The sequence below is a fragment of the Rhineura floridana genome, chromosome 7, assembly GCF_030035675.1.
Source record: "Rhineura floridana isolate rRhiFlo1 chromosome 7, rRhiFlo1.hap2, whole genome shotgun sequence".
Lineage (NCBI taxonomy): Eukaryota > Metazoa > Chordata > Lepidosauria > Squamata > Rhineuridae > Rhineura > Rhineura floridana.
In genome coordinates, this window is record NC_084486.1 from 85,128,866 (window position 1) to 85,404,653 (window position 275,788).

Consider the following 275,788-nt stretch of genomic DNA (forward strand, 5'->3'; position numbering starts at 1 on the left):
ACAGAACTGGTCAGGGCTGTAAGGCTATTGTCAGTCTCAGTGTTAAAGTATTTTGTCTGATCACATGACATCCCTCCTGAAATCCCTACACTGGCTTCTTGTCTGCTCCTGGATCCAGTACAAGCTCCTTGTCCTTACCTTCAGAGCTTTCCATTGCCTTGCCCCCTTTTATCTTTCCAAACTTATATCCTGATACATCCTCATCTATCACCTTCACTCTCCCAGCTCCTGATCATCTGAAGGTAGGGGTGTAGTCATTCAGGGTCCCAGGAGGTCTTAGACCCCTTACTTTTTTGGGAGCAGGGTCCCAGCAGGATCCCTATGTCTTCAGCATTGTTTCCTGCTGATAGGCAGAGCTTGGAAAAGTTACTTTTTTGAACTACAGCTCCCATCAGCCCAATCCAGTGGCCATGCTGGCTGGGGCTGATGGGAGTTGTAGTTCAAAAAAGTAACTTTTCCAAGCTCTGCTAGGGGAGGGGATAGAGGGGAGGGGAGAACTTGGGCTGAACCTCTCTCTCTCTCTTTCTCTCTCTCCTTCATGGCCATCAGTTTGTTTGTTTATCTTATTCTCAACCCAGGAGCAAAAAAACGGGGAGGGGGAAGATGTGTTTTTGTTTCAGCCCAAAGCCAGATAGGAAGAGGGAAAGTGAGAAAAAATATGTTCAGAGGGTGGGGAGAGAAAGTGTGTGTGTGATTTCAGCTTTTAATGATATTCTATATATGTGCGTTGTGCATGGTAAGGTGAAATGAAAATGAGTATGCCTGTGTGTGTGTGTGTTGCAACCAACACTAGACGTTAAGATCAGGAATTTCCATGCTTAAGTTTCCTCCTAAAACTCATAAACTGCCCAAATGCACTTACTCTGAGTCTTAGTATGACAGCTAAGAAAGGCAACTCAGCAACGGAAATTCCTTACCTTACAGCATCTTATTACATTTGCCTACATATGTGCACAGAAAACAGGAGATCTAGCTTAAAGGTACCACATGGAAATCTACATTGATTGTTGCAATGCATCACTAAGGGAAAGAACTCCAAACAAAGTAAGAGACTAAAAGCTAATTTTATTGTATAATCTTAGAAGGGGATGTGGTTGTGTAGGGGCATGGCTGTGAGGGGGTGTGGCATGGCTATCATGAAGGGACCCTGCACTTCTGAATTTTCCACTACTGTCTGAAGGTCTCCTCTGGCAAAAGACTCTTGGAGCTGGACATCTCTGTTCAAATATCTCCTCAAAGCCCACCTTTATGCAACCCTCTAGTTCCCATGCTTTACTGTGGCTGTGTACATACCATACTTTTAAAGTACATTTAAAGCATATTACATTCTCCAAAGAATCCTGGGAACTGTAGGTTGTTAAGGGTGCTGGGATTCTTTAGGTGAAGCCATATGCTTTAAATGTGTGGTGTGTGCACAGCCTGTAACTCCATCTGTAAGCCTAAGCACATGCAACAGAAACAACTACATATTGCTTTATCATTTATCTCTGCCTCTCCCCTTCCTCTGTTTTGAATTTTAATTGGGAAGCTCCAGGGGGCAAAGCACCATGGCTGCTGACAGTGTTATATAAATAAATAGTATTAAGGTTTTGATTCAGAAATTGACTTTTGAATGATGGGGCAAACAAATTGATACAGGAGTTGGCTTTTCTTTACCTCCAACGAGATTGGTTGATATCTTTACTTTGGCAAAGGAGGGATCCTTTTAACTGCTCCATGCCTCTTCCTGAGAAAACTCTGCAGCAAGGCTTAGAGAGGGGAAACGAAGACACTGGGGGAAATCGGCAGCTGCATCTTGGCCCAGTTGTCCAAGCCACAGACGTGAGGACCTTTCTCACAGAAAACTGGCAGCTGAGTTCGAAGCAGTTCATCTCCAGGCAGGCGGAAGAAGAGGGTGGGAGAGAGGCTCAGGAACAGAATCATATTCCCAGCAGCTGGGCCTGGCTCTCTCCTTGCCACCTCACCCTTCTCATCCCTAATTACCACACCACAACCATCCTTCTCTGCCCCTTCCCTTACTTTAATCACTGATTGAAAGGTTTAACAGGGAGGAATTGATTTAAAGGAGATCACCCCTGCCCTCCCTTTCCTTGAGACCAGCCATAGACCTGCCTGTCCTGCCAAATCCATGTAGAAAGTGTGTGTGTGTGTGTGTGTGTGTGTGTGTGTAGGAGCCGGGAGAAGAGTGCTAAGCAATTGAGGAAGGCACTCTGTGAATGGGTGGTGTAGACAACTAGAAAGAGAGGCTATTCACTGTCCTAGGCAAGAAACTATGCCAGCAAAGTCAAATTGCCAAGTGTGAAAAAGGCCAGTGACAAAGAGTCAGCTGATACATCGGTTTCCCCCCTGCTCTCCCAGCACATCAAGCCAGTTGTGTAAATTACCATCCAGACCTATCATACCTAGTGGAACCTGTTCAGTTTAGAACAGTTCTACCACCAAGTTTCAATCACATTTGTATTTGCATGCTATCCTGCTTTCCACCTGCGCCTGGCCTTTGGAGAAAGCAAGAGGTTGCATTACAACCTAACATCTGAAATAATGAAAGCAGAAAGCATTGATCAGGTTACTTGGCCCAGGCATTACATAGCTGAGCCCATGGATAGGCACTGGATTCTGGTCATGTAGTGGACAGACCTGTCAGCTCTACTATATTGGATGTTCCCCTTTGCTTCCTCTTATGCATCCCTGAATACCTACATCAGGGATGGATGGAACAGCTCCTGCCATACATATACCAAACCAACCAGTTGGGTAGTGCCAGCTTAAACCCTTCCCTGGCATCTGTCATTATCATTCTTTTCCTTCCTTTACAGGCACCCATAAAGGTGGATCCCTAAGGGGCAGAGGCAAGGGGAACCAGGTCTGGCTCAAGACGTTTTGCTGCCTGAGCAAAGCAGCAAAGTGTGACCCCACAAGTCAAGATGGAGGGCTACAGGTTCCTCATTCTGCACTAAAAATAACAAAACATCAGATGACACTGCAATAACAACCCAGTCCATGTGAAAGTTCTCAGCAGACAGAATCAATACCATTGTTTATTTATTTAAATAATTGTCAGTTGAATGTCCAGGTAGAATTTTTTAAAAGTCTAAAATGGCATCTAAAATGTAACAAAGAAGGTGTCAGGTGGACCTCTTTGGAGAGGGTATTCTGAAAGTGGTTTGCCACCATGAAAAATGCCCATTACCCTTTTTGACTGCAATACCCTCTCTTTGGTCAGTGTATTTGTTTCAGAATAAATGGAATACAGTAGGGCCCCGCTTATACGGCAGTTCCATACCGGACCGCCGCTGTAAAGCGACATCCGCTGCAAAGCGGAATGCATTGACTAACATTGTCTAAAATGGCGCCCAATGCCCGAAGAACGCCGTAAAAGTGGAACAAGTGCCGTAGGAACGGGACCTTTCTGCAATTGACAACTGCTGTATCGGTGGAACGCTGCCCTATTCAGCTCAATTTCCATTCATCTCAAAATGAGTGGTGGGGGGTAGGGCAAATGAGAACAACTGGGAGTCCCATTCATGTCCATTTGTGTGTGAGAAGGGCTTACTTTCTCCAGTGGCAATGGTGGCCAAGGTGGTCCATGGCTTATTTTTAAATACTGTTTTATTGCTATATGTAGGTGGAGGAGGTGGCTCCTACTAGCCACTTGAGAGTCTGCCTTATATACTTCTGTGTTCTGCAGAAGGTTTCTCTTTAAAGTTCCTAAAATATCAGAAGCCCTCTCCACAGCAACTCAGAGCAAGGCTTTCAGTGTGAAACAACACTTTCCAGAAACAATTGAAGCCATTTTTGTTTCGACAAGCTTTTCCAGCTGGATTAAAAGGTCTTTGTCTTAGGTGTTTGTGATGTTTTGTTATTAAAACAATTTTCAATTGTTTTTTGTACTGTTTCAGCTTTTTATATGATCATAAATCACCTTGACACATATATGTAAAAAGCAATAAATTAATTAATCAATGAATAATAGTTTATTTTCCCCACAATGCTGCAGAAGAAGGGAATATGGGAAAGACAAAATGGCAACCACCAGGAGAAACCAGAAAAGTCAGTTTCTGCTGCTGCTGCTGCTGCAAGCTAAACATAGTGAAAGAAATAAAATTATGTATTTATTATATTTATATCCCACCCCTCATCATGTGTGCTCTCAGGACAGGTCACAACAAACAATATAAGTGAATTTTAAGAATACTGTTTAAAATCAGAAGCAATCCAGTCCTTGAATGTGAGCATACTGCTTTCCAAAGATCTGCTGAAAAAGAAAGGCCTTTATAGTTGCTCTCAAAAAACATACACAGTAGGGACCAACCAAAGTTCAGAGGAAGATTAATGAGTGCAAAAATGACGTGTGCTGAAATGAATGAGATTTTGCTGAATAAAACATGAGCTGGATGAGGCTTTCAGAAATGAAAATAAATAGTATCCCAAAATAAACTTTTTTTTCTGGCCTCGAACATCTCTACTTATCACATAATGGGCAGTTTTCCTGAAGGGTTGTAAATGTGTTTCTCACTTGAGATTTGTGTGCCTGCTGAAATATCACATGTGTAATGTAGTGGTTAGACTGTTGGTTGGACTAAGGATGGGGACACCAAAGTTCAAATATCCCCATTCACTCATGAAAGTCATTAAGTTGCCTTTGGCCCATCATTATTTCTCAGGTTAACCTATCTCATGGGGCTATTGTGAAGATTAAAGTGGGGAAAGAGATATGATGCTGATGTTGGCTACTAGTTCCCGATTCCCTCAGCATCAAGAAGGTTGTCCTCTGTGTTGAGCACCTTGGAGAAAATAAAGGATGAACATATATTAAATGTCAGCTTTAGCATGTGATAAATTCTGCAAAGATCTGCCCAATCCACATTCTCAACATACCAGTTTGGTAGGGTTAATTCAGCCTCACTGTTATGGTTTGGAATTTGGGGTCATATTTAGAATATGCAAACACTCACAAGCCTGAGTGACTTGTCCTGTTGTGTCTCAAAATAGAAACATGATGTATATGAACCAAAATAATTTTTCTGAAAGAGTTAAGCAGAGCTGGAAACGCAGCAAAAAGGATGCTAAATGGTCCACAATAAAAGAAGTGAGAGTCTTTGAAAACTCTGAATCCCGTAAATTTAGGAGTTAAGTGTAATTTACTCTCTTGAGCTGGGTATAGACTAGATATTCTAATTCATTGCCATAATTAACTACAATCATATCTCCTTATTATACTAAATTATTAATATTTTGGAACAACTAATTATAACTTTAGCTTTTCTCCCAGTTATATATTTCAAGTTCTAATGAAAATCATCACATCACTGATCTCTTGTATAAAAACCCAACATCATTGATCAAGGGACAAAATAGACCTAGGTGGTCTTTGCCAGAATATTGTAGCTGAGGTGGGCAGGTCTATTCCTTTCCCCCCACACATAGAACAGGTTGATGTAAATATGAATTCCAAATCAGTTACAGATACTACTGAATTTCTTAAGTATTCTGACATTTATGCTTAATTATAATATTTAAGAAATTCCAGGCATTGATTTTCCCCCCATCCTCTTCTATGGAATATTGCACACTTTAGATTGATGAGAGAAGGGCTATGGTTCAGAGGCATGCAAAAGGTTCCGTGTTCCGTCCTTGGTATCTCCAGGTAGGGTAAACATTCATGCCTGAAACCTTGGAGAGCTGTTGCCAGTCAGAGCAGATAATACTAAGCAAGACTATTGATTATAATATAAGGCAGCTTCCTATGATCCTGTGAAGGAGCTAGTTTTTGCTGTTACCCTGCGTCAAGATTGTGGGTGTAAATCAATCAATCAATGAATGAAAAAGAATACCTTTGATAAAATAAGAGGTTTTATCATACAGCTGGCTCAGCTGCTTTCAGTTTTCAAATAAGGGTTCATCCTGTTTACCAATGTGCAATTTGTGGCCCTCTAGATGTTGCTGAATTACAACTCCCATCATCCCTGACCATTGGTCATGCTGTTTGGGGCTGATGGGAGCTCGAGTCCTATAACATCTGAAGAGGCAACAGGTTCTCAGTTCTGCTGTAAATCCTATTTTATTAGCCTAAAGCTCCATAAGGGTGGCTCCCTAATTACCACATCTTAAACCATATAATGTGACTCTTCCATAGCTATTGTTCCATGAATTTTTAACTGAATAAATGAACATGTAATTGCCCTGCATAATGGCAGTTTCTTGTTGTTCTTGCTCCACCTCTCATCAAAAAGTCCTTGCTGCTAGAAAGCCCTTCACTACAAATGTCACATGACATTTCGGGAACTTCAATTTCTTCTGAGACGTATTTTCTGATTTTATTATCAATTTTAACTTTTTTTTTGCTTGTATCCCTCTTGTAGACTGCTTAGAGAACCAACCATGTAAAGCGGTATATATATTAGCATAAACAAATAATTTGAAAATGTGCTCAAACACCTTTTACATCTCAGCACGATTGTGGTTGCTTCAATTAAAAGAAAACATTTTAAACAACATGAAATCCACTTTAGTAGCCATGGGCCAGGCACTATCACTCACTTTAGCTTTCTTCTCAGGATGTTTGTGAGCATAAAATGAAATAATCTCAAGTATGCCATCCTGAGCTTCTAAGAAGAAGAGCAAGATGTAAAGGTGATAAAAATAAAACAGGAGGCTAGCCACCTGAAAACTGAATGTACATTTTAGTCATTACATGTTTATGTACATGCCAGAAGGCAAGGAGGGATGGAAAAAAGGAGTTTTAGTGAGGTATGTGAAAAAATCCTCCGTAGACTGTCGTCTCCTCTAGACTAGGCCTTTTGAGTCTTAGGCCTAACTTCCTTCTTTTTTTTATTGATTCTTTTTATGATTGATCAGGTCCTGCATAAATGGAGTGTTGTGTTTTGGATTCATGGAGGGAGATGACAAAGGCCTTGGAAGCAGCCCAACGACATTTCCCTCTCTCCTCTGGTGCTGCCTCAGCATTCTCAAAACAGCAGTACTCTGTTTAAATATTCACCATCTTGACTGAAATATTTAACATTCTGACTCTTCTTCCACAGGCTGGACAAAATGGAAGTGGAGACAGGGCACTGGGCCAGGTGTCTTTTTGATGGAACTGTCTGGCTCTACTCAAACTTAAGTACACCAGGGCTCAGCCCCCCATATAGATGGCTGAGTGAGGGGAACGAAAACAGTTTTCAAGTACTTGGAGGAAGGTTAAGAGTTTTTAACTATAAGTTCTCATATATTGTTTTGAAGAGCAAGAACTGTTTATCAGTCAAGAAGCAGAAGGGTTGTGCACATTTGCACAACCAACAGTCCAAGTGATCCCTTGGGAGGGTTTTTGGGAGGGAGTGGGAAAATGTGCAGCCCTAGTGGCACATTCTACCATCCTCTGTGAGACAGCAAAAGATCCAGGGATATATTCTCTGATTTTACAATGCAACACTGAAAGGAAAGGGCAATGTCTTAGGTTTGACCATGAGATGGAGGAGTTAATTTTTTTTTTTTAAGTGAGATGCCTGACTCAGATGATGGTAAATTCCACATGTTTGGAGACTTGTTGTGGTTAATACTAGGATGTGGGGAGAAACAAAGTACAGTACACGCTCTTCGTTGCTCCAAAACAGGTTTTTCCCCATGGCTGCTAGCCATGATTTGCCTCCATGATCAGAGGTAGTATGTTTCCGAATACTGGTTGCTAGAAACTGTGGGAGGAGAGAGTGTTCTTGTGTGGAGGTCCTGCTTGCAGGCTTCCCAAAGGCAACTGGTTGGCCACTATGAAAACAGGATGCTGGACTAGATGGGTCATTGGCCTGATCCAGCAGGCTGTTTATGTCATTTTTATAAAGATTTTGCATAGTCAAGGATCTATGATCAACTAATACTTTTATTAAATTTATATCCCACCCTTCCTCCCAAACTGAGCTCAGGGCAGCAAACAACAAAATAATAATAAAAATCTCAAAAACAAAACATCTTAAAACACATTTTAAAAGAAAAACATCTTAAAAACAATTCCAGTATAGATGCAGACTGGGATAAAGGTGTCTACTGAAAAGGCTTGTTGAGAGTAAGGTCAGTAGGTGACAAAAAGACAATGCTTGTCTCATATTTAAGGGGAGTGAGTTCCAAAGGGTATGCACCACAACACTAAAGGTCTAATTCCTGTGTTGTACGGAACATACTGTTAAGGTAAGAATTGGAGTCTCAGGCCCAAGTTCGGTTCATCAGATGACTTTTATTGCTAGCAGAGACACAGGGGAATTTGTCCTCCAAACTGTGTCTCCTGACAGTTGAGGCACAGCTCTTTTATTGGGTTACAGACAACAGAAAAGGTACATTGGCGAGTGTGTTGCACAAAACATAACTGTATAGCTGGTAATTTTCCATTCCTAGAACAATCCTCTGCGCTTGCGCCTCCTTCTGGTCTACGTGCTGAATCCTTCTTTGCTAATGGCGTCCATTAACCCTTACAATCCCCCCTTTGATACTTCACTGACCTCGCTAAGAGGTTTGGGGAGTATCATTCTTACAGGTAGGTATGGACCTATATTCATACAACGCCATTAGCTGCACTGCTGTTCTCCTGTCCGCTATGCTCTCCATCATGTTCCTTAACCCTCGCATTATCAGAGGTAGAATACAGGGTAACAAGACACACATCAGAATTCCTACAATTAATGTTCCAATAATACCTCGTATCCCTCCTATCCATTGGAACCACAGACCCAGCCCTTCTGCCCACTCAAATCCTTTCCATGTTTGTACCGGCACATGTGCAAGCTTAATTATTTTATCTGTTATATCTTCTATTACTTTTCCATTGTCATCAATATGTAAGCAACAATTAGTCAAATTGAACTTCCCACAAACCCCTCCTTCCGTTGCCAACAGGTAGTCAAGGGCGAGTCTATTTTGGTACACAGCATTTCTAAGTTGGGTTTGTGTTTTAGACAGAGCAGTCAAAGCCCTCGCAGTTTCATTTGTTATAAGTTCAAGCACTGCCTGTAACCGAATTATTCTATTTAACATGTAGATTGGGGTTCTATATCCATATAACCCATCCTGGGCCCAGGTTGCAGGTCCATAGTACTGAACTATCCTTTCAGGGGGCCACTCATCATCCTTCCAGTTACCAATCTTAACTGTCATCCTCTTTTTCCTACCATACAAAGGATGTCCTAACCGAATTCCTGCACTGAGGGGAATGAGAAAGAAGGATGGTCTGACCTCTCCTAGAGTACAAGTTCCCTCCCAGGGTTCGGGTAATTCTGAATAAGCATATTTCCCACAAACCCAGTAAAACCCTGGTAACGCTTTCCAAGACTTATTATTAATAACTGACAAATTTAACCTTAACTTTAACTCTGCTGTCCACAACAGATTAACCGGAATCACAGAGGCATTGGGCCAATAACTAATTGCAGACTGATTCAAAATGGTCATGGTTTCACAAGGCATCTGACCTATCTGTGGGGCACCGGGGGAGATCCTTTGTACACACCAACGACCAACAAGAGTAGCTTTCAACATCCATTGACTATGGGGGTTTGTGATATTGGTGGTATTATAAAGCTGACTAACATTCAATTCGGCAGCTTCCCAGGGCCAGTGATCTCCGATCTGAGTCCCCCCACAAACATAACAATTACTGACGTTTAAAGCGGTGGCCACAGTTTCTGCAAAAGTAATAAACAAATTTCTGGCCACTTCAGGTACCTGGAAAGAAGTATTCATCTCCTCCCAGAAATCAGAGAAGAAGGTTTGCTGCAAGGTATGGCCTGTCTCTGTTAGTTGAACAAGTTTCAGATAGAACAATCCTAACGGATCTCTGCCTGTTCCATGAATGCGTAACCCAAAGTGTTGCCCAAATTTACTCAAAAAGGCCTGTGGATTATTAATAGTAAAATTTACGTAATTACATTTCCGGGGCCCGCAGTCACTTTGTACTGTGACTTTGGAAAGGTGAGCACTTATCCCAGTAGTTTGCCAAGTGGCCCAGCCTACGCAGTTCCAATAAGGACATTGATTTGTACATTCAGTACTGATACCCTTTTCAGGACAAATGTATTTATCATCCCACGTATAAGACTTTTCCCAATCATGATTCCCACGTTGGTCAGGCCATTTTGAAATCTCACAAGGTTCGATTTTAACCCATGCTGTAGTATTAGGGGTTGCTAATCTGGTCTGGAACAGTACTCGTCCACTCTGCGTGCCTTCCCTCACCTGAAGCCACCATTGGTCAGGACTTTCTTTGGGGTCATAACAAGTTGTCTGGTTTCCCTGAATACAGGCTGAGTAACTAACATTACGAAACTGGCATGTGACAGCTGTCCCTTTACAACTGAATTTACTCTGATAAACTAGAGTGTCCGGGATATTGTTATGGTTCCTAACAGTCTTAATACAAATCCTGCAGGATGGAAGGGTAGCCGTTACACAGTGGGGAGGAAACAACAGCAGCATTAGAATAACCCCAAACCGGAACAGAATAATCAAATAAGATAATTTACAACAGGGCATTCTAGTTGAAGTTGGGCAAATCTGAATCTTTGGGCGGTGTCCCACTACTCTATCCAGGATGGTAGGGGATGCAGCGCCCTCAGCTATTTCGCTCTCTCGGTTGCCGGTCCCAAGGAGGCTTCTCCTGTCGCGTCCCGTGTGGTGGCATCCCTTCTCAGGGTCATCTTTAGGCCTCTCTGGTTGGCAATCGTCCATCCTTCCGGAGAGGCTATTTTAGCACGACTCCAGTGGATCCAGGTAGGGTTCCATTCAACCTTTAAGGCAGTAGGGGTAGTTAATAAGACAATAAAAGGCCCTTCCCAAACTTTTCCCAATGCATCTTCCTTGTAACTTTTGACCCATACTGTATCTCCAGGACGGAATCCGTGGACAGGGGTGGTGAGTCCCAAGGGTCTCTGTTCTGTGTATTGACCTATCTCTAGAACGGTTCGGTTTAACTCTCTTAAAATGCGCTTCAGGTTTATTTCCCCCTTTAGTGCCAGGGTATCCACTGCCACAGGCAAAGGTGGTGGCCTCCCGTAAACCAATTCATATGGGGTGAGACCAGTAGCTCCAGGTGTACATCTCATGTGTAACAAAGCCACCGGCAGCATCTGAATCCATTTAGTCTTTGTTTCAGTGCACATTTTCCTGAGGTGCAATTTAAGGGTCTGGGGTGTCATGACAGATCCAGCAAAGCTTCTTCTTAAGCTCTGTTACCTTACAGGGATAACTGACAAAAGCGAGGTGATTTCACTGTGATGAAGGACTTATTCATTCGTACAAGATCTGTCCCAAAACAGAGAATGCGTGAAATTGGGGGGGCTCCTAATTACAGTAACAAAGACGATAATGTCCAGAAAGAATTTTCATTGGGGAAGTAAAATGCTTTACTACCATCCACAATTTATAAATTAATTTAGAGAAACCAGAGGAGCATCTCTGATTGACTGTGATGCTGTTTATACACTAGTTCAACTGGGGGATTGAAGAATTCGTCCTCCCGCCCCTATGACAGGTATGTAGGTTTTCTTTTTAATGGACAACTCAGCAGGCAGCACGTTGAGGACCGAACGCTGAGCTCCGGAGTCCAAAAGGCCCTTGATTTTCCTGCCTCCCACAGTGATTTCCAGTACGGGGTCGGGAGGCAGAATGCCCCGTAGGCATCCTCAGTCTTCTGTATAATAGTCCTCTGCAGTCATGGTCCGAGCAGGCTGCTGCGTCTGGGAAGACGATAATGCCTGATGGTTGAGCCCTCCTCGTCCCCTTTCCTGACCTCGGCCCCTGCTGGGTCTAATGCCTCGGCCATAACTTCTCCACTGTTCCCGGGGTCTTTCTGAACATTCGTTTTTCCAATGGCCTTCTTTTTTACAATATGCACATTGATTACGTCCTAAAGATGGACGAGGGTGTGGGAATTGTTCCCGTGACTCCTGGGGCCTCAGGACAGCGGCAAGGAGATTAGCTTTTTCCTTCATCCGTTTCGCTTGTTCCCGTTTCTCTTCCACATCTCGATTGAGAAATACTTTATCTGCTAGAACCTTCAACTGGCTGAGGAGCATTCCTTCGAAGCCCTCGGGGATCATAGCTGGGACCGTACGAACAGGTAGGATTCTAGAGCTTTCGGAATTTCTTTCATGAATACTCTCGGGATTGGGTTTCCCTAGTTCCTTTTCTATTAGCCGAACGGACCTTCGGAGATTCTCAATGCCCTCCTCTAAGGGGCTTCCTTGGCTTTCTTCTCTGGGTAAGGGCTGGTACAAGGATTTTTCTGGCGTCTCAGTTATAAGGGGTAACGGAGTTAACGGTGCCGAAGGTGGGCAAGGACACACATATGGTGGGGGTGATTCTTCAGGTTGATTTTCTAGAACAGGTTTTTCTGGTTTCTCGGCCTGGCCTTCTGAGGCAGCCTTCTGTTTCCAGGTGACAGTATAATCAAGATCAGGCTGCATCTTGGCCTTCTGGCTTATTTCGCGGCCTGTCTTAGAAGTCTTCTTGACCTGAGTTAACATAATCGTGGCGGCGTTCTCCACCCACTTCTTTGCCCAAGGTGGCGGATTACTTGCCACTTTCCTCCATCCTTTCACATAAGGAATATCTTCAGGGCATCCGGGATTGCCTTCTACTGTAACTACATTCCAAAGGCGGGAAATGATGGGGCCATAGAAAGTGCCCTCTGCTGGCCAGTCTACTAAGGGCCCAAGTCTAGGCCAGTCCCAGGAACATTTAGTCTTCATGGTCTGCACATTGCAGATACTGGTATCAAAGACTTCAGGAAAGTGTTTGACCATGAGAGCCAAAGGGGTTGAAGAGCCTCCCCCCATCCTGACCTAACTCTTTCCTAACCTAATCAATTCAGGATAGTGTATAACACACAGAGAAGGGAGGGGGCACAGGACACAAGTCGCCTATAGGAATTGGGGGAAGCGACTTGCTGAGGTAAAGGTTACAGGCACGCTCCGCTGCCCACGTCCCCCGGACTTTCAAGACACCCAAAGGCGTCCCAGGACTAGTACGTCCAACGGCCAGACGTGGAAATCGAGCGGTCAGTCACACACTCACCAAGCACACGACAAGAAACCCCCCTTCCCAAACCTCCCGACAGAGAAACAGAAATGGAGGTTGATCAGACCCCCCTTCGATCCACTGGGATCGGCTGGCAGGCAGAAACAGGACAGAACAGAAAGGGATCCCTTAATACTCGCCTGACGGTGAACACCTCCGGTACTGGTTTAAAGCGATCTGGACCGAACTTCTGAAAGGCCTCCATTGGTTCCGCGTCGTTCCCCAGCCTTCTCCCTAGCCCAGCCGGGCATCAGCAACTGCTGAAGGCGCGCTCCCTGCAGAGTAGTGAAGCGATCCGGGGAACCACACGGCCCAAGGAAGGTGCAGGGGAAATATCCCTGACCGAGAACTCCGCTGTAGGACAAGGGGGAATACCCTTGACCTTATGTTCCTGTTCGGGCGCCAAATGTTAAGGTAAGAATTGGAGTCTCAGGCCCAAGTTCGGTTCATCAGATGACTTTTATTGCTAGCAGAGACACAGGAGAATTTGTCCTCCAAACTGTGTCTCCTGACAGTTGAGGCACAGCTCTTTTATTGGGTTACAGACAACAGAAAAGATACATTGGTGAGTGTGTTGCACAAAACATAACTGTATAGCTGGTAATTTTCCATTCCTAGAACAATCTTCTGCGCTTGCGCCTCCTTCTGGTCTATGTGCTGAATCCCTCTTTGCTAATGGCGTCCATTAACCCTTACAATACCTCCTGATGAGATGGTATCTGCAGGAGCCCCTCATCTGCGGATCACAGTGATGCAAATAAGGGGTGACATGATCTTTCAGGTATTCTGGTCCCAAGCTGTATAGGGCTTTATACACTAAATGTGTTCTGTGTGAGAATGGATTTTCAACCAAAGCAAGACAAGGAGAGTTTATGCACAGTAATAAACTCAGCAGACTTGAAAAAATAGCCTGCTGCAGAGAAGCCTACTTGTTCCCCCAGAAGAGGGACCGAATGTTTGGAACTGCCAATTTCAGATGTTAAAAAATTATTCCCACATATATTATAAAATGTAGTTTAGTGTTGATATCTTCTTTACATATATAAACTTAGATCCTTATGAGTCTTGTGGTTTTGCCTTCATACTTTTATTCTCTCTTTTCAGGATTTTCCACACAGCTATAATGGGGAAACATCTTTACAAGAAAAGGTGGTCATAATTTAATAACCTGAAGCTTGAAGGTATTGCTTGAATTATTCTAATCTGGCACTGCTTAGATGATAGAATAGGTCGGCCTAATTTGTGGTTTGTTGATGAGCCAGTGTGCCTAGATTTCCACCTTTGTAGAACTGCCAAATTCCAGGTCATTATAGTCTGCCTTCTTACCTTGTCTGGCTGATTTTTCTGGATGCTTTTGTCCATATCCTACAGTCATTATGACATAGTCATTGCATGTTCTAGTGAGAGACCAGCAAGCAACACATTCTACTCCAAAGGTGACACATTTTCTCTTTGTATAAATTTGTAATTACATGTGAGTTAATTTATTGTCTTGCTGATAAGGCTGTTATTTTACATTAAGAGGTAGCGCAGTAGATGAGTGGATAGCACACTTGCCAACATTTGGAAATGCTAAAGAGATAATATTTAGATTTGTTTCTCCTGATGCTGAAGGTTTGTTACATTTGTCACCCAACCTTTCTCCAGGCAGCTCAGGACAGTATGCATGGGTTTATCCCAGTTTCACACAACAACCCTGTAAAGTAGGTTAAGAGAGATAAGTGACTTGACACCTGGTGACCTTTGGATTAGTTGGAATTTGAACCCTGGTCTTTACTTCACTTTACCCCTGCACTATCACCCATGCTTGTGGCCCAGAGCTCAGTTAAAAAGCCACTAATGTCTATTGTTCAGCTCTTTTTTGTAATCTTAACTGACTTGTAATTGACCTTGTGCAAAACACAGCTTGTTTAACTAGCCAGCTTATTCCATTACCAAACTCTTCTTACAAAAGGAAAAACTACATCAGTATAAGGACTGTTCAGCACTGGCACAAATTGCCTAGGGAGACTGCGGTATCTTGTTCTTTGGAAGTTTTCAAGAAAAAGGATCTACATATACTTGCCAGAGTAGAAGTGCTTTAGCTGTAGGAATTTCTGCCTGAGGGTGGGGCATTCAATTACATGATATTTCTTCCCAGTGTATTTTTTTCTTGTGATTTATGTAGCTGTTATGTTACTTTACAGAGTTGTTGTTATTTGCCTTCAAGTTGATTACAACTTATGGCAACCCTATGAAGCAGTGACCTCCAATAGTATCTATTTGACAGAGTAACATAAGCAAAAAAACCCACCAAAAACCAAAGAAACCCACCCACACAAACAGGTCTCTGTCCTGAGGAGCTTAGAATCTAAATTTCAACAGCAGGGAAAACAATAGAGGGAAGGGGGGGGAGTTGCAGAAGATAGCAAGGGAAGAAAATGTGCAGATGCAGTTACAGGCACTTAGATCATACCCACACTATACATTTAAAGCACTATACCATTAAACAGTCTTGGCTCCCCTTCCCCCCAGATCTTGGGAACTGTAGTTTGTCAAGGGTGCAGAGAGTATTAGGAGACCCCTGTTCCCCCCACAGGGCTGCAATTCTCAGAATTCCCTGAGAAGAGGGATTGATTGTTAAACCACTGAGAAGTGTAACTTTGTGAGGGGAACAGGGGTCTCCTAACAACTCTCAGTACCCAGAATTCTTTGGGAGAAGCCATGACTGTTAAAAGTGGTATAATAGTGCTTTAAATGTATGGTGTGGACGTGGCCTAAGGCTTAGTTTTCAGCAGAGGGTGAGACTAAAGGCCGAACTAAGCATGGGGCACTACGAAATCCATTAATATAACCTTCTGCTATTCAGTTTGGGACCATGACACTGAAGAGGGGTGGCTTAACCTTTTCTCAATTAAAATCACACACATGAACACACTCTGAAGCTATGATTTGCCACTGAGGGCAAAATTTACAGTACACCTGTGTACAGAGCACCTTTATGTTTTGTCCTGTGGCACAAACAGGAGCCTTGGGGAAGGACAGAAAAAGTGATTTTAAATCAGTGGCACAAATAGCAGCCTTGGGAGAGCACAGAAAAAGTGATTTTAAATCGGGAAAATGGCTCAGATGTAACTAGAGGTTATACTTTGCTTACAAAGGAATGGAGCTCTTTGCCAAGAGCTTTGGTTTCTGCTGTCAGGTCAGTTCTTGCAAAGCTTATTGTGTGTAGATTAACTAATTTTGCACAAGAGGAGCTAAGCACAAGTTAAGGTCTCTAGTTCTCAATTAAGAAATTAAGATTTTCAGATGGAATAAAATTAAAATAGGCCTGGTGGCTGTTGTAAATGCATTTAACTACAGATAATGCTTAAATTGTATAGTAAACTCCCCCAATCCCAAACAATAGTCATACAGCTGTCTTGCCTCCCTCCCCTCCTGTGTTACCTTTAACAAAAACTTAAATATGTTTTTCCCTTTTGGCAACCAAAGCTAGCAGTACACTAACCATTTCAATATAACTATTAAGCTGCCAATCTTAATGTGTTCCACAGCAGCAGGAAGATCTTCCACAACTTTAAGTCTGTTGATTTTGGAAGCCATTTTGGCTACCATTTGTGTTCCTGTAATACCGAAACTTTTTATATTCTCAAACTTAATTTTTAAAATATGTATAAAAGCCTTTCCTTATACCTCTTTCTTTATTACATTATGAGTTGTTTCACACTTAAAGTAAACTTACTTCAGTATCCCTAGAGACACCCTGAAATTTCACAATATGTACATATGTTTCAATATAATTGATCAATTGCCAAACTGCTAAAAGCCAAACTAATGAAAGATTAACACATCTTTAATTGAATTGTAATGCTCAAGATTCTACAACAAAGGCTCTTACCATATATGGAGCGAGAAGTGCCAGATGTCCAAGCTGGATTTAGAAAGGGAAGAGGCACCACAGATCATATTGCAAACATACGGTGGATAACGGAATGGACCAAGGAATTTCAGAAGGAAATCACCCTGTGCTTTACAGATTACAGCAAAGCCTTTGTTTGTGTAGATCATTAAAAACTATGGCATACTTTAAAAGAAATGGGGGTGCCACAGCATCTGATTTCCTGATGCGCAACCTATACTCTGGACAAGAGGCTACTGTAAGGACAGAATATGGAGAAACCGACTGGTTCCCCATCAGAAAGGGTGTGAGACAGGGGTGTATTTTATCACCCTATTTGTTTAACCAATATGAAGGAGGTGTGAAAATTGGAGAGAGAAATATAAATAATTTAAGATATGCAGACATACCATACTACTAGCAGAAACCAGTAATGATTCGAAACAAATGCTGATGAAAGTTAAAGAGGAAAATGCAAAAGCAGGACTACAGCTGAATGTCAAAAAGACTAAAGTAATGACAACAGAAGATTTATGTAACTTTAAAGATGGAAATGATGACATTGAACTTGTCAGGGAGTATCACTACCTTGGCACAGTCATTAACCAAAAGGGAGACAATAGTCAAGAAATCAGAAGAAGGCTAGGACTGGGGAGGGCAGCTATGAGATAACTAGAAAAGGTCCTCAAATGCAAAGATGTATCACTGAACACTAAAGTCAGGATCATTCAGACCCTGGTATTCCTGATCTCTATGTATGGATGTGAAAGTTGGACAGTGAAAAAAGCAGGTAAGAGAAAAATCAACTCATTTGAAATGTGGTGTTGGAGGAGAGCTTTGCACATACCATGGACTGTAAAAAAGACCAATAATTGGGTGTTAGAACAAATTAAACCAGAACTGTCACTAGAAGCTAAAATGATGAAACTGAGATGATCATACTTTGGACACATCATGAGAAGACATGATTCACTAGAAAAGACGATGCTGGGAAAAACAGGAGAAGAAAAAGAGGAAGGCCAAACAAGAGATGGATTGATTCCATAAAGAAACCTGCAGACCTGAACTTACAAGATCTGAACAGGGTGGTTCATGACAGATGTTATTGGAGGTCACTGGTTCATAGGGTTGCCATAAGTCGTAATCGACTTGAAGCCACATAACAATAACAATAATCAAAAGCCACTAGGTTCAATTGGACTTAATCAAGGAAGTGTAAAGGGTTGAAACCTCATTTTTGTTGGCATTAAAGGAACAGCGCTTATCCACTGGATGAACTGCTTTCCAGACAAACATTGCTGTGCAGTAAATAGGCAGTTGTTAGTTACTAATTTGTTGTGGGATATCCAGACATCTTTTCCCCTCAAGGTAGCAGTTTTGTTGATTGAAAACTGAGTTTCTCCTAGTATTTAAACTGTAATGCTTTGCAATTTCTGCCCCCCAGTAGCTTCTCCCTTGCTGTTGTGCATGGCACGTAGTAAATTGTTAGGCAAGCATATAATTATGAGAGTAACCACTTGGATACTGCCTGTAGCATCATTAGGGGTGAGTGAGATGACTTCGCCTCCACCAGCTATGATTTTGTTTTCGTTTTATTTGTCAGTGATGTAGAGATAAATTCTGAAATGCAGGCACTCATCATGGCATAATGACAACTGCACAGCTACACCCTATAGCTATGCCTCCTTCAAAGAGTATACAATAACAATTAATTGTTGACCAACAAAGACAAAGCTTCAGTATCATGCCATTCTTTCTCTCCCCCCTCCCTCACACTTTGGTTAACATCCAGCCTGATGGAGAGTTGTGGTGGACTCAAAAGCTTATTAACTGTTTTGTGACATTTTGGTTGGTCATAAGTGACTTTGGAATTTTCAGAATAAAAGCGGCAGCTGAACCCTTAGCCACGCATATGAATGCAACCTACTTCTTCCTCTGCTTAGCTTACATGGTTGGTTCCTCTCTGAGAAAAAATTATTCAGTTGTGCCTGTCCTATTAGAGCAAATGGGGCACTGCCACACCAACCTCAGTCTGCCATCAGCCAGCTCCCATCTACCTGCCTTCTTACTTGCAACTGGTCCAGCGGGTGGCACTGACCCACAGCTTCCTCCTCCTCAGTCTTGGCATTGTTGCCCTTGTAGAACTTAACAGGGAGGACTATAAGGGCAAAACTAGAATTAGCAAGTTGAGTCTTGTCTGTCAGTGGCAGGAGCTCTACCTACTCTTGGTCTCCCTGCCTTCTGTCCCACCAATCCCAATGGGGATTCACTGAGTTTATTTATTCAGCCTGCAGAGGATTAGCAAATAGTACCCCAGGAGATGGGTAATTGAGGCTCCAGACTGTTTACTTTAAAAAACCCCTCCTCTGTGTGATTCCCAATTATACCGTTGGTAATGCAGGGCATGTAACATTAACCCTCAATTTCCATGGTTCTCTCCCCCACAGGCTGGTGCCAAAGACTGTGCTGCCATCATCTTACCACAATGTGAATTTGTTTCTATTGCTTGGAAGTCACATGCTTCCTCACCCATTTCCCCCATTCGGGGCTCATAAGATTATCTCAATATTTTATTCAAATGTGTGCTTGGATATCCCATCCCAAACTGTCCAAGCATTATTTAGATATGCTTCTGTGATTTTGTCTTTTTTGGTGTCAGTCTATGTTCAAACTCTGAGCCATACCCAGACTAATTAAGCATTTATTTCTGAATATTATGCTATAGAGTATATGCAGGAGATATTTCCACATGTCTCCTGAGAGAGAGAGAGAGAGAGAGAGAGCACAACCGCAAGAATATCCTCCAGCCAAAGGAAACAACAGACTTTTTCTGCTTTATTACAGTGGTGAGGTCCGGACAGGATAATGTGCAATTGTAGGACATTTCCACTGGGACTCCAGAGTGCACTATGCTTAGGCAGGAGTGGGGAACCAAAGGTCTTTCATATGTTGTTTGACTCCATCTCCCAACCAGCCCCAGTCAGCATGGCCAGTCAGGGATGATGGGAGCTGTAGGCCAACAACATCTGGAGGGCCACAGGTTTCCCACCTGGAGAATACATTTAGTGATTATGCAGAGAAGACCTGCATCTCTGTACTAGCTAGCTGCAAACAGGTGTGGCCATGATCAAAGTAGAGTTAAAACACCGCAAGAGTCTATCATCATTACAATTAACTTCTCTTATTTGATCACAGTTAATACTGGAAGTATGATGAAAGTATGGTATGCCACTAATGATAACTACAATCAGACATGCCCAAGTAACACCAGTGTATTCAGTTACATCAGTGTTATTTGGTCGTATATACAGACCCTTGGAGAGCTGCCAATTAAAAGTACAATTTTCATGCTGGAGATTATGCTCATTGTGTGATAATTAAAACCACATAGATTTGTAACTGGAGAACATACAGCAAATGTTATCTGCTGAAAGAACATGTGGATAAAAGATATATTCCAAAATTCACCAACAAGTTATATCAGAGCTATATGCAGAAAGTATTTAAATTTTAAATAAAATACTCTTTACATTTTTTTCTCAGAGCAATCTTATGTCACTGCAAAAATTTAACTGACTTCTTAAAATGTTTCAGAATTCTTTTTTATTATTGTTACTACCAAGAGTTTAAATCCCTCAAATCATAAAGAAATAGATGCTTGACTTATTTAGAGGATTTGAACATTTTTTCATGTGATTTGGGAAAAAAGCTGCTTTTGTTTTGCAGAAATGAAAACATGCATAATGCTGTTTGGGGAAGTTCCCCCAGGAAAGAAAATAGAAGACGGTTTGCTATGGTCAATCTGTTTTGGTTCATTATGATTTAAGAAGAAAGGAGTACAATAAAAGCAAGCAAATAAAATAGCTCTCAAATATATCAGATCCAGGCCTACAGAATTGCAGAGAGCAAAAAAGATCCACAGGCAACCATTTTCCATTATTCGCTACCTTTTAGACACAGGTTTCGGACTTAGGAACTGATGCTACAACAGTAGCCTCCTCCCAGGAGTCCGGACAGAATGCACAATTGAGACAGTGGTCAAGTGAAGTCAAATATAATCAGTAAGAAACAATCAGAGACACCAGGAAAACATTTGGTCCAGCTCCAAAGCTGATCATGTTGAAAATCTGCCATAAGCCTGTCAGCTAGTTCAGCAACCAAAACAAACACTCCATGTGTGAATCAGCAAGTTTCCTCTTTGAGGTTTTTGTTCTGGGAGCATTTAAGGTTACAAAAAGTGCTTTGTGTGACTTATATAAAATCAAATATATACATGAAACATGAATAAAAAGAGACAGAAAAACTCTTATTTGATGTTACAAAATGGCCCAGAGAAGTGTGGCAATTAGCCAGGGGAACTCAAAGGCATAGGATGCAGATAAGGCAAAGATATTAGCATGATTTTAACCAAGAGTGTTTCATTAATCTGATGGTTTAGGATTTGGCACCACATAGCTGCTTAAAAGATATTGGTCATAAAGTTGTGGGGCCACAGGTCAGAATAAGCAGAAATTTTTGGTTTGTTTATAGTCCACTATGAAAAAGTGGTTAAATATAATGCCCATGATACATACATAGCATAATCACTTTCAGCATAGCACCTGCAAGAGAAATGGATGCATCAGATGCAGAAAAATTGCTTGTCCCCCGTAATTGTGGCTGCTAGGATAATGTCACATGCCACAACATTATGTTGAGGTGGATTACACATCCCTATTGCACCAATTGTAATTGCCCCTCACCCCCATCTCTGCATAAGCATTACAAACACACACAGTTTGGGAGAAGGGGCTGTAGCTCAATGGTAAAGCACATGTCATACACACAGAATGCCTAAGGTTCAGTTGCTGGCATCTTTCGTGAAAGGACTGGAGATCCAAGGGCTAAAAAGACATGTGCCTGACACACTGGAGAACTACTGCCATAATCCTGTTCCACCTCCCCCCCCTGTCACTGCACACTGTTTTGCTTAATGCAAAAAGGGCTGCAAAGTATTGGTCTGTCTAGCAATATGCTGGACGGACCAATACTTTGCAGCCCTTTTCGCATGATGCAAAGTAGTGCACAGTGAACCGGGGGAGGGGGAGGGGGAGAGGGGAACAGGATCATGCCTGCTATTCTCACTCCCAAACTCCATGCATTCACTGGCTCTGTATGTAAACTCAAGTTGCAGGAACACAGCCTACATGCATACAAGTCTGTACACAAAACTTGGATCTCTGAAAAAAGCAGGGACCCTAATCTTGCATAACATTCAGAGCAGATGAAGATGGGCAGGGAAAGTGTGTGTGATCTTCCTTCCTTGCTGCATGCTCCTTGTATATAGTTTCAGAACAGATGAAAAGGGGTAGTATTAGCTCCATATGTTTGTATGTGAAATGTGTAGTCCAGGCCTAATGTTCACCGACTTTCTGAAGAAAAATGTTGGTGCAGTCAACAGCAGTCAACTGTGTGTTTGTATGCTTGCATAATATAAGAGCCTGATCCTAAAACATATTGTACTAGCAAATAATTGCAAAATGCTACATCATGCAAAACACACACACACACATGTCATTGGAAGCCTTGCCACAGCAGGAGTGTTATCCCAGGGACTCAAGGTTGTTATGCAAATTTTGGAGTACCAGTTAATGGAAAACCCATATTGCTAACGTGACAACTTGATATTTACTTTTTTCTTTAATGTTTCACAAGCTATTAAAGTTTTTTTTCTTTTATGTTTCATACACAATCAAAGGGCCCCCCAAATGCTATGTAATTTATGTACTAATGAAACATGGCAAGTGCCAAGTTGACACTCGATACTGGGTTGACTAATGATCTGCGCTAAAAATTATCTGAGGAAAAAAAAAGATTGATAACATGGTTAGGGAAAAGACTGTGAAAACATTTGACTTATTTGGGTGGATAAATTTCTTTGAGCGAGTGGATACATGATTGGTGTAAATAATAATAGTGTTAGTAAGTTGCAGCTTGATGCTAAAAAAAAACCCCACAACACACCCCAAACAAAGCACTCAGTCTGCATCAGCAAAGCAGGAAGAGGGTGAGCCATGTGCTGTACAAAGCACCTCTCCCCATTACTGTAGGATCCTCTGCTACGTGTGTTTGTTGCACAAACATACTGAGGCACTTCACAGTTCTCAGCTCCTCCACTGGAATATTCCGGCACTAGGAACGAAGGAGGACTTCCCCATCTTGATGTAGAAATTGATGGCCTTTGTGTCTCACCCAACTCTATAATTCTGTGATTCTGTAGTTTTGCCATAGTGTCTGTACTCTTATTTTTAAAAGGGGCTATATTTATCTTCTGCAAAAGGTGAAAAAATGCATTATTCAACAGAGATATATGGAGGTTAACAGGAATGTAATGGAGTGGGAAAACAGGCTTCTGCTCCCTGCCCTTAAAAGCACAGGAAGTTAACCCCTGTCTTGCAGGAACATAGGAAAAGTCACTTGCCTTGAGATGCCTGTATAGCTAATGTCAAATAATGCATGCTCTCTGACAGCCCCTACATGATCATTCAATTGGAAATTATGGTTAATTAATTACACATAGTCTTTTCATGCCAGCATGTCAAGGGGCTTAATTTAGTTCATCCTCTCTCATGTGTCTCTCCTGTTTTGTAGAATTTTGTTTATTTCCTTGTTCCAGCAAACACATCTCCAGATGAGGATGTTACAGCACCATGGAATTTAATGAGTGTCCTTTTTTTCAGGATGTAGCAGTTTAGTAGAACTCTGAAGAACACCAGAGCCCATAGCTCTGCAGTTTCTCTTATTTTCCTCCCCCTTCAAGTATTGATTTGATTTATATATTTACTTATTGCATTTCTGCACTGTCCAATAACAAATTCTCTGGGCAATTTACAATGACATTTATTAAAAACATATGGGTTGCATCCTATGCTAGCCCTGCTCAGAGGAGACCCATTGAAATTAGCTGACCTAAATTTGTCACGTTCATTAATTTCTGTGGGTCTACTCTGACTAGGACATGCACAACTCAACATATATACACATGAAATTTAAAACAGAGTAAATAGAGCACAGGACAAAACTAGGATAAAGGACAGCGAAAACTGCAGTACATGAGATATTTTTTAAAGCCTTAAACACTTTTTCTTAAAAGCTTGGGAGAATAAAGAGGTTTTAACCCTGGGACACACTGCAGAACTGCTTCCATAGTTTGTACTTTGGAGACATTTGGTACTATTCACTTAATGCTATCAAAGGAAGTGCAATCTCTGCACTTCCAAAGCAAAGTGACCAACACAAAAATGTTAGCAGGGGTGCTTTATGCTTGAAACTCCTTGAAACTTCTCCATTCCTTATTTTGTTAGTACATAACACCCACCCCAGAACTGAACAAAAGAAGGGGAGAGGGAGAGAATATAAACTGTTGGAGCCCCAACATCCACAATTTGTAAGGGCCTTAACATGGAGTGCAGGTGTTAGGCAGATTAGACAAGACTTTGCTAGTTGCATGACAGATTTCAGGTTGTACTTTGAGAGTTGGTGTGACCCCCGCCCAATAATGATTGATTCCCCCCTCCATTAAATCCCCTCTTCTCAAGTAGGGACCAGTTACTGTATTACTGTTTTCACGTCTCAACAACCCTTGCTGCACCCTGAAATCTGTTTTGCACCTAACAGAGTCTAATCTAATTAAGTCTGCCTAATACCTCCTGCGCTCCATTTTACTGTTAAAATTGCAGACTTTTGGGCTTCAGCAAGATGCCTAGGGTTCTCCCCCTCCGCAACCCCCCTCCCTTCTGAAGAAGAGTCCTGGAGACCTTACAACCTTGCTTACTACTTTGTGATATTTTAGTTGGTCCAAAAATAACGATATTACTGACTGCACAAGAGTAAGGCGCTCGTTTTTTTATATATATATATGTCGCTAAAGACAGATCTAACAGTTTGTTTTTTATTGGTGTGAACTGATGTGAACACAACACAGGAATTTATACAGCCACGAGAGTGGCTGTATGGGGGGCATGTCACAGGAAAGTAGCACAGAAAACAACACAACGCCCGACCCCTCCCCTTGGAGATGGTTATTACGATGTTAATTACCAAACGTTGGGGACACATGATCAGGAAAGTGCTCTAGGTATCATCTTGATGTTAAAAGTTGGTGAAAGGAAGGGGAAGAGGTACAGCTCTGTCCAAGGCAGAGTGACATCGCTCACTGTTTTCCTTAAAGACCCACAATTTTAGGGGTGTGAGGAATCTTTGAAGTGCGTGGCTCCCGACCCTAACGACGCCCTTCCTTACCTCTCCCGCGATTAGGACTACACTCTGTCCGATTGTCGGGACTCCCCCTAACGTGGCCCCTTCCCGCGGTCCGTTCGCTCCACTGGCCGGCTGTCTGGGGGTGCTCTAGGGGGGTGGCGACCGGGCGGGGCCTGACGCTGGGGCCAGGCATGGACTGCTTGGGGCTACAATCGAGTGGGCTGGGCGATGGGAGCCGGCGGCTGGGGCAGGCTATCCTAGTGCTCGTGTCGGCGAGGGTGAGTGGAGAGCTGGCTGGTTATGTACATCCGATGGGATATATGGGGGTCAATGGAGGAAAAAGCTTTGAAGCTGAGGGGATGAGTTAAACAAGGGGTTGTGGGGCAAATATGAGGATAGGTAAGAGGTACGCGGGGAGCTTCAAACAAACCTCCGAGGAGGGCCATAGGTTCCAAACATGTTTTATGCATAGTTTTAAATTAAGCTAAAACAAGTATGCTGCTAAATTGGGGCTTGTGTTAATGAGATATATGTGTTGGACAAAAGAGCTGATGAGTGCCATACTGTATATTTAGGGGTCTGGGAATCTGTGTAAGGGCTGGGATATGTATAGGGAAAAGGTTGTACTGGGTGATTCGGGTGATTCTGTGGGATATATAGATATAGACATAGCTAGCTGTGCATTGGGGGACTGTGGGCAATGAGTTGTTGGAGGTTGGGGGGGAGACGGATGGGCTCAGTGGAGCAATGGACTGGAAGATCAGAGGATATTGAGATGTTGGGGAAAGTCAAAGTGTGGTGCTGAAAAGGGAGAGTGACTGTTAAGGGACTGAAGGGAAAGGGCAACCTGTGGCCCACCAGATGTTGTTGGACAGGGCTCCAGTGTTCATCGGCCCTAGACAGCATGGTCAGTAGGGATGAAGAGGATCATAGTCCAACAACATTGGGGTGGTGGTTGTGGACTGCCTTCAAGTCGATCCCGACTTATGGTGACCCTATGAATAGGGTTTTCATGGTAAGCGGTATTCAGAGGGGGTTTACCATTGCGTTCCTCTGAGGCTGAGAGGCAGTGACTGGCCCAAGGTCACACAGTGAGCTTCATGGTTGTGTGGAGATTTGAATCCTGGTCTCCCAGGTTGCAGTCCAACACTCTAACCCAGCCTTTCCCAACCTTTGGGTCCCCAGATGTTGCTGGACTACAACTTCCATCAGCCCCATCCAGCATGGCCAATGGTCAGGAATGATGGGAACTGTAGTCCAGCAACATCTGGGGACCCAAAGGTTGGGAAAAGCTGCTCTAACCACTACACCACACTGACTCTCCAACAACATCTGGAGGGTCACAGATTCCCCACTCTTGGGCCAGGAGGAGATTGACATCTGCCAAAGGGGGATTTTGTTGCTGGGAGGGGGGAGGTTTTATTTTATTTTATTTTAAAAGCTTATATCCTGCCATTTCCCTAATAATGGATCCAAGGTGACTAAAGGGATTGAAGGTAGAGCCTGACACTGATTTTATGCTTTCTGCATTAATTTTTACCTTTGTAGTCCCTTTAGTATATATGTGTGTGTGTGTATATATATATATATATATTGTATTTTATGTATTTTAATTGTATTTTATGTATTTTAAATGTATTTTAATGTTTTTGTGATTTTACTGTTTACAATTTTATTATGTACATGTTTGATGTTATTTTTGTAAGCCGCCCTGAGTGCCCTATTATAGGGTAGAAGGGCGGGATAGAAATATTTTAAATAATAAATAAATAAATAAAGATTCTGGGGTTCAAGCGTATGGGTTTGACTTAGATGGGCTCTGGCTCTGAGATGATGGCCATCAGTGGGATTCATTGAAAGGCGCATCTGGCATGTTGAGGGACTGTTGAATAGTGTATGTTCCTAGCCTGGAAGTTGGCAGGAACTGCAGAAGTTCGGATGGCTTTCATTCCCTGCCTCACCTCCATATAAACTTTTGCTGAAGCGTCTTTCCTGAACATGCAGTGCCCAGCTTGCCCTGGCAGCTTTCCTTTTCCCCTTCAGAATAGACTGTTTCCATTTCACAGCCACATGGGAAAAGCTGGCTCCATTGCAATCAGATATACTGAAAACTTTGGCTAGAAGTATTCACAGACCTTCCCTTCCTCCTCCCATCCCTGATCACATCTACCTTTGCCATTCCAGCTTATTTGGACAGGAAAAGAGACTTTGGTACCTGGAGTGACAATTGCTGAAACATGTTAGCCCATCCCTCTTTCATTAGTATTAGCTTTCAGCCCAGGATGCAAAGCCCTTAAGCCGACAGGTTTACTGCAGATAATTTCAGCCAAAGTACTCCTGCCTAACTGGTTTGGAGAGTGCAGCATTTATGGTGTGGATGGTTTATTCTGGGTTCTGCCACAAGCTGTGTCTCTTGTGCATTTCCCAGGTGATGGGTGAATTTGGTTGAACTGCATCACCTTATGTACTCTACAAAGCCTGCTGTAGCAGCCCTGCATTTAACAACTCGCCTGGTAGCAAGAATTACATACAGGCAAATGAGTCAGCTGGTGGATGAAGAATGGATCTCTTCATCTTTCCTCCAGCAGTCCACTTGGGTTCCATGCTAGCCACAGAGGAAGGAAAGCCCCTTCCTCCCTGACCAGCATGGAAACCAAGCAGGCTGGTGGAGGAGAGACGAATATGGAAAAATGTATCCTTCCTCTGCCAGTCCACTGGACTACCTGTTAAGAGACCAGTAGCCTGTATTTGCATGCTTTCAGTGGCCGGTAACTTTTGTGGCCTTATTTATAAGGCTGTGCTACATCTTTGAACCTCGGCTTTCCCTTCTGTCAAATGGAACTAGAATTTATCTTCCTAAATTCATTATCATTTCTACACTCTTAACAGCCTATTGCTATGTATGCTTACTCAACTCAGCAATAAGTCTCACTGAGTTTGGTGGGTCCAAGGTAAGCATGCATAGGATTGCAGCCTTAGAGTAGAGAGCTGGGGGAGATGAGAGGTGGAGTCCAACAACATCTGGAGGGCCGTAATTTCCCCACGCCTTTCCTTACCCCTCAGTATCCATGCCTTCCAATCCCTTAGAGTCACTTTGCCTTGTCAGCCACTGCCCCACACTTTGACCTCACCCCATAAGAGTTACATCCACCTTATCTTACAGCCCCTTGCTCCACTGAGCCCATCTGTCTCCTCAAAGAACTTCCAACAACCCATTGCCCATAGATCCCTTATGCACAGCTAGCTGTATTTATTAATGGAACCCGCAGATCTCCAGTACAACATTTCCCCTATATATCATATCCCATATTTCCTATGCAGATTCCCACCACCTAAATATATGGCACACCCCAGCTTTTTTGCCCCACATATATCACCCGTTAACACAAACCCCAACATAGGGAATCTTAAGGGAACAAACTCTTACGCAAGATCCTCATGGGGAGAAAATGCATTTAGTTTTGTTCTTACTGTTGTTTTGGAAGAGCCTTACTATTCCAATATAGAACTTATGGCAATATTTTTTAAAAAGTAACTTTCTTTTCTTTGTCTTTCTTTTTTTGGTGGCATTTAACATCATCATCATCATCATCATCATTTTGCCTACAATGTTTTCTGGAATTGGGTGTAGTAGTGGGATAAATGTGTCCCTCTTCTCTCTTCTGAACTTGGTCTTGTCTGCTCCTTGTGAGAAAGAGACTGTTAAGATGGCACTTTTTAATTTTGCCACATTTGTTGACAAACATATGCAAGGCTTTTGATGGTCATAACAACACAATTCTTCAGAGCTTGTCCTTTGGACTATGTAGCAGCAGACCGACAGCAGCTGCTCAATGAGCAGTTCATTGAGCACTGTGTAATGATTCAGTGTCTGCTTTGTGTTTGGAGCATGAAAGGGTCTGTAACATGATGCTTGGACTTCTAAGGCTGGAGAATGAGGTAGGAGAAAGAGAGAGAGAGAATATTGGGGGCTTGTAAGCTGTGTGTGATTTGCTCATTGTGCCAGCTGGAAAAAGAAGAATCTCCCTGGCCTTCCTCTGGCACAAGTTCAGGAGTTCTTGCACTCTCCTGTGCCAGGCACAGGAAAGAAGCAAGGCTATACAAATTGCTACTTTCTAGCCCTGATCCTAAGTTTGGTAGCTCATGGGCATTGGGTATAATATAAGTTGCTCTTGAAGCTGGTAAAGACTACAATAAATGAATTGCATGAAAGCAGGGGAACGTGATATGCGCTGCACATGTGGGAACATGCACACACGAACCTAGTTGTTAGCATGAAAGAAATGTGAAACGACAGACGTCCCTCCCCTCCTGTTCTCTGATTAGCTGGTGAGAATGTTTGGCTGTGACGTTGGCCAGACTTTTTTTGGGAAGTTGGAATGATAGTGAGAAGGGCAGGCAGCAGGAATCAACTTGAAACCACTAGTGGTTTTACTCTTGCAGGATGTGTGAGCTAGCCTCATCTGCCATTTTCCTACATGGACAAGCTTCTCCGGTGGTTTATCCTCTGGTTTGGAAGTCTAGTTGTTGTTGACTGGGTTGTATTTGTTCGGTACATCTCTCTGCCTGTGAAGGATACGGTATGGAATACGGAGCAGGGGTGGTGGTGCTGTGTAGATCACTTTTCTCTGGCACAGTTTGAAACATCACGTTGCCTAGAGGGAAGAGTGTCCCTGCCCTGATCTTTGTTTTCTCTCCCAAAATTTATCATACTAACTCCATTCAGCTGCTGTTAAAATTAATTGATTGCGTTTGTAACTTGGACGCCAAAGCTGGCTGTTTGGGTGGGGAACTCCGCTGTGGAGCAGGAATTTATAGCACAAATCACTGTAAAGTGGGAGTCCCCAAGCAATGAATTGCTGAATAGAAAAGTAGAGAAGCAAGAACTGGGTTTTTTTGGCTCTTGAGTTGTACATGTGGAGGGGGAAGCTTAAGAGTCTTGGCTGATTTTAGCAAAGGGCTATCTGTATTTTGCTCCTACACAATCTTCAGTGTATGTATCCTGCTATGTTCCTTAGTCTTCATTTTGCATCTGTACAAGGAATTTAGAGCAACATGGAGTGCAGGGACTAATACATTTCTGAGAACTTGTCCTGTGGCCCAGTTGTTGTGACCGAGACTCATCATGTGACACACTTGCCAGAAACTCTACTGATTTTTTTCACTTTATCTTCTAGCCTCACAATTTTCCTGCTGTTTCAGGAGGAAGTTGATGACAGGAGAGCAGAACTCATCTTTAAGACCTGAGGCAGGTAAGATACATCCCCTCAGATATCTGAGCAAAGTTTCCAAAGCCGCTATCATTTGGCTTCTGTACGCAAGGTATGTTGTTGAACTGACGGTGCTGCTGTTTATTTGACTCACTTCTGAGAATGCTCTGTTTTCACATAACGCAAGCAAGCTTAACGTGCAAGTCTTTTGGCTGATTCGGAACATAAGGAACACTTTATGATTAGATCAAGACACAGCAGATTTAATTGGCAGTTGAGCATGATGGCCGAGGAATCACTTTTTGGACAGATAGCCTCCTTTTCCCTCTTTTTTCTTTCTCCTTGATCTTCTCTTTTTCTCTTCTTTGGACTCCTTGTGTTTGTATTCATTGAGGGATTAACAATTGGTATGGGGGATGGTTTGTGTTTATGATAATTTTGGATGACATTGCAAAACAAAACACACCAATAACCTACATATTAAAACAACAACAACCCAGGACGTGGCTCACCAATACTCTACTTGGGAAACTGGCCCTATGGGATTGGTAACCTGAACCTTACTTCTGCTCAGTCCTGCATATAGTATGAAAAGATTTACAAGCCTGCTAAATAAAAGTGGGTAGTCCTTGTTTTTTGTATGCTGCCATGTGGCACACAACATGCCCCATTCTTGCCACTGATCCATATCTTCAGCACCTCCTTGCTATTCCTAACACAATCCTCAGGCCTTTTCCTGTACTTTCTGTCCTCCTCTGGCTGCCAGAGTGGATGTTTAGTCTGCCTACTTAACTTGCCAAAACTTGTGTGACGCTGGTTGTCCTTGTGGCAAGGAAGAGAAAAGAATTGGAACAGCTGCTTTGACTTTCCAGAGGGGGAGTTAATTATGTAGCAAATTATAAAAGGGACTTCCCCCCCCTTTTCCTTTTTTGTGGGGAGGCCACTGAGAGGCTGAGACAAAAGCACCCATCAAACTTGCTGACCTTCCAATCATGAGTTTGCTGTTCCTGTTGAGTTGGCAGTTCAGAACAGTTATGATAAATGCTGAGAAATGAACATTAATCTATATTCAGAGTGTTTATAGGTACTGACAGCCTTGGGGCTGTCTTTGCAGCTTGTTACTGCCCTGAGTAGTAATAGTATTATAATTTATCTCTGTGTGTGAGGCTTGTGCAGAGTTCCTATCACATGCCTCCAGCTCAACAAGGGCAGGTCAGATGCGAGGCTGACAAAAAGAGGTTCCAATGTCTTGGGAAGTGCCCATGTTTACAGTTGCAGATTTGTTGGTTCTTCACATCCGTCAGATAACAATCAGACCCAGTCCCCTTTTAAACACTCATATAGCCACATGGAAACTGATGTGTTGTCCCCTAAGACTATGTTGCATGTGAAACCACATGGGCAGGGCCAATCCTAATATCTTTCCAGACTGATTGTCATCCTCCCTCCCGCTGGGATGATCATCCCTCCCAATCATCAAATGTCTGAGAAACTGTTATTGGTTGATGCACGCTGCGTTTGCTCTTTTGCTCTTAGAACTCTGTGTTTAATTTTTAAAATTAAAAGTGCCAGGACTTAGACATGCTTGAAACGTCATATCCTTTGCCCTGGAGGTCCTTTCCATGGATCCAGAGCTGGTGGCAATTTCTCCATCTGAAGGGAAAAGTGCTTGGAACATGCTCAGAGGCACTCCCTTTATAAGCACTTCCTACTTCACATATTTGAGAACTAACCTCTGCTTTTCAAACAAGTTCTGGAGCATCCCTTTGGCTGAGATAACCCTCAGGGTGTGTAAAGTTCTTCCCTCACTGTGTTTCATCTTGATGTTTTGAAATGCAAAATTAACACTTGCAGCTTAGTGAGACCTCACCCCCTCCTCACCAGACTGCAGCTGTCCTCTAATTCTGAACGAAGCCTGTAAAGCAGGGATGGGGAACCTGTGGCCCTCCAATATGTTGTTGAACTTCAGTTCCCACCAGTGGCCATATTGGGTGCAGCTAATAGGAACTGGAGTCTAGCAACAGCTGGAGGACCACATGTTCCCCATGCTGATATAAAGCTTCTGGGTTTCATCCTGCAAACATATTTTTCAGGAGGACTGGTTGCCTTTCCAGGGCTTGAAAATGACTGCAGACTAAATGGAATATGCAGGTGATAATGTACCAGGGTAGAAAGTGTGAGCCAGCCCTGAAACCTTATTTTGGCTGGAGTAGGAATTCTTTTCTGTGTTCAGTCCATATTTACATGGAATTAAGTCTCACTGATCTCAGGAGGATTCACTTGTAAGTGTGAAGAGGTTTAAAGTCCTGTTAAATACAGTGGGGTTTACTTTTGAGTAACCATGCATGAGTTTAGAGTGTTAGGATGCACCCAAGCAAGTGCTTTATGGCATTTCATTTAAGGTACAATTCTGGGTCTGTGTACCAAAAAGCAAGTCTCACTGAGCTCACTGAGTCTCACTCCCTAATAAGATTGCTTAGGATTGCAATCTTCATTTCAATTTTGTCTGTTCTCTGAATTTCATACATGCTTCCAGGTTTCATACATTACTCCTCCACCTGGAACTGAAAACTTAGATTGCAAACTTTGTTTTCTTAATAAACATTGACTTTGTACAGTTGCACCCATTTATGTACCCTTGTAAATCTGATGCAATGTGCTAGAAAAACAGAAACAAAAACAGGTGTGGAGAGATGTTGAGATGGGGCTGTGAATAAACTGGACTCTGGCATTATGAAGTAGCCAGATTTAGCTTCTGCTTACTAGATAAAATGTATATAATATCTAGACTAACGAGTATACAACTGCAATGGCAATAGTGGGAAGGTTTGTACCTTGTTAGTGATACATTTGCTCACAAAATGACTCTGAAACTGAGTGCTAAAGACTGCCCAGTCATAAAATTTGGTGTGGAATGTAATAGCTTCTTGCACAGTTTTCAGCAGTGGATCATGCAAATAAGTTTGGTCTGGATACACTTTTAGAGAGGAAGTGAATGATGGACCAAGGTCAGCAGTAGAAAGCACATGCTTTGCATTCAAAAAGTTCCAGGGGTTCAGTCCATGATGTCAGTGCAGGCAGTACTGAGCTAGATGGACTAATGGTCTGATTCAGTGTAAAGCAGCGTTCTCTATTCCTTTGTTTAATGTAAGGCAGGAATTCTAGCTCCAGTTTACCACCAGACCGAGCATTCATCAGTATTGCATCTGAAACAGCCCTTGGTGCAAATCAGGGGTGGGGAACCTTTTTTAGTCCAAGGGCTACATTCCCTTCTAAGCAACTTTCCAGGGGCTGCATGCCAATGGTAGGCAGCGCCAGAAGCAAAAGTGGACAGAGCAACAAATGTTAGTCTTACTTTTGTACAGTAGGCTTGTTTCTACACACTCTCACATATCCCTCTCTATCCTTTGTCCAGGCAAGCAAGAAGTTCAGTGACATTCTAGCCTTGCAAAAACTCTGGTCTGAGGTTCTCTATCCCTGGTGTAAATAGATGTGAATGAAAATCATTCCAGTTTCATTTGCTTTATGATTAAATGATCCCTGCTATATAAAAACCTTTCTGGCTTCCTTGGACACAGAGGCCTTGAATAAAGGAAGACTTGATTATGGTAGTAAAACATACTTATATGGGAGTCCAGTAAGACTTATTTCAAAGGACACAAGCAGAGCAACATTGGGCAATTTGACTCAGAGGGAATGCTTCCTAATGTAGTGGGACTGTACTTACATAAGATGCTGTGCAATAGATATGTGGTGCCCTGGAAGATTATTTATAGTTTGGTGTTAGTTGTTTAGGATATCAGTTTGTCACCCTGTTTTGAATGCATCTCTGTGGAGATCTAGCACTGTTAATGATTTCATGGGTTTGCTGGAGGTACTTTATAACTTGCTCTCTTGATGCCAGCAGTCTTCATGTGGGTGGGCCTTGCATGTCAAGAGAGTCTTTACAAACAGAATAACGAGTGTATCAGGTTAATTGTAGTTTCCTCCTAAATTTAAATTGATTGCAATCAGTTGTGGCCACACCCCTTGATGGGAGACAGGCTGCGCAGATGGCTCACTACAAAGATAACAGACCAAACGATAGGATTTGATTGTAGGGGAGAAATTAACAGAAGATTGAGGACTACTCCATGAAATGGCACAGTGGAAAAATCAGTTGCCTCAGGATGTATCCTGTGTGGTGTGGCCCCTACTTACCTGTTGAGAGCTGCAACGTGGCTAATCTACAAATAAAAGAGCAGAACTATCTGTAAGGCAGAACTTATTTTTCTGGCCGTGAGGACAACCCCTGCTCTGCTACTTGTTAAATGGATCCAAGTTAATCAGTTTCTGTTGTTTCTTACAGAATACCTTTGCATTAAGCAGTTTGATTGTTAGTCACTATGTTCTGCCACGCTCAGCAATGTATCAGCTGTGTCACTGGAGCCTGCCTCTTGAGTTACTGGGTCTGGGGAAAACTGACTGCTGGAACTAATTATTCCCTTATGTGTGGGAAAGGGATGTGGGGGCCCAGTAGGTGAGGGCCTCTTCCCTTTGAATTCTAAATCTTGCTCAATGTGACATGAGCAACACAAATTTGCTGGCTCTTATTTATGGTGCTCTGGGGCATTTCACATGTTCTCTTTGTTGTTATTCTACTCCAGGGGATTCTGGGAGTTATGGACAGCTGTGCTCATGAGAAGTCCCATTCCCCCCTACTGCCTGGTCTACTAGCATGCTTGACATCACTCACTTTGTTGGTTTTTTTGGGAGGGGGTCTTGGCTAGGAAAGGAGGAATTTTGAGTTGGCGCCTAAACTTTGCAGTTTGGTCAGTCCCCATGACCTTGGAGCAGAGGACAGTCTCCCACACTTGAGATTAGCAATTTTCTCTGCTACATTTGAAAACTGCATGGGTTGGAAGCCACAGCCAGGCTTTGCACTTCCTCACCCTAAATGCCACTGATGCTACGCTGTTCTTAACTGTTGAGTTTGGCTGACAAACAAAGACAGGGAGGATCTCAGGATCTCATCTGGACACACAGGAGGGCTCAGCTGGGTGCAGATCAGCCTTCGGTCTCTCCTATCTTCAACAAGGGCATTCATTGTCCTGGGCAATGAGCATAGGGGGCAGACTGGCACTGGGTCAGTGAGTTCAAGCATGTGATCTCTCTCTGATGGATGGCAGAGATAAGGAGCAGAAGGGCCAGCAGGCATAGGAACTGTAGCAAATAAAAACTGATTGCTGAAGTGTCCGCTGCAAAGGCAAAGTTGTAAAGGATCCTTTGCCAAAATGAGAAGAAAATTCATTGTCTGGGCATGAAAGAATGGAGGTGGGGATGGTTTGATGAGCTTGTTGAAAGCAGTGGGACTTTGGTGGGCGAATATCTAGATTGCATCCATAAGCGCTTGGTCTGCAGGACCTGGTCTTGTAAGGCAGGTTCACTTTGGCCACAGCTCTATCTCTGGCATGGCCAAGATGGTGCCCTCCAGATGTTGTTGGACTCCAACTCCCTTCAGCCCAGCCAGCATGGTCAATGGTCAGGAATGATGGGAATTGTAGTCCAGCAACATCTGGAGGGCACCACATTGACTATCCTTGCCCTATCCTGTTGCCCACATGGCAAAGAATGCTGACCGTTAAAATGTTATTTTGAAATCCATAGATCAGCTACTTGTCCTGTCCTGAAATATCATTGTAATTTTTCAGAATTGTTCCCTGACAGCTGAGTTATACAGGGGCTCTATTTCTAGATGGTGTCAGCCTAGCTTTGTCCACTCAGAACACTTCATAATACAATAAAACCTAGGAGTCCCATCTGATATCTTGGCCCTGTAGCAATGATACTACACAAATCTATGCATCTAGACATAACATGCATACACATATTGAAGATCTGTCTAGTGTGAATAATTTATTTCAACTGCAGAATTTGTGTTTTGTGGCCACAAAATCTGAAAATTGTCATTGTAGAATTTTAAACACACATATAAGACCCTGGCCTTGGGAGGCAGTTCTTTGTTCTGACAGATGTTTGGGTGATAACCAGTACGTTCATTTGTTTCTCAGGATGTTGACCTTCATCTGCAGAGGGAGGATGGTGACGTATCCTTTCCTCCTAAGAGCAAACAGAGAATATGCAGAAATAGTGTAGCAATGGGGGTGGGGGGGCACTTATAAATACTTCATTTTAGGTGATTAATAGGAACAAAACCCAGAACATTTGGGTTCCCACCCAGCATCTTCTCAGCTTATTCAGGCAACCATAACCAAATTAATTTCTACAATATATTAGCATCTGACTACTCTATACTTGCTTGGCTTCATGCTTCGTGTGCAATCCCACGACCACTATGCTTACTTGGAGGGCTGGGTTTCAGGCATCTGGGGGAGAGCATCTTATGAAATAAACTGGTCAGATGTGAAATGAAACAATAACAATAAGTAAGATGCAAGACAGTAGCTGTTTGTGCTGCTGTGTTCCTTTTGTGAAGGGAGGGCTTATTATCTCCTCCTTCCTCAGCTTCCATTTGGTTTTTTTATTGCCTTACATCTTGCCAGAAATAGCATGCCCCCCAGGTTATCTGCTTGGTGTCCTGTGGGGTCTATTAACCAAAAGAAGCTCTGTGATGTACATCTTACACCCTTCATTCGTTTGTGCAACTCTGTGGAAAATTCTGCTACTTTCCCCTTTAAGTGAAGTTTGTTTTCCTCCAAGTCTGGCAGCTATTTTAATGCAAGCCCAAATGTTCACGTGGTCTGTGCAAAACTCCAGATGGAGCCAGACATGGCCGCGCTCCCGTGTCTCCTGGGCAGGAACAGGCTCAACTGCTTTCCTGCTCTCTAATCAGCTAAGGGTTTCTCAGTGATGCTGGCTTCTTAATCTGTGGCCTGCTTCCTTTAAGCTTTCTTTTTGGGATGTGGGGTGAGGAAGGATAAAAAGAGTCTGCCTGAGTAGGGAGAACTGGATCTTTTGAAAGCTGAGAAGCTCCTTTGCTTAAGGAGAGGCTAGACTTGGCAGGATGTGTTTCCATAGCGTGTTTCCTTGATCACCAGGGGGAATCTCGCGGCCGGCACCACCCTCCTGGGTGGTGCTGACAAAAACACACATTTTTATTTTTATTTTTATTTTTTTGCTCCTTCTTCCTGTGTGAGTACTCATGGTAGACTTGCTGTGGTTGGATGGTTGGTTGCACAAAAATTTGGAGTGAGATCTAGCCTTGTGCAGTTTTTGCTGGAGCTGATGAGGATTTACTCTTTTGACAACGAGTGGTATGCTAGCCTCACCAGCATGCTGTCCTTTGTGATGCCAGTAGGCAAATCCTCCTGAGCTATTTATTGTTCCTCCAATACCAGTTCAGGCATGACAGGTCCTGCTCCTCTTGAAGAAGTCTGGGTTAGTGAAAGGAAGCAAGAGGGGCAGCCCCCTCTTACATTTCTAGTCTCCCAGTCACAGGTGCTTCTGCAAAATAAAGGCATTTGCCACTGAAGTTGCCTATACTTTTGTATCAAGTGGTTGTTCTGTAGCAAAGTGTGCTATTTTTAAAGTTTGTGCTAGGCTTGATAGGAATACATGGTCATTCAAATTTAAAAGATAGATGCAGTTCAATGCAAACAGGGAAATGTCACGGATGGTTTACTTCCCCAACTATAACTGTGCTAGGGCTGGTGCCAAACATTGTCTAGCTTAGGTGAGAGTTTTCCACTTAACCTGAGTTTCAGTCTTGCATTGTTCTAGTAGCGGGGTGTCAAGTTGCAGGGAAGAGAAAAAGCCGCAAATCTGAACCTTTGTAACAATAAAATGGCTGGACCCAGAGCTGATGTGCAAAACTGTTGGCGTTTCCCAAAAGTCCACAGCATTTGCAGTCAGGTGAGATGTGTGTTTTGGACTTTATGTTGTGTTAGTGTGAATTTCTGAGTATGAATAGGGTCTATGTGCTGCACAAAGAACAAACCTGCTTTTGATGTTTTTTTAAAATCCTGGAAACATAATGCAGGAAGTTGCACTTCTCCATCCTACTGGCAGGTTAATGGTTAGCATAGCAGACAGGGAGCTAGGATCTCCCTCCCCCAGCAGTTTTTGATTGGTCTTTTCTTCAGTGACTTTTTCTAGCTTAGTTTTTCCCATGATCCGCAGAATATTCCTCTCCCTTAGCGAGTCTCAGTATATGTTGAAGAAATCTCACAGTTATTTGTGTACCAAATGTAAATTGACATTTTACTGTGCACCTGCCAGAAGCTTCCTTTTCACAACCACTGTTTTGTGCATCCCTCAGACCCAGGTTTCAGGCAGTTTCTGGGTCCTGTGGATTGGCTGGCTGTTTTAATGTTGGATCCAGCTTGATAGGTTATACATCACAGCCTTGCCCAGTTGTGGGTTGGAGCTACTGTTTATGTCTGGTTATTTTGTTCTTGTTCTTTCCACTTGATCTTGAGCCAACCGGGAAGGTAGACAAGCACTTTTGAACATACCTTGGGATGAACTCTCAGTTCCTTGTCCTATCAGTTCCCTCCCATGCTTGCTCTCTCCAAAGCAATCAAATCCCTTCGTATATTGTATAATCCATGGTGAAATAAACAGCTTCCATTTGGCTGCCAGAATGCTTTGACTTTTCTCAAGGCAGGGGGTCTTGGGCCTAGTCCTCACTGAGATGATCGACCTGTGTTTGGGCTGTTCAACTTAGAGCTGGCTGGGAAGGGGGTATTCACACTGATTTCTTTTGTTTGCTTGTTAAATTTGTATCCTGCCTTTCCACCAAACTGTGCTCAAGGAACCCAGGGACCATAATACAAGTAAAACATAATAAAATACAACAAAACTGCAATAATATACAAATAAGGTTCTCTCTCATGTTCCCAGGGCCTCTTCCAAAGGTCTTAAAACCTGGGTAGGCGTGTTTGTGAACTTGAATGGTCCTCCATACAAAAAAAGAACAAAAATCCCTTCACATAAATACTGCAATGTCAGGAGAAACCTAGCTTAGAGCCTTTTCTGTGTCATCTAGTTTTCTAGCTAAAAGTTTTTTTGTCTCTGTGTGTAGATGAAACATTCAAGCATGTCCCCCCTCATCTACAGTCTATAGTGGTACAGTCACACAGAGGTTCATCACTGAAATGAGAACTAGATCTAGATCATGTCCCCTAGAGCAGTGGTTCCCAAACTGTTTTCTTCCACGGACCACTTAAAAATTGCTGATGGTCTTGGGAAAACACTTCATGATTTTTTGGTTTGTTCTAGTAATTGCAATGCACTGTGCTAGGTGCTGTGTAATTTTAATTGCATTTTAGCTTGCATCTTTTATTTCTTACCTTATGTTTTACTGTATTATAGTTTGCATTCCATAGAATTCAGATTGTAAATACAGTAAAACACAATATAAGAAATAAAAGAAGCAATAAAATACAGTTAAAAATCTATATGAATATTTGGGCATATGGGCATGCCGTGGACCACCTTAATGAAGCTCATGGACCACTGGTAGTTCACAGACCACAGTTTGGGCATCTGTCTCCCAGAAGCAGGGCTGGCATCAGGCATGACTAAGTCCTTGGGCACCAGCCTGCTCTGGGCCCGCAGAGCTTGCCCGCATGCCCCACCGACCTTTCCTTTTGTCTTGAATGATGTGCTTGCTGTGTATGCATGGCTGCCATCGACCAAGATAGTGGCGGGGGCTTCCCTAAGGGGTTGATGCCCCCTCCACTATCTTGGTTGATGGCACGCATGTGAGCTATGCAACATGCACACATGCCTGCCATCAACCAAGATGGTGGCCAGGGGCATCAGTTCCTTAGGGAAGCCTCCACTGCCATCTTGGTTGATGGTAGGTACATGTGCGCAGTGCGCACAACATTCAAGACAACAAGAAAGGTAGGTGTGGTGGTGAGTGCAGCGGGCCTGCAGTCTGAATGGGGGGACCCCCTGGAAGCTCCCTCTCTTCGATCTGCGGCAGGGTTGGGAATCAGTGCTGCTGTGGGTAGCGGAATGGGAGTGCTACCCTTCTACCTTACGGAGGGACCCTTCAGGGGCCTCTGTGGGCTGCAGAGCCCCTTGGCCAGGGCCCAACCTCGCTACCCTCTGGCGCCAGCTTTGCCTAGAAGCATTCCTTTCTCCCTACTGAAAAAAATGAAATGGACGGCTTTCAAGTCGATCCCTGCTTATCCTACTGTGACCCTATGAATAGGGTTTTCATGGTAAGCAGTATTCAGAGGGGGTTTACCATTGCCTTCCTCTGAGACTGAGAGGCAGTGACTGCTTCATGGCTGTGGGGGGATTTGAACCCTGGTCTCCCAGGTCATAGTCCAACACCTTAACCACTACATGAAAATCATGGCACTGATTTCTTTGATCTCTAGATTATACTGCAGACCAATGGCTTTTCAGGAGGTGAATTTGCTATTCATGGTACCCCCAGGTGTGTTTGTGAGGCATGAATTTCTGTAGCAAATAAATAAATAATGCAACCCCCTATACCTGCATATATTGAAAGTATCAAAGATGGAGGAATGAATGATAATTTAAAAGATGCTATAGACAGTTTAGAATACTGTGTTCAGTCTGGGTCATATTACACATGCGATGTAGATTCACTAATAGGCAAAAAACCTTGCGGTTTAAGAACATACCTATAGCCCACAGATATTTCTATCAAACTTTAAAAAGCAGGGAAATTGGGTAGCTATAGTGAATGCACCAGGGGAGCAGGAGACCTGACCTCCTCTCTGAGATATTGTACTTCCCTACCAATTTGTCACAATGCAAACACAATTTGGGTTGGTCTTTCACAGTCCAATCCACTTCCTGTGTAGCTTGGAAGAATATGATAACATGTGCCTCTGAGCATGCTTATTGAGTTCAATGGGATTTACTTCCCTGCAATCATGCTTAGGATAGGTGAAACTGACCAAAGGGGATGAGGAGGGGAGGAGAAGGAAGCGCAGGGGTAGCGGAGGAGTAGGGAAGGGAGGAAGGGGGAGGGGAGGGGGAGGGCAGCTCTGATCATTTGCACGCTTATTGAGTTCAATGGGATTTACCCCCGTGCAATCATGGTTAGGATTGGTAAAACTGACCAATGGGGGGGAAGGACGGGAAAGGAAGAAGTGAGGGGAAATGAGGGGATTGGAAGGGGAGGGGGGAGGGGTGAAGGAAGGGGGAGGAAAGGGGCAAAAGGGAGGTGATGGGAGGGGGAGGAGGGGAGGGCAAGTTTGATCATTTCCATGCTTTTTGAGTTCAGTGGGATTTAGTCATGTGCAATCATGCTTAGGATAGGTGAAACTGACCTGGGAGAGGGGCAGGGAGGGGGGAAGAGGAGGGCAGAAAGGGAAGGAAAGGGGATTGTTTGGGTGAGCACTGGGCAGAGGGGAAGCCCCCTTCCTTTCCAAAAGGAAAACATTATGAATAGTATCATAATATCAGTATTTCACCCACCTTTTTATTCTAAAGCAGGCACATGTAGTCTCCCACCCAAATTTAAACCAAAGCTGTCCCTGCCCATATCCACACCAGACCTTTATTTAGACAGTCATGGCTTCACCTAAAGAATCCTGGGAAGTGTAGTTAGTGAAGGGTGCTGAGAATTGCTAGGAGACACCCTGTTCCTCTCACAGAGTTTCAATCAGAGCAGCTGATTGTTAAACCACTCTGGCCACTGGAGCTCTGTCAGGGGAACAGAAGTCTCCCCTCAGCACCATTCACAGACTATACTTCCCATGATTCCTTGGGGGAAGCCACAACTGTCTAAAGTGAAATAAAGATCTTGTGTGGGTGTGGCTCCCTGATTAGCCAAGCCAAGCAGCTGTGAGTCTGGCTTTTAGAACACTGACAGTTGGTTCTTCCTGAGCATGCCCGACCTTATCATTGAGTTCAGTGCTAAATTTCTTAAATTAATTAAAAATCAGCTGGGCATTTTTTAAACTTTTAAACTGCAGAAGATGAAGGTCAGAGTATGGGGCAAGGTCAGTGATAGGATTACAGGTACTCTGTGAACATGGCTGATTTTTAATTAATTTCAACAAATTATGAGAATTCTGACAGAAAAAAGTCCAAAAGGGGTCTGTTTTCTCTCTCTTTTTACATTTTGAACTCTTTATTCTCTCTGTTTTGTGTATTGCCATAAAAAATTAGAGGGTTGTTAAGCAAGCGTTTCTGAGTTCAGGAGTATCAGTTTTGTAAGGTTTTGTTCTGAAATGAGCTTATGGGAAGCATCAGAATGGCATGGGGGATATTTTCAATTTAACATTGCGAAATGCAAAAAATCTATGCTGACTATAGTATACAGCCACTCGTGGCTGTATAATGAACTGGTGAGAATTCACAGGAAGCTAGCAAAGATGAATAAAAGCCTAGAAAATATGCCAAAATTGTAAGGAAACTGAGTATATGGCGCTCAACCTCCTAGTTCTCAGGTTTTGCTGTCATAGATATTGATGAAAAATATGGGTTTATAGGAGGAGACATTTGTGACACTTCTGCCACTGAGCCTTAAACCAACCCTAAGGAGAAATCACCTATAACCCCCTTGCTTACTCCTGCCTCTATGTTTGTCCATCTCTTCTGTAAGTGCTTCCCTCTTGTCAAATTTTAGATTGTAAACTCCTTGGGGCTGTGGCCTGTACACTGCCAAGTGCTATGCACTTTGCTGATGCTATATAAAATTGATTAATTCATTAAACAAATATATAAAGTACAACAGTAGAAAAGGGCCAAGCTAGAAAGAGCTGCATGGGGAGCTCCACATACATGCTGGGGTTTCTGAGGAGTTTCTGGGGTTTCTTAAGGAGCAATTTTCAGTGCAGTATAAGGAGCTACTGTGTAGGAAAGAAAAACAGTGTGCATGCAGGAGTGTAAAAGGCTCTTTGAATCCTGGCTAAGATGAAACAGGGTGTAGAGTAGGGATGGAGGTGACATTTGTTCAGTATGCATTTTAAAATGGGACAAAACAGACCAGTGCACGCAAAACTGACATGGAACAGAATAGATCTGCCCAATCAGTGCTAGTGCAGCATGGGAATTTTGGAATAAGGAGGCAGCATGAAGTATTTCTTCGGTCTTTTGGCTGTAGGCACAAGAAGCAATGGGTTCAAATTGCAAAACTTTGTTTTTGTAACATCCAACCTGAACCTTTCTGACCTCAGGAATGGTTGGTTGGCAAGGCTCACCGGCACTCAGCCCAAGAAAGTGAGTGCCAGGACTCAGCCTGGGAAGATGTGAAGTTATAATTAAGCCAGTGCCTCTGAAGATGTGGAAAGTGAATTTTTCTCACTGTTGAGTTGCCGTAACTCGCCACCACATGTGTGGGATTATGGTGCAGGTTTGCAAGAGGATGTGGCTTCAGTGGGCCTGAGGCCTAGCAGCTCTCTGTTTTGAAATGACCATCAGTAGTTGGTCAGTTGAGCTGACTGCAGTTGCTTATAAGCAGAGCAGATAATCATGTGGCGGATGTGGTCTATCATTAGCGAATCCCATGCCAATCTAGAGGATTTGATTAGCAACTGTAAGATTCTTACCAACTGTCTATGACCATAAGATTCTTGACTATTACTGCAAAGGCAGGAACTTACCACTTCCCCTCTATGGGACACTTATCACGAAACACTGCACACATAGTAGTAAGTCCCACGGTTTTCAGTAGGGCTCACTCCAAGAAAAATGTGCATAAGATTGCAGCTACAGTGTTCTCTTATTCTGGGCTACATTTCTTCATTTTGTTTTGCACTGTAATTGACACCACTTTGTGCACTCTAGCCTTGTCCAGCCATGGGGAACACATATCCCTCTGCATGTTAATGGTCTCCAACTCCCATCAGCCCCAGCCAGCATGGCTAATGACCAGAGATGATGGGGGTTGTAGGGCAACAATATCTGAAGGGCAACAGGTTTCCCACCCCTCCTCTAGTCCATATTTTGGGTTGCATTCTTAAGATCTGTCAAGCAAGATTACTTATCTGTTAATGCTTTTAACCACACTTTAACTCCCCCAGTAAAGTTGATGCATGTTCTGTATGCAGTACAAAAACTTCATTTGCATGGTGTTTTTGTATTTCTGATTAATTAACCACAAATGTTTCCTTTGTTACTGATGTGGATTGGCATCTCGTCTCCATGCTTTAAATGCTCTCAGACTGGGGGAGGTTGTGTCACTGTTGTGTTACTCCAGTTATTTGGAGGAGCATTTTCAACAGCCCTTGGTTGGGAGCCACAAACCTTGGACACTTTGTTGCCCAGAGGATTGTTGTGACTGGTGAGAGGAGTCACAACAATGCCTAGTGAGGGAATAAGGAACCCATGCTGAAAACTTGTACAGGGATAGCTATGTTAGTTTGCTGTGGCAAAAAACAGAGTCCTGCAATGCCTTAAAGACTAACAAATTTATTATGAGCTTTTGTTGACAAGAGAACACTTTATCAGATGCATGAAGTGCTATCATCCTCAGTTAATATATACTGTACATGAGATGTAGAGGAGAAAATGGAAATAAACAGTGGGGTCAAATGTCATTAAATGCAAAAGTTGGTGAAACTGAGCTCAGCATCAGAGCCAGGCAATGTCTGGGCCCTAGGTATGGCTAGAATTTCTTGGAGCTTAGGAGGACAAAGGAAGTATCTGTACAATGCCTGCAGTGCTATGCACTACAACAGCATTGTCGGCTACAGTCTTAAGGCTGCAACACTATGTACACTTAATTAGGAAGCAAATATCATTAAATTCATTGAGACTTTCCTCTAAGTAAGGATGCATAGGATCAGACTGCATATAGGGACAAATGTGGCAATAGGAATAATTCCATCTTAACGTAACAGGGTTTGGATATTACCGAAGAGAAGTTGGTAATGCTGAAGTAATTTTAGGAGATATATATCATGCAAATATGAAAGTATGAATAGTTAATAGTAATGGGATGTGTTACTCTGTCCTACCAAGGGAAAAGTTGACAGTTCCTAACAGAGGTTATGTTTTAAAGCTGGTTGGGAAAGGTTGTCATGAAGTTTCTGGCCCATAGAAGCAGACTTTTAGAATCTTGGATTGCTGGATTGCTGTTGCTTTGGGGTTAGTACTGCCTAAGTGCTTGCCTGCTTTCCATCTGCTCAACCTGTATATTTCTTCCTATATTCTTCCTATATATTTTCTTATGTATATTCTTCCTATATATTTTTGTAAGCCTCTAACCATCACATTTACATCACTATAGACAGATAGCGCTGCAAACTGTAGTGAGACCAAGCTGCTCTGGGCGAATGGCCATGTGGTGGGGGGAAGGTAGGCGGGCGGGCAGCCAGAGAAGACCGAGAGTGGCAGAGCAAGCGGGTGGCGGGAGTGGGCAGCAGCCTGGGTAACCTGTGGAGCTGCTTAATGGGAGACCTCAGCATCACTGCCACAAGTCCTGGTGACTGGAGGAAGGGAAGGGGGGAGGTTCCCTGGCATTTGGGGGAAGGGGAGGGGGGAAGTGCCCTGGTAACCTGGGGAAAGGGGATGTGGGAGGTGCCTTGGCTACCTGAGGGAAGGGTTGGTGCACAAAGTGCACAGGGACAGAGCCCCTAGTCTAAATATATTAGCAGAAGTACCACAAATCTCCAGAACCTTACTCTCACAAGGAAATCACTTTGTAGAGCTGCCCTGAGATTTGTAACTTCTCAGCAAAGTGGTGAATGCAAAATAATGAAATAAGAGATAGATAGTGCAGGTTAAGTAATCTTGTCTAGGATTGCTTTCCCTTTTTTCAGCGCAAGACAGAGACTTGCCAATGGCTCTATAGGAAGTCTGTGACAGAGTTTTGGACAGTGCCTGCATTACCTGCACCTCAGGCTAGTTTCAGTGCTGTAACTTTATTTTGCTGGGATTGTGATGGGATAGAGTAAAGTGACTTACCTTTCTGGGGACTTTCTCCTTTGAGAGAAATGGAAGACTTATACTGGATGTCAGTGGGCCTAAGGAGCAGCCCTTGGTGTCAGTTGTTTAGGGCTTGCTAGTTGAAGGATGTTGTGGTCTAAAGACTCTAAACCTTTCTGGCTGGCAGGCTAAAGTTGTAACAATTTGGATGGGGACTTGTGCAAAAAATGTTCCACCTCCTCCACCCCATCTGGCAGCGTGATGCCTGCCAAGTGGGCTCTTTTCTGTGTCTCTGTTTTCTTTAAGAAAATCCCAGGCTGACAACGTGAAGCAAAGGAATGTGCCTTCCTGGAGGCAGCAAGTCTTATAGAGACCCATTTTCTGCTCCAGACCTGCCTCAGGCGGCCTTGGTGTTATTCTCTGGTGGTGTCACAAAGGGCGCCCTCATCATTCAGCACCAAGGTGACCTTACCAGTTAGCCTTGGTGGTTTCTAGACTGATGAAGCAGAGGGATGGGCATGTTTATCTTACAGACTGAGTTCTCCTCAGAACAGGCCCTACTGGTGCACGTGAGGGAGGATCATTCTGTTCTGTTGGCACTCAGGGTGCTTTCCACATAGTTTTCCTTGCAGCTGGTGTCTGGGCCCAAGAAAGCCCAGCGGTGGTGGGGACTCAGGTATTATGGAGGACGTGCTGATTTTGAAGCATGTGATGCAGTAGGCTGGTAGCATTCTGTGCACCAGAGGTGGGCTGAAGGTAGGTTGGGATCTATTGGCAGATTGATATCTGATTTGCAGTAGATTGGCAAGGGTTTCTGACTCTGAATACCTACAGGGGAAGAGCTGTAGCTCAGTAGTGGAGAACATGCTTTGCATGCAGGAGGTCCCAGATTCAATACCCAGCATCTCCAGTCTGGGCTGAGAAAGACTCTTCTCTGAATTGCTGCCAGCTAATGTAGATAATACTGAGCTTGATGGTCCAAGGATCTGACTCAGTATAAGGCAGTTATATCTTGCCTTTTTTCTAAGGAGCACAAGGTGGCTTGCCTGGTTCTCCCCTTCCTCATTTTATCTTCACAACAGTCGTGTTGGGTAGGCTAGGCGGGAGACTGTAACTGGTTCAAAATCATCTAATGAGCTTCATGGATGAGTGGGGATTTGAACCTGGTCCCCCAGGCCCTAATCCAACACTCCAACAACTATACCACACTGTCCCACAGGGCTTACTCACCCTGTACTGGTATATTTCCTTCCCCTCTGGAAAATGCAACTTGAGTCCTACCTATGGCATACAGCAGTTTCCCTGTGAAATATTGTAGGGTGTGTCTTCAATTGAAGTGGGGTGCTGCTGCTGCGCTGCCCTTCCGGCTGTGGTGGCAGTGCCACTCGCCGGGAGCTGGATGGGACAGGGCAGGACGGTGGTGAGGGCAGGGGAAGCACTGAGTTGGCAGCGGCAGCACTCCCGCCACCACCAACAAGGTGCCCCCCCCTACTGCCACCTTGCCTCACTCCATCCTGGTCCCCGTGAGCAGTAGCTGCCACAGCCAGGAGATCAGTGCAGCAGTGCCGCCCCATGTCACACACACGGCACAATTGTATGTCTTTGCACAGATAGCTGCATCTATACCTTCTGCCTCCTATTCGCAGATGTCAGCTTGAAGGGCTGTCACACAGCCCTCTTTCTTTTCTTGTCTTTCTCTGTATTGTGGAGTGCAAGGAAGGGAGAAGAACAGCCTTGGGAAAGGCTGCCTGGCCTCCATGGAAAAGCAGGCCTGGAAATCCACCCTGCTGTGTTGTGAATTCTTGGCCTGAAACCCCACTCTACCCTCCCATGGGCTCAGAGCATGTCTCTGCAGAGGCTCTGTGCCTTAATTCGAAACCTCCCCCGTATTTTTGAACTGTGAAAACAGCCTTAGCTTTGTTCCGTCTGCTTTGCCTGGATTTGTTTAATGGGCTGTAACTTCAGCTCCAAAGTTTGCAGAGCCTCTCTTAACAAACGATGTCATCTTCTAAGGCCCGAGTTATATGTAGCACCCTCCTGCCACATCCCTTTGCAACTCCTTGGGAGCTGCAGCTGCTTGCATGGTTGCTGCAATTTTGACCATGTTATCGCAAATCCTCTTTCTAAAGAGATTGCAATAATGTAGGTCACAGCAACTTTGTGTGGATCATAGCAGCTTTGTGGGGAACCACTTCACACCAATGGCTTCACCATGTGGAACTACACCCGTGCTTTTCCAATTCATGGGTGGCTGCATGTTTGAGTTGGGCCTTAGTCTATGTGCAGCCTCTTATACAGCCACAAGAGTGGCTGTATACTACAGCCAGCATGGATTTTTTGCATTCTGCAATGTTAAATTGAAAATACCCCCATGCCATTCTGATGCTTCCCATAAACTCATTTCAAAACAAAACCTTAAAAACATATACTCCTGAACTCAGAGATGCTTGCTTAACAACTCTGTAAATTTTTATGGCGATACACAAAACAGCCAGAGAGAATACAGAGTTCAAAGTGTAAAAAGAGAGGGGGGAAAGCAGACCCCTCTTGGGCTTTTTTCTGTCAGTGTTCTCATAATTTCTTGAAATTAATTAAAAATCAGCCATGTTCACAGAGTACCTGTAATCTTATCACTGACCTTGCCCCATACTTCATCTTCTGCAGTTTAAGAAATTTAGCATTGAACTCAATGATAAGGTCAGGCATGCTCACTAGGAACCAACTGTCAGTGTTCTAAAAGCCAGACTCACAGCTGCTTGGCTTGGCTAATCAGGGAGCCACACCCACACAAGATATTTATTTCACTTTAGACAGTCATGGCTTCCCCCAAGGAATAATGGGTAGTGTAGTTTGTGAAGGGTGCTGAGAGGAGACTCCTGTTCCCCTGACAGAGCTCCAGGGGCCGGAGTGGTTTAACAGTCAGCTGTTCAGATTGAAACTCTGTGAGAGGAACAGGGTATCTCCTAGCAACTGTCAGCACCCTTCACTAACTACACTTCCCAGGATTCTTCGGGAGAAGCTATGACTGTCTAAAGTGAAATAAAGGTCTGGTGTGGATGTGGGCAGGGACAGCTTTGGTTTAAATTTGGGTGGGAGACTACATGTACCTGCTTTAGAATAAAAAGGTGGGTGAAATACTGAAAAGCAATGATACTATTCACAATATTTTCCTTTTGGAAAGGAAGGGGGCTTTCCCTTTGCCCAGTGCGCACCCACATGATCCCCTTTCCTTCCCTTTCTGCCCTCCTCTTCCCCTCCCTCCCTCTTCCCCCTTCCCTGCCCTCTCCCAGGTCAGTTTCACCTATCCTAAGCATGATTGCACACGACTAAATCCCATTGAACTTAAAAAACATGCAAATGATCAAACCTGCCCTCCCCTCCTCCTCCCTCCCATCACCTCCCTTTTGCCCTTTCTTCCCCCTTCCTTTGCCCCTCCCCCTCCCCTTCCAATCCCCTCCTTTTCCCTCCCTTCCTCCTTCCCTGTCCTCCCCCCCTCCCCCCATTGGTCAGTTTTACCTATCCTAACCATGATTGCACAGGAGTAAATTCCATTGAACTCAATAAGCATGCAAATGATCAGACCTGCCCTCCCCCTTCCTTCCCCCTTCCTCCCTTCCCTACTCCTCCTCTACCCCTGTGCTTTCTTATCCTTCCCTCCTCATCTCCTGTGGTCAGTTTCACCTATCCTAAGCATGATTGCAGGGAAGTAAATCCCATTGAACTCAATAAGCATGCAAATGATCAATCCATTCGCAGCAGTCTTGCACAGGATCCCATGTGTTACCTCCCGGATTAAAAAGCAGATAAATTCACTAACAGGCAAAAAACCTTGCGGTTTAAGAATGTACCTATAGCCAACAGATATTTCTATCAAACTTTAAAAAGCAGGGAAATTGGGCAGCTATAGTGAATGCACCAGGGGAGCAGGAGACCTGACCTCCTCTCTGAGATATTGGACTGCCCTACCAATTTGTCACAATGCAAACACAAATTGGGTTGGTCTTTCACAGTCCAATCCACTTCCTTTTTTTTTTTTTTTCAATAATTTTTATTCAGATTTTCATAAAACATACAAGACGAAATCATAAAACATTCAAAGACAAAAAACAAAATCAAAAATAGTTAAACAAAAAGAAAAAAAGAAAAGAAAAAAGTAGACTTCCGGGAAGGGTGACTTAGCCTGTGCCTGCTTTTGAGACGGGCTCCTGCCTCAAAAGAAGCTTATTCAGATATATCAGTCAGTTTTTTTTTTTTTTTTGACTGATTAAACTTCTCCCGGGTAGGGAGAAACGAAGAGATTAACCTCAAAGCCTATTTTTGTTGGGACGACCAGATCTCATTAATTTATGGGACGAGGTCCAGCCGACGAAGGTGGGACGGATTTTCAACAACAAGCTCTATCTGTTAAAGCGAACGTTCATCTTATCTTCTAAGAGAGAACGCACTAACAGGCAAGCACCCTTCTTTCTATATTTTTCTTTTACTTGACTTAAATTGTTGCTGTTTAAAAGAGATTTGCCAGATTGATCGGTTTTTGACATCTCACTGGGGAGCCATAACTTCTCTCTGCTACTCACTAATTAATAGCTTATCTCTGTTTTTGTTGCAAAAAGCTGTCCTGGATTTGCATTCTAAAGATATACACAGAAGAGGGATTTCTATTCCAGATTTTTATTTTGAAGAATATTATATTGTCTGAGACTACTCTCTTTTTGGTCTATTTTATTTTGACGAATCTGTTTCCTGACGACCGCCATTAATTGTTTCGATCCTGGGAACTGCATTTTGTTTACTTAAGCATGGAGAGATAAGGCTGTCTGCTCTGTTTATACTGTGATGTCACCAAGTTTGGAGTATTAACCCAATTGTTGCTGAAATAAGAAGTGGTTTTCCTATATTTTTCTTTTAAAATGGCAATTAAGAAAGTGGCTGAGAATCTGGAAATAACTATGTTTCAGAAAATAATGGATGAGATTGAGATAACGAAACAAAACCTGCGACAGGGTTGTAAGGAGCTGAAAATTGAATTGAGTAAAATGAAGCAGGAGATTAAAGATATAGGGGTCCCTGTGAGAGAGGTGACCCTGGAAGGGGTCCCTGTGAGAGAGGAGACCCCGGAGATTGGAACAAACGTGGAACAGGAAAAAGATTTGGAGTCTATGGACTTTAGAAACAAAATCTATTGTTTGGAGACACAGGAGATTAAAGGGGTCCCTGTGAGAGAGGAGACCCTGGAGACTGGAACAGGGGTCCCTGTGAGAGAGGAGATCCCGGAGATTGGAACAAACGTGGAACAGGAACAAGATTTGGAGTCTATGGACTTTAGAAATAAAATCAATTGTTTGGAACTCAATGTTATCTCTGAAGAAATTAATGAAGATTCTAGAGATAAAGTTATCAATGGCATGGATAATCTTCTGGACTGGAATGATGTGATGGAGCCCAATATAGAGAAAATCTATGGAATTAACTGCAGCCATGTGACAATGGAAAAATTTTCAAGAGATGACCCAGTGTATTTTGAAAAAAAGAACAGAGATATGATTTTACAGCAGTATTTCAGCAACCTATTCAGAATGGATGGCAAGAAAATATTTGGGATAGAGGTAATTCCCATCAGACTCTTACTATATGACTATGGCTTTGACAGCAAGATTATTATGGAATACTGATAATGGAAGATTGGATACTGAAATTACTGGACTTAACAAGACTACTGAAGATGGAAGATGGAAAATGGAACTAATAGGGATAATAGAACAATGGCTACTGAAATTACTGAACCTAACAGATTCTGATGTGATGGATTAATTGAAATGTTTATTTTGACTATGGTTATGACAATAAGATTATCATAATTAGTAATGAGATGGATTAATCGATATGCTTATCTGGAAAAAAAAATTGATAGATATATTTCTTAAAGAATTGAAACCTCTCTTTGACTTTTTGTGGAAAGAATAAAGTAATGTTTATGAGATTTGATGATTAAGTAAGATAACTACTGGAGGAAAGTGATTTTATAATATGACTTAAGAGACAGGATTGTTATATATTATAGACTTATAACTGATTTGATCTTTGACAAATGGGAAGTCAATATTTTAGTCCAATCCACTTCCTGTGTAGCTTGGAAGAATTTGGTAACATGTGCCTTTGAGCATATGGTGAGTCATGGCACCACCTGCAATCAATCCAAATAACAGAAACAAGACATATGCTGTGCTGATCTTATTTTAGCAGGGAGGAAGCAACAATATTAAGAAAGTTGATATAGTTCAGATAGTCACTTTAAATATGTTTGATTTACTTTGCAATTTTAATTACTTTCCTATGATAACTCATTTTCTTTTTGCTTCTGTTTCTGTTAATATGTGAAGTACAGCAACAATTTGCAACATTGAAAAACTCCAAAAACAATTGTGGAATAATGGCACTGGCTGTTCTGCATGAGGAGTGTCTCAGTTTGCACATGATAAATCAATGGGAGGTGAAATTTATTCTAGCAAAATTCTAAGTGTGCTCTATGTTTTTAATTGACCATGCCTACCTTTCCTTAAGTGGAGTGGTTTAAGCATAGGAGGCTGAAAACATGCATCGTGAGCAGGCCAGGTCTTTTTGTTCCCAACAGCTAGATTTATTCCTTGAGTAGCAAAATATTGTAATCAGTCTAATTTTACATCAAACTGCAGTTTCAGATTCAACTGTTAATGTGCCCAAAATAGAAATAGAGAATAACCTCCAGTTTGAAACACAAAAGGCTGTCTTCACCATCATACGTCATTGACCAATAAAAAGGCTTTGAATTAATAAAAATAAATTTGACACAGATTTCTAGGATGAATAATGAGAGAAATAATTTTTTTAGGTTAGATTCTCTGTAGAAACAGTAGTAACACAGAAAAGAAGCAAAATAAGAAGTACACCAACAAACATACAAAAATGTAATTCTCCATCTTTGGAGATGGCAGGTGTTGCCACCACTCCCCATATGCTTAGAGGCACATGTTACCAAATTCTTCCAAGCTACACAGGAAGTGGATTGGACTGTGAAACACCATCCGAAATTGTGTTTGCATTTTGACAAATTGGTAGGGCAGTACAATATCTCGGAGAGGAGGTCAAGTCTCCTGCTCCCCTGGTGCATTCACTGTAGCTGCTCAATTTCCCTGCTTCTTAAATGTTGATAGAAATATATGTTGGCTATAGGTATGTTCTTAAATAATAAGGTTTTTTGCCTATTAGTGATAGTCTTTCATTTTTCATGACCAAATACCAATGTCACCCATTATGTTAAAACATTCTGTACAGAGTACAGTACACACTAGCAAAGTCATGCAGTGCAAGGATGATCAAGTGTGACAACACCATTAATATTAGACAGGTGCTAGCACTGTGTTGTTTTCAGCCCCTGCTAAAAGCATTTTTGTTAGGCAAGCTTACCCAGAAATGTAAATTTGACATGTATTTTAATATGTTATGTTGTAATGTATATATTTTTTAAAAACCTGCTGATTTTATTTTTAGCTATATTTAAACATCAGATTTTATATATATTATATATTACAATTAATATATACCCATTTAGAGGTTTTGATAGTAAGTGTATAAATCCTATGAAATAAATAAATAGAAAAATTTGGTTCAGAAAGAAAAAACAAAGATCAAAATCCTATTTTTTTCAAGAAACAGGTTGTACACTACAGTGTCGCTCAGCTCATGATAAAGGGTTCTGCCAGCAGGACAAGGAGGCAAGCAATTTTCAGTGACTCCCTTGCAGACCGCAGCCCACCCATGCCCTTCCCCAGTCTGCTCTGGCGGTCCCTTCAACCCTTTGGAACAGATTGGGGATTGGGGGGGTGTCAGGGGGAAATCACAGAAAACTTTTCCCCTCCTGCTGAAGGAAGCTGAGTAACACTGTTGGATTCAACCCAAAGATTTTACAGTTCTGTAAAATGGGGCAAATTACACTAGTATTAAGCATAAACGTGTACGCATTTCCCTCCCAGGCCTTGATTTTAATGTAATTTAAATATATCATGTAGTGAATAAAACACACATAGAACTTAGACAGATGGTACAGCATGACATACTTTCATTATATACCATGTATTATATATTATATAATTTCCAATTAAGCAGGGATGGGGAACCTGTGGCCCTCCAGATATTGTTGGACTACAACTCCCATCATCCCTGACCATTGACCATGGTGGCTGGGGCTGATGGGAGCTGGAGTCCAACAATATCTGGAGGGCCACAGGTTCCTGTCTCTGCAATAAAATATAGAGGTGGATATCATCCTGCATCTTAGCTTTCAGTGCATCAAGTACAGAACTTATACAAAATAAATTTGTCTGGGCACAGCATGACACACCATTGTTATATGCCATGTATTAGATATTATATAAATCTCAATAAAGCAGGGATGGGAAACATTTAGCTCTCCAGATGTTGCTAGACGACAACTCTGACCAACCCTGACTGTTGGCCATGCTGCTTGGGGCTGATGGGAGCTAAAATCCAACATCTGGAAGTCACAGGCTCTCCATCCCTGCCATACATTATAAATATAGTGCACTTTTAAATAAATCTATTATAAAATTACCAGCCTTCTCTTGATAACGTTTGCAAGTTGAATCATATCCCAGACTGGCGGGTTTATTTCCTCTAAGTCATAACTAATGGCAAAAATGTATGAAATTCGAAAGCTAGTCCTAAAACTGGCTGTGTTGAGTCGTGTTACAGTCTTCGCCCAATGTGATTGCTTTTACATTTTCTTGTGACGCTATTTTGTTTTGATGGCACAGTGGAAACATTTGAGCGGTATGTTGTTCCTCTTGTTTCCCCTTTGATTCTGCCCCTGGTGAGCTGTCAAAGTTGGCCAGTGTTGTACCAGCCAAACCTGCACAGCTGGATGGGTTGCCTATAGCAGATTTTGAAGGGTTAAACATTTACTAGGCTTTCATGTGGTCTGTAACCACATGACTTGGTGGTGGCACATGATGGATTCCATCCGGTCATGTGAGGCTTTGGGTTGGAGAGTGTGATGTGTTGTATGGGTGGAGTATTCTTCCATCTGGTGTTTGCTCAGCCTGTTGAATTTTCTCTTAGGGTGAAGGAGAATGCTGAGTAAGAGAAGGGCCAAAGCTGCCTGCCTAAACAAGGCCAAGGGGGGAGGGGAGGGAGGGAGGGAGGGAGGACATTCTGGAGTATATGACAAGAACTTGCGAATATCCAGGGGTACACATAGCAAAGAGAAGTGCCAATAAGTGGGAAGAAGAATAATTGGCTAGTTACCAAGGGGAAGTCAGATCTACCTCCCTCATTACTTTTAGAAGACATGGCGTCTTTTAGGATGCATAAAAGCAGGAGGGGGAGAAAACTAATATAGACCAGATCTCTGAAAGCAGGACCAGATATTGTACATTTATCAGAAACAAGCAGAAATGTGTTATGAGCTTGCAGTAGCTTAAAGTAGTGCCCTCTAGTGGCAGATCAAGCGTGATGTATTGCTCATTGCAGCTCCAGCATTCTTTTCCATGAGTTGTGTAACTCTCATGGCTAGGAAACAAATCACAGTGAGCAGAGCTAAACCCCCTTCTTATGAGTAACAAGGTACCCATTTGGGTTTGGTTACATCTAAAAGTGCTTTTATTTGAGAGTCCTTTACTCCAGACCAGCATCAGGGAGGCTTTAAATTCCAGTAAATGTCCTGTAAATGTCATGGGAGTGCCTGAAGTATTTCAGAGGGGCAACATTAGAAAACCAACCATATCTCTGAACAGGGCCCGTGCCTTGGGCATCAGCCTGCCACAGGCCCAGGCACACGTACGCACATTCCACCTACCTACCTTTTCCCTTGGTGAATGCTGCCCGCGCTGTGCACACATGCCTGCCATCAACCAAGATGGCGTCTGAGGTTTCCCTAAGAGGCTGATGCCTCCACCGCATCTTGGTTGATGGCACGCATGTGTGCTATGTGCTCGTATCCCTGCCATCAACCAAGGCGGCAGCAGGGGCATCAGCTTCTTAGGGAAACCTCGGCCACCATCTTGGTTGATGGCAGGCTTGCACCCACAGTGCGGCCAGCATTTACGTCAAGGGAGAGGTAGGTGGGGCATGCAGGTGGGCGTTGCGGGCCTGCACGGCAGTAGGGGGGCTGCCTGGGAGCTCCCTCCCGTGATCCGTGGCAGGGTCGGGAGCCGACACTGCTGCGAATCGCAGAAGGGAGTGCTACCCACGCACCCTAAGGGGCCCCTTGGGATCCAGGGGCCCTCGGGCAGGGCTCGACCTTGCCACCGTCTGGTGCCGGCCATGTCTCTGAATGCACTAGGGCCATATCTTAATGCCATAATGCCCTGTAGGCAAATAAGAAACTGCCTGTGGGGTAGGGTGCCCTAAGGTTGTTGTTTTGTGGCCTATTGTAGAAAAGGCTCCTTTAAACTTGATATAGTTTGATAGCTATTGGAGTCTAGATGTTGATAGTACTTGCTAAAAAACAGAGTCCTACCCTGCAGAGCTGTTATAAGGATTACTGAGATAATGTATGTGAAACATTTCCTGTAATATGCCAGTAAATGTAAAGGTGTCCCCGCACTTATAGTGCGAGTCGTTTCCGACTCTTAGGGTGACGTTTTGCGATGTTTACAAGGCCGACCGTATATATAGGGTGGGATTGCCAGTAGATGAGACTTAATTTAATTCTGTCTAATTTAGGGTGGTTCACTAGGCCAGTATTTGAAAAGCTGATTTAAAGAGTTCTAACAATCTGCTGTTAACAATATGCAATTCCATGTATGGGACCCTTTTCAGTACACAAAGTTCTTCACAATTATTTGAGGCTCAAAATAGGCCTGTGAAGTGGATTATCCTGAGACCTACCCCTGGTCATCCCGTGAGTTCTGTGGGCAAGTAGGGATTTGAATCTGACCATGTCCAAAAACACAACACTCCACCAAATCACACTTCTCCATTGTTTGTGCCATGGCCCTTTAAGAGTAACTCCTCCCTTGTCTCTCTCCACCATCACCCATCCACCCTGTAGCTGCAAGATCCTCCAGTAAATTTTCAGGAACAGCTGCTGGGCGAATCATATGGCTGCCACAGTCACAGCAGGGGTTTGGGGATGTACTTCTGTTTAAAGAAGCAAAAATCCAAAGATCAAATAAACTCCAGCCTCATGACAAGGAGGGGTGGGCAGGCCTGTCTTCTCAGATTGGCAAGCAGAACACAGAGATGTCTACTTTGCAAGCCAGTCTTGAAGCTGCCTTACATTCTTGAACAGATAAGGGGGTGGCAACATCAGGGCTCACTGCAAAGGCCCTAATGGTGCCAGAGTGTTGCTGGCAGTGAGTGTAGGTGTTCAGAATCAACAAAGCCCAAAGGGCTCTTGGTCTTCCAGTGACCTTCAGTCTTACTCATAGCCCTGGTGATTCCAAACTGGAGCCCCCACAAAATCAGAGTTCTTTCCTACTCTGAGAAAGGACTGTAGTTCAGTGGTAGAGCATGCAAAAAAGTTCCAAATTCATTCCATGCATCTGCAGATAGGACTAGAAACTCCACCCCCCATCAGAGACTCTTGGGAGCTCCTGCCAGTTAGTGTAAACAGTACTAAGCTAGATGAACTAACAATCTGACTCAGTAAAAGGCAGTTTCCTGTGGTCCTTCTGTGCTATGCTACTGTACTTATGTACCTCTGCCTTTGCTTGCACACTCTGTGATACCAGGATTACTTTCTCCTACCCCTTTATCTGCCATTTCCTCCACTGCTGTTAATTCAGCATCTAGGACAGAGTGGCTAACCTGTCGTTCTCCAGATGTTGCTGAATGACAACTCCCATAATTCCTCACCAGTGGCCATGCTGGCTGAGGCTGATAGAATTTGCATTTCAACAAAATCTGGAGGGCCACAGGTTCACCATCCCCCTGATCTGGGATCAGTCTGGCTTGCCCTTATGATACTCCTAGGATTCCAAATAGTTGTGTGGATGCATATTTCTTGATAGATCTGCGAGCTGTTTGTGCATATGGTCTACTGTCTCAAACAGTCACCATGGATCAGTGCTCTTAAGGAGTGAGAGATTTTATCTGCAGTTTGTCAGGAGAAAACTGAGGTACAATTGATCCTTGGGTAGGTATATTCCTGATGGGGCTTAACTTGAGAGTGAAATCCTGAATTCAGTCTGGGTCGACAAGACTAGGCTTGAAGGCTGGGTCACAGTCTGATAGCCTTGGGGCCAAAACAGCCCTAAGCACCTGCCTCCTCCTTTCATTTTAAATCAGGGCAGAATTGTCTGGGTGGTAGGCCACTACAGAATGAAAGAGTGCATTAGGAACCTCTCCCAGTAAAGTCCTAACCAGGTTTGATCATGATGCTGATACTGAGCCCAGGCAGGCTCACATTTTAAGGGTTGTGGTAGCTCCGGTGAGGGAAGACCCCATCCCTTCTTATGGTTTTTTAATCATTAAATTGGATTTTAAGGAGACAGCCCTTGAAATACAGGACTGTCCTCTGTAAAGGACTGATGTGGCAAACCTGTGTCTGGACTGTACCACTTTAGATTGCAGATGGGAGCTGACATCCTTACAAAAAAATAAAATAAATTTCTTGCACATAAAAAAATAAATGTCGCAGAGGAGGGTATTATTATTATTATTACTATTATTATTATTAACCACCCTAAAGTGCTACAGTCAGGACACAAGTTTACCCAGCAGCAGTGTGTGAGGGGAGGGGAATGGCAGCAGTGACCTGGTTGTGGTGGTGGTGCTGCTGCTCACCTGGACAGGAATGGGGTAGGGCGAGATCAGGGGAGCTCCATGTTTGTAGTATCAGTGCTACCTCTTCTCATCCTTGTCCTGGAAAGCAGCATTGCCACCACCACTGGGAGGGCACCACTGCCAGTCTGTCCCCCTCATGCACCACTGCTGGGTTTACCACCTCAGTCAGAACTAGATTTTATAGACATGTGGAAAATCTCCCCTCAAACATTGCGCTGTTGTGCAGACTCCTGAGAGCTGATTACTCCCCTACAGCTTCAGAAAGTCATAGTGCTGTTTAGCCTTATAGCACAACTTGTGTAAACTTGGTCCTATCCAATCTTTTCCACTTGTTTAAAAAATTCTAACCTTTTGTAGTATGCAAATTCCAACCTTTTATTTTACACATCAGAGGAGGGTGGATTGTTCAGACTTGCCTGGAGCAGATGAGTAGGAGGTACCCTAATCAGTAGAGATTTTTGTTCTTGTTCGCTCAGAAAGGGATTAGAGCAGTTTCTTTGTATGATGCCACTGTGTGTGTGTGTGTGTGTGTGTGTGTGTGTGTGTATGTGAGTGAGTGAGTGAGTGAGTGAGAGTGAGTGAGAGGGAGAGAGAGAGAGAGAGAGAGGTAGATGCTCAGTTCCAGAGTACTTTGAGAAAAGACAAATGTAGGAAGAGGTGGGGTGGGAATATGTTCAGTTTCTCTCAGTTTCTCATTTTCCCAATCTTAAGTTGAGTTCTCCATACCTCCACATGTGTGTATGTGTGTGTGTGTACGCGCACGCTCATGTGTGTTTAAAAAAAGGCCTCATGTTTGTGCAAATTTCTCTTAATATACACATTTTCTATGCATTTTTGCACACCAGTTTCCCCTAATATAATGCATGCTTGCATGTTATTTTCACTAATGTATGCATCTTTATGCACACTACCTTAGTATATGCATTTTTGTAAACATTACTTGGCTGGAGAACTGCATTGTAAAATTCGGAGAAGTGTACATTTTGAAGTTTACCTGTGTTTTGGTTCGCTTACTGTTTTGAAAAGTGCGAATTAGGTAGGTTCACCTTTAAATGCTAACTGAATTGAATTTCTTCCCTATCCCTAGGTAGAGGCAACATTTCTGTTTATCTGAAGGCCTGTCTGTAGAGAAACATCTTCTGCTTCTGACTGAATGCACTAGCACTATCCTAGAAGAAAGGGATGTTCTCCCCAAAACAAAGGGTCGAGGTGGGCCCCTATAATACTTTTGGCCACAAGGACCCAATGTAACTTCATAACGAGCCAAACTAATTAATGGCATGAATGTAATTAATGTACATGAACAGTGTCAGGATTGCAGGGGATGAGGAGGGAGAGTTTAACCTTTTCCCTTTCTGTAGTCTGGATGAAAATTCCTCCCCTCAAAGCTTCTTTTGCATTAGGAAGGATCCATTGCTGCCAATGGAGGCTTTCTTCCTGATACAGATAGCAGGTTTTTTTGTGTGTGTAATCTGTGTGTGAGTGAGTGAGTGAGTGAGTGAGTGAGTGAGAGAGAGAGAGAGAGAGAGAGAGAGAGAGAGAGAGAGATTTCTCAGGAACACCACTGGGGAAAGAGTTAAATTCTCCCACCCCCTGTGGTCCCTATCCAAATGTTGCATGTGGGGCAACCCATGGCTGCTATCTACATTTTTTTTTAAAGTCCACATTAATTGCAGAAAAATCAGAGTAAAGCTAAAGAAGAACAACAAAGCAATCATAATGCCAAAATACAATTTAAATAACATCCCAGAAGAATATAAAGATCAAATAAGGAACAGATTTGAGGCTTTAAACTTAGTTGATAGAGAACCAGAAGAACTATGAAGTGAAGTCAGAGACGTTATCAGGGAAGAATGCAAAAAGACAATACCTCTAGTTAAAAAGAGAGAAAGACCTCAATGGATGACTGAAGAAACTCTTTAAATGGTTAAAGAGAGAAGGAAAGCAAAAACAAAAGGCAAAAGAAACACAGTCAGGACCCTAAATGCAACAATACAGCGACTAGTTCATAGGCACAAAGAGAACTATTACAATAGTTATTGTATAGAAATAGAAGAGGACAACAAAAAGGGAAGAACAAGAGCCCTATTCCAAAAGATTAGAGAAATTAAAGGGAAATTTAAACCAAGAAAAGGGATGTTGAATAATCAACAGGGGAACACACTGACTGACAGAGATGAAAGAAAAGGAAGATGGAAGCAATACACTGAAGAACTCTATAAAAGAGATGCAAGTATGACAGATTCATTCGTGGAAGAACCATATGATGAAGAACCAGAAATTTTAGAATGTGAGGTGAAAGCTGCTCTTAAAATACTTGGAAGAAACAAATCACCAGGAACAGATGGCATACCAATAGAGTTGCTACAAGCTACTGAGACTGAATCTGTCCAGATTTTGACAAAAAATTGTCAAGAAATATGGACAACTAAACAATGGCCCATAGACTGGAAGCGTTCAATATACATCCCAATTCCAAAGAAAGGAGATCCCAGAGAATGCAGTAATTATAGATATGTTGCTTTAATATCCCATGCAAGTAAAGTAAAGCTCAAGATTCTACAATAAAGGCTCTTACCATATATAGAGTGAGAAATGCCAGACATCCAAGCTGGATTTAGAAAGGGAAGAGGCACCAGAGATCATATCGCAAACATACGTTGGATAATGGAATGGACCAAGGAATTTCAGAAGAAAATCACCCTGTGCTTTATAGATTACAGCAAAGCCTTTGACAGTGTAGATCATGAAAAACTATGGGATGCTTTAAAAGAAATGGGGGTGCCACAGCATCTGATTGTCCTGATGCACAACCTATACTCTGGACAAGAGGCTACTGTAAAGATAGAACATGGAGAAACTGATTGGTTCCCAATAGAAAAGGGTGTGAGACGGGTGTATTTTATCACCCTATTTGTTTAATCTATATGCGGGATTGACCAAGATGAAGGAGGTGTGAAAATTGGAGTGAGAAACATCAATAATTTAAGATATGCAGACGATACCATATTACTAGCAGAAACTAGTAATGATTTGAAACGAATGCTGATGAAAGTTAAAGAGGAAAGCACAAAAGCAGGACTACAGCTGAACGTCAAAAAGACTAAAGTAATGATAACAGAAGATTTATGTAACTTTACAGTTGACAATGAGGACACTGAACTTGTCAAGGATTATCAATACCTCGGCACAGTCATTAACCAAAATGGAGACAATAGTCAAGAAATCAGAAGAAGGCTAGGTCTGGGGAGGGCAGCTATGAGAGAACTAGAAAAGGTCCTCAAATGCAAAGATGTATCACTGAACACTAAAGTCAGGATCATTCAGACCATGGTATTCCCGATCTCTATGTATGGATGTGAAAGTTGGACAGTGAAAAAAGCGGATAAGAGAAAAATCAACTCATTTGAAATGTGGTGTTGGCGGAGAGCTTTGCGCATACCATGGACTGCGAAAAAGACAAATAATTGGGTGTCAGAACAAATCAAACCAGAACTGTCACTAGAAGCTAAAATGATGAAACTGAGGCTATCATTCTTTGGACACATAATGAGAAGACATGATTCACTAGAAAAGACCATAATGCTGGGAAAAACAGAAGGGAGTAGAAAAAGAGGCCAAACAAGAGATGGATTGATTCCATAAAGGAAGCCACAGACCTAAACTTACAAGATCTGAACAGGGTGGTTCATGACAGATGCTCTTGGAGGTCACTGATTCATAGGGTCGCCATAAGTCGTAATCAACTTGAAGGCACATAACAAGAAACAAACATTAACTGCATCCATAAAATTAATTTCCTGTTTAGTTTGGCCCTTTGTCTGTATCCAACAATGGACCACTCAGGCCTCAGCTCAGGGTACATGAGATGTGCAAACATCATGCAAACATGCCCTTAAAAGTTTCACTCCCCTCTAGCTGCTAAAGAAAGATTGTGAAAAACTGGAAAGGGTTTAGAAATGAGTTTCAAGAATTATAAAAGAAAATAAATCATGTGAAGGACGCTGGAATGAACTGGGTATGTTGAGGCCAAGTGAAAGGAAGGGAAGTGTTGACGGTCTTCAAATATTTCAACCACCTTTTCCCAATCTGGCACCCACCAGAATGCGTGACTAGAACTCCCATCAGACCCAGCCAATACAGCCCATTTACCGATTGGCTTAAACAGTATGACAGCAGATTTAAATTACACTTTAGGAAGAACTTCCTAATGAATGGAGTTTGTTCCACATTGAAATCTTCCACCTGCAGAATAACTTTCCTTGGGCAAGTTCAGAACAGGGTAAATAACCATATAGTATTGGTTTTATAAACTGATTTAAACCCGAGTTGATTTAAAGAACTTTGCACATACATCCATATGCTTAATGCATGGGGACAACTGAAACATTTAAAATGAGCATTAGAAGACCTGTCACCATCATGGCCTGAGGCTAGACAGGCAAAAATGTCTGAGGGCAGTGGGAGGTGATTTGGGCTTCCAGGGGTGCCATTTGTTGTAACTTAGAGTGGTAAGCGTCGGTAACGCAGTCGAAACTCTGCTTACGGCTGGAGTTCGATTCCAACGGAAGGAGGAAATCGAATCTCCGGTAAAAGGGGTCGAGGTTCACTCAGCCTTCCATCCATCCGTGGTCAGTAAAATGAGTACCCGGCATATGCTGGGGGCAAAGAAAAGGCCGGGGAAGGAACTGGCAATCCCACCCCATATATATGGTCTGCCTAGTAATTGTCGCAAGACGTCACCCTAAGAGTCGGAAACGAGTCGCACTACAAGTGCGGGGACACCTTTACCTTTACAAAATATTAGTGGGGCGGGGGGAACTACTCAAGTGAATAGTACTTTAAAATGCTAAAGTTTAAGGCAAGTTAAAAATCCAGCATGAACACACTCCTACTTTTTTGGGGGGGGAGGAGGGAGTAGAGATAGTGAGCAATTGGGGACAGAATATTCTTGTGAGATTATGTAAATTAATGGTGCCCTCTAGTGTCTGAAGGAGGAAGCAATTTCTGGGAATCGCAGGTTCTTTATCTTGGTTTAAGTAGTGGGAGAATATGTGTTTTCAGAAGGATTCATGAGGGCTTGAGGATGAGGACAGTAATTGGGGGTAGGGGAGTATCACCAGCTGGAGAGAGGCCAGTCTGCACCGTACTCTGCACACCTTTGCTTAGGCACAGATTTGGAGAGCAGAACTAAACGACAGGATAGAGACATAGCACATCCATGGGAAGGGAAGGGAGCTTAGGGCTGGATAAAAGAAGGTGTAGATGAGATGACTTGAACTTTGTCAAGCTGTTTTATACAGTCAGACCACTGGTCCATCTGGCTCAGTGCTGCTTACACTGACTATTAGCAGCTCTCTAGGGTTTCAGATGGGGAACATTCCCAGCCCTACCTGGAGATTGAATCTGGGACATTCTTCATGCAAGGCAGATGTTCAAACACTGAGCTATGGCCCTTCCTGGGAGAGATGCTTTTACACCTTTTGAAACTTTCACGTTTTATCACTCATCATTACTATTTAATAATGATGATGATGATGGACTGCCTTCAAGTCGATTCCGACTTATGGCGACCCTATGAATAGGGTTTCATGGTAAGAGGGGGTTTACCATTGCCTTCCTCTGAGGCAGAGAGGCAGTGACTGGCCCAAGGTCACCCAGTGAGCTTCATGGCTGTGTGGGGATTCGAACCCTGGTCTCCCAGGTCGTAGTCCAACACCTTAATCACTACACCACAGTGGCTCTATTTAATAATAAATTATTTTAATAAGCTTGTCTAGGAATCCTTTATGGTCATGAATTTAGTTACAAATCCTGCATTATGCTAAGCAACAAAACATTCTGAAAATCTTCACTTCTGTTTTTTGAAAAGCAAATTTCTGAAACATGAGCAGTTTTTCCAAAAGATCTAAGTCTCTAAGAAGGGAGCTCTGGGCCTTCCTGTAGAGAGGAGGTGGGATTTCTTTATTGTTGTTTAAAAATGTGTTTTTAAATTTGTATATTTGTTTTTAAAGTTTTTAATTGTTGTGAACCGCCCAGAGAACTTCAGCTATGGGGCAGTATACAAATGTAAATAATAATGATAATAACAACAACAACAATAATTCCTGCCCCACCCCTAGTCATGTTCCAAGGCCCTCCTTCTTATTCCAGTTCCTGATATAAAATTTCAGACTGTGCACAACCTTCTCCCCACCTCAATTATTTAACTAGAATAAAACATGCAAATAAAATGTCCTTAATTTTTTTATTACTGCTGATTTATCTGGCAGTTTTCATATCTAGAGTGCTTTATAACTTACCCATTCTTATCGCCATCCTATAAAGCACGCAGATATTCCCATTTTATATATAGAGAACTGAGGCTCCAAATGAGATCACTGAGTGAATCCTTCTCTGAACTGGGATTGAACCCATGTCCAGTGCTCTGTTCACTCACTCACGCTAGCTCCACTTTATTCCAATAGCAGAATTTAAATTATTTCTCTCTTCTTCTTTTCCCTCTGATTTTGCATTGAGACCACATGCACACCATACATTTAAAGCACTTTATATCTCTTTAACAGTCTTTAACAATCAGCCCCTCTTCCCAGGGAACTCTGGGAATTGTAGCTCTGTGGGGGGAAAAGAGGCCTTCTGACAACCCTCAGCACCCTTAACAAACGACAGTTCCCAAGATTATTTGGGAGAAGCCCTGACCGTTAAATGGTATAATAGTGCTTTAAATATATAGTGTGGATGTGGCCTGAGTTTATTGCATGGAAAGATGGCTGCTGCCTCTGGCAAAGGCTGTTTTCAGTGGCTCCATCCATGTATGTCTTGCCTGTGCAGGAGTCCCCATTCATTTCCATGGAAAATGCTATCAGAACCCCTTCCTAAGCACTGCACACACAGACTGGCTCACTCCATTGAAATTAATGGGGATGCTGTTCCAGGGGATCATATTGGAGCTCCCACACCTAGAACAGATCACTTAAGTGTAAGGAGGGAAGCCATTACCAAGGGATGCTTTCTCAACTTTTTGAGAATGACCAGCTGCAAAGGAGATCAAGCATCTTACACTTTTAATATCAGAGGAAATTTTGGCATGCACATGCACTTTTCTCACCTCTGCATGACAAACTGCAGGCATCAAAATCTTCTAATTTACACAATTATGAAACATGCAGGAGGCTTGTTCTTTGCAGCTGGTCCTTTTTTTCTTTTTTAAATAAAGAAAAAGTGAAAGGTGGGGAAGGTGGTTATGATACTGATGTGGCCTACCTTAGGTTGGGATGGAACAGGTCTGTGCATCCACTGAAGACCTCCAAGGGAGGCTTGGAGGGTGGTGACGAGAGAAGGCCTTTTCAGTTGTGGCCCCCCTTGTGTGGAATGTGCTCCCCAGTGAGGTCTGCCTGATGCCTTCATTGACATCTGTGCCAGGTAAAGACTTCTCTCCCCCCCCCCGGTTTTTATAGACTTTTTATATACTATACGTTTTGTTATTAGAGTGCTGCCAAAGCTTTCTTTGGCTGTATGCAGGTGGTTGTTATTGCTGTTTTATTATTATCATTTATTTTGTTTTTTTATGGAATTATTGTTCTGATAATCATGGGGAACTGGAATGCAAAAGTAGGGAACAGACAAGAACTAGGAATTGTGGGGAAATGGGGCTTAGGAGACAGAAATGAAGCAGGAGAAAGACTTACCGAATTCTGTGAAGCCAATAATTTGTTTCTTGCGAACACATTTTTTGAGCAACCGAAAAGACAACTGTACACGTGGACATCACTGAATGGTCAATATAGGAATCAAATTGATTATATAATTGGTAGCAGAAGATGGAGAAGTTCCATACTTTTTGCAAAAACAAGACCAGGAGCAGACAGCGGTACAGATCATGAACTGGTCATATCGAAAATCAGAGTAAAGCTAAAGAAGACCAACAAAGCAATCATAATGCCAAAATACAATTTAAATAACATCCCAGAAGAATATAAAGATTAAATAAAGAACATATTTGAGGCTTTAAACTTAGTTAGACAGAGAACCAGAAGAACTATGGAGTGAAGTCAGAGACATTATCAGGGAAGAATGCAAAAAGACAATACCTCTAGTTAAAAAGAGAGAAAGACCTCAATGGATGACTGAAGAAACTCTTCAAATGGTTAAAGAGAGAAGGAAAACAAAAACAAAAGGCAAAAGAAACACAGTCAGGACCCTAAATGCAACAATACAGCGACTAGTTCATAGGTACAAAGAGAACTATTACAATAGTTATTGTATAGAAATAGAAGAGGACAACAAGAAGGGAAGAACAAGAGCCCTATTCCAAAAGATTAGGGAAACGAAAGGGAAATTTAAACCAAGAGTAGGGATGTTGTATAATCACAGGAGAACACACTGACTGACTGAGATGAAATAAAAGGAAGATGGAAGCAATACACTGAAGAACTCTATAAAAGAGATGCAAGGATGACAGATTCATTCATGGAAGAACCATATGATGAAGAACTAGAAATTTTAGAATGTGAGGTGAAAGCTGCTCTTAAAATACTTGGAAGAAACAAATCACCAGGAACAGATGGCATACCAATAGAGTTGCTACAAGCTACTGAGACTGAATCTGTCCAGATTTTGACAAAAATTTGTCAAACAATGGCCCATAGACTGGAAGCGTTCAATATATATCCCAATTCCAAAGAAAGGAGATCCCAGAGAATGCAGTAATTATTGAACTCTTGCCTTAATATCCCATGCAAGTAAAGTAATGCTCAAGATTCTACAAATTAAACCAGAGATATCACTAGAAGCTAGAATGATGAAACTGAGGTTATCATACTTTGGATACATAATGAGAAGACATGATTCACTAGAAAAGACCATAATGCTGGGAAAAACAGAAGGGAGTAGAAAAAGAGGAAGGCCAAACAAGAGATGGATTGATTCCATAAAGGAAGCCACAGACAGAATTTACAAGATCTGAACAGGGTGTTTCATGACAGATGCTGTTGGAGGCTGCTGATTCATAGGGTCGCCATAAGTCTTACTCGACTTGAAGGCACATTGGAGACCTTCTTGTAGCAAGTGACTGACAAATCTAATAAATAATAATAATAGCACACTTTTGGGGAAAGGTGTGGAACCAGAGCGAGCCTCATGGTGGAGACTGGGGCGCGTGTGCCCTGATCGAATGCAGTGTGTATGTGTGTGTGTTTGTGTATGAAGGGGGTGGCTCTGAAGATGCAGAAAGACGGATGAGGGAGGTGTCTGATGGAGCGTGTATGGCTTCGGAGAGGGGCCTTCTCCTGTACAGCCTAAAGCACATTAGTAGCAGCTAAAGTAGCAGTTATTGTGTGTGTTTGTGTTGGTTGTGTTTCACGATGTGTGGGTACAAAAAGTCAGGTGCATGGTGTATTATTACCAGGCGACCCTGAGATGCGTCCACGGGTGGCGATGCGAGGATAAGCTCGGAGCGCGCCTGTGGACTGGAGTCTAATCCTTGGAGTTGGGGCATCCAGTCTGGGTGTGTGTGTGTGTGTCCAGGCCGAGGTGGGGAAAGGGGGACTAGGCGGAGGAGAAGGGGGAGGCGGATCCAAGACACCAGTCCCGGGCAGCCGAGGGGAGGAGCCTGTTCAAACTTGTCGAGACGCGGCGGCGCTGTGAGCCAGCCGGGGAACTGTGCCCCTGAGCGGCCGAGCTGTGGACCGGCACCATGGAGGCGGCCAGGCCAGGTACGGGGCAAGAGGGTAGCGGGAGGTCGCGATCCGCTTTCCGGTGGCGGGCAGGCGGGAATGCGCTTTAGGCCCAGTAAGAGCCGAAAGGGAGAGCTCACCCCCGCCGGTTGAGTTCACCCCCCTTAAAAAAATGCCCAGCCGATTTGTGTGCCGAGAGTTTTGGGCTGCCTTTCCCCAGCTCCGAGTCACTTTGCGTCCTCCCTCCATCTCCCCTTTTCTGGGGAGCTGAGTTGGCTGCGTTGTCCCGCCGCGGCGATCCTTGCTTTGCACGAAATCGAAAGGAGCCAATCTGGAGGCCAGCGAGGTTTCTGGCGTGCCACCCCCCTTCTCTGCCCCGTTTGAACACTGCCCAGAGCCGAATCTGCCTTCGCCATCATCAGCCCGAACCGTCCGGCTGCTTCCTCGACTCGTCCCTGCGGCGGGTCGGTCTGGAAGCGCTTCGCTTGTGGCTTCGTCTTACTTTCTCCCTGAAAGGGGAGGGGGCAGAGGAGGCTGCCCTGTCGGGCTTGTGGCGCTCCTTACTGTGCCTCTTCTTTCTGCTCCTCATGGGGCAGCCGCTTGCCAGCCAGTGAGCTGCTCAGTCTGGACTATTGGGCTTCCCCCGCTCTCTCCTCGCATTCATGAAGAAAGTTTGGCCCTGGCCTCCTCCGCATCTCTGAACGTGTGCCAGGAGCATGGGCTGATAAACGCCAGGCTATGTGCCAGAGCCCTCCCCTGCCTGGCATTAGGCTGCTGAATCCCCTGCCCTGTGGAGCAGTGCTGGTGTGAACTGGGATGGGATTTACACCTATTGAGAGTCAATCACAGGTGCTTCAGAGGAGGAGCATTTCGGCTTGTCCTACTGCCTCTGAGGAGAGGGTTGTGGATGCCAAGGTGCTTCTCCAGTGTGGCACCAACAGCCCTAGTGAACCAGCAGCCAGGATAGCCTAGGCTGGGCCCGTGATAATGTGTAGAGCAGGGGTGGTGAACCTGTAGCTCTCCAGTTGGACCACAACTCCCATCATTCCTCGTTGTGGGCCATGCTGGCTGGGGCTGATGGGAGTTGGAGTCCAACATCTGGAAGGCCTAGTGCGGAGTCTTAGTCTCTCTGCTTTGAGAGACTTGGGGAGGGGTGTGCATGATGTGTGCAAATTGGAGGGTGAATTAGGATTAGATACCATGTTTGGCTGGGGAGAAAATGAGCAGGTGTGAGGAGGCCTGTGAGAAAGTTGTGTAACATGGCTATTGGGACAGGCTCCCCAAGTGGAAGGACTCACTAAACTGGGAGACCTTCAGAAGCATCCTGTGGAGCATGTGATAGAGGCGGTGGCTATAAAGGCTCATTTCATGTGTTGCATATTATCTTGGGACATGTGTGTTGCATTGGGTTGAACAAACTTTGCGTGCATACCTTTCTTGGTTTCTGGCTTTCCCTGTTGTGAGTATGCTCTGCCAGACCCTCTTTCTGCATTTAGACACTGGAGTTTTTGTTTGACTGTTGAATAACAGTAGGTGCTATCGTCTTATTTATTTATTTATCATTACATTTATATCAGTTTCCAGAAGCATTAGCTATAAATGCTCCTCTGTAAGGCAAGAATGTAAAATAAAGTGCATTTATATCCTTTCCTCCAAGCAACTCAGGATGGCACATATGCCCTCTATAATTTTATCCTCACAGCAATCCTGTGAGGTAGGCTAGATTAGGCTAAGAGATAGGGACTGGTCCAGGGTCACCCTGTACATTTAAAGTACATTATTTCCTCCAAAGAATCCCAGGAATTGTCATTGGCTGGGAATTGTAGTTCATTGAGGGGGCAAACTGCGGTTCCCAGAATTCTTTGGAAGAAATAATAGGCTTAAAATGTATGGTGTGTGTACAGTCCAAGTCAAGCATTCTTAAGCTTTGTTCCTTACAGTTCTATGAATGCTTCTCATATTCTGTTCCCTCTTTTTCTCCTGAGAGCAGTTGTGAGTGCTGCTGGGAGCTAGGGAGTTACAAGAGGTAATTCTGTATGCTGATAATTTGGACTCTTGCCTCTATTGGTGCTCTTTGTGGTCCAGCTTGAGCCTGTTTGGCAGAGGGTGTACTGCAATGGGAAACTAGCTACCCTTTGGAAGTTTGTGAATCACCGTTCTATGTAAAGAAGAAGCTGCAGCCCCTGAAAGTTCTGACACTGCAGTTTGGTCCTGCAGGGATTGAAGGAGACTGGGGAAAGCAGTGCCATTTTAACTTTCCAGTCCCAGGCCATATGCTGAGGACGGATAGGGGCGAAAAGTACTAAAGAACTCTTCAGTGCTCAAACTACCAGGGCTGGGTTTTAGGGAATCATTGGTAACACTCTGCCTGCAAAGTTGAGAGGAGGAGAGGGATTGTGGAAGGGTAAGGGTCTGCTTGCTCTGATCATGTTCTTTGTTCCCCAGCTTTAGGGTGGAAGGGCTTGATGGCTTCAGCAGATGCCTCCCCCCACTTTTGTGCATTGAAATGAAATAGATGGGGGAAGGGAAGGTATAGCCCTGGCCGCCCTCTCCTCCTCCCCTTTCCTGCAGTGTCTTGTTCACCCGGTAGCGTTGTTGTACAGGCAGGCACAGAGATTAAGATTTATGCTAAGAAGTGAAGGCAGGCTTTTTTTCTGATGGCTTTGCTAGACCTTCAGATGCAATGTACAAATGGCATGTGTGATTACAAAGCATTGCGTCAGGAGTGGGGAACCTCTGGCCCTCTGGATGCTGTTGGGCTACATCTCCCATCATCCCTTACTGTTGACCTTGTTGGGTGAGGCTGATGGGGGTTGGAAATCCAACAACATCTGGAGGGCCACAGGTCCCTCCTCCCTGCATTATGGGAAAATGAGCTTCTGGGTGCTGAGAGTGATATGGAGAAATGGCTGTATGTTGGGGGATGTGGTGAAAGCACCTTGAGTCTGTGTTTTGCTCTTGGGAGTGTGTGTGGTCCCAATGTTGCAGCAAGGGGTGACTCTGGTGGTAGAGGGCTTCTTTGCTTTGGTCTCCCAGTGGAGAGCAAGTATGGATTTCTAACATGGAAAGCTATTAATGGTCCCCCATGGTCCAGAAGCATGACTTATGTCAGCAAAGAGTTGTGCCTTCAATATAATGGGCCCAAATTTCTACTCCCTCCCAGTAAAAACCAGGCAGGCACTGTTTCTGCAAAGTTTCAGATGCCAGGTCAAAACAGTTTTTATTTCAGGAGGTCTTTGTGCCATGAATGTTATTCTAATGTTCTTATTTTCTGATGTTTTAATCTATGTTTAAAATTTTGTACATTGTATATTTTATTTTTTCTTTGTAAGCTGCTTTAAGAAACGTGTGAAAAGGGGATATAAATTATTTAAATAAATAAATAAATAAACAGTTACAGTCACTGACTCTCAGATCCATCTAGGGTATGGACAGATGGTCCTAGCACATTGTATGCACCTCTGCTGCTTTCTGTCATGGATAACCAAGGCCAGTGACAAGGCCTTTGAATCTCTAGATATGGCCCTTGTGGTAAATTAATTGCTAACTGTAGCCAGTTAGTTTGCTGACATGTGGACATCCACATTTTACAGGGTATGAGTGTCCAAGGCTTGTCCAAGGATGCGCAGTGGCAGCCTTGTTTTTAGAAACTTATTTATTAATTTTATTATGTGATTTATATTCTGCCCCTCCTCCCAGCAGGAGCCCAGGGTGGCCACAGGCAACCAGGAGATTGATGTGGTGGAGGCTGACCCTTCTCCAACAGCCCAGCCTACAGTAGGGCCCCACTCATATGACTGGTTATGTTCCGGACCCCCGCTGTAAAGCGAAAACTGCTGTAAAGCGGAACTCATTGAATAGAATGGTGTGTGATACCCGAAAACCGCCGTAAAAGCGGAACAAGCACCGTATGAGTGGGGCTTTAGTCTAATTGCATCTAATTGAGATCGCCTTATTAGCAAAGCGCCGTAAAGCAGGGCCCTACAGTACTTGGTTTCTGTGCTAGATGGTGAGGGAGGAAAGCCCCTTTCTCTGCAATCAGCATGGAAATGGATCCCTCCATTTTGCCTCTGTCAGTCTACTTGGTGGAAGGCTGGTATGTGTGTGTGTGTGCTTATGTTTTGCTAGCTTGCCAGGAGGCTAGAAACCTGCATTTCCATGTGTGGGGTTGGAGGATGGCACTTCTACCCTGATGGCAATACAGGGTAGTCTTTTTTTTAAAAAAAAAACACCCAACTTTTGTTGGCTTATTTACAAGGCTGGTATAATGAAGCATCTAAGGGACCGAGCTGTGAACCAGGAGGTCTTCAGTTCAAATGTTTCCTTTGCCACAAACTCACTCCGAGGTCTTAGAAAGCCAGTGGTCTCTTAGCCTCAGTCCCTCATCTGCAGTGTGGGTACAATAAAACTGACCTTACTTTGTGCGGCGTTATTACTGAAATAATATATGCAGCACATTTTAAAACATTCTAAAATGCTATATAAATGCTAAACATTTTGGTTAACATGTTGCAGCTAGTTGAGATTAATGCTCTCTGCAGCTCACCCTCTGTTTAGATTGTTTATCTGTCAGTTTATCTTTTGACTTCCTGCTGTTTATTACTGTTACAATGGTGGGCAATGTTTGCCTAGGGTTTTGCTATCATAAGCAAATTAAAATTCCCTCCCTCCAAAAATCTTACCATATGCTGAGCAGTACAATACTACCACATGCAGTGACCAAGAGTTGATCAGAATACTATTTTCTTAATTTTAATGTTCCCTAGACAACTACATTATATGTTCCAAATATCAGATTGTGCCCCCTGAAATACTGAAAGTCTTGCCTAGCCCATGAGTTGCTGAGCTGGCTTTGTGTGCTGCCTCCAAAAAGTGCCAACATTTGCTCTGTCTCCCAAGTATTTACATAAACTGAGGCAGATGCCCCTGGAATTATGGCACCCCATGCCACTCTGATTGGGCTGGCCCAGGTGGTGAGACCTTGGCCTTAGCAGTAGAGGTGTGTGGCCAGATGCTAGCCTTCTGGATCTGATGTGAACATGCTGGAATTTCAGAGGACGGGGGGGGGTGTCGGATGGGGGGTTGGGATTCTTGCTGGCGTGTGTGTGTGTGCACGTGTGCCTAAGGGCCTGCATATGTTGCACAGTTGTGATGTGGCAGGCACTGTAGTGGGGATGTAGCAAAGTACTTCCTTTATTATAGCCAAGAAAGCCACATTTCTTGTTGATAGCTGTTTGTTCCCCCTTATCATCTTTTCTGATGGGGTCTCTGTGGTAGGATTAATTGCACAGCTTTCCAGGAAAAACCTGGGGCTGAGTCATTACTCAGCAGCTGTTGGTCCTCCAGTGTAAGCAGAAGATCACCATGGGGATTAAGACCTTACTCGCAAGACTCAGTGAGATGGTGAGGATGGTTGCTCTCCATGGCTTTATCCGGAATGTGTGGGGAAGAACGCTGCAAGTTTGACCCAGCCTTGCCCCTTTTGAACACTGCCCCTGATTGGCATGCCTGTCACTCCATATCCATCCAGCACTCCAGGGCTCACCATGATTGTAACTCATTAGCTTGCCAAGTGTGCAGCTATCACATGGTCTACCTTGATACTGGGGAGAGTGGATCTGCTCTTAAACGGGTGGGATTCAGTCATATTAATGGTAGGTTCTTCGTGGCATTTTCTGACCCCCAGCGTGCTGTTCCCTGTGCAGCATCTGCCTTGTTCTTCATACAGCATCCCATACAGCATTGTGACTGTGGGCTAATGATACTGTACTGCCAATATATTGTATAGGAGAAGGGTCTTGGCTCAGTGGTTGAAGAAGACATGCTTTGCATGCAGACAGTCACAGGTTCAGTCCCTGGATCTTCATACAGGGCTGGGAAAGACTCCCTCACTGAAACACTGGAGAGCTGCTGCCAAGCAGTGTAGACAATACTGAGCCCGATGGACCAATGGTTTGACGCAGTATTAGGCAGCCTCCTATATTCCTATTGGGCTATTTCTTTAAAGCTTCCTTGGGACTGAGGAAATCAAAGCACAATAAAATGCTAAAGAGAGCAGATAATCAAATCAGCCAGTGCTCAACAGGAGACAGCAGTAAATTATCAGGGACCCTATAAGTTTGATGGAGCAGGGAGGATCTCCTCCCAGACCTGAAGACTGCAGCTGATTAGACACTGAGCATAAACAAAATCTATCTTCCCAAATCTTCCGAAGAGATATGTAATTGTGATGCGGTCATGCCCACAAATTCTAGACATCCGGCGTGTATTGTGGAGACCCCTGAGGTCCAGAGCAAAGGAAGTGATGGTGGTTTTGTGTTGGAGGCACCATCTGACCTCACTGGACCATGTAAATAGACTGTAAAAGGACTTCAGCTGATTGTGCCATCTAAGTCCACAAATCTGAGGATGAGGAACTCACAAAACATATCATTGCATAAGGTGGTATATACATTCAGTAAGTAAATAAATACAAACAATTAACAGTCCTAGACTAGTGACTTCCAGTGCAACGCTAATTTTGGCATCATAGCCTGTAGAATAGCCTTCCCCAAACTGGTGCCCTCCAGATGTCTTGGATTACAACTCCCATCAGCCCCAGCCAGCATAGCTGTGGAAGGCTGCTGTGAAAAGTTCTAGGTTCTAGTTTTGGTGTATAAAGCCCTATACAACTTGGGACCAGGATACCTAAAAGACCGTCTTATCCCTTATATAGCTAGTCAATCACTGCGCTCTGCAGGTGAGGGCCTCCTGCAAATACCATCTTATCAGGAAGTCCATTCCGCACAACATAGGAAATGGACCTTTAGTGTAGTGGCACTTACCCTTTGGAATTCCCTCTCCTTAAATATTAGACAGGCACCATCTGTTATCTTTGCGGTCCCTACTGGAGACCTTCCTCTTTCAACAAGTCTTTTAAGTAGAGACTTTATCCCAGTCTGCATCTGTGTTGGAATTGCTTTATAATATATTTTTAAACCTTTTTTAAAAATGTTTTTAAAGCTTTTTGAAAATGTTTTTAAAGATGTTTTGTTTTAATATGTTTATAATGGTTGTTGTGTTTTAATATATTTTGAAGTCTGTTTTTATAATGTTTTAAAGTGTTTTTAGAGCTTTTGATTGCCGCCCTGGGCTCCTACTAGGCGAAAGGGCAGGTTACAAATCAAATAAATAAATAAATAACGTACTGTTCCTGGGTTTCTCAGATGTACACTTAATAGGCATTGTGACTTAACCTTTTCAAAACCAGATTAGGGACACATTCATACCATATATTTATTCCATTATTCTTCCACTTTAAACAGTCATGGCTTCCCCCAAAGCATTTTGGGAACTATAGTTTGTAATGGGTGCTGAGAGTTGTTAGGAGACCTCCATTCCCCTCACAGCCCAGAATACCTTTGGAAGAGGGATTGATTGTGAAATTGTAGCTCTTAGAGGACAATAAGGGTCTAACAACTCTGAGCAGCCTTCATAAACTACACTTCCCAGGATTCTTTAGGGGAACCATGACTGTTTACAGTGGAATAATGTGGAATAAATGTATGGTGTGAATGTGGCCGAGAAGTAGAAGTCACCTTGAATAACAATGCATAGTACTTTTCATTAGGAAAATGTGATATGCTTTCCTGTAATTACTTTAAATTTTGAAATGGAAATTGAAGTGAAGAGATAACTTAAGGATATCTAGCAACATTACTGTTCCAGGATTTGAACAACTATTCACTGGACTACACTATGTACTATCCACACCACTTACTCTATAGCTGTTACAAACTCTTACATGTGCAGGTAGAAAAAGCTGCATTGCATCTGTAGGCAACCAGGAAATAGGGATTTCCCTAAATTCCAATTGTTTGAATTTTGATCTAAGAGGCTCTGGGTAGCTAATATTAAAGAAATAAAAATATAAAAACAATCAGTTTAAAATAAAACCTCTATTTGATTGATCCTAGTGATGAGGTGTGACAGATATTAAAAACTGCCAGGTGTTAGGATCAAACTGTTAGGAAGCAATATCAGATTTTAAAGCATTGGGATGACAAGACTCTTGGGATTTTTTCAGCCTTTCTTAAGGCAGATTTGTTTTGTATTGCTCTTCTAAATATAGAGGGAATAGTAGTAAAATGCAATTTTCTTAGGAGGAGCTTTTATAGTATAAAGTCACTTAACTCCTGGACTTAAGACATGCTATTAAGCCATTGACTTTAATAATTAAAGAATGTTTCTAACCCTCATGATGGAATACAATTTAGGTCACCCAGCCTGCATTCACGCTGTATATTTATTTCACTATTATTCCATTTGAAACACTCATGGTTTCTCTCAAAGAATTCTGGGAAGTGTAGTTTGTGAAGGGTGCTAAGAGTTGTTAGGAGACCGTTATTCCCCTCATAGAGCTCCAATTCCCAGACTTCTGTGGGAAGAGGACTAACTGTTAAACCACTCTGGCTATTGGAGGTCTCCTAACAACCCTCAGCACCCTTCACAAACTACACTTCCCAAGATTCTCTGGGGGAAGCCATGGCTGTTTCAAGTGAAATAAAAGTGGAATAAATGTATGGTGTGAATGTGGCCTAAACTCAGTATTTGCAAAGCTAGAAACATACCTGTTCTGTTTTCTCAACTTTAGGATTTTAAATCCCATGTTGTGATATTTTGTTAATTAAAAGCATATTTGTGACACACCACTCATCCTGCAAAATGAAAAAAATAACAAAAGGCCACCAAAAAACTACCTCCCTTGAACTGATCTCCTTACTGTGCTCTCCTGTCTTGGATAATGGGTTTTCCAGGTTCTAGGCCTGAGTGGCACAATCTGCAACTTTCCTAGGCTATTGTCTCTGAGAGTGTCCTAGCTGTGAGGTCAAATTCGGGACCTCCCTGGAGTTCCAGGCTCACTGATTCAGTTTGCATGAGAACGAGGGCTTTTGTCTCCCACTTCAGCTTCTGCTGCAGTTACTGCTGGTGGATTATTTCTCCCATAATCCCTTAGCCTGGCGGTTGCTGGGAGATGTTGATTATGCTACGAACAAGGGGATCCTGACATCAAACAGGGCCTGAAGCAGCAGGAGCCTGCTTGGAAACAAAGATCCGGTTTCTAGGCAGATGCCTATCCTGGATGAAGAGGAGCAGCAATTGGGGGGAGGGAGGGTGAGAGGGCACGGTTATCTAGATGCATAGACATTGCAAAACATGCTCCCCTTCTCAGAATATCTCTGAAATTTAGCTATAAAACCTTCTTGAACTCATTGCAGTTTCCTGTGCAAGATGTACAGCTGATTCCTGAGTGTGTTTCTGTGTCATGTTGACAAGCCTTGGGCTGCTCAGAGAACTTCTTGTCATAGAAGTTCTATAAATAATGTAAATAAATAAGCTGAGAAGGAGATAGTGTCTCTGCGATGATTTTAGGCTATTTTCATACTTTGCAGTTAGAGTGAACATACCCTTGTGGTAATGAAACCTAGACTTGGGCATTTGACTGGTCAAACAAGATCTAGTCAAATAATAGTCAAAAAATTGTCATATTTTTAAGGCAGTAATGCTGTGAAAACCAGGAAGAAAATAAATAATCAACAGATTGTTGTTTGCTCTTGCATTTGAAAACCAATAGCACTGGCTTTGTTCCTTCCTTGGCAGGAGTGGGATGAACAATCGAGGAAACCTTGGCTTATTATTATGTCTGAACCTGGGATCAAGGTTTGTCGCTTCTTAACAACCCATGATCACTAGCCAACCTTAAGATGTGATTAACCTTGCTGGGAAACAGTAAGCCAGCGGTCTGGATGTAATGGGGACCCAAGTCTTCCTCGTTTGTTTGTTCCACTTGCACCAGGAGAGGAGCAAAGCAGGAACAATTGGGCAATGTGCGCTAACACGCTACTTGCTCACAATGGACTTGGATGGTGGATCACACCAACTTGGATGGTTTGAAAAGATTAAACAAATGCATGGTGGATAAGGCTATCAGTAGCTGCTAGCCATGATGGCTGTGCTCTGCCAACGTAGTCAGAAGCAGTATGCTTCTGAAAATGAGCTGCTGGTAGCTACAGGAGGGAAGAGTGCTCTTGCACTCAAGTCCTGCTTGTGGGCTTCCCCTGGGCATCAGGTTGGCCACTGTGAGAACAGGATGCTGAGCTAGATGGGCCACTGATCCGATCCAGCAAGCTCTTCTTATGTTCCTAAACTACAGTAAACCAAAAGGTTTGGTTTATTACATGTGAACACTGCCACTTCAACAGGTTATGTAAGAATCTGGTTACTGTGTTCCTTTTTGTTTTCTTTCCAGACTGGGTTCATTTCAGTACGCTACTTCACACATGCCTCCTCCAGTGCTTGAAAGGGTGGAGAGGGATGATGCAGCAACAGACAGGAATATGTGATAGGTAACCATAGTTGGGATCCATGCTACTGATCCCTCTGGCCTGATGTCTTGCGCTATTAGGGGCTACAACGGTAATCTTCAAAAGGAAGAAGCAAACTCTGGAGCAGAGCAGCATGTTTCTATGAGAAGTGTGCTGTATTCTCTAGTTCAGAAGTCAAGGTGCCCTCTGGGCATTGTTGGACTCCTGTTCTCAGTCACAACCAGGACTGGCAATGGTCAAGGATGATGGGAGTTGGAGGCTAACAACATCTGCAGGGCAGCACATTGGCTACCTCTGCTCTGGTTCTTGTTTGAGCAGCAGGACAGGACACGTTTTGGAATGTGTCCTGAATCAGAGGGCTGAATGTGCTGAGAACGGCACAGTTGAGAGGATACAAAGCCAGTGCAGGAGTGAACATTAGGAAACACCATTCTTAGAATGCTTTGCAGGCAACCAGCGAGTCGAAGTTCTCAGTTTACATTTTATCAAGGTCCAAACATAGAAGCGTGTGCTCATAAAAAGATGCCCAAAGAGTGAAGCTGTGTGGCACGTTGTGCTAAGTCTATAAGATGCCCCTGTTAAAGTTTGTGGAAGCAGCAAGTTCAGCATCCTTGAGTGATGCTGAAAGGGATCAACAAAGGGCAGATTGTTGCCTGCTTTCTGTAAATGGAGGGAACCTTTTTTCCCACGCTAACTGCAGTTTCTCAGCATACATCACACTTCTCTGATTCTGTGGGCCAAACTACATTTTTTTTTTTGTGAAACATGTTAGCTTATTTGCTTGTAATGTGGTGGAGACGGTGTGTGTATTGGGGGATATCTCCTTCTTTCTTATATCAGTGGGGGAGGGGAACAAAGTGGCTGGTTTCCCCCACAGCCTGACTGATACTAGAAGTGAGCCAGGCAATGGAGGGAAACGGCTTTAAGCAGTTAAATATGGTGAGGTGAGGCCAGGTCAGGGGCAGTTTTTACCTACTTTAGCCCTGTGTTGTGTTTTTCACTTAAATGAAGGAAACAATTCATTTTTCTTTTTTCAAAAAATCCCTTGTTGCCAGCAGTATATGGACATAAATTCTGCCTTCCTGTCAGGCTGTTGGTCTTTTTAGTTCAGTATTGGAGGGTGGGGAACTGTTTCCAGACCGAGGGCCGCATCCCCTTCTGGGAAGGCTTTGGCCGGGGAAGTGGTGGGCGGGCCCAGAAGCAAAAGCGGGGTAGAGAAATTAATGTAAATGTTACCCTTATGCAGTAACTTAGTTTCTACACTCACATACTCCTCTCTGTCCTCTATCCAGGCAAGCATGAGGCATTATTAGAATTCACATTCTGACCAGGTAAAAAGACTCCTGGAGAGGGTAGAGCTAGTGAGGGCTGTGACATGGGAGAAGGGGTGTGGCTGGAAAGAGGATGTGGCATGGGGACAGTCCCAAGGACCAGACAGAGAGGCTTGGAGGGCTGCATTTAATCTACTCTGTGTAGCAGTCGCAGTCTAGCAGATGTCTGGCTACCTGAGATCTTGTCGCTGGAGGGTTATATATGGGCTCTTCTGCATGCAAGTCATACCCTTTGTCTCTGAGCTGTGTGGCATTTTCTAGCTATTTGGGATGGTTGAGAAACTTGTTATTTCCGATCCTGTGAGGAGATGAAAAATCATCATGTTAGGTGGGTTCTTTTATTCTGCTTTTGTGAGCTATTAAGGAAACACTTTTGTGATATCTATCTTCTCTCAGCTGTAAAGGCTAAACTTTCGGAAACAGGAAAGCTTACATCCTCAAAATTGGGTCTAGTGGTTGCAGGTGGCACAAGAATGGCTCAGCTCCCACTGTTGGGAAGCTGGATTTAGGTGTCAAGCAGAAGACTTTGGTTATCAGATCTTGATGAGTTTGGTTATCTGAGCCAATCTACATTCCCTTGTAGAATTTTGTTATGCCCTACTTCATTATTTTGTTTTTATGTTGTTTTGATTTAATGTATTTTAAGGCCTGTTTTTATGATGTTTTAAAGTGTTTTTAGTGCTTCTGTTTGCTGCCCTGGGCTTCTGCTGGAAGGAAGGGCAGGATATAAATAAATAAATAAATAAATACTTTGATGGGGAGATCAACAGGTCCCTTTTGGACAGTGATGACTTGGCCACTGCACTCTATGCATTGGTAACTTCCAGACTGGATTATTGCAACATACTGTACAGTATGTGGGACTGCCCTTGAAGATGTCTTGGAAACTTCAACAGGTACAAAATGCAGTAGCCAGATTAATGGCTGGGGTTCTGTTTAGAACTCACATAAGTCTATGCTGGTTGCCAGTTCATTTTTGGGCCCCATTCAAGGTTCTCACTTTAAAGCCAGAGTGGGGAACCTTTTTTCAGCCCAAGGGCCACATTCTCTCATAAGGAACCACCTAGGAGCCGTATATCTATGATGGGAATATCCAGAAGCAACAGATGTGACTTTTTATTTGTTACATTCAAGACAAGCACAATTCAGGGATTTCTACACACACGTTTCTCTGCCCAGGCAAGTAAGAGATATGATCACAGTTCAAGGACACATTCTAAAGCACTCAAGGATGGTGTCACGAGCCCTGCGGTTCCAGCAGGGTTTGGACTGGAGTGACAGTGTTTGATAGACAAGGAGGGGGAGGACAAGGAGGCACACGGGACAAGTGAGCTGGAGCCAACCAGGAGGGAGGAGAAAGACCCAGATCTCTTAGGGATGGGGTGAGGGAGTCCCCGGCTTTCACCCCTGCCTAGCCCCCAGAGCAGGACATGACACTGGATACTGGGGAGGCTGTGGATTTGACGGGAGAGGTGGCCAAGCTGGAGGAGGCAGAGGAGTCTGGAGGAGCAGGTCACTATCCTTTTGTCAAGGGCTTAGTGCTGCCTCCACCAGCGCGAACAGTTACAGCCTTCTCACAGAAGTGCCCACCTCCAAGCTCAGTCTTCCCATGTGGGGTGAGAGTCCCACAAGTGAGCTTGCCATGCCTAGTTCTTTTAAAGTTAGGCAGGGAAGGGCATGGAGAGTTGTGGGGACATCTGCATTGCTACCATCCAGTCTTGAACTCCATATTGTGCTTTTAGAGTCTTGATTTGCGACCTCAGTAATCTGAACCCTCCCCCAAACCTGTATTGAGTTTTCCTTAATAAATCTCCCTTTGTTACATGACAGAGAAGCCTTGTCATGGTGTTTTGGGATGGAAGCCAGGACGGAGGGGTGGAGCCATTGAGGTATGTGGCCTGGGGAGAGTCCCGAAGGTGAGATGGAGAGGACAGGAGGGCCTTATTTGGCCCCCGGTCCTGATGTTCCCCATCCCAGGTTAAAGCCCTAAATGACTTAGGCCCTAAATATCTGAAAGACTGCCCTCCTTCCCTACAGACTCTCTTGGGTGTTAAGGTCAACAGAGGGACCTCTCTTGGTAGATCCGCCACCCTCAGAGGTTAAGGAGGCAGTCTGGAAGAAGGCATTCTCTGTGGCAGCCCCTAAGCTGTAGAATTTTCTCCCCACAGAGGTGTGTCTGGCACCTCCATTGGATAACTTTTGCCATATGCTGAATTTGCTTTTGACACCTGAGATATATGTTGTGAGAACCTAGGCTATTATTTTGATTGTAAATTGTTTTAACTGTTTTTAATGCTGTATTTTTACATTGTTATAACCTGGCACTTTGAGGTGAAGGGTGGGTAAGAAATATTTAATAATAATAATAATAATAATAATAATAATATAACCTGTAGAGTGGAATTGGTACTGTTTGACCAATATTATTGCCATTTACATTTGTGGAACATTCTTACATTTTTTTTGTCTGTGCCGCAGAAGACAGCAGATGAATTTTAAATCATATCTGATCCTGCCCTTATGTCCAGCTCATTGTCTGCACTGTTACAGGCTCTGTGGGTTATTTTCCTCCAGAATGGTTTCCTCTTTTGAATAGCTTCCAACTGCAAATTATAGCTAACGTTGAATAGAGCTAGTCCTGCCATGCAGCTACCTTTGAGTTAAAATCTGGCAGCTTTTAAAAATAGTCTGTGCCAGCTTGGAGTAGGAACTGAATAATCCCTTGTCTGTGAATAGGAAGCCTAAGCTAACTGGAAAGAACATTGATGCTACCTTGGTGTTCTCTGTAGCAAGTGTAAATGGTGTTTCTGTGGTCATTCTTCTAGGCCCTTAACTCCCCCTCTGCTCTGTCAATTTCCTGTTGGCATGTGGGAATTCTACCTCCAAGGCTATAGACTCTGCAGCTTAATTATTTGCTGCCTTATTATTTATGCCATCTGGACTGGGGCTGAGCTGTCCATATTGCTTCCTCTGCTGGGACTTATCCACAATTGGTTTAAAAAAAAAAAAAGGCTGTTGCTTTTCACCCTTTCAAGGCATGCTTAGAAGAGCCCTGCCGGATCAAGTGAAAGGCCCATCTAATCCAGCATTCTGTTCTCACAGTGGCTAAGCAGATGCCTATGGGAAGCCTGGAAGCAGGACCCAAGTGCAATGGCGGTCTCCCTACTTGTGTTCAAGCAACTGGCAGGAACCAGCAGATTCTGTTTCTCCATAGTGACAGTGTGTGTAGGGAACTAAACCATAGGAAGCTCTCTTACACGAGGTCCAACTGTTTGTCGGTCTAGCCCAGTATTGTCTATTCTGATTGGCAGCAGCTCTCCAGGTTCTTGGGTAAATGTCTTTCACATTATCTGTTACCTTACTTCTTTTTAACTGGAGATGCCAATGCATGTGCTCTACCACTGAGCAGTGGTCTCCCTCTGTAGCATGTACATAAAAAGTACACATTTGCATTCTTCATCCAGTACTTTGGAAGAACAATAATCCTCTGCTCTCTCAGGCTGTGTACACTGCAGAGTATTAATGTGCATGTGGGTCCTACAGATCCAATTTTTTCCATGTGTACTTTTGTGTACATTCATTTACACATGAATGCTTTCAGTTAAACTCTTATCTCAACATTTCCTGTCCATCCCAATGGGTGGTGCTTGATGAGATGTATTTGCACTGCGTGCTGATGACCCCTCCCCTCAAGGTTGACAACCTTCTTGCCTGGGAAGGACACAGCTCATACCAGTGGGTACAGATAGAACTGGTGGTAGGTGGCCTTCAAACCCTTTCCCCCCCTCCTCCTTAAATCAAGTAATTTTTTTCCCTTCAACTCCTCCCCCATTCTCCTCTTTTGATCAGGAAAAAGATCTCACACTCTCAAAACTGACATACAGGCAACATGGAAACAGATCTCAAAGTAAGGCTTACAGTGCCCATTAATATGCATTGACAGGATGGAAATAAGACTATATTCTTCTAGCACTTCTGCAAATGTGACAGAATTGTTAAGGCAAACTAATTTGAATTAACCATACTCCAGTGTGTGCTCCCAAGCTTTGGATTAGAGAAATGGAGTAAGATAGCGTTTGGAAACTTTGGACTGAGCAGTGACTTTAACAGATTGTCTACCATTCCACACACACCATACCCCATCTCAGTGCTTTGCTTCTAAAAAGATTTTCCTTGCTGTGCACAGTGTGAGTGAATGGATGTGGAAGAAAACAGAAAACTGCTTCCTTCTCCCTCCCCTCCCACCACCCATGTTCCTTTTAATTATGTCTCCATGCACAAGTCTCAGTCGCTCACCACCTCCACCCCCTACTGTTAAAGCCTTGTTTGGCAAGCAGAGAGGGAACCTTTTTAGTTCATGATTCTTCTGGATTATTTGATGTTGTTTGCCAGAACCTCCCTTTCTAGGATATCCTGAGGTCATCAGCTATAACATTAGCTCTGTGGGAATGAGAATCAGAGGACCCTCATAACTTGGCACGATGAAGACCTAGAGAGGTAAAATTTCCAGTAATTTTGAAGTCATGGAAAAAAAAGTTTTTTCCCAGAAAAAACAAATTTTTGGAAAAATGGGAAAAATGCAATATTAGCACTTTTTACAGATTGAAAGTCACTTTGTTACTTCAGGAACATCAAATGTGATTATGTACAAGTTGGTTTGGCATAAAATTATCACATTTGGTATATTAAAAGTACATTTTATTCAAACAATTATTACAAATTGAATTTACTTTTTAAAATTTTTACTTTTTTTTTGTAACAAATGGATCTACAAGATCCAGAACTGTAAGAAACACCTGAACTGTAAGGAACATCTTTTGTTTTGCCAGTTTATGAGGAGCAGGCAAAAACATTTTTTAAAAAAATCCAGAAGAAATCATCAACATTAATAACAAAGAAAATTATTTATGTCTCCGCTAGTTCTCCACAGTGTCAAGCAGACATAAAACATCAATTCCTATAAAAAGAACTGAGAAAAAGGGGGGAGGGACCAAGATTCAATGAAACATTTTATTCATCATGCTAACATAAAACATTCCATAATCATTTTTTTCTGATTTTTTTTTTGAATTTTTCCAGGTTTTTTTCTGGGCCTTCACATTTTTACAAAGGCCCCTGAATCCTCAAAATTATTTGCCAACCATTGTCAGATGGACTTAGAGATGCTTAAATGCAAAATCCTAATACTGAGTTTAAATCCACTTTATTTGCCTTCTAAGCTCTCTGGGCATGCTACTTTTATGCCTTCAGGTGTTTATGTGCAACCAAGAAGGCCAGATAGTTATTTACGAGTGAAAGGTGACATATTGAGGACAATTAACACCTGTAAATCACCTTCCCGCTGACTAGGATTCTACCTTAGCCTGATCCTTGCCAAGGCTTCTCTCTCTCTCTCCCCCCCCCCCATATTTGATCAGCATTGCCCTTGAGAGTAGGGGCGGTTCTTCACTGCATTCCTTCACTGCACTGTTTTGGACAATGCCCTTTCTTTCTGCCAGTTTTATAAAGAGGAGACAGATAGCAGGCATTCAGGGCAAAGCTTATCTTTGGGACAGCAAATGCAGGAAAGACAGAACTCAAGAGCAAGAGCTAGGGCAAGATCTCCGTTGACCATTTGCTGCAAGACGTAGCAGTCACACTATATAGCTCCGCATCAGTTTGGTGTACTGCTCTGTGTCTAGGGATGGGGGAGAAACCTACCTAATCTGCATTTTCTGAAAAAATACAAGAATCAGAACACAGCTATCCTTCAAAATTCACACTTCTCTGAATTTTGCAGTGCAGTTCACTAGCCATGTAATATGTACAAAATGCATTTACTAGGTTAAAGTTTGCATAGAAATACACATATTAGGGAAAATAACATCCAAAAAGCATTACTTTAAGAAAAAATGTTTTGCAAAAAAATGTGTATAGTAGGCAAAATTGCATACAAATGTGTAGAATTAAAATCCTGATGAATTTTCATAAGGACATTTTTTTAAAAAAAATCACAGACTGATGTGGAAATGTGGAGAACTGAACTTGACCAGAAAAATGAGGAAAGGAGAGAAGCCAACATTGACAGATCTCTTTCTTACTTCCTCCCATCCCCAAATAGAACTCTCTTTGGGCTAGAAGTGCTTGGAGGCTGTGCATGTGTGCTACAGCATGAGAGGATACTAGCCAGACTCTGTCAGGAGCAAACATCTGGGGACTGATTCTCAGGGAGTTGTTATTCTTTGTATTTAAGTACTCTGGTCCCACTTATGTGGCTTGCAAACCCATTTGGTGGTCAATAACAACAGACGTAACAGCTCAGTCCTAGGCATTTTTTGCTTAGAAGCAAATCCCATGAAAATGAATGGGGTTTGCTCTCAAGTAAGGGCGCATCGGATTGCAGCTCAAGTGTCTTTCTGCAGTTGGCAGAAAGTTAGATTGGAATCCTGGGATTTAACCTCCTAGTAACGTGGATTAGGTTCTGGCTGCGATTTCCTCATTGACATCAAGCCTGTGTTGTTATCTTCGGTCTCCTTCTAGCTGGTGTTTGAATTTTCAAAATTCAAGGCCTTGTTCTAAGAGGCTTCCTTTTTGGCAGCAAAACAAGCTAAAATAACTCTTCCAGTAGCAATTGCATCATTTCAAATTTGTTATTGTGTTGTTGTCAGTAGTATAGTGGCAAATTCAGAAGTGCAGGGTCCCTTCATGTTAGTCATAACCACGCCCCTCCCCCTTTTTGCTGCTGTGTGGAGAATGAGATTCTTTTTAATGCCTTCTCCTGAAACAACAGCCGTCCCTAGGAGCTGATCAGCATGAAAGGGGAGAGTGTTAGCTACTGAAAAGAGTCTTCTCAGTGGCTGACTCACCTCCTTTCACTCTGATTGGCTCCAGGCAGCAGGAAAGGTCAAGGAAACATGTTAGAAGTTTCTTCTCAGTGGCTAACACATTCCCCTTTCATGCTGAGTGGCTCATAGGATGCTGGAGACATAGGAACCCTGTTGGGACCCTGCTCCCAAAAAGTAAGATCCCCTGAGACCCTGGACAATTACATCCCTGGTTGTTGTTAGTCAGGACTTTTTTTCTTTGAAGGCATGGCTTTCCAGCCTTTGTTGTTATGGAAAAATGTTGAGGAACATGACACACATTTTTCCGACCTCTGTTTTGTAACTCTGTCTCTGTGCCTTTGCTCTTGCATTGCCTCCTTGCCAAAACATCCAAGTTCTCTGAAAGCCACACTTGATAGAGGCAGAGTATACAAACAGAGACTGTGATCTAGTTCATATTCTCATCTATACAAATTTGATGTGGAATGTGGAGTTTGGAAGCAAAGGCACATCCCATGATTCAGAACTGCGTGTGTGTCTGTGTTTTAAGAAGCAGGAGAAAGTGAGGTTGTCAGGAAGTACTGCTGAACAGCATATACTGGAAAATAACATTTCTTCCTGGAAAGATCTGATGGTGATGGCCTTCCTCCTATGGCAGACTCAATTCTTGTTTATTCTGTGTACACCTCCCTTCCCTTTCCCAAAAGGAGAACAAATTCTCAAGATGTTTAAAATGTTTTGCAACCATTCAAAAACAAAACAAAAACAAAAAACAAACACACCACTACTAGAACTTTAGCCAGACAAACAAAACAAAGCTGTTTGGGAAGCTAAAAATTCTTAGCTGCTTTGGCTTCTTTTTGAAGATAGTGGGATATATTAAAAGCATGCCTCTATTTCCCCTGTCTACTCACCTTGTGGAAAAATCTGGTCAGGTCGTGTTGGGAGTGAAGCACCAATGCTTGTAACAAGTAACATGAACCAGTGGGTGGGGGTGGGAGGAATGCAGAAGTTACCCCAGACTTGGCCTGCCTAAAAGCTAAACCTCTCCCTTGTGCCTTTACTTACCTCCTACCCTTTGCTCCTCCCGTGCTTTCATTCCTACCTTCTGTCATGCTGTATCCTGCACTTGGAGCAGCTTTCTCCCCTCTGCTCATCACATCTCCCACTCCTTAAGTCTCTTCTTCTCAAGACCCACTTCTTCGCCATATCATCCCCCCCCCAATCATTCTAGTCCCACCTTAACTGTGCTTTTAGGTCTCCCTGACTTTCTCTAGCCTCTGTGCACTTTCCTCATTGCTGTCTCTTATGGCCAGAGGCCTTGTCATTGGGATGCTCTGTATTGCACTTAGCACGTTGTTGGTGCTTAATTTTAAATAATAGCACTGAAAGACTTTTGTGGGAGCTTGGTGCTCTGAAATCCAGTCCCAGACTCAAGGACAGCCCCTGCTTGAGGGCTGTATAGCTCCGCAATATGAGTGCATGCTTTTCAGACAAAAGATTTCTATGCTTCTACTTCTAGCCTCAGTGGAACTGGAAATCTTGAGGTAAATACTAACATGTTATTCACTGATACCTGCTTGGCAAGCTGGCTCATCATACATGGGAACAGACTCCCTCCATGAATTATGGAGGAAAGATGTGCCTTCACCATCCTTCCTGTCTCTCGCAGCCAGATTCTCATTCCCTTTGCTCACTATTTAATGATCTTAGAAGGAAACAAAAGGCCATCTAGTCTGTCTCCCACCTGCGTCACAATCGTAAGGCAACCCCATCATTCCTGCTTTAGATCTTGCTGCTTTCTGGGGTAAGAAACTATCAGAGTTCATATTTTCACTTGTTAGTCACATCTGTGGCCATAATTAATTAATTAATTATCTCTCTTTTTCTTTCATATGTGCCCAATTCATGTTTTACCATCTGATTTTGAGCACTGCAGTACAAAAGTTATGACAGTGGTCTCAGGATGGTCTCTGTCTCTGGTGTGTGGCTGTATTGAGAATGCTTGAATTGATTTGAGTTAAAACACACCAACGTGTCATCACCTGTGGTTGTCTTGGGCCTGTATATTTCTAACTTGTGTGTCTGTATTTGCAGACTGTAATTTGGGAGCCCCAACCTGAGGATTGTTCTCTTCAACCCCCTCTAAATTGATGAGCAAGGGGAGAGTCTCTTGCATTGTGATGTGCTCAGAAACAGTGCAATGAAGTGTAACTCCCCTTTATCCCGAGGAGTATTAGGGAGCTGATATTTCCTTATAAGACATACAAGAGGCGATGCAAGGGCAAATGCTTGTGGAAAGGAAAAAAAGCAAAGCCAAGGCATTATATCCTTGATGTTTTTATATATATGATTCATCCTCTCAGTTTCCGCCCCTCTCCATCCCATTGCAGATCCAGGTCTATCGGAGTCCCTCCCCACCCCCATTTCCCTCTGTTGTTTTTGCAACGCTCATGGAATCGTGCACTGCCCAAGCTGGGAGCTGAGCAGGGGCCGCTTGAGTGTCTAAGGCTGGAATAAATATGAGTTAGTTCCACTCTGTGATCCTGAACTGCTGGCAGGAGCGGGAGACACAGGCGCTTTCTATTTAAAGCACAGCACAGAGGGCAGATTATAAAAAGGAAATCTGCTCTGCGGACAGCAGCAGTGAAGGAAGAGGGAGGCCAGCTTGGCTCGACAAGAGTGGGGAGGTGCCGCTGCTTGGGCTCCCTCCCCCATTGCTCTTCTCTGTTAGTGGCATGGCAGAGAAATCACAGCTTCCTGGAAATCCTACTTCCTTCCAGCCCCAGTATCTGTTCTGGGTAGGTGGCTCCCTGAATGGTTAAAAAGAGTGTCTCCTAAACTGTACATATAACATGTTCTGAACCTGTTCTGCTCTTGCAGAAGGGGCAAATCAAATGCAATTCTGGGAAGGATTAACAGAAGCTCTGTATATAAAAGACAGGCTAATAGTTTCCCTCTGCACATTATCCAGGCTGTTGTCTGCAGCTCCACTTTGAGTTCTGGGCTTCAACTGCAGAAAGGAAGAGGTGTGCAAAAGAATCCACATTGCAAATGCAATTGGGCAGTGGGCATTCTTTATGGAGACATGTATACAACTAGCTGCCTGTCCTGGAGACGCAGTCAGGATGCCCATCCTGGAGGGAATATGCATTATCCCAACTCTCTCTCCCAGCTTTACAGGCCAGGAAAGACGCACTCTTTCTCTCTCTGAGAGAGGCTGCTCGCTTCATGGGCAATTGCTACTTGCCCTAGGCAAGTGGGATATTGGGCCTCTGAAACAAAGTCTGGCATGGGAACCCTAAAGCAGAGATGGGGAACCTGTGGTTTTCCAGCTGTTGTTGGACTTCAACTCCCACCAGCCCCACTTAGCATAGCCAATTGTCAGGGATGATGGGAGTTGTAGTCCAACAACAGCTGGAAGGCCACAGGGAAGCCTGTTTTTCTAGAAAGAGTTGGTGCTCCATGGTCTCCTTCCAGTTTCCTTCCAACTTTTGATACCCTTTGAACACAGTCTAAAGCAAAGGTGTTGTCATGTAAGAAGGCATCACCTGAGTCAGGGATGTTCTCTATAGCCTTTCTGATCACTTCTGCCCACTGGGGACTTGCCCACTTTTCTATGAGGTAGAGGAATCTTGGCATGAATTTCTGCCCTGGAATATGAAATCCATTGGTCCCCACATACATACTTGCCAGCATGGAAGTATTTTGGGGCGAGAAAAGCAGTGGACTAACTGGTGCTGATTCTTCCAGGACTAGTTTATATATGCATAGCACTAATTTACAACTAGACATACGACCAAATATGAAGACTTTGGAGCACTGCGAGCAGGAAACACTCCAGGTTTTCTGTGAAACCTACTTTCTGTAAAAATAGCTCATGCTAATGCACCCTCATTGTTGCTATTGAGAGGGATCTGAAGTGTGTGAGCACTTGTAAACACCACAATTCATGTTCCTGCTGCCTTACTTAGTGAGTCTGCCTGGCTTGATGGATTCCAGGGAATAAAACATTTTCCCCCACAAGTGAAAGGTAGGCCATGGACTCTCTCTACAAGGGAGATTTCTCCTCCCTTGGGGTTTGGAAACTTAAATACCATTGCTTGTTATTGTATATTAGGAGATTTGAGATGCTCTTAGACTGGGATTCTCTGAATACTAATACTTCGTTGGCAGGAGAGAGACTGACTGAACTTTTCCAGTGTAAATGAAATGTGAAACACAAACTCTGCTCCTTAGCCTGTTTCCTACTTTGCTTATCCTTCCTTGCTGCTGAAGCTTCTCTGTCTCCACTAAGCCACCATTGTTCGCCTCTCCATTTAGCAACTTGAAGAGGTCCTTCCATTGACCTCTGGCCTGGCAGAGCTTAGAGGTTGGGAGCAGATGGACTTCTTTATGTGGTTTGATTCAGCATTGTCACTCCCAGGTCAGGCCTTCTGCTTCTCAAAAGAGGCCAGCTTTGAGAACTGGATCTTGGGTCAGAGGTTGCTTATGCTCTTCTTGGTGGCCCTGGCTAGGCCCTACGGATGTGTCTACTTTCTGCCCCTCTCCTCTGCTGATGCCATTTTTTTAAAAAAGAAAATGTATATGTGTGCATGGAATATATACTGTCTAAAAGATGTGAGAATGACTTAATCCTGGGATGAGCATTTGACAACCTGTTTTTTACTGTCTCTCTGTGTGAGAGAGAGCTGTTGCATTGGCCTGTTGAGAACTAACATAACAAGCTCTTTTCCCCATTTCTTTCTGAAGAAGTAAGTTTTTAGCTCTCAGGGTTACAGAAGCAAGCCTGCAAAACCTAGTTTAATAGGATAGTTCCTGCTGAATGTGCAGCAACAAAAAAATTGGCGAATCATGCAGTAAAGCTTTTTCAGTCAATCTAGATGACCATTTGCTACTATTTCTAAAGCACTATTTTATATATCCATAAAATAAGTGCTCCAGAAATAACAATGATGATAATAGCATAACATATTGAAAATGGGACAGCAAAACGAGGCTCCTGGTTTCAGCCACAGTTAGCATCTTGTGTTTGGTTGCAATGTGATATCTCTGCAAACTTTTAAAATTATAATTAATTAAAATTAAACCAGTTATTCCGTTAAAAACATTTGTGCTCACCTCTCAAAGGCTCAAAACATCCTGCAACAAAATTAACAAACAATACCATCCTTTAACATGACTGTCTCAACTATAGGTTAAAATAAGTCTCATTGAACTTAGCATCTTGATCCAGATTCACTGGAATGCTTACTTGGGTGCACCTCATAAAAGTAGCTCCAACAAAACCCCCAGGGCTTCACTTCAGATCTCTAGCTCCTGCTCTCAGTTGCTAATTCCTTCTCTCTTTCAGATCACGTACAGAGCCTCTACTGTGAACATCATGGCCATAGTGCAGACCCTGCCTGTCTCCATTGAGTCTGGCTGTGAAGGGGCTGCCCAGCTCCACGCTAGTACCTGCTCATCTCCTGCAGCCATGGGCAGCGTCAGCAGCCTAATTTCGGGTCGGCCTTGCAACAAAGCCACAACTGAGTTTGGCCCTTTCCATCTGCCTGGCGGTGCTGGTTCCCAAGAACCCCTGTGCCATGGACTTCCAACCAAGAAAAGCAGCTACACTTACACTAGCGAAGAAGATTGGGCTGAAGCTATATCTCCCATCAGCCCCTGCAGTGATGCAGAGGAGCTGCAAGATGACAAGACCCGGGTTGGCACCATCCGTGGACCACCGCCCAAGTTGGTGCCTGTCTCAGGGAAACTTGAGAAGGTAAGAAGAGAGAGCACTTTGGGGCAAAACGAGCTACACTATCTGTCTGCCTTCGTCATATTTTAGACTACAAGTCCCATCATCCCTGACTGTTGGCCATGCTGGCTGGGGTTGATGGGAGTTGTAGTCCTAAACTTCTGGAGGATACAATGTTGGGGAAGGCTGATGTAGACAATGAATGTTCACTCAGCACTGTCATAAGCCTGATGCCTCCTCCTCCTGCCACAGTGGCTCGCTAGCTCCCATTGCTTATTTCTTTCCTGATTCTGTCTTGGAGTAAGTTGCATGCCAAAACTAGGCAGTTTACTCTTCTGAGAACACCTATAATGTCAATGCGTAAATAGCTTTTTCCTCCCCCTGCGATGGTGCCTAGTAAAACACTGAAAGGGTTAGCAGAGTAGTTTCTCTCCAAAAAAATGAGAACAATAGTGCCTGCATATTTTGTCTCATAGTTCAGGTTCTACAAGTGTTAGAAAGTTACCATTCACGCTAAAATGAAAGCCGGGGATCTGGAGATTGTGGTTTGTCGGAGGGGCTGGGAACTGGGGCACTGCTACCCAGTCGTCTTAATTGAAATGGTGCTCTTGGTTGCATTTGTCTCTGTTGGCTCCAAACGTCCAGCTGTAGTAGAACCACACTGTTTCCCCTAGCCACGGAAAGGGTTGTTACAGCTGAGAAGGAGGAGAGGGGGTCCGTCTCGAAGAGACGCTCAGAAGGAGCCCTTCTAATCTTGATTGAGGACAAACAAGCCCCATTTCCTCACCTGTGAAATGTGGAGTGTGTGTCTGCTGAAGGGTTATCAAAGCTGTGATAAGGGAAGAGGGTTTCCTATCCGTAGGTTTATTCTTCTGGTTTCAGCCTTGCAATCCTGTGCCTTTCAGGCCATGGAGAAGACGCTTATCCGCCCGACAGCCTTCAAGCCCGTCATGCCCAAGAACCGCAATTCCTCCCTACAGGGGCACTTGGCACTGCGTCCTGGTGCCTCGGTGCTCTCCGAGAGCCAAACTAGTCTTGCTCAGCTCTTTGGGGGCAACCCTGCAGGCAGCACTGAGAAACACAACTCCCTGAGCTGCAGAACGAGCTCTCACTCTGGAACGACGTCAGACTCTGGACGCAACTCCCTCTCAAGCCTACCCACATACAGTACTGGTTGCAGCCAGCAGATGGAGCCAGTCAACATCTCCATGGGCCACATCAACCTCGACAGCCATGGCAGCAGCAGTTCACGGGGCCTCACTGGGCCTTCAAACTCTGACAGCGGTCGGTCGTCTTCAAGCAAGAGCACAGGTTCCCTGAGCGGCCGCGGGCATCATTCCTCTGACAGTGGCTCCTGTGGTGGACGTTCTCCTGTGCAGAGTGGTGCTGATGAAACCCTCCTTGTTCATGAACTCGAGGAGAAGCTGCGGGAGCGTGAAGCTGAACTGCAGCATCTGAGAGAGAGCTTGGATGAGAATGAAGTGGCCATATGCCAGGTAAGCTGCTGGAGGTTGCCTGTTTGCTCTTCCTAATAAAAAGAGGTCTGATATAGCAGGTCTTTCTTATAAGGGAGGGGGTTTTCTTTTGGTTTTGTTTGCTTTTTGAAAGACTGCTTCTATTATGGGACTGCCCTTGTTGATGCTTGGGACAGCAGTGGCTTTTTAGTTTTATTTGGTAGCTTTCATGAGGAGAAGAGATTTTTAAGGGAAGACGTGATAGTCGTCTTCAAATATCTGAAGGGTTGTACTCAGACAATGGAGTAGACTTGTTCTCTGTTGCTCCAGAGGGCAGAACTTGGACCCATGGGTGGAAATAACAAGGAAGTAGCTTTCAGCTGAACGTTAGGAGAAACAGCCTTAATGGTAAGAGCTTTTCAACAGTGGAACAGAAGGTGGTGGTCTCTTCTTCATGGAAGGTATTTATTAAGCAGAGGCTGGTCAGCCATCTGTCAAGGAAGCTGTAACTGCATCCTGAATTGTAGATGCTTCATTGAGCAGAGAGTACATTTGATGACCTCCAAGTTTCCTTCCAATGCTAAACTTCTGTGATTCTACTCGATTCATTGCTGCTCAGTTTGTTTAGTTCACTTTCTCCACATTTTCAAGCTGTGATCCCCAACAACTTCTGTTTGCTTTTCTGAAATGACCTTTTGTCTCCTTCCCACTTTTAGCATTCAGTGCCCAGCCTCCCCTGATTACTTGTTTTCAGCTCCTTTGTTTCCCTACAGACACTTATGGTGTGAAATCCTGGAACGAAGGACAGATTCCCTGTCCTGCAAACCTCAGGGGTGTTTCCCTTCCTAGTTATAGCTGCTTTTTTCATGAAGCAACTGACAGGAAAGAAGATAGTAATATTCTGTCCCCTCCAAAAGCAGAAGGGACAATTTTGCATCAAAGCCTCAGCTGCAGTGCTGTCATAGGCAAAGCTTTCCCAAGGAGAGGCTGTCTGTGAGCGCCAGCTGCATAATGGCAACCATGTATGGAAAGGGCTGCAGCTCAGTGCTGGAGCATCTGCTTGCATGCAGAAGGTCACAGGTTCAAGAAAACTTGTCTGAAATCTTGGAGAGCCACTGCCAGTCAGTATAGAAATTCCTGAGGTAGATGAACCAGTGGCAGGGATGAGGAGCCTTTGGCCCTCTGGCTGTTGCTGGACTACAACTCCTATCATCCCTGACCATTAACAATGCCACACATGGATGGTGGAGGGTATAGCCAGCGAGTGCAGCCCCACTCTTCCCTGTGAGCCCTTTTTAAAAAATGGCCTGTAGTACAGGGAGTCTTTTTTCCCTGCCTGTCTGACATTTGACAGGTCTGATCCCTTGGAGGGATAGTGAAAATTCTGAAATGTTCATGCCAGCTGAATCAAAAGACAGACGTTTCAAGGAACAGAAGTGCCTTCCTATTGAAAGCAAAAAGTGATGAAAACGTGTTTTTGTCTGCCCTCTTCCAGGTGTACGAGGAGAAGCAGAGGCGCTGTGAAGAGGAGATGGAAGAGCTGCGGCAGGGCTACACTGCCAAGCTGCAGCAGTCAGCACAGAAGGCCCAGCGCAGCCAGCAGGTGCTGCAGCTCCAAATCTTCCAGCTGCAGCAGGAGAAGAAGAAACTGCAGGAAGACTTTGCACAGCTGCTGGCCGAGCGCGAGCTGCTGGAGAAACGCTGCGCCTCCTTTGAGCGAGAGCACACAGAGCTGGGGCCCCGCTTGGAAGAGACCAAGTGGGAGGTAAACCAGGCTGAGGGAAGGAGGGGCTTATCCTCCCCCCCCCCCATTTTGAAAGCTGCATGGCCTACAAAGCAGACTGCTGGCTGTGCTGCTTTCACTTCTCCGCTAGAGATTCCGGAGGTTCCCTCTTGCCTTCTTTCACGTGTGAAGTATTGCTGAGCTCGCCTTTTACTGGCCTTTTGTCTATCCACAGGGGTTACTTCCTCTCCATTAGTAGTCATATCTTTCTGGCTGAATTGGAGGACAGTATAGAGCCACCTTCCCATCCAGTTGCCCTCCAGATGTTATGGGAATACAACTCCTTTTGTCCCTGCCTATTGACCCTGTTGGCTGGAGAGCACCAGGTTGAAGAAGTCTGGCATAGAGGCTTGAAGTCTACATTTTAGTGGGGTCTTGGAAATAATCCCTGCCATACCGTTTTGACCTTTCACTTTGGGACTATGTTCTGGTGCCACTTGAGAAGACGTCTTTGGATCTTTTTTTGGAGATGAAGAAATCTTCTTGTTGACAGGCGCTCATTACTCTGGTTGGCCTGTAGTGGGGAGAGGAGGTTATTGGGCTCTTGGATGCCCATTTTAAGCTCTTCCACCCTTGTCCTCATCTCTGAATCCGTTTAAGTTTGATCTCACTGGCTCCAGTCCTGCGCCTCTGTTTTGCTCCTAGGCTGGAGGCCAGCAGGCAACCTAAACTGCTCCTCTTGCTCTGCTGAATTAGAAGCGGGTGACTCTGGCACCTTCCAGGTCAGCTAATGCATCTGTTTCTCTCCCACCAGGTGTGCCAGAAGTCAGGCGAGATCTCACTACTGAAACAGCAACTGAAGGAATCCCAGGCAGAAGTGGCTCAGCGGGGCAATGAGCTGGTTGTGCTAAGGGCCCAGCTGAGGGAAGCACGGGCCGAGCTGCAGGCTAGTGAAGAGCAGGCCCTGGGCTTGCAGGAGGTGGCCCGCACCAAGGCATTGGAGCTTGAGGTGTGTGCCAACGAGTTGGCCAGGCGGAAGAGTGAGGCAGAGCTGCTGCGTGAGAAGGTGGGGCGGTTGGAACGTGAGTTGGATGGACTGCGGAGTGCAGGCGGGGAACTCTGCCCCCTGCTGGCTGAGTGTGATGAGGCAAAAGCCCAGCGGCAGGCAGCAGATACCTTGCAGGGCTTGCGTGCCCAGGCTGAACGCCTGCGGGCAGAGCTGTTGTGTGAGCGCCGCCGTGGCGAGGAGCAACGGGAAGCTTTCCATGCAGAGCGTATCACTTGGCAGGGCGAAAAGGACAGAGTCATCCGCTACCAGAAGCAGCTGCAGCACAATTATATCCAGATGTACCGGCACAATCGTGACTTGGAATGCCAACTGCGCCACCTCAGCCTCGAACTCGAGGCCCGGGACATGGATGAATATGAGATGCATGGGGGTGAAGGCATCTGCTTTGAGGAGATTGCCGCTACTGAGATCTGAATGTGACTGGTGGAGGCTTTAATGAATGGGCGACGTGGCCACAAAGAGATGCAGGCTACTGAGACTGGAGCGTGCTTGCTAGGGACTCTGTTTGACTTTGGAATGGAGTTTGCTTGGGACCAGCAGTGGAGGAAGCCACTTACTATAGAGCAGAGTCATGAATCCCAGTGGGTAGCACCTGTTCCATTAATTACCTTGGCTGGGGACCCCGTATCAAGAACCACCACCAGCTCAACAGATTTCACTGCCATCGAGATTAGACAAGGGCCTGAAACTGAGCAGCAATTTCCACCAATACTTTCCAGTCCTGCCTTTGAGGAAGGAGGGGCCAACCTGTAACTAAGCCCTCCCTTTGGAATGCTGTAGTAGCAGTAGCAGCTCCTCCACCACCACCCCTTTGGGAAGCGGCTCTTGAACGTTAGTGCTCTCTAGGTCCTAGTGCTGCTGAGCCTCCTGTGAATGTGCTGGCTGTTGTGGAAAAATAAGCACCACAATTTGCTCCCCTTCTGTCGGCTGGAGATGTGCTGAAGGCAGGGTAGCTGAGGGGAGCCTCTGGAAGCCCTTTTTTCCTCCACTATCTTTATGAAGTGACTTAATTGGCCCTCAGCCACTGCTGGCTGGAAATTAGGCTGAGTTGGCTACACTGATAGCCAGTTAGCTGCTGATCCACTTAGCTGATGGGAGGGAATTAACATTACCTATTTTAGGCTGGCTGGAGAAGCATTTTACAGGATGCGCTTTTGACATTTGTCCCAGTTCTGGGTGATGTGTACTATAGCTTACGTAAATCTTTTTAAAAAACAAAACACAGCACAATCAAAAGTTTGCACCAAGAAAACTCCAGTTCTGTGCCAAGAAAAGCTGAATTCTGTGACTGATAATAAGTTGTGCAAATTAAACTTAAACACATGTGTTTAATTTGTTCTTCCAATAGTCATGAAGGGCAAGTTGCTTTTCAAGACCCTGAAGCCCTGCCCAAGCTGATTTTTATAGTCATAAGGGCAGCAATAATAAGTATAATAAATAGCAGTAAGACCCAGCATTGAGTCTCAGGATCCTGAATTCCAGTCCCAAATGTTGTGCTTTTTCAGTGCTTAAGAGTATAAGAAGAGCCCTGCGGGATCAGATGAAAAGCCCATCTAGGCCAGCCTTCTGTTTCAACACTGGCCCACTGGATATCTACCGGAAGTTCACGAGTGGGCCATGAACACAATAGCCTGCTCCTGCAGTTTACATCCACTCCCCAGCTAGTATTCAGGGGCACACTGCCTCTGATATATGGATATCAAACCATAATGACTATTAATCATTATGTGGAATTGCTGAATACATGCCATTATAGACTAATCTCACACAAGGCATTATGGGAAGACAATGTGTTAAGCCTTCTGTGAGCCTGATCTCCCTACATTGTAGAAGCAGGAAGCCAACCCTCCCATGCCCTCCTAAGAAGACTAAAAGGCCAAATTTGCTCAGGCATCTGGGTTGGCTGCCTTGAAACATTCTCATGTGCCCTTACCTTAAGGGGACCTGGGCAGCCAATAAGTGGCAGCTTATTGATAATGTCTCTGCACACTTGGGGCACCTAGATTCCTGCCCCACCCTCATTTGCACATTATCAAAATTATTATTATTTTAGGACCTTCCCAAACATTTGGATTCAACTTCTGTACAGGGGGTTGCCTGGAGATATCTTGCCCTTCCTGCAGTGCCAGAGCCTGGCCATTCTCTTGAGGCTGATGAATCATGTACCAGGGCTCCGAGTTACTTGTCAGTCCCACCTCTGTCCCTCCCCTAGGGACTCCCTTGCTGCATTGGGATGTCCTCTCCCCCCCTCCCCCCAACTGCCTTTGCTGCTCTTGGTTGGAAACTGAGTTGAGAGTGCCTTTCCCTTGACCTTGCTGCCTGAGTCTCCCTTTCCCTCTGCCCACCACCTCCAGGATGTGCTCTTCTGCCCACCTGCATCCACACCCTACAGGGTTCATAACCTGCTGTAGGGTCCAGCGACACTGAGTTTGGGTCTGCCTGCCTGCAGCACCATCAGCACAATACTCCTGTTGCTTTCCTTTCAGGCTCTGCTGACTGGGGATGCTGGCTTCTATTTCTCATAAGTGATGTGGGAAGGTCAGCCTTTGCCAGCCTGGTGTCCTCCAGCACACTGGCTGGGGCTGATTGGCGTTATAGTCCAGAACATCTGGAGGACACCAGGCTGGCGAAGGCTAGGGTAGGCTGATCAACTGTGTCCCTTGGCTGTTCCCAGAAGCCCCCATGCTTCAAGTGCTTCTGTTCTTTTCCATCTCATGGCTCCTAGCCGAACCTGATGTAGTTTGAATCCTACCTTTTTTGAATACCAGGTCCCTGCTTTCAGTCCAGTCTTCTCTTTTGAGTGCATAGTACCAGTGGTGGCTGGTGCCTGTTGGGACTGGTGGGGCAGAAATTAGGGAGACCAATGGTAGGTGAAGCCAGGGCCAATGACAGGGGGATAAAACAAATTATTGTTTTGTCCCCATCCTTCTCCCTGCTCCCAGCCTGGCATGGTTGAACAAGCAGGTCTTGACAGAAATAAGCTGTCGTTAAGCCAACACAGGAAGAACCAGAACGCAAAGCAAACATGGTTTGGATATCTGCTGGCTCGCTTTCTTCCCTTGACCACCAGTAGTGTAGTGGCAAATTCAGAAGTGCAGGGTCTTTTCATGTTAGTCACAGCCATGCCCCCTTTTGCTACTGGGTTGAGAATGAGTTCCCTGTTAATGCCTTCACCCACAACAGACGTCCCTAGGAGCCAATAAGCACGAAAGGGGGAGTGTTGGCTACTGAGAAGAGCCTTCTCAGTGGTCGACTCACTTCCTTTCCCTCTGATTAGTGCCAATCAGCAAGAGAGGACAAGGAAGCATGCTAGAAGACTCTTCTCAGTGGCTAACTCACTCGCCTTACATTCTGATTGGAATGTAGGATGCTAGAGACATGGGGACCCTGCTCCCAAAAAAGTAAAGGGTCTAAGACTCCCTGAGACCCAAGACTACTACACCCCTGCCAACCACCCCAAGTTCTCCTGTGTACAACTAGTGCTTGATGTGTCCATCCTGTCAACCTGGTTAGATTACATTAGCCCAGTCCCTCTGGCTGTTCAACTGTAAAAACGGAAAACTTCTCCTTGAATGGCTGTGACCAGGGTGCAGCCAAAGTCCAGCACAGTTCAGCACCCTGCTTCAGCCACTCTGGAAATAGCAGTCCCATTGCTAGGGTACGGACCACCTAATATCTACCATCCTAGTTTAACCGTAGCACCAGGTTCTGTTCATTTGCATGCAAAAAAAGAGCACACAAGATGTTGGGGAGGGTGCATTCCAGCTCTATATGGAATTTGGGTTGTTTGCAGGGGGAGTTTACAGCTACCACATTCACTTAGGAGATTTTTGTGCATTCCGAGAGAACAAACAGTCTTCACCCCTTCCCACGCCTAGTCATTCTTATTTTACTGCCAATAGCTGTGGGACCTCACGAGGTTAGCCAGTGAGTAGATGGCGACCCACATCACTAGACCAAAGGAAAAAGCTTGGTGCATGTTATTTCTGTGACTGTTGCTAGCCAGCCCATCTTCCCTCCCTTCCTTTAGCACCACTTTGTGTTTTCTTTTTTTTATATTACTTTATTTCTGAAATTGTATATTTTCCAAGCTGTGTAAATTTCTTGTACAAACCAAAACAAAAGTGTGAATTAAAAAACAAGATAAGACATCTGTGTTTTTAAGAAAAGCCACACAGTGGTTTGATGGGTGCCGGCAGCAGAGTATGGGAGGATGGGATGGAATTGTTCCAATGATGAACGACGAAAGGTGGGAAGCAGGGTGGTGGTGGTCTTGCACTTGCACACCCCTGCGCTTGTTGCTGTATAAAAACTGGGTCCAAATGCACCTTTGTTCACCACTGCCACCTTCACCCAGTGGCTTGTAAAATACATGTGGCAGCATCTTGTAAAAATGCCTGGCAATGACTCCATAGGGAACATACTGCCTTGTCTTTTAGGAAATCAGTGATCTCTGATCCAAATTAGCAGCTTCAGCTCAGAGATGAGAAGAGGACAGGTCTATCCCTTTCCCTTAGCAGATCTTTATTAGGCAATAGCAGAGGCATGCTTGGAAGCGACCATTTGGATTCCAGGATGGGGATCCTCTGTAGGTCCTCCCCACCCAGGGTTTAAAGAATACCACAGAGAAGAGGATCTTTTTCTCAAGTGTGTCCTCTGCTTGCTTGCTTGTGTCCATCATCATGGTCATTGCAGAGTGGCTCTGAGCCTAGATGGAAACTGACCCCCAGCTTGCTTTGTTATATGTCTCCTCCTAGGCCTGCTACTGGTTTGTTCTTCACTCACTATGGATTTAGCATTAGAGTTTCAATGGAAGAAAGTGTTGAGATAATATATTAAGCCCAGTTTCCTGCATTTATGATCTGGACCTTCAGATTGTCTGTCCTAAAGAATAGAAAAAGAATTCCACGACTCACTTGCAGATATGTTTAAAATTGTGCCATTGCCTAATGTTGAAGCTGAGTTAGCCAATGTCCAAAAAGTGGCCAGGCTGGTTTAAAGCTGGCCAGGTGCCAAGCCTACATTCTGATGTCTCTTCATATTCCTTTTTTCCCCTCTTGGGAGCTGGAACTGGGCTTGTCATCCAAAAACCTCCATTCATAAGAGAGAGTCATACAAAGCTCTACATGTCAAAAACGACATTTTCCCCTCTTCTTGTTCCAGCAAGAAGTTTGTTGGTAGAGGTTGTCCCAATTATAGCTGTTTATAAAAGCATCTTTGTGGATTTTGAGAACAAAACGCCCAGTTCTTGTCGACTGGGTGCTGTTCACTTGCACTTCCCTGCTGTTACTTTACCCACTTTCCCCTAGAAATTGGAAGCTAATCTTAAGCCCCCTGCTTGCTAAGTGGCTGTTCTTTTTATTAACCTAGCCAGTAGCTTGCTTCACTGGTACCATTACCTTTCTGTGCAATAGGCAGCCATCATAAACAGGTATTTTGCTGACAATGGGGCTGGGAGCCATTTCTAAGGCCTGAGCTGGCCACATTTTTCAGGGCACATTGCTTGGCCCATGGCCTTATTTTGCTTTCTTCGGCACCTTCACCACAATCTCCATGGGCTCCTTGGCTTTGTTGCGATAGGCCTGGCGGATTATATCCACAGCTCGTTGGTGCGTCACGTTCTGCAAACTCTCCCCCTCCACTGCAACCAGCTCAAAGCCTGCCTAGCAAAGACCAAAAAGCAAACAAACCAGGAGTTAGAAAGGTAGGCACAGCCATCCCAAATGTATGATGGAGGGGAAAGGCCATAGCTCAAGGGGAAGGTCTATAGCTCAGTGCTTGCATGCAGAAAGTCCCAGGTTCAATATCCAGCATCTCCAGGTAGGGGTGGGAGACAGCTCTGTCTGAAACACTGGAGAACCATGGTCAGTACTGAGCTAGATGGACCGATGGTCCACCTCAGTATAAGGCAGCTTTCCATGTGCCTATTATGGTGGTGTAACATGGCACAAAAAGAGCGTTGGAGAAAGTGCATCTAAATGTAGCTCTATCCATTTCAGATATATCTAGGTCACGGATGGGGAACTTGTGGTCCTCCGAATGGTGGACTACAATGCCTATTGTCCCGGACCATTCACCATGCTGGCTGGGGCTGATGGGAGTTGGGAGTCCAACAACATCTGTAGGCCACCATGTTGGCTGCTCTTGGCATTGGGTGTTGATTTGGAGATACACTAAGGGAGTTGAGGGTTCTTATCTTAGCAAAAGCTCAACAGTGTTTGATAGTATTTCCTAGTGGTGTGAATTACTGAGGCAAAATAATTGTGGAGATGGTATCCCAGGAGGAGATGGAGAAGACCTGCATACTAATTAGAGAAGAAATGGTTTTTTTTTATATCCCACTCCACCTAGAGAGCAAATGTCTCAATACCAAAGGATGGCAAAGGGCAAGAAATATGGGATGATTTTAGGATGGATGCAACGTTTATAGATTATTTATTTAATTTCTATCCTGCCCTTCCAAAAGGAGTCCAGGGTTCCTCCAAACTATTGGCAGGGGATAAGGCAGTCATTTTCAAACTCAGCTCTGAAAATCCTTAGACTTTGTCAGACGCTTGTTGGGTTTCTCAATGAGAAGATCATTAATATAAGATAAGCTTCCCAGAAAGGATGGCCTGATGCTCCCAATTTCCCCGTTGTGTGTGTGTGTATGCAGCCTCAGAAAATGTTGGGTATGTTCTAGGCTATGCTGTTAATCCAAGTGAAGGAACAGTGAAGGCAAGTGAGTCAACACTGAAGGCTCACCATGAACTGTATATGCACTAGGGATGGTATCTGCATTTCGGTGCTGGTTCGTTTTTTGCTCTGGTGAACTTCCTTTCAGTACTGCTTCAGATTCACTATTTGCTATAAATACTGTTTCAGTTTTTTTCCGTAAAAATATTGATACTTTTTTTAAAATGGTTTTTTTGTAGATTAAAAAAAAATACCAATATTAATATTGTTTTGAGGAAAATATTGCTATTGATATTTAGCAATATTAATATCGATATTTTTGAGGTAAATTTTAAAAAAAATCTGTTTCAGCTGCAGAAAACCGATAGAAAAAAACCTGATCCGCAAGGACTAAAAAAAAGTGAATAAATAGGAAATCTGGTGTCAAATTTGAATTTTGCAAAATTTGAGCACATACTTAGTATGCACCCTAGGAAATGCCCCAGAATCCTCTGCAACATGCAGGCTTTTTTATGGCAGATATGTCAGTGTTCCTCAGCCTCCTTGAGGCCCAAGCTTTATTTATTAATGACATTTGTACTACCAAACAAGATAGAAAACCAAGTTAGAAAATCTTAAAATCAATACAAGCAGTTCACTGCAACCCCAAGGAGCAGTAGCACCCCAGAGCCAGAGTCACTGGTACACAGAGGGATCATGTCTCAGCTACGGTGGTGCTATTCTCACCTGTACAGCTCTTCAGCTAGCCTACCTTTCTCAGGCATCACGTGTGTAAGCAGCTGCGCCCTTTTGTATTCCGTATCTCAGGCTTCCTCAAACTGGTGCCCATGATGGCCGGGGCTGATGGGAGTTACAGTCCAAAACAGGAGTTGTCATCATGGTACCCACCAGAAGTTGCGGACTACAACTCCTATCACAGCTGACCATTGGCCATCCTAGCTGGGGCTGATGGGAATTGTAGTCCAAAACATCTCGAGGGCACTGGGCTGGGGAAGGTTGGTATATATTTTCTTGCTGTTGCTGCTGCCCAATTGCTTGCCTCTCCCTCTGGGTCCAATTGGCACCACCTTCAAGGTGTGCACAGGCTACTCCTTGCACTGCTTGGGAACTTGGAGAGGGAGGTAAACAGAAAGCAACAGCTAGGAGGAGGAACAGCATGTCTAGGAGGCTCCAGAGATTGGGAGCAGGCCCTTCTTCATATGTGGTCCTCGACAGATGCCCAACAAGCTAAGCCCCAATGCTGACCTGGATATTTCCCATTAAGCTACAGCCTGAGATTGTGGAAAAGCCGAATCCCTCCATACAGTGTAATGCAAAAGCCCAACTGGAGAAAGAGAGAGAGAAAAAAGGAGACTCCCATTCCCTCACCCCCTCGGTAGATGTCTCTGCTCCTGGGCTTGGCCGGAAGGAGGGTCTGCCCCACAGATGGGAGCCTTGAAGAAGCTGTGGCAAACTTTAGGCCTTCGCCCACCCCCACCCCAGTCAATATCAGTAGAAAAGTGTCACCTGTGCCTCTAGCCGGCCCTATACCATTCCCCACCCCACCCCAGCAACCTGGGACAATTAGGCTTTTATCTGAGCCACCTGGCCAAGTGGGCTCACAGCCTCCTAAGCGAAGAGGCCACCAAAGGGGAAATCTAATTACAGCTGCTCCCAAAGACAGATGAAAAGTTGCATGGTGGGCGGGCAGGCTGGCCAAGACCCACAATGGCTCTTTGTCAGCACCCAGCCTCATTACAGAGTCCTTGTGAAATGCTGCACAGTGCCCTGAACCATGGGGGACCCTGCATCACACAATGGGGTGTGTATGCCTCTCGCTAGAGCCCTTGGCCTCATTATAGGACAAAGCCCAATGAGATGTGCTTGGTGGTGGTGGGGGTTGAACATTTTAAAAGGGTAGAACCATGCAGGGAGGTCAGGCGATGATGGTGTCAAATGGAAGATGCAACCCCTCCACCATGACAGGAGCGGTGCAAGATTGCTGGCTTCATTCAGAGGAGGGACGGGGAATTCCTGGCTTGGCTGCTGCTACACTCTTTTGTTTTGGAATTAGCTCACTTCATGCAAATTTGTGACTCCTTAGAAAGTTTTGATCCTGTTTTTGTAAACATGAGGTTAACTAGGAATTCCCCGGCTCTGCAGTCTAGTGATCCCATCCTGTTCCATGATGATGAAATCTGAGTCATAGCTACTCCAGAGTGAGTGATCTGGAATAAAATGGGTCTGTCTTGCAGAGATGCCCTGAAACCTAAGTGCCGACTGGGGGAAAAGCTTCTTTTGTTCGCATGACTACATTCCAGTGGGCCTCATATGTGGGCAGAACAGTGGGATTAAAATGTTTTAAATAAATAAATAAACAGATTTAGGCTGTGCTGATGGAAGTTCTCTCCTCTTGGCAAAGGGACACACCGCAGTCCACTTTCTGGATTACTATGTTACCTTCATGTACATGTATTTGACCAGCTGAAATCTTTTTTTTTACTATTTTTTCATTCCCCTTTAGTCCCATTTATGCACTATGCTTTTTTGATTAAAATGGTTTCATCGAGATCCTACAAACTGCAGTTAAGTTTTAGTTACACAGTAAAATTGTGATGGCAATAAAAGCAATATATTCATTTATGGCTAACAGGGAGGTGAATTTAGTTAGGTTATACACATTGTAATTCCATACAGAAGCCACAGTCCAATGCATATTTTGGGATGACGCTCCCTTGAGCTCAGTAGGATTTCTGAGCAAACATGCATAAGATCAGGATGAACGGACAGTGGTGCAGAGGGCCACATTGCTTTGGCGGGAGGAGGACAGGGGAAGAACAGGCTCTAGAGAGCAAAGTAACAGAGTGGGGAGGAGGGGAGGAGAGAGACGGTTGTCCATTCAAATGTCAATTCCCTTGGGTGACCTTGGACAACTTGCTTCCCAAGGAGGTTGAAGGGTGCTGTCCTGCTCTGATGGTGGTGGTTGGTGGTGGGAGAGTGAGGAGGAGGAGCTAGCTGTGCAAATTTTGGCTCCCAGTGGAGTTTCTGAAGCAATTCCTTTATATATTTTAAAGTCTTTAAAATATGTTTTAAAGTTGTTTGTTTTTAAGATGTTTTAAAGTGCTTTTAGTGTTTTTGTTTGCTGCCCTGGGCTCCTTCTGGGAGGAATGGTGGGTTATTAATTGATTAATTGTTTGATTGATTAATAAAGCTGGCACAAATCCTTTTGAAAGGGGATAGAGTCAAGAATGAAATATTGTTTGTTCCATCCTGCAGAAGCGGTGTCTGTGAAGACATCTATAATTGCTCTGCAAAAATTATCTAGACCACAGTAGTCAGTGTGATGCCTTCCAGATCCTGTTGTACTCCCATCGTCCCTGACCACTGGCCATGCTGGCTGAGGCTGATGGGAGTTCAGTCCAGTAACATGCACCACACTGGCTACCTCTGTTCTGTCCAGACCATCGATTCTTGAGTACTGTTTTGCTCTGGTGTCTACATTGGATGGCTGTATGAATAGGCTGTACACAGCTGGTATAGCGCAGTGGGGAAGAGAGCCTGGCTGGAAGTCCAGAGTCTGTGAGTTCAAATCCCCACTCGTGTCTCCTGGGTGTCAAGGGCCAGCTAAAGATCACCCCCACAGTGAGTGCCTCAGGGGTTACGTGCCCTGCCACCTGTGCAGCCGTGGGCAAGCTGCATAGTCCAAAGGAGCCCAGTTGCCCCCCAGCTGGCAGTTGCAGACAAGGAAGGGGCTGGCTTGTGCAGCTGTGGCAAGCTGAGCAGACCCTAGCCAGCTGGGGAGGATTAGCCTCAGAGGGAGGCAATGGTAAACTCCCTCTGAATACCGCTTACCATGAACACCATATTCGTAGGGTAGCCATAAGTCGGGATCGACTTGAAGGCAGTGCATTTCCATGAATAGGCTGATCATAATGCTGGAGCATTCTGATGAGCAGAGGAACAAAGAAGTGTGTGTGGATGCTTGGCCTCTGTAGCAACAGTATGGGGCTGGTGGCACTGAAAGTTATCCTTCCTTTGCTGCTCCACTTACCTCCAGTTTTCTGCTCAGCGATGCTGCTCCCCCAGGAAAAATCTTCTCAATCTTCACCATTGGTTGCAATTTGGACTCTATCCCACCTGAAATGCTGATCCCTGGAAAGCAAAATAGTGCTCTGAGTGCCTGGGAACAAGTTGGAAAAGTGGCTGAGCCAATACAGTCCATTGCCAATACCATCCTTCTCTCGCTTCCCGTCTAGAGAGCAGGAACACCAGGTACACTTAATGGCCTGGAACAGCAGAAAGGGCCAGAGAGTGGAGTAGGTGCTTGCTTTGCTGGCAACTCTGCAAACAAGAGGTTTGCTGCCTCCTGACGTATAGAGACTTCCAGCTTAGTGCCATCCAGCTTTGCTTACGCCCATACTCAGCATAAGAGTCCCTGCCGCAAACAATGTCCTGGCCTTGGGGGGTAGCAGGGCCAGCCAAAAGGTTTTGCTGCTGGAGGCAAAGGTTGTCTCCCTGCCACAATTCCACATACTGAAGCTGACTGGATTAGCAGTTGAATCTTTCTTCAGCACTGGCACTGGGATTGCATTCCTTGCTACCCCTGAGAGCAGCTGGCTAGTTCAAGGCTGTGTGGCATACACAATCCCTTCCTCCAACAGACAGGAAGCGCTAGTTGGGGCTGCTGCCAGTGCCCCTCCTTCAGCATCTGCTGGCCGAGGCAGCTGCCTCACTCTGCCTAATGGTAGGGCCAGCCCTGTGAGGTAGGAAGGCTGATCCATGTCAGGAGGCAATCCTTCAGCATGTGGATTCCATAGGCCTAGAGGTCACCAGAGAACAAATACCATATCATCATAGAAATATTTATTTCTTTTTGTTGACACTGGCAACCCCTCCCCTTGCAAACAATCAGTGGAACTACCCCCACTTTCTTATTCTGTGGTAATTGACAATGGAATCTAATTCTAAATATGTTTTAACCACCTCATTTACTCGTCCTCCATACAAGAATGGAGAAGGGGATGGAAAATGGACTGCCTTCAAGTCGATCCCGACTTATGGCGACCCTATGAAGAGGGTTTTCATGGTAAGCGGTATTTAGAGGGGGTTTACCATTGCCTCCCTCTGAGGCTGAGAGGCAGTGATTGGCCCAAGGTCACCCAGTGAGCTTCATGGCTGTGTGGGGATTCGAACCCTGCTCTCCCAGCTCATAGCCCAACACTCTTAACTACTGCACCACACTGGCAGAGAGAAAAACAGAGGTTTCTGAGCTTTGCCTTGTCATCCTAAGGCTGGTTGTCCTTCGGCCCTCGAGACATTACTGGCCATCATGCCTGACTATAGGCCATGCTGGCTGGGGCTGATGGGACTTGGAGTCCAATCTAGAGGGCCCAAAGTCTGTCTTTCCTGTTCTAGGCACATGTAAAGGGCAGTCAGGGTGGCAAACCATTCTGATGCTGCTGCCACACCAAAAGAAGGATGCAACTGCTACCAACTTTGCTGAAGGCAGCGGGAAGGACCATCCGGAGCATGAGCACAACACGAGGCCCTCTTCGACACCTTCCAGTGAACTGCAGCCTGAAATCTCAGAGCTATTCACTTTCCTAGCCGAGACATCTCACTCTCTAACACAGAGGCACCAGAACGGCTTCCTTAGAAAGGTGTAGGGAAATCACCCCACAGGAAAGGCTGGGATCCTCACTCCCATTTTCAGCGTATGCGAATTCCTGCTTGGCCCAGAGGGCTCTTGTCAGAGTTTCTACTTACCCAGAGACTGCTTACTCTTGGACAGGCTGACAGTCACCAGCTCATATTCCTCCTCCTGAATGTCACTGGGGCCATTCTGGAGCAGACCCTCCGGGGGGCTCTCCCCTGCCTCTGCTTGCACCACCTTGCCAGAGGCCGGTGCCTCCTGGAAGAGCTGTGAGAGCGGGGGACGAGCTCTGCGTGGCCTGTTGATCACTGAGTACAGGGTGTCCTTGGCAGGCTGGACTTCCCCATGCGGCCCCCACGCTGTGGCTTTGCCGTGGCTTGACCTCTGCGTATGAGGCCTCCCTCTGCCAGGCCGCCTGTCCCTTTGCTCTAAGGATTGCCCTAGTTCTTCCCCGGGCAGTGCTGTGCGTGTGGGGCTCATTGACATTTTTGTGGGCTTGCTGAGAATCCAGTGGGGCTGCTTGCCACCAGCTGCTGAGGAGGGGATGCTGTGGGAAGGGTAGGCATCCACAGGCACGTCAGGAAGAGGCGTGTAGCTTCGGGGACGAGTCCTTCTAGGGCTGCTGGGAGAGAGCTGCAGCCCTTTCACTCCATCTCTCAGCACCATCTCCACCTCCTCTCCTTTCTCTTCATTGGTCACTGGCTTCAGAAGGAAGCCGCCCCGGAAATCTGCAACCAGAATCACAGGATGTGACCATTACCTTCACATTACATCCTGGCTGTACTCAGAACCAGATAAAGCAACCATGTGAAATGGGTCCACTATTTGAAGTGGACTTGGAAGGGCTGTAGCTCAGGGGCAAAGCCTTGCATGCAGAAGGTCCCAGGTTCAACCCCCAGCATCTCTGGGTAGGGCTGCCAAGCAGCATAGACAATATTGAGCTAGATGGACCAATGGAATAAGGCAGCTTCCTACATTCCTGACTTGTGGAAAATGCTCAAAATGTATGAGGTTGAAGTTGGCTAGTAGTTCCCAGTTCCTTAGTTGCATAAAAGAACTTGTATGCAACTAAGGAACTGTGATCCTAGTAATCAACTTCAGCCTCATTCCAAACACAGGATTTTGAGTTAATGTTTGACCCCCAGTTTTAAATGCATAAGAAATGATTCATTATGTTGACGACTACCATCCTCCAGTGAGAGAGAGGTGTGTGTGTGTGTGTTGTCAGCTTCCAGTGGGGAGATATCCCATATCAAATACGGCCCTCCCCATTGGTTTCCATAACTCCTATGATTCTGAACTGCTCTTGGTTCCTGTATCAAGAACCAAGCATTTTTAGCAAGTCAGTTCAATGGTCCCTCTCTCACCTGAGCACTGTCCCTCCCCAAGAGTAGTGGCTCTTCAAGATTTTGGCCAGAGCCCTGCTGCTTCAGTTAATTCAGGTGCCAGATTATTTAGGGTCCTCCTTTGACAAAAATCCTGCAAATCCTGCAGAAATCCAAATGCTGCAACTAGAACTTATCATGCAAATAAAATATTGGGCACGTTCATGCAATCTATAACTTGCTCTAAAACTAGACTCCCAAATTGTCACATTAGGCACAACATTATAAAATTTTGGGGGCTACATTTAAGTATGAGGTTAGGGGTGCAACCACGAGGATGAAGTCTGGGGACTCACCAGGCACTGGGGTGATCAGATGTCTTTTTGGAGGTGTTTCGTGCTGTGCTGGGCGGAGAGCAGGCGACCTTACTGTGAAGAGGAGAAAGCTGGTGAATCGACATCTCTCTTACATTTCCTTATACACAGAGATCTCGGGTGGCCCCGTGGCAGGCCCTTCTTCCTGACTACTCTTCTTGAGTGGTTAATTTCTTGAGGAAAAGAGTTTCCAGGACTCTGGAAGTCATGTCTTTTCCCACAGAAGCCGTATCTCTTCCTCCTAGGGTTGTGTGTGTGTGTATGCAGGAAGCTATGCTCACACTCGCTGTGATGAAGAGAACTGTGCTTTTTACATGTTCAGACACTTTTAAAAAACAACAACTTTACATCAGAGATGGGGAACCTGTTGCCCTGCAGACATTGGTGGGATTCTGTCTCCCATCAGCCCCAGCCAGCATGATCAGTTATCAGGGATAATGTGAGCTGGAGTCCAGTAACAACTGAAGGGCACCAGATTCCTCTTCCCCACTTTACATATTTCCAGGCTTAGGGGCTGGCTCTCTGGATATATTGAAGGCAGGACTGGCAGCAGTGGCTGGCAAGTCGGGGGATTTGCTAGGCTCCTAGCTGGTCAAAGGTTCCACTACCACCTTGCTTATATTGCACCCAAGAAGCTCAAAGGCACCGACTTTTTCAAGTCCTTGAAAATCACTGGAATTAGTAGTTTGGGGACAGCACAGTTCTCTGCCTGAGTGAGGAGGACCTTATTGTCATGGAGGTGGGGGGGAACTGTCATTCCCATTTCTAGATGCAAGGAGTGATTGCTAGATTAAAATTGCCATGTGAATCTCTCTGACATGCTGCTATTGGCCTAGCCAACACCAGTTCCCAAGCAAAGTCACTCAGTAAGCGGAGCGGTCCAGGCCAAGAGGACTATGAAGAGCCTTGGCGCCAAAGTAGATGTGACACCATTCACACAGTTAGCAATTGTATGAATGCTTTTAAAATAAACAGAAAGTGTGTGGGGCCAATCAGATCAGAATCCTGTTTTGTGCATGCGGGGGGGGGGAGGTGGGGTTTAACTCTTTGGGGTTTCCATCTGGATCAGGTCGTCTGCACTATTGCACCAATGGAAATTTTCCTTCTAATGCAACTAGCAGGCATGGGGATACTCAGTCTTTGCAAGGGCAAAGTGTTAAACCCTTCTTCTCCCTCCACCAGGGTACTGCTCCAGATTCCCTTCTCTCCTTGCAGCCTGCTATTTACTTTTTAGAAAGTCTGTTTACGCAATTGCTAGCTGCGTGTTTGGCACAGCATCCAGTTTGTCTCTCTTGATGCATTTTCTAAGGAGAGTTGAATAGAAAAATAAATGTCTTAGAAACAACTTTCTGATGATTTGCAAGAAATATTGATTCAGCTGAGTCCCCCCCCCCACTTCTTTGCCCAAATTTTATTTTCAGGACAAATAAATATGCTGAAACGATCCTTTCCTTATGGCAACCTTTCTGAGTAGGAATATTTTCCACCAACTGTTTCCAACATCCATAAAATAAGAGAGACGTTTGACAACGTCCCCAAATCAATCACCCCCACAATATAAAGAGAGGTGGGGGAGGGAAAGTGCCCCCCCTTTCCATCTGCTATCCATTGCTGGCTCCTCCCCCACCTGTTCTGCTCTTCAGTGCATCATAGGCTTCAAGCTCTACTGGCACAACCATACTGTCGAAACGGCCCAGATCTGTGGGGGCGATCACACTCCTGCAAAAAAGGCGAAGAGAAGATTGTAGGCACCCGACTGCTCAAATAACTGCTCATGCGATGCAGCTGTTTCTGGAGAAGAACATGGCAAATGTTTGAATAACCATTGAGTATTGAGGGAAGCTATGGGCATTCTGGATGATGCTGAGTGATGTGCCCCTCCAGCATGTACTCCCTTCCATATTTGCCTCCCCACCCTCTGGGTTTAGTGGGGCATTTCTGTCTATCACCTGGACCCTGACCCCTTGCATCTCCTTTATCCAGTCTTATCGTATCCACATTCCCACTCAGACCTGGCCTGTTCCTTCCAGTGTTCATCACACATCCTCTGCCCTCCTTGCCAGGTTGTGATGCCACAGCAATTTCAGCCAGAGTCACGCCAGCAAGTCAGCCCTTTCCCTAAACTGAAAAGAGGGATGGCCACATTTCTGGAGGCCTCTTAATTGAAACTATATGGATCCTCCTTTTCATTTGGGCACACTGGCTGAATAGGCTGGGCTAAAGCTGTGATGGAGAAGTCATGGGGCAGAACTGAGGCACCCAGCAGTGTAAAGCAGCCCTATGCACTGCTAGCACAGGCACCCTCCTGCCAAAGGCAAACATCTTTTTTACTTGCTGGATGGGCCTTCACTCACTGTTTGGCTGCTGAGTGGTACTCTTCATTTGAGCTTTCAAGAAGGCCCACCTCATAGTGTTATTGTAGGGCTGCAGCAGGGCTGGCCCAGGACATTTTGCAGCCTGAGACAAAGGACAAAAGATGGCACCCTAATTTTTGCATCTGCAGAAGCCAACTGGGCTAACAGCTGAATCGCTTCAATACAGGCGATGGGATTGTGTCCTCTACTATACCCAAGGGCAGCAGGCTAATTATGGAGGTGCAGGAGAGGCCACATGGATGGCACACACAGCTGTGTCTTCCAACAGAAGAGTAAAGCTGGGGGCTCAGGAGAGATAGCAGGGAGCTGCTGCCCCTGTCCCCAGCATCTGCTGCCTGAGACAGTCACCTCACTCTCCCTGATGGTAGGGCCGGGCCTGGGCTGCAAGATACTGCAATGTTGCTATGACTGCTCTCAGGGGGAATACAAAATAATACCTGCTTTTGTCTGGGCAAGAAGTAAACACCACAGTTGAACTGGGGCACAAATGAAGAGCTGCAACAGCCCCATCATCTTGTCCCTTTCCTGTTACAGCAGGGGTGGGGAACCTGTGGCCTTCTAGATGTTGTTGGACTCCAACTCACATCAGCTCCAGAGAGTTTGGCCAGTGGTCAGGGATGATGAGAGTTGTAGTTCAGCAGCTCCTGGAAGGCCACAGGTTCCCCATCCCTGTGCCATAGTATATAGCTATACCAGAGGTAGCCAACGTAGTGCTCTCCAAATGTTTTGGACTACACCTCCCAGTAGCCCCAGCCAGGATGGCCAATGGTAAGGGATGATGGGAGTTGGAGTCCAAAACATCTGGCTGTTTCTGAGCTATACTGTATCAGAAAGAGCCACAGGAATGCTCACATCCCCAGCATCCCTGCACCATGATTTTTGCCTCCCATTCCTACCTGATATCTCTGAGAAGAAGCAATTTTTCGGGCCGGTCGAGAATCATCAGCAGTGGCCTCACCAGATCTTCCACCCCACCTTCTTGGATGTACTGTGGGGGGGGGAGTAGCCATCAGCAGAGTCCAAACAGTCATTCAGTTTGAGGCAACTTGCCTGTAGCCAAACTGACATCCCATCCCTGTTACTACTCTGTTGCCCGGCTCGCTCCAAAGGAGGGCCACCTCCCCCTAGACTCAGCTGATGGGGGGTATTAATCCTGCTTTCTGCAGGGATCCTTCTTGTGCCCCCAAACGATGCAGTACTGAACTCCCCATGCACCAGCAGATGCATGGGGAGTTCAACCCTGCTTTCTCCAGGGATCTCCAGCCTCCTCTCTACCTGCCCCATACCTTAAATCACATATGATGTCATATAATTGTTTTTAAAATGTGTTTTAAATTGTATATTTGTTTTAATGTTTTTGATTGCTGTAAACCGCCCAGAGAGCTTTGGCTATGGGGCAGTATACAAGTGCAATTAATTAATTAATTAATTAATATGTGGGGCAGGTGGGCATGGTCTGGCAGGCCAAATTTTCCACCCCTGACTGACCACCATTCTTCCTCAGTGGTTTGGCCCTAGTTTCAGGGGAGAGCAACTGGTGGACCTTGGCTTTCTATTAACAGCCCTCTTAAAGCAATCAGTTTAGACTTTTGTCCAGAGTGATCTGTCTCTTCGTGACAGTCTTCTGGGCAGAGATAGAAAGAAAGGGGTGTCAGAGATACAGGGGATTGCTGAAAGAATGCAAGGAAATGGGTAGCCTGCCCACTTTGGGCTCTGGTCCTGCCCACTGCTAACATCAGCCCTGCCCAGTTCCAGTATGCAGCCCCTGACAGATTACCCCCAAAGGAATGTGGCCCCTAACAGAAAAAAAGTTTCCCATCCCCATCTAAGGGAGTATAGATAGCGGACAATAAGACCTTTCTACAGACTGATAATTTCAGTTAGAATGCTGTCCATAAACACTTTAAAAAAGCATTTTAAGGCTGCAGTCCTAAATGCACTAGAAGAGTATAAGCTCTACTGAACAAAATCCAATGTGTATAGGATTGCAGTTCAAGTTTGTATGTGGAAGTCTTTATTAGCTAACATGGTGGCTTTTAATCCCTGATAAGTGATACATAATACTGCCTTTAGAGCCATCCAAATGGTCTTAGCAAAAAGAAACCAGTTTCTGGGCTGCTGCTATCAAGCAATCTCCCCCCTGCCCTAGTTTTATTTGTCCCTCTCTGCAACATCCCCCCTACACTCTCTTACAGTGTTGAAGGCCTTGGAAGAGTAGTGGCCCCCTCCTTGGGCTTCCCAGCAGCCTTCCTGCTGATGTTTCAAGTTTGTGCTGGTTCAGAGCTCCCTCTAGTGTCTTATCTGGGCTCATGAATGATGAGCAATCGGAGATTTGTGGTTGTTGTTATGTGCCTTCAAGTCGATTACAACTTATTTTTTATTTTATGTATTATTTTATTTATATCCCGCCCTTCCTCTCAGCAGGACCCTATGAATCAGTGATCTCCAATAACATCTGTCATGAACCACTCTATTCAGATCTTGTAAGTTCAGGTCTGTGGCTTCCTTTATGGAATCAATCCATCTCTTCTTTGGCCTTCCTCTTTTTCTATGTCCTTCTGTTTTCCCCAAGCATTATTGTCTTTTCTAGTGAATCCTGTCTTCTCATTATGTGTCCGAAGTATGATAACCTCAGTTTCATCATTTTAGTTTCTAGTAATAGTTCTGGTTTAATTTGTTCTAACACCCAATTATTTGTCTTTTTTGCGGTCCATGGTGTTTGCAAAGCTGTCCTCCAACACCATATTTCAAATGAGTTGATTTTTCTCTTATCCACTTTTTCACTGTCTAACTTTCACATCCATACCTGAAATTGAAAATGGACTGCCTTCAAGTCAATCCCGACTTATGCCTACCCTATGAATATGGTGTTCATGGTAAGCAGTATTCAGCGGGGGTTTACCATTGCCTCCCTCTGAGGCTAGTCCTCCCCAGCTGGCTAGGGCCTGCTCAGCTTGCTACAGCTGCACAAGCCAGCCCCTTCCTTGTCCGCAACTGCCAACTTGGGGGCCACTGGGCTCCTTGGATCTATGCAGCTTGCCCAAGGCTGCACAGCTGGCAGGGCACGTAACCCCCGAGGCACTCACTGTGGGGGTGATCTTTAGCTGGCCCTTTACACCCAGAAGACACGAGCGGGGATTTGAACTCACAGACTCTGGACTCCCAGCCATGGTCTGAATGATCCTGGCTTTGGTGTTCAGTGAAACATCTTTGCATTTGAGGACCTTTTCTAGTTCTCTGATAGCTGCCCTCCCCAGTCCTAGCCTTCTTCTGTTTTCTTGACTATTGTCTCCATTTTGGTTAACTGTGCCAACCAATAGTTTCAACTGGTGGAGAAAAGCATAAACACTGCAAGGACTGTCGGATTGCCAGGCATGTGAATGACTTCACCATATTTTCACCCTATGCCTGCACAGGACAGGTTCTAAATGGCAAGCAAACCAACCACTACTTTGTTGCAGGAAAGTATACCAGATAAGCCAAATGCTGCTGTAGAGTCTCACCAAACCAAGGGCCAGTGAGAAACAGAGTAGGGAAGATCCTGTTGTGTACTATAGCTGCCAACCTGATGCTTCTGGGAAGCCTGACAGCAGGGCAAAGGGGGAGTTTTAAAGCACAGCCTTAGGGCAGGGAGGCACAAACGTAACTGAAGGCAGAGTGAGGCAAACCGGCAACTATAAATCGTAAGTTGTTCCAAGACCTCTCCATCAAGGGACAGATCAGCCTGTGATGACAGCATGGCAGGCATGGGTATGCTCTGTCCTTACCCGCGTGCAGTGTCTCAGCACAGCTGCCACCTCATCCTCCACAAGCAGCTTCTTGGCCATGTCCTCTACGAGCAGCAGGTGACTCTCGGTGACTTTGCTGCACTCGCTGCCATTGTACTGGGGAGATGAGCCCAAGGAGGCAAAAGGGCGGCCTTTTTCTGGGAGGGGCACCACAGAAAGTCAGTGCACAAACTTAGTCAGGGAACAATGACGCATGAGGTCATTAGCTACCCAGAACCACAAACCTGAAATGCATGCATGCATATGAAATCGTATGGCTATGTGCAGCTACTGGCATTGTACATGCAATTATTCTGCGTCCCCAAGCATGCCTCTCACAAGAAATGCAGTGTAGTAAGATGGTTATGATGCCTGATGTGGGGCTTTCAGATCTGGATTCTCACTCTGCTTATGAAAGCTGGAGAAAAAAAACACTATTTCTCAGACTAACCTACTTACCCCATAGGTTTGTAGTTAGGCCAAAATGCCACCTTCAGTGAAGGGATGCGTTTATTGATCTGTTGATGTTGCCTTTCCCTCAAGGATATCTAGCAAAGGATACATATTTTACATAAGTAGGAAAAAAATAGGTTGGGCTTAGACCATGTGCCCCAGCCAAGCTGATGCATTTGGCAGCTTTGTGCCATGGAATTTTGAAATTGTCCCATCTTCCCATGTTGATTTTGGGTCAAGCTAGACATGGCAGGGCAGGCGTCTGTCTGTCTGCCTCATTCACACATATAAAACGTAAGAGTGTGAATAGGGCTGTTCTTTACTTGAAAAGGAGGAGGAGGGGCAGGCAAACGAAAATGGCTTCTTCCTGTTGCTTTAAGAGCTCTTCTCCCAGATCCAGTACTGGAAGTCAGCTGTATTTGGAGGAGGGGGGAAATTAGTTAAAGCAGTGGAGGGCAGTGGGGTAAGGCAGGGGAGGTGGAAAGGTTTCATTCTCTTCTTCCCCACATGCTCCATTGTATGTGGAGAAGAGAGTCCTCACATCTGCTTTATACATGAATGGGGGAGATGACTGACGTGGATAAATGTACTTGGCTTCCCTGATTGATCCTAAGGGCCTGTTCTCCTGAGCAGTGGGATTCAGGACAGGCAAAGGAATGATCTATCCCATGCTAAGTTCCAGATGTATCTGCCCAATATGAGGCAGTTGTGAGAATCTCTGGGGCAGTAGTTGAGTACATGTTTGCGCTATCACAAGGGGATTTCTCCCTCTGTGTGTGTCCCATGCTGTCCTCAGATCTGCTCTGGAGGGTTGGGAGAAACCCCAGAACAGATTTAGGAGGCTGCGGTGGGAGGAGAGGGGAAGATGGTTCCATTGCACAAGGAGAAATCTTTGCACTGACAGAACCATCTGCTCAGCGCTACATTGAATGCAACCTTTTGTTTGTTACGTACTGATGGTAGTTTAGACTTCTTCTCCCAGTCTCCGAGTCCTGAAGTGGGATCAGTTGAATGGCACATGCTAACCTTGTTGTTATTGTTATATGCCTTCGAGTCAATTACAATTTATGGTGACCCTATGAATCAGCGACCTCCAATAGCATATGTTATAAACCACCCTGTTCAGATCTTGTACGTTCATGTCTGTGGCTTCCTTTATGGAATCAATCCATCTCTTGTTTGCTCTTCCTCTTTTTCTACTCCCTTCTGTTTTTCCCAGCATTATTGTCTTTTCTAGTGAATCATGTCTTCTCATTATGTGTAATGTTGAATTTCTTGCTTGACAATTTCTAGCTTTCCCTGGTTCATGCTTCTCACATTCCATGTTCCTATTGTGTACATCGTACAACTCCGGACTCTCCTTTTGCATCTGTGCGCATCAGCCTCTGGGCTAAATTTTGGTTTTGACCCAGCTGCGTCATTAGTCACAGCACTACTTGTACTTGTCTGTTGTTCTTCCCCAGTAGCTCGCTAAGTGTCTTCTGACCTGGGGGGTCTCATCTTCCAGCACTATCTCATGTTGAATTTTGGATACTTTGTTCATAGGGTTTTCATGGTAAGAGGTATTCAGAGGTGGTTTACCATTGGTTTCCTCTGAGTCTGGATGCATCTTAGTCTGGTGTCTCAGCTTTGACCATTCCACCTTGAATGCCCCCGCTAGGTCTAGCCTCTTGGTCTAGACTCCTGACGGCATTGCTCTCAGCTTCTTCAACACTCTCAAACCCCCTCACCATGTTAAGGTGTGCATCCTAGAGGGGGCATGTTATGCTAATCCAGAGTAATTCATCCATGTGGACAGCAGGATCTAGCAGCATGTTGACCATGAAGTACTCTGCATACTAACCTAATCTCCACTGAATCTAGAATAAAATGTCATGTGTATGCATCCTTAGTGTAGAAAACTGCTTCTTCACAATTCATTTTAGCTCATCAGTGTGAGCTGCTAAATTTCCCAAAGACCATTCAGTGAGTGAAGGTTTAGAGAATGTGGCATACCTGCCCGCAGACTTAACATTTTATCTCTACCATGCAACAATGGCCATTCTGCAAAACTGAGTGCCCCCCTCCTCATTCAACATTTAACATTCTGCTAGAATGTTGTACATTCACAGCTAAGAAGAGAAGGGCTTGAAGGTGTGGCAACTGATAACAACTCTACAGCACACACACATACACAGGCCTTCAAAAAACATGCACACACAAAGCTACATGCTGCTGGCAAAAGCACAGCCTGCCTTTCTGATCAGTTACCCCGTTTCAGAGTTCGGGTGACAAACTTCTGTACAGCGCTAACTGCAGGCAAGGGAGTGAAATGAGAAGAAAGACGAAACACATATGAATTAGGAATCTGCAGTGAAAAAGAGGGAATGAGAGGAAAGCAGCCGCCATTTTGGACTGGCCTCTGTTCTGTTTGATGAAAAGGGAGAAAAATAAAAAGTTGTATTGTCATTCCATCTTTTGTGGAAACCTTTTTTCATGCCTACAGTTCCTGCAAGTCTGATAGTCTCAGTGCAGACAATGCTGTCTAAACCACCAACGGTCCCCTCCAGACGCGTGTTTCGGTTCTTTCTTTCTTTCTTTTTTTAGCTACATGTCATTGACGCTATAATAGCACATTAGTGACGGATTTATCCTGGACCATCCACATATCATTCTGCTTTGTTAGTGGTTCTGTGATGTTTCCCCAGTGTTATTGTGTTATTGCCCTCTGGAGGGGCACTCTTGTGCTATAGTGCAACAAAAGCAGAACACTCTCTGCCCCCCTCCCCCCACATTTGTGATATGAAAGGTGACAGGTTTTCAGCAGGAAGCTATGGGACATAGAGCGATTGGAAGCAAAGCAGTATGTCCACCCTGAACTTTTTGCAGGCACAAAGAGTAATGAAAGTGGAATTCCGCATGACCACCCTGATACCATCTTGAGCACAAATCATCAAGGAGGCACAATAAAAAAGGGCATCTGGAGGCGTCCAAAGGCAGAGGTGGGGAACCTTTTTCAGTCCTAGGACCACTTTCCCTCATTGGCAACCTTTCATGGGCCCACATTCCAGTGATGGCTATAGCCAAAGTGGGTGTGGCCAGGCATACACCTCTCTCCTCCATCCCCGCAAGCAGGATATCACCGCTCAAGGACACATTCTAGCTGGTAAAACAACTAGAGGAGAGGGTAGAGCAGATCCAATGAGGGGTGTGACATGGAAGGGTGTGGCCCGAGCAGAGTTCTTAGGACCATATAGAGAGGCCTGTAAGGCCACCTTTGGTCCCTGGGCCTGAGGTTCCCCACCCCTGACCTAAGGCAAAATGCCAGTAGACAATGTTCCCATGTTGCATTTCTCTTGCGCTTCCAGTTTAGTGACAAAATGCCGAAGTGGGTATGACCTCTTATTCTGAAAATATGACCTCCAGATGATTCCTGTTTTGGCATTGTGCATGGCCACTTTCTTGGCTGTAGACCGACCCTTGATTTAGCTGCTTCTGATCAGATCAACAGAATTTGGGAATTGTGCCTCCTACTCTCTGCTGTGCTATTGCACCACATTAATCCACTCTCCTTCCTTGCTGTTGTGGTGGCAAGCGCTTGTGATTTGCTTTCCAGAAAGTAGAAAGGGTGGCTGAGCAAATGGAATCCCTTAGCAGAGAATGGAAGATGCTGTTTCTCAGTCAAGAGCTAGCAACCCAATTTATGCCTGCCTGGTAAAAGAGACCCCTAATCCTGGCTAGTCCAGGTACTGGGACCTTCCCTTCTGGTCATACTTTACAGGGAGAAATGGACCAGTCAGAAGCAGAGATTCTCGAGCTCTGCTAGTGATACAAATAGAAGTAACAGTTGCTTTGATTATATGGGGAATGATTTCCCCTGGCTGCAGGCTGGCAGTCATGCAATCTAATCGTCACCTCACTGCTACCCCCACACTGTGTTATTGACTGATAAAGGGGGAAAGTACTATTCTTAAAGGTTCTCTCCTGTCTCCTACCAAAACAAACCAAAAAAACTTTGGAGGACCTTGCTACCATGCAGCAGGTTGCAACAGGTGTGGGGAACCTTTGCCCTCCAGATGATGTTGAACTACAGCTCCCATCAGCCCCAGCAAACATGGTCAATAGCCAGGGATCATGGGAGCCTGGAGTACAATCTATGCCTATTGATGTGAGGAAGGAGCCTTCACTGTATTCTTTTTGGTACCTGCTTAAAGCATTTCGGTTTAGGCAAACCCATCCAAACACTGATGTGTTTTAATCTCTTTTTAGTCTACTGTTGTTTTAAATCATTTATTAAAAAGTTTTTAATTACTTGTTTCAGCTGTTGTTATTGATAATTTCAATGTTTTTTGTAAATCGCTTAGAGATTTTTCACAATCAAGCTATACATATGAAACAGGACCAGATTCAAGAGGTAGACTACTGGGATCTCTGGAGGATGCTAGAAACAGGACACTTTTGGTTACCTTTCTCAGTGTCAGACCGTGCCGGTGACTTGGCCCGCCTCTGTGTCTCTGGTGACCCAGCTGCCCAGCTTGGCTTCCCTGACCGTGTGCTTTTAAAGAACAGGTTCATAAGGGTTTTGGAGCGCTTGAGGGTAGCTTTCTTCTCAGAGGATACTGGCTTTTCTTTCTTCTTCTGGCGTTTCTCATCTGGGGTAAGAATTCAGAAAGCCATGTCAGAAGATTACAGCCATGGGATAACCTGAAATCTGATCCTTTCCCCTTCCAATCCCATTGAGAATCTGCTATGGGTACCATGTTAGAAAGGAGTAGATAGGTATCTGGCTATACGCCTATCCGGCTCTGTATTTTAAACAAGGGGCAGAAGCCTTCTATAATCAAGAATGAGAGAGAGATCAAGGTATTGTTTTTTTTTTAAAAAAAGCAACAACAATGAAGTGAAATAAACATAATAAACATAATAGAAAATTATAGGCATTTCTGCAATCTGTGTGTCTAAATATTATGGACCGGGGCTGTTTTGACATAAGGAAGATTTTCTTAACTCTCTAGTAGGGAAGTGTGTTTTCCACCTACTGCGTCCCTTTCTTGCTCATCTCTGGACAATTCTGTGGAGAACCAGAACATGTACTGAAGAGCTCCTGCAACAGGCCTTGCAGTGACAATATGCTTTGGGCATGGAGAACAGAACTATCTTCATGACTGGGAAATGAAGAAGAAGAACATAGGAAGCTGCCTTATACCGAGTCAGACAAATGATTCATCTAGCTCAGTATTGTCTACACTGACTGGCGGTGGCTTTCCAGGGTTTCAGGCAAGGACCTCTCCCAGCCTGACCTGGAGATGCTGGGGACTGAACCTCCGATGTTCTGCATGCAAGGCAGATGCTCTTCAACTGAGCTCTGGCCCTTCCCCAAAAGGATGGTGCATTGGCTAAAAGTATACATGAAGATGAATTCATTTGATAAGAAGGATGCTCACATGCAGCCAGGTTCTCCTGCAGACTAGGGATGCGATAGATTTTATGTGTGGAAAGATAATGGCTTTGGCCTCGGTAGGGATGGGGGAGAAATTCAATTCAATTCACATTTAAAGCCGAATCTATCACATTTGCACTTTCCAAAACAATATGAGATCTGAAACACAGCCATCCTTCAAAACTGCACTTATCCAAATTTTGCAATGCACTTCTCCACCCAAATAATGTTTACAAAAATGCATATATTAGGGAAAACTGTGCATAAAAATGAATATATTCGTGAAAATAACATACACAAATTCATTTTATTAGGAGAAACTACATCAAAATGTGAGCATTAGGAGAAATTCACATTAAAATGCTGAAGAATGTTCACGAGGATTAAAAAACAAACACAAATTGCTGCAGAAATGTGGGGAATTGAATTTAAGACTGGAAAAATGAGAAATTGAGAGAACCGAAACAGAGAGATCCTTCCATCCCTAAGCCTGGGACAGCAGGAGGCCTGTGGATGTGGATTTAGGCACTTCAGGAAACATGAGGGAGGAATCCACATTAGGACCATGGATGGAAAATGCTTGGGAAGGGCAGTCATCAAGATTGCCAACAGAGCAGGAGAGAAATCAAAGTGGGAATAAAGGGGGTAGGAAGCAACAAAGGTGGAGCGGACGTGGTTGTCATGCCTGTGTTATTGGTGGGGCTGTTTTGTTTACTTCTATAGAAAGTGTGGCCAGGGTTTATTCTAAGCTTTTTTCCTACTGCACAAGCAGGCAGTGCACTGCCTGTCCCCAAACAAGTAAGTCATTTATTTGTCCCATTATATATACTAAGTCTTTTTTTGTGACAATACTCACCAGTACAGAGTACCAACACCTCTTTTTTTGCTGCTCATGCCAGCCATTTTGTTCTAGCACCCACAGTACTGGCATCTTATTTTTTAGCAGAAAGTGCTGACTATTAATAATAAGGTTATGAAGGTTTAAAGGAAACCAGTATTTATCTTCATTTTCTTTTTATCTCATCTATTTCTTTTATAGAAACGCCTAGCTCCTTATTAAATCCTATATGCTCAACTGCATAAAAACTTCTTATCCCACTACACAATTTTTTGACACTGCACAAAATGTGTCTAGCTGCACATTAGACTAAACCCCAAGTGTGACTCAGCATTATCTTTTTAGAGAGGTGCTTGGATAAATTCAGGGAAGGCCCGATATCCAGCCTGGGTGGGAGGGATCAGTTCAGAGCCTGAGAACAATTTATTGCCAGGGAGATGTGCCAAACAGTTGTCTTGCCCATGTAGCACACAGAACCAACGGTTCTTCTTTGTGGTCACTGTACAGTCACACGTATGGGTTCTGTGCCTGCCAGATCTTGTTCAGAAAACTTCTAAAGTTAGGCAAGAGTTCTGGTGGGCACCCTGCCCCAACTGACTGTGCACATGCATCTAGGGGCATAGCTCACGTTACGCAGAAAAAGTTTCAATGCATGGATTTCTCCAGTTGGAGCAGGGTGAGGAGGAAGCATGGGGTGTGCAGGTGTGGTGTGGAAGTGGAGGGAGAAAAGGTGGGGAAATGTTCTCAAGCGTGTGAAAAGAGCCCTGCTGGATCAAGCAAAAGGCCCATCTAGTCCAGCATTCTGTTGTCACGGTGGCCAGCCAGATGCCTATGGGAAGCCTGCAAGCAGGACTCAGTGCAATAGCATTCTTACTACTTGTGATTACCAGCAACCGGCCTTCATGGCCTTACTGCCTCCAGCACTGGAGGCAGAACATAGCCATCATTGCTAGCAGCCATTGATAACTTTACTTTCCATGAATTTGTCTAATCCTCTTCTCTTTGACCTATCACTTTCTTCTTTTTCCTCCATAAAATTATTTCATGGGTCTACATTTAATATTTAACATCAAAACAATGCTGTATTAATGCAGAGTGAAAGGGAAAAGGAAATTTATTATTATTACATTTATATCCTGCCCTTCCTCCCAAAAAGAGCTCAAGGCAGCTTGTACATGTAAGAATACAGAAAATGCAATCCCAGCTTCCTGCCTGATAAATAGAAATAACAACAGCAATCTCAATTCTCTCAGTTTATGTAGTCAATATGCCCCCCCATTAACAGCCCAATGAAGACTGAGCATGCTCAATGCTGACTGATTGTTGGAGGGGGAAAACAGGAAATGGGGAGGGGGAGGGGAGTGGCTGGAATCCTGTTGCAGGTCCCACTAATGATAATAATAATGACACCTACCACAGATAGTCAGATAGCTCTGCGATCTCTTGATGGGCTGCCGTGGACGACTGAGGGCCAGAAGGAGGGCAGTTTTAGGGGAGGGTTCTGTCATCTCATTGCTAGAAAAGGGCAGGTGCTTCTTCAGGTGGAAGGAATCTTTGAGGCTCTCAGTGCGGATGGCTGTATCTTTAAGGATTTCCATGGGCCGCACAATCCGACGGGTCTCAGTCACCAGGCTCCCCGAAAAGAAGGCTCCGTCAGGCAGGGGATCAGTCTGCATGGCAGTCTCTGCCCTGTCTGAGGAGCGGCTCCAGACAGGCAGTTCAGTGGAGATGCCAACATCCACCATGCAACTTGGAGCTGAGCTGGGGATTGGGGCCATGAACAGGCCATTCATGGAGCTGAAGGGGGTCCCTGAGGAGTAGGATGACACAGATGAGCTGGATGCAGAGGTCTGGGACAGCTGCTGCAACTGGCCATTGGTCACTGCGTGGAGAGTGAGAAAGAAAGAAGCAAGCATTTAGGGAGCTTTCTGTTCAGACAATCCGGATCAGTAGTACAATAAATGCACAGGTGCTGTCCATTACTACACCCAGGCCAAACGTCTTCCCTTTTGTGTGGGGATATTGCTTTTCCCCAGCACTGAATGTGTGACTATTTTGTATCTGAGAAAAAGCAATTGTTGTGCTGGACAGTGCAGGTGCTGCTATTACCACTGCTGTGCGGAATGAGAGTATGTGTGTACCATGGGCACCCACTTGTGGCTTATTTCTTATTTGTTGCAGCTTATTTTTTATTTTTTTACTCTGTATAGTTTCAGTGCTACCTGCTTGTTGGGCTATCTCCCTAGTTATAATGCGTAATACCAAATAGCAATAAGTAACATGACTCCACTCATCTCCGTGCATGTTATTTCATGGCCTTTCAAATTGTTTGATGGATGGATTCATTCATTCATACTTTAGAGGTGGAGGGCTCTGCTCTCGTACAACTCCAAGCTGGGGAGTGCTCATTCAGATGTTTGTTGTTGTTGTTTCACAATTAGCCTTCTTGATGCTTGCTCTCTCACTGTGCCACTGCAGGCATGTCCTTAGGGTGGAAACACCCACCGGGATGAGAGAGTTTGAGCTTCATCAGTGGTGGTCTGTGCAGCACAGCACCTACTTCTGGGCCCTCAAAACATCCACCCACAGAACACAGCACAACACCCACAAAACACACTCACTCTCTATGTGTTTTGGTTTTTTGATGACATTGTGTTCTTTATAAACAGTCGAAAGACATGGGCAGGAGATGCAGCAGGGTTGTTTCTGACATGCAAGGAGGGAAAGCAGAATGCCCTGCTGCTCCACACACACCCTTAGCAAAGCAACATCCAGTATATTGGCACAGACAGAAAATGTGCATTTGTGTCTTACATCTGTTGAGCCAGCAATACTCGGCCACCATTTCTTTATATGCCGGGAACCTCCCCGTCTCCTAGATGGAAGGCACAGAAGAGACACGACACGTCATGGGATTGTTTGCTGCCTGCCTAGCACTATGCGATGTCTTCAGAGGCTAACCCGATCCCAGGCAGAGAGACACTTTGATAAATAATGCATCCCCAACTGCCACGTCCCTTCCCAGCTGAAACTGAATCTGCTCAGTCTTGAGAGTCTGGGTCCCACAGCATCTTGGGGAGGAAATTGCTGGACATCAGATGATGGCAAGAAAGGGTTCGGTGCTGATGCTTTGGTAAGCAGCATATCAGAAAACCTGGCCTTTTTTGGGATGCACCTAAGCAGGACTCTGCCTGACACCTCTTACAGCTATCACTCCTTCATCAAAATGGTAGTCCCGGGAATGGGAGAAACTTTGGATAGCTCTCTGGCTTTTGTAGCTTCCTTATTAGTAAAGTACCATTTACTCAGGTCAGGGTGTCCTATATTTGGCTGGATAGCAAAAGAGATTGGACTTGTAGGCTGATCATGTGAGCTGGTGAGAAGCCTGACAACACCCAGCAATCAGGATATTGGTGCCAATCATGGCACTAACTTCCCACAGCGATGGAACCACTGGAACATCTTTCCACTGGAGAACATGCCTTCCTAACCCTGTCTTGGTCCAGAGCTTGGCAAGGCAGAGCCCTCACCTTGATGGTCAGCATGATGTGAGTCTGTCCTTTTAGCACTTCCACTGCCTTGCTATGGCTGATGTCGTCAAACTTGACTCCGTTGGCTGCAAGGACTTGATCGCCAACCTTGATCCCATGATACTCAGCAAGCCCGCCGGGATCTACTCTGGGAAGGATACAGCATAGGGATTATTCTCAAACTGGCACAGTGGGATGTTTAGCAGACAAATGAGGCTTTTCAGGGCAAGTGAATGGGACAAGGAGAACTAGAACATCTTGGTCATGTGTGTGCGCATGAGAGAGAGAGCAACAGACCCATTTCCGTGCTACAACCCTGGTTCCTCATCTAGTATAACCCTTATAGAATAATTGGAAGGCAAGTCCCTTTATGGCACTTTTCCTCATGGCTTTCAAAGAAGAATGACATATCAATATCCTACAGATGGAAACCAGGCACTAGAGCCTTCATATCTTCTCTTTGTATTGGAGGTAATAATCAGGGTGGGAGTGATTAAGAATCTTCTCCTGATAAATTCACTAATGTCTCAGTGCCCCACACAACACATGGAATCTGATCCATAATTTAAGCTAATCATGGAAGATTTGCATAAACACAATGTAAATTGATTCAAAGCTGAAGAAGATTTGTCCCAAGAATGTACAAAGCCAAGGGCCATGTGCTTAAATCTGATACGTATACACGCACCACACAGGTGATGTGGTCAGTCTACAAAAGGCCATAGTGGCAGTAACTTATCTGAGGCTGTATGCATTTGGGATGGAGCAAGCTTGACTGAAAAGGGGCTCAAGATGAGGAACTAGTGGAGCTGGGACAGTCCTTACTAATGTCACACATCATTTTTACTCTGTATTAATTATCTCGAAAGACAGAGCGACATTTGGTATCAAATTCAAATCAGATAGAATCTCCATTACACCCACAGCGATATACACTACAAAGAGTGGGAGAAATCCACTTTTTTCTCATGATTTAACTATCGTTTTATGTTTAAATGGTGGATAGTGTTAAAGAGCATCTAATAATGTGTTATCTTCAGTATGCAATTTATAGTGCAATCCTATGCATGTCTACTCAGAACGAAGTAATAAAGATTCAGTTTAATAGACTGACACCCAGGTAAATGTGCATAGATTTAGATTTAAACTAGCTCTAGTAGACTTTATTCTCCAGTATTCAGAGTGAGTGAGGACAGCAAGCAAAAGAGGTTACATAATGCACTATTTTTCTATGAAGCATCATGTTATGTTATTATTACTGGAGTTCCGTAATAGGAACGGTTCCTAAATATTATGAATGGGTAGCAATCTGGGTTCCGATGTATCAGAGTCCAAAGCATTCAACAGCAGGAAGCTCCAGAGTGACCAAGGACTTGTCCACATTTGAACATTATTTAGATGTAAATCCACTTTCCCCCCATTTGAATTAAACCAGAGTAGTCCACACCTGCACATATTTTAATTCGTATATGAGGCACATTGGTCTTTCCCCATTCATACAAGTAGGTGTTTCCTTTTGTTTTTGTCCTTGCCTTCTAATTTGTTGATTCTATTATGCCAATTAAGTACCAACAGGGCATGCACACAGATAGCTGCGCCAGCACACCTTATTTATTTATTTTTAATTTCCCCGCCCAGAAAGGGTACAAAAGCACACAGTGAGGCAACTGTAAATTCTCAGCGCTGACTTTTGCAGTTTTCTGGTTCTGTGCAGTTCAAAAGAATCTGTATCTGTATCTACCTTCCTATGCTCAGGAGTGAGCAGGAAATAGTTAAAAACACCACCAGAAAAATTATGAAAAGCACACACTTTTCAGTTTGCTGCACAATATCTGGCACAGAAATCTTTAATGTGGTTTGCTTGTGCAGTTTTCTGGTTTTGTGCTAATATCTGAGGGATCAAAAGAGAAATATATAGATATAGATATAGATATAGATATAATGCTACCCTCCTCCATTCAGGAGCATAGCAGAAATAGTAAGCCACATAGCTGGAAAAGAAATGAAAGCACTGAGGAAGAAGTGGGAGTGAAAAGGTGAGTCGCAGGAAGTGACAATTGATCCACACACCTAAAAACACTGAAACAAATTGTCTGCAACCCTGAGTGGAGCAGTTTGGAGCTCAATTTTCCCCAGCGTATCAGATTACCCGCATATTGGGTAAATCTAAATTCACAGGGGGAAGCGTTGAGACTGGTATTGTTTGAGGGTAACACCATGTGGGCTACGCAAATTAAATGGGAACATGAACAGCTACTAAAACACAGTAAACTGTAAACTTGGGACAAGCCCCAAGACTTACTTGGAGACATAGATACCAAGACCATACTCCTTTCCTCCACGGATGTTGAAACCCAAGCAGTAGTCATCAGAGGTAGTATAGAGGTGAACAATCCGCCACCTTCCAATCTCAGAGCTGGTGTCTGATGGAGTTGAACCGCTCCTTTCCACAATCAGGCGTTTGTTTACCACATCGACCCTGTGGCGAGATAAAGAAGTCGCCCATTATTCCAGATTCCAGGGTTATTACACATTCCTTCCCCCCATGAACAGCTGAAATATTTTTGAATGGGAAAATCAAGAAACTCATGAGGTGGCAAGCCGGGGATTGAATAACTATAAATGAGTCCCAGGGAGAGAGAGAGAGAGAGAGAGAGAGATTTGTCAGGATTGCAGTGCACAGGGAAGGTTTTCTCTTTCCCTCTCCCCCAGCTGCCAACCTCAGAAAAATCACTCTCCCCCATATGGCCATTAGGGTTAGAGAAATGCTTCTGTTAGTGGAAATGTCTAATTGCCACATGGGGAGGTGGAGCTGAGGAGGGATAGGGAGAGAGAGAGAAGAGAAAGGGGGAGAGAGAGGGAGAATGTATATGTGCATGAGTTAACAGATGGATGGAATACATGTGTGTGTGTGTGTGTAAGAAAGAAAAAGAGTGAGAGAAAGGGTGTGCAGTGGCTCCACCCCCACCCACCACTGGAGTATGGTCCCCAAATGTGACCCATGAGGTTCCTCACCCACTGGAACAGAGCTTTATTTGAGTCAGGGCTCATCAGGGCTAAGACCCAGCCCATTTATTAATTTATTATTTGATTTATATCCCGTCTTTCCTCCCAGCAGGAGCCCAGGGCGACATTTGGGCATGTCTCCAGAAGCTGCTTTTACTATTGCCTTTGAGCATGTGAACTTCCCTCTCCTCTGCCTTAAGGAGCCACAGCCCACTCCCCCCCATCTGCAATTAAGCAATCAGAGGCAATGCAATCTGAGGGTGTGATTGGTTGGCTGCCAGGCAGGCTTGAGCCTTGCCATTTGTGGTTTCAGAAATGAACCCCTCTCTGGTAGATCTGGGGACTGGTGTATTCTGCTTTTTAGAAAGTTTGCATCTCGCTCTGTTACCTCTGAGAGTAGCTAATGTAAAACAGCAATAACAAATCAGTCATCAACAGATACAAAACAAAAGCAGCAGGAAAAGAATAACAATATAAAGCAGATAAGAACAGTGCACAAAAAGCTCAGCACAAAAGCTTGGCACCACGCTGGGGAAACATTTCCAAACTCAGGGGGATCACCACTGAGAAGGCCCTGAAGAAGGGCCTCTTAGGAAGACCTTAGTAACTGAGCAGGTTCATGGGGTACAAGGTGGTCTTTAATGTACCCTGATCCCAAGCCCCTTACTGCCATAAGTTTAAAGATTATAACTAGCACCCAGAGCCTGGACACAAGGCAGGAGCCAGCACAGTTGATTTAAGACTCACAAGATATGTGTAGTCTAGCTGCTGTCTCTGAATTGTCCTCAACGGCATCCGTATGTACAATGCATGGCAGTAATCCAAGTGGGATGTTACTACAGCATGAATGGGTGTGGCCAGCCGATCTCTGTCCAGTTATGAGTATTTATAAATATTCAAAATTCAGCAAATGTTCCAGTTTCGCCAGTCAAGTTTTGAATGAAAAATGTTGAAATCAAATCTGAGTTCACAGTCAAATGCTTTAGATGTTGATTGTTTGGCAAGCTTCAACTATGGTATTTCATAAACTATCAATGGTCAGATACTAAAGGTATTTGCGTGTTATCTGTCACATACTGACAGATACAAAATATCATTGTATGTGATCTCTCAAGTGTGGTCAAATTTTAAAAAAAGTCTCTGCCATGCAGTCAGCCACAGGGGAGTATTGAGTGTTTCTAGGGCACATTCCAAATTCACAATGGGCAACAGTGAGGCACAAATACTGGTATGTGTGAACTAAGTATATGTCCTTAAACATGGCTCCAAATCCTCTGTAACTGATAGGGATTTCATGGCAGACACACAGAAGTTCTTTGGCATACATATTGCTAATGCAAAATGTTTGCTGAAGGCAGAAAGTTTGAAAACCAGTATACTATACCACTGCAAACCAACTGTCTATGTCCAAGCTTCTGCACAAAACACGACAGAAACTCTTACATGGAAGTAAGGAGGAGACCTTTACTGAAGCAAAGTAACAACAAATTCGGCCCCAAAATTCTTACTAGGAAATGGGATGGCGGGACCACTCCAGCCAGGCTGAGAGCATGAGCCAAGTTCAAGAGTCCAAGATCAGAGTAAGAAGTTCAAAACTGCATGGGAGCTACAGAGTTGTCCCAACAAATTCCCGTGCCCACCCACCAAGCTTTTAAAGTCGAGGTGTGGAGTGCTTACTCATGAGATTCCTGTGCCTTGTGGGAATGTTGACCTTGCAGGCACACACTACTTCTAGATGGGTGGATCTGTTTGCATCTTCAGAGACTCTGCCTGGTCCTGAGAGAAGGCTGAGCTGGCCTCCCTTCCGACTCCTGTTCATCCACCACAAGTGGTGGGTTGGCGCCGCCGACCCGGATGACGCTCCCCTCTCATATGAGGGAAGGGAAGAGCCAGGACCCCCGGTTCTCCATCCAGAGCTGCCAGAATTGGGGACAGGGGAGGTCTTCCCTCCACTAGCCTTTGTTCCAGTGTCTCAGCCTCCCCTGTCCAATTCTCCTCTTCTCCCTCCTCATCTTCTGCCACAGCCTGACAACCCAAGCCTGAGCCCAACAGCACCTTGGGACTCATGACAGACGGCATCATTGCATGATTACTATCAAACACAGTCAGATATTCACTGCCCGATAAGATATCCAGTATGCTGAAATGTGCCATATCCTGATATCAATTAATGGAGAATATTGAAGCTTATTTGCTAAGGAAAATTTTGAGGAGTATTTATGGAAGCAAATTCATTCCAGCAAGACATTTGATTTGGCTCAGGACCTTTTGTCATTTCACCCACCTCCACCCTTGAATCATGGATTCCTCTACATCACCAGGCCAGCCAATTCCTTTCAATACACACCACAATTTTTGAGGGCCTTTAGTCAAGACTACCTCCATGGGGACCCATTGCTCAATAGGTCCAGGGGCTGCCCTGCTTACGACTTATACCTCCTTAGTCCCTTTCCCCTCTTTTACTAAAGCAAATGATTTTCCACCCCATGCTCATCACTATTCATGACCAATCTGCATATTATGCAAATGGAGCCTCTTTCCAACTTCAGTTCTCCATGTGATTTTAGGCTGCTTCCAGATAACCTGCTTATTATTGAGCATTCACCCTGATTTGTTTGCAGGGAGGTTACATGGCATTGCATCAAAGTCAGTGTTGTCTCACACTTTCTAGTGAATTATCACAAAAAGTGTGATCGTTTGGGGAAGCCGATTTGTTGCACAAGACCTCCCAATCAATTAAGGTTGTATACATGCCATACATTTCAAGCACATTTCAAGCACAGAACTTCCTCCAAAGAATCCTGGGAACTGTAATTTACTCCTCACAGAGCTACAATTCCCAGTACCCTTAACAAATGACAGTTCCCAGGATTCTTTGGGGAAGTCACGTGCTCTAAATCTGCCTTAAATGTGTGGTGTGTAGGCAGCCAGGAATTGTGCAACCTGAATTTGCCGACATGTGATTGGATCCCACCTGGAAATAGTGACAGTCTGGTAATGCCCTAAGTTGGAGGTAACCCCATGTCACCTTGACCCCACCCTCTCCTTTTCCCTGGTGAGAGTTCACTCCAATAGCATCTCCTTGAGTCTCATGAAACCTGACTGCCCTGTCTCTGCTCTGCTGAGCCCAGCATGCTTGCCTCAGCCCTTACAAACAACACATTGTGATTTTTGGTTCCCCAAGGGCATGCTAACAATAGGGTGTCACTATAGCAGGCAGTTCCACTTACCATGTGGTCTTTTCTCTGGAGAACTTTATCCCTGGCACTTTGCCCATGCGTCTCACGACCATACGCAGCCGGTTGTTCCCCGTCAGGACTTTGACTGCACTTCCCATTGTAATGTTCTCCAAGCTCACACTATTCACCTCTGTGATTTTATCTCCAACACACAGCCCAGCCTGTTCTGTTGGTATTAAATACAAATAACTCAACTTGGCATAAGGATGGGTTAGTGTTTCTTTTTCCTAAGGAGGAGCATTTTTTAAAAAAATGGCAAGGTATAGCACACACATTTTAGAATAAAGGCAAGGGTTCCCAAACTTTTTGCCCCCAGGGCCCAGTTGAGACAGCTGAAAATTACAGAGGCTTACTACCACAGTCACACAAAGGTAGCACAGGGCCAAAACCAGTCATGAAATGTTGGCAGACAGAAGCAGAGTTTGGCATAATTGGCTGACAATTACTGACATTTTTTACTGATATCTAATCAATTTTTGGAAATGGTTAACTTATGTGCTATGAGAGCCAGTGTGGTGTAGTGGTTAAGGTGTTGGACTATGACCTGTGAGACCAGGGTTCGAATCCCCACATAGCCATGAGCTCACTGGGTGACCTTGGGCCAGTCACTGCCTCTCAGCCTCATGAAAACCCTATTCATAGGGTGCCATAAGTCGGAATTGACTTGAAGGCAGTACATTTACATTTTAAATTATGTGCCACAACATATACCTTGTGGCATGGAGTTCCATGGCTTAGCTTTCCTCAAGCTAAGTACAGGCTTTCCTATGGAGATATTCCCTGTGGAATTTCCTCCCTTTAGATATTAGACAGGTGCCATCTCTGTTATCTTTTCGGCGCCTATTGAAGATCTTCCTCTTTCAACAAGCCTTTTAAGTTGAGACCTTATCCCAGTCTGTGTCTGTGTTGGAATTGTTTTTAAATATGTTTTTAAACCTTTTTTAAAAAATGTTAACATTTTTTTAAAAGATGTTTTGAAAGCTTTTTTAAAAGAATGTTATTAAAGATATTTTGTTTTAATGTATTTTAAAGTCTGTTTTTATTATGTTTTAAAGTGTTTTTAGTGTTTTTGTTTGCCACTCTGGGCTGCTGCTGGGAGGAAAGGCGGGATATAAATCAAATAATAAATAAATAAATATTGTGACAACCTCCCCATTTTAGGCAGAATTTGCTGATCCAGAGGCTCTAAGTGAAGAAGGCTTTTTATTTTATATTTCCCCCTTCCCACTCCCACAGGCCTCTCCAAGTATTTTTTGTAATCCATCTCCGATTACTTTCTCTCCCATTTTAATTTCACAGTCAACTTGTACCTTATTCCCACCTCCACAACTGCAAGTTTCTTTCATTCCTCCTCCTCGATTCTTACACATTCCTCCTATAACAGCTTTTATCTCTTAACCACTCCCTTGAACTTAAGAACAGCAGCAGCAGTTTTTTAAATCTCATTTTGTAAATTCCTTCCTCTGGCCCTTTCCTGTTAGAACAGGGAGACCTACCTACCTCCTCCCCCCCTCCCCAAATTTCTTTGTCTCCCAGTAGCCTTTATTTAGCATGCATGGTACTGGCATTGTCCAACTAAATGGCTATGGCATGGCTAGGGGGTGGGAGAAGGCAAGTTAAGAGGCAGCAGGTAGGCTGTGGCACTGAGGCCTACCTGAAAGTGGTCAAGGGCCGTTCTTTGAGAAACACTGGAATAAGGAATAAAATCCTTAATATTTCTTACAATAGGACCACTTAACCTACTTGTGCTTTGCATTTATTAGTAATATTAAAACAGAAAACCTAGATTATTAGGTGGAAAGCCACTTCCATCCATATAGTATTACAAAGAGGGAAACTAAGGTGTTTATTTTCACGTCTCTCACATGTGCACATTTGGTAAATCAGGAGAGTCTGTAGCCTTTTTAAGTAGTTTGCAGTGATTAGTCTTAATAGATTTTTTTTTTTAAATACTGGTTCCTCACTGGAGTTCTAAGTAAATATATGTAAGGTTGTCTGAGAATCTGATGGTTTGCGATGTCATGGAATTCTTTACTGATGTACTTCTAGGCTTATTTAGCAACATGGCACACATATAAAAACATTTCCTGATAGAGTTGCCAGATCTCCATTTTTCAGCCTCTGGTTTTTGGGGGTTCCCTCCGGCTCTCTGGCTGACTCACCTTAATCTCCAGACTTTCAGCTTTCATTTAAAAAAGTGTGTAGGTGGTCTGGTTCCAGTGATACACACCAAAATGTCAGCTGCCCCCCCCCCCACTTTCTGGTTGCTCTAAATTCTGCTCTAATCCATGCCCTTTCAGGTTTTTAACCTATAAGAAATCAGGGTTGTGATTGACAAGGAATGATAAAGACAAACATGTAGAGTTAAATTGAATTGTCTGCCTTCAAGTCGATTCTGATTTATGGCTACCTGATGAGCAGCGTTTTCATGGTAAGAGGTATTCAGATGGGGTTTACCATTGCTTCCCTTTGAGGCTGAGGGGCAGTGACTGGCCCAAGGCTCAGAAACATGCTTTTTCCTGCTTTTCTGAACATCTCACAGTTTGAATAAGTAAGCTTTCAGTCTTTTTCTCTCCTGTGTGTAGGAGTCAGACAGGTTTAAATTTTGAAGGGGGCAGTGTTTTGCAAACTTCCCAAAGTGAAGCTTTAACCCTCTCTTCTCTTCTCCCAGGCATTTTAACAGCATTTTAATAACATGTGTTTTTAACTTGCTTATCTGTTTTTATGGGTTTTAATGGTTTAAATTTGTATACTTGTTTTTAATGTTTTTAATTGTTGTAAACTGCCCAGAGAGCTTTGGCTATGGGGCAGTATACAAATGCAATAATAATAATAATCTATAATTTTCCAGAGTAAACATACCCAGAGTAAACCCCATTGAATTCAATAGGACTTCCTTTTGAGTAGACATGGTTAGGATTGTGCTGCAAATTGATGGGGATTTTGAGTGAACATAGGAAAGAATTGTGCTTGTTTTGTATATCTTTCTCTGCCCCTCCAATCCTATTTTTAAAGCAATTAGAAAGGGCTTAGGTATCACTGTTTTTATTATGTTGGAAACTAATACTGATTTTATTTTTTAATGTTCTGCAATGATCAACTGGTTTTGACGATAAACTATTATATGAGGTGTATGCATTTTTACATCTCCAATGTGTGTGTGTATATGGGAATCTTTCCAACAACCCTGTGAGGTAGGGTTGCAGTGTGGAAACCAAGGCAGCTCACAATAAGAAATAAATCGTTTTAAAATCCAATAACCATAAAAACAAGTATAAACAGTTGCAAAACAGCTTAAAGTGGGATGATTCTGAATTTTGGGTTGCAAGTTGCTTATCACTGGAGGTTGCAGTTCTGTCCCTGTTTGAGTAAGCCCCGCTGAATACACTGGGACTTGCTTCTGAATAAATAAACATAGGAATGCACTATAAATATCTTTACAGGTTGTGTAAATAATAAATATATTTGATAGTCATGCTTATACAAATATTTCTTCATTTATCATGTTTTTGGTTAGGAATCCTGAGTGGTTGTGAAATGCTTAGTTTTCTGCCTTACTCATAGGAATCTTCTTGGGGTTGGTATGGTATTGCATTTAAGAAATCATCACTGTTTTTTGTTCTTTTTCTATTTGCATTTCATTTACCTTTATCCTCACTCCCTTTCATCCATAGAAGCAGCAACAGTGGTTCCATGCGCTCCGCTCAACCTTCTTAAACCCACTGATGATTCACCTTGTTGTTTGTTTCTTGTCCATTAGTGGTAAAAGAGAATTCACATACTGGGCAGCGTGGCTGCAATTGTTGTTGTTCCTAAGCTACTGCCTATGAAAGTAGACCAAATCATGTGTGCTTTCTCTCTGTCAATTATATTCACTGGAATTGGGTTGGCCGATAAAGTGAGTTTATAGCAGCCCACAGGGGAGACAGAAAAGGGTAGAGAATTTTCTTACTCATTACTCAGACCTCTTTCTGAAGTGAAGGGTCAAATCTGTAAAGAAATTTGGATGTTAAAAGGTAGGGGCAGGGCATTCCAGGCAGGGGGTTGCCAACCCTACTTGGATATGGATATCTTTGCAGAAGATCCCTTGTCAAGCTTTACCAACAACACAATCTAAATCATATCTACTGAGAAGTAAGTCCTATTGAGTTCTATGGGGCTTAGTCCTTTAGTAAGTGTGTTTAGAATTGCAGCTCTTTGGGGGCATCCATCTTTATTCCTGAGTGCTCCCATCTAATCTCCACAACACTAGGCTCCTTTCTTCCTACAGTGGCCTTCTGGTGACTGGCCTGGCCTAGCCTGAGGGCATTTGAACCCTTTTTGCCAGAAGATAATTGGCTAGATTAAATGTTCCCTACCCAGGCTCCATCTTTTAGCTAAGATTTCTATCTTAATTTCCAATCAGATAAATGTTTTTGTATGAATTGTATGCGCCAAGCAACTGTGGTTGATGCTTAATGTATCATGCTTAATGACATGACTTGGACCTGCCCCACGATGTCACTTGGACCCGCCCCATGACATCACTTGGACCCACCCCCAAAATCTCAGGGTTTTGGATGTTTCTGACCTGGCAACCCTGTTTCCTTAGGACCTAAGAAGAGCCTGCTGGATCAGGCCAAAGACCCATGTAATCCACTATCCTGTTCTCACAGTGATCAACCAGATGTCTCTGGGAATTCTGCTGCAGCCTCCAGACCTGGGCTAGGTCCTGCAGAAGAAGAGGTCAGCACCGGCCCTAGATGACCACTTGCTGGCAAGGATTTAAGTCTAGGAGATTCTACCAGTGCTGCAGATATTAGAATCAAGTCCTGGTTTTATGGTTAGAAATTAAGAGCAGCTTGTTGTCTGCTTTAAGGCTGGGAAAGCTGAAGAGATTTGCTTACCCGCACTGCTGCCCTCCTCCACTTTGCTGACGAAGATACCCAGGCCATGCTCCGAGCCTCCACGCACACTGAAGCCCAGCTTCCCATCTGTGCTCTTTTCCACCGTAAGAGCATTAATGGCATCACTCTCATCACTGTTAGCTGTAGTGGGGATACAGCATGATAAAATTATGAGTGGGCATCATGAAGAACACCCACTGGGCTGGAATGACCAGCAAAAGGACATACCTCCAATCCTGCCTCCCAAACACAATCTTGATCCCCTAGGAAAGTAATAGCAGGCAGAACCGCGGGAGAAAAATACGGCCAACTCCCTTAACTGTGAAGATTGGGGTCTCTTCTCCACCAGTGTGGTCGGAGCAGACCCAGAAATGCCATCTAGGCAGGCTGGAGCTATAGAGTCCATAGGGCATGCTGTACAATTCTTGACAGATTACTTCGTTGGGAGACAAGGGAGTTTTTGTAAAATTGTATCTCCTCTGTCAATACACACACAGAATTCTTATCCACAGTACTAATAAAAACAGAGAACATTCTTCTCCTGTCAGACAGCAAAACTGTAAATGTCTTCATCCTGGGAACATGGCCAATGCCCCTCTGTCTTTGTAGAGAAAAAATAGTCACTTGTTTGGAAGAGACTGGGATACATATGCTCATTAAGGGCCAAAGCAGATACAGTGAGTAGGATTTTTTGTTTTTGTTTTTAAAAAGTTAATAGCAGCCATGGGAGGGCCTCCAATTCAAATCAGGATCAGAGGAGGGTTTGGATCAGTGGGAGGAGGTGCCCCCTTTTCTCCTCTAAAATGCTGGATTTTTGGCCTCTAAATACTATATGGCCTCTAAAACATTTCATGTGATACCTCTGTGCTTTCCCCTACGGAGCAAATGGAAGCCTTGGAAGGGGAATTTCAACTGGAAAAAACAAACAAACAGCACCAGAGAAAGGGTTAAGAGCCCCCTGCCAATGCCATGGTCCTGATCTGAATCAACTCCTTCCCACCCATCAGCTCCATGACTGTAACAGGATTTGTTTTAAAACAGGATCCACAGTCCTGTTCATGGATCTCCCATATCATGTCTCCTTTGGTCCTAAATCAGAGAACTCTCAGAAAATTGCATCATCATCGTAAAACTCAGAGTTGTATTTAAATAAGGCCTTCCCAGAGTAGACCTATTGAAATTAATGAACCTAAGTTAGTCATGCCTATTAAATTTAATGGGCATACTCTGAGCAGGACTAGCACTGAATACCACCCATAGTTTTGCTGAGGTTCAGCATTATGGTCCTAGGGCTGCTACACAATAACCAACCAAAAATAAAACAATTGCATGAATTTTGTGAGCAGGCAAAAGGCTATAGGCAGATTTCCGGAGATCATAGGAATTTTTGCAGAATTTGACAAACATTGCAGTGGAAAGTCTATGGCCCTTAAATGCTCCCTCCACACTAGGATCTGGCAACAGCTTCCAGCCTGGCATTCTTGAGACTCAGCATATTCTGTGGCTGTGAGGGCTGGCTAGGAACAACAAGGAGCTGCCTGAATCACTTCTGTCCTTTTCCTGCAATTTCCTCTTATTTCTGCCCCTAACATCCCATTTCTTTGGATCAAATACTTCCAAATATTTGCTGAATCAACCCATTCCATAAAGTAAGGCAAGATTTACCTCCGGAGATTATATATATTACAAGTGCATGTTGCTAATCCCTGTAATATTTCCTGACCTCATAATTTACTTATCTACTATAGTGGAGCGTATGTAAAATTGCCGGGCAATGGGGCATGCACACGAATTGGTCCTTCGGTCACAGCTCCTTCCTCATAAGTCTGCACCTGTTCTCTCAAGAAAAGGGACAAGCTGTGGCTCAACCCTTTTACAAAATGATGGTGCCACCAGCCCTCTCCATCTAGCCTGGATTTAGCTTGGCTATGTAGGTAGAAACTGCCAGAAGTAATGTCATTTGTGTGCTACCCCATCTCCCATCTTTGTCCCCAACAGTACCTTCAAGGGGTGTATTGATGAGGATAACTCTTCCCATGGGGGACGAAGTACGGAAGTCTCGGTGGTTCCCATTCACTAGCCGGTTCTGCCTGCTCAGGAGGCGGTTAGCAGTGCTGATGTCACTGCTGGAGCCCCGTGAGTGAGTGGGGTATATAATTTCCCTCTGGAATGAATCAGAATCATGTGCCATGGCAGGACTAGATGCTGGGTGTGCATGGAGGAACTCTCACTGTTCAATGCAGTCTATGGATGGTTTGGAGAAACTCTCTGTGTTCTGGACAGTGGAGAAGTCTGATTCCTTCAGGAAAGCTGGGTGAGTGTGTTACATTTTGGCCACTTAGGTTGCTTCCCAACGGTGGAAACAGTTGTTGGACATATTCCAATTAATCATAGTATTACCTCTTGTGGACTCATTTTGTTATTGTTGATGGTGATGTTACCATTGAGGTCTGTCCTTAGGAAAATTTCCCTAAGTTTAAAATGCAGGATCCAACAAAAACATCTTGCCTCTCATGGGTTCAGATCCATGCTCTTTGTCCTCCTTGACAAGTATGCTGTAATAGTAATCATAATCATAATATAATTTTCAAATTTGAACCTAAAGCCTTTAGATTTAGGCTGCATTCCCATATACATTTATGTGGAAGTAATTCCCACTGAAAATGGCCAGGAATGTATGTTTAGAAAGTTTTACTGAAATGTACAATAAACTAAGTGTGTGATCCAGCCAAAATTAAACTCTTTTTAGAGCTTAAGCTTTGCTTGTAAATAACCTTAGACACTACAGGGATTCTGCTTTGATCTCTGAACACACTGCGGCCAGCTTCTGTCCTGGAAGCTCTGCATTCTGTAGGATTTCATCCAGCATTAAACAATGTACAACAGCCAAAGTTTTTGTTCTGTTCTGATCATTGTAACATTCTCAATAACAAGCCATAAGAGCTATTATGCCCCAATGGGGGCATTTGTACCACTTGCTTCTATGGCAGAGTTCACAGGGCTGTAATATCTGAGAAGACTGAGAGTTCTCACCTTCTACTATGTAATTACATGGGGGAGGAGAAGGGGATTTGCCAGGCTATTCTGCATCAATATGCAAGCCCTGTTCTCTCTCCCCCCATCCTGTCATCTCCTTGCCTGCACATTAGCTGGAATGCAGCCCGCTTGCTCAGTGACCTGACCTTAATAAATAAGTGATGTCATCTCTTCCATCAAAGACACAGCACGGAGACGGGGAACTTACAAACACCTGTGCGAGAGGACAAGATATGGAGCATGCCCACTGTGATACAAGGCCACTAGTAGGCAACTTTCCAACAATTGTCCCCTCCTCTCCTTTTGTGCGAGCAGAGTCCGATTTTTCAGCACCTTGGACAGGTCTCCTGAAAGCACCCGCATTAAATCCCACTCCGCTACCTGGGGTAAACCTTCTTATGCCCGACTTGCTTTTTAAAGCTGGTAATTCTCCCTGACTATCGCAAAAGTATCTACAGACAGTTAAGAGACAAAAAGGGAAGAATGAACGCCCCCCCCAGGGATGTACATAACCCCTGTTTAGTCTACCCCTCCCATGCCCCCCTCACCTGTTTCTCTGCAAACTTCCTCACCTGGGACAGACACACAGTTGAGCCTGCAAACCTGGTGGCTGCAAGAGATACCTCTCACCCTGTCACATGGATTGGCTGGCCAAACCAGGAACAAGAACCCTCATAGGCCAGTATGGCTGTCAGTTATTCTCAGCACTTCCTCATGGTATGTGTTGCGGCTGGAAGGGAAAAAGCCTGGCAGTTGTGCGACTGGACTTCTAACAAGCAGAGAAGAATGGGAGCAGCTCAGACAGATAAACCTTATTAGGACCATCCATCGAACAATATTTGTTCAGCAATCAGACTGAGCAGGTAATGGCATGCTGTTGCCAAAGTGGAATGTGTGTGTTTGTGAATTACTGAAAGTGGTTTTTCAGAGATCAAAGTACCCCACTGAGATTATTGCTCTATGTTTTGATACTTTTGTTGACTTTGTATCCTGTTTGTTTATTGTATTATTACATTTATATTCCACCCTTCTTCCCCAAAAAGCCCAGGGTAGCAAAGAACAAGTGAGAAAACAACAAAAACCTCTTAAAAACAATCTCCAGTATAGATGCAGACTGGGAAAGATTGCTACTTAAAAGGCTTGTTGGAAGAGGCACCAAAAAGACAACTGAGATGGTGCCTTAATAGGAGGGAATTCCAAAGAGTAGACACCCACACATTCCCCGTATGTGGGCCTGACTGTCTACCTTTGACCTACCAAGTCAAAGTGAGAACAAATCTTAGAATTCTCCACACCGGTGAAGCAGATTCTAGGTGTTCTAATTCTGCACAGAGAATAGACAGGTCAGGTATACATGCAGGCATGTTTTTCCCCCTCTTGGAAATGATGTGCTTATTTCTTAGATAAAAGTACAGCATTCCCAAGATTAATGCAACGCAGTTACACAAGCGATTGAAGTAGAGAAAGAGGCTTGCAGCACGGAATTCATAGAAATCCATGGAGATGGTGGAGTTAAAAAGAAGAAATGCAGCCTGTAGTGTATTTGACTTTTCAAAATGTGAGGAAGATATGCTCTCACTAAGTGGATGTTAAGTGATGACACTGGAATAACGCAACTCCTTGCATGGGAGCAAGACTGAAGAGTGGTAAATCTCAACTAGAACAGAACAGAATTTTATTTGTTCATAGACCATATCAAAAGAGAACAAAATACAATATGTTTAAATTCCACATAAAAGATACATAAAATGAAATGTATTTATTTATTGGATTGATATCCCGCTCTTCCTCCCAGTAGGAGCCCAGGGCAGCATGTCAATGAAGCCCTTCAGGCCTCCCTGCCTGGCCCCAGGCACTGTCCCCATGCCTCTCCCCCCAAGGCCATGCCCCCACTGTACCTGGTCATCCCCCTCCACCTGTACTTTTTGTCTGGCTGGAATGTGTCCTGGAACTGTGTTAATGTGAACTTGCTTGCCTGGATGGAAGTGTGTGTGTGTGTATAGAATCATCTAACTTTTGTGTGGCTAGTGTATGTAGCCTACTGTACAAAGATAAGAGCCACATCTATTGCTCCATCCACTTTTTTCTTCTGGCCCTGTCCAGCACTGGAATGTGGCCCCTGGAAGATTGTTCACAAGGGAACATGGCTTTTTGACTAGAGATATGTAATAAAGAAAGCCCATATTATATAACATCTTAAACTAAAACATACTGTTTAAAAGTACTTGACCCTACTTATCCTTGGCTAGAAGACAAATCATCCCATTAAAAACTTGCAGTGCTGTTTAAATATACTTTGTTTGGGGCTTTGTGAAGTTTTCAAAGGGAGATGAGAACGCTGCATGAAGAACAGCTTTATTGGTCCCTGCATCATACATGTTTGGTTATGCACAGCAGGTGAACTCCTGTATTCTCCTTCTCTTCTCCAGATACTAATCTGGGGGGCATTTAACATGTAATGTCAGGATCTGTATAATACAATTGACTTAATACAGCAGTAAGGGGATTCATCATTGCATGTGTTTAGGATAGTGTAAAGCCATCAATTAGGGATGTTGAAAATCCACTTGTTTTCCTGAAATAAACCTTTAAGGCAGGGATGGGGAACCCTCTAGATGTTGTTGAAGTCAAACTCATATCAGATCCAGCCAGCATGGACTATTGGTCAGGGATGATGGGAGGTGTAGTCCAAATAACATCTGGAAAGGCACAGGTTCCCCACTGATTATTTAAGGGATAGCCTTCAAGTGTCTTTCACCTGCATGCACTACACAGCAATACAATAAAATGTATATCAAGTATACACATAAAGGTCTCATTACTTCTTTCCTTAGGAGTGAAACTGCGAGCAAAATCGACTAAAGCTACTGGAGATCAGGTAGACTTGCTGTGGGGGCTGAGCCCATCTCTTATAGAATGGACTTTCTCAGTTAATCATACAGATGCTATTTGGACTTAAGAGGGATAGTCTGAGGCATGTTGGATCCATGCTGTGTAGTTTGGTCTCCCTGTGAAGTGTACCAGTTAGTAACACTGATATGTGTATTTAGGTGAGAGAAAGTATGGTTGGTACATGGGCAGATAGCATAGCAACTCTCCATTCTATAAGGGGCAGCTCCTTCTAGCTTCATTCATATGTCCACTTATGCTGGTCTGCCCATGAAGTTTGGACACATTGGTTGTTCCAAGGCTGGTGCTCGGCAGGTCTTGCAGTAAACTTCAAAGAGACTGGCCACTGAATGCATGCGGTAAAAGATGCCCAGTGGCAGGGAAATCTTGACCACAATGGCCCAGAGTGTGAAACCATAGAAAGACTGCTCAATCTGGCTCACCAGATGTGGGCGGGTGCCGTAGGCATATAGAATCCACACCTAGTCAAACAAAGGAGACAGGGAAAAGGAATATAAACCTATTGGTTCAACACAATTAGCTGTCACATTGGGGCTGTCTTGTACTTCAAGGCAGCAATGGGAAACCTGTGTCCCTCCAGATGTTGCTTGAACTACCATGGTTAGTGATAAGGAATAATGGGAGCTGTAGTCCAACAACATTTGGAGGGCTACAGGTTCCTCACCCCTGCTTTAAGGGGGAGACAATCTCTCCTCTGTTTGCTGCATGCCTCTGCAGTGGCTGCTATAACATGTCGAAGCAATTTACATATCTAAAACAGAAGGTAAACATACATCCAGGAACTATGAATTACTAAGGCTGTGGGACATGTATTACTACATGCTTTTCCTCATTATATATTACAGTATTTGCTGACATTTTGAAGGGAAATGTTTTTATTTCCCATAACTTGTAAAGCAGGGATGAGGGGGGTAACCTGTGGCCTTCCAGATGTTGCTGGACTGCAACTCCCATTGGCCCCAGCTAGCATAGCTGATGGCTAGAGCTGTAGCCCAACAACATCTGGAGGGCCACAGATTTCCTATCCTTGTTGTAAAGTAGGTGTGGGGAACCCTTGGCCCTCCAGATGTTACTGAACTACAACTCGTATCATCCATGGCCATGCTTGCCAGGGCAGGTGGGAGTTTTTGTTCAGCAACTTCTGGAGGGCCAAAGGTTCCCTACACCTGTGGTAAAATCCCCCACAGTTTTAGCATTTTATATGCCTATAAAGTATATGGAAATCTACATTGACTAGAATGCGCATTTGATTTTAACTGGCACTCTCCTGCTTTCTCAAGCACACGAACAGCAATCAGAAGTGTTCATATACCAGACTGAAAGGTGATCTTTGAGCCAATCTACATGTTCAGAAAAAGAACATTGTTCAGTGATCCATGGCCTGTTCTGCTATAGAATGCAGGAGGTAGAGCATAGAACACTCAGGAATATTTCCCCTTCCTTTTGTGTGGACATTAAAAAGCAGCATGTTGAGAAGATTTGGTTAGAATATTTATCTTTGACACACTTGTTTTCCAGGGAATTAAAGTTTGAAGAGTGGAGGAAATCTCAAGTCCATCTCCTGCATTCTGAATTGACACAGCTCCGGGAGGGTTGTAGGAATCTGTCACGCTGCTGCTGATCCACAGTCCAACTCTGCCAACACATACTTCCAAGCATGTTACATTAACTTAGGCCTTATTCTCACAAACAGTAGAGGAGGATATAAACCAGCTTCTCAACTGTACCTCTTCAGATCACAAGTAGGGACTCATATGCTTGAACGATCCATTACACCAAAAATAAAATAAAATAATTTTTTCCTGCAGATAGAAAACTAGGGAGAAGAGTTCTTGCCTAGTCTTCTCCCTGTCATGCTAGTTCTCGAGGTTCATCTACTCTTGGTATATTTCAGTCATGAGCCACCAGCTGCATTCTGATGCTGCCTGTTCAAAAACCGGTTTACCTCCTCCTTTGCTGTTTATGAGAACTAAGCCACGGTAGATGTTCTTTCAAGCAAACATGTTTACAAATGTGCTGCTGGCTGCATAGGTACTCTCAACTAAGTCACTGTTGTGCTGTTTCCTGGATACTGTTTGCAGCAGCAACTAAAACAACACAAAATTGGATAAAAGGTAAACTAACAAATAAGTACATTTTTGGAACCAGGAGACAAGGATTTGTAATAGCAGATCTTGTCTTAGCGGTGTAAAGTACCAATTGCAGTTTATTAGATGACTAATGCCATACGCCAATTAGCTATTTTATGAGTGCTTACTGCTCTTTAACAATTTCCAGAGGGGTAGTTGTGTTAGCCTGTTGCAGAAAACACATCTTATAGTCTTGTGCACATTATAGTAGAACCTTTATGAACTAGAGTGCACTTTATTAGATGCATCTGATGAAATGGACTCCAGTACATGAAAGCTTACATCATAATAATACACTTTGCTAGTCTTTAAGGTGCCACAAGACTTTCTGTTACTACTGATCACTACTGCCCTCTACTGCTCACTTCGATTCTCCCACTTGGAACAAACACAAGAACTACTTTTGCAAAGCTAGTCTACAAATACTATTAGGCAAGCAAGGCATGCTGTCCACTTAATATTTGTCATGCTTGGCTAAGATGGTCTCTTGTAGATAATTTTAACAGGAAACTCTAGAGATGAAGCTGTCACTGTTTTGGTGTTCCAGAGCTTTGCATCTTCTTAATCACTGCTGGTGCCACCCCCACCCCACCCCAGAAGAGAGCAGAACACATTTTCCCTTCCTTCATGGGTGTGGTAGCAGTGCTAGTGAACTAGGCTTGGGCTTGGAGCACCACCAAAACCAGTAACATCACGGCAAGATTAATTTGTGTAACATACTGGGAAAAAAAGGTTATTCAGTTAACAATTTGGTGGATCAAACTGTGGAATTTGGCAATGGTGAATAAAAGTCTTCATGTGTTCATATCAGGCAGGAAGTTCACAGAAGACGAGGAATTGTTTAGGACATTTTGGAACGTGAACTGCTACTAGGAGTAACGTCTTTCCTTTGCTCTGAGGGATCTATCATGAAGTTCGATAGTGTATGATAGGTTTCTAATGTTGCCTCTTATATATAGGCTATAATACTGAATTGGGGTGAATGAACTTTGAATATATTTTATTTCTTTCTGTAACATTGATATTTGATAGTTGTAAGGTAATAAAATGTAACATTTTAAGAAATGACATCAATCCACGTTGGCGTATTAGAAGGATCACCAATGTGGCACCTGCAGGCATCAGTGTTCCCACCAGTACCTCCTACGGTGCCTGCAAAGGTTTCAGTAAACATCCCCTCAAAAATCCACAATGCGCAAGAGACCTTTTGCTCTTCCTGCTCAGTTCCTGTTTGCAGTGGCTCAGCCTCTACTATGCCTCCTTAAACATGCCCACTTTTCACTGGATGCCAAGATTGGATACCCATCCATTCTGAACAGAGAATAGGTCAGCCCTATAGCAAGCCCTTGTTAGCAGGGGCAGCCACTTTTCTAGGTGGGACATTTGGGTGGTGGGGAGAGGCGCATAATGCCACCCCCACCTCCCACTGGTGGAGTGGATGTGAGGGCCAGGCTAAGGAAGGGAAAGGCAGTGACTTTCCCCCTCACTCCTCCTCTATCAAGAGAGTGTGTTAATTTACATTAAATTTAATCTGTTGGTTTATCTCACCTTTTTTTTGAGAGAGAGATCCCCAGGAATACCAGACTCAAAAGCTTGACTTTGCCTATAGCTATAGTCCTCTTTCACCTGTGTTCTGTCCCTGTGTTCTGATTCTTCATGAACTGAACTATTTTGGTAACAACAGTGAGTTCCTGAGCTTGGCTTTGACTGCCTTAGGTATCTCAGTTATAGAGTACACCTGAAAAACAAACTTGTTCATAGTACAAATTTAGAGAAGGGCAGAGGGAAAATAAATACTTTAGGGTGTGTTTAAGTTCTCCATGAGAATCACTCCTTCTAATCTTGTTCCTGACCTTTAGATTTTTTCTTCCTGTTAGATAATCAAGGGAAAACATTTTAACTGGCTACTATATAAAGGACTAACTACGCAAATGGAAACTAACTGTGGAAAGCAATTGGATTTTTTTTATTATTGCTTGCTGGGTTGATTTTTCTGTCTAGAAACCCTGAAAAGGCCTCATGCTGAGCTGTACATAACTGGGAAAATCAGAAATTAGGTCTGAGTCAGGTGTCCAGCCAGCTAACTAGCTAGCTGTAGTATACACACCAATATTTCTATTCCTCTAGAGCTGTTTTCATCCTTTGCCATCAAGTACTCAAGAAAAAGAAGAAACATGGCCACTATGATTTTGAGTGCAGTGAGTGCTTTTAAAAGACTAAAGGGTAACTTAGGGAAGCCATTTTTTCAGATTACTTTAAGTTATCTCTTATATTTCCCCCTTAGCAATAAGCACCCAATCTTGCTCTACTCATTATAATAACTGCAGAATAAACAAACTTACTTCTTACTGCAGGCAGGCAAACCTGCTTCTTTTTGGTGGCTTGGTAGACAGCACAATTGAAACTGAAAAGCAGAGCAAAGGAAAGTCCAAGGGGTGGAGTCTAACTCTAGCCCATAATGCAAAGTATTATGTATAATACAAGGTAATATTTAACTCTTCAAGAGTCATGTTACTATACAGACTTCTTTTTCAGGATCACTTAAGTAATTATAGAGTGATTGTGATCATGAAAAATCCACCCTCAGTCAGGGAAAGACTTGAGTGAGGAGACTTTTGGGTGCTCTTCCAGATGAGGCTTTTGTTGTATACTTGCCCTGCCTTATTCACTGAATTTTTCAGAGGGTCCTATTCTTAAATTGTTCTTGTTCTTAAAACAAGCCATCATTCTTTAAATGGAGGCTGTCATTGTCTGTCAAGTCACAAATTAAAAAGAAGACAATTTTAAAAAAACCCTGTGGAGGCATTCCTCCACCACCACCACCACCCCTGCTATAAGGGAAAAGGTGCAAAGAGCTTCTTTCTGAATGAGCACAGTGTGGGCTGATAAAAAGGCACCTTCATCATCCACCACTGAATGTAGGAGAGTATCCAACCCTGAAGGTATTCTTTTCCCATTCATGGGGTGGCTGGTCGTAGTGGGGGATGCCCATACCTTTCATTCATTCATTCATTATCTCACTGTTCCTCCCAGAAACTCCTGTCTGTCTTTCTGTTCTTTTAGATATATCAACTAGGGCCAGCGCCAGGCATGCCAGGACCCTTGGGCACCAGACTGCTCCGGAACCTGCACACACGCCACATCTACCTACCTTTCCCTTGAAGTGAATGTTGCCTGCAGTGTGTGTGTGCGCCTGCCATCAACCAAGATGGCGGCCAAGGCTTCCCTAAGGGGCTGATGCCTCTGCTGCCATCTTGGTTGATGGCACGCATGTGGGCTATGTGTGTGCATTCCTGCCATCAACCAAGATGGCGGCAGGGGCATCAGCCCCTTAGGGAAACCTCGGCCGCTATCTTGGTTGATGGCAGGCTTGCACCCGCAGCGCAGCCAGCATCTACTTCAAGGGAGAGGTAGGTGGGACATGCAGGCAGGCATAATGGCCTGTGGTAGTAGGGGGGTACCTGGGAGCTCCCTCTCTGTGATCCATGGCAGGGTCGGGAGCGAATGCTGCTGCGGATCGCAAAAGGGAGAGCTACCCATCCACCCACCCTATGGAGGGGCCCTTCAGGGGTGCTCAGCCAAGGCCCAACCTGGCCGCCCTCTGGTGCCAGCCCTGGTATCAACCATTTTGTATTATGCCATACTGCCTATGGCAGCCATGTTGTGCTATACTATGGCCCCACGACAGCTATTTCATGATTGGTGTTCATGACACTTTCTCAAAATTCTAAATGTGCTCAGTGGCCTGAAAAGGTTAGTGACACTGAGGTTAAATAACTTGGTTTGGGCCTAGTGAGCGCAAAGTATAGTTATTCCTACAGTACACAAGTCTTCATTGGGCCTGGGCTAAGACCTAGCTTGCTGACATAGGCTGATCATGTTATCAAAACTAAACCAACAGAGACTACTGTCTCAGTTCTGTAGTGGAATGTCTGGTTCCTGCCTGCAGAGAGTCTCCTAGGCACACATTGTGCAAAGTCCATGGAAGTGGAATCTACTCCCCTCCCCAATTTTGGTCCCAGCTCTAGATTATTTATTTATTTATTTATTAAATGTATACCCTGCCCTTCCTCCTAGTAGGAGCCCAGGGCGGCAAACAAAAACTCTAAAGACACTCTAAAACAGCATAAAACAGACTTTAAAATATATTAAAACAAAACATCTTTAAAAACATCTTATATAAAAAAGCTTTAAATACATCTTAAAAAGCAATTCCATCACAGACGCAGATTGGGATAAGGTCTCTACTTGAAAGGCTTGTTGCAAGAAGAAGGTTTTCAGTAGGCACCAAAAAGATGAGATAGTGCCTGTCTAATATTTAAGGGGAGGGAATTCCAAAGGGTAGGTGCCACTACACTGAAGGTCTGCTTCTTATGTTGTGCGGAAGGGACCTCCTGATAAGATCGTATCTGCTGGAGGCTTTCACCCACAGAGGTGTAGTGATTGACTTGGTATATAAGGGGTAAGATGATCTTTCAGGTATCCTAGTCCAAAGCTGTATAGGGCTTTGTACACCAAAACCAGGACCTTGAACGTAGCCCAGTAGCTAATGGGTAGCCAGTGCAATTATTTCAAGCAATGGGGTGACGTTGGCAATACCCTCCCTCAGTGAGCAGTCGTGCCACCGCGTTTTGCACCAGCTGCAGCTTCCGGACCAACCTCAAGGGCAGCCCCACATAGAGCGCATTACAATAATCCAGCCTGGAGGTTACCAGTGCATGGACAACAGTGTTCAGGCTATCCTGGTCCAGAAATGGTTGCAGCTGTCTTACCAACTGAAGCTGGTGAAAGGCACTCCTAGCCATTGAGGTCACCTGGGCCTCTAGCGACAAAGATGGATCCAGGAGCACCCCCAGACTACGGACCTGCTCTTTCAGAGGGAGTACAACCCCATCCAAAGCAGACAACTGACCAGTTTATCCGAACTCAGGAACCACCAACCCACAGCGTCTCCATCTTGCTAGGAGTGAGAGTCAGTTTATTGGCCCTCGACCAGCCCACCACCGAGTCCAGGCAGCAGTCCAGGGCTTGCACAGCCTCTCCTGATTCAGATGTTACAGAGAAATAGAGCTGGGCATCATCAGCTTACTGCTGACACCTCGCCCCAAATCTCCTGATGACTGCTCCCAAGGGCTTCATATAGATATTAAATCATATTGGGGATAAGATGGTAACTTGTGGCACTCCAGAGCACAACTGCCAGGAGGCCAAAAGACAATCACCCAATGCTATTCTCTGAAAACAACCCTGGAGGTAGGATCAGAACCACTGCAAAACAGTGCCTCAGATACCCATCTCACTAAGTTGGCCCAGAAGAATACCATGGTCAATAGTATCAAAAGCTGCCGAGAGATCGAGTAAGAATAACAGGGTCACAATCCCCCCATCCTTCTCCAGGGTGACCACGGCCAATTCAGTCCCATAACCAGGCCTGAACCTAGATTGGAATGGGTCAAGATAATCTGTTTCATCCAAGAATACTTGCAATTGCTGCACCACAACTCTCTCAATCACCTTCCCTAAAAGGGAGGTATTTGTGACCAGGCAGTCAGGGCCGGCCCCAGACATGCCGGGGCCCTTGGGCACAAGCCTGCCACAGGCCCCAGCGCTCCTCTTCCATGCTTCGTGGCAGGATTGCTGCCACGGATCGCACACCCCACCATTCCCTTGCTTAACCTACCTTTCTCAGCTGTTCTGTGGTTGCACACACAGCGCTGCCCTTAACAAAGATGGTGGCTAAGGTTTCCCTAAGGGGCTGAAGCCTCTGCCGCCATCTTGGCTCATGGCAGGGATGCCTTAGGGAAACCTCAGTCGCCATCTTTGTTAAGGGCAGCACTGCGTGTGCAACCACAGGACTAGGTAGGTTAAGCAAGGGAATGGCGGAGCCCAAAGCTCTTGCCGTGCAATCCGCGGCAGCGATCCTGCCGTGAATCGCGGAAGGGGAGCAGAGGGGGCCCTCAGGGGCCCCTGTAGCCCCAGGGGCCCTCAGCCAGTGCCCCACCTGGCTGCCCTTTGGAACCGGCCCTGCTGGTGGTGGTTGTTAGAAACCAATGGGTCCAGGGTGGGCTTTTTCAGGAGCGGTCGGATCACCACCTCTGTCAGGGCAGCTGGAACCACTCCCTCCCACAATGATGCATCGACCACACCCTGGATCCACTTGGTCAAACCTCCTCGGCAAGCTTTAATAAGCCAAGAAGGGCAAGGGTCGAGAGGACATGTTGCTGGCCACATCGTCACAAGCACCTTGTCCACATCATGAGGCCGCATCAACTGAAACCCATCCCAAGAAGTTGCAGCAGACGTTGCACTGGACATCTCACTGGGAACTACAGTAGATGTGGATTGGGCATCAAGATTGCTACGGAGGCAAGCAACTTTACCCTCAAAGTGCCTTGCAAACAATTCACAGTGGGTCTCGGAAGGGTCTAAAACTCCATTTCCTGGAGTTGATATCAACAGATGCCTTACAATATGAAAAAGCTCCACTGGATGACTACTTGAGGATGTGATGGTGGCAGAGAAGTGGGCCTTCTTCACCGCCCTCAGCGCCACACAGTAAGCACGGTTATGATGTTTTACTCATGCCCAATCAGCCTCACAGCATGTCTTTTGCCCCTTGTGGTCTAGCTGCCATCCAGTCTGTTTCATTGCTCTTAGTTCACTGGTGTACCAGGGTGCAAACTGGGCTCCACAATGCAGGAGAGGGGGCACAGGGGCAACCATGTTAAGAGCCTGATGCACTTCGCTGTTCCACAGCATGTCAAGGGCTTCAACTGGGTCACCTGCTCTGTCTACTGGGAACTCCCCCAGGGCATTCAGGAATCGAGTGGATTCCGTTAGTCTCTGGGGGTGGAAAATCTTAATCTGTCCACCACCCCTGCAGGGAAGGATCAGAGCTGTAAGTCTAAATTTCACCAGGAAGTGGTCTGACCATGACAATGGGGTGATGTTCCCCCCATCTCCAGATCACCCCTTCCTCCATCTGGAGCAAAAACCAAATTGAGGGTGTGTCCTGCCTTATGCTTCAGGCTGGTGACAATTTGAGACAGCCCCATGGTCATCATGGAGGCCAGGAAGTCTTGAGCTAGAACAGTAGAGGCCTTCTCAGTATGGACATTGAAATCACCCAGGACTATTATTCTGGGTTCCTCCAATACCACAGCTGAGACAGCCTCTGCCAGCTCAGTCAGAGAAGCTGTTGGGCAGCAGGGTGGATGGTACACCAGCAGCAACCCTAGTTTACAGTCTCCTTGGCTTGACACCCTCAAAGCCAGCATCAAGACAAAATGGTTTCCTGGTGACAGAGATAGAAGTTCTGTAGACCACAGCAACCTCTTCCCCCTGTCCCTGCAACCTGTGCCAGTGCTGCACCAAGTATCCAGGTGGGCAAAGCTGGGTCAGATTAACTCCTTCCAGCTCACCCACCAGATCTGGTTTAAACCAACTCACCGAGATGTTGTAGAAGATAAGGAGAATTGAGATGTTTTGTAAGATCTTCCTTCTGATACTTTGCTTTTTAGGTTCTCCTTGAATGTGTGAAATGTGGAAGAGAGATGGGTCACCACCACAGTCGGACAAATGCCTGGGGAGCTGATTCTCCAAACTGGTCATGATGCGGGTCAGTGTGTGGGTTTTGGAGCAAGGTCTATTGCTGTCCTGCTCTGTAGGACCTCTGGAAATGGAGAAAACCCAGTTGTCACCAGCAGAGTTGCTATTGTCTTGGGCATCTGGCTCATGAAAGAGGCTAGAGTACATAGCTTCAGTAATGAAGAGATTCTGTCCCAAGATCTGGATGGTCTTGCAGAGGGAGAAGCAGAAGTCCAGGAGGTAGAGGCCACCATTGGTATGAAGAAAGAAGATTGCAACCAAAGAGTAGATGGATACCATGAGGGGACCACAGGAGCTGCCCAGAAGCAAGGTTACATCTAAGTTTCTTACCACACTCTTGTCAGAAGGGAGAGCTGCAGCTTTCTGTTTCATTCTGTAGGAGGCAATGCCAATCAGAGTTGCCAAGAACATGGCAGATAAGAGCACAGAGTTGAAGATGTAGTATGTTCGAAGGGCTTCAGGAATGGTTTCAGGAGACTTGGCAAGCACTCCAAAGGAGATCATCACCCCGAAAGTTGCTGAAATGGCCAAGGCTCCTAGCACCAGGCCAACAAAAGCCCCACTGAGATGGAAGTGTGCCCTGTGAGTGAGCTGGGGCTCTTGGTGAAGGGTTTGCCGCCCAGTGTTCTTCCAGATGATGTACAGCATTGTAGAAGAGAAGAGGCTAAACTCAATGTTGAAGGGATACAGGTAGGCAGCACCTTCTGCAAAGATGTGGCAAAGGCTGGTGGTGCAGACACAGCTGTTGGTGTTGTACCCACCTGCAAGAAGAACATGAGGCTTGTGCTAGGAGGTATGCTTAAGTTTAGCAGAACAACAGAAAAAGCTGCAGGACGACTTCTAACTGGAAGGGATGGCCATCCTATCTCACTTGCTTTCTACATCTAATCAAGCTCCCTTATTATGACAACTTTATTCCTTTCAGAACAGGTGCTGCGGGAAGGGAGAGCTGCATGCTGGCTGTATCTGCAAAGCTGCAGGTGTAATTAGGTTCACACTGTCATATTTGAAGGATGGGGGCCCTTCACTCAAAGGAATGGTATGAGATGGAACAGCATGTCTAGGAGGCATAGTGATCATGGTGGTGGTGGATGAAGCAAGGATGGAAAATGGCTCAATCCAGGGGAAAGCTCAGGTGAAGCAGAATGTTGGGGCTTTACAGCACTGGGGAGGGGGTGCAAAGGAGAAAAATGGGTGAGGTAGCTGCAGAGCTGCATACATACAAGGCTGCATACTATAGGGGACGTCTCCTTGTGTTACTGGGGCCAAATCCTTTCTCCATATGCTGACCAGAAGGAAATCTGGGGTGAGTCTCAGCTGTTTCCCTGTCCTTAGTGTGAGGGGCTCAGAAGTAGATGGCAAAGTAGGGGTCACATCTGCTGGAAAGAAGACCATAGACAGTATGTGAGCACCCAGAGGATGTTCATTCTCGGGTCGCTGTACAAATGTAGTAAGTAAATAAAAAAGACCCTTGGATTCAGTCCCTGCCATTGGTCACTTTTTAGGATTAAGCCAGCGCTATACTTTGTCACAAATCTAGCCAGGCCATTTGTAGCTCTCTGCTGTTTGATAGCTCCCTCCCATGATGAGAAGGAGGGTTTGTACCATGGGAGGCCTGGGAAGTCTCTCCCTTGTGAGCATCATAAAATTCTTCTAGCTGCTTCATGGACTCATCCAGCACCACACTCATCCACAGGAGCACATTAGTGGCTAGAGTGTGCATCAGCCCAAACCTAGAAGCCACAGAGAGAAAGAAGGAGGGGGATCAATGCAAGATCATTGCATTTCACCCTCCCTTAGTCATTCTGGTTCAGAGTTGGGTGGAGGTTCCCAGACCCCAATTTTAGCTGTTTTCCCCAGCCATTAGCATTTTCACACCCATTTCATGCACCAGCAGTCTGTCTGCTAGCTCTTACAAGGCTGCCAACAGTTTACCCATATTCCTCTGCGTGGTTGCCCCATCTGCACTTTTCAAATCCTCCCATGATTCCTCCTGAATTATCCACACCCTTTTGCTACGACTGCTTCCTGCCTCCCTCATGTCTGTTTGGTTATGGCTAATCCTGTATATTATAGGATTATGTCTGCCTGGTTATGGCATCTGTACATTATCAATATTTTATATACTGTATATTGTTACTCTATATGACGGCAACTCCCTTGCTTGCTACACTTGTAGTGAAGGCTTTTGGAGGGAAGCTTGATGAAATAAAAGACAACTAGATTTGAGGGGATTGCACTGCATTTAGGCTGTGTACACACCATACATTTAAAGCACATTTCCACACACCCCAAAGAGTCCTAGGAATTGTAGTTTACCCCCACATTCAGAAATAAAATTCCCAGCATGCTTTACAGAGTTCTTGTACAGGATTCTTGTGTGGGGAGGTGCTTTGAATGCATGGTGGGTACACAGCCTGAAGTTCTAACATTGTGCCAATGTTCATTCCTGGGAGCTGTTTGGGCTGCTGCTTTTGCATAGCTCAGGAGAATAGTCCTACCTATTTAGATGTTGGTGTTCCTGTATGCAAATCTTCGCATTAAACAACAGCAATGAGACCTGTGATAAGGGGGAAAAGTTGAGGGGGGGGGAAATATAGAGTTAAAGACATCATATCACCATTGGCCACCAATGATATAAACCGGTCTTTCCTAACCTGGTGCTCTCCAGATTATTGGATTCCAACTCCCATCAGTCCCAGCCAGCATGGTCAATGGCCTGGGATGATGCAAGTTGTAGTGCAACAATATCTGGAGGGCACCAGGTTGGTTATCCCTGATATAAGCCCACCTGGTAGGGGAAGGCTGGTAGAAATTGTCCCTCAAATTCTCTGAAATCCTGCCTTGTGAGGAGAAAGAATCCAGCGGAGAGAAGCAAAAGGGCCTGGGATCCCAGATGTGGAGCAGAAGAGGAAGGAAGTAGGAAGCAAAGCAGAGAATGGCAAGTCCTTTAGGGCAGAGCCTGCCTGTGCTGTGGGATCCCCACATAATCTGTTACTGCATCTAACCTCACCTGTATAATGGTAAAAAGAGCTTGCACAACAGGGAAGGTGGTAATTAGCATGGAGGAGCAGTGCTGCAGCTCATGGTAGTATCCCAAGGAGAGGCAGTCCAGGACCAACGTGGCCAGTGCAAAGAGAGAGAGACCACCTGCCATGACAAGACAGCACAGTCACCCCAAATGTTGCACAGATAACAGGCACACTATCCCTCCCTGATCATTTCTTCAAGAAGTAGAAGGGGGCAGGAGGTCCTTTCGTGTTAAGAACCAAGGCCGTGGTACCAGGCCACTTCAAGTGTGGCTGTTTTGTGTGAGAGAAATGGACACGGCGTTCCTGCTGAAGAAGTATCGGAGTGTCACCATCAATTCAAAAGTGAAATCTCAGTGCCTTTCTCTATCCACCCATGTGGCAAGTATACGGGCTAAAAAGATAGGACTGACATGGGAAGAGGAACTGTGAAACAGACTGAGAAATCTGTGGCATCATGGAAGTCTTCCCCCCCTCCGGATCATTGCACGTATGTGAGCAGTCATTAATGACAGTAAATTGGCTAATGTAAACAACAGGATCTCCGCTCCCTCTCTCTAATAAATGAAATGCAGGTCAGGCCAGTAGCAGAGCAAGAGAATTTGGGATTGAAATATCAAGAGATACTCTGGTTCGCTTGGCTCTGACTGACCCTGGCAGACCAAAGAACCACATCTTTTCTGCAGGATTCAATAACATCCTATGTGTCAGAGCCCCTGTAGTGCACCCATTTTATTCCCCTTTAATAGAAATGCCTAGACGTTGGCAAGAAGCTTCGTTGTGAGTGATGATCTTCAGTATTTGAGAGAGGCAGAGTGACTGCACACTTGCTTTGTCATCCCTGTATTGCAGAATGTTGGAAGTGGGGCAAGAGCAACTCCTGTTTTGTTATTTTATGTTCCAGAAGGGAGATAGAGTTAGGGTCCTCCAGATGGCTAGGCTTGACTACCTTACCTGTGATGCTCTGACTTCCTTCCGTCATTAGACTGATATGCTTAGGGAAGCTTATCTGCCCCTCCTCCTTCCGCCCTTCCTCTCTTCTTCAGTTGTCTGAGAGAGAGGAGACACCTTTGTCTCCTCTCTCTCTCCTGAGCCATCAGGGCAAATCCCAAACCTGGGCGTTGCGCCTCCAACTTAGTTAGTTAGAACTAGGTATGTCTTCTTACCTACTATGTATTTCTATAAATAATGTAGCTTTTCTTATTTTACTAAGTCTTAAGTCTCAGTGATCCTAATGCAGGGTAAAAGCCTGCCACTTAGGTAAACGCACACACTGGCACACACACCTCAGACTGTTGACAATCTCTGCTAATATCTATACAAATTTACACAACACAGAAGTGGGCTGGCAGGTGAATCTTGGCCCGCCAAGGGTCCAAGTGGCCCATGAGGTCATTCTCCCCAAACCACACTCACGTGTTCATCAACGGACTTCCCTGGCTGTATTGCAATATATATTTGTGTAACATCTCTACCTTTTAGCCAGCTTGCTCCAGCTTGGTGGTCCTGGTGCATTTTCAGCTCCTTGTTGCGGGAAGAGTAACAGCCAAACCAGACCATCCAGAAGCAGGAAGAAATCATGAGCGCTTCCAGAAAGATATGGACATTGCGGCTCAGCGAGCTGTGCTGGTGCATCTCGGCGAGGAGCACAGCACTGCCCACAAATGTCAAGAGCACCAGATAGAGGAGGGAGAACAGTGAACTGGATAGAGTGGTGGATGCCATGGGTGATCAGGGTCTCTTTGCTGGATATCTGCAGTGTGGCAAAGCACAGCTGAGAATTATGAAGATGGATGGAAGTAGACGAGAGACAGAAAGGTCAGGAATGTACACACGCATCCTATGCACCTGAATAAATCTCTGACATATACTTACCTCTCTCTCTCTCTCTCACTCACACACTCACACACACACACACACACAGGTGGCTGTCTGAAGTTTGTATTAATGTGTATGTGTAAAATATAAGCATTCCCTTCAGCTTGCTTAGTGTCTTAATCCAAATGACTAAATTTGTGAACTGGCAGTGTGCTGTTTCAATAGACATCTACTGCCAAGCTGCCAGGCTTCCAAAGGAGATGTTAGGATACTGAAGTTGGTTCCTTGTTCTGTATTTGAAAAGTTACAAATGCAATGTGGAAAAGCTACTGGTAATTTAACTCCATTGCACCACAAAAATAAGCCAATGGGCATCCCAAATTGCACATCCATTGTCACAAGAATGTGTCCTAGCTGCATGACTGGCCCATAACTTATGTCACAAGGAGGGAAGTCCTAGGAAAAAATATTCACCTTTCCCTCAAGCCATTTGCGCAATATAGCAAATGGGGCATGGGAAGCTGCCACCTAGACGATTCCTTTGATCAGAGGCTCCTCAAAGCTTTTCCCCCCATGGACCACTTGAAAATTGCTGAGGGTCTTGGCAGACCACTTAATGGATTTTCTGCCTGTTGTAGCAATCGTAATGCACTGTGCTAGGGGCTGCATGATTTTTAATTGTATTTTTATTGCTTCTTTTATTCCTTATATATTGTATTTTATATTATAATTTGAATTCTGTAGAATTCAAATTGTAATACAAAAAATACAAAAGAAAAATTTAAATAATCAATAAAAATAAATTTAAATATTCAATTAAATATCTATATTAATATTTAATGCAATGGATGTGCTATCTCCGGTATTCAACCCCAAATCCACAAACACCCTGCAGAGCACCTGAATGAAGCTTGCAGACCTGTGGTGGGCTGCAGACCACAGTTTGGGAACCTTGCCTTAGATATTGCAGATCTCAGTATCTGTTCATTCCACATTCTAGTCATACGCATGTTCCACCTCCTTTGTTCCCATAATTTCATTCTTTCTTTCTCACTCTCACAGACACATACATCAACCCTCCTTCCCCATACCATCCCTGAAAGTCAGCCAACTTCTCTTTTGTGCTGCCTTTTCATGCAGATAGTAAATCATTTAGTCTGTCTTTTCTCACCAGGGATATGGGAAAAAATATTTCTCAGAAAGTTTGCAGTTGCTTGCAAAAAAAAATTAAAAAAATCTAAACATGCATTGCTTCTTAAAAGGAACCGGTAGCATAGTGAATGGATACAATACCAGTCAAACTAGGTGGTTTCAAAGTTGTAATTATTATACAGCCACAAGAGTGGCCGTATTTGTTTTCCCAGGTGACTATTCCCTAGGGTAGTATGCATACATAATAAATAGCAAAGCCTGGCTCTTTGGGCCTGCTCAGTTTGAAACCCTGGAGAGCTGCTGCCAATCAGTGTTGACAGGACTGAGCTAGAAAGACCAATGGTCTGACTTGGTATAAGGCAGCTTCCTATGTTCCTGGGGTGGGGAGTGGCGGGGTCACTGAAATTGTGGTGCAGGTGAAAAAGGTTAATCCCCCTACCTGTGCACTGTGGTCCCATTAATGTATCCTCCACCTGTGACTGTTATAACAAAATCTAGATATGTGAAATGTAATCATGCATTTCACGTATTGTTTCCTTTGGGATACTCCTAAGTTTTTAAAAAAAATACAACCTACCCTCTGTTTTCAGACAATATACGTTTGTTCATCTGCAGAGGACTCTACCATCTCTGAAGAAGTTAAGACTCTGGGCATATAGCTGTCCTCAGCAATTCTGCAGACCCCAGTGCACTACTATAGCCACAGGGTATGATTTATATCCTAAGGGGCCGGGAGGGGAATACTTCTGCCCTCTTTTACATAGGACCCAACCTTCGTATGAGCCCATCTGGTTGGTGCCCAGTAGCAGGGAATCTACCTCCCATAAATGGTTAACAATGCACTCCTATGTCTGCTCAGAAGTAAGTCATACTGAATTCAACAGGCCTTAATCAGAGGTTAAGTGGGGTTAGGATTACAGCCTAAATCATCAACCTCCATTCTCCCCTGCAGTCGCATATGGAAATACTGCCTTCAAGTCGATTCCAAGTTATGGTGACCCTATGAATAGGGTTTTCATGGTAAGCGGTATTCAGAGGGGGTTTACCATTGTCACATATACATAGATGCATTCCCTTCCAATGTCTGCTTAATAGTTACACTTGTTATTTGCAAGCTGAGTGAGTGGTACATGGGCACAACTGTGAGAACATATTTGGAAGGCACGGATTTTAGATTGCTGGGATCAGGTTTAGGGAGCTAATCAGTAACCTCTCATCCTGTGCCTTTTTTGCTTATGCTCACTTCCCATGAACAAGGAAGCAAGCTTCAGTGATTGCATTGCATTTGGGATTAAAAACAAAACGAGTAACATGAAAATTGCCAACAAGGGCTGGATTAGAGGGTTGGAATAATTGGTTATCAGCTATCTAGAAGAGATGGGAGAGATTGACTTAGAGCCCTTGTGTCCTACAACACAGGAGCTTTTCTTGGGAGCAGTGTGGCTAGTGGCCACTAGTGCCTAGATGGACAGATTGATGCATCTGAATGCATCCTGTGTGGTGGAAACCCAAAACCAAATTCAGCAGTTGAATTAACGGGGTGATCCTCTGTCACCAAGAATGTTAGTTGTCATTCAGCCTCCCAAGAGATAGTTGAAACTACAAAACACTTTCCTGGAAAAAAACGACGATCATGAGCTTTTTGCACATGGGCAGAAGCCACCAGAACAACAGGGAAACATGATACCCCAGTCACTCCCTCCAGAATGTTTAGGGATGGAACCCCCAATCCTTCCCCAAAAAACAACAGTGATGTCTTAGGAACTCTTGTATACAAGCTCATTATTGAAGACCTATATTTCAAAGCCCATCCTCTTCTGCTCTATGCCCTTTTCCTTGCAAGACCCTACTCACCTGGTATTGTCACACTGCTGAAGCCCCAGTTCTCTCATATGCCTACCATAGATGTGGCATCTCTCTGATGGAACGGGCAGGGTGAAGGCATTTATATACCAAGAATGATGGCCCCAGAGGGCAACTTGGGACCACTCCTACCAGCATAATCAGGGGCAGGGAGATCAGGATTTCCATATCATGCTCATCTCCCTCCCACCTGCCTGGTTTTCAAAGGTCTCTTTCCAAGCTAATAGGATTTGAATAGCAAGGGCTGGTGCTTTAATAATATATACCATCTAGCATTGGATAGGAAAATAGATATACTTGCGTTACAGTAACAAAACAAAATGGCTTTTGGTACTGTAGTGAGCAGAACAAATAAGTGAGCAATTTTCATGGGGTCTGATGATATATCCCACCAAAGAAATGTTGAAATATTTCCTTTTAAAATGTATACTTCATTTGCAATCAGGACACACACATTAAAAAATTTAAGTTGTTTTTGTTTAAAAATAATATTTCCAAAAATATGTCATTGTTCAATACATGTTTTATGACTGCATCCTAAATCATATTAGAACATAAATATCAACAAAGCAATAAATCAGTGTTTTGTGTGCTGAAATATACAATAAAATATGGACAAATTACAAAGTAAAAAATGGAAATGGACTGCCTTCAAGTTGATCCCGAACCTATGAATAGGGTTTTCATGGTAAGGGGTATTCAGAGGTGGTTTACCATTGCCTTGCCTAGTACAACATTGTAATAATTCATACATTATTTTGTTTCAAACTATTGGTACTTAAAGAATTAAGCATTTCTAACAAAATATTGTGATTAATTGACAAATATATTTTCACATAGAGATAACATGAATTCACACATTTTGTGATACGCCATCTTAACCCCTACATCCGACTCCTATTATTATCAAAATGTCAGTATTAGTAAACACTGGGGGAACTGAGCTCCATTGTCCAATACGGTCAGAAAGTGTTGAACCTGAGCAAGAAGTACACCAACGAAATGCTCTGGCATTAGTTATAAATTTAGAAGACAGCAGCAATCCATTCCCAATATCTGGTCTCAGATGGGCCACTAGGTCATATTCCCCTATCTCAGGGGAGTATCTCCTCTCCATGGGTTGGAGCTGATGGAAACTATAGTCCAAAACGTCTGGAAGGCATCAAAGCTGGCTACCGCTGCCCTATCTTACACTTCCTATGTGAGGCCATTCCATTCCATTCCACATGCAAGAGTGCCCCCCCCCCGCTCAACTAGCTCCTCCAGGAAATTCACCCATTAATCTCTCCTACGTCGAGATCCGCAGGGTCATCTGGGTCATGAAGTGCCCATTTACTCTACGCAAACTACTAAACAACACAAAAGCTATCTCTGTCCCCCCTCCCCGCCGGCGCTTCCAGTCACATTCTGTAGCTGGGACAGTCCTAAGAGACGGTACCATAGCGCTCCATCTTCCAGATCGGACTGCAGGAAGGAGCCATTCTGCACGTGCTCAAAGACACTTTTCACGAACATCTCGCACATTCCTCAGCCGGGCTACTGAAGAAAAGGCCCCAGGGTTGAATTTAAGCCCTGCTACAACGGGCAGCTCCCACCTGCAGAACCGGCATAGCTCTGAGGGATTGCAGTGGGGGCGGGGGACAGGATTTGCCACCCTAACCCACAGCATGTGTCAATCAGCCCATAGCAGACGAGGCGCCCGCATGCCTGCGGAGCGAGGAACAGGGAAAAGGCCACCCGGAGGAGCAGCTGCCGCAGCCGCAGCTTTTCCTAAACGCCTCCTCATCCGATCCCCGCAAGGGCAGCCAGGGACACCAAGCCTCTCCCGCCTCGCCCTTCCCGGCTGACAGCCTCACCCTGGCCATACCTCCCGCCCGCCAAGCTTCCCGACAGGCTCAGAGGAACTTGCTAGGCCGTAGCCCTGCCTCTTGGCGAGGGCTCCCTCTCCACTCATTGGCTGGCTCGCCGATGGGCTGGTGCTTTCGGCCGCGGTGACAAGCCAAGGAAGAGGCCCGCCTGAGGAGCTGAGCGCCGCCGTTTCAGAGCCGCCGGGCGATTGGATTGCAGCCACCGTTCGGAGGAACAAGTGAGTTTGATCTGACAGAGATCGCGACCCTGCTTTCTGCGGCCGGGGGAGGAGGGGGCGTGGATATCTCCTGGCTCCATCATTTGCTCTGCCTCCGGGTTCCTTCAAGGGTGTTTTTTTGTTGTTGTTGCCTCCAGCCTCTCCCGTTCTTCACAGACTGTGGATTACTCATCACCCGTTCCGATTTCCCCTCCCCTTCACATTCTTCATCCGTTTTATGAGTCACCCAGGGGGTTGGGTGGGGGCCATCCGCGTCACGAGCTCCTGCGCGCGCCGGCGGGTGCCTCCCTGTATGCCCCACAGGCACCGAGTGCTGACTGCTGAGCATCCTGCCGGGGTCCCAAGATACCGAGAGGCAGCAGGTATAGGATGCAAGCGCTAGGTACAGACCAAGGTGGACCGGCCCATAACGGGATTGTAGGAACATAGGAAGGAGGGAGGGACGGCGGGATATAAATTTTAAAATAAACAGACAAATCTGCCTTATACTGAATCAGACTAGTGGTTCATCTAGTTCAGTATTGTCTGCCGTGGATGACAGCGGCTGTCCAGGGTTTCAGGCAGGGAACTGCCTGAAAGAGACCTTCTTCTTTCAACAAGCCTTCTAAGACCTTATTTCAGTCTGCCTCTGTGCTGGAATTGCTTTTTAATATGTTTTTAAACCCTTTTTTTAAAAAAAGATGTTTTTAAAGCTTTTTAAAAGATGTTCTGTTTTAATATATTTTGAAGTCTGTTTTTATGACGTTTTAAAGTGTTTTTAGTGCTTTTGTTTGCCGCCCTGGGCTCTTACTGGGAGGAAGGGTGGGATATAAATAGATCCATCCATCAATTAATTAATTAACTCTCCCAGCCCTACTTGGAGATGCTAGGGGTTGAACTTGGGACCTTCTGCGTGCAAAGCAGATGCTCTGCCACTGAGCTGTGACTCTTCCCCAATCTGCAGAGCAATGCTGTCCATTCTGAACCCCCCTTGTTTCTGTGGTGGTGTAGCCCTAAAGCAGAGTGGGAAGCCTCTGTCCTTGTTGGCATGGAAAAATGACAGGCCTCCTATAGAATGGCCCACTATGCAGAAGGAGACTGAAGATTCCCCCCCTTTTCTTTATTTTTGGTTCTGCCCTCTGCCCAGGCAGGCATTTTCCTGAAGGGTTAAAATATATGCTGGATAATAGCCTGTTTATTTTTGTGAAGCCAGCTTTATTTCAGAGGCTTCTATCTCGTTCCAAATGTTACAGCCTCATGGAACCAAATGGGATATCACTTGTGTGTGATCCATAAAAGATATCTGATTCTCTGCTGGAATCAGGGGAGATGTATGTCTCTAGTAATGCCAGGTCACATGGAATTCAGAGCTTTATAGAAATTTAAATCCACTTGAAGCCACATATTTATTTGTTTTACTTATTTATCCTGCCTTACCAACAACGTGTAAAGATAGTGTATGGCGAATAGGTGGATATCCAAGTTAGCTTCAAGCTTGCCATCATGACTGGTGTCCTTAAGTCCTCCCTGACCTTTCCCCCTGTTGCTTTTGTTCAGTCTCCCTGATAAGACAAGATTGCTTTGCACAGTGTGAACCTGTCTTACTGGAATCATTTTATGCCCCCACATAGTTCGCATGTGCGATTCCCCCTCCGTCAGTCTTGACTGATTCTCCCCCCCCCCAACTTTTTGCACAGTTGTGCAAGTCTCTATGAGATTGTTGTTGTTATGGAAAGGGATAGTCTAAGAAAATGGAAGACAAAAAGCAAAACAAAACTCCTGTCAAGAAGATTGGGGAAGTAAACCTCACCAACAAAGTCAAAAGCAAACTGTTTTGACACAGAATACGCTGCTACAGTTTAAGTCCAGTGACCCATAACTCAGCAGCTTTCTCAAAAACAGACAGCTAATAAACGTAAAACCAATATCAGACAGGTTTGCATTGTGGTAGGCTGCAAATGTAAGTCCATAGTAGTATAATACTCTGTTCTCTCCTCTTGATTACTATCATGTCTCTGAGCTTATCTGTGAGCCTGGGCAGTTTCATCCCTCTTTTGGCTCAGGGTTAGGGCACCTCCATTAGGCTTTGTTTAAATGATTTTCTCTTTACAATACTCCTGCACAGGCTACCTCTATCCATTCTGGTCCCTCTGCATGTCAGAGACCATTGTAGGACCTCTGCTAATTGAGAAATCTTTGTGGCTGGCCTTCCATTTTCAACCCAGTCATGTCCTGTTTATTTATTTTCTTACATTTATTTTCCACCTTTAGTCTATCATGGAAACCAATGTGGTGTACATGTGGTTCCTGGCAGTCACACATTCAGGCACTGGTCTAAATCCATTCCTGCTTACTAGCTTCAGCAAGGTGGTGACTTCATGTTCCTTCAGACCATATCCTGGGTTCTTGGAGAAAAAGCACCCGCTGGCATAACCTTCATGTTCTCCTGGTTGTGTGCTATAGTGCTGTATATCAGGCTTGGTAGATTACCATATGGATGCATCCATAGTATTAATGTAGAGGCAGCCTTACATCGAGCCATAATGCTGGGAAAAACAGAAGGGAGCAGAAAAGGAGGAAGGCCAAAAAAGAGATGGATTGATTCCGTAAAGGAAGCCACAGACCTGAATTTACAAGATCTGAACAGGGTGGTTCATGACAGATGCTCTTGGAGGTCACTGATTCATAGGGTCGCCATAAGTCGTAATTGACTTGAAGGCAACCCAGGAATTGTGTTGATCAACCACTGATAGCTCAAGTTAAATTGATAGAGGGTCTGAGGGAGACCTCAGTGGTAATCTACTGCATTTTAACATGAAATTCAGTTTCCCCCTCCCTCTCTTTGTTATCCTGGTAGACCAGCAACAAGCATAGAAATTAGAAATGGCCCATCTTGCTTGTGAAGTTTTTCTGGTTAAAAAGTAGGGGGAAGGTAACCTTTTGATATCTTGCTGGAGTCCACATGAAATTGACTAATTTCCTTGTTCATGCCATTTTCACTCATTAATGAGAACAGAAAAGTCTCTGAAATTTTATTGGGTTCAGTCTGTATCCCTGCGTGTTCTTTGTATGCAATCTCTATAGGAAAGGTTGAGAGTATTTGTTATACTCTAGATAAAGTCTTTATCGGCTTTTTTAATTTATTTTTTTTGCTGCTGTGCCTCAGAGGGATTTTGTCCAAAAGGATTACTCTTTCCAGAGAGTGTGAATATTGCTGACATTTTTCTCTGATGCAGGGAGCATGTTTTTTTTTCCTTATTGCATGGGTGACAATTGGGACATGCCAAATGGGATTTAAAGGGCAACCAGCATTTTCTCAGAAAGTGCAAAGACTACTGGCTGATTCCTTCTCTTGTGCTGATGTAAATATTGATGTAAGCTTCAGTGATTACTTCAACTATTAAAAATGTTTGTTTGTTTTAGCTCAGCTTCAAGTGCTTGGCAATAAACAACTTAAAATGTACATCAATTTACAAGATTTGCCCTGGCCCAACTTTGCTTTGGCACATTCTCTGCAGTCTAGAAAGCTCAAGAACTAGAAATCTCTTTAAGGAGGCAGAAAGAACCTCCTTTTACTTGCCAGGCAGGGTACCCCAAGTGCACAGAGAATATCTCAGGAGCAAAGTACCAACAAATCAGCAACTCAGGGAGTGGTAGGCATGGGAGAAGATCACACTGTTCTTCTATGTGAGAGTATAAGTGAGAGTTGTGCTTACAAAAGTGACCTTGTACTTATCTGATAACTTTCCCTGTTTTGCTTGTTCCCTCTTTGTTGGATGGGATTGCATGTGAGTTTTAGCAGTATTTGAAGAGCAAACTTTGAACACATGGGCTTGGGCCCTAAGATAAGATAACTTTAATGAAGTTCGTGGAGGGAATTTTTCCTGTCCTGTCCTCCCCTTTGCAGTCACTTGTGCCCTCCTAGTTGGGGTTCTTCCTAAACATTGTGAGTTGGGGAGCCGCAGTTGCTGGAGGAAGGGTGAATCATCCAAGATTGGGTGGATCTCTACCTGTTTTGAGGCAATTCCTCTTTTCCCCAGCAGCCACCCACTCCACATGGTTCAGAAGGGCCCCCAGCTTTCCAGAGAGGATTTTTAGAGGGTGCAGTGGGAGGAGAAGACAGGAGATGTTCAATCCATTAACTTCTTTAATTTAATTTATCTTAGTATCCAAACCTATTGTTGAAAGTTTGCTCTTCAAAAACTGTTGAAGAACCCACTGGCAATCCCAACCAACAAAACGGGAACATGTGGAACAGAAAAAAATCCACAATCCAAGCCATGGGCTTTAGACACAAAGCAGCTCCATGGGAATTTATCAAGGGAAGTTGCTGAATTTCTTTGAAGCTGGCTAAATATCTAGTGAAAATCATTTAGGTTCAGCTACAGTTCCTGCTTTGGTAAGTGATTGCACTAAGTCAGCTATATCCACTAAGACATTGCCAAGGAAGAGTTGATTAGCAAATGTTCAGTCTGGATGGTCTTAACAGTGTAAAATTGATAGTTGCATGTAATTGCATAGGGCTAAATGTCATATTACTTATTGTTACAAATAGCACCTTTTCTGGATGTAAAAGTGGCTTTATCTGCTCTTCACAATTAGGTCACAGAGCTCCTTTCCATCTTTATAGGAATCCCCATCCTCTGCCCCTCCCCACTCTGCCATCATCCTCTGTGTCTTTCACCCTCAAGACTGCCATTTTGAATCCAGACTCATCCCTTTTCCAATCCACATATAAATCAGGCATTTCTAATATATCAGGCATGTGTGAAGGGGCCATTGCGAACATGCAGAGCTAGCCTTGCCCCATTAATGCTGTTGGGCTGCTGGTTCTATCCATTTGGCATGTGATTGGCATCAGTCTGAAGGGGACAGCTTCTGTGCATGTAGTTTTTCTCCCACAGAGATCGGAACCTTGGTTGACTAGGATTCCCATGCCCACATTGGAAGCCCTAATCACATAGAAGTGCTCCCTTTCAGACAGATGCTGACCATGTATCAACTCAGGGTCCTGGCTGGTGTGCATGTCAGCACTGAGGGCATGGGGCTATCCCTACATATTCCCATTGATTCCTTCACACATTTGGTGCTGAACAGCTGAAAAGGGCTTTTGATACCACTGTGACATGGGATCATTTAACCCTGCAAGCATTTGGTTGGCTTCTATTTGTCATTCAGTTCATAAAGAGCATCACAATCCAACTGGGAATATTTTCATAGCAGCAAAACTGTAAGCCGCTTCCAAAAAGCTGTCAGTGGTAACTTTCACAATTAGGGAATGGTTAGCTACAATCTAGAAAACTCTTGAAATGACAGAATTAACAGAGACAGTGTAAGTGCAAGAAGAAAGAAGAAAAAAGTAAACGTTTGTGTTGATTACCTCTTTTCTTAAAGGATTGTAAGAAGTGTTATCCTCTCGATATAAACAGAGAAGTTTTAATTTGTATTAATATCAGGTAATGCACTGTATGTTAACTGTTAACATTGGTGGGATAGGACAAGTTGAAAATTCTGTGTTTCATGGTAAAGACTGAAACATGAACACAGAAATATAAGGTTGTGTGATGGCTTTCTGTCAGTGAGCTCTGGGGGCTTGCCCTCCTCACTGCAGTGTGTTAGGAGGCTCTGTCCCCTCTGTCGTTTGAGGAAAACTCTGTGGTCCCAGGGTTAAGCTCTGACCTGATTTTCATGCACATGCATAGAACCTTGTGTGATTGCTATACAATTGGTACTTACTGGTTGAAAACAGCATTGCATGAAGGACTGATTTAAGCCTCTCATTTTTTGCTCCTGCCATATATAGCTATAACCCTAAGGAGGGTTGCAAGCAAAGCCATCCTGAGCTGCATTTAGCCTGTGTCACTAGTAAATATTTCTGGACCTACTGATCAAGAAGGTTTTCCCCCCGCAAGTGTACAGTTTATATATATATAAATATATATATACTTATATATTTGGCACCAAATCCTAAAGCATAGGTGGTGGACATTGTGAAATGGCATCAATCTACAAGTGAGTGCAGATGTTTCAGTCACCTGTGTGTTCCTGAAGAGGGGAGCCTTGGGCCCAGGAGCCAAATTCAGCTCTCCAGGCCCTTGGGACTCTCCCTAGCCCACACCTCTTCCTTAAGCCACACCCCTCCCTGGCAGGGCTGCATTATGACTTTCGTGAGCCCTAGGCACTTTTGCCTTTGTGGGCCCCTTCCTCCATAATAATATTAATATTAAAAATTATTTTTGATATAACTTTAAATACTTCAACATTTTATTTTTTCTGTTTTAGGCAAAATTTAATAGATTTTCGTGGGCCCTAAAAATTTCATTTTTTTTCTGATGTGAGAAAAAAATTAAAAGATTTTCTTCGACCTGAAAAGTTCAGTTTTTTCCTTCTGATTTTAAAAGAAATTAAAACATTTTCATGGGCTCCTAAAAGCATCGTGGGCTTTGGCACTGTGCCTACTGTGCCTAATGGATAAGTTGGCCCTGCTCACTGGCCCTCTACTGTGCCCTCCTTGAGTAGTTTTGCTTGGCTGGCCTATGTCCTTGAACTGGGATAATGCCTCTTGCTTCTCTGAATGGAGGATGGAGAGATGTGTGTGTTTGTGTAGAAACCTCTGACTTTTCTGGAATTTCGCCTACTTTACAAAGGTAAAGAGTCACATCCAGAGGCTGTGCCGGCGTTTGCCTCTGACCTCACCCACCACTTTCATGTGGAAGGTCACCCGGGAGGGAATGCAGCCATTGGATTTGAAAGAGTTCCCCAACCCTGCAATGTATTCTCGCACAGTGACATGGATTCCATTTGCCTTCGCCTTTGTCTCATTGCAGAAGATGTCAGGGGAAGTGCCCTTGCACGTCAACATCAAGGAGCCGCGATGGGACCAGAACACCTTCACAGGGAGAGCAAAACACTTCTTCACGGTGACAGATCCCCGCAACCTTCTGCTCTCTAGCAAGACCCTGGAAGAGGCCCGGAGGGTGATTGAGGATTACAGGTTCTCTTGTTAGTCTGGGGATTGTTTTGGTCCTTAGGGAGTGACGATGAAGGCAATGACGGGGTGAGGGGGATTGGGTTGTGGAGGATGTTGTGTCATCCAGGGGGAGCTTGTAAAGCACTTGAGGCAACTGTGGCACTTAGCCTCCTTATCTCTCCTCCAATTGCTGGAATTGACCCCCCCCATTGCTGTTCTGAGCACTCACCAATGGTTCTTTGCCAGTATAGTGGCTCTGGTAATCATCATTGGCGATCACTCGTGACTGAGTAAGATTGTCTTCCAAGATAAGGTCTTTAATGGTGGGTCCGTAGGTGACTCTGGAGGCCAATTCTGGATCCATGATGATAGTGGCTCTGGTAAGTAGAAGTAGAGGGGGGTGGAGAATGAATGCATGGGGAAGAGGATGGGCATTTAGACGGGATGGGAAGGTGAAGGTTACAGAACATCATTATCAAGGTTATTTATATGCCATTTTTTCCAAATGATGGCCAAAGTGGCTTACAAGAACAGTACACAAATTAATATATAGGTGCAACAAAAACATAGTCATAAATATATCAAGCACGTTTCATATATGTATTTTATATCCCAATTAGCAAACACAATTCATAGTAATATTTCTCTGAACATCCGAATACATTCTAGGTGCCTTCAGCAGTAGGAGCAGCCGTTGTAGCTGGAATCAGTCAGGCCCCACTTTCCTAGGCCAGGTGGAAATGGACCAGGCAGAGATCAGGGACCAGGTCTTGCAGGCAGTGTGGGTGCCAGGTCTTGGAGGATCCTGGGGCAAGAGAACCCTCCATGGAACTCCCCTTTCTAGTAAGTCTCCCTCCTCATTGCTATTATCACCAGCTCCTGCTACTCCTCTTCCTCATCATTGCTGTCACCTACTTGCTTGCCAGGCAAAAAGCCAATGAATCAGTAGGCAGTAGCATCTACTGCCCCTCTTCCTTACCACCATTTGGGCCAGAGTGAGAGGCAGGCAAACAAGCAAGCAAGTTGCAATGTGAAGAGGAAGATCAGGGGGCTCTTTTCAATGGACCTCTTGCTGGGGCTTGGATCATCATCAGGTGCCCAACCATGCCAACCCTTGTCACCAGCGCTGATTGCAGGATTCGCAGCTCACACCTGAGGAAGGCCTTGTTTTGGGTACAGTGTGGCAGTGCACTCCTCCAGTGGCTATTGGTCATTTGGTGAGAGAACGTTGGCGTAGCTGAAGACCATTGCCCTGCCTACACATCAGATTCCAAACTAGTAGTTTGAGTTAATCTGAACCTTCAAAGGAACCCGTCCCAGATTGTCCAGATGGTCAATGTGAATGGTCCCCATACATCTCAAAGTGTATGTGGATAGAGAGAGCGAGTGTTGAAGGGTGTCTCTGGCTATTGCAGATACAGCCATTCTTGCTTCCTAAACCTGATCCCGCCTCTTCCTAGGAAGCTACCGTAACCTGAATCAGACCATTGGTCCATGTAGTTCAGTACTGTCTGCACTGAGTGGCAGAAGCTCTCCAGGATTTCTGGCAGGAGTCTTCCAAGCCCTACTTGGAGATGCTGGGGATTGACCTTGGGATCTTCTACATGCAGTGGAGATACGCCACCACTGAGCTATGGTTCCTAGTACAATGCAGCGATTCTTCATTTTCCAGCCAAAACCATTTATTTCCCAAGCTACCTCCAATCTTCTTTCCTTTTCTGGATCATTCCAGGTCAGGGAAGGTGTCCCCAGGACTAACTGAGGACCAGCTATGGCGGGCAAAATACATCTATGATTCAGCTTTCCACCCAGACACTGGCGAGAAGATGATTCTGATTGGACGAATGTCTGCCCAGGTGCCCATGAACATGACCATCACTGGATGCATGCTCACCTTCTACAGGCATGTGCACAATTGCTAAGGTCCACTCTCTGGCATGGGCACAGTACGGAAAGTGGGGGTGGGGGATGAGACAGCTCAATACTAATGGCCAAGATCTGTGTGGCAAGGGAGATCCTCTGACATTTTTCTTTTTATTTCATTAGAAGTGGCCATTCAGGAGGCTAATTTGGAGCAGATGGCTGTGATGGGAGTTTAACTGTTGTCCCCCCCCCCCCCCGTTCGCTCACACACCATGCTCAAGCAGTGGCAGTTGAGGAAAAAGGGCAAATCCTATATGGATACCTGTCTTTTCCCCCTCTGTTGAAAAGGCCAGCTTTGGGACAGGTTGAGAGAGCAATCGAACAATTTGGCTGGGGACAAGGATAAACCCACCTCCCCTGGTGCCATGGGCCTGGTCCAAACTGCACCCCACTCTCATCAGCTGCACCTAGTTTTGATGAAATAAAAAGATGTGGGAGATCTCTTTATGGATTTCCTGTGCTGTATGTAGTTGGGCTCCAAATCTGAAGGAGAAGGGAAATGCTGGGTATTGAAGTGGCATTGTCTGACCATTTGTTGTAGCATCTGTGGGCAAGAATAGAAACACAGCTTATTAGGTTGTACATTTCTAGGTGCAGTGACATTCTTTATGTGTGTGGTCTTATGTTGTGAGCTGGAAATGCGTGAAGCTGTTGTGTATGTATGTCTGACGTGACATCTACATGTGCAAGACTGAGCATGACAGGATAAGTATTTGACAATGACTTTGCATATGCAGATCTGGCATTTTAAAACTCGGTATGTGATGTAGCACTTTAAAAGTTTGAATTGCTGTAGAGTAGTGAAATTTGGTACCGGGTATTCATGTGGGCAGAGATGTATGTCTGGTGAGTTCTGAGGGTCTGCAGTGACGAGTGTGTGTATTATTTATTTATTTATTAGATTTATACCCGCCTTTTTTTCATCATAGAAACCCAAGGCAACTTACATATGGTTTCCAGGAGGTCTCCCATCCAGGCACTGACCAGACCTGACCCTGCTTAGCTTCAGCAGGGTGCTGGCCTCATGTGCCTTCAGACCATAGCCTGGGACCGTATGAAACTGTAAGAACATGAATGCTGCATTGCAGATGGTGTACGCAAGAGCCAATAGATTGTATTAATTGTAGAGCTAAGTAAGCGTCCCGTCAGCCCAAGGGTTTCCCTTGCGCACCAGCACTTTCACCCCCTCCATACACAGGTGTCCCATGTCCTTCCCAAATCTGCTTCAGAGGGTTGGGGGAACCCTTAGAACAGATTTAGGGGGCACACAAGGGGGAAGGAGGGGGTCGTGCTGCATAAGCAAAAATCCTTGCACTGATGGGACGCTTACTTTGCACTATGTTGAATACAATCCATTGGCTCTTGCATACACCATCTGCAGTGTGTGCACCAAGAGGCAAGACTGTACATGGCAGTATGTAGAAATGGGAGAGCCTATAAAACTTGTATTCAGAGTGTCTGGAACTTAGTTGTGAGTGCAAAGCTGTGAATTAGTGTCTCATGAAGTGTGCGTATGTGTGTGTGTGTGCAGAATGGGGCTGAGACAAGCACACATTTAATAGGCCCATAGGGCTACTATTCTTGTGAAGGTCAGCCTAATGTTCTGGTTTCTATTATGTTTGCTTCTTATTTTGTCCACCCAGTGGTCTACGGGAGCCCTGATTTTCTCTTTTCCTGCAGGACAACCCCTGCTGTATTATTCTGGCAATGGGTGAACCAGTCATTCAACGCCATTGTCAACTACACTAACCGGAGCGGGGATGCTCCCATCACTGTCACGTAAGAAGGCCCTGTTCTGCCCGGAAGCATTGGAAACAAATGCAGACATCTTTGTGGGGAATTACACCAGAGGGCCGTGCAGTTGCCTGCTACCACTACAGAAGCAGTCTTTCATGATTGACAGGGAAGCAGATAATCAGTCCCAGAAAATTCTGTTCCCTAATCCCAGATGGCTGTGGGTGTGAGCTATGATTATTCCACATGTGCTCAGAAGCTTCTTAATATTTACATTGCAAATGACAAAATGTTGCACTGTGGATGCCTTCTTTCAGGATACTCCATTTCACTCCCTCTTCCACCTAGTTTTATGTCCCCAACAATCAGTCAGCATTCTGGTTAGTGAGCATGCTGAATGTTCATTGGCCTATTTTGGGTTTCCCCCTTCCTGAGTTCTCTTTTCTTAAGTTTTTTATTATTTGCAAGCCTTTGGGTTTCCCCAAGCCTGCTAATACCTCCCGCTTGGTTCCCCCAAGCCAGCCGTTATCTCTGTCTTGTGCATGGATGGGTGCTCTTTTGACAAAATGAGAATCCGTACATGGCGAATGAATTCACTGTTAGTATGGGATCATAGATTCTTGAGCCAAGCCCTAGCAATGAAAAAAGTTTCAGCTATATACAGTAGTTGAGTTTGGTGGACAAACAGCAGTTTCCTGGTGTGAGTCCTAGGGAACCCATGGGAGATAATTCTTCAAAGTGGTGGGCAAAGGAAGTCGTGGTAGCCCTACCTGTGGGAGGCATGGTAGAAAGGAGTGGGTTGCAGAGCCTGGAGTTGTCAGAAATCATAGAGGGGAACATTGAAAGGAAAAGCAAAGCAGGCAGTGGTGGAGTGTCTTTTCCAGAGTTAGAGTTAGGGCTGCGGTTAGACAGGAGGAAGTCGAGAGCTTCTCAGCCTCACCTGGCTTGTCTGCTTTCTTTGCAGCCAGCTGGGCACTGCCTATGTCAGTGCTACTACTGGAGCTGTGATCACGGCACTGGGGCTCAAGTCCCTCACCAAGGTAAGGAACCCTCTGGCTCTGTCTGCCCTGGAGCAGAATGGAGGTATCCCTAGAGAGAGATCTTGTTGCAGGATTGAGTCACACCTGGGAGGACATTCCTGTTCTTTCAGATTAGGCTGTCGTGCTCCCATGTTAGGAAAATGACCTTCCCTATGCAAGCGTCCTGTTTTCTTATTTGGTTCCTATGTCATCTGTCAGTTTCAATAGATACATACCAATGGGACCTGCAATAAAATGCTGCAGTGTGGAGTGCTGCTGTACAGGTTTCCCTGGCCACTGTGCATGCTCAGTACTCATGGAGATGTTTGGAAGGTTTTTTTGTCCCTTGGGTTTCTTTTCTAATTCTTTTTGTACTTCTATTGATCTTTGGGTTTTCCCAAGCTTGCTCCCTCTTGCGCATGGGTGGTGCTGTTTTGACTACATAAGCAACGGCACTCATGGCCTGATGGTTGGAAATAGAAGGAAGGATGCAGGCTTTTTTTTTTGATGAGCAGATTTCATTTTTATTTATTTATTATTTATTTATTATTTATTTATTTATTATTTCAATTTATATACCGCCCTTAGCAGAATAGCTCTCAGGGCGGTGAACAAACAAGATAAAATACAATATATCATAGTAAAAAATCACAAAAACATGTACAAACAAACAACAGAAAGCACAACAAAAATGAAATACAACACAAATTAAGAAGGATACATGTTAAAAGTAGAAAGATTTGCACATTTAAAATCTGGGTATCAGTGTGGAATCCAGTGGTTGATTTCATTTTTTAGACCAGTGTCAGTCCTTCTACTGGCACCTGGTTGGCCACTGTGAGAACAGGATGCTGGACTAGATGGGCCACTGGCCTGATCCAGCAGGCTCTTCTTATGTTCTTATCCAGTCTAGCACACAGATGAACCAGTATACACAGGACCTGACGTGGCAGAAAAAAATTAAGACTGAAGTTTTATCGTATCCTCAGGAACTGTGGTCAAAGGAGAAAATTAATTTCTAATTGTCCAGGCCTTTGCACTGTTGCAAAATAGTATTCTGTTCATCCGGCTATTAATTCAGTCTGTAATACGGGTCTTTCTCTTTCACTCTCAACCTTTCCACCTTCATAGCATCTGCCATCGATCATCGGACGCTTTGTGCCTTTTGCAGCTGTGGCAGCTGCTAACTGTATTAACATACCATTAATGAGGCAGAGGTAAGATGGTACTGTTTGACGGGTGGATGGCAGGAACCTTCTTGGTCTATCTTGTTCAATATTGGCTATACTGACTGGCTGTGGCTCTCCAGGGTTTAAGGCAGGAGGCACTCCCAGTCCTACCTGGAGACACCAGGGACCGAATCTGGGACCTCTTGTATGCAAAGCATGTGCTCTACCACTAAGCCACAGCCCTTCCCCCTGTCATGCAAACACGTCAAGCTCCTGGCCATTTCTTACCTGCAGCATGTTCTAAATCACTACACCACTGGCCCTCTTTCCTCATTCTTCTGACTTTGAATGCATATGGTGTTCATAGTTGGAATAATAAAATGAACCCACAGTAATTGGCATCAGCCTTGCAGAGGGCTTGACTGTTATAGACCTACCAAGACATAATAAATGTGGAACATAGAAAATAATACCAGATTGGGCACTACTTTCCTAAAGGGAAAATAGAAGGGAAAAGTAATTCTAACTGTTTAGAAGGTGATAGTGATGCTCTTGAGAAGTTTGCAACTGTAGTTGAGAATATAGTTCCTTTTATTTATTTACATATATCTCACCTTTTTTCCACCTTGGAATTGAAGGCAGCATACAAAGGTCTCTCATGCAGGCTTTCGATCTGCTTAGCGTTATCAAACTGATGTATCTCATACCTTCAAGCCCGAAGCTGGGAACAGGGATTTAGAGTATGTGGAAGGTGTTGGAGAAAGGCAATATAATGAAGTGTAGAGAAAAGATGTAATGGAGAGTGGAGCCTTGGGTCTCACTACACATTAAGGCTACATACACACCTGTCAGTTCACACAGTTTCACGGTGTATAAACAATGTATTCCAAGGAGTACCTTCAGCTCCTTGGAGGCAAGGCATGATATAAATGTAAAATTAAATAAATAAATGTGATTGCTATTTCTGCCTGCACAATCTCTAATGCGTACCCGCCTTCCCCTCATGTCTGGGCAGGGCTTGGTGTTGTGGTTTTGGTTCACAGGAGTGGTCAAGTGTGGTGATGTAATAGAGCAACATCACATTGTTATGTGGTCCTATACCATGTTGTCTGGACCATCCTATTTTGGAACGCGAACAGAATAGACATGGTCTAGTACTGCCTTTGTCAACCTGGTTCCTCCAGATGTTTTGGACTACAAATTCCATGAGTCCCAACCAGCACAGCTGTGGTGGCTGGGGCTGATGGGATTTATAGTCCAACACATCTGGAGAGCAACAGGCTGGTGAAGTCTGGCTTTCTTCTGTTCCTTGTCTAGTCAACTTCTAATCTAGGAAGACAAGAAGCATGGACAACCTGAACACAGAAGAATTGTTGCATTTCTGATGGCAAGAAAAAAGAAGTGCTGTGAATGACCATAAAGTGCTGTGTTTTTCCCTTAACCATTTTTACAGGGAGCTCAAGTTTGGTATCCCCGTTACAGACGAGAATGGGAATCGGCTGGGTGAGTCAAAGGCGGCAGCTCAGCAAGCCATCGTACAGGTGGTGGTGTCTCGAATTGGCATGGCTGCCCCTGCCATGGGTAAGTAGGTGCTACACTGGCAGTTGCTCTTGGCTAGAGCTGAATCAAATATTTGAAATTCAGCAATATTCCAATTTTTCCAATTAGGGCTGTTTTTTGAGTTTTTTAGAAGGGAATATTTTGAAGCAAAAATTAAATTTGCAGTTTGAATGTTAGCATTTTAAGTCGATATTTGAAATGTGAATGCTTTAGGTTTGTTGGCATCTCTCAAATTGTTTTTGATTTTGGAAGATTTCATATGTGAAATATTATAAGCTGAGAATTGTCTATTATCAATTTTCATTGCATGTTATCTGCCTTGCCTAATATGCAATGCAATGAACCCTGAGTTCTTTGGAGGCTTTTTGGGGCTCATCAGTAAGATCAGCTGAGAGACAACTAGCCTGCCACTATCAGTCTTCCTTTTCAGCAACAGAGGAAAGTTGGGTGTTTTCTAGGACACATTCTCAGTTTGTAAGAGAGAGTAGTGAAGACAAAATCCTTCCTGCTTAAACTGAATTTCCACCCTAGAATGTGTCCCAGGATGCACACGAGTTCTGTGGCAGACAAGGAATATGAAAACTGGCCCCTGGCAGACATCAGTGTGAAAAGTAGCCCCTGAAGGTATAAAGTTTGAAAATTGCTATGATATAGCTTTATCTATTAGCTATCAGTTCAGTCAGATACGATGACTTCATTGCGGCTGAAAGGTGATCTAGAACAAACCTAGAGAATACATCCCCTGACTATTTGATAAATGCAAAGATTTTTATATTTATTTATTTATTATTTGATTTATATCCCGCCCTTCTTCCCGGCAGGAGCCCAGGGCGGCACACAAAAGTACCGAAAACTAGGTTTGCCAGGCTCAGGGCCTGAGAATAATTCTGTATCTTTAGGAGAAGAGAAAGTCAGCCAAGTGCAGGTGTTCTTGCAACACTGTAATGGGAAAAACCACAAGGTGGAATTCTCCCTTCCCCTTGCACAACTTTTAAAGATACAGAAGACCTCTTGGTTGCCAGGCCCAGCCTCCAAGAGGTTTTCTATGTGTTTAAAAGTTGTGCAGGGGGAAGGGAGAATTCCACCTTGTGGTTTTTCCCATTACAGTATTGCAAGAAAACCTGCACTTGGCTGAATTTTCTCTTCTCTTAAAGATACAGAATCATTCTCAGGCCCTGAGCCTGGCAACCCAACTCTGCACCAGTCAGACTATTTGTCTAGCCAGCTCTGCACTGTCTGCTCTAACTAGCATCAGTTCTCTAAGATCTCAGGCAGAGGCCTGTCATGTCACCTGCTACATCATCCTTTTGAATTGAAGATGCCAGAGAGTGAACCTGGGACTTCCTGATTGCAAAGCATGTGCTCTACCACTCAGCTTTTCATAGCATGCCAAGTATCAAAATATTTTAGATTTAACATGCAACAGTATTTATGCTATTTATTAAACTATTTATAGACCACCTTTCAGAATATCTTCAGAATATATCCAGTCAGCTCAGTCTGTATCTTCAAAATAGATTGTTTTGTACATTCATTGTATTTTATTGAAGTGAAGCTATAATTATTTGTTAACATTATTGTTTGTATTTGGGTATCTGGCTATTTGGCTACAAGATTGGCCTTGCAAAGACATTTTTTTAGTACTATATATATTGTTTTTGTAGTTTTTAATATATTCCTTCCTCTTTCAACAACCCTTTTAAGTTGAGACCTTGTCCCAGTCTGCATCTGTGTTGGAATTGCTTTTAAATATGTTTTTAAACCTTTTTTTAAACAATATGTTTTTAACCTTTTTAAAAGATGTTTTGAAAACTTTTTAAAAATGTTTTTAAAGATGTTTTGTTTTAATGTATTTTAAAGTCTGTTTTTATGATGTTTTAAAGAGTTTTTAGTAGGGTTGCCAGGTTCAGGGCCTGAGACTGATCCTGTATCTTTAGGAGAAGAGAAAGAGGCCGGGCCTGGCAACCAAGAGGTCTTCTGTATCTCTAAAAGTTGTGCAGGGGGAAGGAAGAATTCCACTTTGTGGTTTTTACCATTACAGTGTTGCAAGAAAACCTGCACTTGACTGAATTTTCTCTTCTCTTAAAGATACAGAATCATTCTGAGGCCCTGAGCCTGGCAACCCTAGTGCAGAGCAGCTTTTGTGTTCCTAGCACTGCAAAGTGGCAAAGATCTGGTTTCAGATATTGAAATGAGGTATGACTTGTGGTAAACCCAGATATCCAATATTGGAGAACACTTGAGCATTCAGGGGCCACCTGGAAAATATTCAACACCAAAATTAAGGATTTTGAAGAGCCCATTCATTTTAGCTCTGCTTTTGGTGTGCCATGGAATGTTGTCTTTATGTCCTGAAAGTTTCTAGTTTGGTAAAACTCCAAGCTATTGTTGGCATTATTTGGATTAACAAAGTCACTACATTTGAGGCAAGGCATCCCACTGCCCCCACCAATATCACAACTTGGGTGTTAATCCATTGCTATTTGGGGCACCTGTGAGCTTTAAGTCTGAGAATTATTCATTGTAATATGAGTTTCAGAGTGTCCTCAACTGATTCCAGGAAGTCCTAAAGAAATAATAAATACCTGAATCAATCCAGAATGTGCAGGAGACATGTGGTTGGATGGGTGTGCCTTTCATCTACTCCTCCCTCTTCTTCCTTATAGCCATCCCTCCCGTGATCATGAATGCTCTGGAGAAGAGAGCATTTTTGAAGGTAGGTCCTTTTGGATGTTTGTTGAACTCATGGGCTTCCATGCCTATAGGATGAGAAAGAGGTGGTTGCTTTCCCGACATGAGCCATATATGTTTATATTTTTTTGCAAATATTGTTTGGCTTCAGGGCTTCAAGAGATTAATTCCCCCCTGCCCCCATTTGCTGTTGAGTTGCAACCCTACCACAATAGCAGTTGTCATGGAGGGTAAGGCTATCGATGGCTACTAGTCAGGATGGCTATCACCTTCAGGATCAGAAGGATTATACTTCTGAATGCCAGTTGCACGGAAGCATGAGCGGGAAAGTCCTATTGTGCTCATGTGGTGGTTGTGGGCTTCCTATGGGCAATAGGTTGGTCACTCTGGGAACAGAATGCTAGATTAGATTGGCCTTTGGTTTTATCCAGCAGGGCTTTTCTTACGTTTTTAAGTCAGGCCGGAAAGGGAGTCTTATTTCTTGTAAGGTGTATTGGCTGCCATCTTGGAAATGGTGGGATCAATTGAAGATTACAAAAATCATCAAAAGCATCTCCTAAAGCAAAGAGATGTTGCCATCACCCCTTGTAGTTCAGTGATATCTGGAGGACCACAGGTTAGTAACCTCTGTGTTTAAGGATGGCTTTCTTCCTAACAAATTTGAGGTAAAATACAAAGAGACTAGGCTGTGACTGTTTTATCTTCTGGTATTAGAAACAAACTTGAAGTGAGTGTAGCATTTGGATAGGATTACTAAAGTTCTGCTACCATTTTATTCCTGCATTAAGCACCCTGGGAAATATCAAAAACTCTTTAATCATATTTCTGTGGTTTCCTTTAAACCACTGGTGGTACATGTATTTCTGCCAGTCTTCCCATTTTCCTATACAAACTTGTGATGTCCTTTCATTCTTCCCAGGTTTCCAGCCTGTGTCTCCATCTCACACCCTTCCGTTCCACATTAATTACCAAGGAAATCATCCTGGTTTGTCAGTATCCTGGTTAGTCTAGTCATCCCACCCACCCCTGTCTGAATGGCTGTGGGTTTGGGCAGAAAATAGGCTTAACAGCAGGTCACTATTTTTGTTTAAGTTTTTATACCGCATAATCATATAAATATTTATTTATTTATTTGATTTATATTCCGCCCTTCCTCCCAGCAGGAGCCCAGATATATCAAGAGCACCAAATATATCTATGTGGGGTTCAACATTTAGAATGAATACAAAATAAAACAATACAATACGAATGTGATTGAATGGTCACAGACCTAGTTAAAAAATAAAACAAACAAATCAATATAGAAAACTTAATAAAATACAGGATGTCCATATAAATTCACAGAAATATAATATGGGTTACCTTCAGTATCGTTCCCCTGATTCATGAGTAGGGAACCTTCTGAGGGCTGTGTGCCAGTGGTGAGCAGGGCAAGAGGTAAAAGTGTGCGAACCTTATAGATGTGACACTTAAATTTGTAGAGTAGGCTGTGTTGTAGCCATGCAAAAGTCAGAGGTTTCTACACACACACACTCTCACACACACTCTCACACACACTCTCACACACACTCTCACACACACTCTCACACACACTCTCAGTCTCTCTCTCTCTCTCTCTCTCTCTCTCACTCACTCACTCTCTCACTCACTCACTCTCTCACTCACAAGCAAGCAAGCAAGCAGTGGGTACTGTCTCAGTTCAAAGGTGCATTCCAGCCAGGCAAAAGCACTCAAGGAGGGAGTTGAGCAGGATGGGTGAGAGGGGTGGCCTGTGGGGTATGGGTGTGGCCTGGGAAGAAGATATGGTCTGAGGAGAGTCCCAAGGACCAGATAGATGGGCATCTCACCCAACTCCCATTAACACCACCCAGTATTACCAACGATCAGGGATGATAGTGTTGTAGTTCAGAATGTCTGGAGGTGACCAGGTTGGGGAAGGCTGCCCTAATTAAAGGACACTTGAACAGCTGACACAAAGAAATGGAATGCCACAAGCATTTTAACAGCGTTAATGACCATCTGAACATACTTAAGAGACTTTCCCCTGGTGATGCAGAATGCCTTCAGGAGAGTTGGGAGTTGAACTTGACCCACTATGCTGTTCAAGTAAAAAATGTGATATTCACATATCCTGTGGTTCAGGCTCAGAAAAGACTGCAGAGAACTCTCCCCAAGAAATACTACTACTGCTATGTAAACAGCTGCATCTCTGTAAGCAACAAACAAGAACCACTGCTTTGGAAACTGATGAAGCTACTGAGCACTAAGCAACACTTTGTGTTTCCTTTCAGCGGTACCCTTGGCTGAATGCACCTCTGCAGGTTGGACTGGTGGGCCTGTGGTAAGTGAGCTCTTTCCCTTGTGCAGATAGGGCTGTTGTACATCAGACAGAGAGAAGAGGTTGCTAGAGTTGGCTAATATGAATGTCAGTGCAAACAGCGTGGTGAAGTGGTTAGAAGGTGGGACTAGGGACTGGGGAGTTCCAGGTTCCAATCCCCGCTTAGCCAAGAAGCTCACTTTCTCTCAACAGAACCTGCCTCCCATGGTTGAAGATGAGGATAAAATTGGGGGTGCTGGGTGGGGCCTTCAGCTCATAGCGCAGAGTGGTAAGCGGCGGTAACACAGCCGAAGCTCTGCTCATGGCCGGAGTTTGATTCTAACGAAAGGAGGAAGTCGAATCTCCGGTAAAAGGGGTCGAGGTCCACTCAGCCTTCCATCCATCCGTGGTCGGTAAAATGAGTACCCGGCATACGCTGGGGGGTAAAGAAAGGCCAGGGACGGAACTGGCAATCCCACCCCATATATATGGTCTGCCTAGTAAATGTCGCAAGACATCACCGTAAGAGTAGGAAACGACTCGCACTACAAGTGCGGGGACACCTTTACCTTTACCTTTTAGGGTATTGGAATTGCTGTGTGGCATCCTGATGCTGGCTCTTCTGTTCTGAATATTCCGGCCAAAGTGTGCCCTAGCTGCATCTCAATTTTGGTGCATCACTCCCACAAGTCCCATTAAAATTACAATAACATGGTACCTTGCTTAACTATTATGGATCGGGTAGGCAGCCTTACTGACGTGGTACTATTCAGTCCTTCCCTTTGCAAATTTGACTAGATCAACATTTCAGCAAAATGGTGGATGCACCATGAAAAGCGATTAGGGCAGCCTTTGCTGACCTGGTGCCCTCCAGATGCTTTGGACTACATCTGTTTTGAACTAGCATGTTGTCTGGGGTTGATGGAAGTTGTAGTCCAAAACATCTGGAGAACACCAGGATGGTGATGACTACACAAGGGAGAAGCTTTGATTGGGAAGCAAAATGCCCCTGTCCCTGATGTGTTGCTCACCTACATTCTGACTGTGTGCCAGAAAGCAGCTCTATATGGCCCCGAATCACAGAGAAATATAGAACATTGGCTGGAGTTGGTGGACTTGAAGGTCATGAGACCCTCCCCTCCCACCCCAAGGCAGAAGTGACATCTCTCCTGTCTTTGTCTTTGTTCCTGCAGTTTGGTGTTTGCTACCCCCCTTTGCTGTGCTCTGTTCCCTCAGAAAAGGTAAGCTCTATTGCTGCGTGCACTTGCATTTTATGTTCTCTGATGTGTTCAAGATGATGTTGGTCTACTGGAAATCCATGGGATAGGATTTTCTGTAGCAAAGTCTGACATCTGGGATATAGTCCCCCAATGTCTTATTCAGTTCAGGCAGCTGCAGCTTATCTGCCAGACCCAGGGCTTGGGGCTAAGGGCCATAGGTCCCAAGTTCAGTCTTTGGTATCTTTAGGTGTTTTTTTTTAAGAAGCAGATTGCAGGTGATGTGTAAGTCCTCTGCCTAAAAGATCCTAAATTGTTTGTACTAGTCAAGATAGGCAATGCTGGACAAATTGCCTGGTATGAGGTGGCTTCCTGTGTTTCTTCTCCACTGGATTGACTTCTACCTCCCATGGAGAAATCAGGAGTCTTGTATGATCTCTTGAAGAGCCAGAACACCATCCTGGCTTGATTATGACTTTTGTGTTACCGGAGACTTCTGAACAAGGTGGACCAAGAACTGAATTTCAGGTTGTCAGCAAGTGCTCAGTAGCATAAAAGATGTAAGAAATTGAGGACTTTTTTGTATACATCTGGGCACCTTTTCCAGATGTGACAAAAGCTTGAAAGCTTGTTTTATTCACCAAAAGAAATTACTTATCTTCAGGAGCCTCATTTAGGGTTCTTATTTTTTTAAAAAATACCCAAGTTCATCAACAAGGTAACCTCCATTTTCCACCTGAATAGCTGGGTTCTGTACAAATTATGCACGTAAAATGCATTTACATATATCTGCTTATTTCCATAATTTATTCTGGGAAGGGGTAGATTGCTGTGGAAATCTGAAATCACATCCACTTACCAATGGAAGCTTTCCTCTTCTTTGATCAGCTAAATATGCAAGGCACTTAAATATTCCTAAAATGCCAACAGCTCACCTGAGAGTGCAAGAGTAAGAAGAAATCTGCATTAGATTCAGTGTAAGCATGTGTGTCATTTGAAAAGGAGTGGAGTGGAGCTAACTTACCCGTAGCATAAAAACCTACAATGGTCATTTATATGTCACTTTGGACACACCCTTTAACATATTTGCCCATTCTCCCTTGTGGCCATTCCTTCCTAGAATACCTGCATGGTGCCACCTGCCTAGTTTCTTTCAGAAGTTTCCTCCCCATGATCAGAGAACATGTAAAGCAGTAAGCAGGGCCATGCAAGTTGCCCGTGCCTCTGTTTTTCTACCACCAAGCCAGCATTCCATGGCCAGAATACTCAGTCTTCATTGGACCATATTTTGGGGATTCCCCTCCTTACAGCTTTTTAAAAAACTCTCTCCCCCCCCTTTCTGATACCTTCCTCTTGTGTGTGGATGGTGATGTTGTGGCTGCAAAATAATGGCACACACAACCTGAGCATCAGAAATAAAGGGGATGATGAAATGTTCATGCTGTGCTTTTAGGATCAGAGTGAAAATGTTGTATGGGAGACTTTAAAGGATCTCAGGCTGACATGATCATTATTTAATAACCCTTTACATCATCCTTTACAACCTATACAATCTTTATGTCTCTTCTTCCCCTCTTGGTGCCATTTTGATGGGGATTGTGTCAACAGTGGGCTTACTGGTAACAAAGTGTATTGTTTTTATTTGCAGTTCAATGATGGTGAGTCGCCTGGAACCTGAAGTCCAAGCTGTAATCAGGGAGAACAACTCTGACATTCAGGTTGTCTATTTTAATAAGGGGCTCTGAAAGAGACTTCCTCAAGCTGCCCTGGTTTGGAGCAAAAAGACAAGAAAGAAGAGGAACCAGGGATCCGGTGCTCCTGAGGAGGAATATACACTTTGTAATAGTACAATCCCTTTTATTATGCTGCTTTCTTATTGGCTGTCAAGTTATGGCAGGTCCTATGTAACCTTCCTGAGTTCAAGTGAACCCTAGGGGTAGATAGTAATGTGGCAATGTGGCTGTCGCAGTTATGTATATTCATACTCTGAACAAAGCAGAAACATTCCAGTTGTGACCCAGTTAGGTGTCAGGACCAGAGGAGTCCTTAAAGCAAAGCCAAATCCCTACATTATGCATAATTCCACAATGGTATGTGGAAAGGTGTGTGTGTATGTGTGTATGTGTGTATTTCAGTTCCCCATGTGATAATACCCTAAGAATGATCATCTTGAAAAGAATTTTGGGACAAGAGAATCTATAGAATGCCTTGAATCTCTATATGGAAGGCAACTTGCTATCATGTTCAGTTGAAATATCATGTATTCATTGCTAAAGAAGGTCATGCTTCTATATATGAGCATTATGTATTTTTGCAGTATGTACATGCTTCAGATAGTATAATGTTTTTGCTCCAAACAACCTTTATTTTTACAAGCTATTTTAATACTTCGGCAGCAAACTTCTGAGTGAATCACTTATGAGAATGACAGTACATGCAGCCTTAAAAACACAAAAACCATGATGCTGGGTAATCGTTAATCAAATAGGCATGTGGGAAAGTATCCTGTGTCATTTATGCAAGCTAGCGACTAACTATATTAAGAGAAGGTCTGGTAAACTAGAACCAGCTTAAATTCAAACAGGCAGGTGAGTTTTCTATCAGAAAACTACTATTCAGAACTGAGCACATGCTTAGAAGGGGAAGCATCGTTCCGATATTACAGGGGTGGAATCATGGAGACACGTGAAAATCAGGTGGTGGAATCATGCCCTTTCTCTGCCCCTTGGAAATTATAAAATCTCATGTAAAGCAGGAAGGGATGTGCCTATATATGCAGAGGCTTTATCCCCTTATGTTTTGCTTAATTATTTTAGCATAACAATAGCAACATTTCATTACTTATTTGTACACAAGTGTGTCTTGGTTAAAAGATAAGGTCCAGGGGCCGTTGACAGACATAGTGTTCAAATGGAGCATCACTCTTGCCAGCTGATTTTGTGACACTGTCTTCTATTTAATTGGGTCAGGCAAAGGGTGTGACAGCAGCACCCTCAAACCCATGATGCATGATGGTCTTGTTTCCAAACTGAGAAAGAAATCTGTTTTCCTTATCCTTTCCCCACCCCCTCAATATCTTTATCAGTACCCATGTTTCTTAGCACATATATTGTTGCACCAAGTGAATATTTACTTGGGGAAACTTGTGCAATAAGGATGTTCCTTGTATTCATTTGTCAGGTAGAAAATGTGTCACTTCTAATTTAGAAAATAAGTGACAATCTTTGGTGCATGTAGTTGTGGCTGAATATTGGTACACATAAGTATCTTTCATCTAATTTGTACCTGTGCTTTACCAGAAGAGTTGAGACAACTTTATGGTTGTATATGGGAAGCCATGTCTGCATAGAAACTCCTGGGTTGCTGGTTTGATGCTTTACTGCTAAACCAGGATTCACTAGCAGTGTACATCAACCAAAGATTTGGTTTAGATCCCAGTTCATTGTTTGGAAATTAGCCCAATTTGGTATGACAGTTTGGAGACTGCTTCTTTGCCTTGGCACCATATCAGTACACTGATCTGGGAAAAATGAAAGTTTGTGTCTTCCCATTGACTATCATGAGGAAATCAACAAATTGCTATAATTTTATTTTTAACAGAATTGAGTGAAATTTGCAGGCATAGCAACCCCTTCTAAGTGGACGAGGCCTGCCAAATGCCAGGCAAATAGATGCAGGGATTTTTTGTGTGTGCACTGGACTCCCTTCAGCCCCTTCCCACTCTGACATTATATGGAAAGCTTGGGGAGAGATGTTGCCATTTTTGCAGACACACTGCTGGCAGTTCTGTTTTGGCTCTAAATCTCTGAATCGCTCTCAAGGCTCTGGGAGGACCAGATTCAGTTTGGAGCAATTCAGAGGTAGCCTGCTTCACTTTGGAGAAGCCATGAGTCTTTGTGAATCAGCACTCGGTACCCAATGGAGGTAATATGTAGGCAGCGAGATTTCTGCAGTATTCCTCTGTATTGGCTATGGCATTGTAATCCCCAAATCCTTCTGTCTGCCATGTAGACTTAATGGATCAATGCAAAGATCAGTAGATTTGCATGTAGTGATCAGATGCACTGAATCAGCGCCTCTTTACACAATGAGAGTTATTGGGTGGATATGCCCCATGATACCCACTTAAGTGTTTATAAAAATCAAAGGCCAAAGAGAGGAAAAAGTGAATTCTCTTTGCTGATTGTTTAAAGGATAACATGCTCTACATCAGTGTACATGCCTCTAACCCATGCCTCTCTATATGCTGCAAATCTAGCATCAAATATCATTTGGTTTGAAAGTTTAGTTGAAGGTCATTTTTGCCACTGACTTCATCATCATCAGGGTTCCTAGGAATTATTTGACTTAAGCACCACATACTCACACTAAAAGCTAAATTGGAACTGATGTGCATTATGACACATGATGTTTGCTTGCAAAATGGCATAAAGAATGTTACTGGCCAGAACTGCCATCTATAAAGGTGGCTGAAGGTCAGCGGCTTAATCCACTTTTCTGTACTTTTCATCCCCGGAGCAAATCATTTATTTTAATCTGAGCAAAACTGCCTGGGTTTGTTTGCTTGGTTCCTTTATAAATGTCATTTTTGCTGGAGCCTCAGAGTGCCATCAGAGGTTGGTATACATGCTCTTTATCGCACTCTTAATGAGACTTCATGTGAACCAATTCTTACAAGCTTAAAATGGATTGAGTCATTTTTTTTCTTTTACTGTGTTGGGTTATATTTCAGGCTTATTTTACCAAACTTAAAACTATGTTTTCCCACAGGAATCCACACTGATTCCATGTCATACCTCCTGTATAGCTTTAAATAAAGCAACTGTTTCCAAATAAAAGAGTATAACTTCCGCCTCTTGCTGACATTGCTTCTTTCTTGGACTGACAGAACTGGATAGAATAAATGTATTACTATGTACCGTGTTCATATACTGCAGATTTTAATGCAGATTTTATTGATTTAAGGGAATGTGCTGCGTGGCCAACGTGCCTCCTACTAGGTGACAAATGCAAAAAGCAGGGTGGAGATATCCTCTGCCTCCCACTAACTTTCAGATGTGGGTTTCCTAACTCCCATCTGCATTCTTCAGAGGTTAATCCTTTTATTATGAAAGTGACTATTCGCCTTCATGGAAGGGCTATGATGTCATTTAAGCAAACAAATCCTCATGATCTCCAAGATCAGGGCCATTTCTCACACTACAACATCCTACACAAATGAGATACAACCTGCATGTAGCATGTCATATAATATTTATGTTGAAAGCACTAAAAGTTACTAAGGTAATAAAGATCGCAAGGATATCCTTCCAGGTTTATAATAAAAATTGCAGACGTACGAAGGAACAATGAAAGGGACATGGGGGAGTTAGAAAAGCAGGAAAAGGAAACAAACAACACATGTGTTAGGAAGCTATGGCCACTTGCAACTTCCCACTGCATATACAACAGCAAAGACTCAATGTATGATATGTGTGAGCACATATATATTCTTCCACAGTAAGGGAATGTTGACCCTTTAGGAATTTTGTAAAGTGTGATATAGCTGCAGTGAGGAAACTCTTGACGCTCCCACTCCCCGATGGATATACTAGAAATTCAGGACTTGGGAAAGATGTCAGCTGAGAGATGCAGCAAAATGTTACCAGTCTCAGGCAAATACAGGAGACAGCCGGTTGTGCAAAGAACAGCAATCTCTATAGCAAGGCAGAAATTTTTAGGAGAGTGCATTTCCCATTACACGGATTGATCTGAATTTAAGAAGAGCGTAGCCAGCATAGGGTACTCTGGTATTCTGGCAGGGATTTTAATGAATTCACACTTATAGGTATGTTCTAACAGCAAATTAACAGGGAAGTTGTGGTTCGGACCTCCACCAGCAGGATTGCCAGCCTTGTATTAATTTCACATCAAAACTGGCAAAATGTAACTTTTTTTTTAGATGATGTTGGTTGTGAGTACAACTAAAAAAAAGCCCTCTAGTACTTGAGACAGTTTCATTATACTCTCCTGCCCTCCATTCAGTTCATGTTTGTTTCGTATGTTCATTTTCTTTTCTCCTTTGTATGTGTCTGCAGAATGATACTACATTGCTGACTGAGATTTTATTTCGATTGTTTTTACCCTGCTCTTCAGCTGGTAAGGCTCCTAGACCAGCTTACATACAATCAATTAAAACAGTCTGTGCCCAGAGGTACTGTCCAAGAGACATGACACAAAAGGAAAAGGGGATGGAGAGGGAGAGGGAGAGGAAAAAAGGAAGTTCCAAGTCTTTCTACTTTTTGCTCTACTGCAGCCCAGTGGAGTTGGCCAAACAGGGTTAGCTGAACATAGGAACCACTTTATAGGGAACAAATCCTCAAGAACACTTAGGCCCTGACCCAGGTAAAGTTAGTCATAACTAGGGGTGTTAGAGAATTCCGACAAAAATGGAAACAGTCAGAAATATTACCAATAATCTCTTATTTGTTCCTTGTCCAGAACAGAAATCAATCCAGTGAATATAGAATTGGTATCCACTGTTGTCGTTGTTGCTCTCAGTCCCCCCTCCCATTTGCATTGTGTTTCCTTTGCACTGAAATCAATGGAGTGGGATAATGTAATGACAATGTAATTTATATAATTGATACAATTAATGATGTAAGCTATGTGATTTCACCACAGATAGTGAGAAGAATAACATAGTTTTTGGCAGAAGATGAACTGCAGCTGAACGGAAACAGTGCTGCATGCAACAAATACAGAATGGAATGGAAACCAATGCATTCTTGCATCCCCAGTAATAAGTACGAAGGGAAGTTTCAACCCCTTGTTTGGGGCTCTCAATAATTTGTTTGCTTTGCTTGTGTGTATGTGTGCACACATGCACATGTGCAAACACACACACAGTGGCAGGGGAGAAGAAGTTACAGAGAGGGAGGGGTACTCTGCTCTTTGCCTGCCTGCCCATTCTCCGATGCAAATACTCTCAGGCTACTTTTCTCTTGTTTCCATTTACCCTAGTTCCAAGATTCAAAATAAGACAGAGTTTGGGGCAGCATTTGCAGGGAAGGCATGAGGAATGTTTACCTTGTTTTCTTCCCTGCCAGCTCTTCCCTACAAGCGTCTTCCTCCACTCTGGTATTTGTGTTACCTTGACAAATGCTGTTTTTCATTATGTTTGCCAAAGAAATGGATGGCCGCACCCCATAGGACTGTCACCCTGGGTTTAGGCTCACCATCAAAGACCCTGTAAGGATAGCTGGCTGGAAACAGTTGACTGTGTTCATTGTATGTAACAAATGTATGTGTGTAACGTCATGAAGTAACGTCACCGGATAGCTCTCTAGCTAAACCTCTCTACTTCAGTCCTTTCCACTGTCAATAAGAGTTAATCCCCTGATCTATCTATTCAGTAACTTCAGTGCAGTTTTCTGGTCTTCTTCCACTTTAGAACTGCTGGATTCTGTTCAGCTAAATGATTGTGAAGCTCTTTGTACAGTAAATTACAATGACCATATGAAGTAGCCTTGTGCCGAGCCAGATGACTGGTCCATCAAGCTCAGTATTGTCTACTCTGACTGGCAGAAGTTCTTTGAAGTCTCAGGTGGAGGTCTTTCCCAGCCCTGATTTAAAAGCCTTTTGTCTGAAAGTCGAACTTGGGACTTACGCATCCTCAAAGCATGCGCTCTGTCACTGAGGAATTGTGTGCTCTGTTGTCTGGGTTTTGCAAACAGACCAGGACCTACTGTAGGGGTAGACAGACTGCTGGCATGTGGAATCTATTTTGTTTTTTACTAGAACACTGAGATGCACCAACCAGAGTCTGCTTTAAAAGTTTTAAACTTAGAATTAAAGAATTCTGAGCCTCAGAAATTGTTTTGAGTGCTGAATGAAGCTCACAATCCTTCTGCCCCCAAATCCATTCCTGGTTACCTCTGTCTTTTTTCATTTTATCAAGGCGTGTGTGTATGTGTGATTTTTTTGCTGTTATTGTTAACTTGTTGGGAGTTGGAAATCCTTGCCGATCTACTGCAGATAATCCAGACACGTATCAGTTGATCCTCATCTGCCTTCCGCCCACTCCTGATCGATTGTGACTTAACCAAGTGTCCCAAGTCTCTAGCCAATGCATGACATCTGATATATGCTTGTGACCTATGAAACATTCATTCGCAGAACTTGCCTTGACTTGAGTGAGAAAAAGATCAAGCCTAAAGCCAAGAAAGGAAGGGCAGGTGCTGCCTGCACAGGGGCTCATCCCCATCTGCTGGCCATGTGAGCCAGCACATGTCCCGTTCCCTCCCACTCCTCCAGCTTAGCATATTGCATGGATGGCTCTGGGATGAGCCATCAGTCAATGGCTGATAAATAATGTAGGAGTCTGCGGTGCAATAAGACTTGTCAATTGCAATGCTGCCCTCATAAATTAAAGATGAAAAGGTACAAGGCTCTTGCCAGAAAAATGAAGACAATTTTTTAATAGCTTGCCAAGATGTTGCAAGAAGGAATATGCAGGAAAAATGAATTACGTTTTTATTATGTGTTTTATTATGCTGTAATGAACGGGATTAGTTGAGAATACAATACATTTCTAATGCAGCTGAGTGGAAGGAGAACCTCACACACACTTTTGCATCCCCTTTCCCTTTTCCTCCTTATGCAAATGATCTGAGTGTATCTTACAGAACTTCTTAGCAAAAGGGAAATTTACTCTAACGGGAGCAGACCATGGAAAAGTTAGAGGGAGGTGGATTATTTTGATGAATGGTTGAGAAGGGGTAGGATAGTACACTTGGTCCCAGGTAGAAAGTTGCCACGAAAAGATCCACAGGTGCATATGGGTAAATAAATAAAACACTTGAGGCCCTAGCCAAATATTTGCTTGGTTATTTCAAAGCAAAGTGGGAAAATTCTAGTCTTCCTTACTCCTGCAATTCTTTTTCTATAACAATTTTCTCCCTGAGTTTTCTTTCTTGTCTCACACTCCCCTCATTCCTATGGACCACTGTCACCTTTTGGTCCCCAGATATAGCTGGAGTACAATTATGGTCAGCCTTGACCATTGGCTAAACTGCCTGGGGATGATGGGAGTCCAACAACATCTGGGGACCCATGGCTGAAGAACACTGTGTCTGGACTTTTCCCTAAGCCCTCTCTTCATGCTACACAGCCTTCTCAGACTCACTGCTTCCTCCTTCTCTAGGCTACTACCTTTTTCTAATGCCTTCCCTCAGCCCTCCTGTCTCTCCCCCTTTAATCAATGGCTCCCAGAAATCTTTCTGGCTGCCTCCCTCTCTGTGACATCAGGACAGCTCAGCCAATCCATGCTAGAGGTTTCTTCTCCATCACCTTCAGAAAATCCCATCAGTGTATCACAATATTGAGACCTACAAATACGTGACTTCTAGATGTCCTGTGTTTGAAGGAATGTCTCTTTTTGGAACTGCACGGTCTCACAGAATACCCCACCTCTAAAACCAATTCTGGAACTTTACAGAATCCCGTAGAGTGGGCCTACATTATTACAGAGCCTCAGCTTCACAAACTCTTGATGTCACCTCTTAGTACAGCTCTAATAATGCTCCAAAAAAGGCCAGATAAGCTGAAATGTACAGGAAAAAACCTGAGGTCACTCAAGCAGGAGGTGGTTTATATGAAATAAAGTTCAAATCATTGTGAATTTCAAAGCGTTCTACATCACAAGTAAATGATGTAGTCCATCTGATTAAGGTTGCTTCCAGACTGTCACTATTTTGCAGGAGGGATTGAATTGCATACCAGAAAATTAGGTTGCGCAATTACAGTCGATTGAACAAGGTCTGAACAGGGTGGTTTATAACAGATGCTACTGGAGGTCACTGATTGCGGCCTATTGCCGAAATAAAACACAGACACCATTGCTTGGGTAAATGATGGGCCACTTTATTTAAACAGAATCAATTGAATAATGAACCTGCAGAAGGGAGATTAAGGGCGGGGCGTTCTGGAGATCCAGGCAAAGCCTGTTAGCAGCTATCGGGCGATCATGCCCTGCCTGAGCCTGGGGCTGCCCTGTGCCAGCCCCCCAGCTCCAGCCACACCCTGAAGATGTGTAGGGGGTCCAACCCGCATCACCGCCCCTCGGAGCCCTGAAACTCTGAGCGGATGAGGCACGTTGGCCCCAAAGGCGGCCCGTACCCTGTCCCCGGGCCGTGTAGCCCTGAGCTGCAGGCCTCCGGACCGCCTGTCACCCCCAAAGGTGCCTAAAGGTGTCACCTAGCTGCCCTTTCCCTTTAACCTTTCCCCGCACTTCTTCGCTTGCATCCCAAAGTGACCGTTAACAATACAAACTAAACAGCCCAATCAGCCTATTGACCCCAGGGGCACCCGTGCTAACCCTTGACCCCTCCCCCCAACCACAGTGTGGAGTAGGCAAAAGAAACCTGCCAGCAAAGCGAGGCAGGCAGGCCAAAAATTCCTAGTCGGCCCCGTAGCGACCAAATGGATCACACTGCAGCAGAGGGAGGGTCGGGCGGGTGCCGCCGAAATTTGAACTGGATGGCGGGAAGCAGGCGGGGCGGCCTTAAATAGCCTTCAGCCGCCCCGCCTCCCTGCCGCGTCACACGACGGCGCGCCAGCGCGCCGTGTGTGCACGCATCCCATCCAAGATGGCGGCCGGGACATCGACAGCGGCCGCAAGCTTGTCCCTCTGCCCGGTAGGTCCCAGGCACGGAACGGGATTGCGGCCTATTGCCGAAATAAAACACAGACACCATTGCTTGGGTAAATGATGGGCCACTTTATTTAAACAGAATCAATTGAATAATGAACCTGCAGAAGGGAGATTAAGGGCGGGGCATTCTGGAGATCCAGGCAAAGCCTGTTAGCAGCTATCGGGCGATCATGCCCTGCCTGAGCCTGGGGCTGCCCTGTGCCAGCCCCCCAGCTCCAGCCACACCCTGAAGATGTGTAGGGGGTCCAACCCGCATCACCGCCCCTCGGAGCCCTGAAACTCTGAGCGGATGAGGCACGTTGGCCCCAAAGGCGGCCCGTACCCTGTCCCCGGGCCGTGTAGCCCTGAGCTGCAGGCCTCCGGACCGCCTGTCACCCCCAAAGGTGCCTAAAGGTGTCACCTAGCTGCCCTTTCCCTTTAACCTTTCCCCGCACTTCTTCGCCACAGAAGGGGGACAAGCCTCTGCTTAGTCCCCCTTTACCCCACACCCGATAAGAATCTGGTGTAAACCCTTCTGCAGGTCCCTTAGAAAGATGTCGTTGCCCTTGTCCGTCAAATGGACGCCGTCAGGCCGAAACAGCTCAAGCTTGTTGTGGCCCACCTCTGGGTGGTGGATGACAGAACCTCCTAAGTCCCTAAGGGCCCTCTGAATTTGCCTGTTCACCTTTTTCCGTGCCCTGTCCATCCCTCGTGGGTCACCGGCACAATTCCACCTCCTGCGCGGCAGGATGTCTGACCACACTAAGTGCACCCCCGGCCAGCGACGTGCAATGGCCCGGAGGTCACCGCATGCCTGTTCAATTAGGGCCTTGCCCTTTAACAGACCCAAGTCGTTGCCCCCGAGGTGGATCACCAGCACCTGGGGCGCTGCCACTTCCACAGCCGGTTGAAACAAGGCTGGCAGGAGCCCATCCCAACGCATCCCCCGACGTCCCAGCCACCGCACTGCGGCCCATTGACTGAGCCCCAGCTGCGTGCCGAAGCGAGACTTCGCCGCCCTGCGGCCTGCCCAGAACATCATACTGTGGCCACATAGGAGGATGCGTGGCTGCTCCGATCTTGTCCAGCGATCTGTTGAAACAACAACGACATTGGGTAACAATGGGGGGGGGCCCTGGGGGGGGGCAAAGTCTAGCCGCTGGCGCCGTGTGTGTCAGCAAGTGGTCTAACGTAGGCCTTGTACGCGTCCGAGGACCACCCGCCCACGGCCTGAAGCCTGTCTTTAGTAAAGCCCAATAGGGCCGCCGTGGAGGCCGCGCCTATCCGGAAGGAGTGTGTCCCGAACTTACTGGGGTCCACGCCTAAGTTCCCCAGTGCGGCCTTCGCCACGGACCAGAACTGGTATCTGGTAAGGGGCTGGGAGTTCCTATGTATGAATAGGTACCCTGACTGCGACCCCCTCGCTGCCACAAAACCGCGCAGGGCTGTTACTGGGCAGAGTTCTTGCTGCCGGCATGGGGCCAATACCACCAGGCGCCCCTTACCATGCTGGTCCGTTTTAGACCGCCTGAGCCGCAGGATGGCCCGCTCTGCCCTCCAGCTGAGGTCGGAGACTAGCAGGGCTCGGAGGGAGTTATCCCTCTTGGAAGCTGCCACCACCTCCCCAATTCGGAAGGCCCCAAAAAACAGAGTGAGGGCCGTAGCATGATATAGCAGGGCCTCGAAAGGGGAAGAACACAAGTGCTTCCACTGTCCCTGCAGGCCAAACAATAGCTCTGGGGAAAAGGGGAGGCGGGCATCCGGGGGGCAAGGGCGCTCGCGGGACCAACCCTCCAGCATCCGGCGCACCCTAAAGTCACCCGTGTAGTCCTGAAAGCCCCGTGCCTTCGCTAGGAAAGCGAGGCCTGAGAGCTTACCTTTGATGGTCCTGACTGAAAGGCCTCTCCGTTTCCCCTCCACGCAGAACTCCATAAGCTGCTCGACCGGGATGGGCCACTCCTGGACGTAACCCCTGGACTCTCTGAAGTTAGATAGATCCCTACCTGCCCCCTGGTAGCTGGCCAAAGTGCTGGGCGCCACAGAAAGGCTTATGGCCCTTTCTGATTCAATCCTCCAATCTCCCATAGCGCTGGGGGGAACGCCTCCGGCAGAGCCCTTGCCCACGGTGCCAGCTGGCGAAACTTCTCCATCTGGTTCCGTGATAGAGCATCAGCAATACTATTGTCAATACCCGGAACGTGGCGCGCCAGGAACTGAATATTATAGCGAAGACATTGGAGCACGAATGCTCGCACCAGAAGCATAACGTTGGGGTTTCTAGAGGACAGGGTGTTAATAACGTGCACTGTGGGGAGGTTGTCGCACCAAAAGTGGACTGAGGAATTACACAGCTTGTCGGGCCAGAGGTGTACGGCCACGACAATGGGGAAGAACTCTAAGAACGTCAGGTCTCTGGTCAGGCCGGCCAGTGTCCAGCCCTGTGGCCAGCTGCCGTGGCACCATGAGTCATGCAGAATGACCCCAAAACCGAAGGCACCCGAGGCATCGGAGTGCACCTGTAGCTCTGCCTCCAACAGGCGATCCCTTCTCCATAGGGAGACCCCATTAAAGTTCCGCAAGAAGGTGGACCACACTGTCAGGTCAGCCCTAAGAGCGGCTGTCACCCGTGTGCGGTGGTAGGATCGTGATAGGCCAGCCATGGCGTCATATACGCGCCGCAGGAAGGCGCGGCCGGGCGCTACAACCCTGCAGGCAAAGTTCAGCTGGCCTGCCAGCCGTTGGAGAGTGGCTAATGTCACCTTATTAGAACTGACCACCTCTGAGATCTTCTCCCTGAGGGCCCCCAACTTGTCCTGAGGAAGCCTGCAGCATTGGGCCACCGTATCTATCTCGATGCCCAGAAACGTGATAGCAGTGGATGGGCCCTCAGTTTTTTCGGCCGCGAGGGGGACGCCCAGCTCCCCAGCCAGCCCCGCGAAATGTGCCATGAACGCCCTGCAGGTGCCTGAGTCCGCAGGGCCCGCAAACAGGTAGTCATCTAAATAGTGTACCACTGATTGCAAGCCTGCGCGCCTCTTGACCGCCCACTCCAAGAAGGAGCTGAAGCGCTCGAAAACAGAGCATGATATAGAGCAGCCCATAGGCAATGCCCTGTCCACGTAATATTCACCATCAAAAGCCAAGCCCAACAGCTCGAAGTCCTGTGGGTGGACCGGGAGGAGGCGGAAAGCAGACTTGATGTCACACTTTCCCATAAGGGCCCCAACCCCGCAGTCCCTGACCATTCGCACAGCACAGTCGAATGATGTGTAGCGGACTGAGCACAGCTCCGCTGGGATAAAGTCATTGACTGACTCACCCTGTGGAAAGGACAGGTGGTGTATCAGGCGAAATTCACCTGGTGCCCTCTTGGGGACGAGGCCCAACGGGGAAACTCTGAGTGAGGGGATGGGTGGTGCAGCAAAGGGGCCCAAAACCCGGCCGGCTACTACTTCCTTCCTAATTTTTTCTCTCAGAACTGATTCCATGCCTTCCACTGACTTAAGGTTGCAGGACATGAAAGGTCGCCTGGGACCTAAATAGGGGATCCGAAAACCCACTGTGAAGCCTTCTAATAAAAACTGGGCATCTAGGACTAGGGGGTAAAGGTGGAGTAAGTGTCGGAGCTCGGCAATTTTAATTGGGCTGGGGCCCCTTTCCCTGAGCTGCGCCTGCAGCCCCTGTCCTCCTTGCGCCAGCCGAATCCCTGTTTCCACCCCTGAAGGGGCGGCCCCTGGGGCAGCTAGTGCAGGCGTGAGGGCCCCCACATATGGCACATTCATGTCTGAACCTGCACGGGCTCCGACCGCAAAGGCCACGCGAGCTGAACTCCCAGCAAAGCAGGCGGGGTTGAACCCCCTGCCCCGCAGGCCCGCGGGAAGCAGTTGCTGATGCCTGGCGCGCCAAGAGATGGCCGCTGTCCGCCCTATCGCCTGCCATGGGTCTAGAATGCGCCATAAATTGCAGCCACAGGTCAGCCTCCTTCTTGTCCCAGGGGAGGGATGTATCAAAAGCCGCCCTCATACGGAACGCCTGGTCGTAGTCCAGCCATGCCGTCCCTTGAAACTCCGAATAGCCCCGGTATATGATATCGAGGTATTTGATCAGTACCGAGGCCCTGTGAGGCTGCCTCTGTATTACCACCCCCATGTAGGTAAGGAATGCAGGCAGCCAGTTAGCCCAAGAGCGCTCTACCCGTCGGCGCTTGGGCCTATCGGGCTCTGCATGTTCTCCTTTATCCTTATCCTTCCCAACCGGCTCCCTGTACAGGAGCGAGAATAGGTCCACATACTCTCCCCTCCATATTCTGTCCTTCGTAGCAGGCAGAAGATGAAAACCCAGTGGGGCAGACGTTTCCCCAAAAGGTATGGCCCCCTCTCTGACTGATCCCAGGGGGTCGGATATCTCTGCAGGGGGGTTGGCAGACAGGGCGGGCTGATGTCCTCCTTCCGTCGCCGTCCCAGCGGCGAGGTGCCAGACCTGCTCGCAGGCCTCCCTTAGGGGATGCTGCTGCTGTGGCGTAACCTCCCCCCCGCCGGCGGGGGTCCCTGCCTGCCCATATCCCTCGGTTACCGCTGGTGGGGAAAAGGGCCAGTAGGGGTACCCCCAGGGGGCCCAGCTCCACTGCTGCTGTCCTTGTTGTTGTGGCATGATAGAGGACTCACCCTGTGTGCTTTCCGCCGAAGGTCCTTGTGCGGGCTGCATTGTTGGGGCTGCTTGCAGGGTGGGAGTTGCGCCTGGCTCTATGCTGGGCGTCCTCGCCTCAGCCCTGAGCCCGGCCTCCAGCACATCCAGTCACGCTAAGATGGAAGCAACAGCCCCTGCATCAGCACTGTTCACTGGCCGCTGTGTTTTCCCCCGAGACCGTTTGGGTGGTGGGTCTTTCTTCTTCCCTGTCACAGGTTGGTCCCGGGGTGCATTAGGGTGGCTTGAGCCATGTTCTAGGGCTTCCAACCTGGCTAATATGGCCGCCCATGGTGGCCCCTCCCCACTCCTTGCCCCCTCCGCCGCTGGGGGTGGGCATCTCCCCCCTGCTCTGGGGGCCTTTCCCTTCCCTTTTGGCCCCCCTTGTCCTTTCTTAGGCATACTAGAGGGAGATAGGGGGCCCCGCTTGCAAAACGACGTGATTACAAAGCGTTGTGAAGGAGCCCGCCTGCTTAATCAATACCCCCACCCGGCACCCAATTATCCTGGAGGGTAGCCTAATTGCCCTGCACGTGGCAAGGATTGATGGTTGGGTCGTGCCCCACCTACCCCCGCGCTAATTAAAATTAACAATTAAATTTAAAAGTTGCCGGCCAAAGGCCGCCTAGCCTGTGGTCCTCGCCGTGCTGGATCCGATCCTGCGCTGCCGCCTCGTCGTGACTGCCCCAGGATCCTCGCCGCCTAGGCCTTGTTGCCCGCCGCCACTGCCTCCCTGTCTCTCAATGAGGTTGGGGGGGGGCTCGCTGCCGCCCAGCCACCCTGGCCACAGGAAGCCTCCGGAGGCCCACGTGCGCCGGCAGAGAAGCCGCCGCCGAAGCTGCTGCTGCCGAAATTGCCGCTGAAGGAAGCCGCGCCTTGCCGAAGCTGCTGCTGCCGCGATCGCTGCCAAAGGAACCCCGCCGAAGCTGCCGCCAAAAGGAGCCCGGCCGAAGCTGCCGCTGAAGGAAACCGCGCCGAGCCGAAGCTGCTGCTGCTGCGGCTGCCCCGATTGCCGCCGAAATTTGAACTGGATGGCGGGAAGCAGGCGGGGCGGCCTTAAATAGCCTTCAGCCGCCCCGCCTCCCTGCCGCGTCACACGACGGCGCGCCAGCGCGCCGTGTGTGCACGCATCCCATCCAAGATGGCGGCCAGGACATCGACAGCGGCCGCAAGCTCGTCCCTCTGCCCGGTAGGTCCCAGGCACGGAACGGGATTCATAGGGTCGCCATAAGTCGTAATCGACTTGGGAACATAACAAAAAGGTGCTCTGGTGCTCTGATGCAACGTGCCCACTTAAAATTTTTTTTTTAAATGTACTTTTTGAAGTTAGGAAAGTGCTGGGAAAGTACACTGAAAAGTATGTGATAACTATTGATTGATGGGGAAAGCAAATTGGGATGAATGCTTATTGCTGTATGACCTCCCTGCAAACAAATTAGAATGAATGTTCAATAAAGAATGAACATCACATAACTTCTGGGTAAGCACTGTGTAAGCAAATCAGGATGAATGCTCACTAAACAGGTCATCTGGAGGAGCTCCAAATAACTACAGTAAAATGTATCAAGACACCTCTTCCCAATGCCACAGGAATTCATGCTGTTATGTATCTCACGAATAACTTGACTCATCTATGGCTAGGAATGTGGGAGAAATTCAGTTTGGTTCAGATTTTAATGTGAACCTACCTAATCCACACTTTATGAAACAATTCATGAATTGAAACACAGCCTATCCTTCAAAATTTGCACCTCTTTGAATTTTGTGATAAAGTTCTCCAACCAAATAATGTGTACAAAGATGTATATGTTAGGGGAATGTGTGCATAAAAATGCATATTGTTGCATGCCACCCCAGTAACCAAGTGGTGAGAGATCTTGCCCAGTGTTTGGTTTCCTTGGCCACTCTATTAGATTAACAAAGGAGACTCATCTGACCAGCGGAGTAGGTTTTGCAGATGCAGAGCCCACTTCCAGGTGCAGGGTTCCAAATCAGAGGCTGGAAGGGGACTCATAGAAATCATCCCCCAAACCCATACCAATATATGTGAAAATAGCACAAATTGCATTATATTATGGAACACTGCTTGCACAGACGTGTACATCTGGCAAAATTGCATACAAAAATTGTACATTAGGACAAATGTGCACTAAAAAGCTAACGCATTTTCATGAAAGCTTTAAAAATAAATAAATCACAAACTGATGCAGAAATGTGATAAACTGAACTGAAGACTGGAGAAATGAGAAATGAGAAACTCGAAGAAACCAAAATGGGCAGATTCTTGAATCACTATCAGTGGGCGAATTCCGGATGACCTTGGCAACTATCTCTCAGTTACATGTAGGGGTCAAATGTTCCAGTATATGTGTTGCTTTGGTATAAACAATATCTGATCCATGAGGTTCCTGAAGGTCTTTTAGGATGCACAACTAAAGTGGATTTGGCGTTCTTGCACAACAAACTCCCACCACCCCAACCCTTTTGCTGTAAAGAAATTGATGGGAAAATGAAAGTGTAGTATAGCAATGGCTTGTCGGAACGTTGCACAACCTCCTTGCAAAGAAATCAGAATGGATGTTCAACAAACAGCTGATGTCGTCTAATCTCCCTGCAAATAAATGTGAATAAATGCTCAATAAACAGGTTGTTTGGAAGCAACCCTAGTCAGATAAGACACAAACATTGGATTATTATGGTCAGAAAGCAACAAAGTGAAAACAGTAAGAGATAGAACTCGGAGATGGAGTATGCAGTGTGACTGAAAGAGGACCAAACGGAACTACTCAACGCTGCCTGTAAATGTCTTATTGTACTAGCCCAGCCTTTCCCAATCAGTGTGCCTCCAGATGCTGTTGGACCACAACTCCCATCAGCCTCAGCCAGCATTGCCAATGGTCAGGAAACATGGGAATTGTGGTCCAACAACATCTAGAGGCACACTGGTTGGGAAAGGCTGTCTAGCCCATAAGGAACATCTGTGGAGCAAAATAAGGAACTAACTGTTCAAATCCTGGAAGAATAATTGGGTCAAATGAAGCAACTACAAGACAGTGTAGGGTAGTTCCACAAGTCCCAGTATACTTTTTTTTAGGGGAAAGGAAGTCTCCAGTCCTCTAGGAATCTCCCCGAATTCCTGCAGTATAGCTAGTGGTACTGCAAGGAAAAACACATTGAACTTCTCTTACTGCTTGCCCCACTGCTCTGCCCCCAGACAAGCATATTACCATTTTCTGTTGCCTCCTCTTTCTAGGCTCATTAGTGGGTTCTCTTTCTCACCTGCTATAATCTATTACCTCCTTCTCCTCGCCTCTCCCAGGGATCCCAGCGCTTGGTTATGATTAAGCAGGCCATTAAGTGGAGAGTGTTTTTACCTTTAGGGCTGGATCGTCTGCTATCTTACTTCTCAATTAGTATTTTGGAAAACGTCAACCAAGATTAATAGTTGCATTGCTCCGGGATAGGATAAATGAAGACTGGGAGAGGCAAGTTGCAACTGGCAGAAATATGGCTGGCATGGAGGTGAGCTTCTGCCAGGATAGGCTAAGGATTCCGGTTTGGCAAGCTAGAATTAGTTTGTCAAAGGCCAAAGGCGTTATTGGAGATGAGAACAAGCAAGGAGCAGAACCTTTGGGGATTTAATCTGCCTTATATTTCCTTAATGTGGGAGGACTCCTATGTATATTAAATAAAATATTTGTGAAAAGTTACATGATGTGCCCATTTTTAAAAAAAAATTAAAGTCACCCCACCTCTATTAAACCTCCATCTCAGGTCAGGGGGTGGAAATTCACTGTAGTTTGCAAAACAATTTAGATAGAACTTAGATACCAGAAAGAGTCTCAAAAATCATGCATCCAAAGTAGAACACTTCCCCGCTCTAACACCATGAGGAATTACTATGAGTATGCTGCTTGTTAATGCCCATTTCTTGGTTCAAGCTCGTAGAGAAGAGTGATGGCTATATCAGCATCCTGGAGAATGGGGTTCCAAAGTTCCCCGACTCCTGTAGAAGAGGCCCTACCTACACCTCCACAAAGATGGCACTTCCAAGAAGGGCTTATTGACTGACCTGCAATCTCAGAGAAGGTACTCCATGAGATAATTGGGACTTAGACCTCTTAGTCATCATGTTGGTCAGAACACTTAGCACCTAGAGCTGAAACCAGAAACAAACTGGCAACCAAGGCAGCTGTGTTAGAAAAGGGTTTCACAATGCACATAATTCTGTAGGTGTTAAAATCCACACCATATATGATAGCACTTTCAGAGATACCATGCACTCGGAATTAGTCATTATATTTATTTAATCATTAGAATAATTTATATCATACCTTTAAAGGTAAAAGTTTCTTCAAGGTGGCCTGCAAAAACCCATAAAGCAATGACAATAAAATACATTTTTAAAATATTAAAATGCATAGGATAAAACACATATATGCCAGGAGAATAATGTTCATAAAAAGCTTTGCAGAACAGAAAAGTCTTCAAAGCTCACTTAAAAAGCAGGCGAAAGGAGGCACAGGGGTGTTCCCAAGGGAGATATTTCTACAACTTTAAACCAGCATGGATTAGTGATTAGAGTGTTGAACTAAGATCAGGGAGACTCAGGTTCAAATCCGCATTCAGCCATAAAGCTCACTGAGTGAACTTAGGTCAGTCACACTCTCTCAGCCTGACCTACCTAAAAGGGGTGTTGTGAGGATAAAATGTGGGGAGTACCATGTACGATGCTTTGAGCTTCTTGGGGAAAAAATCAGGAGATATATATATAATCAACAAACAATACGTGGAGCCACCACTGAAAAGCCCTATTCCTAGTTCCCACCCAGTGTGATCTTCCGTACTAGTGGGCTAGAGAATAGGGTTTCTGAGGCCAATCTAAAGTACACTTTCCAGAGTTATCAGCTCTGGATTTTTCCACCACAAAAATGGAACAAGATGATGATGTTGATGATGATAATTTGAAGTGATATTCCACCCTTCTTCCCAAAGCAGCCCAGCTAATATATACATTAATATATTTATCATTATTTATTATTGTGAATTTATTCCAGTCCAAAACCTGAAACTAACAGGCAACAGCTTTAAGTACAATTCTGAGGTGTTTTGATTATATATATACAGATGTTGTTTTTATTGTTATTTTACATTTTATATTTTACAGGTTTTTATCTCACCTGTAGAGAATACTTTCCAAAAGGTTCAGTATAAACCCATAAAATAAAAATAAAAAGATAGTCATGCTTTGGCTGTGTACATCCATATAAATGACAGGCAGAGTTGCTTCTGCTACCACAGGGTTACAGATTAGATTGAAAATAGACTTCAGATAACCCAATCTGTTTTCAGTCTTAGAAATTTAGGACCATCACCATACTACTCATTGATCAGTTCTCTTCAGGTTAGCACCAAGGCATGGTCAGAATTTAAGCTAGTCGGAAGGAACCATTCTCAGAAGCACATTTTGTCTGCAAAGCAGGCTGGGTTAATCTGCAGCGTCTCACCCACTTGGGACCTTCTGTATTGCTGCTGTTGCTCATTTCTTCAGTACTGGTTCAACACTCCTGATGTCAGCTACTTGGAGGAAGAATGGAGGGGAGGAGTAGAGGGAGCCAGGATTTGGCCATTCCAGCATTTTAGAACAATTACTGAGAGACCCATGGGCAAGGAAGGGGAGGGGCAGGGATCAATTAATCTCTGGGATATTTAATGAGGATCCCCCAACCGCAGACTTTAACCTTGCAGATAATGGGGTTAGCGCTGGTAATTCCTATCGACAGAGTCAGTTCCCCGTTCTTAATGAGCTAATCAATACTTGTTCTCAGCTTAATTTCCATCTAATTGCTCTTTAACGATGCCTGATAATGGCCAGTCTCCTGTGAGTGTGTTGGGGGGGGAAGATGTTTTAGGATAGGGTTGTCATCATGGGAGGATGGTAAATTCTCCTACCATCCCTTCTCAGTTATGCTCATAGGGAGGGTGCACTGTCACTTTCAAAAAGGAGCTGGGACTTCAAGCTGGTATTCTTCCTTTCTTGCCCTTCATTCACTTCTGTTGTTGATGGCATGCTTGCTGTCTTGGATCTGCACATGCAGTCTCAAGTTTGATTTGAACTTGAATCCATGACCTGAAATGAGTTTGTTTCATAGTGCTGCCATATTGCTCCAGCCTTGAAAGCCATGCATCCCTTGGCAAATGATCAAATATAATGTTCTTCTCTAATTTGGCAATTGCCGCATTCCAGATTCATGTGCCTCATCTAGGAAAGTCACAATCTCACTTCCTGCATGGTCTCCGTTCCGCACACTCACTGCTGCCTTTTTTGGGTGCTGTCTCTTAAAGTATGCTCTGATTTTTACAGTACTTCTGCAAATGATGTTTCCATGACAATAGCACCATGGCTTACCTGCATACATGTCTGTATTTTTTTTTTAATTACTGCACTTGGATCCCTGTTTTTCTTTAGGGGCGGAGTTTGGAAAACTGGGGTGGTGGTAGAATGGGATATGGAATGGCCACAATCCTAAAGAGCACCACTCCACATTGCAGTGTTTTGTTGCAGGTCCCACTTGCTTTTCTGATCCTCCATTTCTGTAGTTTCAGCTAGTCCCATAACAAATGTAGTAATCTAGTGATTTTTATTCCTATGAGAAACTTTCTTTTTGTTTCCTTCAAAAGACTTCTAAGTAGACAGACAGCTTTTCAGGTTTAAAAAAAGTGTTAAAAGTTTTTCAAAGTTTCAATGTGTTTTGGGGAGTGTGTGTGTTCAGGTGGATGGGCATGCTGCCTGTCACTGGCACTGGCATTGGCACAGATGTGCGGTTGGTCACAAGACAGCAAAGCATTTTCTTGGAATCATCTGGAAATTAATGCTGTTCCATGCTTCCACACTATACATTTAATAAAGCACTTTTAAAGCACATGACTTCCCCCAAAGTATCCTAGAAACTTTAGCTGCTAAGGGTGCTGGGAACTGTAGCTCTGTGAGGGGTAAATCACAGTTCCCAGGATTCTTAGGGGTAAGTCATGTGTTTTAAAGATGTTTCAAGTGTATGGTGTGTAATGTATGTAGCCACAGCATCTCTGGTAATGATTTTCAATCCCAACCTATAGCAACTTCCCTCTTATTAGAGCCTGCTCCTCACCTCCAATGCATCAATGCCCAACAGTCTTGAAGTGATATTTTTTTACACTGCGTTGACTTGCAAGCTTCATTCTCTTGTCCTTTCCTTTCCTTTCAATGGAGATTCTATGAGAAGTTTAAAAACAAATTCAAACAGGACCCAGTTCCCAGCAGAGGCTGTAGAATTGTTAATTTGGCCAACTAACACTTGTCCTCTAGATGGCAGCAGAAGGTCCTATATTCTATGCTGAACTTACTTGGAATTCACGGAAAATAACTGCCCTATTAACTCTTGCTAAACTGACATGTGGTTGCCTCTGATAGGTGAAGACTATGCATGATTCCTGGAAGGGAAATGAGCAGACTTAAAACAAAACCCCTTCAGATCCCCAGAGAGAACATTCAGGCTAGAACCAGGCCCCACACGCTCTCATGTTCCTTAGAGAAGGATGCTGAGAATGTGAAGGATGAAAGAGATCTCAAGCCTAGTTGAATTTTATTTTTTAGTCCTAGAAACTTGTTTTACTGCCTCTCTTTAAACTGTTGGGGAAGTGGCTTGTCAAGTAGTGAGTGGCTTATTTTGGATGCAAGTATTTTGGATGTGGTGTAGTGGTTAAGGTGTTGGACTACGATCTGGGAGACCAGGGTTTGAATCCCCACATAGCCATGAAGCTCACTGGGTGACCATGGGCCAGTCACTGCCTCTCATCCTCATGAAGACCCTATCACCATAAATTGTAATTGACTTGAAGACAGTACATTTACATTTATTTATTTTAGTTAATAATATTTTACTATATAAAGGTGGGTTTAAAATGTTTCCTTTTTGTGCTTTAACTGTTGGATCTAACAGATATGATTAATGCTACTGAGAGCATCTGAGGTGCAAGGAGCCCTGGGACATGTACTTTCCAAGGCACTGGGCATCTATGCTCAGGTGTCCTAGGAAAATTACATTTACCAGAATCCTTGGTGCTTAGGACACTGCAAAGCACTGTGGAGGAAGAAGAGAGGGAGGAACACTCACTTGCATTACAATTGGAGTCAGAGAAGAATGTTCAGACAAAATAGTGGTTGCTTCATAATTCAGGGAAGCATTATTATCTGGCCAAATTTGTGCTCCAGTCCAGGTGAGTACAAATTTCAGCAGCAGAGCTGGCAAAAAACTGTCTGAATAATGTGGGGGCTAGTGTCTTGTCAGCCCTTGTAATATAGATCAGTCTTCTCGCCATGATGTTTATTCTTAAGAGTTTCACAGTTGGGATATAAGAGGGGCAATTCTTCCACAAAACACAAGTTCAGTTCAAAAATGCTTGCAATGTTTTTGTTTAAAAATGTAGTAGCTGACATGAATCCAGTCCTTTTCTGAATAGAAGGCACCATCACTGAAGTCTATTGTGACCATTAGTCTTGTTTCTGACACCTTGTAGCCCTTGTACATATATCTCAACATAAAATGTGCAATCTTCTGCACATTAATACAGGATATTTTTAGCATGTGTCCATGCTTGTGATATTTGTATTCTTACGATATTTTATTGTGTGTCAACCATCTCCTGTAATTAAAATCCCACAATATCAGTGAAATTTATGACAGGTATTGTATCCTGATTTTGAAGATGGAAGCTATGTCTTCAGCTTTCCATATCTGAAGGAGATTTGCTGTTCTTCAGCATAACTTGGAAATAGTGATGGTTACAATGTTGACATAGTTATTTGCTTCAGTATGCGAATTTTTCCAGTTTGTAATGCTCAACTGTGTAATGACTCAAGTGTAATTTTCCCGTTTGGCTTGGGATGTTAGAGAAGATACTGTGCATGTACAGTTCAGCAGACCAGGTGCTTAAAGCCATATGCATCACAAGCACATGCACAAAAGTCCTTTAATGTTAATCCCTTATTCTCAGTGAAACTCTCATTGATTGCTGTGAAATGACATGAACTATGAAGTCAGTTGTTTTATAGGTCTATTCACAAAAGTTCTTTAATATTAACCCCTTACTCTTGTTGATAGCTGTGAATGAAGTGACCATATCACCTGACCAAACAGCGCTTTTTTGGTGAGTTTCTTCTTTTTGGGTAGTTTATTTCCATTGTTTCTTGCAAATGCTTTATGTGTTGCTCTCTGCTCAATCTAAGCCCACCTCTTGTTCTTGGGTGAGTTTGTTTGGGGTAGGTAGTTGAATGTTCAAGCAGCTTTCCACTATATTTGGCCCTCTGGGGTGGCTGCAGGGCTGGTAAAACCACCAAGCTCCAATTCTTCCTCCAATGGAGGCTTGTTGGTAATCACTTCAAACATTCCCTCCTGTCGTAGCTTTGATTCCATTCTGATTATCCATAATGTGTAATTTCCTTCTGTTAGCTGGGTCATGGGAACTTCTATGAGTTCTGCCATTGCCTCAACTTAGTATCTTGGTTTTTGTGATTCTATGGAAGCTATTCACACTCTGCATTCATAGCATCTGGGTCCATAACCTGTTGAATTAACTTAGCAGAGTGGTGTACACGCAGCTTGGAAAGTGGCTGTATACTGGATGCTATATGAGCATCTTTCCTTTTCATTTCAATCACATTGAAACTTTTTTTATGTAAAATAAGAAAGCTTAGTTTATTATAGGAAGTACATACTTGGAAAGAAAAGATCCTAGTTCTAACTGGAGATGCAAGGAGCCATGTTTGCTCCATCACCCCTGTAGGAGAAAGAGATACAGGAAAGATGTCTCCTATTCCAAAGTGGGACAGAAAAGAATGGAGGAGTAGGAAATGTGGTCAGCAACCCTAAGTATATCAGGTTACACCTGAAGGCACAGGTCAGCACAGGTAAGGTCAGAAAGACAATCTAGGAAGTTTGGAGGTTCCCTTCTCTATCTACTTTTTCCCCACGCAAATCCACCCAAGGTGAGTTGCATCCCAATACCTCAAACACAGTACACATGTTCCAATGTTGCAAGCTGGGGAAGAACTCTCAGAAAGAAAGCAAGTGTGTAAATACCAAGTGAAACTGAGCCAAAGAGAGCTTACCCATTACTGCTTGGAAAAATGCATGCACATAGAGTCATGAAAACAGGGACAGTTCAGCCATACAGATAGATGAGACAGTGGCCAGAAGCAATATGTTGGTCTTGGTTCTTGTGCTGCTTCCAGTCCCCTAAAAATACTGTGCCCCAGAATTTTCTGTGACATCAAGATGACCTGGCCTGCAGAAAACCTTGAGTTGCCTTGCACAAACTGCAGCAAATCTGTGGCCTCTCTTCATAAAGAGTTGGTACTGTGCTGTGATTAATCTGATATGCTTGATTACATGCACTACAAAAAACTACACAAAAATTACAAAAAAGTATGAATGGAAGACTCTCCCCTCCCCATGTTTCCATATTCTTAAGCACTACAAATCATATGCTGCAATGCAGCCTTTATTGGAGGCATCTTTTGTGCAGTGAGATGAATCACTCACATACCAGAGTAAATCTACTCCTGGTTTCAGTGATCAAGAAAAGAAATACATTCCACAGGGGAGGTATATATGTCACATGCTGTAAATAGTTCCCTTGAACCAGGGATTCCTTGCTTGAGCTGCCCCCTTGAAGTCAAGGCACAGGTAGTTTGTGAGCCCAGTTACGTGGCCTGCCCTAGTTCAGGATGCTTAGATTGCTCTTTTGTTTAGACTGTTTCTGGCTCAGCACAATGAACATTACAGAGCGATAATTAACATCAGAAATGGTGAGGAGCTTCCTCCACCGTTTTGTCTCTGCTGAGCTATACAATGGGTTTTACATCCCTTTTCATGTTTCCATACCAGATGTTTGGTTATCAGAGACCCTGCAGCAGTCATCCCTGGGAGGAGCAATGCACACTGTTCTGCCAGATGTTGGGAATGGGGCCAATTTCGATGTCTTCCTGTACTGGCCAATTCAGCTGGGTGTGTCACTTGTCTGGTTAAGTAATGAGATGTTTGCGTTTGATGGCAGAGAAATAAATGGCAGGCGCAGTTGCATGATGGTCACTGACTTGATCATCTAGGCTGCTTGTGAATAGGGCTGTAAATAACAACAAAAAGCTGGTTACTTTTTTTAAATGTCAGCCTCAGAATTAAACAATGGACAATAAAATATGGGCATCTTTAAATGAATAAAGCAAATACAAATGTGCAAAGGATGCAAGAGCAAATAATTTGCTTTCATTTTTTCTGGAAGAAGTAGCAAGACTATTTGTGGATGCTGGAGAAGATAGGGTGAGAGAACAAGCAGGAAGGAGATATGTTGAATGTTGAGGGGGTAAAAGGGTATGCCATGGATTCTGTTTATTACTGTTCATTCATATTGTTTTCTCCTGCTGTAGAGTGCAGGAAAGATGAACTAACAACTGTCCAAAAATACTTCTCTTGTGTTCACTGAGCTTAGACTCAAAGTCTGCCCTATCAAAAAGGAAGTAATGTGGAAGTCGGAGGCCTGGGTTAGCATGGATACGGATGGCTTCCCATGAAGTCCAGGTGCTCTGGCTGTGTGAGAATGGGAGACCTCACAAGATCCCTTCTGTTGCTCTTGGCTTCATCTCATTCACCACTGAGTTGGCTGTAAAAACAGAAACCGCAATGCAACCACATATCTCAAGAGAGAAACTGGGCTCAAGATTCTTCTATTAACTATTTTATCACTCCTGGAGTAATGCTAATATACACAGGGGACCCCCACTCAAGATTGCTGGTCTCTTTAGCCTTTAAGGAATTCCCTACAGCCAATTCCAAATTGTTAGGAGGCTAGGGGACAAAAGGTAGGATTGAAGTGCTGCCACTTGGCTGAGTTAAGGTTCACCTGGTTTTGCCTGCCACCAAATCCTCTTGTGCTTTGACTTGATATTAAGTAATAAGCATTTAAAAATTGGATCCAGTTAAAATGCATGCATGCATATGACTGACTGGTACTTCTCTGAGAGATGGCAGGCCTAGGGTTTGACAAATCTAAAGAGTTGCCAGGCCCGGCCTCCAAGAGGTCTTATGTATCTTTAAAAGTTGTGGAGGGGGGAGGGAGAATTCCACCTTGTGGTTTTTCCCATTACAGAGTTGCAAGAACATCAGCACTTAGCTGACTTTCTCTTCTCCTAAAGATACAGGATCAGTCTCAGGCCATGGACCTGGCAACCCACTCAGATGCTACTGTTAAGGTATTACAGTGTGTCAGGGAGAGTAAGAAGCAAGGACATTTCCCCAGGCTTTGGCTCCTTAGGCTCAAGACTTTCTCCCTTAGGTCAGAAGAGGGGGGAGGAGGAAGAAGAGGAGAAGCAGGAGAAAATAATCAGGGATGGCCTAGCATTGAAATTGGGATTCCCTTCTGTGTTGGAGAAACAGCCTCTCTACCTCTCCATTGCTGAATTCAGTTGAAGGAGGGACACTGGTGCTGTGTCCCCAAAATCTCTATAAACAAGATCACTGTTCCCTCCTATCACTTACAGCACTCCCCTCCCCCATAATCTGGAGGTGATGAGGCTGACTTCAGGAGAAGTTATTGCCCTTTCTTCATGTTCCATCTAGCTGGCTCTTATCAACCAAACTCCAGGCTTTTCTGAACTGAGCTCACTTCAGTCAGCCAAAGCTGATGTCACCAGCGAGTGGCTTCGTTCTTCTCATGCTCCTGCAGCGAGGCCAAACTTGTTAATGTTCCACTGGCCACAGAAAAATGGCTGCATCTGAAGCGTTGTCTCCTAGCCCAAAGGAGAACTGTGGAACCAGCTGTAGTTGCCATTTCATAAACCCTTCTCAAAAAGGTTCTGGTGCTAAGATACTGGGAGCAGGAAAAGCGATCTTGGGCTATATGGCATATTCTATATCCTCACATAAGGTAGAGACACACTAACTGTTCTGCTGGTTCCAGACCAGTGCTTCTCTACCTCTCTCTTCTGAAAATGGGGGCACACAATGCTAGTCAAACCATGCCCCCTTTTACTGTAAAACCTGGTGGGATCAGCTTGAGTGGGTTTTTTTAATTCACCTCAAAGAGATTTCACAACTGATTGGCAGATCAACCTGTTCCTCCTCTAGGTGAAGCCAATGAAAACGTTTTGCTGTAGGTGACTAGTGTGCTGACAGCCAGTGTTATTCCAGTGCACTGATCTGCCCACTGACAGCAGGCTGTCCTCTCCTGGATACACCTAGCTCTAGTCTTGAGGTGTTAGGGCAATATGTTTGATAAGTGTAAACCAAGGGGAGCCAATATGGCACCCTCCAGATGATGGTGCTACAACTCTCATCAGCCCCAGCCAGTACAGCCAATGGTCAAGAATGATGGGAATTATAAACTACAACATTAAAAATTGCTTCTTAATATATTTTTAAACTTTCTTTTTTAAAAATTTGTTTTTAAAGCTTTTTTAAAAATGTTTTTAAAGAGGGTTTGTTTTAATATATTTTAAAGTTTTTATGACGTTTTAAAGTGTTTTTAGTGCTTTTGTTTGCTACCCTGGGCTCCTACCGGGAGGAAAGGTGGGATATAAATCAAATAAATCAATAAATAAACATCTGGAGGGCACCACATTGGCTACTCCCGGGGCAAACCATGAGAGCTTGAAATAGTGCAGCTCCTCCAAACCAACATGTTTTCACAGGCCAGTGCAACGTCTAGCCTCTAGAGATTCTGCTTCTTCCTGCCATTGCCCTCATTAATTTCCCTTGTTCTATTAAAACTCACCCATAAAGTAAGCCACAGACCTGATATTGGAGGTCACTGATTTATAGGGTCGCCATAAGTTGTAATCAACTTGAACATAACAACAAGAATTAAAATTCACACTCCCTTACAGGGCAACAACAGGCCTATTTACTTTTCCCATTTTCTTTAGGTGGAGTGAATAGGAATGAAATGGCAAGGGAAAAAAAGGGTCTCGTGGCAACTCCTGTGAATGGCCCCTTCCCTTCTGGTGCTCATGCTTTTAGCAGCAGTCATGGTGGGACTGTAGATCAAAATGCCATAGCTGTCATCTCACCACCAGCTGCCTGGGCTCCTGAATCAGCATTTCTGAAACACGGCATTAACCAGAGTACCACTTCTCAAATGTGTGCCGATCTCATGGTAATTAATAAGATTTGAATAAGCAAAGCAGATTTGAATAATTTCCCAGTAAGAGACAGTGAAAAAAAAAGTGTGTTAAATGTGGGGAGCTGTGCATGGTGCTTGTGTGAACTTTGTGTCTACTTATTTTGATCTGCAGATTAATGCTGGAGATGGGTATCAATTTAAATTCAGTCTGTTTAATGCATGTAGGTTTGTGAAGGATCAGAATGGCAAATCTCAACCTGTGTTCCAGATCATGCTAGTGTCTTGCAAGGGAACTGTTGTGCAGACTTAATCTGGGAGTAAGCCCATTGAACATAGTGGGACTTAGTTCCAAGTAAACATACATACGGCAGCATAGTCTATAAATAAAATAAAGAAGACCCACCCACAGAGGACACTGCCCACAGAGGACACTCTGCAAGATTGACACCTCTGGCCTTTCCTCCTTCCATTTACCCCCTTTTGTTACCATGTGACTTTGCCTACACATGCATATCTGTGTTCATCTACCCACATACTCATAAGACATATGCATTTTCAGGTCTTGAGCTCAGAATCACAATGTACCACAGGCAGTAGTGTAGTGATAAGTTCAGAAGTGCAGGCTCCCTTCATTATAGTCATGCCACGCCCCCTCATAGCCACATCCTGTCATTTACTTGCTTGCTGTATGTCATCATCTCCACACTTCTCAGTCCTTCCCACATGTGCCTTCTCCTAGAAGAACAGTTCTCCATAGGAGCCAATCAGCATGCAAGAGGAGTGTGTTAGCTACTGAGAAGAGACTTCTCAGTGGCTGGCTCACCTCCTTTCACCCTGATTGGGTCCAATCAGGAGGAAAGGACAAAGAACCATGTAAGAAGATTCTTCTCAGTGGCTAACACACTCCCCTTTCATACTGATTGGTTCATAGGATGCTGGAGACATAGGGACCATGCTGGAACCCTGCTCCCAAACAAGTAAGGGATCTAAGACCCCTTAAGACCCACCCTGGACCACTACACCCCTGACTACAGGGCAAGTCATACTTATAATAAGATATATTAAGTGGAATCAGCAACCAAGAGAGCACGGCTTAGACTAAAATAATTTCTATTTTATTACAAAACAGAAAAGGATTGATTAGTGAGTGTGGTTTAGTGGTTAAGGTGTTGGATTAGGACCAGGAAGACCATGGTTCAAATCCCCACTCAGCCATGAGGCTCACTGGGTGAACTTGGGCCAGTCACTGCCTCTCAGCCTAACCTATCTCACAGGTTTGTTGTGGGGGGGGAAGAGCCACATAATGCCACCTTGAGCTCCTTGGAGAAAAAGATGGGATATAAATACAATAAATAAATAAAATAAGAGTGTGCAGGTTGATTGGCTCTACAGCCAGCATTCAAATTGGACCAGCAATTTAGGGGTTAATTAGAGCTAGGAGGGATCTAATACCAAACAGAGCAAGGGGAGGGTGACAGATGCCAAGCAAGCATGTGTGTAGCTGAGCGAAGTTAGAGAGGGAGGTTGAAATTCAAACTGTGTGGCCAACTGGCTTGGGAAAGGAAGGGGAGATGCAGAGAGAGAGAAACAGGGATGCAGAGTAAGCAGAATGCAGGTATGACTTTTCCTATAGCAGAAGGAGGAAAGGAGACTTCTTCTTCTTCTGGGGGAGATCCTTGTGGATCATCCTAGGGGCCAAGCCACCAGGGTTACTTGGGTGCTCTGTGATGGGGAGCCAGGGGCAAATGTGTGGCTTCCTATTCCAAGTCAGGTTTTCAACCCCTGCCCCCACCCTCAATGTGGCAGGAGCAGTGCTTTTTTTTTTTCTCCTCCTTGTGACAGTACTTACCAGTACCATCATCTCTTTTTTTGCTGCCCATGGAAACCATTTGATGCTAGTACCCATGGGAATTTTATCAAGATATGAGTACTGGCACCTCCTATTATTTTTTTTTTAAAGCAGCACTGGGTAGGAGCAAATCAAAACACTCCACAATCAAATAGAGGCAAGCAGAGGAGCAGAGGCTGAATGGATACAGCGACGCAGTGTATAACAAGCTCCTATTGCCAATTTGGGTTGAACCTCCATCTTGCCTAAGAAGGCTGATGTTTCCTTTAGGACTCTGAAGATGACAACCATGAGATCCTTGCAAACCCTGGCAGATCCTTCAGTCAGTGAGGTTCTTTTATTTTTATTTTTTAAAGCTATGTGTAAAAACTGAGTGTAATCAGAGTAAAATGACCAGTGTTCATACAAGAACACTCCCCAGGGAGAAAAGCAGCATGGGGCATTACCCAGGAGAAAAAGGAAGGTCAAGAAAGAAGAAGAGGGAAAGGGGAGACAAGGATGGGGAACAGAGCACCGATGAACTGAGCGTGTGAGAGAAAGAACAGACAGTGGCCATCTCAGGCGTGTTATATACTCTGACTACACTCCAGTTTGGGAAGTGGGCGAGGAGCATTTCTGTTCTGTCTCTTTGCCTATCTCAGTGGACAAAGGGCCTGATTCTGCCTTTGCTCTATGTGACTGTTGATGCTGGCATCAAGGAGACAAAAAAAAACATGTAGAGAGTGAATGTGCAGGTATAGAATCATAGAATAGTAGGTTTGGAAGGGGCCTATAAGGCCATCAAGTCCAACCCCCTGCTCAATGCAGGAATCCAAATCAAAGCATTCCCGACAGATGGCTGTCCAGCTGCCTCTTGAATGCTTCCAGTGTCGGAGAGCCCACTACCTCTCTAGGTAATTGGTTCCATTGTCGTATGGCTCTAACAGTTAGGAAGTTTTTCATGATGTTCAGTCGAAATCTGACTTCCTGCAACTTGAGTCCATTATTCTGTGTCCTGCACTCTGGGATGATTGAGAACAGATCCCGGCCCTCCTCTATGTGACAAACTTTCATGTACTTGAAGAGTGCTATCATATCTCCCCTCAGCCTTCTCTTCTCCAGGCTAGACATGCCCAGTTCTTAGAGTCTCTCCTCATAGGACTTTGTTTCCAGTCCCCTGATCATCCTTGTTGCCCTCCTCTAAACCTGTTCCAGTTTGTCTGCATCCTTCTTGAAGTGCGGTGACCAGAACTGGATGCAGTACTCAAGATGAGGCCTAACTGGTGCTGAATAGAGGGGATCTAATACTTCAAGCAATTTGGAAACTATATTTCTGTTAATGCAGCCTAAAATAGCATTTGTCTTTTTTGCAGCCACATCACACTGTTGGCTCATATTCATATTGTGATCAACAATAATTCCAAGATCCTTCTCATGTGTCATATTGCTGAGCCAAGTATCCCCCAACTGTGCATTTGGTTTCTTTTTCCTAAGTGTAGAACTTTGCATTTATCCCTGTTGAATTTCATTCTGTTGTTTTCAGCCCAATGCTCCAGCCTATCAAGGTCCCTTTGAATTTTGTTTTTGTCTTCCATGGTATTAGCTATGCCCCCAATTTTGTATCATTTGCAAATTTGATAAGCATGCTCTGTACCTCCTCATCCAAGTCGTTAATAAAAATGTTGAAGAGCACTGGGCCCAGGACCAAGCCCTGTGGTACCCCACTCATTACTTCCAACCAGTTTAAGAAGGAACCATTGATAAGCACTCTTTGAGTACGATTCTGGAGCCAACTGTGGATCCATCTGATAGTTGTTCCATCCAGTCCACATTTCGCTAGCTTGCTAATCAGAATATCGTGGGGCACTTTGTCAAAAGCTTTGCTGAAGTCGAGATATATTATGTCCACAGCATTCCCACAGTCTACAAGGGAGATTACCCAATAAAAAAATGAGATAAGATTAGTTTGGCAGGATTTGTTCTTCATAAATCCATGTTGGCTCCTAGTAATCACTGCATTGCTTTCAAGGTGCTTACAGATTGACTGCTTTATAATCTGCTCCAGAGTTTTTCCAGGGATTGATGTTAGGCTGACAGGTCTGTAGTTCCCTGGTTCCTCCTTCTTGCCCTTTTTGAAGATAGGGACAACATTAGCTCTCCTCCAGTCATCCCGCACTTCACCAGTCCTCCATGATTTCGTAAAGATAATAGACAGCGGTTCTGAGAGTTCTTCAGCCAGTTCCTTCAATACTCTAGGATGCAGTTTATTGGGCCCTGCCGATTTGAACTCATTCAAAGTGATTAGGTATTCCTTGACCATTTGTCTATCATTCTCAAGTTCCAATCCAACCCCATCTACTTCATGTTTCCTGGGAGGGTCATAGACCCCTTTTTGGGAGAAGACTGAGCCAAAGTAGGAATTGAGCACTTCTGCCTTTTCTTTGTCATCTGTTGTCATTTTGCCATCCTCATTGAGTAGCTGTGCCACCATTTCTTTTCTCTGTCTTTTACTATGGATGTACCTGAAGAAAGCTTTTTTTGTTGCTTTTAGCATATCTCGCTAACCTCAGCTCCTTCTCAGCTTTAACCTTCCTGACATCATCCCTGCAATTCTGTGATACCTGCCTGTACTCTTCCTTTGTGGCCTGGCCTTCTTTCCACTTCCTGTATGTGTCCTTTTTTGTTTTCAGGTCATCTAAGCTTTTTGTGAAGCCACATTGTTTCCCCCCTTTTTTCTTTGTTGGAATTGCTTGCCATCCTTTTTTAGATACTCCTACCCATCTTGGACTCCTTTTCTCATTAGGGTGGCTTGCCATGGAACGGTACTTACAATTTCTGAGTTTATTAAAATCAGATCTCCTGAAGGCCAGGGTGCGCGTATGGCTTCTCTCAGCTTTTGCTTCTGTTAAAATCAAAAATTCAAGTATGGTGTGGTCACCTTCCCCCAGAGTTCCCGTAACTGCCACTTCATCCACCAAATCATCTCTATTGGTTAGAATCAAGTCCAGGATAGCTGATCCTCTGGTTGCTTCCTCCACTTTCTGTAGGAGAAAGTTATCTCCAGCACAAGTCAGAAATTTCTTGGAGGGGCCGTGTTTGGCAGAGTTTGTCTCCCAACAGATATCGGGATAATTGAAATTCCCCATTACTACTACATCATGCCTCCTCGAAACATTGGCAATTTGCTTTTCAAAATTTACATTCTTGTCTTCTTCTTGATTGGGTGGTCGGTAGTAGACTCTAAGCACCACATTCCTTTTATTACTTGCCCCATTAATTTTAATCCAGATACTCTTGATGGAGCCATCAAGCTCATCTTCCTGTATTTCTGTGCAGGGATATATATTTTTAACATATAGCACGACTCCACTTCCATTTTTATTCCTTCTGTTCTTTTTGAACAAGTTATATCCTTCAATTGCTGTATTCTAGTCATGGGAGTCATCCCACCAAGTTTCAGTTATACCTGTCAAGTCGTAATTACCCTCCTGTATTAAGAGTTCAAGTTCGTCCTGCCTGTTTCCCATGCTCTGTGCATTAGTATAAAGACATTAAAGACCATGTGATTTATGGCTTGGCTATCTTACTACATTTTTCTGAGGACTGTTACTGGGCCCTATTAGAGCCAATCTCTTTGGTGCCGCTACTGTGCATAAGCCTTCATCAGTTTTTACCACCAAGTTTATGTCTCCCTCCCCTTTAGGAATCAGTCCATCTTCCAGGAAGCATAGCCCATGGTCCCGGAATTCAAATCTCTCACATTGGCACCATCTTTGTAGCCATTCATTCACACAGAGTATTTTTCTTTCCCTTTCTACTCCTCTTCTGAGTACTGGAAGGATGGATGAAAAAACTATCTGGGCTCCAAAGTCCTTGAGTTTCCTTCCCAGAGCTTCAAAGTCTGATGTGATTTCTTCATAGCTCCATTTGGCAGTATCATTTGTTCCCACATGGATGAGGAGAAAGGGATACCTGTCAGTGGGCTTGATGAGTGATGGCAACCCTTCCATCACATCTCTAATCCATCCTCCTGGTAGACAGCATACCTGGCGAGTCCACGGATCTTCTCGGTATACTTGGGTTTTGATGCCACGCAGTAGGGAGTCTCCCACTAGTAGCATTCTTCTCTTCTTGTTGTGGGGCGTGGTTTCATTGTCCCTGCTTGATTGAGCTTCAGCCTCTTGCTCATTGTCGCAAGGGGTCTCCTGTAATTCTTCTACCACAGGCTGTCCTCCAGTCTCATCTTCGAGTGGTTGAAAGCGGTTCCATAGCTCCACTGGTGAAGGGTGTCTTCTAGCTCTTCCGCTCCTGTCACCCTTTCCCACGGAGTCACCTCCACTTTGTTGCTCCTCTCCAAAGCAGTCTCCTCTTCTGCTACCACATGCTGTTGCTCTTCCACCTCCACTTCTCTTTGCTGCTGTTTTTCCAGCGTTCTGTCTAAGAACTCTTCATCATCTCTTATAGTCCTCAGTGTGGCCACCCACCATTCCAGGCCTCTCACTCTTTCTTCCAACAGTGCCACAAGCTTGCACTTGTTGCACGTGTACGCCATGTTGTTCTCAGGCAAGAAAACAAACATGGCACACACCTTGCAGGTCACAGCCACTGGAGTATCCTTCCCATTCATACTCTCTTCTACCTTTTGTTTCTTTCTGACTACTTTTTTTGGAGTGGCCTGTGCTTTGTCCTGTCCTACTTCAGGGTAAACTTGAGAGTCCCACTGGTATGCGGTGCGCTATACAAGGAGAATTAGTAATTTGTTTGGTTTGGGGGGGGACCTCCCCCTTGACCTCCCCTGTCAAACTCCTTTGTCAAACTCCTGTTTGCTCTCCCTGTTCACTCGCTCTGAAAGCTGGCTTGCTTATATGTCCTCACCTGTAGACCAACTGAGACAGCTCCCTCTGCTCTGCTGTGCTCTGTTAGGAGTCAGGAAGCAGAATGAGAGTCCCAGCATGCACAGCTGCTGCTTGTTGCCCTCAGCAGTTCTGAGGCCACGCCCTTCAGCCAATAGCTATCAGGCCACACCCCTTCCAATCAAGCTGCTATGGAGCCCTTCAGAGCACACGGCTTAGAGCACACGGCTTCAGAACCCTCTTGGCCTTTTCCCTTCCTTTCCATGGTACAATGGCCATGTTTGCCTTTGTGATGCCTCCTTTGGGGTCTTCCATCATGGAACTCAAGGCAGAATACGCAGGGTTCTTAGATGAACTCATATCTAAGCATGGACCAGATTCAGGCCTGCTTAACTTGAGGAAGTTGGCTGCATTCTATGCCCTCAGACCATTGTCTGGAAAGCTTGTCTAAATAATGGGAGGAAATGCCTACATCTAATTAATGGTACCAACAGATTTTGAATCTGGCTTTAATGGACATAATGCAACAAATACAAATGGCAAATGGCCTTGTCCTTCTCCTCCTCCTGCTCCAGGCAAGGCCCAGGTCCCCGAGCCCGAGCTCCTGCAGCCACCTCCCAACATAAACCATCACCACCAGCAGCAGCAGAAGCCTGGGGAGCAGCAGCTGAGCGAGCCCGAGGACATGGAGAGGAAGACAACACTGAAACAGCAAATAGCTTTGCTGTAACAAATGCCTATCGTCCTTCTGCCTCTCAGGAACTGCCGCCCCCGCTAACACCACCTCCTCTTTGCTGGCACTGCCGATAATGATAATGTTATTTGTTATTTAAATTAATTTTTGTAAATTGTATTGCTTTTATAATATTTTTATTGTATTTTTATAACTGTTTATTTTTCTTATAAGCCATCCTGAGGTCCTTTGGCTGAAAGGCGGGGTATAAATAAAATTTAATAATAACAATAACAATAACAACAACAACAACAATAATAATAAATTCCTTCATAGAACGATGGTGCACATTCATTTCACATGGTGACAAATATTCCTCAGCTAGACTTTTTACTAAAATCCATAATTTGTTTGGACAGATATACTTCCCTTGCAGTGATGGGGAACCAGTGGCCATATCAATCCTGTTGGACTTCAAATCCCATCAACCCTAACCACCCCATATCAGGGATGATGGGAGTTGTAATCCAGCACTACCTCAAGGGCCACAGGTTCTTCACTCCTGATGCACAGATTGGATCTTTGCAGGATTCTGGCATAAGATTTGAATTGTCACTGGTGACATTTAACGATGACAGAAATTTGCTTTATTACACTGTGATATCATTCTTTTGTTCTGTTTGCACAATTTGAGAAAATGTTCAGGAAAAATATAGTCTGAAAAAAGGGTTTTGACCTATTAGGCAATAACGGGTTACTTTGGGAGGGAAGTCTTAATTTGGAAAGTCCTGCACTTGTGAATGTATTTATTTTAAAAATGTATATCTCATCTTTCATCTCATATCCATGCTCAAAGGTGGAAGACAGGAGCAGCAGCAGATTAAAACCACATTTTTGTACAAACTGGAGATAAATCAAGAACGATTCCAGCCTTGCATTTCTCTAAGCAGAAATGTTTTCACCACGCCATGGAACACCATGAGGGAAGGAGCATGATGGATCTCCTAGGATAAGGGTGGAGAAACTTGTTCAGCCTGAGGTCCACATTCCCTCATGGGAAGCCTTCCAGGGGCCACATGCCAGTGGTGGGTGGGCCTGAGGCAAAAGTGGCTGGAGTAAAAATGATACTCCTACTTTTGTACAGTAGCCTGCATTCCAGCTATACAAAACTCAGAAGTTTCTAATCTATACACATACATATCTCTCCATTCTCCATCCAGGCAAACATTTTTATGCAACAAATCGAAAAAGAAAAAATCCAACCAGGCAAAAGCAGTAAAGGAAGGCACTGGGTAGGGCTGGCGAGGGGTGGGGCCTAGGGAGAGTGGACATGATCTGAAGAAGGGTCAAGGCCTGGGGAGACTCCCGAGGGCTGGACAGAGTGGTTTGGAGGGCCACATCCATACCACTGTGCCAGAGCAATTCCATAGCATGGACACTGCCATGGAAAATGTCCTTTCCTTTGATCTCACCAACTGCAGGTCTGATGGTGGTGAGACACAGAGCAGGACCTGTCCTACAGACCTCAGCAGACAGGTAGTGTTATATAGAGGAGATGGCCCTTTCTGTCACCAAATCAAAAATGGGGCTCCATCAGTGCACAATAAATTCTGTGCACACCACTTATAAATTCTGAACATTCAGTGGTATAAAAATATATACCTGAAATATATCTGAAATATAAATCAGTTCAGTTATTTATTATACAGTCATAGATCCAGAGTGTGAAACTTGACATAATTAAAATCATACACAATTTACAGAGTTTAATACAGTTTGCTTTCTAAAATCCAAGGGAAGAACCTGTTTTTTTTTTTTTTTACGGATAGACTGGGCTATATAAAAGAATTTTGCAACTTGATGAAATATAAATAAGTTTGCAGTGTGTTAAAATTACCTGTCAGCCTAGAACAGAGTGGAGCTTATGTTAAGAAGTGGGACGCTAGTGCGATCACCCTCTTTCTAGAATTTGCAAGAATATGTCCCTGCTTAAGCAGCATTTCTTTCATTCTTTTAAAGTAAATATTTTATAGATTTTTGTCTACAACTATAATACACAGAAAAGGACAAGACTTTGGGAGAAACGTAAAAATACACTACTCATTTCTGCTTGTTTTCTCTCGAGCAGCATTTCTAACCTCTACTGTTCTTTTGCTTCCTGTGCAAGTTTTATGTGAATGCTGTTGGACAGAGCCTATGGAAAAATCCAAGCTCTGGCAGTGGAATAACGTGCAGAGTTTAAATCAACAGTAGTACTTTTTTTAATGGCTAAGTTGTTTATAGGCATACACCCTACCAACACTGGAAAATGGATGGATCTTTTCCTCTTATGTAGCTATTTCTAATAACGCACTATTACTGTTTTAAAGAAAGGCCTGGTTTTAGTGGGTGACTTGCCTTTTTTGTATACATGTTTATTTGGATTTTATGTATATACATAAATATAATACAAGATACAAGTGTATTAACATATGTTCGGTATGAAATAAATTGAAAATAACAACTAAACACTACAGGCCAGCTATTGTAAAGACCTTCATAAATTTATCAGGTATTATATTACTCCTTTTCTTTTCTCTTATCACAGGAACACCTCCAGTCCAAAATAGGATAAAATCTCAGTTCAGATGAGATAAATATGTTAAACAGAAAGAAAGAAAGAAAGAAAGAAAGAATCTACACCAAATCAAGGTCCATTTGCAAAAGAAGCAATAGTGAATCATGAGTTCCATAGTTGAATGTAACTGGGTGGGAGGAGTCAGATTGTGCTCTGTATACATAATAAAGTCAAACCAATTCCCAATAAAATCATTGCTTTTTTCTTGTCCCCTCAACAACTATAAATTTTGCATCAATTTTTCAGCTAAAGCCAAATATCACACCTTCTGATACCAATGATTAATTGCTGTCCCAGTAAAATCCCTCCAATGCCATAAAATGGCTTTGAGGGACAAGGTGAGGGTGAGAGTTGAACACCACTCTCCAAACACCAGCTGCTGCAGAACCATTTGCTTTGCTAGTTACTACAGGATGAAGCAATAAGGGAGGTACGAATCTGCTGAGATAAAAATACTCTACCCCCTTTCACCAAGCAGCCATGTAAACTGTGTCAAGGTATTGGAAATTCAGAGATCATGTTAAAAGTGTGATAGTTACTGTGATTTATAAGAGAAAGGAGTTATTTCATGAGGGAACAAGTGGAAGAGAAGCACTTTAAAGCAAACTTGATCTCCTTTCATCAACTGTGAGATGCGGAATAGGGAAAAAAAAGTTTGAATGTAGAGGTGCCTTTGGTATCCTGGTGGTTTCTTTCTCAATTTCATCATGTTTTATAGGAAAACAAGTCACTTTTTAACTTCTGATGGCACTAAATAGACTTTGCTGCCAATATATCTTCCTGTACTTGTGTTCCATAAAGCTGCAGTGCTATATTTTAAGGGGGAACCTTTAAAATGAAGACACTAGTTGACAACCTAAATCTGCAGGATGTATCTGTTTGTTTTTGTCCTTTTAATGCTCTTCTTGCCATTACCTAAGCTTGTGAGTTCTGTTTATTTCTTACGAGTTACATCTACATTTTTGCAAGAAATTGGCTACTTTTTCTTTCTGGATCTCAAGTCAATTTGGAGCAAGCATGGTTCAGTGGGCAGCACACTCTGGATCTAGGAGATCTTAGTTTAAATCTTACCTAAACCTTGGAAGTCTTTATCTCTTTTCATAAATGGGAAATCGGAATAAAACAATTCACCTCCCAGGATTATTATGAAGTTCAAATAGACAAGGATTCTGAAGCCCCATACAAGAAATGCTACAGCACTTTGTATAAGGAAACAGAAGAGAATAGATGTTTTGCCTTGCTGTCAAAGGAAGAGTTTCAGGAATAAACTTTCTGCATAATGACAGAGTAAGATTCCACTGCAGGATATCTGCTTGGGGACTGTGGCTTCAAACTAGCCTCATATATATTTACTTAAAATAGATTTTTTTAAAAAAGCAGCAGGAAATGCAGCCCAGCATTTCCTGTGCCTATGCCTTAGTTTTCTATTTCATGCACAAGGGACCCTACACCTCCCAACAGCTGAAAGGAAGCCAAATTATTCTCAAAGAGGCCGTACACCATTTATAGATCAATGATATTCCTGTGGTGCTTTGCCCTTTATAAAACAGGAAGAATCATTCAGGGTGTAAGGTAAGGAAGAGGAAGTGGGTTCAGTGCACTGTTGGTCAGCAGGCAAGTTGTGTTTCCTGAAGAACCCACTTGCCACAGAGATCCCATATGGCAAACTCTTCTATACACTCTAGAAGTCGAAACAGCAGGAACTCTTAAGTATTGTATCTAGACTGGGAAGGTAAACTTGTGGCCCTCCAGATGTTGTTGGATTCCAACTCCCATCAGTCTCAGCCAGCATTGCCAATGGCTAGGAATGATGGGACTTATAGTCCACCAACATCTGGAGGACCACAGACCTCTTTGGATTCAAGAGGAAATTAACACATTGAATCTTGTTGAGATGAGAATACCAGACAATTTAGCCTGGAATGTAGACTATCTAGTCCCTTTCAAAAAATCACATAGAATTGATAACTGCTTAATCAATGGCAAAGGCGATGTGTAGCTGGCAGGACAAAAGGGATTCATACAGAGTTTGCCTAAAAACCAGTTGTTTAGATGCAGGCTTTCTTTCTTTAGCACAGTTCTCCTATTGGTACAGCTCAAACGTATTTATGTATTTATACATTTTGTACCTGTTTTTTCCTACATTAAAATGTGCTCAAACTTAGATAAGATTTGTTTAAGAAACAGTAAACAATAAAACACATTAAACATATAAAAACATAAGAAATGACAAATTTAAAGCAGTAGTAAAAGCAACTATAAAATACAGAAGATAGAGTAGTTGCAGTTTCCTCAGCCCCTTTAACTGACCTGTAATTAGAGCTGTACTGAACATTCTTTAATTTTTATATTTGCTTTGAGAGTAGCACATTCAATGCTGTCAAACAAATTACTAAAAAAGCCACAAACTCTCACTGAAAATTTACATTGCTTTATTTGCTCTCAGAGTCATTGGTCTTATTTGCTCCCAGTGCCTACTCAGAGGTAAATTCCACTGAATTCAGTGGGGGTCACTCCAATGTAAGTGGGATTAGGATTGCACCCTTTATCCATTTCCTACTGTGAATTTTAAAAACCAATGGAATGCACCATTCATTCTGGTTCTTTCCACATGGAAAGACTTCTTTTGTTACATGTAGGCTTTACCTGTGCTCCTCAGTTAAATGTCTGTGCCTTTTTGTCACATAGAAGAGAACCATCTGGATTTGACTGCTCATTTTTTTTACCATCCATCCCCTAAAACATTGTTTAATTTTTTTTGTTTTAAAAGTGTTCTTGCCTTTCTCCCATCCAAATCCCACTTGAATTTAAAAACTAGTAGAACACTTCATTCATTATTCTTTTTACATGGCAGGAGTACATTGGTGTCAAAAAAGGATTTAAAACTGCCATGCAAAAAAATGTTTATTTCAAAATTTTAAAATGTAAATTAGCTTAAGCATTATGTTTCAGTAGATGCACACATGACCATTTTCTGTATAAAATACACAGTTATGAAATAAAATGTTGCACTATACAAGAGATTTATATGTGGTTAAGTGTGTTGTATTCCTGTCTGGATAAGCTAACAGGATAGGCTGCAAACCTAACCCCATTACCTATGAGTAAGTTCCATTGAACTGAATGGGGCTTACTTCTGAATAGACATGATTAGAATTGCAGCCATAGATGGGCCATTAACTGTCTTTAAGATGCCACCAGACTCTTTGCTATCCTCATGAAAATCCATCAGCATTTTACTGTGCATTTCTCCTCATATGTACATTTTTTCAAAGCAATTTCCCCTAATATAATGCATTTGCATATGCTATTTTCGCTAATATATATCCATTTTTATGCACACTTTATTTATTTATTTATTTATCATTTGATTTATATCCTACCCTTCCTCCCAGCAGGAGCCCAGGGCGGCCTGAGTCTATGCATCTTTGTGCACATTACTTGGCTGGAGAACCTCACTGCAAAATTTGGAGAAATGCAAATTCCGAAGGATATCTGTGTGTTGGTTTGGATATTGTTTCGGAAAGTGCAAATTTTGTAGATTTGCCTTTAAATGTGATCTGAATCCAATTTCTTCCCCATCCCTAGCTACCACAGCAAATAAGATTAAAAGCCAGTGTTGGCAAAGGAGACTGAAGTGGAACCATGAAGAAGAAAGAGGGAAATGGTGCTGAGAGGCACTGCAGCAATGCAAATATGCTCACAACAAATGTTGAAATCTACTGAAATGGGAGGTGCCTTTTGATGCCTATGATGAAAATGAATAAAAAAAATGAAGTAAATTGTTTTGACCTTGAATGGTTGAAAACAAAACATTGCTAGCTCTGTAGATGACAAACTGAGCAAGATTATTGCACATGCTTTAATTTTATAAGGTGGGCAGAGAAGCCAGTGGGTGTGGTAATGGGTAGTCAATTGGCAGCAGCTGCAAGACTGCATATGGGCTTTGAGTGACTACACGGATGTTTTGTCTAGACCTGGCCAGTGCAGGGCTTCCCTTTTTCAGCAGTGTGTGGAGAAGGCCTGCAAAACTCTACTGTGAATGTATTCTTCGTGCCTCAATAGCTTTTCTGTTGTGCACAATTCCCAGCTCATTGCATTGGAAGGATTAATGCCCTCCCAAGGGAGTTGCGCGCGCTCTCTCTCTCCCACTTCAGTGGCATTCCCTTCTCAGCAAAAATGCTGCACTGAAAACAAAGTTCCATTCAGTCGTTTCAAAAGTGGAATAGGTTTAACTCATTCATTCTAGCAGATGGGCTTTCCCAACTTTAGCTCAGATGGCTGGGCTTTCACAGCACTTTTAAATGGCTTTTGTGGATCTGCTGAGCTGTAGGGAAAGAAGAGGCTTCACATACTCTGGTGTTCACTTAATGGTGTGAAAGGGTTAAAGAGAATGATTGATAGACAAAGCCTTGAGCTGATAATTTATCTGGCGTCTTTGGTCCCCATATAAGGCTACATTATGTGGTCCTGTATCCTTACAGAGTGTTTGAGAGGATGGCTGTCCAGGAATCCTAGTGAACTCTTAAACTGATTTGCTACATTACATCAGTCTTGTAACAAGCCCACAAAAATTACTAGCATGTAATTTTTTTTACTAACCTGCTAACCTCACTCACTTTTGAGAGCAAAAGGGCCTTCATATGTGATTTTTATGCTGAGACCAGCACTGGGATGCTGATCCAACCTCATCTGCTTGCAGTCCTGGCTTGCTCTGTAAACTGCAGATGTACGCACAATAGCAGAAATGTATGGCACATGTACTACTTGTTTTTCCAACCTCAGAAGTGGTTCCTGATGTGATCTGTGTGTTTCAAATAGAGTCTCTATGTTAGGAATGGCTCCGCTGTCTGTAGTACTTATAGTTAATGCCAGGTTGCTTTCCTAGCCAGACATTATATGAAGCTGAGCTTGCCCTGTTCCTTCTAATGTCTTTGTAGTCTGCTACCCGGACAAGGCATATAATGGAGAAAACATGCATTGCGACCGGATGCCCCAGGGAACCTTGGGAGGCACAAGGGGGTGGGGGAGAAACACACACCAGGTGCTTGCCTGTTCAGTCTGGAGTTTTCCAATTCCCACTTCCTCCAGTTTAGCTCCAAGTGAAGGAGAATGTCGGATTCCTGGAAAGAGCCTTAGTTTGTTAGACTAACTTTACTGCATGTTACAATATGAAGAAAAAGATGCTGTGAAAAATACATAAATGTACAGGTTAAGGGATGTGTGTGTATGTGTACTGGTGAGTGGGTGTCAGTGGGCTTGGTTCTGCAAGATCTGACCAAGTTGCATCAATGTATAGCCCCAGGAAAATACCTCTGTAAAATGGGAACAATTGTTGAAGTGACATCTGGTTGTCATGGGGGAAGCGCTTATTGGCTCAGCTTGCAGTCCAGCTTTGCCTCTGCTCTCTAGGCAACACACAGGGGCAGGACCAATCCAAGATATTTTGCTGTCTGAGGCAAACCTGCAGCAACAGTTTTCTCTATTACTTTCAAACAGAAGAAACACAAACTCGTAAAGAACTACACTGCACACAGAAGGTAGAAACAAGTTCTCAATCAATCTCACTGTTCTGCTGGTTCCAGTGCTTCTCCACCACCCTGCCCCTTTTTACTGTGAAACCTGGTGGGATCAGTTTCTCAGGTGATTTCGAAACTAATCGGCAGATCAACCCATTCCCCAGGTGTGGCTAATCAGGAGTGTAGTCATCCAGGTTCTCGGGTGTGTATGTCTTAGATCCCTTACATTTTTGGGAGCAGGGTCTCAGCAGGGTCCCTATGTCTCCAGTATCCTATGAGCCAATCAGCATGAAAGGGGTGTGTTAGCCACTGGGAAGAACCTTCTCAGTGACTGACTCATCTCCTTTCACTCTTATTGGCTCCAATAAGCATGAAAGGACAAGAAAGCATGTTAGAAGACTCTTCTTAGTAGCTAACACACTCTCCTTTTTTGCTGATTGGCTCCTAGGGTGCAAAACATTGCAATTTGGATGCTGGGAAAATGAGATGCTCTTGTGACCTTAAGGAAAATTTTACAAACTGAGTAATAAGTGGGGAACCAATGCACATTTATTGTATGAACAACAAAGTTTAGCAAAGGCCCAACATTCTTTAATATAGTTTTGTCACTGACCCTTTTGCACATAGGTATACTCACAAAATCTATAGGCTTGTTAAGGCCCCTGCTTTCTGCTGTGCATCCAGATAAAGGGGCTGTGATCTCTGTTGCAGCATCCATCCCTCAATGTGCCTTGTTATAAACTGGGGCAGGCACTGCTGGCTGAGGGAACCTCTCTTAGTAGGACGCTTGGCTGGTGATACCCTCATTGACGTTTCTGGCTACCCTTTGCCTAGTGCTGAATCTCTGTCAATCCCATGTGCCCAAAGGTTTGGGAAACAAAACAGAGTTTCCAATGGTGTGGAGGACCTTCAAACATACCTGAGGACTGAAGGGAGGCTGCAGCAGGATTCTTTGGTAATGCTACTCGATAGCCTTCTAGTACAGTTTGTTGTAACTGCAAATCCCCTACTCCTCCTGAACTAAGGGGGTAAGATGCTGATGACAACACATGGGCCTGGAGAGAATAAGACATTGGCCTGGAAAGGGAAAAGGTACATAGAAAGCAGCTTTTTCCGATGTGAAAAGGGTGGAATTGCAAAGGATCAGGGCTGGCTAATCCTAAAAAGCCTCTGAGTGTTAGCAGGGGTTCTTTTGCTCCTCCGAGAGGGAGCTTGGGAAACTTGAGTGTGGCTGGCAGCAGCAGGCAGAATGGATTCTGAAAGAATTTGCTGAGAGGGGAGTTTGTAACAGGAAGTCAGCTCAGAAGGTGCCCAGAGGGAAGCAAGCCCAAGGCCCTTTGCTTAGGGCTTCTGCAGTGAATGCGAGCGGAGAACTTGTGTTGTTGCAGGAGATGAGAGCAATAGTTCTGGCGTGGTTCTTGTCATTGGAAAGAGATGCTGTTAGAGCAGCAGAGACTATTGTCAGCCTCTTCAGGTATATCTACAGACAGCCTTAAAGAGGTCAAATAGGCATTCCTTCTCTGCAGGAAATCCTGGGAATGAACTGTGAGGGGGCTATGGTTCTCTGAGGGTGCTAGGCCTCTCCAGCAGAGGATTCCCAGCATTTCATACACTTCAGGTGTCCTGTTTCAGACAGCACTAGCTCATTTTTCAAATATCACTCCTCCAAACCTCCCAGTTTTCAGACATTTGCCTCCCCCTGCTTCTTTTTCTCTCTATGTTCCTCGCTGGTTTGCATGAACTACGACAAAGGCAGTTAGGGGGGCTATGACGTCTCTCACTTTATTTTTATTTATGTACTGCCATCTCATGTATAATATCAAAGTGGTGTACAACAATACATACAAATACAGTAAAACATAAAATACCATAAAAGCAATACAAGATAATCATAGAATCATAGAATAGTAGAGTTGGAAGGGGCCTATAAGGCCATCAAGTCCAATCTCCTGCTCAATGCAGGAATCCAAATCAAAGCCTCTTGAATGCCTCCAGTGTCGGAGAGCCCACTACCTCTCTAGGTAATTGGTTCCATTGTTCTATGGCTCTAACAGTTAGGAGGTTTTTCTTGATGTTCAGTAGAAATCTGGTTTCCTACAACTTGCGGCCATTATTCCGTGTCCTGCACTCTGGGACGATTGAGAACAGATCCCGGCCCTCCTCTATGTGACAAACTTTCATGTACTTGAAGAGTGCTATCATATCTCCCCTCAGTCTTCTCTTCTCCAGGCTAAACATGCCCAGTTCTTTCAGTCTCTCCTCATAGGGCTAGGTTTCCAGTCCCCTGATCATCCTTGTTGCCCTCCTCTGAACCCGTTCCAGTTTGTCTGCATCCTTCTTGAAGTGTGGTGACCAGAACTGGATGCAGTACACAAGATGAGGCCTAACCAGTGCTGAATAGAGGGGAACTAATACTTCATGCAATTTGGAAACTATACCTCTGTTAATGCAGCCTAAAATAGCATTTGTCTTTTTTGCAGCCACATCACACTGTTGGCTCATATTCAGCTTGTGATCAACGACAGTTCCAAGATCCTTCTCACATGTTGTATTGCTGAGCCAAGTATCCCCCATCTTATAACTGTGCATTTGGTTTCTTTTTTCTAAGTGTAGAACTTTGCATTTATCCCTGTTGAATTTCATTCTGTTGTTTTCAGCCCAATGCTCCAGCCTATCAAGGTCCCTTTGAATTTTGTTTCTGTCTCCCATGGTATTAGCTGTGCCCACCAATTTGGTATAATCTGCAGATTTGATAAGCATGCTCTGTACCTCCTCATCCAAGTCGTTAATAAAACTGGGCCCAGGACCAAGCCCTGTGGTACCCCACTCATTACTTCTGCCCAGTTTGAGAAGGAACCATTGATAAGCACTCTTTGAGTACGATTCTGGAGCCAACTGTGGATCCACCTGATAGTTGTTCCATCCAGCCCACATTTAGCTAGCTTGCTAATCAGAATATCATGGGGCACTTTGTCAAAAGCTTTGCTAAAGTTGAGGTATATTATGTCCACAGCATTCCCACAGTCTACAAGGGAGGTTACCCGATCAAAAAACGAGATAAGATTAGTTTGGCAGGATTTGTTCTTCATAAATCCATGTTGGCTCCTAGTAATCACTGCATTGTTTTCAAGGTGCTTACAGATTGACTGCTTTATAATCTGCTCCAGAGTTTTTCCAGGGATTGATGTTAGGCTGACTGGTCTATAGTTCCCCGGTTCCTCCTTTTTGCCCTTTTTGAAGATAGGGACAACATTAGCTCTCCTCCAGTCATCCGGCACTTCACCAACCATGATTTCGTAAAGATAATAGACAGCGGTTCTGAGAGTTCTTCAGCCAGTTCCTTCATTAAAATGACTGCTGAAGAAAATTTAAATGGAATAGGCCTGTTGGAATAAAAAAGCTCTTCAGGAGATGTCTGAAAGTTAACAGTGAAGGTGCCTGCCGAATCTCTGCTGGAAAAGTATTCCATAGTATAGGACTGGCAACACTAAATGCCTGACTTCTCGGTAAGGTCTGTTGGGCCTCTAATACAGAAGACAACTAACAACACTCTTCTGGGTGATCTCAGCAGTTGAGCTGAGATGTAAAGGCTCAGACAATCCTTAATGTATCCTGGACCCGAGCTTAGAAAGGACAGCCCTCCGTTTGAAGGCATCCCAAGTCTCCTTGAAGAGCTGACTGGTCCAAATCTGGTTTTAAGATAACCACGAGAAAGGAGAACTGGGGCCTTGAAGTTTCCCTTCAACAGCACCTGGACTGCAGGCACACCCAGGTCACCTGGTCACAGTCTTCCCTACTGTGGTGAGTAGTATTGCATTTCTATTAAAATTACAATAATTATTTCTAAATCTACACCTGTACATAAAAATTAGCATATGCACATTTTATGCAAATATTTTCATCCTCGTTTTAGGTGATGTGTTTCCTCTATTTTTAAGATGTGTAAGGGGCCATCCTAAGGGTAGATCACCCTCATAGCTATGGTGATATTAGGGATGTCAGAAAATTCTTTTGGAAACAGGAGCTGAAATTGCTGCATTTCCCATGTTTGTCCAAGGTCAGACAGGAATGGACATCACACAAGCAAGTATAAGTACTGTTCGCTACCATTATTCACTATAATTATTCACAAATATTACATAAATAACTATGGTATTTTTCTGGATTGTTTTTTATTTTTCCCTTGCATTGTAATGCATTGAAATTAATTACATAATTAATTATGTTAGTTTTGGCCATAGTGGATAGTGAGATAAATAATGTAGGTATTAGTGGAAGTTAAACCATAGCAGAATGGAAACAGCACTGATTGAGATGAACATAGGATGGGATGGAAATCGCTGCCTCCTAGGTGACACCAAAATTATGTTTATAATTGTTGACTATACACCCACAAATTATGTAGTGTGAAGGTAAGCAATGTACATAAAATGAAACAAAAACAGCCCTGGGCTCCTACTGGGAGGAAGGGCAGGATATAAATAAAATAATGAATAAAATAAAACAAATAAATATTACACACCGCACCATAGTGAAGAAAACTGTGTCCTGGCAACCTGTGGCCTGCTGAATCTGCTGTCCAGGTGAGAAGTGTTGATGGACAACATCAAGGGTGCTGCTCTTCCTCCTTGATGGTTCTTTACTTTTAAACTGTATCTGGACTGGGGGGAAAATGGAAGTAGACTGCCTTCAAGTTGATTCTGACTTACGGCAACCCTATGAATAGGGTTTTCATGGTAAGTAGTATTCAGAGGGGCTTTACCATTGCCTTCCTCTGAGGCTAAGAGGCAGTTACTGGCCCAAGGTCACCCAGTGACCTTCATGACTGTGTAGGGATTCGAACCCTAGTCTCCCAGGTTGCAGTCCAACACTCTAACCACTACACCACATTGGCTCTCATCTGGACTGGACAGCTTTTCAAATAAAGGACTCCTTAAAACAGAGGACCGTTCCTGCAAATTAGGATACACTGGCACCCTGTTTAAAATCAGGGGGTTAATTTGTGCCAAGTTTCGCCTCAGAACTGATATCCACTTCCAAGGCTTGACTGTGGTACCTGTGAAATGACAGTGCTTTTACATTTCTACCAGGCTTCTTCACAGAACCATCCAGTCTCTCTATAGGAATTCCTTGAAGATATAAAACTAACAAGGGATAAAGTCTGTGTTTGATTTTCTTGGCTCAAAGCTCTGGGATTTCTCTGTGTTTGCATAGGAAGAGGTTCCAAATCAGGTGCTGGTGGGAGGCAGACTTGTCGGCTCATTTCCTCAGATCTCTGGGCTTTTGCCAAGAAAACCTATAGAAGAATTCCAGCTTAAGGAGCAGTGAGTGAAAGTTGGTTTAGATGGCATAGACTAGAGAGATTTATGAATTGGCCAGCAATGCTGTGGATTATGACTGCTCACAATGAAACCCCATGGCTTGTTCTAAAATTGATAGACTTGAGACAAGCTTGTTTAGACACCTGGCCTCACAGCAGATGACAGCCATAACCAAAGCAGATTCCCTTGTGTGGGGCAATGCACTTAAACTGCTGCCACCCAATGAAAAAAACGTTGAATGATGTGTCTGTAGGAGGTATTTTTCGTAGGGGGGAGAAGAATCCCTATATCCATAATGAACAGATTCTTTATGCCAGAGATGGGGAACCTGTGGTCCACCAGATGTTGTCAGACTCCAATTCTCAGCAGCCTAAGACAGCATGGCCAATTGTCAGGGATGATGGGAATTACAGTCCAACAGCATCTAGGGGCCAGGCTCTCCTCCGCCCCTGCTTTATGTTCTGCTGATCCATCAGAGCCTCTCACAGCTCAGTGTCTGTGTGAGCCCATGGAGCAGAGACAACATGACTGAGTGAGAAGAAACTTTTTATTTTGCCACCACCCAGATGATTGGCAAGGAAAGAAAGCATTTTGTGTAGATCGAAAGAGCTGGACACTCCCTAGCACTCTTTTCTTGTTGCTTTTACTCTGGTCCCATAATCTTGAACTGTGGCATGAGAAGAGACTGCATTTTTCCCACCTCCAAATAGACAGTAATGCGATTTTTGGTTTGCATCCAAAGAATCCTCTGGCAAACCAGCAAAGAGTTTTCTAATCTAGCGTGCTTTCTGCCACGCAGTGTGTTGCAGTCTTCTTATCATACACACAAGGACCAATCACAAGAAGAGCTGCCCTGGGCTCCGACCGGGAGAAAGGGCAGGATATAAATCAAATAAATAAATAAAAATAAAGATGCTGTCAGCACAAAAGCATTTTTACTCATGCAAGGTAAAACTAGGTAAAAATGCTCTTGTCCCCCCCTGCCCCATGTTTCAATGATTCTTATCTATGTGTGCAGCATTCACATGCAAGAGCAGCATCTGTCCAGGCCAAAGGCTGATAACATGTGAACAATGCACATGCATGGGATTGCTCATGGGCCAAGAAGAACCCTTTAAAAATGATGGCAGGCTGCATGGATGGAACCCTACATCCATGTGTTCCTTGTGCACACAGCCTCTGATTTAAATCAGCCCCAAGGAACTTTTGTTTCAAGCAGACTGAGCTGCCAACTGTACAATGATAGTATACTAATCCACCATCCAAGGCACTGTTGATGACCTATGGTGGGGAAAACAAACAAACATTTCTTTGCACAAAGAAAACCTTGAGGTCATTTGTGTGTAGGAGCCAAAAGACAAAATGCCTTCAGTGTTTAAAGGAAAGAACGGCACAAGAGAGATTGGTTCTTCCTACAGGGAAAGGAGAGAACAATAGCAAGCACAAAACACAGGCAATCCAGAGTTAACTCCTGAACTTTTAAAGTATAGTCCCGCTATAGGCTAAGTTTAATTGCAGGACAAAGCTGTGGCTTGCAAAAGCTTGCAAAAGCTTGCAGGAGAAGGCATTTTTCTCCTCTTATTGCTTATCTTCACAGCAACAGCCTGCCCATCAAACTGTTTCTTGCATCTGGATTATCCATAACACCCTGCAAAACTACTCTCCCCCCACCCCTCGGAATCCTCTCCTATCCCATCTTGACTTTTCACAGGGTTCAGGTCTTTTTCTGGCTGGCTTTCTGGGCACTGGGGCTATTGACATAATGATGAACATTTCCTGCCTGTGTTTCAGGGTCCTATTTTGGATGTAAATTAGAAAAAAACATTTCCTTCACTTTCTAATCCTTATGACATGTTGCCTAAAATGGGGATCCTTTGAGATTGAAGACTGCTTTGAGCTATGGTGCCTGGAAGGGGCTAGTTTGGGTGGGTGGAATTCAAGCGCAAGGCTGTTGCAGGGTTTATTCTAGTGAGTAGCTAGACACATTTTGTGCAGTGTCAAAAATTTTGTACATTGTGAAATAAGCTTTTATGCAGTTGAGCATATAGGATTTAATAAGGAGTTAGGCAGTTTCTATAAAAGAAACAGATGAGAAAAGATAAAAAGAAATAGGAAATGAAGATAAATACTGGTTCCTTTCAAATCTTCATAACCTTATTATTAATAGTCAGCACTTTTTTGTTAAAAAGTAAGATGCCAGTACTCATATCTTGATAAAAGTACTGTGGGTGCCAGCACAAAATGGCTGACATAGACAGCAAACAAAAGAGCTGCTGGTACTCTGTATTGGTGAGTACTGTCACAAAAAAGACCTAATAGTATATGTAATGGGACAAATTACTTGTCTAGTTTGGGGGCAGGTAGTGTGCTGTATGCTTGTGCAGTAGGAAAAAAGAAACCTTAGAATAAACCCTGGGCTAGTGAAAACATTTCAGTATGTTTTCTGTCAAGAACCACTCTGTGTCTCCCTGGTTTTATCTCCTTGATACCTTTCCCTCTGAACATAAGTATCCTCAAACAGGAGCTGTTATTGCTGGAGTGGGTAGAATGGCAGCTGATACAACTGTGCTAGAGAACTCAACCAAGGGATATGTGAAATCAGAGCTATTACTACTAACGAAGGTGGTAATTTTGATGTACTTGAAAATGAAATAAAACACACAAATCTGCTACATCATAACAGTTCAAGTGTCCTTTGCAAAGCTCACCTCCAAGAAGCCAGTTTTTAATGAATTTAGACTGTGTACACACCATATATTTAAAGCACCCAATCAAGAATCCTGGGAACTGTAGTTTGGTAAGTGTCCTGGGAACTGCAACTCTTGGAGGGCCCAGTTCCCAGGATTCTTTGGAGGGAATGTGCTTTAAATGTATGGTGTGTGTACACAGCCAAAGAAACAAAATGTGTATATCCGATTTTTAAAAGGTAATGTTGATGTACTATTATTGAAGGCATTATGCAAAAATCTTACAAATACAAATGCCACTTGAAGCCACAGGATGGCATTACTTTGGTCTACCATTTCAATATTTAATGTAGTAGCCAATGACTAATTAGATAATGATCACCAATTCAAATGTAAAGTCATTATGTTATTATGAGTATATTACCTCTGCCTACCTCAGAAGGCCCCAGTAACTCCCTCTTTAATGGTATTATGACATTCTGTAAATACTTTTTTGTTTTGCCAATATTTTGTTTTGATTTAGCTATTTCTCTCTTCCCCTTGTGATTGTTTGAATATCAAGCTCTGGTTTTGGGTTATTGTTTTTAGCTTTCTGCTTTATTTTATTGTTTGTTTTAATTTGATTGTAAGCTGCCCTGGGGACTCTGGAAGGGGCCAAACGGAAGCGTGGAAATATTGCAACAGATGCACAAATGAAAGTATAATACTTCAGAATCTCAAAGTAGTGCACACAACAATCATTTTCAACTCTTACTTTGCCTTCCGTAGCTGAGTGGTTTTCAAGTGGTGTCCTTTATGGGAGGTTAAGAACAGCTGGACAGCCATCTGTTGGGAATGCTTTGATTTGGATTCCTGCATTGCGCAGGGGGTTGGATTGATGGCTTTATAGGCCCCTTCCAACTCTACTATGGTTCTATATGTTGGCGTGTGCGTGTATAGATCATACAAGGATGGAATCCAAGAGTCGCATAGAACAGGAATAAGCTAGGCCAGGCAAGTTTCTTGTAAGAGTCTTTACTAGGCAAAGACATTAGACACAGTTCTCTTCACAGACAGCTTTTCCCCCACACTGAGCTTTTCCAAGCATCCCACCTTATCAGGCTTCCCAGCCAGCTACTGACCTTGGCAAACCTGGCGCTCTGTTCTCACAGCTTAACCCTTCTGCTTCAGGTTTCACTCTCTTTGCTAAAAACCCTGTCTGTGAGTCTCACAGCCTGCTTCACTGACCAACAGCCCCCACCTGAGACTCACAGATTACAAAACTTCATTGTTCATTATTACATTTCTACAATATTAACTTTTCATTACAATACATATCAGTACATGGTTTGTTTTCTTACAGTTTCTATTTACATTTTCAATTCAGTTCTTGTTTCTTTATTTCTTTATTCACACAAGTTTTACAGAGTCATTTTGTTCACTTTTATTTGATAATACATTTATATATCATTCTTCAACACAAAACTTCCACATGAGATCCATTGTTTCTTTATCTATTGGTCCTTCTTTTTCCCATTCTACTGGATATTTATCTGTTTCATCATTCTGTTGTGTAACATTAAATGTGAATCTCTGAGGTGGTTGACCTTTCGTTTTTCTTTCTGACCTTCTAACATTATCTATTTCCATTTCTTCCTCACTCTCTATTTTACTTGGACCTGCACCTGTGTCTGCACTTGTACTTGGCATTTCTGTATCTTGCATTGCCATGTCTTCACTTCTCAGCCTTTTTACAGTACGTTTGCCACCGTGTATTAGATCAGTCAATGCAGTTCTTAATGGAATTTGCTGCCCAAAAGGAACATCTGCTGCTTCCTGCTTGCTTGCACTATCAAGTATAACTGTTTGACTGTCTCTCCAAGGTTTATCTATCACCTTTATGCTTCTGCTTAACACCACTTGTTGTTTCTCAGGCAACCAAACTCGATAATATGAATTCTGAAATCCCAAAATGCGTCCTGCCTGAGCTCTTGAGCCTAATTTACCATGCCTTTTCTGTTTTGCAACATGTACCCAGCATTTTGCCCCAAAACGTTCTATGTGTTTCACCCTGGGCTTTCTTCCAGTCAGTTTCTCATAGGGAGACATGCCTATTGTTCTGTGCATGAGACGGTTCTGAATATAAACAGTGTACAGAACACATTCGCCCCAATAAGTGTTATTCATATCTGCATCTGCTAGCATGGCTCTCATTGAATCCTGCAATTATCGGTTCCTCCTCTCTGCAGTTCCGTTGGAGGATGGGCTGAAGGGAGCAGTGAGACTCTGTATTATTCCCTTCTTTTCCAAATATGTTTTAAATGAATTACTGGTAAATTCCCCACCTTGATCTGATTTGATATTTTTGATAACAACCCCATATTGTGTCTCTGTCCTCTGTATAAATGCCTTCAATTTCTCTTCTGCTTCACTTTTCTTTTTCAATAAGAACACATGTGTAAATCTGGAGAAATCATCCACAATCACTAAATAAAACCTTGCTCCACCTTTTGAGCACTGGAAAGGTCCAGCCAAATCCACATGTATGAGCTGATAGGGTCCAGTGGTCGTGCTTTCACAGCTCTTATTTACCGGAGTCACAGTCATTTTTGTTTTATAGCATACTTCACACTCATCCACATGCTCACAGTGTGTTAATTTCAAATCTTGACTATGCTTTGGGGTGTTTTGTACCTTTTCGAAATGTGCGTGTGCTAATTTTCTGTGCCATTCATGTAAACAATTATCATGTTTATCTTTATTAACTCTTATCCAAGCACACGTGGGTTTATCAAGATTGCACTCAACCATAAACATTTGGTTCTGTAATTTCCCTTGCATGCATATTTCACCATCCTTTCTCACAAAACATCTATCCCCTTCAAATGTAACTTTACAACCTATTTGAGCCAATTTTCTTACTGATAGAATGTTATATTTTAAACCAGAAACCAATAACACATCTGTTAATATAGTTCCCAAATTACTCAACCTGAGCGTGCCTTTCGCAATCGCGTCCTGAGACGATCCGTCAGCCAGATAAATCTTCTCCTGCGCCGGCTTTGAAGTGTAAAATAAACTAGAGTCTGTGATTAGGCAATTAGATGATCCAATGTCGAGAAGCCACTTAGAGTTAATGAGTTTATTGTCCTCCTTAGTAACAAAGTTCACGCTTGTTCTCTGACTTCCAAAGTCCCTGTTATTTCTCTTCTTACTTAAACAATGTCTCTGTATATGTCCACGGGACCCACAAAAGTAACATATTTTATTCTCTTGCCTGCTTCTTTGATTTTGTTGTTGTTGTACAGCCACAGTCTCTTTTAACTCTGTTTTCTTATTTTCTTGTCTTCTATTCCACTCTTGTTGAAGTTTCTGTTCTACAAAGTCCAAATTCAGATGTCCGTCGGGTAAAGTTTCCAGACTAGAGACCATGACCTCCCATTTTTGATCAAATGAAGATAACAGTATATAGACCATCTGAATGTCACTATGATGCACTCCTCTATCTTGCAGCTCAGCATTTAATCTACGAAATTCAGCCAGATGCTCTGTCATAGTCACTTCATCTGTAAAACGCATCTGTTAAAGTTTCCGTGCTAAACACAGCCTGCTCCCTGCAGTTTGCTGCACATGAGCGGCTCTTAGCTTCTCCCACATTTGATTAGCTGTCGGCTCATTACTCACCAGCAACAGTTGTGAATCAGACAGCCCCAGAGTAATAAAAGCCTTTGCTTTCTCGTCTTTCTTCAACCACGCTGCTGAAGGAGCTGCCGGAGGGGTTTTTTCTACAACATCTTTCAAATCTTCTTTAATCAGAACTGCTCTCATTCTCCATTTCCAGCTGGAGTAGTTTACAGCATTCAGCCTCTCCATCGGCATCCCGGATAACAGGTTTACAGCCATGTTGTCCACTCTTACTTGCCTCTTTCTTGCACTTTGGTTCTCTCTGCACCAACGTCACGTCAACGGCTCTCGAACCCGCTACCTTGTATGATAAGCTGGGCCCATAACCCCTGTTGGCGTGTGCGTGTATAGATCATACAAGGATGGAATCCAAGAGTCGCATAGAACAGGAATAAGCTAGGCCAGGCAAGTTTCTTGTAAGAGTCTTTACTAGGCAAAGACATTAGACACAGTTCTCTTCACAGACAGCTTTTCCCCCACACTGAGCTTTTCCAAGCATCCCACCTTATCAGGCTTCCCAGCCAGCTACTGACCTTGGCAAACCTGGCGCTCTGTTCTCACAGCTTAACCCTTCTGCTTCAGGTTTCACTCTCTTTGCTAAAAACCCTGTCTGTGAGTCTCACAGCCTGCTTCACTGACCAACACTATAGGAGAGCTCTGCTGGATCAGACCAGAGGTCCATTTAGTCCTCTTTCCTTCAGTGGCCAACCAAATGCCTATAGAAGCCCACAAGCAGGACATGAGTACAACAGCACTCTCTTGTTCGTGTTCCCCAGCAATTGGTATCCAGAGGCAAGCTGCTTCTGATTTTGGAGGCAGTATACATCCATCATGACTAATAGCCATTGATACCCTCCATGAAATTATCTAATCCCCTTTTAACCATTGAGACTACTCAATGAAAAGATTGGTAATAGTAGGAAACTGCCTGAAGCCATCTTGTCCACTGTTGCTGATACTCTTCTCCATTCCTCAGAGGAGAGTCAGGCGCATTCTAGGTACCAGGTGCACTTCCAGGTCACACTGGACAACAGCTAGACCCACAGCCCCAAATGGCATCCTATATGTGAATTTTGATGGAGCTTTAGGATGGTCCCATGATTGTGTTCAATTAATGTTTGACTCAGTGCTAAAAGACCTGGTCTCTCCATCTACCTGTTTGTTTGTTTATTTATGAAAAATATTTGTTTCTGCTATTCATAAAAGAAATGTCAAAGATACATGCAAGGACAAAAGGTGACAGGTTTTGGGTTGGGTTTTTGTTTTGTTTTGTTTTGTACGCATCAAACCAAGCATCTCATCTTCTCTTTTAAAAGAAAAGGGACAAGGCCCTGCAGTCACTTTTGGGCTGGCTCAGACCTCATTGAACTTTTTTTTTTACCAGATAGGCAGCCAGCATAGCTTTGATGCCCTAGACAAAGGCAAATTTGTCCACTGGTTACTTAAGGTTCCATCTGTTTGTAAGCGCATGTGTTTGTCAGGGAGAAGGCTAAGGTAGTCTCCTTATTCTTGATATGCCAGTTTTTATATATATATATATATATATATATATATATTCAGGAAGTTTTTACATGGGGGCATAATTAAATATGCAATCCAGCTACACCATGTGATTCTGCTGACCTTGTGCATCAGCTCAAAAAGCCACCTGTAAAACTATCAAGAGAAGGCTTGTCAATCTAGGGTTTATAGGAAAAAAAAACCTTGTGGTTTAAGAACGTACCTATAACCCACAGCTATTTCTATCAAACTTTAAAAAGCAGGGAAATTGGGCAGCTATAGTGAATGCACCAGGGGAGCAGGAGACCTGAACTCCTCTCTGAGATATTGGACTGCCCTACAAATTGGTCAAAATGCAAACACCATTTGGGTTGGTCTTTCTTTGGGTTCTTTGGGTGAATTTCCCTGCTTTTTAATCCGGGAGGTAAGAAATGGGATCCTGTGCAAGTTTGCTGAGAATGGATTGATCATTTGCATGCTTACTGAGTTCAATGGGATTTACTCCCCTGCAATCATGCTTAGGATAGGTGAAACTGACCACAGGGGATGGGGAGGGGAGGAGGAGGAGGAGGGAGGGGAGGAAACGCAGAGGGGAGGACTGGGAGGGGAACAGGCAGGAGGGGGAGGGGTGGAGGATAGGTTTGATCATTTGCATGTTTATTGAATTCAGTGTGATTTACTCCTGTGCAATCATGCTTAGGATAGGTAAAACTGACTGGGGGGGAGGGAGGGAGGGCTGGAGTGGGCAGGGGAGGAGGAAGAAGGAAGAGGGGAGGGGAGGTGGAAGGGAGAGGAGAGGGGAAGGAGGGGAAAAGCAGGTCTGATCATTGGCATGCTTATTGAGTTCAATGGGATTTATTTCTATGCAATCATGTTTGAAAATGGAAATGGGCTGCCTTCAAGTCGATCCCCACCTATGGCGACCCTTTGAATAGGGTTTTCATGGTAAACGGTATTCAGAGGTGGTTTCACCATTGCCTTTCTCTGAGGCTGAGAGGCAGTGACTGGCCCAAGGTCACCCAGTCAGCTTCATGGCTGTGTGGGGATTCGAACCCTGGTCTCCCTGGTCATAAACCAACACTGACCCAGGAAGGGGGCAGGGAGAGGAGGGGGGGGAGATTGGGTGGGTGAGCACTGGGCAGAAGGGAAGCCCCTTTCCTTTCCAAAAGGAAAACATTCTGAACAGTATCATTCTTTTTCAGGGTTTTCCCCACCTTTTTATTCTACAGCAGGCACATGTAGCCTCCCACACAAATTTAAACCAAAGCTTTCCCTGGCCACATCCACACCAGGCCTTTATTTCACTTTGGACAGTCATGGCTTCTCTCAAAGAATCCTGGGAAGTGTAGTTAGTGAAGGGTGCTGAGAGTTGCTAGGAGATGCCCTGTTCCCCTCACAGACCTTCAATCAGAGTGGCTGACTATTAAACCAGTCTGGCCGCTGGAGCTCTCTCAGTGGAACAGGAGTCTCCTCTCAGCACCCTTCACAAACTACACTTCCCAGGATTCTCTGAGGGAATCCATGACTGTCTCAAGTGAAATCAAAGTCTGGTGTGGGTGTGGCCCCCTGATTAGGCAAGCCCAGCAGCTGTGAGTCTGGCTTTTAGAATTTTGACAGTTGGTTCTTACTGAGCATGCCCCGTGTTATCATAGGTTGCCAGCCAAAATTTATTAAATTAATTAAAAATCAGCCAGGCATTTTTTAAACTTGTAAACTGCAGAAGATGAAGGTCAGAGTATGGGGCAAGGTCAGTATTAGGATTACAGGTACTCTGTGAATATGGCTGATTTTTAATGAATTTCAACAGATTATGAGAACTCTCAGAGAAAAAAGTCCAAAAGGGCTCTGGGTTTTTTTTCTCTCTTTTTAGACTTTGAACTCTCTATTCTCTCTGACTGTTTTGTGTATCACCATGAAAATTGAGAGGGTTGTTAAGCAAGCGTTTCTGAGTTCAGGACTATAAGTTTTGTAAGGTTTTGTTTTGAAATGAGCTTATGAGAAGCATCAGAATGGCATGGGGGTATTTTCAATTTAACATTGCGGAATGTGAAAAACCCATGCTGGCTATAGTATACAGCCACTCTCGTGGCTGTATAATTCCTGCTCAGGGCTCAAGTTTAAATGTTAGACAAGTCCTGCCAAGGGTCTAAGGAAGAAAAGAGGTGGCAAGTTTGGGCACAAACCAGACCAAACATCTTCTTTGCAGGCAAATCCTGCCCTGAGGCACCCTTGGAAATTTAATTCAGGATCTCTTGATTATCAGGCGGGTGCTTTATCCACAGCATTGTAACAAACCCCTCACTTCAACCAGATAGCAATGGGCCTATCTACATCCCACCCTCACCCTGTGACTACATGGAAGCCACTTTAAATCATAGAGATTGTTCTGTGTGACACCATAAATGCTTGCAGAAAGGTTTGCAATGACATTGTGAAAAACGCTCAGCTTGGACCACAAGGCTGGGAAATTTGTGGCCTTCCAGATGTTGTTGGATTGCAGCTCACATCATCCCTGACCACAGACCATGTTGGCTGAGGCTGACAGGAATTCAACAACATCTAGAGGACCCTCTTGTATGGGGAGCTCCTCTACATGAATGGCTTACCACATAATAACAATTGACATGGTGAGAAATTCACAGCAGCTTCTTTATGGCTTCTCTAAGATGCAAGATCTCCTTCAGTGACATAAAGTTTCATTTGAGTATGAGTCTTGTGGCATGAAGTAGTCAAATGGAGGGTCTTATGACATCCCAGAGAAGCCTCTGCTCTGATCCTTGGATTTAATGAATAGGGCTAATTCCTTAGGGCACAAGAGGTCTGGGTTTCAAATTCCAGAGAAACCAGGCTCTCATCCCATCTCTACCTCACTTGGGACTTAGGCTAGTGATCCATCAAAGGACCATGTTACATTTTGTTCCGGCAGGTGTGTATGCTGATAACATGCAAATGGATGTTCCCTTGTAGAGATATGAAAATGATCTGAATACTTAGGGACCCACAGTGGTCATGGGCTGGGGAGCTGTGGCTTCCCTTGGGTTCCTAGGGTATGCCTATCAGGTGTTTGGAGGCACTAATTTCCACTCCATGTAAGGAACAGGTGTGTGAACACAGCAAACACCTACCAGCCTAAATTGTGAATTGATACTGATATTGTGTGTTCACAGCACTCTGAACTCTCTTCAGACCTAGGAGGGCAGGATTCCTAATGCTATGCTCTTTGATAAAGAAGCAGTAAGAGGCCTCTAGATTGACAGTATGCACCAGGAGCCTGGTCTTTAGTTTTTACCTGTGCAGTAGGAAAGCTGTCTATTGCTATTCTGAGAAGACTGTGGCATCCCTGCTCTTTGCTTGTGGTCCAGGAATGGGGTACCTGTAGCACTCCAGAAGTTGTTGGATTCCAACTTCCAACACTATTGGCCATGCTTGATGGGCAGATGGGAGTTGGAGTGCAGCAACATCTGGAGGGCCAGTGGTTCTGCACTGCTTTTCTAGCCCTTCTGGTCCCTGCCTTTTCTCACTCCATTCTCCTGTGTAGCCTTTGTTCATAGAAGCACCTGACTCTTGCCCCTCTCCACTCCTGATTCCAGATCGGCCTCAACTAGTGCTCAGGCTCCTGTCTCTGTTTCAGTCTTCTTCCAGAGTTATGTCATGCCATTACATGCCGGGTCTGCCTGCCCACTTTCCTTCAACTCTGGTCTTATGTCCACCCTGCTGTGACCTCAGCCTGTTTACTACTTACTTTAAGCTAACATGGCCATGCATCCTATTTTACAGAGCATACTCCTCTATTTGATGGTGTCCTCCATTTGAAGGGCTATTCAGTCATAAGAAAGGAGAACAGGAGGGGCTTTGAATTTGCCCAACAACAGTTCGCAGACTGACCAGGCACACAGGTCACCTGAGTTGCTTTCTGATGGGTGGTTATAGTGGGGCTGGTGTTCCTCATGCATGCAATTTTTTGTATGATGTCATTGGGATCAAATGCCAGCCAATATTTTCCTCCTATTTAACCTGAATTTACCCTTTGAAGGGAAAGTCCAATACATACACCCCCCAGTTGCCAATGACCCATATGTGATATCTCAATGACCCATCTACAATTGAATCCCCTATTTGGAAGCACCTCTGGTCACAATCTTTCCCCCTATGATGAGTTTATATTTACACGATACATTATTTCTAAATGTGCATCTATACAGATAAATAAGCTTGTGTGACTTAGGTGCAAATATGTGTTCTCTTTTGCCTTCTTTTTTAGTAATGTGTGGTTCTCCTTATTTTATATAAAATAAAGTAAATAATATATTTTATATAAAATAAAATAAAATCTAATAAATAAAATAAACATTTTGACAATGAGTAGCTACCATATTTCCTGATGATCCACATGCCTGACTTGAATTTGATAGGCTCTGGATGCTATCTTGGACCGACTTGCACTGTTGTTTCAACCCCTGCTTCGGCAGCAGAAGTTGTATTTGGCTCCTGGCATGTCCTAAAAAGGCTGCCTCTTCCCATCTCACCATTGTCTTTCTGATGATCTCCACTGAGAATGCCCTCTGAAGCATACCATCCATGCAGTAACTAAATAGCACTTTCCCAAATAACTCAGCTTTCATTTCCACATCTCTTCTTGCCAGCAAGCAGAAGGGGCACACTGGGAGTTTCTGGAGGCTCTGTGCTGTGGAATGTCTTGCTCCAAAAAAGTCAGGCACATTTGCCACCCAAGATCTCTGAGCTCCTTGCTAGACATGCCGAGTTCCAATTTAGAACTTCTAATAAAAATGTTTTTTCTGCCTAGAGGCTGCTTCCTAAGTAGATGGTGAACAAGGTGTCTAGTTACAATTGTGGTTTCTCAGCAGAGCACAGAGCCAGGAATAGAGAGGGAGGCTGCTGCTGGGCTTCATTTGGGGCCATTCAGCATGAAAACAAGTTTAGTGGCTCATCAGGCAGGCTCTGGTGGTAGTAGTACTGTGTGTGTGTGTGTCTGAGGGGCGGGAGAGAAGAGAGGGCTGGGATCAGGGGATCACGTTTCATTGTGATGTCACTGGTCCTCATTCCAAGCAGAGATGCAGACAGACTAATCCACTGAAAAAGGCAAAAATCATCCAGCTTAACCCGGTTGAAGGAAATATTCAGGACGACATTGGAAGGAACCGGTCACCAGGATTTTGAATCCGCCACAGACTTTGTCTAGTCTGAGAACAGGTAGGTACATCCACCACTGCACCAAAGCATAGGGAGCAGGGTTGCCAGATCAACAATACTGGATATTTTAGGACGGCATTATCTATTGTATATAGTCCACTAAGGAGCTGGAGATCTCTCAAAAGAAGGGATATTCATGGCAATTCAAGTCAGGTATATCCTTTAAGATAACGGAGGGGAAATAGTTGCATAGGGACCCCCTTTCAAATTGTGGTGCTTCCTGAAACTTACTGTCAAAGTTAAGCATGGTCCAGACCAACTGCTCAACTTCCTGACAATTCCTGAAATCTCAAGGTATCCTTTGCTGAAGCACTTGGAGTCAATTCTGGAAAAATGAGCATTTCAGACTTGGCTCCAAATTTTCAGTCACAAGAGATACATATCTTGGAATCATTTAAATACTGGTTGGATAAACATCTGTCATGTATGGGATGGATCCAAGGAATCCCATCTACAGGCGAAGCATGGAACAATTGGCCTCTGAAATTGCTGCTCCCTGTTTGTCTCTGTGGACTCTGATCCTGCTGTTATGCATCCTGACCCCCTGCGGTAAATTCTTCTAAAGCTGAAAGTACTGTAGCCAAAGTCTAGCAAAGTTCTGAATTTGCATGGTGAGAATAATGTTGTTATCAATTATTTGCCTGAGGGTGTTTGAAAACTGAGAAAAATCACTCATCCATTCTGATGCAGTGTATTTAGCTTCATACTGTGATTTACACAGGGGTGTAGTGATCCAGGGTCTCTGGGGTCTTAGACCCCTTACTTTTTTGATAGCAGGGTCCCAGCAGAGTTCCTGTGTCTCCAGCATCCCATGAGCCAATCAGCACGAAAGGGGAGTGTGTTAGCCACTGAGAAGAGTCTTCTAACTTGCTTCCTTATCCTTTGCAGCTGATTAGAACCAATCAGAGTGAAAGGAGGTGAGTCAGCCACAGAGAAGACTCTTCTTAGTAGCTAACACTCTTCCCTTTCATGCTTATTGGCTCCTAGGGATGTCTGTTGTTGTGGAAGAAGGCATTAACAAGGATCTCATTCTCAACCCCACAGCAAAAAAGGGCATGATGGTGGCTGTGACTATCATGAAGGAACCCTGCACTTCTTAATTTGCCACTACACTACTGGATTTACACCACAATCCTATGCACATTTACTCAGAAACAAGTCTCACTGTGTTTAGTGGAGCATACTTCCGGGTAAATGTGCATATGATTGCAGCCTTAACTTTGCAGCAAATGAGCTATCTGAGGGCCCTTCCTGACATCCTTTTTATTCCACATTCATGAGGATTTGTGCTCACGATGGTATTGGGGTGGCCATAAGCAATCCCTCTTTCAATACTATTTGCACCTGTGGAGCGGTCAGACTGCTTCATTTTCAATTAGCACATATTCTGTAATTTCCCACTGAAACCCCATGATATTTCATACCACAAAGGTTCTGTAGTTGTTTTGTTCCACTTTTGTTGTGCTATAGCTCCCACAGACAGCAATAATTTGCTAGCATTGGAGGAGCATCACAGAATAATGAACAAAGCAGAAGAAATGCACTACTAATGCACTATTATTGTCTCAAGGACATTTAGAATACACCCTCAATAAAACACCTGTCTGGAGGGGCCTTGAGTCTCTCCTCTAGAAACCCTGTATTATTATCATTAGAGTCCTAAGACCTAGTATGCTGGCAGAAGTGACATTTCCAGCTCACCAATAACAATTATTATCATCATGGTAGCCAGCCTAAAAGTCTGATACAAAATGTGCATGCCTGTGACTAGAAGGGAGGGGGGAGTAAAGGAGAACAATTCTGGGAAGGCTTAGCTGTCACAACATGGCCTTTAATGCCCAGGGCTGTACAGAGTATGTTTTCTATAAAACAATAGAATTCCTTCTGTTATGGATTAGTCTGATCTAAAACCCATGGAATTCTTTCTATACTGCTTGTCTGTCACTGTGAAAGTTGCTAACAGTGGTCATTAGTGCGTTTCTGTAATAACAGAGCTGGGTTTCTGTTTCCTAGATTAGACAAAAATTGCAGGTTGTCATGTTGGTCCATTAGAAAAAGTCTGGATGGGCAGAGAAATCTAGTGGAGATGGTACAAAGAGAAATGGAAATACTAGGTTCTGTTCCCAGACCCGAGGGGTGTGTGGCAGTGATGTAGAGCAGCCTAGAAAAGCTGGGTTCTTTTATTTAACACCAAGGATATGTCTGTTTGTCTAGTAGGCCAGAATAGATGGAAGGATGTCGGACCCTTGCTCCTGGAGGCAAGAGTCATGAAATAGACATTCGAATGGTGGATCAGAAGGAGCAAACGTTGGCGAGCCCTCTTTCTAGCTCTGATAGAAGCATTTTTTTTGGAGGCCACAATACAGGAATTTTGCTACATGGCAGTGTTGCACACCAATCATAGAATAATATGGGAAAAGCCATATTCAGTGATAGAGCATTTTCTTTGCATACAGAAGGCCCCAAGTTCAAACCCTGTCACCTCCAGGTAGGGCTGGGACAGCCTCTTTGCCTGAAACCCCGGAGAGCCGCTGCCAGTCAGTGTAGACAATACTGAGCTTACCAATGGATCTGACTCAGTATAAGGCAACTTCCGATGTTTCTATTAAATCCAAGGAATCAAAGAAAAACCATTTAGTCCAACCTTTACCATAAGAAGGACCACCGGTTATTCAGCAGCCCTTCTGCATTCCGGAAGGTAGTATGTCACTGCAAGTAACAGGTGCACTGCTTCAAGATGCAAAACAAATGGTCCTGGTGATTCAAGTGAGCAAGCCAAGGCCAATTCAGTTGTCAAGGCAACCCACACTCTCAGGGTCACCAGATAATTGCACTGGGAGGGGGATTTTTAATGAACCAAACTACGGTGATCAACCAAACCCACCCACCAAGTCTTTCCAAGGGAATTTGTTACTGAAGCACCGCTCTATGCCACCCAACATCCTTTCTCTAACTATTACATGGGAATGGGGTTGGCAGTGAAGATAAGAACAAAGGAAAATATCCTAGAGAGGGAGGGGAGACCTTCTTGACACTTAATTGGCTGCAAGTGACAGAAATAGCAATCACATCCCCTCACCCTTACCCAAGAGGCATTTCTTTCAGAACAACTGCTATCTGATACAATACAACAGATGTCCTTGTCTAAATAGCAGCCGCATGGCTGAAGTCAAACAGCCACTAAGATCTTAAACAAACTAGCCTAGAAAAATTATCATGGACAAGAATATTGCAGCACCAAGTGAATATTTTCCCAGCATGACTGCTCTCTCGATGACTTCTCAACCTTTGTTCCAAAAGGAAGCCTGTAAAATATACTTGAAAGGGAAGCCTGGGAATTAACATTCATAGCCTTATGGCAGAGAAAGGACAGTGGCTTAAATAGACTAGGGTTTGAGTTCCTGGCTTAGTACAATAGTCTATAACCACCTGGTAGCTATTAAATTTTTCTATGATACAATAGACTATTGTGAATAGACTATGATCTGAAATGATGGAACCTTGCATTTGCTATTACTCTGGATATGATACCTGAGATTTAACTGGCTTGCCATTCTGCCTGATGAAGTATCTTATAATTAGATATTGTATTGCTTTTCATGAATTTCATCCCTTAAGCTGATCAAGAACTCTGTAGTGGAGCTGATCCCTGCCCAAATATGGGCTTGTTGTAAATATTGATTAGTTGCTGCTGCTGCTGATAATGATAATAATGGGTTCTGTTCAAGAGATATGCAAATGGACTAAATTCTGGTGGTGGCATTGTTCTGCAAACAGTTGTGGAAGAGCTATCAGAACATTTTGAACAATGCAGAGTTGAGATTGTATAGACAAGATCTTGTACAATGCCTTGTGCTAGCAGAAGCACATTTCCAGTGCTTTATTTTCACATACAAAGCTGGGAAAAACCTTTAAACAAACTTTTCAAGCAGATACCTTTATCCAAGTCTACATATGTATTGGCATTGTTTTTAAGATGTTATGTTTTAAAGATGTTTTTATTGTTTTATCCTGTTGTTTGCTGCCCTGGGCTCCTTTTGGGAGGAAGCGTGGGATATAAAATATATAAATAAATAGAAACAAATTATGAATGGGAAAACTGCTTTTTAAAAAAAAAAAGTATTAAATCTGAGATGAGAAATGGTAAATCACATTATTAGTTCATTCTCTCTCATTCCCACAAAGTATCCTTTACTGTAAGAATAGCTGGTTACTTCAATTATATCATTTTCAAGTAACAGCACACATCAATGTACAAATCACCCTATGTGACACTACAAAATTGAGAAATGTTTCTTCTCAGTCTTTGAAATAAACACTGTCTCCTTATGACAAGTTGAAGAATAGCTGGTGAAAAGTGTTGCACCAAATATACACTGGTGGGGTTGGAATAGTTGGGGAGGGGTCACGGGAGGACCAGGAAATGGCTTGGATCTGAAGGATCCAAAGCTAGCCCACCCACCCCCTAATTGGGGAGATGTAGATGATCTCCTGAGCTGGTCTAAACCTTTCCATCTCCTTTACTGTGCATTGTTTCCAATGGGAGGGCAAATGTAAAAATAAACTTTAAAGCTTGGAAATGGATGAAGGAGAACAGATTAGAAGAGCCTAGTAGGGTATAGAAGAAGGCATATGAACTACTTTTGGTCCCTTGCCCCATGCCATAGGATTACCTTAGGCCGATACCCATTTTCCTGGGAGTAAGCCCCACTGAATTCAATGGGATTTACTTCTGATTAGGCATGCATAGGCCTAATGTTAAGCTTTAACACCATTATAGCCCGAACCTTTTGCATTTCATTTCCGTCTACCTTCATTTCTTACATTTCCCCCCTCTTTGCACCCTTGTGTATATCTGCCAACTTAGGATGGTATTATGTGGATCTGGTGACATGGATTCTAGTCTACAAAAGCTTATTCCATAATAAATGTATTAGTCTTTCACAAAACTGCCACAAAACTCTTTTGTTGTTTTTGCTGCAATTGGTTAATGTAGCTTCCCCTCTGGAAAGAATTTCTCAAATGATAATTTCAAAAACCAACCTTTGAGTAGCTCTAATATGGACGATAGACTCCCAGGAAGCCCCATTAATGACTTTTGTGGTGGTGGGACATCTGACATTTTCAGAAAGGAAACAGCAATATGTTATGCATTCTATTAGGTTTGGTTTAGTCAAGAAACAAATAGTCAAAAGGTTGAGAACATGTGTCTCCGTGGTCCATGGCATTGTACTGCAAAGTTCATATTGGGAAATACAATTCTCCAAAGAACCAGTTTGAAAGGGTGAACAATCTTTCCTATTGTGCACTCTGACTGCAACCTGCCCAAAACAAAACTATTTTAGCTCAAGTGTAAATAAGTGACCAAGCTTGGTGGCATTTCGGTTACATTTACTGTACAAATGCCAGCCTCTCATCTGAGTTCAGAAAGACAGTCACAATCAGTTTTGGAGTTGTCCATGGGAGGCAAAGACTTGTTGTTCCTCACAGAGTTTCATAGGAACATAGGAAGTTGCCTTATACAGAGTCAGACCATTGGTCCTTGTGATGTTCCTGCTTATAGTGTAAATATGGTAAGTGCTGTTTATATAGAAGACATATGGTAAGTGGAGTGAAAGAGGAGGGGGGAGTACATGAGCAGTAGAATGCTGGATGATTGGCTGAGCGTTTGAATGGCTGGGAGTATAAATGGAAGAATGACAGTTGAATCGGGGTGGATGTTGGGAGTGTGGAGAAAGAGGTGTTTGAGGGTGGATGTTGGGAGTGTGGAGAAAGAGGTGTTTGAGGGTGGAGGTCAGGAGTGTGGAGAAAGAGGGAGTTGGAGTTCTGATTAATAATAAGTGAAGTACAAAACAGGAATAGATGAAACCATACACTTGTGAAACATTCTAAAACTAATCTTGTTATTTCTGATATTTAATAAATACTTATTTGGTTTACCAAAGGCCTGATCCTTGGCTGGGGGATATACATACCATAAGGGAGGGCAAGGTAATTACCAAGGCTGAACAGAAACAGTATCTAATGGTGGCAGCGGTGAAGGGAGGAATAATAACAATTCAAGTATCCAGAGCAACCCAGAGTTGTATGCGTTATCTATAAAGATACAAGGGGGTTGGGAACAGCATAAGGACGCAGTCACAAAAGTAACCAGCTAGAGAGAGACTCAGGCAAAGTCTCTGGGAGTATTGGTTATAGGACGTGACTGGTGGTGCTGCCTAGCAGGGGGATCTAGTGAGATCTGTGCTAGAGCGGAGTGAGAAACCATATAAAGGATGGTCCGGACTGGTGGTATCCCTGGTGGTGCCTAGAGAAAGGCAGTAGCCACAAGCAGGTGGGAACCTGACAGGGAGAAGAAGGGAAGGGCGTCACATGTGGTGGCTGTAGTGGTGGGATACGAACAATAGATAGTCCCTAAAAGTGGTGTGGCTAAAAGAAATAACAAATAAAGATTACTTGTGAGAGTGACTGGCAAAGAGTGTGTGGCAAAGTGCGAGTGAACTCCTAAAAACATGGCTGAATATATAAAGATGAAAAGAGAGGAGCTGGTGGAGAAGTGGATAACATTCAATTTACCTCATGAGGGTAAAGGGGTAGATGAATTGCGAGTAACATTGATAGCATTCGCATCTGTTCAACAAAAACAACCTGTCAGAGAAGAGAACCCAGAAGGGTACTCAAGCAATCCCACTTATATAGAGTATTTGAGAGAGAAGTTAAAGTTGGAAACTGAGAGATTGAGGATGGAAGGTGTAGAGAAGGAAAAACAGCGGGAGTTGGAAATTGAGAGAATGAGAATGGATACTGAAAGGATGAGAATGGGGTTTGAGGAGAGGGAGAAGCAACGAGCATTGGATGCTGAGATACAGGTGGAAAAGTTAAAATTTGAAAGAGAGAAGTTTCATTTTGATGAAACAAGAAAGGACAGAAATGAAACCAAAATAAAGGTTACACCAAAAGATTTTGCGGTGTTTGAACCTGGACAAGACCCACAGATTTACCTCAACATCTTCGAAAAGGCAGCTCAGATGTGGGGGCTACCGGAGGATAAATATATGCAAGATTTATCAAATCTGATCAAAGGGGAATTGGCAGAGGTATACCAATATTTCCCCTCAGACAGGCCCGTCACATATGCCGAGTTTAAAGAGGCAGTGTACAAAAGATTCAGACTGGGACCTGACTACTTTAGGAAGTTATTTCGAAACTGTCAGATCCAAGCAGGGAGGTCTTTTGTTGAACTGGGAGCAAAATTGATGGACATATTTGGAAAGTGGATGGGAAGTGCCAAAGCTCAGTCAGTGGAAGAGGTGAAAAGCCTCATGATACTGGATCAATTATACCATCAGTTACCACCAGAAACAGGGCTCCTTGTCAAAGACCGTTCCCCTACATCTGTTCAAGAGGCCGCAGAGTTGGCAGATCACATATACATACCAGAAGGGAAGGCAAGGTAATTACCAAGGCTGAACAGAAACAGTATCTAATGGTGGCAGCGGTGAAGGGAGGAATAATAACAATTCAAGTATCCAGAGCAACCCAGAGTTGTATGCGTTATCTATAAAGATACAAGGGGGTTGGGAACAGCATAAGGACGCAGTCACAAAAGTAACCAGCTAGAGAGAGACTCAGGCAAAGTCTCTGGGAGTATTGGTTATAGGACGTGACTGGTGGTGCTGCCTAGCAGGGGGATCTAGTGAGATCTGTGCTAGAGCGGAGTGAGAAACCATATAAAGGATGGTCCGGACTGGTGGTATCCCTGGTGGTGCCTAGAGAAAGGCAGTAGCCACAAGCAGGTGGGAACCTGACAGGGAGAAGAAGGGAAGGGCGTCACAGTCCTCTAGGCCAGTATTGTCTACACAGACTGGCAGTAGCTCTCCAGGATTGGAGGCAGGGGACATTCCCAGCCATACCTGGAGATGCCAGGGATTGAACCTGGGACCTTCTGCATGCAAAGCAGATGCCAGAGCCACACCCCTTTCCAGAGCTTGGAAAAGTTACTTTTCTAAACTACAACTCCCATCAGCCCCAGCCAGCATGGCCACTGGATTGGGCTGATGGGAGTTGTAGTTCAAAAGAGTAACTTTTCCAAGCTCTGCCCCTTTCCCACCTCTCAGATTCATTCAGTTGTTGTCTCTGAATATGTCACCCTCTTCTGAATTCTATTTCTTTTTTGCAGGCACTGATGGCCTTGAAGAGAAGACAGTAGTGAATGCTGTTGAGGGCTCCAGTGTCCAAGGGATGGTTTTGGGCAGGAGTGATGAATGGATGCCAAGTTCCAGAGAGCTTGTGAGAATGTCTCGGCTTGCTCACTTAGCCTCCTTACAGGTCACCTTTCTTATGCTGTTTTTGTGCTGGGACGTACTCAGTCGAACCCTGCCTGTTGGTCCAGATTATTTGCAGCGTGGGTGGCAGAGGCTTCTGGAGGAGGGGGAAAGCTGTGTGGAATGTAGATTGGAAGAATGTCCTATACCACGTGGCTGTCTTGCTGGGGTGGTGCTGGATGCTTGTGACTGCTGTTGGGAGTGTGCCAATCTGGAGGGACAGATCTGTGACCTGGACAATACCAACCACTTTTATGGCAAGTGTGGGGATCACTTAGAGTGCCACCTTGATTCTGGGGACCTACGGCATGGTGAGGTGCCTGAGCCCCAGTGTACTTGCCAATCTACCCAGGCTCTCTGTGGTTCTGATGGCAAGACATATGCCCAAATCTGCAAATTTCAAGAGGTGCGCAACTCCCACCCAGAGGCTAATCTTACTGTGGCCCATGAAGGACCCTGTGAATCAGGTAAGGGTTTCATGTGTTATCTGTAAATATTCAGTGAAGCTGCAGCCTATGAGTAATGGGGAATTTGAAAATAGAAAAGATGCGGAGAAGGTTTTTCTCCACTTCATTATTCCAAGGAAACCGGGCATCTGGAAACTAAACAGACTGATAGCTTTAAGCTGGACAAAAGAGAAGTGGGGGATAGGTAAGGATGGGAGAGGAACTTGATTTAGTTCACATTTAACAGCAAACCTACCTAATTTGCACTTTCTAAAACAATATGCAAACCAAAACAGCCATCCTTTGAAATTTGCACTTCTTCGAAGTTTGTAATGCTGTTCGCCAGCCAAGTAATGTGTACAAATATGCATATACTAGATAGAGTAAATGGTGCATATAAATGCATATATGAGTGAAAATAATACAGAAAAATGCATTATATTAGACAAATTGCATAATGTATATTAGAAGAAATTTGCCTAAAATGCAGGTAAATTTCTATGAGGGCTTCTTTTTTTTAAAAAAAAATTCACAAACTGAAGTGGACATGTGGGGAACTGAAGAATGAAAAAGGGAGAGAAACTGAAATTGACATATTTGACCATCCCTAGACATAGGAGGTAAACTAGTTCAGACTATGTGTTTATCTAGCCCAGTATGGTGATTGGTGGAAGCTCTCCAGAGTCTTGGACAAATGTCTTTCCCATCACCTGCTATATGATCTTTTAAACTGGAGGTTAACTCTGGACCTGGGCCCTTCTGCATACAAAGCATGGTTCCGCCTGCAAAGACCAAGATCACAGGGTTTCCTCCCCACCCCCATGATCAATTAATTGAAGATAAGGCCTATATGGTTGTTCGTGGGCACATCCAGGTGATGACATCTTCAAAGTTTAGAGCGAACCTGTATATCTGGACAGAGGGATACTTTGCAGTGTTGTTGTTGTTACATTTATCACCTGCCTTCACCAGTAGGTCCCAAAGTGGGTCACAACAATATAAAATACATTGTTAACAACAGGTTAAAAGAAATTACATTCACAACTAGAGAAAGTCCTAATAATAATAATAAAATTTTATTTTTCAGTCGCCTATCTGTCTGGGTTAGGGACACTCTAGGCGACATACAACAGAATAAAACAGTACATATATACACTAGAAACAATCAAATTAAGCTAAAAACCATCCTTCAGTTCATATAGCGTAGAATTAATCTATCCCAGTCTTGTATGCCTGCCTGAAAAGCCAGGTCTTTAGGCCATGGCGAAAGCTTGACAAGGAGGGAGCATGTCGGAGATCAAGAGGGAGAGAGTTCCAGAGGGTGGGGGCCACAATTGAAAAAGCCCTGTCTCTGGTCCTCACCAGCCTAGCTGTTTTCACCGGTGGGACCGAGAGAAGGTCTTGCGAGGCTGATCTCATCAGGCGGCACACTCGGTGACTCTGGAGGTGGTCCTTCAGATATACTGGGCCGAAACCGTAAAGGGTTTTAAAGGTTAACACCAACACCTTGAATTGGGCCCAGTAAACAACTGGTAGCCAGTGAAGATCTAATAACACTGGAGTGATGTGATCCCAGCGGCGGCTATGCTTAATCAAGCGTGCCGCTGCATTCTGTACCAGTTGTAGTTTCCGGACCGTTTTCAAGGGTAACCCCACGTAGAGCGCATTGCAGTAGTCTAAGCGAGAGGAGACCAGGGCATGTATCACTCGTGGGAGCAGATGAACAGGAAGGTAGGGTCGCAGTCTCTGTATCAGATGTAATTGATACCAAGCTGCCCGGCTCACTGCTGTAATCTGAGCCTCCATGGACAGCTGGGAGTCAAGAATGACCCCAAGACTGTGGACCTGGTCCCTCAGGGGTAAACTCACCCCATTAAGCACCAGGTCAGTAATTCCTAACCTTCTTTTGTCTCCCACGAGCAACACCTCAGTCTTATCAGGGTTCAGCTTCAGCCTATTTTCTCCCATCCATCCACTTACGGATTCCAAGCACTTGGACATGGTGTTCACAGCCAACTCCGGTAAGGACTTAAATGAGAGATAGAGCTGAGTGTCATCTGCATACTGATGGCACTGCAGCCCAAAACTCCTGATGATGGCCCCCAGCGGTTTCATATAGATGTTGAATAGCATGGGAGAGAGGATAGAGCCCTGTGGCACTCCACAATGAAGAGGCCAAGGGTCTGAAACCTCATCTCCCAATGCCACCCGTTGCTGCCTATCCGAGAGATAGGAATGGAACCACTGCATAACAGCGCCTCCAATTCCTAATCCCTCTAGGCGGTTTAAAAGGATGCCGTGGTCAACGGTATCAAAAGCCGCTGAGAGATCCAGGAGGACAAGGAAGGTGTATTCACCCCTATCCAATGCCCTCCTCATATCATCTACCAGAGCGACCAAGGCTGTTTCCGTTCCATGACCAGTCCTGAAACCTGATTGGAATGGATCTAAGTAATCCATTTCCTCCAAGTGTGTATGTAACTGCGCAGCCACCACCCTCTCAATCACCTTGCCCAAGAATGGTAAATTAGAGACTGGGCGAAAGTTGTTTAACTCTTGGGGATCCAAGGACGGTTTTTTTAAGATGGGCTTTATTACCGCTTCCTTGAGGGCTGATGGCATTACACCCTCTTGTAAGGATGCATTCACCACCGCCTTGATCCCTTCGCTCAGTCTCTCTTTGCAGCTCATAATGAGCCACGAAGGTCAAGGATCAACCAGATGGGTGGTTGGCTTCACAGTACCGAGCACCTTGTCCACTTCCTCAGAGAGAAGAGGCTGAAACTGATCCCAACGGACCGGGATGCAACTGGCCGACTCTGGCCCACTTCCTGCCTCCACGGCTGGCGGAAGCATGCTCTTCAGGTGCTCGATTTTATCGGCAAAGTGTTTAGCAAAAATATCACAGGAGATTTTAGAATGTTCCATGGGTTCCTGAGCAACTGGACCGACCAGGCTTCGGACCACTTGGAACAATCTCCTGGGACAACATTCTGCCGACGCAATAGAGGCAGCAAAGAAATCTTTCTTTGATGCCTTTGTTGCCACCTGGTAGGCATCTATTGCTGCTCTAACCCGTGTCCGATCATCTTCAGTGCGAGATTTCCGCCACCGGCGCTCAAGTCATCTCACCTCCTGTCTCAGACCCCGCAACCGTGGCGTGTACCAGGGTGCAGTCTGAGTTCTATTCAGGGGGAGAGGACGTTTCGGCACCACGCGGTCCAGAGCCCTGGTGATCCCCTTATTCCACTCCATCACCAGGGATTCGACCGGGCATCCTTCAGTCAGCTCCATATCACCCAGTGCAGTCAGGAATCCTTTGGGCTCCATCAGGCGTCTGGGGCGGACCACCCTAATAGGTCCTTGTCCCCTGCAGAGGGCGTGTGGCATTGAGACATCCATATTCACCAGCTAGTGATCTGACCATGACATGGGGTTAGAAGAAATCGCCCCCATTTTCAGAACACTTCCCTCCCCTCCCGAGACAAATACAAGGTCGAGAGCATGACCGGCTACATGGGTAGGCCCTATATTATTAAGGTGCAGATCCCAGGAAGTCATGGTTTCCATGAAATCCTGAGGGGCTCCTGTGAGGACAGCCTCGGCGTGCACGTTGAAATCCCCCACCACCATAAAATTGGGGGAAAGCAGCCGCACGCTCGAGACCTAAGAATATCAATGGTACTGCCCAAATGCACAAGGAACAAAAATATATTTGCCTCATGCTGAAACGATGGCAAAGTTGCTGCCAGGTGGTGCTTCCTGGGGAAAGCATTCCCTAGACAGGAGCTACTACAGAAAGGATGCCATTAACTGATAATGTAATGTAATATTACACCAATAATGTAATATCAACAGGGAGGGAGGGAGGGAAGGAGGGAAGCAGACGGAACTGTAGTACTTACTTGTGGAATGGACACCCATCTCATGAAGAGTCCTTGACCACCACTTTCATGGCAAATTTGAAAAATCCCTGTTCAGAGTCCATCTAAATTATTTGACCATCTAGCCAAGCATGGTCTGCTCTAGCTTAGCAGCAACTCATGTCTCAGGCAGAGCTCTATCTATCCTACCCAACACTTGCTATCTGATCCTTTTTAAACTAGAGATGCTGGGGATCGAACCTGGGAACTTCTGTATGCAAAGTATATGCTCTACCACTGACCTATGGTCCCTCCCCATATATCCAACCTCAAAACAGGAGGAAGAGAGGGACTGGGATGCTTAAAACAAAGCCAAAGCATCTAACAGTAAAGCAGACTGATTAACAGCTGGCAGAAGGATGTCATGTTTTTGTAGCAACAGGAGGCAGAAGTGACATTCCCTAGGAAGCACTTCATTTAAATGAGTATGACAAAGGACTGGACCACCGTTTAGGGGCCAAGGGCTGTGGTTCACAGATGCTCCAGGATGATGCAAACATGTTCTTGACTAACAGCTGCTGGTGGGCATGGCAAAGGAGGACTATTTAGCTCAATCATAAAAAGTCTGCCTTTTTCTGAAAGGAAATAGGGAACATAGTGCAACAGTTGTGCTGAGCAATATGCTAATTTTTTATTATTGTGGTTGTGGTTGCTGCTGCAAAAATGCTAGTTGCTGAACAACAACAACAAAATTAAAATTCTGCAGGCTCTGCTAAAGGTAAATATCATATCATGTGATAAAAAGGATTACTTGGAAAATGCACAAAATGAGATCTCAGCTAGACAAAGCTGGGAGGACTCATCTAAAACATCTAGTATGAAAAGATGAACAAGTGTCTTCACATACAACCAAGACAGAGGTTATGCCCCATAGATCTCTTTTCATTTTTTCTAGAGCCCCACATAATATCTCCTCCATATGACATCTGGAATATCACTGGGCAAGATGTGATCTTTGGTTGTGAGGTCTTTGCATACCCCATGGCATCCATAGAATGGAGGAAGGAAGGACTGGATATGCTGCTTCCTGGAGATGATCCCCATATCTCAGTTCAGGTGAGCCAGAAGTTCTAGCAAGCACTCAAGATGGTGTTGTTTTGTTTATAAGGTGTGCCTGGAGAATAATTTTGTTTTACACATTACAGTCAGTTTCTTTGGCAGACCTGTTTTCCCTCCCTTTAGCAACTACCTCTTATTTTTAGGATTTTCTATCACTTCTGCTGCTAACTTTAGTCCTTCTGCCAGCCTAACCACAGATGGGCTGCTATGCTTCCAGTTGGGGAGCCAGCTGTAGAGACACAAGATAATTATTTGATTTCTCCATATGAGCTTTCACTGTCTTCAGAGTACGTCTCATTGCTGCTGAAAATGTGCATCCCCATATTTTCTTTTCCTTAGTTATTCTGACATTCAATTTTCTTCTCATTTTTACCCCGCTCCCCCGTTTATATGGAGTAATCTCACATAGTTATAATGACAGTTGTGAGTATTGCATACACTCTGGATAACCCTAACACAGAAGGCTCATCAAGTTATCTTCAGCAGGGTTAACAGACTTGGAGATCCATCCTAAAATAGAACTTGAGAGGCTGTAGGGCAGCCACTGTTATACCCTTCTATTTAAAGGGTGTGTAAGGAAGTCCTGGGAAACCTTTATAGAAACTACAAATCTTTATTATATGGAATGTTTGGGTGGGGCAAAAAACATGTCACTGCCAGATTAAGAAGCTTGGGTAGCTCCCATGTTATGGTAAGGGGAAAAAGTAGTGTAGTGCTTGTGATAGCATCTTCTATTTAGACTGAATTCCAGTCACTTTACTTGACTGCATTTTATTGCTGGACCACACATCAATTGTCCCTTTGACGACAAAACAAGGACACTGAAGTTGGTCCAAGGAAGGGAACGCAGGGATGAAACTGACAAATGAAAGTTGGCACCAGGAACAGCTTTTCTACAGGGAAAAGTTGAAACAATGGAATAATCTCCAGAGAGGAACTCCATTTGCTAGGAGTTAATTAAAAACAGTTTGAAAGAAACGCTACAGAATATTTCTTGCACAGAAAAATCTTCAGTGTGAGGGAAGGTAACCAGATGAGGCTACCAAGGTCCTAATGCACACCACTAAATTCCCATGTATCTATAGGACTTTAGGCTTCTCTCTTGAAAATGGGACACATTTTCAAGGATTCTCTCTTGAAAATGGGATTGAAATCCTAAGCAATGGGGAAGCAACAGGGAAGCAAACATGTGCAGGATTGTGTTGTAAATCGGTCAGTAGAGAGTAAAGAAACACTTACTGTTCTGCTGGTTCCATTGTGTCTCCACTTCTCTTTTCTGAAAGCGGATGCACATGATGCTAGTCAAACTCTGCCCCTTTTTCCTGTAAAACTTGGTTGGATCAGCTCAACTGCGTGTTTTTTTTTTAAATTCAGCTTCGAACAGATTTTGCAACTGATTGTCAGATCAACCTGCTGCCCCTCCAGGCATGGCCAATGAAAAGGCTTTGCTGTAGGTGACGTGTGCTCACAGCCTAAGTTTCACCACTGAATCTACAAGTCTGCTGGTCTGTGACTGCAAATTCTAGTCCAGCCTTTCCCAACCTTTGGGTCCCCAGATGTTGTTAGAATACAACTCCCATCAGCCGCAGCCACTTTGGCCAATGGTGAGGAATGATGGGAATTGTTGTCCGGCAACATCTGGGGACCCAAAGGCTGGGAAAGGCGCTTCTAGTCTATTGCATGGACTTTTATGGCTTTGCAAGAATGCTGAGAAAGAAACCCACTTTTCATTTTAAAAGTTTCTAGGCCTCATCTTTAAACTACAAAAGTATACAGATATAGTCTTCTAAAAGCTCAGAAATTAGAAGGGATATGAGTGGGATGTTTAGCAATAGAGAGTGAGGTTTTTGAGCCTTGTAGCTTCCAGGCTCAATCCATGGCAAGCAGTCCCTCTCCTTCTGACTCCACAGATCCTTTATTTTGTCCTCTTTTCTATTCTAGCCCGACCAAGACATTACAAATTCTGGAATTTGCTTCAGTGTTGCATTGCTATTAGATAAATGGAAACGGACTGCCTTCAAGTCGATCCTGACTTATGGCGACCTATGAATAGTAACATTTCACTTTGGATATGATTCAGTGCTCTTTCTGTGAAAAGAGAAAGAAAAATACAGGGTTTATGTATTCACTTTAAGAGATGAGCTGCTGTTTACCAAGGAGACTAAGAAACAAGAATAGTTTGTGGTCAATTTCCAGTCCTCTCTGATTTATGGTCTAAAAGAAAAAGAGAGAGTGTACCACACCAAAGCTTGCTACATCTGCAAGGAATTTGGATTGTTTTCCAGTTCGGGGGGGGAGTAACTTGGTATTTCACAACAGGCTGAGATGTCCTAGAGCATACCCAAGGACAAAATGCATATGCTGTGTCAATTGTAAAGTGTATGTGCATATAGAATTAGGTGGGTGCCTCTTTAAAAAACCCAGAGGTAGGCTGCATGTATTATGTATGTGTAACCAAACACACAAAAAATGGGCCTTTAGAATCTCCCATCTAAAGTAAGAACTAGCAATGTTGCTGTGTGTTTGTGTGCTAAATTTAGTTTAAAGCAGCACAACAGCAGCAGAGAGTAACAGTGGATGTTGAAATGTGAGTGTGCCAGCATGTGTGTGCGTTTACCTAAGAAAGCAGGCTTTTACCCTGCATCAGCATCAGTGAAACTTGAGACTTAGTAAAATAAGAAAAGCTACTTTATTTATAGAAATACATAGTAGATAGAAAAGCAAACCTAGTTCTAACTTAACTAAGTTCGAGGTGTAACACCCAGGTGTGGGAGTTACCCTCTTGGCTACTGGCTACGAGAGAGCAGAGACAAAAGGGTGTCTCCTCTCTCCCGTACAGTCAGAGAAGAAAGGAGTGGAAAGGGCAGAAGGAGGAGGGGCAGGTAAGCTTCCCTAAAGATGTAACATTCTAGTAGTTGGAAGGAAGTCAGTCAGAGCATCACAGGTAAAGCCTATCGATCTGGAGGACCCTAACTCTATCTCCCTTCTGGAACATAGACAAAAGAACAAAACAGGAGTTGCTCCTGCCCCACTTCCAACAATAGGGTGGAATCCAACAGTATTGGAATGGAACAGGTAGCTGGGCCAAGGAAGTGATAAATGCCTCTTTACGAGAGGGAGTGGTCCCGGGCTGTCTGAAAGAGGCAGTGGTGAGACCACTCCTGAAAAAGCCTTCCTTGGACCCAGACAATTTTAACAGCTACAGGCCAGTGGCGAATGTTCCATTCCTGGGCAAGGTCTTGGAACGGGTGGTTGCTGGCCAGCTCCAGGCGCTATTGGATGAAACTGATTATCTAGATCCATTTCAATCGGGTTTTAGGCCCGGTTTTGGCACTGAGACAGCCTTGGTCGCCCTGTACGATGACCTATGTCGGGAAAAAGACAGAGGGAGTGTAACTCTGTTGATTCTCCTTGATCTCTCAGCGGCTTTTGATACCATCGACCATGGTATCCTTCTGGAGAGGCTCGCGGAGTTGGGAGTTGGAGGTACTGCTTGGCAGTGGTTCCACTCCTACTTGGCGGGTCGTCTCCAGAAGGTAGTGCTTGGGGAACATTGCTCGACACCGCGGGCTCTCCAATATGGGGTCCCGCAGGGGTCAGTTTTGTCCCCCCTGCTTTTTAATATCTACATGAAGCCGTTGGGAGAGGTCATCAGGAGTTTTGGAGTGCGTTGTCATCAGTATGCTGATGACACGCAGCTCTACTTCTCCTTTTCATCTTTTTCAGGTGAGGCTGTCGATTTGCTGAACCGTTGCCTGGCCTCGACAATGGACTGGATGAGAGTTAACAAACTGAAGCTCAATCCAGACAAGACTGAGATGCTGTTGGTGGACGGGTTCTCTGATCGGATGGTGGATATATACCCTGTCCTGGACGGGGTTACACTCCCCCTAAAGGACCGGGTTCGTAGTCTGGGAGTCTTCTTCCCTCTCACTTGAGGCTCAAGTAGCCTCGGTGGTTAGGAATGCGTTTTACCAACTTCGGTTGGTAGCCCAGCTACGTCCCTATTTGAGTAAAGAGGACCTTACATCAGTGGTACATGCTCTGGTAACCTCACGTTTGGATTACTGTAATGCGCTTTACGTAGGGCTACCTTTGAAGACAGTTTGGAAGCTACAACTAGTGCAAAATGCGGCGGCCAGATTGCTGACAAGGACCAAGCGGTCCGAGCATATAACACCTGTTCTGGCCAGCTTGCACTGGTTGCCAATATGTTTCCGGGCTAGATTCAAAGTGTTGGTATTAACCTATAAAGCCTTATACGGTGCGGGACCACGATACCTTGCGGAACGCCTCTTCCGATATGAACCGGCCCGTGCACTACGTTCTGCTACGAAGGCCCTCCTCCGGGTTCCAACTCACAGGGAGGCCCGGAGGGTGATGACAAGATCTAGGGCCTTCTCAGTGGTGGCCCCCGAACTATGGAACAGTCTCCCTGAGGAAGTACGCCTGGCGCCGACTCTGCTCTCCTTCCGGCGCCAGGTCAAAACCTTCCTATTCTCTGAAGCATTTTAAGTTACACTGATTTAATTTTAAAAATGTTTATTGTGTTGGATTGTTGCTTGTATTTTAGTATTGTTTTGTTATTTATTGTATTTTTATGCTGTTTTATGTTCACCGCCCAGAGAGCTATTGCTAGTCGGGCGGTATATAAATTTAATAAATAAATAAATAAATAAAAGTATCCAAATATGTACAGAGATGAGGCTAGTTGTTTGCTTTGACCACTGGGATTAGGGAAACAGGAAAAGGATGTATACTATAGGAAACAAATGCCAAAGAAGAAATATATATGTCTCAAAGGTTATGGAGTCCTTTTTAGGTAAATTCAGTATGCATTTTGTCCTTGGATATGCTCTAGGACGTTCAGTCTAATTGGCCTGCTTAAGAACATGAAAATGAGGTAACAACCATTGCATTCCAGGTTTGTGGTTTTCTAATTAAAAAAAGATATCAAATATTACAGAGGTAGCATTGATAAATGAGAAGATGTGATTGTAGAAGAACATATAATTCAGAGACCACAGTAGCGCTTCTCCTGAATAGGAAGGCAAACAGAGCAATGTTTAAATTGGGCTTTGACTCTGTACTAACAATATCTTAGATATGCCTGCAGTAATTGGTTTACGATACTATCCAGATAACTCCCCATTGGAGACTTAAGCAGCTTTCAAGGAATAGCCAGCAATTCCCTTCCTGGAAATTTTTTTTTTTAAAATGTAATTGTGTCTCACAGCAGATCTGTTGATATTTCATTGCCTCTAGTTTAGGGGAGGCCCTCAGAAATATGAGGTGACCAGCTGGCTACAGATCCAAGCTGTCCGGGTAACTGATGAGGGAACTTACAGTTGCTTTGCAAGGAACAACGTTGGGCAAGTGGCAGCTCCAGCTAGCCTTGTGGTTCTCACTCCTGGTAAGTGATATTTTCCCCCTTATTCTTCAGGCTGATTCTTTATATTGACAGTTTAGGCCCAGCACACCAGAAATCCTTTGCTATGTGCACGAGCAGATCATCAGCTTTTTAGCCTTTCCCTCTTCTGAGCTATTCTTCAGGCAGCATCTGGTATCAGTGCTACTTAGCTATTTTGTAGTATTTCATATGTACTGTGTAAAGAACTGCACTGTGACTAAATTAAAAAAACCAAAATAGTTTATCCTTAACTACTGGCTATACCAACTGATTGATCCTTTATACCCAGTAAATTGCTGCTAATAATGTTTTCCAAATATAAGTAATCAAAAAATATGGAATATTGTTTCTTCAGCCGTACGAACTCAGCGCAGAACTGCACTGAGTAAAAGCATGGAAGCCAACAAATATGGCAGCTTTTTGTCCAGTTCCCTTAGATTAAGTCCTCATTACATCCAACATTTCCCCACTATGGAAAAAGAAGTGAAAAAATGCTAATGTAATGACATCAAGATACAAGTTTAGTTGAGCTACATGTTACAAAGCAGAGCCCAACAAGGGGCTGCCATTTTCAGTAGCAACCATGTGTTTCCTATAATGTTTAGTTCTTTTATAAGGCCACAGTTCTATACAGAGCTAAGCAGTCCCATGACGGAAGTCTTCTAGACCCTAGTTCTACTTTCTGCTCACTGTACCAGGATATCCCTCTTTAGCATTTTATTTAAAACATCTACAAATACAGTTAACATAATCCAGCAAATATTTCCTTAAGCATGCTATTGTTTGTGACATGAGTGCTTAGTTGATAACCCAAAGACAATCAAACATGTTAGATGTTTGACAGATTGTTTGTTTGACCTTAGCTGGCTCTACCGTTAGGCAGAGTGAGCCGGTTGTCCCAGGCAGTGAATGCTGAGATCTTTGATGGGACAGTGGTGGTAGTCATTCCATTTGAGCTTCCCCTGCAGCTATTCCTCTATTAGAGGACAGAACACTGTGTGCCATGTGGGCTGCCTTGAGTCTCCCTAAGCTTGTCTACTGCTCTTAGGTGAATTGGACAAGACTGTCCATTTGACATTGATGAAGAAAGATTCAACTGCCAGTCTGGTCAGCTTTTATACATGGAATGGGTATATGTGCTATCTTTTCCTCTGAGGTAGCAAAACTGAGTCTTGAGCCAGCCCTCCTCCTGGCTGCTTGGGAAAGGTGCAACATCCACTGTCCATTCTGCACAAGTGATTGTATATTGTCATGCTGGAAATGCAGGATCCTAGACAAATGTCTCCAGTAATGAAGGACAGGTAGTGAGGGATGCAAACTCTGTACAAGAACTAACTGTTTGCCTTGTGGTCTATACTTGCAGATCAAGTGAATATGACTGAATTGGCCCTGCCAAAGATGCCCAAACTAGGACCAGATGATGACATGGAGAGTGATGAGTCATATGACTATTACTGAAAGTGCATGTGTAGGGGAGCTGTCACAGGAAAGAGACATGTACATTCATTCCCGTTTGAGTATTTGCCTCCTCATCTACTGCAGTCCCAGACTTCTGGGATAGTATTGAGCCTTTATGCTGAAAATCGTCTATGACAGTTCTAATATCAGTTCATTTTGGGTGGGGAAGATAAATCTATTTAATCATTTGACCCATCCTTTTACTGGGTGAAGGGGACAGCAAACAAGTGGGAAGAGGGGATTGTTGTATTGTATTTAGTTGATCCCAGAGCAAATGGGCATTAAAAGGTACTTCAGTCACTCTCCAGAGTTTCTTTGATTATGCCTGACCACACTCATATAAACTTCCCCTTGGAGCAAATGGAAGCTTTTGTCCTTGCAAACAGCTGACACAAGAATCCTTAGTCCAGCACATGACCACATTTGGGGGGGAAGGCTTAAAATCACCTAACCACCCATGCCAGGGTCCCAATCCAGATTGTCCCCCAAAACACCTACAATTCACTTTTTAATTGCATGAATGACATTTTGTCTAGTTTGGTCTGAGACTGGCACTTCATCTAGGCAATTTGATGGCACAGCACACATTCTAGAGAAAAGATAAAAGTCATGAGATCCTTGTTATGAGAACTCAGCCTATCCTAAGGTCACTGGAAACAGGCTTAGTTGACCAGCTGGTATGTTTTAAAGTAGATTATACCATCCCAAGAAAGAAACTGCAGCAAGCATTTGCTAATGTGGTTTAAGATGATACCTTGTGTCCAGTGTGTTGTAAAACACATATGTGAATGGGATGAGAACAGGACACTGGCGAGGCCTTTGTTTTTACAGGTTTCGTGACTTTGGTTTTCCTTACTGAGTGAAAGAAGAATGCGTGTCATTCAAAAGATGCTTATCGACAGATTGCAGCTAAAGTCCCTTGTGCATAGTAGGACCTGTCAGTGTCTCCATAGTCCAAGGATGGGGAATCTCTGACACTCCAGATATTGTTGGACTACAACTCCCATCATCCCCAACCACTGTCCATGCTGGCTGATGTGAGTTGTAGTCCAACATCTGGAGGGCCACAAGTGTCCTACCACGCCATTGACCAAACTTGGAAGTGTGGATGTAACTGGATTGTACCCTGGCTGGATAGCAGGGATTTCAAGTGGATGCCTTTTGTAAATTCTTTTCTCTGAAAGCCTAGAAGTCAGAGTCAGACTCGCCCTATATGAAAAATCTACCGTATAATGTCCAAATATGCAAAAGGAGACCAAGACAGCCAAATATCGTCAAGAAACCCCTAAAATGAAACAAGCATGTTTACTGAGGTCAAGGGGAATGAGGTTTGGTGGATACTATAATGGAAGGGTGGATGCTGTTTACTCCCTTCCTTCTATGGCTGCTGGTCTAGGTGGGCTCCATAGGCTGCCACTATACCCCTTTATACTCCCTCAAACCCTGGATGGGAATGTTTTCCAGAGATCCTTGGCAAATACTTACTAGGGGCTGTAGAGATAGCATCCAGCTTATCCACTCTTTTCTGGGGAACAAAGTAGCTTGCTGTTCTCTTACCAATCCCACTCAACTTACAAGGGGAAGCAGAGAGAACATCCAATCTACCTGTCTCTCCCCAGGGATCAGTGTAGCCTGCTTTTCTCTGTCAAACCCCAACATGTAGCATGAACTGAGAGACTAGGTGCATGGGTGGCTGGGTGGATTTGAAGTTCCCTGAGAGCTTGGCACAAACACACCAAGACCCCAACAGACAAATTTTATGATATCTATTAAGAATAAAAAATAAAGGAAGAGGACAAAGGGATGAGGCAGAATGTTAGTTCCAGAAAATAAACAACCTTCTAGTTCAAGTCTTTCTATCCTATTATTAGCTATTTACACACAAGCTTTGGGTCTCCTTACATGTAAAGTAGTAGCTTTGATGGTCAAGCAGGATGAAGGATTTTGAGGGACCTAAACTGTAAGGCAACACTCCATTTTTAAGGGTTTTGGACCTAGGGAAGATTGACACCTTTTTGGGTGATGTCAATCATGCTGTAAATTGCCACCAGATTTCTCTATCTCTCTATAACATAGAGATCAGGGACGTTCATTGAGGCAGCTGGAGAGCCATCTGTTGGTTATGATTTAACTTGGATTCCTACATTGAGCAGGGGTTTGGACTCGATGGTCTTATAGGCCCCTTCCAACTCTACTATTGTATGATTCTATGATTACAGACACAACTTAGCTTGGTCTTGGTGAGTTACACAAGGCCTTGAAAGCAGAGCCAGTGTGAGGCAGTGGACTGTTGGATTTTGTCCTGTAAGAGCTGCATTACAATTCCTGTTCAGCCATCAACCTCACTGGGTGTTTTGGGGCTAGTTACTCTCTCTGTCTCTCTCAGGCTAACCTCCCTCACTGGACTGTTGTGAGGATAAAAAGTGGGGGTCCGTGTGTTCTCTCCTGAACATCTTGTAAGATAGGAGACCTAGTAGGAATCCTATACATTTTCTTTACTGTTAGCATGGATATGATAGCAGTGAATTATTTCCAGAATGGCTAAAAATCATAAATACCCAGTGCTTGCGCAACCGAGCAGTACTCCCTAACTGCTGCTCTCTAGATTTTCCCACTCAGAAATTCTTGTTTCTTCTGTCCCAGATGCTCTCCACATCCCAATTTTCTCTAACCCACGCTTATATCCTTGTTCCCTTTTAGACACCAGGTTATCTTCTGAGCCTTGACTTGTGCTATGACACTTTGGGCTCTTTCCTCAGCTTGACTCCACTTTCATCCTCCAGATCAGCTGCAGTGGCCTGTACCATGTGAGCTGGATTCATCTGTCCTGATCAGCCCTGACCATTTTAAAGTGAAACCACCACTCATGTGTTGCAGTCAATTGGCAGCCCCCTGTGTTATAGCCAACACTTCCCTATTGAAGGTAGTGGTGACAGGGTATAACTGTGCACATGGGTGGAGAACCTCAGGGCTGGGGTCTGAATGCAGCCCTCCAGGCCTCCAAACCTCAGGACTCTGCCCAGACCATGCCTTCCCATGACCTCCTCCTCACTGGTCTTGCTCGATGTCCTCCATTTTATCAAGCTAGAATGTGTCCTTGAACTGTGGGGCCCATCGAGATGTCTTGTTTATTGCACATTCATGATGATTTGTGCTCATGATGCTATCGAGGTGGCCAAATGCTTTCAATCCTGCTTACTCCTCCAAAAGTTTTGGGGTGGTCATACCACTTCATTTTCAGTCAGTGCATATCCTGTCAGTTCCTGCTAAAATACTGCAACTTTTCATGCCACAAATATTCTAGTGTTGTTGTTGTTTGTCCTAACAATAATGTGGTAGCACTGGGGAAGCATTGCAGAACAACAAATAAAGCAGAATAAATCCACCACTAATGCACTATTATGATGTCAAGAACATGTTACAGAGTACACCCACAATAAAATAAAAGTCTGGAGGAGTCCTGTGATTATGCCTCTTGATAGCCTGGATGGAGAGTGGTGTCTGTCTGGCCACACCCACTTTAGCCACACCCATCGATTGTATGTAGCCCCCATGAGGGAATGTTGCTCTTGGGTTGAAAAAAGTACCACAGATCCAGTGTACAGCAATGCCGCAAGATTAATATTTGAATAAGGACCACAGTTTTCATGCCTGAAAATAAAGCAGACACGGAAGAGCCTCACATTATAGCTTGGAGGCCTGGCTTCTATATACCACTTTCCCCCAAGCCTTTTATACAGAGCCATCTGCAGTGGTGGCTGGTCGTTCCATGTCAGTGGAGCAATGGAATCCACTCCAGGTTTTAGACTGAACTTTTAAGGAGCTCTTCAGCACCTTGGACAGCTCCTTGACAGTTTGGATTAAAACCCAGAGCAGATTCCACTGTCCCACTGATATGAAGCCATCACTGTGCTTCTGGAGTCTCAGAATGTTGGCTTTTCTCTCACACAATGCCACTAACATCTCTCAGTCCTGACCTGTGTTGTTACATTGTGTGGTGTAGTGGTTAAGGTGTTGGACTACAACCTGGGAAACCAGGGTTTGAATCCCCACATAACCATGAATTCGGTGGGTGACCTTGGGCCAGTCACTGCCTCTCAGCCTCATGAAAACCCTATTCATAGGGTCGCCATAAGTTGGAATTGACTTGAAGGCAGTACATACATTTGTTACAGTGTTCTTGTTCAGGTCCTTTGCTGTCTAGCCAAATGGAAAGCTTCAATTCTGATGCAGGGTGGTAAACATATTTTCTAAAGGGCTGGTGAACAAATCCACTTTCCCACTGTATGTGTTTTCAAAGGTCTTTTCAGGTCTCATTAAAAATCATGAAGGAGTTCCAGAGAATACATATACTTCTATTTTGACTTTCACAACTTAGATCTTTAGACAAATCTGTGGTTCCTGGGTGCCTTCACTAGGAATAAAATCATAGGCTTTTCAGAAGAACTGATGGGTAGTCTGTTGCCAAACCAGGGTTTTCAACAAACAAAAGAATAATAGAATAGTCTCTTGATAGGATCCGTATGGGCTTCTTTTGATTCTTGGAAATGGATTGTTTGAAGATCTGGGAGCAATTAATCAGTTTATAAATTGGCCTCAGAACATCTGACACATGAACACCATATACATTCTGTGAACAGGTTGTGAAGTTGGGGGACTTAAACCTGTATCTGATGGACACTGCTGTTGTGTGCAAAATGGAGTGCATGTGAGCAATGTGCCAGTCTACACTGAACATAAGCCCTGCTCCCCCTGTTCATATGATATAGGGTTTACAATGAATGCATGGAGGGGGATAGGATATCATTTGCTGCTGTCCCTTCTATACACATTTAATAGACCTTGTGAACATATCCCATGTGCATACGGGTTGTATGCATGTAGACACTTTGTATTCAATCTAGGACCTTTCAAAAAGCACAATCCCAATTGTACAGACAAGCCTATGTGTATATGGTTTGTACATGGGTAAAGTCTGTTTATAAAGTCTATTGAATATGTAGAGGCAGGGTCAGTGGGAGCACTCTTTCCTCTGTGCATTTATCATACACCTCGTGTGTGTGACAGCATGGTTAAGTGGCCCATTAATATCCTTCTTGTGGCAATCAGTTGATGATTTGTATGTGTGACACTGTCATAGCTGATACTAGGCTCAACATCAGCACCCTGGCAGGGCTCACTGATGCTGATACCTCATCTGGGCCTTTTGCACTGGGCAACTGAATCTGGGAGACACCATTTAAATTTCTCACAATACCCTAGTAACACTACAGCAGGGGCATTGTGGGAAATTTAAAAGGCATCTCTCTCCTGACTCTGATCAGAGCACTGCTGCCATTGTTAGGGCCTGCAAGGACCCAGCAACATAGGAGAGATCTCCACCAGACGTCACTTTGCCGAGGGCCCCTTCAAACCTGAAGCTGGCCTTGGATGCAGCAGATTAAACAATAGAACTAAAGACACCCTGGGATTTTCAGATTGGTCTAGGAGAGGAATACTTATGCTAAATTGATGCTGAAAGTGTACCATAGCAGAATATACATGGTTCTTCTTTATAGATTTCACCTCTAACCTAGAAGGTCAGACTGAGGAGAGTGGGTTGTAGCCAGAATGCCACCATCAGATGGGCTTGCTTTCACTTATGACCTACACTTAGCTAACAGGTATCTAAACAGCTGACTCACACAACTGTTACTTATCATCCCAAGCAATGAGAGCAGCATTTGATAAGCATTTAAACTTTCTCCCACTTTTGACAGGTACTGTACCCATTTATAAACAAAGCTCTGTCTGATCCATGCAGGTTATTTCAGGCTGTAATGTGGTAGATGCATTTATTGCATGTATACACATTTAAACATAAATGGATTGGCCCCAAGAGATGACATGCAAAAACCCATCAGTAGGTATTAGAATGGGAGCACTAAATGAAAATTACGTAGCAGTTTTTAACAACTAAGACACCCCTCCGCTTCCCATATTCATTTATTTATTAGATTTACAGTCCGCCCTTCCTCCCAGTAGGAGCCCAAGGCAGCAAACAAAAGCACTAAAAACACTCTAAAACATCATAAAAGCAGATTTTAAAGTATATTACAAGACATTCCTAAAAACATTAAAACAAAAAATCATTAAAAAATCTTTTTTTAAAAAAAAGCTTTAAAAACATATATTTAAAAAAACTTTAAAAACATATTAAAAAGCAATTCCAGCACAGATGCAGACTGGGAAAAGGGTTTTACTTAAAAGGCTTGTTGAAAGAGAAAGGTCTTCAGTAGGCACTGAAAAGATAACAGAGAAGGTGCCTGTCTAATATTTAAAGGGAACTGACCTGTGGAACTGATCACTGCTGGAAGTTGTAATGGGAAGATGTATAAATATGCTTTTTAAAAAGGATTCACATTCATTGAATGGGACCAACCATGGGTGGGGTGGGCAACAGATACACTTTCCTGGGGGAGGTATCCCAGGCTACAATTCCATTACTATGAAGAAAAAAATTAGGCTAAATTGTAGATCATGCTTGAGGATGTTTATACAAACTCCCTGTATCTGTGTATCTGTAGAGGGTGTCAGGATCTTGTAAGATCTTGTAAAAGCTGCTAGAGCCAATGAGAATTCATTAATTCCATTTTTATCTTTCTCTATGGCAGCCTTTCCCAACCAGTGTGCCTCCAGATGTTGTTGGACCACAACTCCCATCAGCCTCAGCAAGCATTGCCAGTGGTCAGGAAAGATGGGAATTGTGGTCCAACAACATCTGGAGGCACACTGGTTGGGAAAGGTTGCTCTAAGGAGCTTAGATGAGCACACATGGTTCACACCCTTTTTATCCATACAACAACTCTGTGATGTAGGTCAGGCTGCAAGATGGTGACTGGCCCAAGGCCACCCAGTGAGCTTTCACAGCTCTGTGGGGATTTGAACCCAGG

At 44.2% G+C, this 275,788-nt stretch overlaps 6 protein-coding genes across 20 annotated transcripts; 3 read left to right on the plus strand and 3 right to left on the minus strand.

The window, feature by feature from the left end:
* Nucleotides 1-25,377: 25,377 nt before the first annotated feature.
* Nucleotides 25,378-101,275, plus strand: LZTS2 (leucine zipper tumor suppressor 2). Of its 8 annotated transcripts, none has more exons than XM_061636192.1 (7): nt 25,378-25,449; nt 30,349-30,423; nt 60,056-60,177; nt 92,494-92,904; nt 93,786-94,376; nt 95,830-96,099; nt 96,872-101,275. In XM_061636192.1, exons 3-7 carry the CDS (start codon nt 60,151-60,153, stop codon nt 97,538-97,540), a joined length of 1,968 nt encoding a protein of 655 aa, XP_061492176.1. In that variant the 5' UTR covers nt 25,378-25,449; nt 30,349-30,423; nt 60,056-60,150; the 3' UTR covers nt 97,541-101,275. The 8 variants fall into 8 exon arrangements, with proteins under 8 accessions (XP_061492176.1, XP_061492177.1, XP_061492180.1 ...); XM_061636193.1 differs by having other exon boundaries at nt 25,395-25,449; nt 30,374-30,423; XM_061636191.1 differs by lacking the exon at nt 25,378-25,449 and adding an exon at nt 29,554-29,751.
* On the minus strand, nt 101,201-140,910 carry PDZD7 (PDZ domain containing 7). The gene is made up of 15 exons (XM_061636189.1): nt 140,647-140,910; nt 138,646-138,786; nt 133,751-133,925; nt 129,817-129,993; nt 127,515-127,662; nt 126,799-126,859; nt 125,399-125,866; nt 122,173-122,358; nt 117,275-117,432; nt 114,404-114,495; nt 112,760-112,851; nt 111,115-111,186; nt 109,547-110,161; nt 107,832-107,932; nt 101,201-102,789 (listed from the first exon to the last, which is right to left on the minus strand). The coding sequence occupies exons 1-15, from the start codon at nt 140,834-140,836 to the stop codon at nt 102,643-102,645; spliced, it is 2,823 nt and encodes a 940-aa protein (XP_061492173.1). The 5' UTR covers nt 140,837-140,910; the 3' UTR covers nt 101,201-102,642.
* Nucleotides 140,911-143,628: 2,718 nt separating this feature from the next.
* LOC133389123 (proton channel OTOP2-like) lies at nt 143,629-164,477 on the minus strand. Of its 2 annotated transcripts, XM_061636199.1 has the most exons (7): nt 163,629-164,477; nt 158,833-159,110; nt 157,342-157,478; nt 156,830-156,888; nt 155,934-156,061; nt 154,170-155,089; nt 143,629-145,052 (listed from the first exon to the last, which is right to left on the minus strand). In XM_061636199.1, the coding sequence occupies exons 2-7, from the start codon at nt 159,080-159,082 to the stop codon at nt 144,825-144,827; spliced, it is 1,722 nt and encodes a 573-aa protein (XP_061492183.1). In that variant the 5' UTR covers nt 159,083-159,110; nt 163,629-164,477; the 3' UTR covers nt 143,629-144,824. The 2 variants fall into 2 exon arrangements, with proteins under 2 accessions (XP_061492183.1, XP_061492184.1); XM_061636200.1 differs by lacking the exon at nt 163,629-164,477 and having other exon boundaries at nt 158,833-159,241.
* SFXN3 (sideroflexin 3) lies at nt 164,161-189,691 on the plus strand. 5 transcript variants are annotated; one of them, XM_061636201.1, is made up of 11 exons: nt 164,161-164,276; nt 171,083-171,249; nt 172,958-173,128; nt 174,829-174,927; nt 175,847-175,922; nt 177,033-177,118; nt 178,524-178,651; nt 181,297-181,346; nt 183,613-183,662; nt 184,832-184,879; nt 186,504-189,691. In XM_061636201.1, the coding sequence occupies exons 2-11, from the start codon at nt 171,086-171,088 to the stop codon at nt 186,598-186,600; spliced, it is 969 nt and encodes a 322-aa protein (XP_061492185.1). In that variant the 5' UTR covers nt 164,161-164,276; nt 171,083-171,085; the 3' UTR covers nt 186,601-189,691. The 5 variants fall into 5 exon arrangements, with proteins under 5 accessions (XP_061492185.1, XP_061492187.1, XP_061492186.1 ...); XM_061636203.1 differs by lacking the exon at nt 164,161-164,276 and adding an exon at nt 164,502-164,658; XM_061636202.1 differs by lacking the exon at nt 164,161-164,276 and adding an exon at nt 164,502-164,638.
* A 6,219-nt stretch (nt 189,692-195,910) lies between these two features.
* LOC133389125 (uncharacterized) lies at nt 195,911-200,305 on the minus strand. Its single transcript, XM_061636206.1, has 2 exons — nt 200,192-200,305; nt 195,911-196,619 (listed from the first exon to the last, which is right to left on the minus strand). Exons 1-2 carry the CDS (start codon nt 200,229-200,231, stop codon nt 196,015-196,017), a joined length of 645 nt encoding a protein of 214 aa, XP_061492190.1. The 5' UTR covers nt 200,232-200,305; the 3' UTR covers nt 195,911-196,014.
* A 24,438-nt stretch (nt 200,306-224,743) lies between these two features.
* Nucleotides 224,744-269,129, plus strand: KAZALD1 (Kazal type serine peptidase inhibitor domain 1). Of its 3 annotated transcripts, none has more exons than XM_061634395.1 (5): nt 224,744-224,832; nt 256,416-257,027; nt 261,825-261,985; nt 267,254-267,401; nt 268,762-269,129. In XM_061634395.1, the coding sequence occupies exons 2-5, from the start codon at nt 256,478-256,480 to the stop codon at nt 268,854-268,856; spliced, it is 954 nt and encodes a 317-aa protein (XP_061490379.1). In that variant the 5' UTR covers nt 224,744-224,832; nt 256,416-256,477; the 3' UTR covers nt 268,857-269,129. The 3 variants fall into 3 exon arrangements, with proteins under 3 accessions (XP_061490379.1, XP_061490380.1, XP_061490378.1); XM_061634396.1 differs by lacking the exon at nt 224,744-224,832 and adding an exon at nt 230,792-230,809; XM_061634394.1 differs by lacking the exon at nt 224,744-224,832 and adding an exon at nt 248,097-248,236.
* Nucleotides 269,130-275,788: the final 6,659 nt, after the last annotated feature.

Coding starts and splice junctions, on each gene's coding strand:
- SFXN3 (XM_061636201.1), top strand. CDS start 171,086: ATGTCAGGGGAAGTGCCCTTGCACGTCAACATCAAGGAGCCGCGATGG. Junction 171,250..172,957: donor AGGGTGATTGAGGATTACAG/GTTCTCTTGTTA, acceptor GGATCATTCCAG/GTCAGGGAAGGTGTCCCCAG. Junction 173,129..174,828: donor TGCATGCTCACCTTCTACAG/GCATGTGCACAA, acceptor CTTTTCCTGCAG/GACAACCCCTGCTGTATTAT.
- LOC133389125 (XM_061636206.1), bottom strand. CDS start 200,231: ATGCAGCCCGCACAAGGACCTTCGGCGGAAAGCACACAGG. Junction 196,620..200,191: donor TTCGGCGGAAAGCACACAGG/GTGAGTCCTCTA, acceptor TTGTTTCAACAG/ATCGCTGGACAAGATCGGAG.
- KAZALD1 (XM_061634395.1), top strand. CDS start 256,478: ATGGTTTTGGGCAGGAGTGATGAATGGATGCCAAGTTCCAGAGAGCTT. Junction 257,028..261,824: donor TGAAGGACCCTGTGAATCAG/GTAAGGGTTTCA, acceptor CATTTTTTCTAG/AGCCCCACATAATATCTCCT. Junction 267,402..268,761: donor CCTTGTGGTTCTCACTCCTG/GTAAGTGATATT, acceptor CTATACTTGCAG/ATCAAGTGAATATGACTGAA.
- PDZD7 (XM_061636189.1), bottom strand. CDS start 140,836: ATGGCACATGATTCTGATTCATTCCAGAGGGAAATTATATACCCCACT. Junction 111,187..112,759: donor TGCACTGAAGAGCAGAACAG/GTGGGGGAGGAG, acceptor TCCTCTTCACAG/TAAGGTCGCCTGCTCTCCGC. Junction 107,933..109,546: donor CAAGAGTAAGCAGTCTCTGG/GTAAGTAGAAAC, acceptor TTTGCTTTCCAG/GGATCAGCATTTCAGGTGGG.
- LZTS2 (XM_061636192.1), top strand. CDS start 60,151: ATGTTCTCCCCAAAACAAAGGGTCGAG. Junction 92,905..93,785: donor TCTCAGGGAAACTTGAGAAG/GTAAGAAGAGAG, acceptor TGTGCCTTTCAG/GCCATGGAGAAGACGCTTAT. Junction 96,100..96,871: donor TGGAAGAGACCAAGTGGGAG/GTAAACCAGGCT, acceptor CTCTCCCACCAG/GTGTGCCAGAAGTCAGGCGA.
- LOC133389123 (XM_061636199.1), bottom strand. CDS start 159,082: ATGGCATCCACCACTCTATCCAGTTCACTGTTCTCCCTCCTCTATCTG. Junction 157,479..158,832: donor TGGAGCAAGCTGGCTAAAAG/GTAGAGATGTTA, acceptor TTGTCATGGCAG/GTGGTCTCTCTCTCTTTGCA. Junction 156,889..157,341: donor CTCTTTTTACCATTATACAG/GTGAGGTTAGAT, acceptor CCCTTATCACAG/GTCTCATTGCTGTTGTTTAA.